General features: G+C 36.1%; 7 protein-coding genes, 1 long non-coding RNA gene and 22 gene segments (V, D, J or C); 24 read left to right on the top strand and 6 right to left on the bottom strand.

Annotated features, from left to right (window-relative positions):
- Positions 1–32,595: 32,595 nt before the first annotated feature.
- On the bottom strand, positions 32,596–39,197 carry LOC113045467 (programmed cell death protein 10). The gene is made up of 8 exons (XM_026205859.1): positions 39,028–39,197; positions 38,039–38,200; positions 37,554–37,607; positions 37,268–37,385; positions 37,014–37,140; positions 36,436–36,514; positions 33,553–33,635; positions 32,596–33,394 (listed from the first exon to the last, which is right to left on the bottom strand). Exons 2-8 carry the CDS (start codon positions 38,126–38,128, stop codon positions 33,313–33,315), a joined length of 633 nt encoding a protein of 210 aa, XP_026061644.1. The 5' UTR covers positions 38,129–38,200; positions 39,028–39,197; the 3' UTR covers positions 32,596–33,312.
- A 613-nt stretch (positions 39,198–39,810) lies between these two features.
- Positions 39,811–48,590, bottom strand: LOC113045464 (Golgi integral membrane protein 4-like). 8 transcript variants are annotated; one of them, XM_026205852.1, is made up of 15 exons: positions 48,069–48,590; positions 46,712–46,786; positions 46,486–46,562; positions 46,323–46,376; positions 46,065–46,215; positions 45,843–45,925; positions 45,446–45,529; positions 43,111–43,272; positions 42,728–42,770; positions 42,437–42,655; positions 42,014–42,084; positions 41,418–41,555; positions 40,536–40,592; positions 40,342–40,431; positions 39,811–40,171 (listed from the first exon to the last, which is right to left on the bottom strand). In XM_026205852.1, the coding sequence occupies exons 1-15, from the start codon at positions 48,253–48,255 to the stop codon at positions 40,082–40,084; spliced, it is 1,581 nt and encodes a 526-aa protein (XP_026061637.1). In that variant the 5' UTR covers positions 48,256–48,590; the 3' UTR covers positions 39,811–40,081. The 8 variants fall into 8 exon arrangements, with proteins under 8 accessions (XP_026061637.1, XP_026061635.1, XP_026061636.1 ...); XM_026205850.1 differs by having other exon boundaries at positions 42,437–42,770; positions 48,069–48,589; XM_026205851.1 differs by having other exon boundaries at positions 42,437–42,770; positions 46,486–46,535; positions 48,069–48,588.
- Positions 48,591–50,322: 1,732 nt separating this feature from the next.
- LOC113045465 (pentraxin-related protein PTX3-like) lies at positions 50,323–54,362 on the bottom strand. Its single transcript, XM_026205858.1, has 3 exons — positions 54,036–54,362; positions 52,559–53,116; positions 50,323–51,835 (listed from the first exon to the last, which is right to left on the bottom strand). The coding sequence occupies exons 1-3, from the start codon at positions 54,208–54,210 to the stop codon at positions 51,219–51,221; spliced, it is 1,350 nt and encodes a 449-aa protein (XP_026061643.1). The 5' UTR covers positions 54,211–54,362; the 3' UTR covers positions 50,323–51,218.
- Positions 54,363–60,580: 6,218 nt separating this feature from the next.
- On the top strand, positions 60,581–65,679 carry LOC113045463 (cyclin-L1-like). Of its 2 annotated transcripts, none has more exons than XM_026205848.1 (11): positions 60,581–60,904; positions 61,177–61,251; positions 61,335–61,444; positions 61,790–61,907; positions 62,014–62,078; positions 63,125–63,224; positions 63,304–63,408; positions 63,507–63,648; positions 63,741–63,840; positions 64,706–64,801; positions 64,918–65,679. In XM_026205848.1, the coding sequence occupies exons 1-11, from the start codon at positions 60,665–60,667 to the stop codon at positions 65,258–65,260; spliced, it is 1,494 nt and encodes a 497-aa protein (XP_026061633.1). In that variant the 5' UTR covers positions 60,581–60,664; the 3' UTR covers positions 65,261–65,679. The 2 variants fall into 2 exon arrangements, with proteins under 2 accessions (XP_026061633.1, XP_026061632.1); XM_026205847.1 differs by having other exon boundaries at positions 64,703–64,801.
- A 789-nt stretch (positions 65,680–66,468) lies between these two features.
- On the bottom strand, positions 66,469–71,358 carry LOC113045462 (kelch-like protein 6). Its single transcript, XM_026205846.1, has 7 exons — positions 71,087–71,358; positions 70,761–70,926; positions 69,367–69,816; positions 68,352–68,589; positions 68,023–68,225; positions 67,203–67,416; positions 66,469–67,102 (listed from the first exon to the last, which is right to left on the bottom strand). Exons 1-7 carry the CDS (start codon positions 71,356–71,358, stop codon positions 66,801–66,803), a joined length of 1,845 nt encoding a protein of 614 aa, XP_026061631.1. The 3' UTR covers positions 66,469–66,800.
- A 544-nt stretch (positions 71,359–71,902) lies between these two features.
- Positions 71,903–88,972, bottom strand: LOC113045459 (serine/threonine-protein kinase PAK 2-like). The gene is made up of 15 exons (XM_026205844.1): positions 88,769–88,972; positions 88,230–88,248; positions 80,539–80,765; positions 78,540–78,643; positions 78,155–78,299; positions 77,947–78,071; positions 77,697–77,829; positions 77,505–77,568; positions 77,323–77,371; positions 76,709–76,821; positions 76,465–76,582; positions 76,285–76,384; positions 76,006–76,202; positions 75,724–75,861; positions 71,903–72,992 (listed from the first exon to the last, which is right to left on the bottom strand). The coding sequence occupies exons 3-15, from the start codon at positions 80,717–80,719 to the stop codon at positions 72,906–72,908; spliced, it is 1,554 nt and encodes a 517-aa protein (XP_026061629.1). The 5' UTR covers positions 80,720–80,765; positions 88,230–88,248; positions 88,769–88,972; the 3' UTR covers positions 71,903–72,905.
- Positions 88,769–91,345, bottom strand: LOC113045460 (inhibitor of growth protein 5-like). Its single transcript, XM_026205845.1, has 8 exons — positions 91,109–91,345; positions 90,854–90,925; positions 90,595–90,761; positions 90,402–90,513; positions 90,192–90,285; positions 89,958–90,093; positions 89,764–89,825; positions 88,769–89,651 (listed from the first exon to the last, which is right to left on the bottom strand). Exons 1-8 carry the CDS (start codon positions 91,143–91,145, stop codon positions 89,612–89,614), a joined length of 720 nt encoding a protein of 239 aa, XP_026061630.1. The 5' UTR covers positions 91,146–91,345; the 3' UTR covers positions 88,769–89,611.
- A 9,531-nt stretch (positions 91,346–100,876) lies between these two features.
- Positions 100,877–101,506, top strand: LOC113046315 (T cell receptor alpha variable 26-2-like). The segment is given in 2 exon segments: positions 100,877–101,044; positions 101,154–101,506. Coding segments are annotated over 2 exon segments (393 nt in total).
- Positions 101,507–102,488: 982 nt separating this feature from the next.
- On the top strand, positions 102,489–102,990 carry LOC113046314 (T cell receptor alpha variable 19-like). The segment is given in 2 exon segments: positions 102,489–102,548; positions 102,641–102,990. Coding segments are annotated over 2 exon segments (399 nt in total).
- A 1,161-nt stretch (positions 102,991–104,151) lies between these two features.
- On the top strand, positions 104,152–104,860 carry LOC113045458 (T cell receptor alpha variable 38-1-like). The segment is given in 2 exon segments: positions 104,152–104,321; positions 104,431–104,860. Coding segments are annotated over 2 exon segments (393 nt in total).
- Positions 104,861–116,506: 11,646 nt separating this feature from the next.
- LOC113045456 (T cell receptor alpha variable 38-1-like) lies at positions 116,507–117,283 on the top strand. The segment is given in 2 exon segments: positions 116,507–116,728; positions 116,840–117,283. Coding segments are annotated over 2 exon segments (393 nt in total).
- Positions 117,284–117,518: 235 nt separating this feature from the next.
- LOC113046313 (T cell receptor alpha variable 8-3-like) lies at positions 117,519–118,391 on the top strand. The segment is given in 4 exon segments: positions 117,519–117,637; positions 117,730–118,071; positions 118,242–118,253; positions 118,339–118,391. Coding segments are annotated over 4 exon segments (456 nt in total).
- A 7,988-nt stretch (positions 118,392–126,379) lies between these two features.
- Positions 126,380–127,233, top strand: LOC113045457 (T cell receptor alpha variable 38-1-like). The segment is given in 2 exon segments: positions 126,380–126,553; positions 126,667–127,233. Coding segments are annotated over 2 exon segments (393 nt in total).
- Positions 127,234–127,327: 94 nt separating this feature from the next.
- On the top strand, positions 127,328–128,091 carry LOC113046312 (T cell receptor alpha variable 18-like). The segment is given in 3 exon segments: positions 127,328–127,463; positions 127,556–127,871; positions 128,076–128,091. Coding segments are annotated over 3 exon segments (381 nt in total).
- A 6,690-nt stretch (positions 128,092–134,781) lies between these two features.
- Positions 134,782–135,484, top strand: LOC113046311 (T cell receptor alpha variable 12-2-like). The segment is given in 2 exon segments: positions 134,782–134,953; positions 135,063–135,484. Coding segments are annotated over 2 exon segments (462 nt in total).
- A 1,845-nt stretch (positions 135,485–137,329) lies between these two features.
- LOC113046310 (T cell receptor alpha variable 12-3-like) lies at positions 137,330–138,078 on the top strand. The segment is given in 2 exon segments: positions 137,330–137,625; positions 137,726–138,078. Coding segments are annotated over 2 exon segments (393 nt in total).
- Positions 138,079–139,102: 1,024 nt separating this feature from the next.
- Positions 139,103–139,828, top strand: LOC113045453 (T cell receptor alpha variable 9-2-like). The segment is given in 2 exon segments: positions 139,103–139,274; positions 139,389–139,828. Coding segments are annotated over 2 exon segments (465 nt in total).
- Positions 139,829–141,369: 1,541 nt separating this feature from the next.
- On the top strand, positions 141,370–142,118 carry LOC113046309 (T cell receptor alpha variable 12-3-like). The segment is given in 2 exon segments: positions 141,370–141,665; positions 141,766–142,118. Coding segments are annotated over 2 exon segments (393 nt in total).
- An 864-nt stretch (positions 142,119–142,982) lies between these two features.
- LOC113046308 (T cell receptor alpha variable 12-2-like) lies at positions 142,983–143,848 on the top strand. The segment is given in 2 exon segments: positions 142,983–143,289; positions 143,427–143,848. Coding segments are annotated over 2 exon segments (462 nt in total).
- A 664-nt stretch (positions 143,849–144,512) lies between these two features.
- Positions 144,513–145,260, top strand: LOC113045455 (T-cell receptor alpha chain V region CTL-F3-like). The segment is given in 2 exon segments: positions 144,513–144,681; positions 144,814–145,260. Coding segments are annotated over 2 exon segments (390 nt in total).
- A 4,818-nt stretch (positions 145,261–150,078) lies between these two features.
- Positions 150,079–150,707, top strand: LOC113046306 (T cell receptor alpha variable 38-1-like). The segment is given in 2 exon segments: positions 150,079–150,244; positions 150,328–150,707. Coding segments are annotated over 2 exon segments (498 nt in total).
- Positions 150,708–155,876: 5,169 nt separating this feature from the next.
- LOC113045454 (T cell receptor alpha variable 26-2-like) lies at positions 155,877–156,463 on the top strand. The segment is given in 2 exon segments: positions 155,877–155,967; positions 156,056–156,463. Coding segments are annotated over 2 exon segments (429 nt in total).
- A 1,997-nt stretch (positions 156,464–158,460) lies between these two features.
- On the top strand, positions 158,461–163,458 carry LOC113046305 (T cell receptor alpha variable 38-1-like). The segment is given in 4 exon segments: positions 158,461–158,617; positions 158,703–159,062; positions 162,740–162,860; positions 163,404–163,458. Coding segments are annotated over 4 exon segments (576 nt in total).
- A 5,885-nt stretch (positions 163,459–169,343) lies between these two features.
- On the top strand, positions 169,344–170,105 carry LOC113046304 (T cell receptor alpha variable 12-3-like). The segment is given in 2 exon segments: positions 169,344–169,467; positions 169,663–170,105. Coding segments are annotated over 2 exon segments (486 nt in total).
- A 470-nt stretch (positions 170,106–170,575) lies between these two features.
- On the top strand, positions 170,576–171,960 carry LOC113046302 (T cell receptor alpha variable 9-1-like). The segment is given in 3 exon segments: positions 170,576–170,715; positions 170,870–171,268; positions 171,926–171,960. Coding segments are annotated over 3 exon segments (474 nt in total).
- A 3,004-nt stretch (positions 171,961–174,964) lies between these two features.
- Positions 174,965–178,605, top strand: LOC113045451 (T cell receptor alpha variable 18-like). The segment is given in 2 exon segments: positions 174,965–175,164; positions 178,241–178,605. Coding segments are annotated over 2 exon segments (354 nt in total).
- Positions 178,606–180,412: 1,807 nt separating this feature from the next.
- Positions 180,413–180,993, top strand: LOC113046301 (T cell receptor alpha variable 38-1-like). The segment is given in 2 exon segments: positions 180,413–180,556; positions 180,641–180,993. Coding segments are annotated over 2 exon segments (393 nt in total).
- Positions 180,994–213,789: 32,796 nt separating this feature from the next.
- On the top strand, positions 213,790–214,503 carry LOC113046300 (T cell receptor alpha variable 12-2-like). The segment is given in 2 exon segments: positions 213,790–213,865; positions 214,061–214,503. Coding segments are annotated over 2 exon segments (486 nt in total).
- A 473-nt stretch (positions 214,504–214,976) lies between these two features.
- Positions 214,977–215,639, top strand: LOC113046299 (T cell receptor alpha variable 12-2-like). The segment is given in 2 exon segments: positions 214,977–215,116; positions 215,272–215,639. Coding segments are annotated over 2 exon segments (408 nt in total).
- Positions 215,640–234,148: 18,509 nt separating this feature from the next.
- LOC113045452 (uncharacterized) lies at positions 234,149–235,325 on the top strand. 3 transcript variants are annotated; one of them, XR_003275988.1, is made up of 5 exons: positions 234,173–234,217; positions 234,368–234,488; positions 234,604–234,668; positions 234,902–234,980; positions 235,123–235,325. It is a non-coding gene; the product is annotated as an uncharacterized LOC113045452 (long non-coding RNA). The 3 variants fall into 3 exon arrangements; XR_003275989.1 differs by lacking the exon at positions 235,123–235,325 and having other exon boundaries at positions 234,149–234,217; positions 234,371–234,488; positions 234,902–235,092; XR_003275987.1 differs by lacking the exon at positions 235,123–235,325 and having other exon boundaries at positions 234,902–235,092.
- Positions 235,326–249,043: the final 13,718 nt, after the last annotated feature.

Genomic DNA, 249,043 nt, shown 5'->3' with positions numbered 1-249,043 from the left:
TCTTTCTTTTAATCCCTAAGGGAAAAATGAATAGGAAAAATGCTTTAGAACCAATACAACTGAAAAAGCGGACTGGCACTGTTGCAGTCTATTAGGAAATACCTGAACACTAGCAGCATAATTGACCAATAAGAATCAACCATTCTAGAACGCTGTGTTATTAAATAATATACAGTACTGCAGTAATGATGGAATTTAATTTCATTATAGAACACTAGTTTCCATATTTAGCTAATTACATGATTCCACCGAGCTAGATAAGACCATAACTAGTGAAATGTACAAGTGCAACCTTTTCTTAATTGTTTTGACAGAATGACAGAAATAGTTTTGCTATCTTAATGTTTGTATAAGCAACCTGAAGCTATGCAATGTTTCTGCATGATAAGATGTAATAACAATAATAATGAGGGTTTCATGTTTTATATTGGATGCAACAATATAATTACAAGGAGAGCATAATTAGAGTCTTTTGCCCCTCCACCTTAAGAATATGAATTTCTTTTTCAGTCGATCTCAAATCAATCAGAATATCTTTGAAGAGACATCCACACATTTTTTTCCTTTTCCTCGATTTTCATTCGTTTAAATGAGAGTTCAGACCCCATATGATAAAAAATAGAAAAGGGGACAGACTGCATTCATTTTGAGAATAGTGATTAATTACAGATGTTACGGAGACAATGAAATATGGATCATGCCGACTGGGACTCCAGCCGGGTTTACTCAGTGTCAGGCTCTTCCAATTTTGATCAGAGGAAAAGAAATTCATTGCTGAGCTATTTGGCACAGGTTTCCGTGATCATTAACATTCTCTTCAAAGCATTGCAGAGAAGCATGCTAACCAGAAAAGAGGGAGAAGGAAAGCTGTGACTTATTGTGACATGCTGTGGTAGATTTATTTAGATATTTTTGTTTTTGCAGCGTGTTGCAACTCATTTGGAGCTTGTGGCTTGTGTAAATGGCACTCCGAAATGAAATCTCTAAACCGAATCCTCGATGAACATTTGCTTCGGTCGACAGATGCACGAGAGAACGAAATGGAAAAGAGAGGATGTGCGAAGGAAAAGGCGAGAGAAGATATACTTTGCATGGCTGAGATAAAGGACAGATCATTAGTCAGGGCTCTTAATATAACTGCAGGAATAGGAGAGCACGGCACTGTCAGTTTTTAGACATTTGGGATCTATTTTCATTTTATGTGTGCTTATCTCACAACTATCTGCCGAGGTTTAACATCTAACATTAAGAAATGTGTGGGCATGTTTATTTTTATATGATGTCTTGAGTTAAGTTGATTTTTTAAAACCCTTTTGTTCTCTTATAACCATGTTTAAAACTCTTAAAAACAATGACTAATATTTGTTTTATGTATATAGAGTCCACCTACATTTTGGAACATTTCCAGAGGAAGCATTATGCAAAAAACTAAAACAATTCATTTTCATGACAAAATGCAAATCGTGATTCGTGAAGACATCAAAACTTTTAACTTGTTTGAGCAATGTATCATTGGCTCTACCTGTTTGGGGCGGGACTACCTGATTTTGGTGATAGAAGTAGAGCATTTAGGAAATCTTTTTGGAAATAATCATTATTGTTGCAGTTCCAGTTGGTTTTGCTAGTGTTGCTGAAATTTCTGCACTGACCACTGTTACACCTTTGTTTTCAGGTTTACTCATGTCATTCATCCAAATGAGTTCAGAAGAGATGTTCAGACAACACAATTTTTGGACATGGGCTTTGTTGCACTTTCTTTCATCTGGTTTTAGTGTAGAAAGACAAACCTACTCTGATATTTTGATCACAGGCAGATGTATACCTATAAGCCATCAGATTCCTCATAAAACAACTCCACAAGTACATTACCATTTTTAAACAAATTATATTTTGATTCAGAAAGAACACAAAAGTGAAAGTAGATTTCTGTTTTAAACAATGCTTTCTATTCATCAAAGAATCCTAAAAAAATATCATGGTTTTACAGTGATAAAAATATGTTTTTACCATTATTATTAATAATAATAATTTTTTATTGAGCAGAGCACCAATTCATCATATTAGAATGATTTCTGAAGGATCATGTAACACTTTAGACTGGAGAGACGGTTGCTGAAAATACAGGTTTTACTGTATGTAAAAAATAAATAAATGCAGCTTTGGTGAGCAGAAGAGTCTTCTTTCAAAAGACCCCAAACTGGCAATTTAATGTTTCAGCCACAGATGGTGATAGAGAGGCCACACTTCCGTATAGTGTATCTTTGAAGGGACAGATCATCCAAAAATAAAAATGTACTCACCTTCATGTTGTTTCAAGCCTCATGTGACCTATTTTCTTTTGCAAAACACAAGAGAAGATATTTAAAAAAAAAAATGTCAGGGTTTTTTCTTCATGCAGTGAAAGTAAATGGGATTCAGTGCTGTTTATTCCCCAGTGTTCTTCAAAAATACCTTTTTGTATTTGACATGAGAGTGAGTAAATCATGACAGAAACATCATTTTGTGAACTATCCTTTGAAAGAAAATAGAAGGTTTTTGTTGTGCCTAATTTCTGATTTCTAATATCTGAAAAAAAAAACAACAAAAAAAAACAAAGGTGCTATTTGTGGGTTGTGTTTCTCAGCCTGCATTAACAGTAGTTTTGATGATGTTTAAAGTCACCATGAATTCAAAATTGATAATTCCTATTTTAACAGAATATTGCAGTCTTTACTATAACTATATTATAGACAACTCTTCTCTGCTGATGTGTGCACTGGCATGAGAGCTGGACAAGAAGATACACAATATAAGAGGCCATCAAATAGCAAACAGCAATCTAATAATCTAATCAGTTCCTATGGACAAAAATCAAGTCCCATAATAATTTTTTTTTTGAGAATATGTTTGACTCTGATATATGTCACAATAGGCAAGAAAAGATAATTGCAACTTCTGTTTCATGACGACTTTAAGACTGATCTTCCTTTTGTAATTGATTATAAAAAATCCAGCCTTGAAATGTCAAGGATTACACAGTCATTTTTAACTGAATTACAGTACTATATTTCATTACATACCATACTGGAATTATGGATTAAAACATCAATTCTCTAAATATCCAGTTTAATGCCAGTGAATCTGCACATGCAGTTGAAATTCAGTGGAGTGAGCTGGAGTGATACACTAACGTAATTTTCTCGAAGCCTTTTGAATGTTGATGGCAGCTTGTTGGTGTCAAGGGGTGAGCCTGCAGACTTCATAATGACAGTGAGAAGATTCACCATCCACTCATTAGTACCATAGTGAAAGGAAATTTTGTACTGAGGCAAAAAAGAAACAAATGTTCACAAGCTTGTCCCATAATGCTCCAATAAAAGCTTAATGATTTCCTCAGTTGTAATGAATGGATATATCTATGCAGGCAGAGTTTAGCGGCTTCCATTATGAGTCTTTTTTTTCATTTCCTTTGAGGAGGGCAGGTTATTGTTCACATCATCACTAGTCTCGATTCCAGAATAGTTAGTTTCAGAGAGCCCAGCGTCTTCAGGGAGTCTTCTTCGCTCTTAGGCTCGCTGCCAATCGTCTCTTAACTCCGACTGCTGGAATAACACCCTCACAGTATCAATTATTCCAGTCTATTTCCCAGTCTGACACTCACCATTATCCTCTCAGATATCATCGCTGTCATTGAAACGGAGCCGAGGCGGAAGCGTTTGTCTACCTGGGAATTTGCGCCTGCTCATCCCTGACGTAGAATGGATGCACAGATGTCACATTTAAACGATGGCTCATCTTTTGCGACCCACATGTTCTATAGCCCATCTTCCGCTATACGTTCCCCCGTCATAATACGGCGGGCTTCCACTTTGTCTAGACTCTTGAAGACGGCGGAGGAGGAGGAGGAGGAGAAGGGTTCAGATGGCCAAATCGATTTCGGTTCAGTAAGGTGCACATATGTCATAACAATGATATTCAAATTCTTTTTGAAGTGCTTCGCTCACAAAGAAAGCTCCTTACCCAGCAAGGGAGAAAAAATGGCCTGTGACTAAGCACAGTCTCTTTGATTTCAGCTTGGAGGATTCTGGCAATCCAGATGAATGAAACGTGACCGTTTCCAACTTGCGTTCAGATCAATTATGAAAGGAACCTTGAAGAGATCAGTCATTTTTTTTGCCGCTAATTTCTCTCTGGTTATGAAACGTACACACCATTAAACGTGTGAGCGGGACTGACCTTGGCTAGCGCACATGAAAGGGAAAATGACAGTGGCAGCTGTATGATATGCAGTGGTGCTGTCTTCTGCAGTCTCTTATTTAGGCCTAGTCCCCGAAGTCATTTGCAAGGATAATTAGAGAGGTACATGAATTGTATCTGCAGCGCTTCTCTCCCCATCCTTAATAAAATATGAAGTTTTTAATGACAGTGTGGTGTTATGCACCATTCATTATTCATCACTTTACGTAACCTTTATGTAAGTCCTAAATTAATCGCAACTTAAATAAGTTTGAAGGACCGAATTTGGAAGGCTTCACGGTAGTTATCGATGGCCCTACGCAAATCCAGTTTGGAGGATGAGGAAACATGAAAGGGAGTCCTGCAAACAAGCACATCGTAGAAGTAAAAATGATGAGATGAATCATTCAGCGGTATTTGTTCATGTGCTGGGTACATAATCTGTTCCATACAGATTAAAAGAGATTATAGTTGTAGTTCAGTTGCGTTTCAAAGCGCCATACCTGGTTAACGGATTTCATGGTTTCGCAGAGACAGAGAGTGTGAATTTGCATTTCCCTGAAAACAACACTGGGAGAGCTTGTTGTTTTAAGGGAATTAACCTTTGATGTTAATGAGGCACGTTTCCAAAGCACATTTCAGCAGCCATATCTGAACTCTCCATTGCACGCTATCGGCTAGCATCAGTTGCTGCAAAGCAAATTGTTCTCTCAGTCCCTCTCTCTCCATGAGGCCACTAGCCAGGTTTTGCATCCCATGAGACCAAGAGGGAAGAGTTCACTGAATTATGGATGTTTTACAGTGCCAGGAATTCTGTCGAAATCTTCTGCAAATAAGCTTTAAATCACTGCGGTGTCATCGCAGATTACCTTGCAACCACTGAAACGCTGAAAACACAGCCCAAAACTCAGCAATCCCAACAAGTACAGCAAAGCAATTTTGCAGACAATGCAGCAGCGGAGGCAGAAAGCAAAGGAGCATGTTCTGACGTGTTTTTATATTATGCTAATGCTAAGGTGTTTGTTTTTGCGGGCACTTAAGGGGGCGTTCACATTGACAGCTATTAAAATGTTGGAGGTCACTGAGTTTTTTGTGGATGTTCTTACTGCTTGCATTCCCATTGGTCATTGTTGTGTCCTGTCACTGCTCATTTGCATAAAGTTGAGCTCTCGAAAACAAATGATGCCTGGTTGTTTTGTCACTGTGAATCACTGTCAGTGTGTGGCTGGTTAGCATGGACCTCTTGACCCTTGCTTGTGGATGTCAAACTTTTTACCTTGACTTCTACTCAAAGACCAAATATGTAACATATAAGTAACAAAATATTTTAAGAAACTGAAGTAGATATTTTAATCGTTCCTGGTTCACTTTAGAAGGTTTTAAGATTAAACTGTTTTTATAAATTATCATTGTAAATCACCAGCCAGGTAACCACTAGTGAGAATAATGGGAATGTTAACATAGCTCTTTCCAGATATTAGAGACCTCCTTAGTTTTCTCCAAATAAACCATTAATAGTATTTATTGATCACAAAGAGAGAGGGAAAAGTAAATGAGGTTTGGTTGAAACTGTGACACACAGTGTCATTGTAAGCTCTAAGCCTGCAACAGCTGTGGTTGTTTGCATCCCTAACCCAACAGCTATACCTCAACCTTAGCTTAGATTTGCTGTCGCCACACACCTCTGTGGCCCAATCTTAGACGGACAGCTACAATATGTTCCTGCCAAAGGACAGTTTTTATTCTCTTATTGGGTTTGGTCTGAGCACTTTGGGTTATACCCTGTATCACTCTTATTCTCTCAACACATGAAGGGTCCAGTCAAATCCTAAGAGATGTTCTGAGGGACATTTTACCTCCCTACTGAATTAGAACACAAGCTAAAAAAAAAAAAGATAATGCATTCAGACTGATATATTTTTAGATTTTTGCCACTAATCATTTAACATTCTTAGATCTTTTCAGCATCATACCTTTCTAAGTAGGGATGTATCAATATTAAAATTATTTCTTGTACTAATAAGCCAATATATATATATATATATATATATATATATATATATATATATATATATATATATATATATATATATATATATATATATATATATATATATATATATATATATATTTCATGTTATGGCTGATATCTGATAAATGGGCAGTATTAAAACTCTATACTCTTTTGTCTAAATAAATGAATAAATTTTTCTTAGATCAAGCCAGGAGTGCATAGAACATTTCTTTAATCATATCGCTGGAATCTGAAATATGACATTAATATGTGCAATAAAGCATTCTGACTTAGAACAACAAAGAAGCCGTCAGAGCAAAATGGAAGATCCTGGTGCTAGAAAAAAATATGAAAATTTCACTGCTGCAATGCAGAGAAAGATCCATCAAGCATGTACTTGATATGTCTGTTTGTTATATTGTTTATGCCTATTTCATCATCATGGCCACCACCACAATGATTGCATCATCTTTTGCACTCAGTGCACTGAAACATCTGAACACCCAGAATCCAGTAGAATTTCCCTTTGGTATTCTGTGCGAGTTTAACTGCAGTCCTTATTTCGGTATTTATATTTTTCGATTTCATTTCAACACTTGGACAGATTAGTGAGAGAGAGAGAGCGTACGTGTGTGAACATCTCCTAGCGTTTGGCTTAATAAATGTAATTCTATTCCAAAGTTTCAGCACAGCCGAGTGTCAGAGAGTATGCTATTACGCATTGTGAAGTTCAGAGAATTCCATGAGTTGCTTCACACAATGGCTTTCGTCTAGATTAATTGAAAATGACTTCGGCTGAGTACAGCCATGGCAGACACAAAGTCTGCACAGTGCTGTAATTATTATCCCTTGATTTGGACCATGCTGTACAATTTACTCTTTCTCCTCTCTTTTTTCTCCTATCCATTATTGTTGTTTGCTAAAGTAGAAATACAATTTCACAGCTCAGAGGCTGGGTCAGGACTGGAATTCTGATTAATAATATTTCACTGAAAATGATTCAGTCCTCTGCATGTCGGTGAAAAATAATTACTCTTCTTAACTGTACAAAATATTGCCGCACGTGACGCAGAATATTAGAAGAAAAACAAAATGCGTGCATGAAGCTAGTATATTAAACCCAAGTTTCGCCCAGCGCCTTGTAATGACCTCTGAAAGGCGTATCAGTGGTGTGCAATTATTGATAATTCAAGAGAAATTCCTGTTGAATTATTCAGACACAGAGTCGAGGCTTTCATTTTACGTCTCAAGCTGTCTGCTTTATGGTCCCTGCTCCCTATTCAGATAATTGAGCCAATCCATTTGGCTTGGTGTGGTGATAAAGTCCTCAGCGCTGTGAGTTCAGTTATGACACTTGAGTTATTAATTACTGCATCTTAAATTTGGTCATTGACCGTAATGCAAGGCAGTTAAATAGCCACCAGAAACCCAGCTTCACATTGTGTCAATTTACATGAAGTTAAAAGACTTTTGTAAATGCATTATCTTTCCAACTTTTGCCCTGTAGCTCATCCCTAGTTATTCTTCCCCTCCGACAATACACTGAGGGAGAATAATCTGATCTTTTACAGAAGCAAGCGCCGTTTATTTATCACATGACCGCTGTTGCTTGGCAACCCAAAGCCTTCAGTTGATCCACCAGCACAAGTCATAAATCCATTATACAGAAAAGCAAAGTAGCCTCCAACAACAGACGTACAACTCATTCTTCTATTTCCTACTGCATACGGGATTGTTCATTTAACATGATATCTATCTATCTATCTGTCTATCTATCTGTCTGTCTGTCTGTCTGTCTGTCTGTCTGTCTATCTATCTATCTATCTATCTATCTATCTATCTATCTATCTATCTATCTATCTATCTATCTATCTATCTATCTATCTATCTATCTATCTATCTATCTATCACTACTGTTGAAAACATTGCATAAATTAAGATCTTTTAATGTTTTCTCTTTTGCTAACCAAAGGTGCAATTAATTGATCAAAAATACACTAAAAACTGTAATACTGAGAAATACATTTGAATGTATTTTAACATTTAATGTATAATCTGGATGAAAAGCTAAATTTTCAGAAAAAAAAAAGCAGAAATATATGTGACCCTGGAACCCAAAACTGGCTGAAAAAAAATCTAAATATTAAGAAAATTGCCTCAAAAGTTCCTTGTCATGCATATTACTAATAAAAAATTAACATTTGATATATTTATGGTAGGAATACAATAATTTTATCCATATGTATTGTTGGCTATTGCTACAAATATACAAATGGCCCAGTGTCACAAATATATTTGATGAAAAAAAGCTGAACATTTGATAATAAATATATTTTCAACATCAATATTCATTCCATTTTCCAAAATGATAAAGCAAAAACCTTTATTAGTGGGTTGTTTTTCAATAAATGTATTGAAAAACTAAAATTACTTGACTCTCCATTCCATTCTGATATGGTGCTGACAAACATTCCCTGTTATTGTCAATGTTCGAAAGGGTTGTATTGCTAAATATCTTTGTAGAAATCATGATCCATTTTCTTCCAGAACTAATCACTATCAAAAACAGATATTAGATAGATAGATAGATAGATAGATAGATAGATAGATAGATAGATAGATAGATAGATAGATAGATAGATAGATAGATAGATAGATAGATAGATAGATAGATAGATAGATAGATAGATAGATAGATAGATAGATAGATAGATAGATAGATAGATAGAATCCTGTCACTGCAGTTCATCTCATCAAATCAACAAAATTAGTTTTCGGTATGGGAACCTGTGAACCTGCAAGCAATCCTGATTGTTCCAATATCAGATAAGAGAGAAACAATAGCTTTCTCTTGATACAATCTCTCAAGTGTCCTCTTGATTTTTTAGATTGCCCCTGTGCTATCTGCTACTGGACTATCTTTAGATCCTGTCACTAACATGGCTGCACTGGCTTGGAAAAAACAAAGGCCATCTAGGTGCTGATCTGTAAAAAAAAAAAAAATCCCCTGAATGTGGGGTGTATATTGCATGTGGCACTTCAACCACAGAGACAGAGAAAGTGAACCGGCTTTTAATGTTTTTAGACTTCCAGCACATTCTCTTTTACTCGGCTGCACACATTCCGAAACACGATCGAATGTGACCTTTTTTTCCTACAAAGAAGTGGGAGTATGTTTTTGAAGAGTTCATCTCAAAGCCTTTGACTTGATTACTCAAGCTGTGTTGTTTGTGCTTGCAGGCATCATAAAAGACAGAGACATACGGAAAATAGCAGTTTGAGAGCTGCTATTCATGTGGCAGAAACACAGGTCAATGACAGCTGAAAAGCCCAGTATTATTGCAGAAAGATAATTAAAAATAATTTGAAACAAATCCATTAAATGAGCAGCCTGTGACACTACTTGTAAAAAAAAAAAAAAAACATATTTATCAAGCCTGAATTTCTAGGAAGGAATCCTTCACAAAATGTGTCTGTAAGCAAACCGAGATACTTCCCAGACGACCTTGGCACAGAGCGAGCAGAGAGCAGACTCATCTTTGTGTGTGGTCACTGGCTGTGAATGTATTTAACGTTGGAGGACCAGAGCGTCAAGTGTGGTGCTTACAGGAAGGTGCGGGAAGCCCTTAACTGTGACCGAGAATCCATAAAGACGCTAATTCGAAATAATGCCTCCTACCTGCATTTCATTTCTTTCTTTTCTCTTCCATAATGGTGTGGTGGGTTGACGTCGTCCCCATGACCGTCTGCCTGCAGTGATTAAAATAATGATCAATCACAGTGCACTGGATGGGCCCTCATCACGCTCACATTCCCACTGGGGCTCGAACACATTGATGAGAGCGGTTGATCCATTCACTAATGATTCAGAGCTGAGTTAGAGTCAAGACTCATTACAATAACAGATGATGTGCTCTTTGATGACATGGAATAGCTCCAAGGAGTAGTTATTGAAGAAGCCCTCACCAAATTGAATGGTGAGAAGCTGTGTTTGTGCAGGAATAATAGTGCAACCTTGAAATGCAAAGAAAACAATGCAACATAAAGCTGTGTGCTTTCCTGACTTCTCCACTTATATTCCATCAAGCGTGCAGCCACGAGTCTGCTATGCCTGCAGCTTCTTATTTGACTGCGGACTAACACGTCTCTCATGTTTTGGCATAGAAAGAATTAAGGAGTTTTGGCCTTTGATTCTGAACAATTTTGATTTCTTAATAGTCCCAACAACATTGATTGATTAAAGAGTAAGAAATGTTTGGAAGGACATATGTGACCCAGGACCACAAAAGCAGTCATAAGTAGTATGGGTTTATTTGTAGCAATAGTGAAAAATACATTGTATGGGTCAAAATGATAGATTTTTCTTTTATGCCAAAAATCATTAGGATATTTAGATCTAAATTTTCTACCGTAAATATATCAAAATGTAATTTTTGATTGGTAACATGCATCACTAAAGACTTCATTTGGACTACTTTAAAGGCATTTTTTTTTTATGCACCCTCAGATTCCAGATTTTCAAATAGTTGCATCTCGGGCAAATATTGTCCTATCCTAACAAACCAAACATAATTGGAATGATTATTTATTCAGATTTTAGATTATATATAAATCTCAGTTTCGAAAAAAAATACCTTATGTCTGGTTTTGTGGTCCAGGGTCACAGTATATAGTTCAAATTAAAAAAATATTTTTACCAAATGCTGAGAACAGTAACATATAAAATAACAAAGAACAAATTATCATATATTTAATATTAACTTATTTTTTTATGAAATACCAGTTATATTTTAGATTTTAGAACACATGATCAAATCTGGGTACAGTGATATTTTAGCATTATGTATTTAACATATTTGGTTTGGGCTTATTTAAAAGATATATTTTTATAAAATTTTAATGTATTTTTATTTCAGTTTTTGTTTTTAGTAATTTTAATAATTTAACACTAACTTGTTTCAGTTAGTTGCCAAAACAACATTTCTAACTTTCATTCATTTAAATTTAGTTTTTCTTTGTTAATATTAATATTTTATTTTATTATAATTTATACATAATCTTTATGTTATGTACAGACAACAATATTACATTTAAATATTAAATATTGTAATAGTTTAAATTTTTTACTTTATATACCAAGGTTTAGAAAGTGAGTTGATTTAGTGTGTTGCATTAATTGAGAAGCTGAACTGAAAAGTGTTTGTGATTAGCTAAAAAGAACCATCATTCATACTCAAATGGGATGCACTAGTTTCACTGCATGTGTTTCATTCACTTATAAGAACCTACTCTGACTTCACTAGCCATGCACTGCTCTATGCTTTTGATTTACTAACAATAATCGGCTCATAAAAAACATTTGCTCAAGAATCAGACTGGTCTAACTGTATGTTCTGAGCTAAGAAGTAATTCACTGAACACTATCAGAACGTCTGCGACATCAAAATTATGATTAAGCATTATTATTATTATTTTTTTTTTAGATGAGACTGTTCTCAGTTCCCAAACATATATGTTTAAAACAAGTGATGTTGTTGGAGAAATAGCCAGTTAATGTTCAAGGCCAACATGTGTGTGGGTAAATCTGGCCAAAGTAGAAAAAACCTGTTAAAAGTTGATAACGCATGCTAATGGTAGGCTGAAAGTAAGCCTCGTTCATGCACTTTCTACATCAGCATTTTCCTTCCCATATTCACTATAACCAGCTCTCGCTTAAGTACTTTTATTTACTCTTTATTTTTTTGCAGGCAAAATGTGCGGAGCTCTAAGCTCCTCATGGCTGCAGCATGTGCAGGACGATAACAAACAAATCTGCCATAAATTCTACAAACCACTTATAAATCACTTTTGAACTGTATGTATTACATAAAACATTTCCCATAAAAACCTAGTATCAGAACATTACATAGATGAGCCCAAAAATGTACAAACCAACCCGCTGCCTCATTACCCTGAAATTCAGCTCAACAAAATCTGTTACAAATATATTTAACTATAGGTTTACAGACAGATATTTTTAGGATGGGATAAAATAAAAGCACTCTTTGCATAGGATACATTATTGTCATCCTGCCAGCTATCTCTTGCTGTATGGGGTAGAGCATTTCTGTGTGTGTATGTACAGCTGTGCAGCTTCTGTTTAGACTCGACTCCAGGGACGTCGCTTGACAGTAATCCTACTCCAACCCTGATCTTTCAAACACACTTACAGCTACAGTGTTTGAAACCAAAACAAAGAAAGGCTTCAAACTCTAAATCGATTGTAACTATAAATAACGCTAACTAGCCATTTGTTAGTGGAAAACATCGCTCACCCATAGCCCATTCAAACATGGGTTCTCATTACCGTTATCCATCATCATTATCATCTTGGTGTTAAGTGCAAAGCCTAACCTAAGCGTTGGCTTAACCTCATGCCCGGCTAACAAAAATATGATCTAAGACCATTTTCCCATTAAGGAAAATTTTATTTCTGAATGTTCTCTAAAGTCCAATTTGTTTTAAAATAATTGTTTTGGTTATGCCAACTTCAAGGGGATATTACATTTTTGAAATCTGCAAACATTACGGTAACATTACTTTTTAATGTTCTCCTTTCAATATTTTAGCGGTAAGATTAAAGGAATAGTTCACCCAAAAATGAAAATTCTGTCATTAATTAATCACCCTCATTTCGTTTCAAACCTGTAAGACCTTGTAAGAAAATAAAATAAAAATAATGACTTTATTCAGCAATTAGACTCTTCCGCGTCACCCTATAGTGCCATTTTGGAGCATATAACATAGGTAAAAAATGTATGAAATGAATGCATGCAGATACGTTGTTTATGTTTAGATCAAAACGTAAATAATGCAAACAACGTATTTGCATATGGTGCTGGTGAAACAGAACAGCATACATTGTTAACATATGTGAAACCCTCCAAAATAGTTCTATAGGGTAACACGGAGGAGACGAATTGTTGAATAAAGTCATTATTATTGTTTTCTTTGCACACGAAAAGAATTCTTGTAGCTTCTTAAAATTAAGGTTGAACCACTGATGTGGATTATTTTAACATTTTCCTTAACAGTTTCTAGAGCTTAATCGTGTAAGGAACCTTGTTGTCTATGGGAGGACCAGAGAGCTCTCAGAATTCATCAAAATATCTTCATTTGTGTTCTGAAGATGAATGAGTTTTAGAACGACATGAGGGTGAGTAATTGATGACAGAATTTTCATTTTTGGATAAACTATCCCTTTAAATAGTAACATTTAAAAACATTCAACTGAAGAGATTCAATAAAAAATGTAATAAATAATTGTGCTAACATTTTATTAAAGACCAGCTAAATTTAAATTAACATTCTATTAGTGTCACTTGAAGAATGTTTGTTTATGACTTTGAGAGAGCTTTGCCAGCCACAGTTCTGAGACATTATATTGCATTGGTTTCAGTTTGATCTATGCATTTATGCCATAAGTAATTCATGGGCATGCCTTAAAATGGAGCAAATAAAACTGGAATAATACTATTTCCCTGCATTTTGCATTGGTACTGATATTCCTTGTCAAAGAAGGATCACTGTATTTAACGCACAATCTTGGTATCCCTTCCTCCAGGGAATGAGAACTAACGGGAAACATTTTTTTTGTGTTCATGGCTAAACTAGAGCATCCTCACTGTAATCTTGCAACTTTCATATTTGTCTCCTCACTGTCTGAGCTTTTGTGCATTTAAAATAATTAAAATACTTTAATTAAGCTCAGCATGCAATAACAGTCTTGGAGTGTTTAATTAGTTTAATAGTTTTGATTCAGCTGTAATACTTCAATGGTGAATTATATGTCCCATTTACCACAAGCTGTAATAGCTCATTTCGCAGAATCATAGCATAACTAATAAATAAAGGTCTTCTTATGTTGTTTTTGAGGATTGTGGCGCGCTCTAAATCCATGCTCCAGACATTAGTGATGCCTATGGGCTTTGAAAAGAAAATTAATTAGATTTTGACAAATAAAGCATCTCCATGCATCCTTTCGAAGATGAAAGCGCTTGATTACCTTGGTTCTTCAAAACGAGTTGAGCCAAATCTAGGACATTATTGTGAATTAATTTGCAGTTGTAGGTAACATCATACAGGTGGTGAAGTAAAAACCACACATAACCTGACTTGAGTTGCGTATTTAATTATGTATAGGCTAATGTAAATGAATATACCATGATTATAATGGAAATTTATCCTTAAAGCTGGTGGACGCTTATTAGGAGATTTACACCATGACTGCAGCTCATAGAAACATGGCTTTTACCATTTTATGACACAATTATATTGTATTACTTTTTGACATCATCATAATGTGGGCTGTGAGTCATCACTGTTAATTAATGCTTGCTTGACAATGGCTGATGTTGTATTGCACCGTGGGACGTCATGAGGTATTAGACAAAGCGTTCTCCAAAATACTTGCTTTTAAATAAGAATTCATTTGAAACTGATCAAACTTTGAGCTCAAAATGAGGTTCTGAGAGAGGGTGAAAAGAGTAAGAGCCGCAGCTCCAGTATTGAGCAAAAGGGCTGTTTTGTATGTACTGACACAGAGCTCATTACAGAAGAAGCAGAAGCCAAATCCTTCAGTGCCCGTAGGCAGGGATTTACCGAGGAGGAGATAAAAGCTGGTTCATGATCGCAATAGAAGAACATGCTTGGTCACTGCACTTAAACACTTCATTGTTTGGCATTCAGTTGAAATAGTGCTTTAATGGAGCTATGTGAATACAATTGTTTCTGTCAAATTACGTCTCTGCTCTCATTATATAAAAAGGTTTTGCTGTTGCTGTGGAGAAAGTACTGTAAAACATGTCTGCTAAGTTGGGAAGCTGTAAGCTGGAATTTTGCATGCGTCGAAAACCACCGTTGTCAACACCTTATGTGTGGTTTGCAGTTGCTTCTAAAATGTGCGTCCTCTAATTGCATGAACACAACTCATTGGCAAGATTCAAGGGTATCAGTGAAGTCTTAAAATAGCTTAAAAATGCATGCATTTTTGTGAGTAGGGAGCTATGCATTCATGTGGGCAAAGTTTTTGTAATATCAAGAAACTGAGTTCATTTTCTACTGTAGGTATACTGACATCGATTCCTACGTGTGTTTGATTTGCTCCCCTTCTCTTTCTTTAATTGTGAAAGGTGTTTGACATTCCCTGAAGTGTCAAGAATATGGCAAGAAATATATCAATGCTAGACTGCGTACATGACAGATATTCTTGTTTGTCTTTGTAATCCCATGAAAGTATAACTACATGGAGGCTGTATTTGTGTAGACTGGTATACATTTTCTTGGTGTCTGATTAACAATATGGTAAAAAAAAGAAAAAAAGAAAAAATGTTGAGAATAGGAGATGAACAACAAATAAGTACATGCATATATCCTCTTAATAGCTTTCTGAGGTTCTGTTGTTTCCCTTATTATGTTTAATATCACGAAGATTAAGTATGCAGACAGTACATTGTACTGCAGAGAGCAGTTATGGAATATGGAGTAGTCCTCATTACGTATCCCTCACCAGTCTAGCATTTAATATTTGTAGAACATTATAAAATGATGGAAATTAAACTGCTCAGATTCATTAACTGTATGTGTTGCAGCAATACGAAAGTAATTAAACCACTGCAGGCATTATGATGCTCCAGTTAAGAAAGAGGCCAAGTTCTTTGAAATTGTTTGTGCTGTAATGAAAAATGGATCAGCTGATTTTTGATAATGTTGTTTTAGATGAACAGAAAGACAAATGCCATAATGTCGTCTTTTTAACCTCTCAGAGATTTACAATGGTCTCGCTGTTTGTTAAATTAGTTTTTTTTTTAAATGCATGATTCTGATCAATCATCGTGTCCTGTAGTCGGATATTTCCCAAGAGATCGTAGAACAATCGGGTTTAGGTAAAAACCTCATTCATTTTCCGCATAGGGAAATAGATTTTTTCAGGATAACATAAAACTTTAAAGACAGACCTGTTGTGAGCTCTGAGATTGTTGATTGATGAATTGTTGAAGACATTTGTTCACATTATTTCAACTAACTAACTAAAAAAGTTTAACAGCGATATTTGATGTTGAAAACTACATTACCCATGATGCTGCACAAAAGTTTAAACAATCATAGAGCTGCAGTGAGAAAATCATATAAAAAGAGCCTTCTCCCTACACTTTCAAAATACTTTGTAAAAAAAATGTCAATACATTGTTTCTATAGATTAACAACTCAAAATAAATAGTTTTATGTTTATCTGTTATTTTTTTTTAACTCAGTTGCCATTTCAGTGCTTCATGGGATTGTAGTTCTTTCCCTCAATATAGCCATTGGTACAAAATCTTGTTCCTTTGTATTTTTTTTCCAATTTTTGCATCAAATCAAACAATTTTATGTTGTTTTTCACCTTTTAACTGGATAGCTTGGTTCAGGGCTTAAAATGGTTTAATGAAGACTTTTTTTTTTTTTTTTGAAATCCCTTTGGGAAATATATAAATGTTTGTAATAATTTCTATGTAAATAAGTACTTTATTTGGTAAGTAGCTATGTTAAGTGAGATAATATCCAGTAAGATCAAATATACAGCTAGAGTTCACCCGTTCCAGGTTGATTTTGCGATAATAACTGATTTGACTGTAAAAATGTCAAAAATGTTCAAAGATATGAGAAAAGAAGCAGCTAGCAGCCACTCTCAGAGAACAGAAAGCCAAAGAACAGACAGAAAGAAAGAAATGAGGACATTAATATGTGCTGTACAATAACAGTGTATCATATTTCCAAGCATTATTGGTTTGTTTATTGAAGATGGTGGAAAAACTCATTTTATGGATAGTAATAAACCTCTCTGTTTATTGAATACACAGATCAATTATAGACTGGGGAATCAAAACTGTAATCATTTTTTTTGTCTCCTGTGAACACAGACCCACAATTGTGCTTCGGCTGATGACAAACAAATGAGCCTCTGTGTAGGAGTTTTTTTCAGAGTCCAGATATAAAGGAACACTATGATAACAAAGGTTGAATTGAATTCTCTTTGTCACTGTCTGTTTGTAAAGAAACACTTTTTTTTTTCATTTTGTGTCACGACTGTTTCATGTTTTTCATCCATCTGTTGCCAAAGAGCTTTGGCATGCAGCTTTCATCTCTACTCTACTTCACTATCATCCGTTTATTCTGACCCCATCGAGGACAAACGCGATTGAACACACCTTTTTCAGAGAAAAATAAACATCCTGTTACAATCAGACTTGGAGAGCAGGCAAATTAAAATTGGATGTGTAACAACGGATGCCTGAAATTGAAATAAACATAAGACTAGTTGGACAGAGTTAATAGCATGATTCATATGTGGCAAGGTCACTGTGTCACTCAAAAAAATTCTGACAGATTCGTCAGCTTCCAAAATCACCTTTGATTAGCTATGATGGCAAATGTGCTCTAAATCATGTAACCCCCCACTGATGCCTTCCCTGTACACTCCGAAGTCAGCTCGTAAACACAGACGACTGGCAGAATTTTAAAATCTGCCGATTTGATTAATATCAAAAAACAATAACCATCAATTACTTTCACAGCGACTTCCTGACAGCTAGTTGCCCATACGCTGCGATATTTGATTTCACATTAACCAACTGCTTACATGAATAGTGGCACATTTCATAGTAGCTGGCAGCTCGCTATCTCTTGGTAAATCTGTTTATCATTAATGTAAATAAGTGGCAATTTTGACATCCTCTGGAGAAAATAGAAACACACTTTGAAGATATTTATGCTCTTTGAACTGGCTTAAATTGTTTAAACATTTGTTCAATAAAATATGTTAATGGCTAGGTGTATGCTGATTTATTTACAGTTACATTTTGTCATTTAGCAGCTGTTTTTATCAAGTGACTTATGAGCGAGTCATGTGTTTATATCTTATTATTATATATTTATTTGTATTTTTTTATTTTAAAGTATATATCTATCTATCTCTATCTATCTATCTATCTATCTATTAAAAAATATGCTATGCTATTTTTTTTCACACAATTGCACAAAACCTATCAAGTTTCTCCATTTTGATTTATTGTTTTTATTGTACATCTATAACAAAGTTGAACACAAGGAATGAAGAAGAGGTATGATTATTGATTGGAGCCACAAGCAGGTTTTAGTTAGACCAGAAAACCCGTCAACACCTGTCATGCGGTACTGGAAGAACAGCAGTGAGAAAGTCAATGAGAAAGAAAAAAGCAAGAGAGAAAAGCGGCAGGAGAAAAGAAAGAGAGAAAGAGTAAGAGAGGGAGGGGAGGATGAGAGACCTTGCGAAAATCGACTCCTCTGTAAATCAATCCTCAGCCAGGTTTCACAACAGTTTGAAATCTTCTATCATCATGATGAAGTATAAAAACACAAAGGAGGAGAAAAAAACAAGACTTTTGTTAAGTTTTACACATCAATATAATGTCAGTGCTTCTCTCCGCATAAAAAAGCTGGCCCACGTTTGTGCAGGAGGTGCATGCAGCCAGAATGACATGGTATTCCTAAAAAAAGGAATAGGAAATTGTCTGCCAGTCAGGGCCTGTTTGTAAAAGATTGCATTGTTATCAGTCCATTGTGAAGCAAAATCACATCACTGGATATCAGTGCTCCTGCTTGTTTACACAGCAGTTCTACAGGCAAGAAGTTCAGTAACTTCAGATGAAAACTTTCATATAAATTGGCCAGTTTGTACAGTTTGCACAAAAAAATGTTCTAAAACAAGCCAAACCATCAGTCTCTGCATGGCCCTAAGCAAAGCAAAGACAGAAATAGAATATACTCCAGCCAAGTGTTCTGAAATTACTCCACTACACATCTTTTGTTCCTCATTTTCTGATTCATACATTCCTACGATAGAGAAAACATACATGCTTTAGTCTGAAACATAAAGGAAACATTCAAGTGGAGTGAAACAAACAGCGAAAAGTCCCAGTTTAAGTTTCATGAACTTTTCTTGTGATTTGTTCAGTCAGAACTGATGAACGAAAAAGTTCTAACATTTCACACCTTGCAACTGATAAAAATGTATGTGCAATAAAAAAGTGTTGTCATTTGTAATTCATGCAGTGTCATCTATGCTATTTTTTGCCCTTGTGAAACATGGGCATCATGAAACACCTTGTGACTTTATATAGTGGAAACACCCAGGGAGTTGAGAATGTCATGCTGATTAAAGTAATCCCAAGGCAACACATCCCAAAGAACATTCATCAGTATTTTTTTTTTGTTATTGAGTTATTAAACATGTTAACACATGATTGAAGATAAATGATGCCATGCTTTGACTTCTCTTATGTTTATTGATATGTTGGTTGTGCCCTCTGTATTCATCTAGATAGAGGGTGAGTGAATTTATTAGCTCATTCAGAGTGACTAATTTGAACAGGTTTTCATTAAAATTCTGTGTGTACACTAGCATTCAGAGTTTGGTGTCAGTAAGTTGTTGTAGTCTCTGTTTTGTTGTTGTAGGGCAGCAATTGTTTGATCAAAAATACAGTAAATATTAAATACAGTAATATTGTGAAATATTAATAACATTCTAAATAATCACTTTTGCTTTAATGTATTATAAAATGTAATTTATTCCTGTGATGGCAAAGCTGAATTTTCAGCAGCCATTACTCTAGTGTCACATGATCTTTCAGAAAGCATTCTAATATGCTGATTTGGTGCTCAAGAAACATTTATTATTAATATATTTTTTTCCAGTATTCTTTTATGGATAGAAAGTAGAAATTATTTAATTTCAAATGAAATCTTGATTAAATAAAATAATATCTTACTGACCCCAAACTTATGTAGTAGTGTATATGTTGTTCTTAAGGCTCTACAGATAAACTGATGGATCTTATAGCATAACATTTATATTGTTGCCAACTCAACCAGTTTACCTCTGTGATCAGTCCAGTCTACCGTGGTGTGATGTTGGATTGGCTGGATCTTCTTTACCTGGACTGTATGTAGAAAAATCTCCAAACAAAACAATGAGAAGTCTTGAAAGTTCACACTTTTGGACAACACTGTGGCTTTCATTTGGAGCTCTGGGAAAAAATTGAATCTATTTTCATGAAGATTACACTCCTAGAGGCTGCAGATGGCTCTCACCGGGTTACATGCTTTTGATAATTGCTACTGCAGAGAGGCCTGAGGTTACAGCAGAGTAACGGAGCATCCCGAATGAGAGCCATCAAAGTGCTTTTCATTAGCCTCCTTCAGTCTCCCTATCAATTAACTCCTTTAAATCACACATTCACAAAGCTACCCGGACGTTCTGCGAATGTGAACTCGGTCGTAGAGCACCCTCATCAAGACAACAACCAGACATCTCACCTTTCCAGAGAGTTATTCTAGCAGGAGTCGCCTTGTATCCTCAACCTTTTACTTAGCGGCGGTTGTCTCTAATAGCCGTGATTATGCATTATTAGTTATGCTGGCGGTTGGATTGACTTTATCAGTTCGAAAGACAGTGAGGTGGGAGTTTTCGAATGAGACCCTGTTTTGTCCCCGCCTGACAATGAGGCTGCAATTACTGATTTGCCATTTCCAGCGAATCCCAGGCCCATTGTTTTAAAGGGTGCCACGGCAATGATTGATGCGGATGTTTTTGTAGCTGTAATAGAAGCCCTGTCACTCACAGTGAAGACGTGAGGGCCGCATTGTATTTTGTGGGCTATCCATCTATCAGATTGTCATATGGTGGCATGCTTTGCACCGATAAGCTAATTGTCTTTTATCAAATAAAAGAAAGCAGAAATTGTCAGATCGATAGGACTATCTTTAAAATGGCCTAATTGCTTAAAAAATGGGAGGAGAAAGTGTGAATGTGGCTATTAGAGATGTTTGCAGGGATAATTCGCTCATTAAATGCAAGCCTTGATCCACAGATGCACTGATACAGTTAGCAGTGAAATCTGTTCTACATGCTACTTTAGTTCTTTAATTCCACATTCACGGCACGCATGATGGAAGAACATCACAGTCTCAGTAGGACTCGAGATGTGAAATGTGGTTCTAGCACAGTAATTTAGTTCTTAGGCTCTGTATGATTACAGCCAACATGCTACTTTTAACAAGGCAAAAATCATATAAACAGTGATTGCCATACTTATACATCTGCACTGGGGTCACTGCCACTGCCATGACTGACATTCATTTTTGCCATTGCATAACCTTTTATTGTTATTTTGTAGAAAAAAATATTTGTCAATATTATTTATACTTGAAAACTTTTGTATAGCAAATTTTGTTGTACAGGTGGAAAATGCGGTGCAACAAAATTATATATATATATATATATATATATATATATATATATATATATATATATATATACACACACACACACACACACATATATATATATATATCTATATATATCTATATATATCTATATATCTATATATATCTATATATATATATATATATATATATATATATATATATATATATATATATACTTTTTTTCTTTTTCTTTTTTTGTATCTTGAAAAATATATTTAAATATTAATAATAATAAGTGTACATCTTTCTTGCATTTCACTTGATGATTAGACCACATGACATTTATCAAAACACATCAAAACATTTCTCGAAAATGGCATAAATTAAAATGGCCATAGCCATTTGGAACACTATTGTTTTTGTTAAGACTATTTTTATTCTTACTTAACTGTTTTTGTTAAGTAAGACTATATAAAATGTATTTTCATTCACTAAAATAAAAGTGCATAGAAATATTAGATGAACTACCAAAACTTAAAAAACTTTGAATTTTTAATTTGGCAACTAACTAAAATAAGTACATTGAAGCTGAATGAATAACTATAACTGTAACTAAAATATACATTTATTTGAATAAAGATAAACAAAAAAATGACAAGAGACATAAAATTACTTACATTTAAACAAAATTTTATTCTGAAAATATGAGGCAATTTAAAATATTAATAATGTAATCTTTTGGTTTGACTAACCTTTTAGTATTTAACATATCAGGTATATTTATCTCTAACCTCATGTTTGTTTTTATCAGAAACCTAAATAAAGTTTATAAAACATCTATTTAATAAGTCATTTAAATGCTATTAAGAATATATCAATATAAATAAATAGAAAACAAATAAGTGTGTGTGTACATGAATACAAAATGGAGATGTTAAGCAAAATGTTCCTTTTTATTATCAAAGTCTTATTTTTCATTGATCTAAAGAATGAACCACTAGCAGAGCAGTGCATTATATACAGATCCCAGTGCCTCTCATCTCTTTCCGACAGACAACATTTGGATAATAATGGATTAATCTGACATAATTATTTCGTCTTAGGCGCAGACCTCCAGTCACGGCTAAGAAGATGCAGCGATGAGCTAATTTACTGTATTGTCAGAGGGCCTATCATGGCTTCTTATTAGGCTGCATAGCAAATCCTAAGCTAAATGATCTGTGTCCGGCCTTCCGAGGGAGAAAACGGCATTCTGCAGCACAAGTTCTGCCAGCACAAATGAGATGCAAGATTTGAAGAGAAATCCTCTTCCCCCATACAGATATGAAAGCAAGGACGTGCACAGAGCCGCCTCCCGATCCAAACATTGACTCATCAGCACACGCCACCTGTGAAAACACCAAGCTGTTTTCACAAGAATAAAGAGATGCACCAACTTGCACGTTTAACTGTTATGCGCCACACTTAATTCCGGCACAGTTGTGTGCGTGTCCTAAATCTACAATTTATCACATAAATGCCAGATAAACCTAATCACTATGCTAACATTTGCAGCTCCAATTGTGCCAAACACAGAAGCGTTAATTAATCTAATGTTCTTGCGGCAGACGCATGCAGTCGCACATGCAGTCACGCTGTGGGAGTGATTTGTAAGGCACCATGTGGGGCTCTAATCTGCGGGTTGCGGTGGGATCTTTACAGCCTGCTCACGGGCCCGAGTGGCAGAAATTAGGCCCAAATTCAATCAGCTGTCCAGGCAGGCCTGGGCTTTTCCTGCAGGCCTCGAAGTGCCTTGGGATGCCAGCTCCATCTGCACTAGGGGTACGGAGAGCTTTGTTTGTGGCGTTGAGGAGTTATGAGTATTGCGGGCCGCCATCTCTACGCACATTAGTGTCAAGGCTAAACTAAATAAGAACTCGGGGTTTGAGTGTTTAGCTGAGGTATAATTTATTTTAGGCAACAACGTGCTGTTTTAAATCACAAGGATGAGATGGTGGACTGCATCTGGAGAAGGGTATTTATCTCAAGGCAATACCAGAACATTAAGTTAAAAAGAAATTACACCCTGAGATTATCTTTCCACAGAAAGCGTTCAGATCTCTGTATTTCTGCCTTATTTGGAACCCGAAGTAAATGCGGAGCCAAAGCCGAAAACAGCTCCTATTTTTCGAGCAAGTTAACTTTCATACAGTCATTGTTGAGGGATTTTTGCAGCGGCATTGAACGCTGAGAGCACTGTATTGCCCGATTGCATCAACTAATCCGCCAACCTATCTGCTGAGGAATATACAGAGCAAGACACTGGAGAACGCATTCGCGTCTGACTCGGTCGTCTGTGAAATTGATAAGCCACAAGAGATCGACCGTTTCTTACGAAGCCACAAACACGCATAAAACATTGTGGAACACAGAAGAGCAGGAAAAGCTAGAGCCATATGCACCGTTCTCAGGTAAATTGTCTGCATATCTCAAATATAATTCATCATCCCCAGCTGCAGTCCTGGCATATTCATTTCTCTCTCTTTCTCTCTCTCTCTCTCTCTCTCTGCACACTCAAGGATTGTGGGCGATGTGATAGGGTGTATAGGTTGTCCCTTGAGGCCAAACTGACATGATTGGAGCTCCCAATAAAACCAGAATGAAAAGTCTTCACAATGGCAGAAACTCTTGGGAGCAAATTCGGCCCTGGAGACCAGAATAATCCCAGGGTTTTTTTCATCAGCAGGTGAGAATCTTGCATACCTTTGCAGCATTCTTGGGTAATAGAATTGATTCTGCAAGAGTGATATGTACGATCTGTGCAAATTAAAAGAAAAAAGGTTAGGGCAACATAAAATAAAAAGCTAATCCACAGCCTGAGTTTATCCTTTGGTGGAAATGGAGTATAGTTAGGTTGTAGGAGCTTTAGCCGCACAATCAGTGCAGGGGTTTGTGATACAGTGCTCCATTGGGACCTAATTTACAGAGAGAGGTGCTCCACAATACTACAGAGCAAAACTCCAACAAACAAACTACTTACCAATTCATTTATTCCGGCACTCATGCACAGGAGACACAACTATTTTCACTTTTACCTTGTGCTTCAGGAGCACCGTTTCAAATGCATATGTGTTTTTTTTTTGTGCAAATCTTTTAAAGAAAGAAGGCCAGCATGCAAATAATTGATTGGGATCTTAGCAACCTTCGTATAGATTTAAGGTTTTGGTTAAGATAACAGTCTATAACTTTAAATATTCATATGAAGCATGCATTGAAGATTTATCTTTAGAGAAATGTACTTTTCAGTGAAGCAGCAGAACAACACTGAGTCACTCTTGCATGTTTTATGTGTCTTGGTTTTCAATAAGGTTGATAGTGAATCATAAAGATGGTCATTTTGTGTTTTAATTGCGTTCCAGAAAACATACAGTGGTGTTGTTACATATTATGTTATTATACCCATTTTGGTTGTACTTTGATTTACAGTACGTGCACTTAACTGAACTTACAGTCTAAGAAAGAAATGGTAATGTAAGGTAGCTACATGAGTTCTAATTACTATAACAAGTCCTTGAATTTCTTAGTATGTGATATGTTCACTTCTGATTTAATGGGCTTGAGCTGACATGGCCCTCTTAAGTGATGATTCATATTTTCCTGCATGATTTGAGAATCTTCCATAGAGCATCTTTATTGCTTCAGTGGAAGCAAGACAAATGTGAAAAAGAGTTGTCACAAATTTACTACACGCTACACACAATGTCACTACATGCTAACCCAACCCTTAAACCTACCCATACCACCAAACCTGTCCCTAACCTTACCCACACAGTAAAAAACGTTGGGTTGTTTTTTTAACCCAACATTTTTTTGTTTGCATATCCCACCTCAATAGCAGTTTTGCAGTCAAGTGTTTTGAATTACAAAATGGACACATTGTAATTATTTTTGATGTAAGTACATCGTAGTTAAGGACACTTAATATAAAATGGTCCCCTAACTCATTTTTACACAGCACTATGTAATAGTTGATTCTAATTGGTCAGTTGTGGTATTCAGTGGTTGGATATTTTCTAATATTCACTGTTGTCCTTGGCAGCTCTGTATATCCGGGTAACTGAAACCAGCACTACTTTCACGTCTATCAAATCACACGGCAGACTTTCTCTTTTTTAATACAAGCACAATTGGCACTATTTTGCACCTCATTTGTAGTTAAAATTACCTTTTCAGTGACTGATTATAGTTAAATGGGGGCAGTACTAATAATAATGTAATATTGTTAATAGTGTTTTTCTTGTTACCAGGCTGATTGTTTTGTATATTGTAATGATTTTTTTCTTAGCTGAAGATTAAAGATAATATATTGGTAAAACTGCTTTTAAAAATATATCATAATTTTAATTATCTTTTTTTTTTGGTTACTATCGCTGTTTACTTTGCAATAATGAATGCAATTTGAAGAATGAAGTCACGTGCTTTGTTTTTGTCACATTAAACAAAGAGTTTCAAAGGTTCTTTTTTTGTTTTAAAACATTCAAAATCCTAAAACTGAGATTTTTAGCCTGACTTTCACGGTGACATGTGTCGAGTCTATAAGAGTGCTTTGTATAGGATCAATCTCTTTTTCTCCCGGATGCTGAATGCAGCATACATTTGACTTCACAGTAAAGCTGTCATTTATAACCACTCTAAGCAAAATAATAGATTTGATGGTTTGGGAATATTATTCAATTTTACAGCCCATCATGGAAGAGGGTTTTTATTTTCCTCACATGACTCCATCTGCCCAATTGCTGTTCCTGGTAATACACAATAAAAAAATATCAAAATCCATTTTTGCAGAACAGGAAGGGCAAGAATTGATCACACTCTTCCATTACAGAAGCAAACAGCGGGCTAGAGGGAGAAGAGGAGAGATGAAAGAACATCAATGCAGAGAAAATGTGCAAAGCCACAGAGAAGCACTGCCCGGCATAATGACTCAGCTACCGCGCAGGGACCAACAACTTTCTAAAGCATCTCAGACATTAGGCAGAGTGACGGGATGCTCCTTGCCCAGTACTCTAACTGTGGGCGCTGCCTGATGCAATTAAAACGAGCCCACAGAGCCCGTGCGCAGACGCAGTGAGGTGCCTCGTACTAGTGAAGGATCACATCAGTGTTGTAAGGCCGACCGGGCCCTAATCTACACTTTTTCAACAGCCGGCACACCATGCATAATTAACACACATTACTAATTCAGACCTAAAGTGGTTCCCATGTAATATACTGCAGTTCACTTTAATTAAACACATGTACTCTCGAACGATCTGCAACCGTGTAATGTGTGTGAATGAATAAAGGAAAGCAGTGGGATTGCAGTCATGTGCAACCACAGACCCATAAACTGAAAACGAGATGGATCATTTCAGGGCATTTTAATAATGTACCCAAAATGTATCTGGACACTTAAAAAATGTATGAATTTCCTAGCACACATAACAAAATTTAAAAGCAGCATTTCCAAACAAATTCTGCTTTTCTCAGAGATAAGTTCACTTTAGTTAGGTACTGTATTTTTGCAATGACTTTCAATTTAACTTACTCGATCTGAATGTGATTTTTTTGTGGATAACATAATAACATATTCCACTAACATCTGCTTTAATAAATACATTTAAAAGGCACAAAAGCGTGTTAATGTTGTTCATCGTTAATTTACTTATCCTCCAGTTGTTCTAAACCTAGAGGAGTTATTTTGTTCTTTGAACATAAAAGAAGATATTTTGAAGAATGTTGGTGACTTCCAAAGTAGATGACAGAATTTTCATATTTGGGTGAACTATTCCTTTAAGTGTCCAAATGTTTTTGGCGCAACTGCCAGATTTTTAATCTGCTTCATTTTAAGAATTCAAATTATTTAAGTTAATCTTGGGATGGTGCATAAACAAGATGTTTTTTAAAGGCAAATCCTTTATCAGCTGGTGTCCATAAAGCATAGGCTGAAACTCTGCAGTGATTTGTAAGCAAGCGTTTGAGATTGCCAGGAGCCAGGCTGAACTTTGCCCTCTCCTGAAACACATTATTAAGATAAACCTTTTAAGGAAAAGTCGGGAGACTGGATTTACTCTATTGTGCTTTAAACACAGTAATGGAAACAACCCCAGTGGGCAAGCCTTTGCTGGAAAGTGTTATCAGACAGCTGACCTACTGAAATATCAGTGTTGTGACCCACACTGCCCCTGCATTAAAAACAGCTGTCTCCTCACAGAGCAAGTCGGCTGAAATGAAAAAACCTCTCTGCTAAATTTGACAAAGGATCCTTAGTGAACTGAAATTGTGATTTCAATGCAAATTCATTCATGTCCTTCTCTCCTTCTTAACTGTTTCTGTTCTGCACAGACTCGTACACGTACACTGAAATTCTGAGGCAACACGTTGTGGGTGTTACGAAGGTGAAGTTCAGAGACAAATTGAGGAGGTGTAAGAAAGGCAACACAGGAAAATGATACATCTGTTCTGTTGCTGCTCAAACATGTACTTTGACACAATTACCTTGTGTGAGTGAATTTTCACCCTTCGGCTTGCGAGAGGTACAACAAGCCAGTGACAGGTGAGAACGGAGATGAGGATTGCCTCCAAAGTGCTTGGAAAAATTGACAAACTGCTAGAGCGATAGCAGCATTTGACACTCCCAAAAAACATAAAAACATCTCAACAGTTTTAAAGTGGTGACCTGTGCTGTTTGTCATACACCAGCAGCATGCATCTTTTAAAAGCTAAATTATTCTTAATTGGTCACATTATGGTAATAAATAGCCACTGTTTAAGAAAATGTAAGAATAGAGACCCTGCTATTAGGGTGCAGTCAGGATACCAAGTCAGTACTATACTGGCATCCAGTGGCTGATATGGGAAGATTGTAGGAATGCCTATAGCGATTCTACTTCTCTGTGGTTATACCAACAAATTACCTTCTTACATATGACCATTTACACACAACTTTATCCATGCATGTGGAATGAAGCATGAATCATCAACTTAGTCAGCATTTTAAATATCAAATCCTTTGCCATCTATGTTAAAGGAATAGTTCACCCACAGTGTTTTTTATAATATACAAATGTAAGTCAAAGGGCCCCAATGTTGTTTTGGACCCCACTGACTTTAGTACTGATAAGAACAAAATGTTTTCTTGTGTGTGTGTGTCCAGTCTGTAACAGTTTTGTAGCAGTAAATGACACTGTTTTGTTTTATGAGAAAACAACCATTTTAGGAGGTGGTGATTTTGTATGAATTTGTAAAATGCGATTTGTACAGAAACATAGGTGCCTAGCACTACTATTAAAAAAGGGTTAGTTCACCAAAAGAAATTTAGTCCTCAATCACTTACCCTTGTATCAAACCCTTATGGGTTTCTTTCTATGCCGAGACCGGAAGATGTTTTTAAAAAACATGGGTAAGCAATTAATGGTAGCCTACCCACCGACTTCCATAGTACAGGGGAAAAAAATACTAATGAAAGTCAATGGCTACCATCATCTGCTTGGCCACCCAAGTTCTTTGAAACATTTGTTTCAGTGGAAGAAAGAAGACTAGGGATTTGGAACAACATGAGGGTGAATGAATGATGATTGATTGATTGTGTGAACTATCTGGCTGAAGATCCACCCTCAACATACTTACGGGTGACATTATGCAAATTCTTATGAATTAGCCACCAATTCGCCTAAAAACGATTATGAATTTACATGAGACAGTTATGTTGACTGACCTTGTGAGCAAAGTAGACGTAAAAGGAGATCCATACATTTCATATAAACATAACTTTTTCCTCAAAACTCATTTTGAGTTTCGAATCGCACAATGACTGAAAAGACGGAGGTCTGTATTAAAATTAAACAACATGCTATTAAATGTATGCTGTGTGCTGAGACAGAAAGCAGGAGACGCACCACTATACTCTGAATGTGCTTACGCTTGTGTATTCAATTACCTCGCCCCAAGTTAATCCATGGTTCAACAACAATTTTAATTTCATGGAAGAGTACACAAATACCTGGGGATTGAAAGATTTCTGCATTTTAATGACCTGGGTTACAGTAGGACACCTGCCGACACTGTCTGCAGACCTTTTTTGTGCAACGGCGCTAGTTCTGAATGCTGAAAATAAACAGACGCTCAGCAATCTATCAATCAAGCGTGTTGCTATGATAACTAATGGTGTGAAAAGGTCCCGCATCTCTGCAGAAGTGCTCTCTCCATCAGTAACACCAGCAGGGATTCTCTGATGGCTCTTTATACATCCTGGTAAGAGAGACGGGAGTATTTCCTCCCAAAATCAAGGTGTGATGGAACAGAGATAACTGACATGAAGTGTGCCTCTAAAATGATTGAAAGCCTCAGTGCTCGCTCACGCTTGTGACTGTACTTTGGATAGGCGCTATAAATGTTCTAATGGAAGAGAAAGTCAGCATGTTTAGCAGAGAAAGGATAACTGTGAAACTTAACTGTGAGTGATAACTTTCCTATTGTGGTGCAGTCAATTCGATTTCAAACTGCTTGAAACAACTATTTCTTCTTGTTGACTTTTCCCTCAGAGTCATGAATGAGCCTGCAAATCTTTGACACAGATGTGTTTGGGAAATGGTGTACTGTACACATTTTCGGCGACTACATTGTTGGGGTCAAAGGATTGAAAGGATGTTTCTGGTTGTTATAATATAATATAATATAATATAATATAATATAATATAATATAATATAATATAATATAATATAATATAATATAATATATGTGTGTGTGTGTGTGTGTGTGTGTTCTCAGTTGCAGCACTGAAAATAAGTGCAGAAAAAAAGTTACCCTCAAAACCAGACAAAACAAAAACATGCAGAGGCTAAAATATTCTTTCAGTTATTAGTTAGTTGTAGTCATTTGCATCTAAGTGGGAAAAAAATTCTCACTACGAAGTAGCCATGACAAAAAACATCAAAGAAAGCCAATTTTAAACAGAAATCTGTGGGACCAATTGACCCCATAACAAAGAGTTCGTCATTTTTCATATTTTAAATTTTTTAGTCTCTGACAAGCTACAGCAGAGTTTTAGTTTTTTTCATGACTCATTAGTGTTTTCAGTAGTGTTTATTTTTTGGCAAATGCATTGCATTGGGGGTTAAACTGATGCCTAATATAAATGGGGCACCCATATTATCAACCCAACAGGAGGTTTAAGCTAGAAAGAAATCGGCATTGACAGTTCTAACTCCTGTTTATGACTGGACAGGATGCTGTCCAAGTGTGTAAACTTGTTCTGATGTTGCAAGAATGCAGACAAAAACAAAGCGGTCCCTAGTAGAGGCTCATTAAACTCAACTCAGACCATTTTAAATGCTAATTCTGCAGCAGCTCATGGACTTTCTGCATTAATGCATTTTTTTGCTAAATCCAAAAGACTGGATTGGAGAGCATTGCATGAATATCAAACATTGTGTATGAATTAAATTGGAAATTTTGACTGGAATGACTTTGAGCATCTGTTTTAAATTTAAAATTCCAAATGCAAAGCCCACTTTGGAAAATGAAATGGAATTTGTACTTCAGAGCCATCAACTCTCCAGGATGTTTTTATTCTGTAACAAGCACTTATTATTATGAGAGCTATTAAAGCCGGCAGTAGAGGAGACCGTGTCAGCAGCATCTGCAATGTCAAAAGTCCCTGCGAAACGTCCAACCAGTGGCCTCTCTCTTCATAAAGAGGCTTTTCAGCAGGTTCTGCCAATGCATAAGGTCAGATTATGCACATAACCACTGTTGATTTATCAGACTTGTGGACAGAGCCCAGCCAAACACCTGAACGAGAAGCAGTGGCCCTCGGTCTCATATCGACAGGTGAAAAAAAAGACTTATGAATACAATCGACTCGCACAGTCATGCCTGCTGACATTTCCAATCAATAGGCCTCTATAATTGATCAATCTGCTGCAGCTGCAAACTTCTAAACTGTTTCAACAAATAGCTTCAGACTAAATAGTTTTCCAAAGACAAATAGACCCCAAAAGGGCATCATTAGATATTAAAGCAGAAGCAGCAACTTGTCTGTGCTGGCCTGGGGCGTTCTATTTAGAGTCAGTAATAAATGGTTTGCTCACCAGTATCATCTGTTGCCTTACCTTGTGCAGTCACTTTTCTCTCAGATATTTTACCACACACAAAGCTGCAGCAGAAGGCCTATGTAGGTTTATATGAGTGCAAGCGCATCATTTACTCACTTTGATCCATACCAGTCATCATATTGATCCAATTCCTCTCTGGAACACAATAGAAAATAATTAAAAAATAAAAAAACAGGATAAAATTTGATCAATTGGGTCTAATGTTTCAGATGACTTTCATTGTATATAGACAGAAACAGTAGATCATTTTTCAGAATTACATTTTTTGTTTGATTTCTGAATTAAGTCATACAGGTTTGGAACAACATGAGGATAATTAAATAAGGAAATAATGACACAACTTAATTTTAGAGAGAAATATCCCTTTAAGACTATACTCTTTTAAACAACTGTTCATTAAAAATTTTTGGACAGAGCATTCAAAATTATAGGGTCTGCATGATTTTATTTTTATATAAATTAATATTTATTTTTACAATGGCAAATAACTGCCAGTTTTGATCAAGTTAAGGACATTTATTATGTTACAAAAATATACACTTAAAAATAAATTATAGGCTTTTAACTTCTGAATAAATTCCATTCTTTTTTCAGGACTCAAAAGAAAACCTGATTTTTTTTTTTTTTTTTATAAATTCACAGTCTATGCACAAATATAAAGCAGCACACCTGTTTTCAACATTAATAAGAATTATATCAGAAGGATCTGGCGACACTTAAGATTCTTAAGTGTCGCCAGATCCTTCTGATATAATTCTTATTAATGTTTAAGATTAGAGTAATGGCTGCTAAAAACAGCTTTGCAAATAACTGGAATAATTAAAAAATTACAAAAAAAAGAAAAAATGAAAACTTCTTAATTGCAATATTTCATATTACCTTTTTGCTGTATTTTGTTTTTATTAAATAAATGCAGCCTTGGTGAGAATAAGAGGCTTCTTAAGAATAAGAAAAATAAATGACAAGCAACACATTTTTGAACAGTAGTGTATTTTTGTACATGACAGCAAATATGCATGTTTTGGTTTTCAGTTTCAAAACTAATAACATTATGAGGTTGGGTGACCCAATTAGACTACTCAGCATCTTTCAGCCTAGGACACCCTCTTCTGCATCTACTCGCAGACCATTAAATATCCACTTAAACGCATAGAAAGTCAAACAGCTCTTCCATTAACTGTGCTTCTTTATGTACATTACAGAGCAGACTTCATAAAAGCTGTGTTTTTAACTTCCTTAGTGTAGCTGTGGGGATATATTAATTGAATAAATTAAAAACCTCCCAAGACTCCCGAGAATATTAAACATTTGGAAACTATTTATTGAACATTTATAACCAAATATCTGTTAAATACATAATTTATTCCTATTCTTGTTCTTTATGTCTCAATGACAAAGAAAGAATACTAATATTTACACTTTGAATATGGAATGTTGCATGACACTTTAAGGCGCAAAGTCTTTTGGCTTTCGTTTGATCGGAACAATAGTAAAAGAAAAAGGTAATGAAGCTGTCAGTAAGGGTAAAAATCATAATTTTTTAGGTAAGAGTAAATGAACGTGTCTTGAACTTGAACAAGTTCCTTTAAATGAGGCAAAGTTGATAAATTATACTTTTAAAATACAAAAATCTTTGTATATTAAACATAACTGGCTCCACACTCCCGCACACGTCACAGCTCCATCTCCTAGGCCACGGTTTTGAACGTCTGTAGTATCAAGTTAGTTTGGTGGATAAGTCTGTTGGCACTGATAAAGACGTTTATTGCCCTGTAGATGGGAAAGAGAAAGTCACTGCTCAGGACATCAACTGGCTGATCATTTTTCACAGAGAAATGTACTTTCATAGAAGATCTGTAAAACAGATGTCTGCTAGAAGCATAAGCACTGCACTTTAAAAAGACATCCGTCACTGTCTGCTTGCTTACTTTCCATCTTTGAAGTATGTTTTCAGTGTATCACTGAAGCTTTTGGAGTACTTCACAAACTCCTTCTTTTGGTGTTCAAGTGCCTGGGAAAAAAAAAGTTAAAATGTTAATATTTGGTTATTAAGGGAAAAAAAAACTGAGCTTAACTAGCAGCATTTGTGACATACTGTTGATTGTGCAAAAAAAGGAGATCAAGGTTAAAGTGAGGCATTTTCTTATGATTAAAAATAAATGTGAAGCTTATTTTATAAAAGCACTTACATTTCAAACAAAAGTTTTAAAACAAAAATGAGTCATTAGTCAAGTCATTTAAAGGTTTTAGCCATTAGGCTGTCGTTGCAGCAAAATTGTAACAAAGTATAATTAGATTAACATTTACACAGAAAAGGTTAGTAAATTATTTTCTTCACATTAAAATCATGTTAACACACATAATGTTTACGACTTGTGGCTCTATTACTACAATGAGTATTCTAACATTTATGAATTGGAAAGATTCCACTGCAAGTGTCTCACTGCAAGCTACATTTTTTTTTTCAAGAAAAGATTTGAAATGTATTTATAAGCACTATCAATAGAGCTTAAAGGAACAGTTCACCCAAATTTTCTGAATATTTACGCACCTTCAGCCCATCCAAGATGTTACTTTTTAAAAACAGATGATAAAGACATCAAAATAATGTTTTCTTTTCTCAGAAATCCATCATCAAGGTGTTTTATTTTTAAACTGTTGAGTTCATAAACCGTAATAATAAACATAAGCTTTTTTTGTTTATCAGCTGTTTGGACTCATTCTGATGGCACCCATTCACTACAGAGGATCCACTGATGAGCAAGTGACGTAATGCTACGTATCATTGAAGAAACAATCTCACCTACATCATGACCTGAGGGTTTACATTCTTTCAAAATTTTCATTTTTGGGTGAATTATTAATCTCAAGGAATAGTTCTAAGTAGAAGTGCTGGTATTTGGTAGTGTGATACACCACAGTAATGAATATGCACAATATTGTTATCGTGGGCACTTCTAAATACCATGAATAATTATATATTACAAATTATTCAGAATTTGGAATGCATTTTAAGAATACTTTCCCATTAACTGGATGACGGAACATGTGCTGAATGAAAGCACATTCACTCTCCGACAGAAGATGGCGCTAAACTGCAGAAAATGCAGACCTTATCCTGGAAACCCCATAAATAAAGCAGCTGCTCTACTTTCTAAAGGCTGGTTCACACGGCAGGATAATTAGGCCGATTTTAGCCCCGATTCCCCCCTTCCGACAATTTTAGGATGCTCCAATTATCGTAAAATAATCTGATCAAATATTCCTGCCGTGTGTGGTGTGTTAAGACTGCTCTCCTCTGCTCAGAAGGACGTCGGCACCGCTCCGATCTCAAATCGGTGATATCCAACATGTTGGATTTATTTGGCCCGATTTCTTCTCGTGTGTGGTGTCCCCCGAGGACAAACCATGACGCAGCCTGTGGACTGTGGCGTGTAGCCAGTCAGAAAGCGAGGTGACGAGGCGGTGAGGACATACCGGGAAACAAAATCAAAACAGCCGGCGGAATGGCGCACCAGAAAGTCCGGTGGACGTCGGAGATGGAGGACCAACTCGTCGACCTGTGGCAACACCGTGAATGTTTGTACAACGTTTCGTGTAAAGAATATCATAACCGATATGACAAGGAGAGGAATTGGGCAGAAATTGCTGCTGCACTTGAAATACCAGGTAAAGTTTATCTACAGCAACGTTACCCATCGCTAGCATGACCATAACATTCATTCATATAAATGTCTCGTGTTTGCATCCTCTTCGTCCACCATGATTGTTTACTCTGAAGTCACGTTTGATCTCGAGGAATTTTGCGAGATTTCCCGTCTGACATGGGAATGCTCGGGAGTCAAATCGGTTTCTTGTGTGATGTGTTGATTTTTCCGTGTGGCTGCACACCACACACTGTAGACCAAAAATGTTAGACCTGTGATTTTTTATCGCCGTGTGTGGGGTCTCTCAGGTTTGGAAAATCGGCCGACAATTTTAAAATCGTCCCGTGTGAACCAGGCCTAAGACGTATTTAAATAGCCATTAAGATTTGTGGATTTGCTGTGTTGTTCATCACATTTTTACATTTTAATCTGGACTACAACATGTCCTAGATATTGTTTGAAAGTGTTTTGATTCTTTATTGTTTATTCACACTTTACTTCTTTAGTTAACATTAGTTAATTCATTAATTAACAAACTGCCAAAGAAAAAATCTTCTAAACATTCATTAATCTTACGTATTACAATATGTAACACGTTGCTGAAATTGAAAGCTGCAACTGTGTCATTTAATAAGCTAACGAACTAAGAGATTTTTTTTAACAAAGATAAATGACTTATGTAGCAAATGTAACTATTTCTCATTGTGAATGTTAATGCATTATCTAAGGTTAACTAAAGAGATCTTATTGTAAAGTGATAACTATTGGACTTCATAGTTCTTTTACACTTTAATCTGTGTAAAACTTTTAACTTTATATATTTTTCTGTATTGCTTTATTGCATAGTTATTTTTGTAATAAGAAAAAAGTTATTAAACCTGTTATACTGTATTATGACCACTTTTTTAAATGAAATTTCAATATCGTGATAATACTGTATACCGTGATAAAAGCATTAGAAATTAATCGCAAAGAAAATCCCTGGACTTCCAAGAATGAAAATTACCCCATGACTTTCTCATCCTCTGCGTGTATGACTTTCTTCTTGCAAACAAATACAATCAGTGTTACATAAAAAAATATGTCCTGGTTCTTCCAAGCATAATACCAGTGAAATGGTTCAAGATTCAAGAAGAAATACTTCAAGAAAGAAGAAATACTTACCCTGCGATTCTGATACTGATATTTCTTAAACACATTGTTGACTGTGTCCAGCAGCTCTTTTATGGCACTGGCGATGTCTCTGTGGAAATCAGTGAGGGGTCAGAAGTGATGAATACGTTTATGAACAGGGAAGCACTGACTCAGCAGTCAGCAGATAGTGGCAAGATAACAGAGGAGAGGCCCATTAAAATGTCTACAAATCTTTCACGTTTGAACATCTCCTGAGGTCTATGTAGCCATGGTATTGTCAGCTATGTGAGATCCCTTAGTCGATTAATTGTTGGCTGATTGCTTGATTAAAACTAAAGCACTAGACTTTAAGCAAGACTATAAGGGGAGAAAACTCTATAGGCTCCAAACGATTTCGACTGCAGTTATTGCGTGATCATTACTCTAGTTTGAAGTAAGTACAACATAAGTATTCATTTAGCAGATGCTTTTATCCTAAGTGACATAAAGTACACTTTTTACTGGGACAATCCCTCTGGAGTGACTGGAGGTTAAGTGCCATACAGATTACCAGGGCAGATCTTTAACCACTATGCCATCAAGGCAAAAACATGGGACAGGATCCTCACTTTATGGTCTGTAGAAATCGCACTCTGTCGTTGATCTCATCTGGGATTTTACTCAAGATATGTTTGAGGCCTCGTGCTTTCTCGTTTAGGTCCTGGAATTCCTGCTCTGGTCTTTCAATCATGTACTCTGTGAAATATGAATCACAAAACATCTTTGGTTCAGATACTACAGAAAGTCATTATTTTATTAACATTTGAGTGTAGGAAAGGTCCAGAATTACAGACTGTACCAGAAGCAAATCATGTTTTTTTACCTTCCACGTCATCTGCAGCCATGCGCAGTAGTGACTCTGTGAAGTTGATCTCCACGCTCTTCTTCTCCAGTATCTTCATGATGATATCCTGAGTGAGGCCTGGGTTCTCCTTCTCTGCCTTGAGAGGGTGGCGTCGATTGAAGAGCATTAAACTCACATCAGTAAACCTTATATTATGTTAAGCATGAAATTAATCGTTTTTTAAAAAATGAAGCGAGATAACATATCAGAAAAAGTAAATTAATTTATTGATGAATGACGAACGGACACTTTCAGGAAGTCTTACTTTGATAAATGCTGCCCGCAACGTCTGTGCTGCTGACAGGTTTATCCTCTCCAACTGTCAGATGAACAAATTCAAAATCAAATATTTCATATTCACATTCTTTATGATGTAATATTAACTGCATTAAGCCACACCACTGCTAAAAATGTTGTGGTCAGTAAAACTTTTTTCATAAATATTTATCAAGTATGCAATTCACTTATCAAAAGTAACAATAAAGATAAGTATAATGTTATAAAAGATTTATATTTTAAAAATAAATGCTATTCTTTTAAACTTTGTATTTAACATGGATAAAAAAAAACACAAATTTATAAGTGTGCAGAGAACAAAGGAAAAAAAATGGTAGATAAATAAATAATTAATTGAATCAAAGATAAAATCCATAATTTGACAGCAAGTTCCATCATACAAATGTAAACATAACATGTTTATATGGTCAATAAACTACATATTCATTTATACTGAATTGTAAATCTCAATACCTCATTGAAGACTGGATACATGACTGCATATAATGTCATAGAGACTATTGAATTTGTCTCAGCTTCATTCTTCATCTCTTCCATTGTCATCCTCAATGGAGGCCCACCTCAGGTAAAAATGGGCAGTTGAGCCACACAGTTCACTCAGTTCTCTCAAGCACACTACAAGGTTTGGAAGGAATACATTAAATTAATGGATATCAAAAATGTATTCTCTCAACTCATAACAATTTATTTCATGACAAATTTTCTACATTAAAAGATTTACATTTCATAATTTAACAGTTTAAATATAAAAAAATGTTACTACTTGGAAGTTTTGAACACACTATTAGTGACAGCTAAGAGAATATGACTTTAAAAAAAATTCAGTAACATTAAATTATTAGTATTTTTACTCTGAGGTGCAATTAAGAAGATACAATTAATTATATAACTCTTACTGCATTTAAATAAATATTCTGATCAAGCCTTTCTCAATGTAACTATTTTAATGAATTATATATACCTTATTTATATATTATGTAAAATATACATATATATTTTACAGGAATGGTTTCCTCAGTCAAACTTGACTGCTAACATGCATGACATAACATCGACGTCATCTGACACAATCTAACGTTGACACCTTGTTTTTGTCACAAATGTAGCCTAGATAGTCCAAGCTAGAAGAACTATGTTTAATTATTTAACCTGCTAACCCGTCCATTACAACAGACTTGAAGCAAATGTTTTTATAGCATCTTTGTCACAATCCCTTCGGCTCCTTTCGGTTCAGCTTAGCTGTGTTTAAACCGCCAAAAGCCAAATAAAACATTACTCATTCTGACATTATTCAAGCTTATTTCTCAAGTGTTTCTTAGAGTTAACAGCCTAGCTAACTCCTTCATAGCCAAAAATGAACAGGCTGGCTATCAAAGTTAGCAGACAGATCTGTTCATTTCGACGTCCATACATTTAATATATCACAATCTTAACAAAAATACCCGCTCTCGTCTTCGCCCGCACGTCCCACAGCTGAAGGGTAAGTAATAAAGATTTCCTTGAAGCTTAGCTAGCAAAATGTAGCTGTGTTGTTTTTTTGTTTTTTATTTTTCAACTTCGGAAGTCGGAAGTTTTCTGCGTGAGCTAGAAAGCTGACGACTTCCGTCTCCTGACCAACCAGACGAGAAGACTGTACCTTATTGAATATAATGTAAATTACTGTAGAAAAAAGTGACCTTTTTATTTGCAAAACAGTAAACATGCAGCGTTTTATTCGCAAAAAATAATAATATTATATGAGTAGTTAAGAAAATAATAATAGTATGAGTAGTTAAGAAAAGACAAAACTATAAGGGGTGAAGATGAAAAAAAAGAACCCACATTAATCATGAATTTAATTAATAAAAAAAAATTAAAAAATAAAAATCCCTGATTTGGTTTAATGTAAATATTTCAAAATATAGTGTAATAATAAAAAGTACATTTTATGACCACATGTTCAAATTATTTAAGGTTCATACTGAGAAGCATAACAATTTAATGTCCAGATGTGCTTTAGGTTTTGAGATGAAATCGACATACCAGACAAAAAGTACAAAAAGGTAAAAAGAAACATTTGAAAATCATTTACAATTGAACTTGTTATCCATTTTACTACATTACTACTTTTAATAAGTGTAATAATAAAAAAATTTTAACCTTAAAAATCTGAAGTACAGAACTGAGGGAATATTAAAAAATGAATAGTATTTGCCTATATGAAATCATTCAACTACTCACTGACATAAGAAATCAAAAGTTTACTTATTTGTATTCAGCAGGGTGCCATTTCATATCCGTAAGATCAAAAAGATACAATGCTTTGATTAAATATGAATGCTAAACAAATCCTTGTACTTGGAAGTACAAGGCTCTTGCATAAGTAGTCACTTAAAAAAAAGAAGAAAAAAAGGGATCACAGTTGTTGCAAGGAGAAACGTGTAAAGCCACTCATCAGAAACTAGAATCAGTCCCCTCCACATCTCAGGCTTTTGATTTCTTTCCCTAAGCTCTTCTTCACCCTCTTTTTATCAGTTTTTCTTGGAAGCTTTCCATCTGATTGGCATCTTTTTCAGCTTCTGGGTTTTCATTCAGTTTACCATGGCCCTGAAACAAAACATTTTTTCATATTTCAAATCTTCTGTGCTCAAAATGCACTTAGCCGGTCTAACATTCTGTGCATTTACATTCTAAAGACACTGCTCTGCATTTTCAGCTGAAGTACAGAGTTATAATTCTTGATTGATAGGAAAGGCCTTCTTAAGCAGTTGGCTGACCTGTGCTCCATTACGCTCACTGTAGGGATCTTCTTCACTCTCTTCCTCTTCTGCTCTCTTCTGTCTGTCATGCACTGAGTCATCAAGAGTCTAATGGATGTTGCAGTGGGGATGATGAGAACAAGTCATTTTTCATGTAGCATTTTGTATCACTTCCTCAGCACACCAGTCCATCAATGCCTGTATTCCCTCACCTCATCCTCATATTGCTCATCCAGCTGGTCCTCTTGCTGCTCGGGATTGCCTGCCACCTATTGATATAGTCAATCAGTAATCTGCTTATCGTTCCATACCAGTGGGTTTAGTTTGTTTGCTGAAACTACTAACAGCAACTTTGTCAACAGGTTTTACATTTATTTATTTACTTTTTTGTCTAAACGAAAAAATAAATCACTAATATATATATATGTACATTATAAAATGGATGTTAATTTAAAGATTTGCTATACATTATAAAATGGATGTTAATTTAAAGATTTGCTTAAGTTATTAAAGTGCTGAAGTGTTTTTTTAGACAAGGCTGCATTTGTTTGATCAAAAATACACTAAAAACTGTGAAACTAATTCTGTGAAATAGTTACAATTGAAAATAACTGCTTTTATTTTAATATATTTTAAAACATTATTTATTCCTATGATGGCAAAGTTAACTTTTCAGCATCATTGCTCGGTGTCACAGTGTCTTCAGTGTTTTTGTTATCAATTTTTTTTTTCTGTAGAAATCATGATATTTTCAGAATTCTTTCGCCAACTGAACATTTAAAACATTAACTGCATTTATTTGAAATATATATATATTTTTTGTGAAAATGTAAAGGGCATTACAATCAGTTTTGATCAGTTTCCTTGCTGAATAAAATTCATCTCTCAAAAAAAAAAAAAAAAAAAAATCATCTGACTGACCCCAGATGTTTGAACAGTAGTGTATGTTCAATATGCAAAATAATGATAAATTAAAGAAAATCCCTTGGCAAAATAAATCAAACTTGTACAAATGTCAGAGGTCAGTATCACTGCAGACTTTATTCCATGAATATTAGAAGAGGAGCTTGTCTGTATCCTTCTTGTTAGCTCACCACAAGCTGCTCATCCTCTTCAGGCCTGATCTTATTCGCATTGCTCTTGTACTCGCTCTCTTCTTCTGCCTCTTCAAATTCATCTTCTTTCTGATTGTTGGCCTCATTCAAAGAGTTCAGGTTTATTTCTCCTATGCCCTGCTCAAAAGAGTCATTTCAAGAGAGAAGAAGTCATTAATAGAAATCTTAAACTTCAAATGATATACTTTCCTGTGATAAAACTTTAAAGAAATTGCAATTTGCACTTCAAAGTCAAATAATTGAGCTTTTCGAGAAATAATACAGAGAAAGCGCAGCCACAGTGTTTACGCCACACTGCCTTGATGTTATTGAATAATTAATTTATGACTCTGCATGCAATTTGTCATTCACTCGCTGTGTAAGTGGTCCGGATCAGTTTTTTCCTCTCTACATGTGACACAGATCTAATTTCTGAACAGCGTAAACAAACATTGATCTTTTCAAATCTGTTTTAGGCCTCTTTCATGTCTGATCATGCAGTTCTTACTGCAAAGAGGAAAATTTGCAAATGCAGATCAAAAAAAGACACTGAGACATTATATATAATAAAACACACACCGCATTATCAGACACACCTTTTCAAGCTTTTGCATCTCCTTTACATCTTCTCGTCCAGCCATAACATGGTGTGCTTGCACAGCATTACCTGTATTTCAACAGAAATGAAAACTAAACTGTAAAAATTATTTTTCAAAGCTGTAAAAAAACACAGATTTTTGTTTTACAAGAAAATACTACTTTAGGTTATCTACTTAGTAATTTTATGTTTCATTTATATGTTACTTACCTTTTTTTTTGTAATTTGTGAAATTTAACGGCAATTTCATGGGTAAAAAAAAATGTTTTTCAGCATAATAACATCAGTGTTTTGATTTAAATGTTGTCAGTTCAAATCTCAGCTTGGTAGCACTTTGCACTTTTGTGCTTGAACCCTTAGCTTCATAAAATACAGCGGAATCAGAAAACTCTATACCTGCCACAAAAATATCCTTCCTTACCAGCAATAACTGGATCCAAAGCCTCAAAGTGTCCTTTGGTTCTGTGAAGTGGCTCTGTCTGTGTCTGTTTCCCGGGGCTTTGGCTTAGCGTGTTGCTAGGGTTAATGCCCAGCTCTTCTGGGTTTGATAAGGAATGTTCCAGCACTGCCTTTTCCCCCTTATCCTCTCCTCCTCTATCCTTTGATGTGCTCCTCTCCTCTTTCTTGCCGTTTCCCTCAGCTAAAATATCAATTTGCCGAGGCTGCTTCATTGCCACTTTGGTTGCATTGTTATTTTCAATTTCCAACACACCTTGAGGGGATAAACCTTTTCCATTTTCCTCATATCCTTCCACCTGTAAAGGAGAAACATCCGTATGACCAAAGTGTGGTGTGGCCTGATGATAAGACACTTGCATTAGCCACAGTCACACATTTACATTATTAGGTTATGTGAGTCATCTCATCCTGGAGTTGACAAACTAGCCCAAATGGCCTTTGAATATATACTTCAACTGCAATAGAAAGTCAGAATAATTTCAAAAAAGGATTAAGACTTAATCCATTTGTGACGCGAGAGTGTGAACAGCATACATTCATGTCTACAGTAGACTAATCCATAGGCTTCTTTATTAATAAAAGCAAAAAGCCAAATAGTAAATAAGTTAACGTTGTAGGTTACATTTCCTTCTGTACCTGAATAGGCTTATTATGCAGCTCCTCATTTAGGTGCTCTACTGTCTTCAGTATATAGCTGCGGGTGCGTTCAGTGGCAAATTTATAGATTTTAGCCTCGCGGCCTGCACTGGATGCTTTATTGCGATTCTCCTTTAAGCGCCTCAGCTCATCCACCTGAAGCTTTATTCAAACATTGAATTAGGATGGAATTAAAATTTCTCAAGTGATACTTTGTATTGCATAGATTGGGTAATGAAAGTCAAATAGATTGAGAGCTGACTCTACGAGAAAAAGATGCAAACTCAGCACAAAGACTGTAGAACATAAATTAAATAAACAGCCAAGGAGAAAATGTACTTAATTTATAATGTTATATATTCTAACCTTCATAAATAATTGTTATAAAACAGATTCCCCAGTTTTATTTGAGAACAATGTTTTATACGGCATGACACTATTATTTCTACAATGCAAGGTGAAAGAGAATAAGTAGTTTACATGTTAGAATGTGTCACAGTGGGACATTAGAATCCGGCAAAAATGCTGACTTTTTTTTTTTTGTATGTCACACTTGAATGATTCAGATCATTAAACCAATTAAAATATTACACAAATATAACCCGAGTTAATACAAAATTCAGTTTTTATAAATAATGATTTAATTTATTAAGGGAAAAAACCTGCCTGGCACTACATGAAAAAGTAAATGCTCCGTAAATCTACAGTAATAACTCGTGCCGCCCTTTGCAGAAACAACTGCAATCAATCATTTGCGTTAACTGCCACTGCGTTTTTCACATCGCTGTGGAGGAATTTTGGCCCACTCTTTGGCCATAGAGTTGTTTCAATTCAGCCACATTGGTAGGGTTTCGAGCATGAAAGGACTGTCATGCCAAAGCATCTAAATCGGATTTAAGTCCGGACTTTCACTTGGCTACTCCAAAACCTTAATTTTATTTTTCTTGAGCCATTCAGAGGTGGACTTGCTGGCGTGTTTGGGATCACTGTCCTGATGCATAAGCCAAGATATTTTGGGGCAGATGTGAGACGAGCCTTTGTGTTCTTTTTGGTCAGCAGTGGCGTTAGCCTTAGAACTCTCCTGTGGATGCTGTCTCTTTCTTACTGTTGATCACCACATTCAACACTGTTACAAGTTTCTCCATTTGTGGATCATGGCTCTGATCTTGGTTCGCTGGTGTCCCAAAGCCTTTTAAATGGCTTTATAACCCTTTCCAGATTGATACATGTCAACTACTTTGTTTCTCATCTGTTCCTAAATTTCTTTAGATTACGGCATGGTGTGTTGCTCTTTAATCATGCTTAATAAATGAAATCATTTAAAAACTGCTTTTTGTATTTACTTAAATTATCTTTGTGAAATAGTAATATTAATTTGATGATCTGACGCATTTAAGTGTGACACATATGCAAAAAAGGGGGGAAAAAATACAGGAATGGGGCAAAAACTTTTACACAGCTCTGTATATCCGGTCAGATATAATGTCAGTATTAAAATGTTAATAGCAGGCAAACATGCATCACTCACACATGGTCAAATGCCAGGGTGACACATCGGTAGTATTTACAGCTTGAGATGGCCTAAGGCAAAGAAAAAGAGCAACCATAATAAGAGACTTAAGACATGCTTAAGATGTACACATCGCTAGGCAGGTGTTTCCAACAAACTTAACTCCATTTCACATCTCTCTGCACATTTAAGCTGTCTTTGTGGGGTGAGATGGCATGAAATGAGATGAGAACATGATTAGTAGGTTAAAAAGTTTAAGGGTCAATAAAAATCTTTGAGAGAAAAAACTAATATAGGTGCATTAGGATGCATTAAACTGATCCAAAGAAAATGAATGTTTCCAAAATTAATAAGTAAATGATTTCTGAAGGATCATGTGACACTGAAGACTGCGGTAATGCTGCTGAAAAACCAGCTTTGGAGTAAATTACATTATGAAATATATTAAAACAGAATAAATTGTAATGATATTTAACAATATTGCTCTTTTTACTGTATTTATCTAACAAATGCAGCCTTTGTGAGCATAAGAGACCTCTTTCAAAACAATCTTACAAACCCCAAACTTTTGAACGGTAGTGTACACCGTCTTTAACAGTTGTTTATCTTGACCACACCGTCACAAACATAAAATTTGTGTTTTCTTAAATTAATAGCAAACACAGTATATTAAATGTTAAGGATTGGGATACCAAGCAATCATTTTTGTTTTATTTTATTTGCCAATTTGTTTTTGTATTTGTTAAAGGTGTTGCGGTGGCAAATGTGATTGACTTCAAGCATGATACACACAAACTTAAAGCAGTGGTCATGACTGTGTGTTACCTCGGCAGCAACAAGTGCATTTTTATGGTCTTGTAATGTGAGTGAGAGATGATCTTTTGAAGCTCGCAGGTTCTTGTGCTGTTCCTGAAATGATGAGGAAGAAATAAACACTCTTAACTGTAATTTCAGTAACGGTTAGAATAGTAAAAGTCCAGGTTTTAGGATTACAAACTGAACAGCAATACAGTAGTCAGCATTAGTTAATCCAAGTTGTCCTAACACAAGAACACATTTTAGTTTTAGGTTTAGTTAAACAACTTTGATGAAAGGTTTTGAGCCACTTCAAATGTTGACTACCATATTCCCTGTCCTTAACTGAACTACTACATGCAAACTCAAACTTCCTTGAAACTCTAATCACACAATGCATCACAGAATCCTTTGTAGTTTCTCTGACCTGCACATCATGTAACTGTGTGTAGATGTCCTGATGAGATTTCCGCAGCTGTCTGTTCTCCTCTTGAAGGTTGTACACATTCTCTACAAGGGGGAAATCTGGTGATGAAAGACTCTAGCAAATGTATGTGGTCAGGTGCATTTTATATGTCTGGAAATGGATTTGGCCTGATCTTTAAATCGGATTACTCTGAACACATAGAAGAGTAGCACACAGATTCACCTTTCAGTCTGGAAATTTCAATCTCCTTCTCCCTCTGCAGATTGTCTATTTCCAACCTGTGCTCATCCAGAACACGTTCATGGTCCTGCCCTTGATTCTGGTGCTTCTCTTGAAGTTCATAATATTGCATCTTCAAGTCTTCATGCTGGGACTGATTTAGTGGTATGCAAACGATATGAGAATTGCTATATTTAACATCATCCACAATTAAAATACTAATAATTTTTTTTTTTTTAAACCTCCATTATTCCATCTCACCTTCAGTATTTGATGCTCTGTATGCAGAGCATTCAGTCGATAGGCTGATTCTTGCTGTTAGGTCAAACAAAACTGTAAGTTATTATGCATCCACAACATCTGACAGTAGCTATACCATGTTTATACATCATTAGTCATCAAAACACCATAAGTTTTAAATTACCTTTTCTTTGTTGAGGGCTTTCTGTGATTCCCGCTTAAACACAAGCAAATCTACGATGTATTGACAATCAATAGAGGCTTTTAAAAACAAACGTGAAGCAGACTGCATTCAGCACAACCTGGATTCATTATCATTCATTATCTCTCGTCATTATCAAATCGCATCCAGATTAAGTGGGCTGTGTATATCAGGAAATCAATTATTGTGCAAATGAACAGGACATTACCCTCTTCAGCCTTCTTATGCTCAAGTCTTTCTTTCTGGAGGGATTTCTCTAGTTTAGAATGATGCTCATATACCACTGAAAAGAGAAAGAAAAAATATTATTGTATAATATTATTTTTTTAGAATGTAAATATATGAAATTATCAGCTTTGTGGAATTACAAAAACATATAAATAGATTTTTTTTAAGTTAAGTTTAAGTTACATATATAAATAAAATAAATATTGATGACATATGGTTGCTTAAATGTAGATACATATATACATGTACACATACATGTTTACTATGGAAAAAAAAAAGTGACATTTAACCCATCCAAAGTGCACTGAACACACACACACACTGTGAACACACCCCCGGAGCAGTGGGCAACCATTTATGCTGCGGCACCCAGGGAGCAGTTGGGGGTTCAATGCCTTGATCAAGGGCACCCAAGTCGTGGTATTACCGGCCCGAGATTCGAACCCACAACCCTATGGTTAGGATTTAAGATCTCAAACCAATAGGCCACGACTCCCCTTAAAACATATACTCTAATTTTCCTTTAATTTTTTAATGATATTATTTTCAGGATGTTTTAGGTGATTTCATCCCCAAATCATTACTGTAATGAAAATCTCATTCTCATTGGAATGACTTAAATTAAAATTTAATTAAATATATTCATATATACATTAATTTATTTTATCATAGTATTTTCCTGTACTGCCTTTAATGAATTAAAGCTAATTATTTTTTAATAAAAAAAAATCTCTTTACTGCAGTACATTAAATGGCTGCATTACAGTAATGAGAATCATTACTGGGGAAAAAAGTAGAAAGAGAATACAATAAACTATACAGTGATTAGAATATAGGAGTAAAATTACCTTAATTGTCCTGAAAATTATTTCACAATGTAAAAAGTCCAGTTGTAAATATTCAAGTTATTTTATGCAAGATATGTTTGTTTGTTTTTAGGACAGAAATGTGATTTGGTTTTATGTTCTTCACTTTGATATAATAAACACAATGATCTGGCACAGAAAGGTGAAAATCCTCAGTGTGGTGTTACCCGATGTTTGTCAAAGGACCCCATTCAAAAGCTTAAAGGGCAGAAAGCATTGCCATCAAGTGAAAACAAATAAGTATTCTCAAGGAATCTTGTTCACAAGAAAATCTTGTTGTTCTGATGCTTGTCAATTATTATGCACCAACTATTAGGCTTGGATAAGAGGAATTAATAAAACAGGCCAAAACATTTTCAAAAGAAATCTCCGTAGGCATGCATCAGATATCTCAAATCAATCAGATAAGCCCCACTCAAACATCTTATACAAAGTGCCTTCGCTGTAGGGTCTTTTTCATTAATTTTCTACCTTGCAGCTGCGCAGAAAGTGACTCTTGATGCTGCTGGTACTTCAAAGCCGTCGCCTCGGTCTTTTTCAGCTCTTTATGCATCTCATATGAGATCATGAAGGCGTACAACGTCCCGCAGACGAAGATGAGAAGCAGGAAAGACTGAAATATTCTTCTCTGTCGTCTCGAACAAATTCCTTTCCCCATACTTTCCTCCTCTTCTTGAGTAGACAGTAAAGACTATATGCCATCCGATTCTTCTTCAGTAACGTAAATGTTTAGGAAAGCCACATGATCCGTCTGTTTATTAGATTTTTTTTCTCCTCGCGATGCTGTCCCTTTAATGGACGCACCAGTTGAGTTCGCCTAGACTTCTCGAGTTAGCCCTAATTACAGGCTACTTATCCCTTACGGAAAAAGTAAGTCCGACTAATGGCTATGAATTGGCTTTTTCAAAACTTTCATACGTGTCATTCACAAAGGACTATCATTATTGTGAGTTGCTGCTAACCAACTCCTCCCTTTTGAGTAGCGTTACAGTGCCACCTAGAGGCCAGCACGTTGACGTACTTCGGTTACTGTACTCAAAAGAGATTAATCTGCATCAGAAATCTATCCACAATATTATATATTCTTATAAAACAGTGTTTTCTCACCTATGGGCACAAATAATTTATTATATGTTTTCTGAAAGGCGTTAGGCTACAACTGCTACCACATAAATTCCCCGACATTCAGGCTATTGTTTTTATTAGCGTTTTATGGTGAAGAAATACTGTGAACTTTTAAACATTGCTGATTTGAAATATAAATGTATATGCTCATTTATAAAGTAAAACTATTGTATTGCTATAACTAATTCATAACAGTTTTTTATGTAGGTACACAACTAAAAAAAACTACAAGATGAAATTACAAACAATAAAAATGTAGTTTTATTCTCATGGCTACTAGAAATAAAAGTACGTGAAATTCAGGAAAGTAAATAGCTATAAACTGACAGAAGGCAGTCTGCTGAGACTAGTTCTTTTCAGTCCTCTGTCTCATGGGCCGACGATAACTATTTGATGTCCTGGAACAAGTGGAATGAAGTAGACTGGGGTCAGGAAGAGAAGCCGGCCCCTGAGAGAAGAGTTCAGGAGCAGAGGAGCTTTAGAAAGCTGATCCGCCATCATGCCAGCTGTGCTGCTAAAAGAACTTTGGGTACCAACTAATGCAAAAATGGTTGAACTTTTCTCTTTGGCAGCAGAGATTCCAGACCTGACAATACTTCTGCTCAGTCTGCTGCTGTTATCTGGGTTGAGAATGTGGACTGGAGTACATGGGTTGATGGCTGGAAGGAGACCATCGAATGTGCTGGAAAGCTGAAGAGCCAGTCAGGTGTGATGTATCCACTGCCTTAGACCTCTTATAAACAATAAGATGAGACGAATGATATACATGCTGTTCACTTCTATAAGCTGGAAAGCAAGCTAAAGGGAAGAAAAAGAATGTGAAGTAGTCATATTGACCCCTTGTTCTTGGGTGAATGGCAGGCAAAGAAGGATCCTAAAGATTTCCTTTGTCACCGTGCAACCTTTGTATTGTATGTATGATTTGTCATACGTCTTTTCAAAGTTTTATCACAACAATTTCAACACTTCTTTCATCAAAATAATCCTGCTGTGACTTAAGCATCTGACCTGTGTTTTGATAGACTTTCTTAAAAATTAAAAATCCAAAGAAATGCTACAAATTCACATATAGTGTAACCTCTTTGTTTTTGAGCTGATGGATTTCCAAATAATTCTGAGCTATATAAATGTAATAACTTGAACAATGTTGTTTTCGATATGCCAAACAAAAAAATATCTAAATTGTCATGTTTCAAAACTATAGCAACATTTTATGATACAATGATTATTGTAATACAGAAATAGCAAGTGATATACATCGATTTGTACAGTCATTGATACTGATGTGTTAGGCTTTGATAATAAATAATAAAGTTAAATATAGCCTATTTTAAGCATGACAGGACAAAGTTAGGTAATTTAACTTGGGAGGGCTATTCTGACTGTATGTCTCACAAACCACTGGAAAATACTTCTCAGTGTAACAATCATTATATGTACACATGTGGGTGACATTTCAGAGTTACTGTCACTATGGTTAAAGCACACGCCTTGTTTGGGTTCATTTTATGTGATTTGTGGTCAGACTGGACCAATAGTCATGAGCAACACCTATACAGCAATACACCAGACAAACATTGTAAATTACCAAAAAACAATATAAGAGGGAAAATCTGTTTTTAATTATTGGTGACCAAGGTAAACAGTAATTTCCAGCATGGTGATGTAAATAAATCCAGGCTTGCCCCACCTTAAGTCATTCAAATAAAAATTTGGAACAACAGAGAAACATTTCTTATATTTGTATAGTCTATGAATTATCCTCACTGAGCCACACCACTAGAATTTATTAAATTTTTACTCATTTAACTAATTTATTTACATGGTAATGCAATTGTACTAAAAGCTAAAATTAAAAACCATTTTAATTAAACCATTTTATTTGTTTTATTGTACAGTGTTTTAAGGTTAAAGAGATAATCATCCAAAAATGAAATTTGTGTCATGTTTTTTTATTTTTATATTGTATTTATTATTAAGGTATTTTTTAGAATGTTTCAGCTGTTTTTCCATTGTGCCCCACTGAGAAATGTATCAAAATATATGTTTGTGTTCCAAATGGGGGAAAATCATTTATGACATAAGGGTGAGTAAATGAGGCAGAAATTTTATTTTTGTGTAGATTATCCCTTTAAAGGAATAGTTCACTCAAAAAGAACAAAAGAATAGTACAGAAGATTTTTAGCTGAAACCATGGTCCTTGGTGAGTCGTAAAATATAGGTCAATTTTTTTTTTACACTTTTTAGAGTAAAAAAAAAAAAACATGGGTTCAACTAAAAATCTTCTTTACTGTTCTACTGATGAAAGACAGTCCCATACATCTTGGATGGCCTGAGGTTGAGTAAATACGACATTTTCTCTTTTGAGAGAACTACTCCTTTTAGCAGTGCTTTCTATTTGGAATGAAGAAGAAGTTAAATACAAAATCTTTGATGATGTACAATGTAATATTACTTTATGTACAAGACTGTATTGCAGTGTATACTGGTGCAGTGTCAGTTGATATACTGAGAGCCACCATGTGGAATGATTTCTGAAACGCCCCATCCAATCACATTCCCACGGCTATCACAGGATCCGTCTTGATTGGCGAACTCTTTAATCCTCCCTGCGTCCAGCACATGGTCCCACATGTTCACCCCTGTCATTTTTCCTGTGAATGCAACTGATGAGTCCAGATCTCTGTAGACACCCGAGCGGCTGCGCTCCTGTCCGAGCAGAATGAACCCATTAATGGGCAAAACGTGCCCTTCTGCTACTCCAGGCACTCTGGCAACATTCTCTCCATTCGCCCACAAAGCGGCCAGCCCCTGCTCTGAGCTCCAAGCTGCACAGAAGTGTCCCCACTGCCCATCTGTTACTACATTGTGAGCTTCCACTAGATGGGTCTCACCGCCTACCGTGAGGAGCACTGAGTGTCTTGCCAAAAGAAGCTGGAGCTCTTGAGGGTTTTTCTTGGTTCCGTAAGAGAAAAGCACTGTTTTATTCAGAGTCTGAGTCACTTTGGCCCACAGACAGATGGTGAATGATTGTACGGACATGGACATGGAGGGTATTACTTCTGCGAAGATGTGTTTGGAGCGCATTGGGAATAATAAAGCCATTTCACAGCCTAAAAACAGAGTGAGCAAGAAATTAAAGATTCATTACTGCATTGAATCATCATGCAAATACTAACAAAGTACAGTGTTTGAAAAGTATTTATTTATCATTTCTCAAGGCCACAGATGTTTTATATTACACTTTGTGTTATAAGTTCAAAGTTTGGAATCGTTGTTTTTTTTTATGTTTTTGAAATAAGTATATTATGCTCACCAAAGCTGCATTCATTTGATAAAAAAATACAGTAAAAATGGTAATATTGAAATAAAATTTTATCACATTTCAATAACTATTGTTAATTTGTTAAAAAACATCTTTTGATTGCAAAGATGAATTTGCAGCAGCCATTATTTCAGATTTCAGTTGTGCTCGGTTATTTAGTAAAGGCCTTTTAAAACATTTTTTCAAGATTCTTTTGATGAATAAAAAAAGTTCTGAAGGACAACATTTATTTGAAATTGAAATCTTTTGTTAGAATATAAATGTCTTTACTGTCACTTTTGGTCTCTTCTTTTTAATAACGTAAAATATATGATATAAATATAAATGTTTTTACTGTCTTTTGTTTAACTATATTCAGCCTGGTTGTGGATAAGATAAATAGACAGTGTTGGTCGGCTCTGTCAGTTCCGAATGCCCTTAAGCAAACTGCCCTTTGCAAATGAATAAAGTGTATTCAATTATTCAAACAAAAACAGTAAAATCATAGTTTGGTTTTCCTTGAAACATCTACCTGAGGGCAGAAACCGATGTGCTGTTGTTCGTTGGAAAAGGGCCAGCTGGGCATGTACCGTTTGGAGATCCGCAACGGTGGCCATAAGCGCTCTCTCCAGCTTTCCGCCATCTGCATTGATTGCTTCTTGTTCCTTTTGATAAGTGGAGAACGACTTCATGGCCACTTGCCCCAGACCTGCTCCCAGCAGTGAGCTGCTCTCCAGTTTGGTGAGACGGGTGGCCTGGTTCCTGCTGAACTGAATGAGCTGCAGCAGCGTCTCGTTGTTTTGGGCTTGATAAGTGTCTGCAGCCTCTCTGAGCTGCTCCATGGCTTGGTTCAGATTGCCGTTCATCTGTTCACTTATACATTTACAGGTGTTTTCTGAGGCCTGGACGCACACTTTGTTGTTGTTAAGCTTATGGAGCTCCTTCCGAATGGAGTCCATCTCCGCCTTAACCATGTCTTCATTCTGATTCAAGAGCATGTCTTGCTTCATTTGAGAGTCCTCCAGCATGACAAAAAGTTTGTCCCAGCGTGAAAGGTCTTGAGGCGGACAGGGAATTTGTGTTGCTCCTGCTGTGAACAAAGAGTATGCTTTTTACTGCTCTGTGCTGGTGCAACATAACCAATTTTTTAAAAGGTAATACCTTCATACATCATATAATAATACGAAACAAAATGTTCTTGTCATGAATAACATTGTGGTTTGTTGTCATTTTTTTTCCCCAGGGCTGCCGCTAAAGGTTTTGTAGTGGCCACAAGGAATACTAACTGCCTCTTTGCTAAATTCTCAGAGACAAGTTCTCTGAAAATGAATAACTTTTGATGCTCATAAGCATCCTCTGGTTAAAATGTTCTAGCTCCAGGCTTGGCTTTGCAGGAAAGTGTCAGTGGAAAGGTATGCAAAAGTCAAATGTCATGAAACCTGTCAACACTTTTGTATTTTTGAAAGCTAAAGGTCATGAATCATGACATTATGCTTTCATAGCACTGTGAATTAAAAATACAGATATTTAAATGTATTTGGGTTGTTGACATTAAATATTTGTCGAAAGTTGCCATATGCTTCTGTAACTACATTTAAAACCTTTAACAGAAATATTTAGCTTTTTTATAATGATGTGTGAGCAACTTTTATGACATTATAATTTGAGAGGTTTTATGGAATATTGTTCTTGAATTTGTCACAACATTTAAATCTTGTGAAAAGCATAAATGTAAAAAATCATTTTATATTAATTTATCACATCTAAAATATCAAATGAAGACAAAAATCTAGTGAAATAATTATAAGCACCTTGTATGTTTCCTTTTATCAATTTTAACCTGAAATTTAACAAAACAATTCAGCTTACCCTTTATTCAGTCATTCTGTTTTAAAATTATTTCTGATGCAGTCATGATTATTTTAAAAAAGTCAGATGAAAAGCAAAATGTCACTACAGCTGCATGTATAAATAAAAATGAAGAGACATCTGGAACTGAAAATACTTACTTTGCAGGCGCTCACCATTGGAGATTTCATTATAGTAGGAATCAGAGTAATCCTCTCCATATTCATAACCAAACACATTCCCACTCAAAAAGCAGGGCAGGCAGAGGGCCAGCAGGGCCCCGGGCGCACACATTCTGATGTTAAGGCTGGTGTGTATGTTAGTCTGCCCCTGCATGTAATCAGATTATTTTGAAGTAAATCAGATGTTCCACAGCCACACAGCCGTTGTCCCTCATGTGTCTGCAAACCCACTGAGCGTACATAAGGCTGAGCAAGCTCTTTTAAAAACAGCCCTCAGAGCAGGGCTGTCACAATGTGAGTAATACTTTGTTGGAGGTGGGCAGCATATGTGATGTACTCAAATGTCACAGCCTCTGCTGCTGGTTGGGCAAGAAACTGTCATGTGGGTGTGGAAAGGAAAAGTAGGAAAGAGGTTGGATCTCCCCAAAGGAGGTCTCAGGTCAAAGTGGAAGCATAAGGAGAGAGATTAGGGCAAAAGTATGTTTGATCTTATGGGAGTAGCTATAATGTCTCCAGAGGGAGCTTTCCTTTGTATGTTGTCCAGGATTTAGCCTATCCATTTATATCTTTCTTATCACTATTCAGCACTTGAATATGGGAGAATCCTCTTTTACATCTGGTTCTTAAAGGGATAGATCAGCCAAAAATGACAGTTTTGCCAGTGATTAGTCACCGTCATGTCATTCCAAACCTTTATGAACACAAAATAGGATATTCTGAAGATTGTCCTCCACGATGAATGTCAGTGGGGTCCACACGTAATCAAAAAACATGAGATATTTTTGCGTTCCACAGAAGAAAGAAAATCATATAGGTTTGGTATGACATGAGGTTGAGTAAAATATGATAGAACGTTTATTTTGGGTCAATCCATTTCATAATCTGAGGTTTCAACTGTCTAAATATTAACAGGTAGTGTAAATATTAACTGTGGGTGCATTGGAGCATCAGTCTCTGATTGAAGTTTAACTCATTCGCCATATTGTATAGAGGGAAAAGAGAACTTGGGAGTTGAGTTACACAACACAATATTGAAATAATTGTGTCAAGGACTGTATTAATAAATTACCAGCAGATCTCAAGATAAACAATGAGAGAATGACTATGTCATGGCTATTTAGACCCCTAGGTCAAACTCTCAACGCCACAAACAAGTTAATAAATACAATACAAAACAATGAAGTAATATCGTCTGGTTTCCAGCTTTCATACTATTGAAGGAAATATTTGTGACCTCACTACATTTTGTAAGAACAGACAGAAAGCCAAAAAGTCCCCCTTCACGCAATATTGTGTCTTGAACACCTGAAATTTATTATTATAATTTTTTTGTCTGAAAGGTCTTTTTCTCAGTCTTTTTCCAGCAGAAATAATTTTGTCCCCATACATCAGACCAGGGCTAATTTCAATTAATGCTCCACCCACTGCTTATGAGCAGAGAGATGTTTTTAGAAGCACAGCCAAAAAATTTATTGAGGTGAGGACAAACGTCTGTTAAATACTCCTTGTCTGAGGCGTGTCTTCATTTTCCAATATACTGGCAGTTATGAGAGGGACAGAAATAGCATTGTTTAAATGCAGACTGATTTAGTGTGTGTCTACTTTTGTGCTGGGCACATGTGTGAGTGTTTAATCAGTATCACCTTTTACAGTCTGTTCTTAGACTGTAAAATAAGCAATGAAAGTACTTTGCTATAGTAATATAGTTTATTTGACACCCAAATGTAAAAATATACTGCTTTTATAAAAATTTTTAATCTTGGAAGTTGTTTGAGATTATATGTATAATTTCTGCAGTTTTGTTATAGTGGCTTTGAACATATCTGTCACGCTTATGTTTTGTTATTTTATTTTTCATTCCTTATGTGTTCTGTGACCCAGTTCAGTGTTCAGTTGTCCCTCGTCTGGTATTATGAATGTTGCCCCATGTGTGTCTCCTGCCTGCTTGCTGATTTACTATGTGTGGATTTATTAAAAGAAAGGTTTATCTTGGACATCCGAACTGTGACAATATGTATGTATGGATGGATGTATGTATGTGTGTGTGTGTGTGTATATATATATATATATATATATATATATATATATATATATATATATATATATATATATATATATATGCACTACTCTCTCTCTCACACATACACACACACATACTGTCATTAGCTGTTGTACTTGGCCCACAATTAGAAAATTAAGTAGCAAATAAAAATGGTACTAAATTATATTTCTGCACTACTTATTCAAATTAAGTAAACTATGCACATATGTGTATGATTTTACTAAATATCTGCTCATTATAATGGCCAGATCTATCTCCATCAAGTCAGTCAGAAAACAGTAAACAACAAAGACAGAAATTCTAAGAAGCAATCATTAATCTGAACAATTATGAAATCTCTCCTCCAGTGATTTATCAATACTGGCAGAGGGTTTCATTCCATTCTTGTTTTTACTATTTGTGGGGAATTTACAGACACGCCGCATACTATGTGTCACATAGAAACAGAAAAATGTGATCACATGTGATTTTGTTCTGCACTTATGGTTCGGCATTCAGTTCAGAAAACCGCACACTCTCAGTCAGAATAAAATTGAGAACATGTGGAGATGGAAATATTTACACTTCTGGGCCTTCTGGGGGGTGAGGTGGGAATTAAACCCAGCGTGAACCAGGCAACAGATCTAGCCTGTTTCTAAAAAATGGGTTTCGGATTGTGAGGTATAGAGGAACTGAACTTTCTGCAGGTGTCCTGTGATGCTGTTTCTTAATAAAGCCATGCAGCTGGTTTGTGGGCCAGCAAGGTCAATAACCGTGCAACAAGGCACCTGTAGTGTATAGGCTACCATATACCAGAGGGGATATAATATATTACAATTGGGAAAAAAACACACACCTTTGCTTCCCTCCTCTGACACACAATCAGGAATGGGAAATGACCTCAGGCCGTCAGGCCAGGTCTTAAAAAGCAGAGAGGTGAGAGGTTGAAAATGTTTCATACAACAGCAGTTTGTATGTTAACCATTGGTTGCCAGGTCTCTGCTCTATGTCACTGCCACATGCTTTGGGAAATAATTAGCATTAAAAGAAAATGTAGCTGACTCTGCTTTCTAAAAGGAATACAGTTAAACTCACTGGTGTACAAGCAGCCATTAGTATTACGGGGTAATGGCAGACGGAGATGTCTAGAAACAAAAAATTTCTCTGGTGAAAGGAACATTCACCATGAAGTCAGTCAAAGAAACATGCTGATTTACGTCACCCATCTGTCCATGCCGAACTTGCTACAGGCGACAACTTTATATTCCCAATCTTTGGGGGCTACTTCAAACCTGCCTTATAAAACACTGTATAGTTCATTTTTAACTGTGCGGTACTGCTGATGATATTTCCTTCCTGTGGACTTAAGGGTTTTAGAGATTAATTTCACTCAGAATGTTTTGTTCATAATGATGGTACCTCCTGGGTCTATGAAGCTCCTGCACTGTGAAATAAAGCACTCGTAGAAAATTGAGCGCACACACAGACATCATTTTTGCTTTTAAACTTCACATTTTCACTCCTTGCAAAGATGCAGTGTGTACTTTTCTGAACCTGTGAGATGAAACATTACAGCTCTGTAACCAGATCCCAGCAGTGCCACATTCAAGGGACCAGCAGAATCTGGAGTACATTATGAATCCCCAGTCACTGACAGAAAGGATGAATAATTACCTGATTAAAATGTCTCAGTGAGTGATTTATGCAAGAAGAAGCTGCAAGATGTTCCTCCTTTGGGACATTTGGTTTATTCAGTGCTACTCAGCTGCCAGTAATACCTTATACGTATGAGAGAATATGACGCTTTGCACTTGCATGACTGACACACAATGTAATTTAAATGGCTGTCCAACTGAGCTAATTTTCAGTTTTTTGAAAGCCACAGCATAGTCACAAACATATTGTGTAACAAACTGAAGTAAAGGGGATGGGGCTTCCTTTTATACAACTGAAAAAGCAGCTTGTGTGCAAGGTGTTATTTGCATGGCTTATTGACATGCTGGCATGCACAGAAACTTCCCTGGAGGAAACCTCATGAGAAAGGCTCCCAACAGTGAAACATTTGAAAATAATGCATATAACTGTGGTGATATAATGCATATAGTAATGCATATGCACAGGAAACAGGCTATATTAAGTAAGTTTCACAGAATATAATGGAACTGCTACAGCAGGATATTTTCTCTACAGTAGGTCTTGTTTACTCTTTCTTTCAGTAACTTGGGATGTGCTTTTCACAAAAACAACCACAGGCCAAGAGGGGGGAATACTGTGAAAATACATGGATTAAAAAAAAAAAGTGTTACTGTTCGCTGGCAGTGACATCAAAATGTTTTTACTTGGACTGAGAAAACAGCATTTGCACAACTTCTCTATAAAAACTAATTCCGTCCCGTAAATTTCTCTTAACTATTTAGTAGTAGATTTATGTAAAGTGCAGTTATAAGAGTTCAAATTGGATTTGGATCTTTTACAAAACATTTGTTTATTGAAATCAGTGGTGTTTTGGGGAAAATCAACTGTGACACTAATGAATGCCTTGTGTTCTTTAATTCTTTTGGACACATCTCATAAGGATATTGGTTGATAAATGAGAGGGGCAAGGGGGTTAATGTAATTAGGTCAAAATAAGTATCAGTGACAGCTGGCATCTCTCCTACTTCTTGCTTGGTGCACAGCAAAGACAGAGGCTATCATTTACCCTCTCAGCAAATGTAGCCAATTAGTATAATCAGTGCTGATGAAGACATTAAAGAGGAAAAGTTCATCACAGTTTTCTGTTCACAAAGAGTAGGCTACCAAATTATCCTGTATCCGTAATCTTAAGTATCAGTATATTTTAAAACAGTATGTTGAATGGGAAATTATTATGTTAAAAAGAAAAGGCAAATAGAAGTATCATACTTTATTGCAGTTTAATTTTTTTTTATTATACAAGTCAATTTTTTTTCCTCCTGGGTATGTAACTAATGGTGTTTTTGATATGAAGAGGGAAGCACAAGATTTCCTCAAGTCAACAACTATCTCTATGTCTTGTTGACCAAGTGTTTAGGCATATCACATCCCCTCTGTAAGCTGTCTCAACAGTTTCAGTAATGAGCCCCTCACCGTGGTGTAGGTCTCAAACATGATGATGTGATTACTTTGGTACTTGGCAACACAGCACATCCCTGCAGGGACCTGGTGCACAGCATGGCATAGCAAGAAATCTGACTTTGTACTTTTTTCTATCTATCTATCTATCTATCTATCTATCTATCTATCTATCTATCTATCCATCCATCCATCCATCCATCCATCCATCCATCCATCCATCCATCCATCCATCCATCCATCCATCCATCCATCCATCCATCCATCCATCCATCATGTTGTTCTACGGTGGCATAAAGTTGTTTTATTCCATTTCTTTTCATTATTACACAAATGTGTGTATACACACATCTATATATATAGTACAGACCAAACGTTTAGACACACCTTCTCATTCAAAGAGTTTTCTTTATTTTCATGACTATGAAAATTGTAGATTCACACTGAAGGCATCAAAACTATGAATTAACACATGTGGAATTATATATGGAATTATATACATAACAAAAAAGTGTGAAACAACTGAAAATATGTCATACTCTAGGTTCTTCAAAGTAGCCACCTTTTGCTTTGATTACTGCTTTGCACACTCTTGGCATTCTCTTGATGAGCTTCAAGAGGTAGTCACCTGAAATGGTCTTCCAACTGTCTTGAAGGAGTTCCCCGAGAGATGCTTAGCACTTGTTGGCCCTTTTGCCTTCTGTCTGCGGTCCAGCTCACCCCTAAACCATCTCGATTGGGTTCAGGTCCGGTGACTGTGGAGGCCAGGTCATCTGGCGCAGCACCCCTTCACTCTCCTTCTTGGTCAAATAGCCCTTGATGCCTTCAGTGTGACGCTACAATTTTCATAGTCATGAAAATAAAGAAAACTCTTTGAATGAGAAGGTGTGTCCAAACTTTTTGTCTGTACTGTATATATACATATATATATAATTCACAGGGGATACAAAGCAATAAGGTTAATACATAACCAGAATACAAAACAATAAATACATAAAGAATAATAAAAATTAATGTAAACAGAAAAAAAACTAATAAATAAAAATCTTAAATTAATTAATCGTAAATAAATTACAATAAAAAATAATTTAAATGAAAAATTGCACAAAATGTAAGCTTAAAAGAATACACAGGGGGCAACCCTTAAATAAAAGTCACTATTTTATTTCCATCAATACAGTAGTTTTAGCAGCTTCGGTAACTTTACATTTGTGAAAATGAAATAGGCCACAGAGAGTTAACAGTTTTACGAACGTATATATTATAATTACAAAATGTACTATCTAAAATTTAAAGAACAGCACGACCCACACGGCGCACTAACACAATATCGCGGTATTCTACGAGAATTCACCCATCCAGCAGAGTCACTGACGTCACGTCCGTTGTTCTATTGCGTCAATCACGAAACGTTGCCATTTCCGCCTGGCGGACGAAAGGTCTACATTTTGTGAAACCGATTTACCAGATCACGATGTCTCTGGGTGTTTTATCTCCTCATATAAACACTCCACCGAACAGCCAAGGCATACTTATCGGCGATAAAGTGTATTCGGAGGTGTTTCTGGCCATCGATAGCTCGTTAGTACCCGAGGAGACGCTCTCCACGACCCCGTCCATGCTGGATGGCCTCGGTCATGAGACTGAGACAGACCTAAGGATCCTGGGCTGCGAGCTCATCCAGGCCGCCGGGATTCTTCTGCGTCTGCCACAGGTTACTATAAATGTGAATGTATATGTGAATTAGTCCGACAGTATGTTAGAATTTAATTTCTAATGATCTTAAGCTAACGTATAAGACACTTCAAACCGGCGGCCTTTTGTCTTCCTTCAGCTGATGTAAGCCGGGCAAATATATTTTGGAATGTTTTTAAAACAGATTATTTGTTGTATACTTTTAACTGTTTAACAACCATGTGCTGTTTTCATGTAAGTCAAGTGACATAAACGTTGTTTTTGATGTTTTCTCTTTGTTCATTTGAATAGGTGGCAATGGCGACCGGACAAGTCCTTTTTCAACGATTCTTTTACTCGAAGTCCTTCATCAAGCACAGCTTTGAGGTAAGTCAGACATACAAAATGGAAAAAGAAAATGATTAAAACACCAGATAATGAAAATAATTGTGGTTGTCACTTTAAATCAGATTGTTGCCATGGCCTGCGTCAACTTGGCCTCAAAGATCGAGGAATCGCCGAGAAGAGTGAGGGATGTGATCAATGTTTTCCATCACTTAAATCAAGGAAAGGGCAAAAAGTAAGTCAATTATGGGTTTTTATTCTTAGTTAAAGGGTTAATCATTTAGCATGAAAACCATGAAATTTAGTAGCTAAATCCCTGTAGAATTCAATAGCCATTAATTACTTGGTGTTTAGCTTACATTTATGTAAGAATTTTTATAATGATGATTTGTTTACTTTAAAACATTTACCAAATTTTTTAAATGGTTTTATTGACTTTTTTTTTTTAAACCTGTATCATCTGTGAAAAGAATTTGAAGTAAATCAGAGAACATAGACCATAGAAATGTAGTTTTTCTAATAATATATCATGTCCAACATATATTTACAAAGGACATTTTTGCTTTTCGTGTTGAACCAGGAGCACCCCTCTTGTCCTTGATCAAAACTACATTAACACCAAGAACCAACTGATCAAAGCGGAGCGCCGTGTCCTCAAGGAACTGGGCTTCTGTGTTCATGTCAAACATCCACACAAGGTAAGTTTTCAATTGCTATCCAGAATATATTTTGCTGCTGTGATCCATTTTTGTGTTTGAAAATCCTGCTAGTGTCCATAATTAATTTTCAGTTTTTAACTTTCAGATTATAGTCATGTACCTACAAGTTCTTGAATGTGAGAAGAATCAGATGCTGGTTCAAACAGCATGGTAAGTTTGTTTATGTTTTTGGATGTCATAAAAATGCCATATAAATTATGACTTGGAATTTCTTCCCCTTATAGAGGAGACATTGCCTCAGGTTTATGGTTGGACTCATGCCGTGTTTCCACTAGTAACATTTGCTGATAAGACCTTGAACTTGTTTGAAAGATCTTGGTACTTATCTACCAAGTACTATGGTACTAAGTATGAACAGGAACTAGTGCAAACACTGCATTAAAAAGCATGAATTGCATTTGTAGCTTGGTATTCCTTAAGGTAAGATAGGTTCACATCATTCTGGCATCACATTTTTTTTTTTTTGGTAATAAAAATGCAGGAGTGTTCTGTACGTCACATGTTTGGTGATTTCATGCACATCATTGAGGTTAAGGCTTTTGGAGAGCTCTGTTTAACTTTGTCCTTTCTCTACTCTTTGATTAAAGGGTAGCCCATGGTGGTAAGTGTCACAGAAAACACCCGAACTCCTCAGGCACAAGACCCAGGAGCCCCTCGCACCTCATTGGCTGGCCTTTTCGAGACTGCCAGCCAATCCAGTGAGAGCTCTCAGCGGAGGTTCTCTGAATGGAAGGCCTTGGTTTTGCTGGGGGGTCCAGGATTTGCTTTTTCTTTTTCTTTTTTTCTCACATTGAGCTTGAGTGCTAGTTCTTAGTTATGCACTTTATGCTCTCTAAATCCAAAATTTTTTTTTTTTTTTAGCAGTGAAAACGGTATGTTCCTTTTTTCATATGAATCATGTTCATGTGAATTTTGTTACAGTAAGTTGTCCCTGATAATCCACCTTGAAGTGATTCTTGCCTCTCCTCACAACTTTTTGATATGGGGTTTGAAAGATTTCGATTTCGCAAAACACATTCACTTTGGTTGTTCTTCAGGTAGTTATGTCATTCAAATTTAAGATTCTAGTATTGCCACCATCTTTGCTACATTTAAAAAGTGAGGGAAAGGACATGAAGTTAAGAGTCTCCAGAAGCCATATGAGGGAGAGCGAGAGCATGGCAGGTGTTGCATAGGTGTTTCTTTATGTGTTTCAGGAATTATATGAATGATGCCCTCAGAACCAATGTATTTGTGCGGTTTGAACCTGAGACCATTGCGTGTGCCTGTATTTACCTCGCTGCTCGAGTACTTCAGGTACATCTTTAGATTTATCTGTGTATCTTTATCGATTTCATTCTTTTTATTTCATTAGGTCTTTTTCTGTTGTCTTCAGATTCCTCTTCCTTCCAAGCCGTACTGGTATCTTGTTTTTGGCGCTTCTAAGGAGGACATCAAAGAAATCTGTATTAGCACGATGAAGCTTTATTCTAGAGAAAAGGTAGAGTTTGTTGATTTGCTTGGGACATTACTTTGACAATCTGTTTCTACTAATTGTTGTTACTTCATGCTGTTGTTAATACTCCATCCATCTCTCAGCCTAACAGAGAACAGCTTGAAAAACAGGTGGAAAAGAGGAAGGTGGCCCTGGAAGAGGCAAGACTAAAAGCCAAAGGACTGAATCCCGGTGGCACGCCAGCTCTTGCTGCCATTGGTGGATTTTCCCCAGCATCAAAACCCTGTACGTTTTTGTTTGTTTGCTTTTACTTACGAAGCAAGCTGTTTGCAAGTACTTGTCAGTTCACAGGCAGCTAAAATGTTTTCCTTTTCCAGCTTCTCCACGAGAAGTGAAGGTGGAAGAAAAATTGGCAAACTCTAAACTAGTGAAGGAGTCTGAGAAGAGGCTGTTGTTTCCAAAAAGCCCCTTAAATGGGTACGTTTTCAAATACAGCGCCTAAACCAGTTATTATTTTTTTGTATTTGTGCTGGGCAATGAGAAAGTCTTAGTGTTTTCAAAAGTACCGACCATGATACAAGGCTGTACTGAAATTGAAAAATGATTTTGAGCGCTGTTGAGCGGATTCTTAAATGCAGCTGATTTATGAGATATAACTGAACAGATATGATTGTGTTTGGCTATGATGATCATGCCTCCACGCTCTTCACCGAGCACTTGCACAGAAGCACACCGGAGCGTTTGAAAGACACAAACGGATCCACTGACAAACGCGGCTTTCATTGTAAAAAAAAAATCACAATTGATACTTTTGACAACACTAGACTATACTAGACTATATATACTGTGTGAAATGTGGGTATACCAAACATTAGATTTGTCTTTTGATAAGAGATGGTGTTATCAGTTATTTTTGCATATTCGCTTTTAAAAAAAATTCTGAAATTATTCCTGTTTCTTTTAACTGTTGTATTAAAGCGGTTTCTGTACTGATGCCAAATTCTATTATTCAAGAGTAATTTTGCATTTTGGGGTAAAAAAAATAAAATGAGGTAAATTTTTACTTTTGAATGCAATGCTATTGCAATGCAATGCGAAGCTTTTTATTGCTAAAATTTTCTGGTAAATTTCAAACAAAAACAACTATATTGTGGAATTAATTTAGCGTTATTTATTATTTTATATGGTCATAATGCACAACATTTTTTATTAGTAGCTAATGGAACAAAAAAAGTAAATCCTTTTTTTCTATTGAACTTTTAGCAACACTGCTGTTTTGTTGTTCTGTACTATACTATATTGATTACTGTTTTTTGCTTGTTTTATCTTTCTTGTATAGCAGCATGAAAAAAGAGGAGAGCAAAGTGTTTCAGAATGGCAAGAAACACAGCCGGTCTCGCTCACGATCTGGCTCGCCATCCCGTTCTCCACACAGACAGTAAGTTTCAACATACTCTTTCACTTCAAGTAATATATTTCATACATGTACACCAGGTTGATGTTTAAAATAGATTAGCTTTTTCTGCTGCTGACATGCTGCTCTCTTATCTGTAGTCAGAGGAGCCACTCGGGAACGTACAGCTCTCAGAGCAGCCACAGTCCATCGCCACGGCCACACAAAGGTCGCAGAGCTTCACCGATCAAGCAGCTCAGGACGGAGCGAGACGGACTAAGTGAGTCTAGTCGGCACAGCAACAAACGGAGGAGATCGCGGAGCCCATCTCACAGCAATTCCCACAAACAAGCCCGTGACCGTGACTATGTGAAACACAAGCACGATCGGGGTCACCACTGGGACCATCGTGATCAAGACCGTGACAGGTCACATGATCACAGACGAAGCAAGCATCAGAGCAGGTCACATTCTGGACACAGCCACAGCAGACACAGAAGATGAGACATGTGGCACTGCTGAATGAAATTGAGGGAACTGCGATGGCATTGGACAAATGGACTTGCTTGCTTCATGCAATGTTTCCTCATTTAACCTTGTTAAGAAGTGGATGTCCTCTTAATGTTTTTGTTCTTGCATCTGATTGGCTCAGATAGTGTTCGGTTAGGCAAGGTAGTGGTGCCTTTTATATATTTGACAATTGTGTTTTATGTTAAACTTGAAAGTGATCGACAGACTGCTATAAATCTGCCTATATCAGGGATCACAGTTGCACAGGAAAGAACAGACAGGACCTGTGTGTGATAAATATTTTCTAAATGCACAGCTGTTTTTGTGGACTGTACAAATAAAGCTTATTTTTATGACAACTTCTTTGTATTCATCTCTCTTGACCAAATAAAAATGAATTATGAGATCCTTTATTTTACTGTATATGGTGTTTATTAAAGGATTAGTTCACCCAAAAATGAAAATTGTCATTACTCATGTCTTACTTGACTAAAATCATAATTTTAGTTAGTTTTTTTTTTTTTCTTTACACAAAAAGTATTCTTGTAGCTTCAGACAATTACGGTAGAACCACTGATGTCTTGCTCTATATAGATTTCATTAAAAAAAAAAAAAATAGTGCTCCGAACACGAACCAAGGTCTTAAGGGTTTGGAACGACGTGAGGCTTAGTAATTAATGACAATTAACATTTTCGGGTGAACATTCCCTTTAAGTTACTTTAAATTAATGAGATAAAACTGCAGAAAACAAAACACTCCTTGGATCTTTTCACAAAGCTGCTGGTGTTTTCAGCTGATAGTAGCTGGTTTTATATCTTGACCACATGAGCAGAATAAATGGTAACTTGGGTTAAGTGAACTAGCATTTATTTATCTAGGAAAATGTTTATGAATGTACTAGTGTTATTCATGTTCGTTCATGACTAACACATTAAAGTCATGATTTAATGGAAGTAGTGATAAGTATATCTTGATAAAACATGATTAAAACCTAAATCTAAGGTGGGAACTTTTAGTTATTGTTCTATTCATAGAATAGAGCTTGCAAGAAAAAGGTGATTGGACAAATCTTGCACATATCAAAAGTATGTCATTTTACCTGAAGACTGAGTTACATTTGTTTGAAATTTACATGGTCAAAAATGACTTTAATAAATTAGAATCATAAATTAATTGTTCACAATAAGCTGTAAACAGTGAATTTTGATTTTGTCCAAAATATTTTATTGTGTTCATGATACTGATTGTGTCAATATTAACAAATTTTATATTATTGTGAAGTGCTACAGAATAAATATTAATGTTGTACGGTAAATGTGTATTATTTCACATTGTCAAATTGAACACATCGGTAACACTTTGGTGCAGTTGTGTATCCAACAGCACAGTTAAATGTAAAAAGAAAGCACTTTCAATATCACAGAGGACACTGTTATAATGCTTAGACTTGATCGAATTGGCCTGAAACAACTCATATATAAAGGAAAAACATGTAGTAAAATAAAATTGCAGTCTCTGAGGCGGCTGAATTTGTCATCCGGTGACTGTTCCAGGATTTATCCTGCGTATATGTGTGTAGGACTTCCTGAGAGTCACACTGCCATGGTGGGATACTCCACGTGGAAGCACACACTCCTCAGTCAACTTGTTTTTCACTGGGTTCCAGCAGAGAACAGTAGCTATCACTTCGTTCTTGTCATCACGACCACCAGTAATGAAGAGCTTGTTATTGCAGGCAGCAATGCCACAGCTGGCCCTCTCACAACCCAGCTGGATTATGAGCGTCCAGGAGTCTTCCAGAGGACTGTAGGAATACAAGGCCTTCATCGCACCACCTTTATTTGAGAGGAAAATACACATTTAATCATCAGAGCAAGGCGGTTATCTGTGGTGAGTGGTTTGTTTCATTTAAGCAAAAAAAAAAATGGCACAAACCAACAACAAAAATGGCGTCCTTAAAGGTCACTGCGTTAGTGCATTTGGCCTCGGTTGGCATCGGGCATTTTAAACTCCATTTGTTTGACAGGGAATCAAAGCACTGCATGTTGTTCGTGGCTAGTTTGCCATTGGGGCCTCCACCTATCACAAAGATGTATTTGTCATAGCTGGCAGCAGAGAAGGAGCTTACGCTCAGCATGAGCGGTGCTGCCTGAAAGGTGGATAAAAATATTAAATTGTGAATTGTAATCAAAATATATAATCAGATTAAATACTGTAAAGGCACAGAAAATTATTAAAGGTGCTGATTTCAACATTTTAATGTGAGAGACAAGTGGAAAATGGGAGGAAATTTTTCAACAGAAATTTCAGCAGCCATTACGCCAGTCTTAACTGAACATGATTTGGTGCTCAATTATTTATAATGGTTCTCATTATTATAAATGTCAAAATCTTTTGTAATATTATAAATGTCACCTTTGACCCATTTAATGCATCTTTGCTGAATAAATGTATTATTTCCTTTTTTATTCTTTTTTTTCTTACCCCAAACTTTTAAATGGTACTGTGTCATAGTTTACAATAAATATTTTCAATACATATTTTCATTATTATACATTTTTCATACCTGTACTTCACAGATGTTTTTAACAAACAAACACTCTTTCAATAAGATATTTGTTAACAGAAAACGAAAAAGGTAATTATATCTCTCTCTCTCATTTTTTATTAATTTTATTTCATTTTATTTTTGACTGTGGGGACTGCAAAGGGCCCAAAGTTTCTATAGCGGATACCAGATATTTACGGGACTCACCTCTGTCCAGCAGTTGTGAAATGGATCGTAGGCTTCAACACTGTTCAATCTTTGGGTTCCATCAAAGCCACCTAAAACATACACTTTTCCTCCAACAACTGCCATCTTGTGTCTCCAGCGGCCTGTGTTGAGATACTCTATCTGGATCCATTTGTTTAGCGATGCATTATACTTCCACACATCATGCAATGTTTCCTTGCCACCTGTTTTAAACATAAAAACACATTTCTTTGATCTTGCACATCAGCGTCCATGCAAATAAACAGAATACATAGTTACTGTCACTTTATCTCTATCTCAGTGTGTCAGTGTGATGTACTGATGCTCACCCGATATGTAGACTTCATTTCTGAAGGTGACACATGCAAACTCCACCCACTTCTTATTTTCATTCTCAGATTCCATGTCGGTGTTGGGCAGTTTTGCCACCTCTAAGCGACTCCTGCGTAGTGGGTCCAGACAGGTCACCTCAGAAACAAACTTCTCATCCTTTGTGCATCCTCCAATGATCATAAACACCTCAGACTGGAACTCCCGCACTCTAGGTTTGGTGCGCTCTGAGATCACCTATAAACCAGTTACACAAAAATGTCTAAATGTCTTTGTTCTGTTGAACACAAAAGAAAACGTCTTAAAGAATGTTGGTAATCAAACAGTTGATGGTAGCCATTGACTTCCACAGTATGAAAAAAAAACAAAAAAACAACAACAACAATTGAAGACAGTGGCTACCGTCAACAGTTTGGTTACCAGAAGGGGCGCTGCACAAGATCCCGGGCCCTATGCATAGGCAGTCCTAATGGGCCCCCCTCCCCTTGAAAATATATATTCCAGACTTTTCAAGGGCCCTCTCTTCCTTTGGGGCCCTGGTAATCAGTACTGGCTTTACCCCCAGTCCAGCGCCCCTGGTTACCAGCATTCAAAGTCAGAATTCATTGTTTACCTTTTGAAATTCAGACCTGCAATAAATGAACTCAAGCTATGTTTGTGAGAAAAGTCGGAATTACTGACTTTTATTATTATTTATTCTGTGCCAGAAATTAGCTCCCATAGTTTAATCACTGAAGGGTTTGTGAATAATATAATTTCCATATAATTTTTTTGCAATGGTCAAAGTTGGAAAGTTCCCTGTATAATTTACAGCATTCCCTTACAGACAGTCTCTTTCAAAAGTAAGCAAAGTGGACGTTATGAATACACTTCCTCCAAATAGAAAGCTTGTCATGTCATTATGACGCATGGTAAAAATTCCTAAGCTTGGATTTCGCTTCCTGTATTTGAATGTCTTGTGACCACTTCAACATGACATCAGGAATTAAGAAAGGTCACCTTTGTAAAACTGACCTCTTTGCCTGAGAGATGATAAACCCGGGCCTCCTGCAGCAGTGGGAACACCTCGGCACACTGGCGGATCAGAGGGTCTCCTTCCACCCTCTCTACAAAGTACCATGGGTCCAATAAGGGCAGCCTCACATGTGTGAGGACACGGGGCAGCTGAGCTAATCTTTCATCCTGTCCGGCCCTCAGCCAACGCATAACCACCTCAAACACCTGCTCCTCTTCTGTTACCCCCAAGTCATCATGCTGGAGCAGACTGACCAACACATCTGCAGGAAGCTCAAGGATCTCATCATGGTCCACCACTTGAGAGAAGTTTTGGATAATATAGGAGTAAACTTGGGCTTTCAAAGTCTCCAGCGAATGAACATCAGCTAGATGTAGGATTCCCACACAGTTTTCCGGGTGAAGGGCTTTTGCTAAGTAACTGGCACAGGCATCCACTATACGCGGAAACTGCAAACATAGATTAGATTTGAGGTCATAACAGAGCATTCAGTTTTTCAGGCTTTGCATTTAGCCATTTAGGGATTAAAAAATAAATAAATGCATACTTTTATGCAACAAAAATGCATTACATTGTTCAAAAGTGACAGTATTAAAATTTTACAGAAATTTACAATCCTAAAAAAAAAGTGTTTATATTAAATGTTTTTGAGTGCCAAATCAGCATATTAAAATAGTTTCTGAAGGAACAAGTGGCATTTGGTTTGCATCACAGGAATAAGTTACAAAGTCACTTTAAATTGTAATAATGTTGTTACAGTATTTTGATCATATATAACAGCATTTGTGAGCACAAAAGACATCCTCTGTCAATAAAGTATCCTACAGACACCAAACTTTAAAAGAGTTGTGTATATATACAGTATATATCTACTGTAAAATTGTTTTAAAATGTGCTATATATGCTTTAATCATGTGAAACAGCCTGATAACATATTTGGCCTTGGCAAAACATGTATTGTTATTATGATTATACTTAAAAGTTTATGATTTGATATATATAAGCTACATGAACTATATTTAGCAAACACGTGACCCCACCCAGCTACAGTACCTTAACCCAGATGTGACTACTACAACTGACTGTTATAAAAAAAAATATCCCCACTGTAAATTATATACACTTTCACTTCCCTGTTATGTTGAGGTGATTTTGATGTTCTTACCTCCAACAAAAATAAACAAACACAGCAAAAATACCACAGATGTACCACTGGGGAAGTGAAAGCTGTCTTGTGTACCTAGCAAAAACATCCTGCTGAAAAATTAAACTATCATACTCGACAGAGACCGCTTTACATAACGGCTATTTCATCATACTAGACGCTCTGCTGGTTAAAAGTCCAAATATTGCCCATAAACGAAAAGTTTGATATAAAGCTGATATTACAAACCTGAAATAGACTGGCTGCCTCAAGCATTCTCTGAACATTGTCCTTGGTTATGATGACTTTGCTGGTGTAAGTGTATTCTAACAGGATTCCCATGGTGTCTGCATCAGTGCCTTTAATATTTACGCTTTCTTCGTGTTTTTCTCTCAAGTCATTACAAAACATTGCTCTGTAAAATATATGAATTTAAAATTATATTAATATTTATATTAACTTAAATGGTATCTAAAATTAAATCACTGCTCTCTTACAATTTTTTTTCCAATAAAAATAAATGTTACATGAAACAAGCAAGCTCTTCTTCAGATGTGAATGTGCTACTGGCTAACCTGAAATAATGACTGGCTGCAGCAAGTACCACTCGATGGCACTGGAAGCTCTGACCCTGTACGTGGAGGCTGACGTCGGTTAAGCTGTCCTCGAGCCGGAGACTGTGTAGTCCATCCTGCAAATAACCAGCAAACACAGAGTCTTCAAACACGACCTGCCCATCTGGTCGGTTCTCTTGCACCGAGCTCTCTAGCATGCTCAGACCGCCTGCTGAAGCTTCACTCTTGGCAGATGGAGGGCACTCAGAGTTATTCTCTAAAGTGTCAGCCATGATCTGGAGACCCAAAAAGTTCCAGATTCCTACTCTGAATCAAGTTCAACACCATGTGATGTCTAGATATTGGCGAAACACTAGAGCCGAAAGCTGAACTGTTCTTTCCCAACACTCAAAACTTCCTGTTTTCAAAGCGGACTACAAAGAGGAAGTGTGAGCGAGGACTCTAAAATTTGGTTTTGCAACTTCTCGAGTCATTTAATTTATTGCTATTCTTCTTTGCTACCTGTAAACTAAAAACTGTATTTTTAGAGGAAATAATTTCACATGCTCAGGCTATTCGTCAGACATCACAGCTTCATCAAAAATAAAGAAGTGTCTTAATTATACCTTCTGATAAAAAATAAATAAAAAAATAGAAAAAGAATGAAGAGACATCCTTTTCAATTATAGAGATTATTAAACACTACAGTCTGACCAAATAGAATTCAGTGATATTAATGTGAATTTCATTTAGATTTCATCAAGTACTGTAGTCAACTATGTCATTTAAGAGTCATAACAGAATGATGCAAGCTCTAGAAATGAAAAAAGGGCAATGTTATTGGTTCAACCATGTTTGCTCCAAGTCTGTTTTAATAATAATTTACAAAGCATATTTTTAAGATGGTTTCATCATTAACAAAAACTTTGTATCTCGAAGGAAACGAGCAGAAAACAGACAAAGTGTATTTACTTATCTGGAATGTCTGAAAATGTTTCTCATTGAATTGTAATGTTTAAAACAAGTTAGATTTAACATGCAAAGAATATACCAAATTATTAATTTCTATGACAACCTTTGGAGATCCATTAAGGTCTGGTTTTCTGTCAGAATGTTAGTTAAAATATAAAATATTGCATACATACACATAAATACAAAACATGTAAAAATGTCCTGATTTCGGTTTTTTTTTTCTTCCCCATTTCGGCATTATAACCAGAATACATAATATACACAACAATTTAATAAACTTAAGGTTTTGCAATAAAAATGTAAAAACAGGAATGGTTCATTTAATTTCATACAGCAAAATTGTTCCATTTTGTTGAGACAGGTGAAGGCAAATAGGTAGTAGGCACAAGTAACAGGTCACTAAGAGAGGATGGGACATTTCAAGTATTATAATACTTCTCTGGAATGTAAAAAAGGGGAGAAAGTTTTTTTGTTAGGCCAGAGTTGAACAATAGTCAAAATACAAGAGAATTTTGACAGAAATGCATGAAATGTTCAGGTACACACTGACCGATGCAATGGTGTCTGAACAGCGTACATTAAACAAATACAATGAGAGACATCAGTAGAAAACAAGAGAGATCTATAGTCAGTGGCTCCTCTGGCTTTGTAGCCTTTTTAAGGCATATTAAAGGAGAGTTTGGTGTGAGGAGGCAAAACATGGTGATTGTGCAAGTTAGTCGCCCAGGTGGAGATGACTAGGGTCCTCAGGGCTGAATAGCAAAGGTCCTTCGCGGGACTAGAAGGAAGACTCTGCTGGAGTTATGGAGGTTCTCACAGGAATCGGTCATGTGAAGGAATTTGGCAACTGGCACATAGTGACAAATGGCTAGCGGTTACTCTTCATTGCCTCCTTGGCAGCAAGTATAAGGGGAGTGAGGCTGGAAAGAGGCTTCGCCAGCTTCAAGAAGGGATGCTGCAAGAGACACAGGTTCATTAGCACATTTTACAGAAAATTACCTAGTCATTAAAACCTCGACAGTCTATTACAGAGGTTCCCAAACCTTTTTGTTCAGCAAAAACCCTTAGATGTAAAATATTTACTTTAAAGGGTTAGTTCATCAAAAAAAAAAATCATAATTATGTAATTAATGACTCACCCTCATGTCGTTCCAAACCTGTGAGACCTCCGTTTATCTTTGGAACACGGTTTAAGATATTTTAGATTTAGTCCGAGAGCTCTCAGTCCCTCCATTGAAGCTGTGTGTACGGTATACTGTCCATGTCCAGAAAGTTAAGAAAAACATCATCAAAGTAGTCCATGTGACATCAGAGGGTCAGTTAGAATTCTTTGAAGCATCGAAAACACATTTTGGTCCAAAAATAGCAAAAACTACGACTTTATTCAGCATTGTCTTCTCTTCCATGTCTGTTGTGAGAGAGTTCAAAACAAAGCAGTTTGTCACATCCGGTTCACGAACTAATCATTCGATTCATTCATTCATGATTAATTTTAAATGGTTCGCGTCTCCAATACGCATTAATCCACAAATGACTTAAGCTGTTAACTTTTTTAATGTGGCTGAAACTCCCTCTGAGTTCAAACAAACCAATATCCCGGAGTAATTCATTTACTCAAACAGTACACTGACTGAACTGCTGTCAAGAGAGAACTGAAGATGAACCCCGAGCCGAGCCAGATAATGACTCATTCACGAGTAAAGAACCATTTCTGTCAGACGTGTCCGATTCGAGAACTGATGAAACTGCGCATGTGTGATTCAGAGTGAAGCAGACTGACACACAGAGCATCTGAACAGAACTGGTTCTTTTGGTGATTGATTCTGAACTGATTCTGTGTTAATGTTATGAGCGCGGTAAACCAAATGCTTGAATCAAGGGCAATCATCACCAATGACACCATTACGTTGAGCGAAAAAGAACCAAAGAAACGTTTTCTTCAACCGGTTTATTGAATCGAACTGTCCTAAAGAACTACTGGTGATCCGAAAACCGATGCAACCGGTTCTTGACTCGTGAACATTTAAAAAAGTTAACAGCTCAAGTCATTCGTGGATTAATGCGTATTGGAGGCGTTTAAAATGATTCAGTTCGATTTGGTGAACTAGTTCAAAAAGATCCGGTTACATAGAATGATTCGTTCGCGAACCGGATATGACAAACTGCTTTGTTTTGAACTCTCTCACAACAGACACAGAAGAGAAGACAATGATGAATAAAGTCGTAGTTTTTGCTATTTTTGGACCAAAATGTATTTTTGATGCTTCAACAAATTCTAACTGACCCTCTGATGTCCATGGACTACTTTGATGATGTTTTTCATACCTTTCTGGACATGGACAGTAGACCGTACACACAGCAGTATAATGGAGGGACTAAAAGCTCTGGGACTAAATCTAAAATATCTTAAACTGTGTTCTGAAGATGAACGGTCTCACGAGTTTGGAACTACATGAGGGTGAGTCAATAATGACATAATTTAGATTTTTGGGGGAACTATCCCTTTAAGTACCTCCAAAAAATGTAAGTTAAAGGGGTCATATGATGCGATTTCAGTTTTTCCTATCTTTTTGGAGTGTTACAAGCTCTTATTACATGAAGAAGATCTGTAAAGGTGCAAAGACTAAAGTCTTTAATCTAAAGAGATATTCTATATAAAAGTTAAGACGCTGCAACTGTCTTTACATTTATTTAGAAAGATGAAGCTCACAATTATGGAAATGGCTATTACATTTCCGACGAGTGCTTGCAGTGTTCGGCCAATCACAATGCACTGGGTCAGTTGGCCTATCAGAGCAGACTGCGCTTGTCAGAAGGAGGGACTTTGAAGAAAACTATGCGTTTGAGAGAGGCGGGGCATAGAGGACCTACAATAAATGTACAGTATTTGAAAAATAATGTGTTTTTTGAACATTAAATCATTTCAACAATCTGTTACTCAAAATACACAAAATGATCTTTACAAAAGCAACATATGACCCCATTAATATTACAAAAAATTAAAAACACATTCATATATTCATGGTTCTCTGGTGATGGTTGATAGTCACAATACTGGCAAATAAACAAAATTCATTTTTCTTTTTAGTGTCTTTTTTAAATGAATGTAAATTATTATTTTAATGAAATATTCATTATTATTCATTTTAACTACAAACATTAAGGCAAAGGTAATTTACCTGTACTTCAAACTTTACTTCAAAGTAAAAAAAACAAATTTAATTAATTAAATTGACAATTTGAAATTTTACACTACAAGCTGCAACTACTAATAAGGGTTGTGTATAAAATTCTTCATTTTTCAAATGTCAAAGCGTCACATATAGAACATTTCAAACCTCAAGATTTTGGCAGAATACTGTTGAAATGCTGTAAACATTTATCCACAAAAATGTTGGAAATTATGTGAATGTAAATAAAGAGAACCTAGTGCCCATTGCAATCCCAAATGCACTCATCTAAATAGGCATTACCATTTTATTTTGATTAATCTTGTAGCCCTATTTATTTATTGTAATTAGAAATTCAATTTTATTAATTATTCCCTTTTCATCCCCTGACAAAGCCATAGCTAATTTCCTCACAAACTGTGAGGAACACAATAACCACAATAATGTTCACACAGAGTTATTAACTGACAAAACTAATTTGTTATTGCATTTTTGGGATTCAGTTTTGCCCCTTACCTGCAAGAGTTCTTTTCCTCCACCTCTCTTCTCCACATCCATCTCGAGGCAGCGGTTTAGGAAGTCTCTAAAAATGGGTGACAGTTTCTCTGGGTTCTGGAGCTCTGGGGTGCCATTAGTAGCGATGAGGTACAGCGCCTGGAGATGAACATTAAGCATTAATGCCATAAATCTTTTCTTTAAAGTTAAACAGATCACTTAAACCACCGTCATTAATTACAAAAAGACTTATCAAATGAATCAGTGACAAAGTAATAAACGTATAAGACAGGAAAGGCTCACCCTCAGAGGATTCTCATTGAGATAAGGAGGTTCGCCCTCTACCATCTCAATGGCCATGATACCCAGGGACCATATGTCCACTTTGGGCCCGTAGGCTTTACGTGTGACCACTTCAGGGGCCATCCAGTAGGGTGTTCCTACCATGGTGCTTCTCTTACTTTGCTCAGGTGTGATTTGAGCACAGAACCCAAAATCAGCTGAAAAGATAAGAGCAAACAATTCATTCAGACTGTTCTGATATAATAAATCCAGAACTTGACAGTGGGATCATGGACTCACTTAGTTTGACAGATCCATCCATCCCTAATAGAACATTGTCACTTTTGATGTCTCGATGAATGACCTGGTTTGCATGCAGGAACTCAAGAGCTTGTAAACACTGTAGAGGAAAGAGTCAATGTGGTGATGGGAAAAACAAACGGCTTTGAGCTCACACCTACTATGCCAGTAATACTGTACCTCTCGGCAGACAGCAGCGATTTGTGCCTCATCCATACATGTTTCTGTAACCACATCAGTCAGAGAGCCTCCAGCAAGATACTCCATTACCACAAAGAGCTCATCTCCTACCAAGAAGCTGCACATACAAAAAAAACCAAGAAAAAAAACAGAATGTAGATGTTACAGTAGATGGCTGAAAATATATTATGAGATACAATGCACAAAATAATCAAGTTTAAATAGTGTTAAGGGATGTAACTACCTGTCTACATAGTTGACGATGTTTGGGTTCTTCAGCTCCTTCATCACCAGGATCTCATTGATGATCAGCTCCTTCTTGGGCTGCTTCTGTAGGTTAATCTGCTTGATAGCTACCTACAGAAACACATAACTGTCAGTTAGCTTAACCTATGACAACTAACTATAAAAGCACAAAATAAAACTCAAACAATTATAGTATGGAAGTCCATTTAATGTCAAGTTAATGTAATATAAAATTTGGGGTCTCTAATATTTTTTAAAGAAGTCTCTTATACTCAGAATTTATTTGATCAAAAATACAGCAAAATAGTAATATCATGAAGTTTTCCTGCAATTTAAAATTCAGTTTTTATACATTTTAAAATGTGTCACATGATTTGCTGATATGGTGTTCAAGAAATATTCATTTTTAAATGTAGAAATGTGAATTAAAAAAAAAAAAAAAAAAAAAAAAAAAAAAAACTATGAATGTCTTTACAATAATTTTTTATTACGTTAACAGTAGTGTGCATCAAGCGATCGTCTTAGACCCATATGTAAATTACATTTTTATTCAAAGACTTTTCTCAGGAAACATGAATTAAAACTAGATTAAGAACTGAATAGAGAAAATACCTCTTGGCCAGTAGCAACGTCAATGGCTGTATACACCGTACCAGAAGCACTGTAAAGAGACAACATTTAATTGAAGCAATCTTAGATTATAGTTAATATAAATTCAGTTTACTGGCTAACTGTTTTTGTGATAAAGACTGACATATTGAAAAAAATAAACAAGAATCATAGAATATATTTACCCTTGTCCAATTTTTTCGTATCTTGTGTATTTTTTCTTGGGGTCTCCAATACTGACGATAGTTCCTGAGATTAGTCACAACAACACAGTTAGGATCTGGTCATACAGAATCACTTTCACATGTTGCAGTGCATATAATAAAAGTATTGCTACAGTGAGCATCTATAATGTTTAGTAACCACCAAAGACTTACTAAGTTTCTCCATAATCTCCTCATCTGTCATCTTGCCCTTGCCCTTCTTCTGTTTATCTGCAGCTTTGCAACCATCTGTGTCTGCAACGGCAGCAGGTGCCGGAATAGGATCGATGACAGAACGAGTGTATACCTATCCAGACAACAAAGACACCAACAATATGGTGTTCACTCAAGAACCAGTATGGAAAAAAAGAATATGTAATATACCTATTTGACATGATAAATATGAAAAGAAATCTTCACTCACAGATATGGTATGCTGTGGACGTGGTGCTACAACAGGGGGCGGGGCTTCATCATCATCATCATCATCATCAGGATCCTTGACTGGTGATTGCTCTGAGCCTTTTTTTGCTGGTGGTGCATCTTTTTCTGAAATCAAGAGGAGGAACATAGACATTAGAGGATGACTTCAACTACAGTTGGAGTTGTGGTATGTATATGTACCCATTTACCTGTAAAACTGAGGTATTTCTGCCTGCTGTTGCCAGTGGAGTCGTAGAATTTGAGCACATCCAGTACAGCCTGAGGGTTTTTCTTCTGCTCAGATTTCGTGATGTTGGAGGTCTGCAGCAGCCGAGCCCACTGCTCTGGCATTCCCTGAGACACAGAAACGGGAATGAAAATAAGAAAGTAAGTTAGGGCCCATCTGATAATTTGATTAATTAAACTTCAGTAAATTAAATCAGTGCACTAAGACAGATGGGAGACAAATGGTCACAGAAATCAATCTAGGCAATTGAATTGGCAATTCTTTCTAGCATCTGATGGATTAGGACAGATCAGGGGCAGCATGGGTAAACTGCACCAGAGGAAAGTAGGAAAGTAGGTCTGACTCACAGTGAACTCCCCCGTGACCGAATCGAAGCCCACGTGTATGGTGTGCTCGAAGTCAGAAGGATTTGAAATCTCTGGACGCTCCTTATCCTTGTCTTTTTTTCTTCCTTCAACAGAAAGAAGGATTGTGGTTACATGCTTCTGGTCACTGGCAAAATGACAGATTCCAGTGGACAATTTTACAACCAATGATCCCAAGTCTGAGATGAGCATCTGTGTCCAAAAATGTGATCAATTACAGCATACTATAGAAGGGTCAGTTAAAGGAATGCGCGGAGTTCAATTCAAGTTGAGCTTTATTGTCACCATTTGTGGTATTTGTAGCAGAAATCTGGGTTATAGTAAGTCATAAACAATGAAAGAACACAGGAAAAGTCAAATGTTGAAAAAACACAATTTAAACTGAACATCAAATCTTATATATTACAGTTTCATTCAAGGTGAAAGAGGAGAAAAAAGCTTTTTTATATTTTTAGTATTTTCCGGACTACAAGTCGCACTTCTTTTCATAGTTTGGCTGGTCCTGCGACTTATAGTCCGGTGTGACTTATCAAAATTAATTTGACATGAACCAAAAGAAATAATGAACCAAGAGAAAACATTACCGTCTACAACCATGAGAGGGCGATCTATGCTGCTCAATGCTTCTGTAGCCTACCCCTGAAAACATTAACTGAAAACAACTGAAAATTGTTAACTGAAATATTAACTTAAAGACAACTGAGAAAGACTGAATGCAAAGAAAATGCCCCCCCAAGAGAAAATCCTATTCTGCAGATTACAAACTGCAGGTAGTAAAATATGCAGCCGAAAACGGTAAGCGAGCAGCAGAAAGAAAGTTTGGCGTGAGTGAGAAACTTGTGAGGGACTGGAGTAAAACAGAGGTTATTCGAGAACGGGTCAATCTTTTGTTCGTTATATGGCTTGTCTTGGTGTTCATCTTCAGTTCTCTCTTCACAGCAGTTCAGTCAGTGTACTGTTTGAGTAAATGAATTACTCCGGGATATTGGTTTGTTTTAACTCAAGAGGGAGTGTCAGTCACATTAAAAAAAAGTTAACAGCTTAAGTAATTTGTGGATTAATGCTTATGCGAACCGTTTAAAACGATTCAGTTTGATTCGGTGAACTGGTTGAAGAAGATCCGGTTACATCGAATGATCCGTTCGCGAAATGGATATCACTACACTTCAGTGTTTTGAAATCTCACAACAGATCGGAAGAGAAGAATGCTTAATAATGTCATAGTTTTTGCTATTTTGGACCAAAATGTGTTTTTGATGATTCAAAAAATTCTAACTGACCCTCTGATGTAACACGGACTACTTTGATGATGTTTTTCTTACCTTTCTGAACATGGACAATATACCGTTCACACAGTTTCAATGGAGAGACTGAGAGAAAAAATATAAAATATCTTAAACTGTGTTCCGAATATGAACGGAGGTCTCACGGATTTGGAACGACATAAGGGGGAAGAAATTAATGACATCATTTTGCTTATTGGGTGAACTAACCCTTTAATGTTTTCAGGGGTAGGCTACAATAGCACTGAGCAGCAGAGAGCTCCCTCTCGCAGCTGTAGACGGTAATGTTTTTTTCTCGGTTCTTGGTTTTAAATAAATGTAACTTATAGTCCAGTGCGACTTATATATGTTTTTTTTTATCCTCGTCAGGGCATATTTTTGCACTGATGCGACTTAGGTGCCACTTATAGTCCGAAAAATATGGTAAAAAAAAATGCACCTAACCACCATACTGCCAATTGCTAATTTCTGAAATGACAGGTTTTTGAAGAGGCAGGGAGAGACACCAATAGCCACGCCCTCGCGCCATCACATGTGACCGGAAAAAAATTATGAAGTGCACGGATAAGTTATTTATAATCAAAACTACAGTATTCCATTAAAAAATAGGACTTGTCAATTTTTATATCATGCCAACTTAAAAGAAAATCCGAATTTCAAATAATGATTTGAATGCACCCTGGGTCCTCTGGTCTTACCTTTCTCTGCTGAGAAGATGGATATGATCTTGTTGCGTGGTTTGTCCCTCTTCTCCTCTGGGACGGAGGGCAGGGGTTTAGAACTGGGGTTTGTTGACATACTGTCCTTGATGCCGAAGTTGCTGCTCATTCTGACTGGTGGGGCAGGGGGTTTGTCCTCCAGCTCTCCGTTGTCAGACATGACAGGGAAACACACTCAGAAGGGTAATAGGGTTTCAGAGATCAACCTGCAGAGGGTGGCAGAGAAACAAACAACATAGCTGATAATGAATTGCTGCACTAAAGCAAATTAAGATACAACAAATGACGAGAATGACAGATAACAGGCCATTTTAAGGCATATCAGATCCACCCCTAGAAGAATGCAAGCAAAATAAACAAGGTTATTCATCCAGTAAAACTTTGTTTTGAAACTACTATAAAAACCATGTAACTATTTCAGTAAAATCTCAGAGGAGCAATTTCAGAATTTTATTGTACAGACCTTTTATGAAATCTTTCCAACATCCACACCAAAAGTCTGTTAAAACGGTGCAAAACTTACTAACCACTTGCTACTGTGCTACAAAACAACCAGTCAACAACTCAGCATAGACAGAGAGACTCTGTCTCATGTTCTGCTAGCTGCCAATTCTTCTTTAAAATACGCCAACAATGTCCTCCCCTGTGCAAAAGCAACTGATACATTTTGGAGTATTCACTGTCTATCTGTAACACAGAGAGCTGTCAGTTAGCTTAGCAATGCAGTCCTCTGAGAGTAACAGTTCTAGAAGGTCATCAACTTAACTGAAAGTGCTGAGGTGTTCAGGCCAGACTGCACAACAGGATGTCTTGCTAAAGATGGCTGTGACGTAGCTTTGCTACCTTTTCTTTCTAGTGGCTATGATAGCATTTTAACCAAAAAAGAACCGAATACGTAACTGATGCACTCTTTATAGGCAGTAACTACAAAAGACCTCTTCTCATGTGAAATATTTCAGGAACTAGACAAATAAAAATACAAGGCACATGGAATTTTTTTTTTTACTTTCAGTTCTGAATGACATATATATGGTATAAATGCATATATTTTTCCTCTCTGTACATTTTTCTTGGATAGGAATATGGACTATGGGATTATATTCTTTGTAACAGGTACATGCAAGAATAATTAGATCTTCAGTGGAGCCACAAAAGGGTTTAGGGAAAATTTGAGAGTATTTTTGTTTGTTGGTTATTGTTATGTATTTTAAGAGCTGTCATATTTTATTGTAAAACTGCAATGGAACAATATTTAGATGAAAATGCTTTACAAGTATATCTGAATGGAACTGCAAATTATTCTCTTAGTAATGGAACCGTTTCAGTAACAAAGATGTGCAGTTTTGTTAAATTTTGTCCAAGACAGTTTTGAAGGGCCAAAAGATTTTTCAATTATGTTTTGAATACACACAGTGCAGATAAGCTACAACAGGTAAACATTTTAACAATGTGTCCACATTTCACCATGGGCAAAAATTATGATAGAATAGCAACAAGTTTAGCTGAGATGCATTGTGAGGTCCTCAACAGCATTTGTTGTTCAATTACCGAAACTTTATTTCAGTTTTGGCTAAAAACTATTTACTGATTGTTAGGTGGAAGCCCATTTATACTGCTTCAAACTTCCATCTAAAAGTTATTTTTCCATTTTTTTTTATTTAATATTGGAATATCAAATCTGGTTAAAAATCAGTGGCATCATGCAGTTGTCTGCATCCTCTCCATCTCCGCCCCTGTCATCAACATGGCCAAATAAGGAAAAATCCTGTCTTACCTTAGTGATGTCAATTTAGCAAATCATGTGCAACTCAACCTCAACGTGACCACATTGTCTTCCTGTTTGACAGCACAGTTCAATTGTGCATTGTATTGAAACAACAAAGATGTGATGCAAAGGAGATGCAAAACTTAATATTTAGCCTAGCTGAATTGCACCTTTCACTACATGAATTAACTTCTATAACAGAGACATAAATCCAGAATTAGTGCACCACAAAAACTTAAAAATGTCCTTAAAAAGACAAGAAAGTCATGTTTTACCTGAGCTTTAACAAAGATATTTCTGAAGAGTTGAGAAACTATCAATAAAAGATTAACTATTGCACAAGTCTTGCATGATCTTAGACTAACTCTTGTGAGCCAGTTCCTGTTTCCATATAGAGAAAAACACATGGGCAGATTAAAGATCAGAGGACTTGCTGCAAGAACATTCTCAGAAGCTAGTCTGGTAAGGAAATAGAAATAAAACTACGATATGTATCACATGCAGTCCAATGAAAAAAAACCTACACAAAACAAAAACACTTGTTTTTGCTTTCGTTAAGTAGTCAAACAGTACAAATTTATACAATTCATTTCTTTTGAAGCAAAATCACTTTAAACAGCTTTTTCCAGCCACCATACCCCCTCACATTAGCTTGTGAAAAGGCACACAGCCAACACTAAAGGAAACAAGGAAAAAGAAAGCAAAAAGATGCCAGAACCACCACTAATGCCACCTCACCCTGAAGAACCCTGATGGAAGATCCAGTGGAGGTCCCTGGCCCAGATCTGCCACACTCCTGGGACATTGAGGGTCTTCGCTATGGTGTGTCCACAGTCTCTTTCTCCCTGTGCTTCCACTGAGGAGAGCTGAGATAAAGGCGTGTTGATGCAGGCATACTTCATTCCACAGCAGGATAAAAAGCTGCAAGTGCAGTCATGCCTTTGTGCTATGCATTGCTATAGTGATGTACCAGCCCTCAGGCTAGAGATAAGGCTTTACAGCGGAGGAGACATTAGACTGGACATACCTTTACACATCATTGACTCTCGCTCTGAGGAACCACCACCGTTACACAATAATCCTACCACTAGGAATGAATCAGGGTTATGGGAGGTGTTTTGAGAGCTTGATAAGAAAGCACTTTCACCCCCACAAATCTATAAGAGAGGATCTGAAAATAAACTATTGTTTAAAGCATGCTTTCATTCAGTATTGAATACCACTACACAGACTACCAGATATCAGATTAAAAATAAAAAATAAAAATCACATTTTTCCTTAAGGAATGTTATTTGGGATCATCAAGTTGTAACTTGCTTGCTCGTAATGACCGTGATTCGGAGAGGTGTGGCTCCCGTCAGCACACAGTGTTTTATAGGCCCAAACACACTTCTGCACGGTCCATTTCATTAATTTTTTCCAATCACAGCCAGTGTTTCACAATGTTCCACTGTTAGTCTAGTGCTATCACGAATCTTACAGCCTCAAGCTACTGTTTGCACAACTATTTCTGTGAAGCCATGGATAACGTGATTTAGGACTCCAAGGAAAACATTTAAGAATTAAATTAGCCAAATTACTTATTTTGTAAATACATTACAGAATAATTTGATAAAGTGTGAGCCTTTTTCAGAAATGACTTGAGATCCTTTTTAAACTGTCCCAAGAATCTTTTTCACTAAGAACTGAATTGTGGTCACAATTTTTTAGCATATTTGTGACCATTTCAATTGTAATTTCTAGAGCCCTGCTGAGGACCACATATTCGTCTGTCAATCAGCCATGGGTCTTATACTTTGCTGGTAATGTTAGGATTTAAAACAGGGTTCCTCAAACCAGGGCCCTGGAGATTTTAGCTCCAGTCCAAACACATATGAGCAAACTAATCAAGGTCTTCAGGATCACTAGAAAATCAAAGGCTGACCAAAAATGGAGTTAAACTCTGCAGGGCAGCAGCCCTCCAAGACCAGGTGTAAGGAACCCTGCTTTAAAAGAAAATAACTATATCGTATGCCTGGGCAATATGGCCAAAAAATGATGATAACATTTTTCAAAGTCAATTTCAAAATTTATCAAAATAAATGTTAAATCTTTATAACCTAATTTTTATATGGTAAAATTTAATTATGACTGTTTGATATTTATTCAAATTAATCGCTTTTCTTCCATAGTAGCATTGACATCAAAAGCCTTCTGACTGTATTGTTACGGAGTGTTTCTCCTGTTTGTCAGTGCTCTTTTATCTGGGTGTAAATTAGAATTAATCAACGAGTCATGTGTTTTTCACTGAATTCAAGTGCTTCACACTGGATCTCACAGCACTGTTTAAAAGAGTTGCCATTTGAACTTTGACCCATGTGGATAAAAGGTCCGTGTTGCGTGGTTCAAATGAGTAGTGCTGTTTCATTATGCTGTTGGTGCATAAACATTATATTGAACATTTATCAAACTTTTATTAGAATTTTATCGAGGAAACTTAGATCATGATAAGTATCGTTATCATTTCATTAGAGCTATAACGATTCACTCAACTAATGATTTGATTCATGATTTTGATTTTACAAAATGAGATTCAAGACAAATTATAAATTAATTGTGTCCTTTTATTATTGCTTGGACAAAATGCTGCACATTTCTTTGTGAAATTATTATACAGATATAACACTATAATAATATACTAATATAGCACTTTTATATTAATGTTCTTTTGTTGGTTTTGATTGCTTTTATTGTTCTCATTTGTAATTTGCTTTGGATTAAAAAAAAGTTATATAAATGTAACAATGTAACACAACTAATCTGAAAATTTAAAACAAGCCCCAAATCAAATAAATAACAAATAAAATAAATCTCTTCATATAAACAAAAATAAGGCTTTGTGCTCTTTCCATTTAAAATTAGTGGCAACCAACCACTGCATTTTAATCATGATCCAAATAAAGATGCTGCATACATGCAACATGAGCAGTTTTTAATCTAAAGTAGATTTGAAGCAAAAACAGAATGTTTTGACTTCAGTTGAAACTATACATAAAAATATCTGCATGAAACAGCAGACGAGCTGAATGAGACGCAGATTCACTCTCAGAAAGGAACGCCATTCAAGAGCGGAAGTAAATGTTCAGATTCTGATTAAATATTAACACAAACCATTTTTTTTTCAACAGATTAACGTGCAAAGATTAATTGTTTACATTACGACTAGCAATGTGCATTAGTAAAGTAAACAAATTAAATTTCATGCAGACTTTAATATGCATTATACAGAGGCAAGATGAAAAGAAAAAATACTATCTAAACTTTTCTAAAAAAAAAAGTAAGTTCCCCTCAGTTTTAGTTTTCTACTAAATCAATCGCGATTTGTTCAGCATCTCAAACGATTTGAATCGTCACATATTTGAATAGATTTTCAACTGGCTAGCAGTTAATCTTTGGATCCCTACGTTTCATCGTATAAAAAATCTTAATGAAATGCTCATGCTTATACAGACCTGAGAGAATATATTCAGTATGCTGACAAAAGTGTTTGCTAAATTAAAATGTGCAAATAAAACGATACACTGTTAAGTGAAGCCTGATCTATGCTTGACAACAACTACTGGCTATTCACTTGCCACTGCAGTGACGAGATTAAAACTCAAGAACATTAGAGCGCTGATAAGGAGGGCCAGTGAATCATGACTAAAATTCTGGTGATTGGCGGAGAGATGAGATATAAGCATCCCACAGACCTGGGGGAGAGAGGGAAAACTGTGGAGTGAGTGAAACTGTGGAGGCAGAGAGCTTAACAGCACTTTTTGTTTTAATTTTGTGTACTGTACAGAGAGAATAAAAAGGGTTTCCTGACTACCTCGTCCTTCATCTTATTTTGAACTGCCAAGTGCATGAATGTATATTAAAGGGGGGGTGAAATGCTCGTTTTCACTCAATATCCTGTTAATCTTGAGTACCTATTGAGTAGTACTGCATCCTTCATAACTCCAAAAAGTCTTTAGTTTTATTATATTCATAAGAGAAAGATAGTCTGTACCGATTTTTCCCGGAAAAACACGAGCGGCTGGAGGCGTGACGTGTGGGCGGAGCTAAAGAATCACGAGCGCCAGTAGGCTTTTGCGTTGAAAGCGTTTGGAAGCTGTGACTTTACCGTGAGGTAAAACAAACCATGGCTAACAGTCAGATTCAGCGTATATTTATGATCCAGAGGCTAAAATTTAACAAGAGCAGCATCAGCAACAACGTCTCTATGTGGTATGTACTGAAACTGTATAGATTTGCTTAGAGGTTTTGGAAAATGACTAAGTTCCACTTTATGTCGTCTTTTTTTACATTTTTTTTTTTTTTTTTTTTAAGGTGTACATGCTGAAAGTGCAGTTTGATGACAACATCGCATGTTGTTTACTTGATGTGATTACGCGCCGATAGCTAAGTTAACAACACAGAGATATTTGAAGCAGTTTCACTCACCGCCTGTGGTTCCAACACACGATCGTGACCCTTTTTCGTTGGGACTGCATTATCCTTAAGAAATAAACGATGTGCAAATCCGTCGTCAAACTGGGCCTTGTTTGTAAAACAAGCCTCTTTGAAATGCAGGGGAACAAACACAAACACTTGCACAACTCCGTTGATGCTCTGTAAAAATAAACTCCATCCACTGGTCCCTTAAAGCTGTTTTTTTTCTTTGGTAATCTGTGCAGGGTTGTCTTGCCCTGGCAACCAAAAACACACTTCTTTTGTGACTTTTCGCGACGCTCTCTTTCGGATCAGTGAATGTGTTTTGTGCTCTCAGTACTCTGCTATACGGGAGCGCGCGCTCTTCCGGCAGATGTGCCCTCATGACCCTTATAAGGAAATTCCGCTCCATCTAACGTCACACAGAGCCATACTCGAAAAAACTTTCCGAAACTTGTGACAAACCGGAAGGAGTATTTTTGGAACAGAAATACTCCTTCAAACGTACAACTTAATTTTTGAAACTTTGTCCATGTTTAGCATGGGAATCCAACTCTTTAACAGTGTAAAAACTCAGTATGCATGAAATAGCATTTCACACCCCCTTTAAGGCTACATGTCCTCTCAGTTTGTGTGAACGAAGAGGGGAAGTGAGATGAAAATGCCAGAGAAAGCTCATGGGAAGCAGGACTCTGGACATTCCCGTCTGCTCCCCTGAGCCTCTTGACACTAGCCACGGCAGGCCTAAACTAACCAGCATGAATCTATTTTTCACGGTTACAGGCTGGTGGGCCAAAAGTAAACATACGGTGCCAGCCCAGTGACTATGCATGCAATGTGGGACCTCCATATTAATGAAAAAAAAACATCATTATACACCAATCAGCATTCAACCAATAGGCATAATACACTGAGTCCCGTGGACTGAATCTTTCAAACATTTTTGGTCTAAAATATTTGAGCTATGTTACTTCTAATAGTGCTGATTACAATCTTCAAGCAACCACTCGAGAGACAGTGAAGAAAAAAAAAAGTTCATCAGCAAAGTGCTCCCACTTCCTATTACACACATCCCCTCCTCTTCTGATTGGTGAACAGATAACAGAAGCATTTCCGGATCCTACCAGCCACAACCTCATAGGTCACACACTTGGACTTAATCTGACCAACTGAACCAAAACAAAGATATTAGAGCACACCTTCTTTTAAAGATGTGTGGTTGTGTAGAGGAACTGTTTACAGGAAGACAGAACAGGGGCTTTTTGTATTTGCAGCTTCTATAAAAGGAAATACTGAGCAAGGCTTCCTGAACTAAGCCTAGCTGTCTACCTCCTTCCATGCTGTTGGAGAAAGAAGGCATGTGCTTGTCCAGCAAAGAAGCAGACAACTATCTAACTGCCAAAAATGCTTGCTTATTGTCAAAGAAATGAAAATGTTGTCATCATTTACTCACCCTCATGACTTCATTTCTTCTGTGGAACACAAAATGAAATGTTAGACAGAATGCTGTGAGAACTATCCAGAGTCAGTCACCATTTATTTACTGTATAATTTATTATTGTTTTCATAAAAAGGTGAGTGGTGACCTAAATTGTGATGTATGCCAAATATATAATTTGTTTTCCAAGAAGAAAAGAAAACAACTGTCACAAGACCTACCAGCAAAAACATGAAAGAAACGTTTTGTTTCTCACAAAAGTACATTTTAACACACACTAATAAAAAACAAACAAATTAAGCGTAATGTAAAAGCTTTTTCTTTGCCTTGGGTTTGTTGAATATTATCTGCTTGAGCTGATTCATTTTCTTATGGAGAAAAAACAACCCAGAAAACAAATCGAAATAGCAAACAATTCTGCATTATCAAAACAAGGCTGTCCAAGTATTTACAATAAAAATAAAAAGCGCAGTAATAAATCAATACACAACCCTTTCTGAACATCAAGAGATCTGCGCCCTGTTGACCGAGAAAATTCTGCATTTTTCACTCACCAGAACTCCTGCAAATCTCTTCAAAGTGTTGCCTCCGTCTTTTTCACTCTCGTACACTGGTTTTGCTGCAAGTGTAATGAGAATATTTCCCTTGCTATTATGACTTGCGACGCCGTGTCGACGTGCTTGTAAGTTTTGTTTAGTTAACTTCTTCTTGGACCCCAGGATCTATCTGATATGGCGGAGGGGAAGCGGAACTGTCGACCCAACCCAGTGTTTGGACACTAAACGTAGGTTTCACTAAACGTAGCTTTTTAGGTTGGACAGTGTTTAATCTAAACTATTATTCAGAAAAAAATTAATTAATAGGATTAAACTGCGCGAAAAACGAAGGGTGATAAGAAGTTTTCTGCAACTGTTTGCAAATGGGATTCCGTCCATGAATGCTGACGGTTCTGTTGCATGACGGGAAATGTAGTCTACATCTGATTGCACTGCACTGAAGTGGAGTACTCTTGAAAAAAAAAAAATACATTTCCCTACACTGACCTGATTCTAACTTTGCCAAGTGAATTCATTCTACGATTCACCGGTATGTCAAAGTAAGTGTTTCAGTCCTATGAGAGCCAGGCGTTTAGATACACATAAATACTTAATTTAGCTATTTAAACGACACATAAAAGTAACAACATAAAAAAAAAAAAAAACTTTATTCTAAGGCAAAATGAAAAGAGATCCAAGCCCTCTGCAGGCACCTACTGGAAAATACATATAATATTATTCCCTATTGTTACATTCATGGTCGTCTAGACATAAAAGGCACATTTACAAAAAGGTAATTGATTTCCACTGAACAGGCTGTAATAACTGGACATTTGATTTGGGATAGACTGTAGAAGAAGACTATTTTTTTCTCATCTCTTGGGTGCATCGTGGGCAGTACCTGTAATTGGAAAACACAATACTTTAGAACTGCAATATTAAGTACATGGAGACGTCAGTCAGTATGTGAAGTGTGTTGATAAGATAAATATTACGTATAGAATTTTGCTCACCATTTTCCCTTTGGTTTGGTTGTTAAGCCAACACAAGCAAAGTGAAACCATTCTATTGGACACTGTTAAAAGAAAATAACCCTTCCTTTTCATTATTTTACATATACACTTTTTTTATTATGAAAATGTTGCTTGTTTCTATTTGACAATTGTATATATATATATATATATTTTATTAAATAACTATTACTCACATCAGAATTGTCACATCCAATCATTTCTCCATATGATACTTGACTACATAAACAATAAGTGGGTTCATTTGGGTCCACTGGCATATCCAGGACATCTGATGGGTGCATGGCAAGCAGAGATTCACTTATATTTGCACTAGTGTTTGAGAGACAAAACACACACACACAACATGAATACAAAAAATAATATACACATGCATCAATCAAATGTGTCCCTTTAATAAAATGTGTTACCCATTTTTCAGCTTTTTCTGCTTGGGTGAGTCTTGATCTGATTCTTTCTTGTCTCTTCCATGGGATGCCCTCTTGTCTTTTATATTCTTATCTTCTGAATAAAACAAATTAGTCTGTTTAGGCTCACCCCAAATTAAGGCAAAAGGGATATGCTGGGCATTCACTGTATTGATACATGAATGAAGATACGCTCTGAACAATAAGACTAACTTCGAGGCTGCTTTTCATCTGAGCTATCCAGACTGCCTGAGTCAAGTTTCTCCTGCAGATCATTCTCAAAGCGTGCAAGATCAGCATCTAATCTCCGAATGTGTTTATCCACCTGGAAATGCAAGGAGACTTGTTTATGCTTGATGCATCACATGGTGCATACAAATATAAAACAGAGGACTCTTCATCTTACCATTTCATATATCTGCATTGCTAGCTGAACTTTGTCATCGCTGTACTCTTTGCATTTGTTGTAGGCATTTTCAATCTTCTTTAAATGCTGGACACGCTCCTCAGATGCCAGATTTCTAACTTTTGCAATATACTCAGAAGCTAGTACACTTATCTCTGCCTTTTTCTCTGTAAACAACATTTAAGAATATAAGTGTTCAGTAGTCATAATTTAAAAAAGTGTAATGGCCTCTGATAGAAAGTGGTCCAAACATTCATACCTTCAGTTCTATTATCTAAATCCTCCATTAATGAGAAGTTTCTTTGCAACTCGCAGGGAAGTCCCTCGATACCTGGAGCGAATGATTAGAAGTTAAAATCGTGCAAACTGTATTTACATGGCAGGAAAATAAACAACATGCATGCACATGCAACAGGAAGTTAATTTTACATACTAAACTCATCTAATTTCATATAACCTGACAGCATTTAAAATGTGGCAACGAGTCTATGAAGAATATCGCTTAAAAACTTACTGTCTAAATAATGTTCTAAGTACATTCCTTTCGCCATTTTGGTTTGTGTTGGCTTTGTACTGCAGTCGTGTGCGATGATTTATTTAGCGCGCGCTGATTTTCCCTTTCTGGAGTCGCTGTGTAGGTTATTCGATATTTATATGAAAATGATCAACTGTACTCACTAAGTAAACACATAAGACTGTCCACATAGTTTATATATCAGTAGTGTAGCATCTTTATCTCTAGTGCATCAAGTCACAACTTGCTCTACATCGCCACCTGCTGCAGTGGAGTTGCAGTCTGCTGCTTTGCTCTCTGTGAAAAACCAAGACAATACAGAGAATGTCGGTTGGTATTAGTATACTGTTTTTAATATGTCGTATACTCGGTCGTAGGTTTCTTAATATTAACTGCAACCTTATGTAGTTTTTGATAATGTTTATACAACGTGATACAGTCTATGATACTGTAAAATGTTCAGAACTTACCACAAGGTGACGGTGTCGTCTTAGGTATTAAAGTGACAGGTTGCGCCCATCGCAATATCATGTGAAATACAACAAATGTCTTGACTTGATAGACTACTGACAGTGGACATGGTGAAACGGCGGTCTAATTTTGTACATACGGAGATTAAACGAGATAGGCGGCCAGAAGTCATCCTCAGCATCGGTGCTCTGAGACCCACTGTGACCAAATTACATTCAGTTCTCCAGCAAAAACACTAGAGATGTCGAGCTGCAACACCATATACGTAAAAAGAGACATGTCACTCCAATATTTGATTTAAAATGGTTAAATTAGAGTTAGGGCTTAAATAAAATCCCATAGGCCTATGGAAATTGGATAGATTATATTTGCAGATCACACATTAAAGTTCATGTTTGAATTTCACAGATATGAAAATAGGCTATTTATCTGATACTTGTACATATATGCAACATTTATTTTAAATTATAGCAAAAGTTTTATATTTTTTTATATTTTATATATGTCACAAATATTTTCCCAAATACACATATATATGACACATATATGCATATAAATGTCATGTTCATGTATAGGTAGGCTATTTCACAGATATGAAAATATATGTCTAATACCTATAGATATATGCAACATTAAAATATAGCAAAAAGCCTGTTTTTATAGGCTATGTAACAAATATTTTCCCAAATACATAAATGCCTATATAATGCATGTTCGTATAGCAGATATGGAAATATATGTCTGATACCTATGCATATATGCAACATTAAAATATAGCAAAAAGCCTGTTTTTATATATGTAACATATATTTTACCAAATATACATATATATTACACACATGGCTATGCCTATGAATGCATGTTTATATATGGGTATTTTACAGATATGAAAATATATGTCTGATTCATGTACATATATGCAACATTTAAAATATTGCAAAAAAGCCATTTTTATATATGTAACAAATATTTTCCCAAATATGACACGTCTATAAAATGCATGTCCATATGGATATTTTGCAGATATAAAAAAATATATCTGATACCGATATGCAAACATATATTTTAAAATATTGTAAAAAAGGCAGTAACTAAATGTGTAAAGACTTTCAAATTGTTAGGCTAAAAAAACAAGACACACACACACAAAAAATCAAAACACTCAAATGTTGTTCAAAAGAATTTAAGAATCATGAAAAAACATGCATCATGGTTTCCATAAATATATCAAGCATATATCAAGTACAATTGTTTTCAATGCTGATAATAACAAAAAATGTTTTTAGAGCATCAAATCACCATATTAGAATAATTTAATGTCACCATGTGACACTGAATACTGTGAGAGACCTATAAATAATAATAATAATACCAACCTCAAACTTTTGAACAGTAGTGTATTTTATGGAATGCCACAGTATGCATTTAGAGCACACAAAATATACAAATGTTTATTACATACAATATAACACACAAAACACAAACACAAGAACATACATTAATGAGTGTAACCTGGTCTTGTTTTTGTTTTCCAGGTATGAATGAAATGGCTCAAAGAGGAGGGACTCTGTGTTCACAGATCTGACATGATGTAATGTGTAGGACAGAGACTGTGGTAGAAACAATTTAACATGACTCTTCTCAGAGTCAACACATACAATGGATCTTCATTAGTTATTCTGTTCTGTGCTTCAGCTGCTGTGTATTTCTTGTGAATGATTGATTTACTTGACTGATTGCATAAATCGTCTCTAAAATGCTGCACATTCCTCTTCTGTTTCAGATGCTGTATTTGGAAATATCATAAGTACAGACACAACATATTTTGGTGCTGATGATGGTCAAAAAGCTATACTGTATTGCAGTTATTCCTCCTCTGGGGGTACATGATCTTTTTTGGCACTGTCAGTATGGAAGATCAAAACCTGAATTTCTTGTAGCCACATACAGTACTGCAAAAAAAAAAAGACTGAGGTATCTGGAGTAGATTCAAAATTTTCTGTTAAAGTAACAACAAAGCAACAAATCCATGTGATTCTGGAGATCTTCTCTGCTGCTGTAACAGACTCTGCTCTGTACTACTGTGCTCTGGTGCCCACAGTGACAGGAAACACATCAACACTGTACAAAAACCTTTCCTTATTTAATCCAGTAAGTACAAACAATAGACAGAGAGTAAAGGATTAAAAGAGAATCAGTAAACTGCAGATGTTAGTAAAAAGTTGAACAATAAGTGCATGAAAAGAACGACATATTTAAAATAAATGTGACATAAAAAAAATCAAATAAAGCATCTTAATATTGTTAATTACTTTAATCCCATATAAAATAGACTATTATTGAAAGTTTTTTTTCCAACTGCTTACACACATTTTCTAAATTTTGCACACACAAAATGCCTCATATCTCTGTGAAAATGAAGCACTGCATTCAAACTATCACAAACACATCTCAAAAGCAAACATTTGTCTTACGTTGTCTTACATAATACGTTTATATTTGTCTTACATCATGTACATTTTTGGATGTACCATATACAAACAGTTGTTCAAAACCTAAAACCATTCTTTCATGAGCTCATATTTACACAACTGTACAAGACTGAATGTAATTTGCAAACAGATGTTGAAAAAAAAAATCACAGTATACATGACAGAAAAACTGAAACCAAACATTTTCTTTTCTTTTTTCTTTTCTTTCTTAGTGGTTGTGAATACATTATTACACAGTACAGAAGAAAACAAATACAACAACCATGTGTCGTTTTGTAGATGTGTATTTACAGGACTATTCTAAAGCCATGATTGGTTGGTGATAAATACAGCAATGAGTGTGAGGCACTGCTGAATAAGTGTGCCATTTTGACTGGTTGTAATTGGAAAAAGGTAAAATAATAATATTATAAGAAATATTCTTTGTCTCTTTTTTCATATATCACACAATTAAACATACTTTTTATGAAGGTTCAGAGCTTTCACTGGTTTCACACTCACAGAGCTCAGGAAGTTCCTGAATGTCTTTAACTGAACATCAGAAAGCATGGTTGATCAGCCAAGACACACGTCACTGAAACTGAAGGAAGGTCAGTAATATATAAAACAGATTCAAAACTATTCATTTTATTTTGGTACTTTTGAACAATCATTTGAAATCTGGTGGGGGGAAAGTGATCAAACACATTTAAATGATATACAATAAATAATACAGCATATGGAAGAAGATGAACAGCAGCTTGAAGTTCAGAGAGGAGGAAGTTCCTGTGTGTGTTTCTGACAGATCTGCAGTGACTTACAGCTCAGAGCACTGAGAGACTCAACAGAGAACTGAACTGATCTGACTGAACATGGACAGATGCTTTATACTGATACTCATTGTGGGAACAGGTGCATTATTCTATAACTACATCATTTTAAATATTTGAGTTCATTTAAAATATTTACTTTTGTAAGAAATACTGTAAAATGGGTCTGCTAAAGCATTTTATAAACATTGCTTTCACAGTTTAAAAATCAGTTTATATGTGCTTATTATTGACAGCTTTGGTGACTGGAGACAGTATTGAACCAGATAAGGGGACAGAAAAAAACTCTAAAGAAGGAGAAACTGTCAAACTGAGCTGTTCATGTAGTACAAGTACCGAGTATGTTTATCTTTACTGGTACAGACAGTATGCTAATGGAGGACCACAGTATTTACTATACAAAAACGCACGGTCAGCGAGTGATGCAGACAGCTCTGATCGTCGGTTTCATTCGACTGCATCTCGCACATCCACTGAACTCAGTATTACTGATGTACGTCTGTCAGATTCAGCTCTCTATTATTGTGCTCTAAGAGTAGCAGCCCAGTGATACAAAACATGAACCATGTCGTACAAAAACCTGAAGCACTTTTCAATTTGAACTTATCTAGTTAACCCACAACCACAACCACAATCTATCCAGCTCTTAATGTAATTAAAAACATGGTAACACCTGCATTGAGGCCTGTCATTAATCTTCAACAAAACATTAAGATATCATGTTCCACATGGCTCCTTTTTTGCACAAATAGTCTTCTATAAAACATTATAATGTGGCATTAATATGGAATTAATATGTGTGGCGAGTGGGGCGGGGCCGAGAGGCGTGGGAACGAGGAGTGAGGCCAGGTGTAGTGATTGGAGATGAGCTACACCTGAGCCCCACCGCTAGTATCGAGTCCCACGTAGGAGATGGAAGGATATAAAACTGGAGTGACGACCGTGAAGGACGAGAGAGGACCAGGCCTGGGACATTATTTTATGTTTGCTTTTTATTTGTGCGCGTCAGTCGCCATGAGGGGCTGACGTGCTGTTTTGTTTATTTTGGATATTAAAATGATTTTGATTGTGCGCCGGTTCCCGCCTCCTTCTTCCCGATGAATATGGAGATTTGTAAATTGTTACAGTGGTGCCGAAACCCGGGAGAAGGAGGGACGCGCTGCTGAAGATCCCTCGCAGCTGTGGTGAATCCGCGGTGCCCTCGAGCAGGCGAGGTATGTGCCGCCAGGGACGCTCGAGGCGGTGGGCTGGAGCGAGTTGCCGGGGACGGGCGAGCTCGCTGCCGACCGCCCACGACAAGGAGGGGCGGCTGCCGTCCGTGAGGGAGCGGAGGAGTCGGCGCCGTTCGCCAGGGGGCCGGAGCCTGCCGCCTCCGTGACGGAATCCGGAGGGGCAGGGAACGGGGGACTCCTGCCGCTGCCCAAAATCGGAGGAGCCGTCGCCGTCCATCGGGTGGCGGAGGAGTGTCGCGCCGTCCGCCGAGGGCCGTCCAGTGCCACCGCCAGGCACCGCGGAGGAGATCACCCAGCTGGTGGAGGGCCGAGCAGCAGTGCGTCTGGGAACCGGATTTTTTATTTTTATTTTTTTCTCTCCCCTCTCTCGTCCTTGTCGCTCCTCCTTCCATCTCCTTTTCTCTCGCCTCGTCTGTCCTACCCCCAGGTTCCTGCAGGTCCCCGTGAGCGGTCTCCCCCGGAGGGAGGGGGGGGGGGGGGTTTGAGTAGAGCGCAGTCTCGAGGGAACCCCCCGGCCTGCGAGGGGCGATGGGGGTATGTGGCGAGTGGGGCGGGCCGAGAGGCGTGGGAACGAGGAGTGAGGCCAGGTGTAGTGATTGGAGATGAGCTACACCTGAGCCCCACCGCTAGTATCGAGTCCCACGTAGGAGATGGAAGGATATAAAACTGGAGTGACGACCGTGAAGGACGAGAGAGGACCAGGCCTGGGACATTATTTTATGTTTGCTTTTTATTTGTGCGCGTCAGTCGCCATGAGGGGCTGACGTGCTGTTTTGTTTATTTTGGATATTAAAATGATTTTGATTGTGCGCCGGTTCCCGCCTCCTTCTTCCCGATGAATATGGAGATTTGTAAATTGTTACAATATGGAAAACAGTACAAATACAGGAAGAAAATTTATTTTGAGTTTATTGGCAGAAAATGTCCAAAGGTAGAAATAAACTATGAGCCAAGTCAGAGGGAGGAGTCAAAGCTCATTAGAGCTAAACAGGCCAGAGCCTGGTCAGTGCACTGTTGGGAGATTTAGCTGTGAACTAGTTTTAGTCCAGCCAGCAGGGGATGCTTATTTCCTGGCTTGAATGGGTGCAAAAGTCCTAATACAATGACGCGGACTTTAGACTGTGAAAAGAAGCATCCTTCATCCTTCAGACGAGGCATTAAATTGGCCTCATGACATTCTGTTTTCATGAATACCCCTCTATTAGAGCAGCTTTATTAAGGCGCAGAGTAAAAATCCAGCTGTTGCATGCAGTAGGCATTAAAGGAATGGAATCCTGCTATTGCGACCTTCATAATATATGTTTTATCTTGAATAATTATTAATCAAAGTTACATTAATGCATGTTAGACAATAATTTGAATATGGCTTTAGTCTGCCTTTTTACTCTCTAAGATGCTGCTGTCATTGTGTATGTTGTATGTGTTAGTTAACCATATTGAGAGACCTATTGCATCTGACCTCTGATAACTTGTCACCAAAATAATCACTAGAAGATATGCTTCGAGTTTTACACTGATGTATGGAGATCTTATAAGTTTATCAATATTTTGACCAACCAGAATCTTGCTGACCTATGCATTGATGCAATTAGCAACCTCAGTAATAGTATTATTAATGGTGTTTCGGACATGTAAGCCAAGCGGCCTGTGAACTCCATCGCGAGTACTAAAGCTGATTTCTGCGGATTAAACTGCAAACTAGCTTTAGTAAATTTTTCTTCAATTAATTGCATCTATGACTCCTCGTCTTCATTCAACACCTGGTCCTTGAGTTTTAACTGTAAATTCCCCTACAGCAGAGTCTGGATCCTCACTAAAGCTAAGCGGGCCAGAGTTTGGTCAGTACACTCAAGGTAGACCCGTTTTGAAAAGCTTCAACTAGTTTAGTCCAGCCAGCAGGGAGTGCTCATTTCCTGGCTTTTTAAGCCGGCCCATGTAAAAATGAGCATTATTCAAATGAGATATTAAACTGGCCTCCTGATGTTTTCTTGTCATTAATTCTCCCGCCTTAATCATGAATTTGAGCTCATTGTTTAAGGTGGTAGCACATGGGAAGTCGTGGCTTAGTGGTTAGAGAGTCTGATTCCTAACTCTAGGGTTGTGGGTTTGAGTCTCGAATGTAAAAAGAAGCAACGGTTACGTATTAAACCGGCCTCTATAAAGAGAAGCGTAGATCAGATGTGGCATTAAACTGGCCTCCTTACATTCTGTTGTCATTAAGCAAACTCAATAGCTCAAGACCCTTACTAAAAAGAAGTTTATTAAAGTGTACTATTAGTATACTTCTTTTAAACTAAAATAGCAAAGTATGCTTTCGATTACTTTTTATGTACTTCTGGGAAATGGGCTTTATGACATTTAAGTATACTTATACTTACAAAAATTCTAAATATATTTGAGCTATACTTCTAGAACCCGTGTTTTCATTATATGGTAGAGGGCACTAGCACACATCATCTGTACAGAATTACCAAAAAAAAAAAAAAACAAGTGAAGAAGAAAAACCAGATACTAACGCACGTATTTAACACTATCATCTGACATGAAACAGCATCAAACCTGTAACATTATGGAATAAAATGTTGACCAATGAAGAGGTAATAATTACAGTCAAGCTTTGAGGTGTTGATCGACTCCATCTACGTTATGGTTATCATTCTGAATCAAATTCTTAGTCTTTTTTCAGATTTTTTTTCAAAATGCTATTTCTTTCTTTCTTTTTTTTATGAAACTTACCCACATTAAAGCGTTTAAAAAAGAATGCATGAAGCTACAATAAAATGTTTTTGTTTACAAGCAGATCCCCTTTTCTTTCTTTGGATGTTTTGTATGTTCAGATATTCATATAACAAAATATATACAAATTCAAACCTAAATAGGGACATAGTTGTATACTTAAAATATGATGTAAAGTTCACTTAAAGAAAACTTATGAGTATATTTGCACTATAAAACTACTAAACTATTAGTTTACTGAGACTATACTTCAATGTGTAAAGTATTTAATTAGTATACCCAAAGGTTCACTTTTAGTATAACTGCAGTACGAACTACAAACATAGAGATAAACTAGTTGTTTACTCAAAGTTTGCTATGTTTTACTTAAAGTATAGGCCTACTTAAAAGTACACTTTTATAAACTAGAAAGTGGGCCAATTTAGTCCCAAGGAGTATTGAAACAGTATTGCAAGTACTAGTACGCTGATATTTGTATACTTTCTACATAAAGTATACTTAAAAATATACTTGAACTTCACTTAAGTATACTTAGTAAAATAAACTTGAAGTATAATACTTTTTGGTAAAGGGTGATCTTGTGCATTACGGTATATACTCTATCACAGTCTAGATCTGGAGTGAGAATAACATCTGGATTTAAATGTTCCTTGATTCTTAAAGCAGGAAAAATGCCACTGAATAAAGCAAACTATTCTTGTTTTCATATGTGTCTGGGGTAAGTACCACTTTTGTGAGTAATTATTTTCAGTACTCTTACAAGTAATTTGAATGCTCATGATATTTCTTCTGATTTGTTCATGATTTGATTGTACAGGAATAGAATCACTGGACTGTTAAGCAGAAAACAAAAGTTTAAACTGCTTATGAAGGTGGAACTGTAATAATCAATTGTACATTTCAAACTTCCTACTATCCGACTCTCTTTTGGTCCCAGCAAAAAGTAAACAGAGTTCCTAAATACATGCTCAACAGAATTGGTGAAGATAAAGAGTTCAAAACAGATTTAATGCACATATCGACACATCTTCAAAATCTGTTCCTCTGATAATCAAGTATCCGCGTGTGTCTGACTGTGCTTCAGTGCTGTGTACTGAGGCCCACAATGACTGAAACACACTCAACACTCAGACAAAAACCTTCATCATTTCATCAGTTCTGACTGTTGTAACTTTTTCTAAATGTAAATGAATGGATTATTATATCTTAACTGGTTGCTCAATCATCCATTCATTTATTGTTGTTTTTTCATAGTTATTTCTCTATTGTTTTCCTCTTTCTGATGTAGAAATGTCTGTAACTTCTGTAACTTTTTAAATGTGGGCAGAATGTCAATATTCCTTAGTGATATTTAATCTCCCACAGAACTGATTGTGTTAGCTTAACTTTCAAAAACTGTTTTCTCTTTATTACTCACACATGGAAATAGATTTTAAATTTCTAAGAAAAATAAGAAATTACCTTGAATTTTATTTAAATGTAAGGCTGTAACGTTTTATTATTATAAGACAACACTATGGGTCAGACATCATATTGGGGTGAAAAAAATGACCTGGTTGGAAAATTAACATTTACAAACAAATGTGTGTGTGTGTGTGTGTGTGTGTGTGTGTTTAAATATGTATCCAAACATTTTTCAGATTCAACAAGCAGTATCCCAACAGAGAACCACAGTATTTATTACTCAGAGGTGCTTGATCACTATAATAAAATCTAAATTATGGAGACAGCAATCATTATTATCATGATTTAATGTAATTGTTTCAAATTATGACACTCTATTGTCAGTCAAGCCCAAAATAACATTCAAAATGTGACTGGAAGAAAAACACTAAATAATTTACCTCATTTAAAACAACAACCCTTTTTGACCAAACATTTCCAGTTAATGATGTTACATTCCCTCAAAAGCATGAACATATTACAATAGTTCCATTCTCTCATTCTCATCTTAAATAAGGATGGCAGATCAAATTTGGTTTATTTGTTCTGTAATCATACAGCTGTAACATTAGGTCATGTGACTGGATCTGATGTCAAATTCATCATAATGTGGCTCAGAGAGGAGGGACTCAGTGTTCATATGATCTCGTATCTGACAGAGACTGAGGTTGAATCGATTCAGCTTGACTCTTCTCAGAGTGAACACATGTACAATGGATCTTCATTCAGTCATTCTGTTCTGTGCCTTAGCTGGTATGTTATCTGGATAATTGTTATTATGTAAATGTAGATTTTTATTGTTAAAAATTATTTATAGGAAAAACATCTCATAAAAATGACCAACATCCCTCTTCTTTTTCAGCTTCTGTCTTTGGGAATGTCATTAAACCAAACAAAACAGATGTTTTTGCTGAGGAAGGTTCAAATGTTACATTATCCTGTAATTTCACTGCATCTGGAGGTTCAGATTATCTCCACTGGTACCGTCAGTACGGAAGATCAAAACCTGAATTTCTTGTACTCATCTACAGCAAAGCAAACAAAGCTGAGGTTTCTAAGATAGATTCGAGATTCTCTGTTAATATTCCAGAAAGTGATCGTGTGGATCTGGAGATCTTCTCTGCTGCTGTATCAGACTCTGCTGTGTACTACTGTGCTCTGCAGCCCACAGTGACAGGAAACACAGGAACACTGTACAAAAACCTGTTACAATGAGGGACAGGAGAAAAATACAGCAAGATATATAGCAAATAAAGGTTAAATTATCTCAAATGATAAACTCTATCTCAAAGTATATACTCTAAGATTAACATGTATTTCCTGCTTGTTCTAAATTCTCATTACATTTTATATAAAAATAGCTAGAAAGAGAAATAGCTATAATAAATAATAAATCTTCAAATTTTCATCAATCAGAAATGAAAATGATAAATGCAAAGACATGAAGAATTTAAGCCATGCCTTTATAAAGCAGGAAGTTCCTGTGTGTGTTTCTGACAGATCTGCAGTGACTTACAGCTCAGAGCACTGAGAGACTCAACAGAGAACTGAACTGATCTGACTGAACATGGACAGATGCTTTATACTGATACTCATTGTGGGAACAGGCACATTATTTATGGAGTGGAAACAAACAAAAGTGTATTTACATGATCTGTACATGATGTGTGTAATAAAATATGTTGTCACCTGTGCCAGTTTGAATCAAGTCTGCTAAAAAAAGCAAACACTTTTTTTTTTAATCTAGTAAAAACAATTTCAGAAGATGGCAATAATCTATAATCTTAAACTATTCAATTCAGATTCTTAGTGTGTGTCGGCAAATTTTGCGCTTGAAAACTGAAAAGAGTAACATTGCCTCCTGTACATAACTATGTTTAAGTCAAGTCAAGTTTACTGCAGGTCTCTGTTCAAATACTGTCTGTACATTGTATGTGACACTGTGGTCTGTGAGGCACAATATTTTGTACTTTTGTTTGCCTCAACATGTAGTAAAATAACAGTAAACTTGGCTCGACTTAAACTTGAGATACCACTTATACAATATCCTTGTAGTTAACCAGAAGAGGGCAGTATGTGCTCAATATTACACTCAACAGCACAGCAGCTTTTATGGATCTTCACAAGCTCCTCCTTGGATCATCATTTAAAAACCAAAAACCAAACTGTCATATTAACAGATTTATTAGTACTTCGACAGACACAGTCATGCCGCACAGATTGAGGAATATATTTCTCTTCACAATATTCATTCTTGGTATGAATTCTCATTTAAGGCATCTGCATATTCATATAAGTTGATTATTTGTTGTATTGTATTGTACATTAAATCTTCTTAAATTTTTACAGAGTGCAGATCAGAGGACACAGTTGATCAGCCAGACAAACATGTGACTGAAGCTGAAGGAAGATCAGTAACATTACAGTGTAAATATAAAACAGATTCAGCACAAGAAGATTTATTCTGGTACATCCAGAGAGCGAATGACTTTCCTAAATACATCCTGAGGAGAAACAGATATGGAGAAGAAGATAATGATGCTCAGTTCCAGAAGAGATTTGACTCTAAAGTGTCATCAAATTCAGTTCCACTGACAATCAAAGATGTGCGTGTGCCTGACTCTGCTGTGTACTTCTGTGCTCTGAGGCCCACAGTGAGAAAACTCAAGTCAAACCACATACAAAAACACATGAGCTGAATCTCAGCCAAGAAATTATTTAACTTGTGCTTCTGTTTAGAATATGAAATGTTGCCTTTGATTTTGAGTACTCATTTTATGCACAACACTCTAATATAAAAAGTGTAATAATATATCAATTAAAGAGACAACATTGAGCCAGATAAAGGAACAGAAAAAAAAACCTGTCAAATTGAGGTGTTTATACTGTACCAGTAATGAATCTGTTGTGCTTTACTGGTACGGACAGAATCCCAACAGAAAACCACAATATTTATTACTCAAAGGTGCCTGATCACAAAGTTCTGATTAACACACCTCAGATCGTCAATTTCAGTCGACTACATCTCGTACATCCACTGAACTCACTATTACTGATCTCCATCTATCAGATTCAGCTCACTATTATTGTGCTCTAAGAGTAGGAGCCCAGTGATACAAAACATGAAACATTTACAAAAACCTGAAGTTCTTTTCACTTTGAAAATATCTAGTGAAAACCAAAATCAAAATCACAATCTCTCCAGCTCTGAGTTTAATAAAATATGTGTTCACACCTGTGTAAGACAGAATTAGGCATTTGTTGTAAGGCACAAATATAAATGAGGATCTTCAGGAAAAAATAATTAACATTTTGTCCAGATGTCATGTATATGACTGCTTATTTAAAATAATAATAAAAAAATTACATTTTGAATATTTTAAAACCATAATAAATCATAATGACAAAGACAATAATAAACTAAAGTGAATAACAATAGTGATTATGCGATCATTATTATATTGATTGCAGAATTTAGTGTAATTGAATTATTTCAATTAAATTTTAAACAGTCTTTTCTTGATTTAAGGCTGTGTGAAGTAGAATTGTCTTCCAAAATGGACAGTTGGATAACATATTATTTATGCTTAACGCTGATAGACAGATAAATTGTAAAAAAAAAAAATTGTACACTTTAGTGAGTAAATCCCAAAATAACATAATGGAGGAAAAACTAACACAAAATATCATAATTTAAAACAAAAACTTTTCAGTTAATGATGATGCACCCCCTCAAATGCAGGTCAATATCATTAAAATAGTCCCATTATTATTAGGTCAAATCCTTAAATAAGGATGGCAGATCAAATTTGGTTTATTTGTTCTGTAATCATAAAGATGTAGCATTAGGTCATGTGACTGGATCTGATGTCAAATTCATCATAATGTGGCTCAGAGAGGAGGGACTCAGTGTTCATATGATCTCGTATCTGACAGAGACTGAGGTTGAATCGATTCAGCTTGACTCTTCTCAGAGTGAACACATGTACAATGGATCTTCATTCAGTCATTCTGTTTTGTGCCTTAGCTGGTATGTTATCTGGATAATTATTATTATATAAATGTAGATTTTTATTGTTAAAAATTATGTATATGAAAAACATCTCATAAAAATGACCAATATCCCTCTACTTTTTCAGCTTCTGTCTTTGGGAATGTCATTAAACCAAACAAAAGAGATGTTTTAGCTGAAGAAGGTTCAAATGTTACATTATCCTGTAATTTCACTGCATCTGTAAATTCAGATTATCTCCACTGGTACCGTCAGTACGGAAGATCAAAACCTGAATTTATTGTACTCACCTACAGCAAAGCAAACAAAGCTGATGTGTCTAAGATAGATTCAAGGTTCTCTGTTAACATTCCAAAAAGTGAACGTGTGGATCTGGAGATCTCCTCTGCTGCTGTATCAGACTCTGCTCTGTACTACTGTGCTCTGGCGCCCACAGTGACAGGAAACACAAGAACACTGTACAAAAACCTGTTACAATGAGAGACAAGAGAGAAACATGATATTAATAATGCAAAAATTATCAAAACATGAAACAAAGATTCTGAATTTAGTCAAAAGGCCAAGGCTTTGCTGGTCCTCTCTCTCTCTTTTTCACAGGGTTGGATCCTACCAAAGTGATCTCCAGATCTGATTGGTGCTAATGAGACCAGTGAGCAGCAATAAAAGGATCTGCTGTGCCTGAGGAAGGGGCTCTGCTCAACTTGTGATTTCCTGTTGTTCCATTGTATATGTGTTGTTCTGTGTTGGCGGTGCTGATGATCTTAGCTTTCCTGTTGATCTGCCTATTGTGTGCAGTGTGGATTTGGGTTTTGAGTTGATAAGGTGTTGCCAATTTCATTTTCCATTTTGTAAAATTTCTAAAGTATCCAATTGCAATTTACCGTAGCTTCTACACTTGGAAGCTGTGGAGAATGAGTGCCATTTTCTTTTGCAAAAATGTTTTCTCCTGTTTTTCATTAGATAGGGAGTTAAGGTAGCATATTGTATTTTTATTAGTTTTTCTTTTTTTAGGGAATTTAGTCTTTTCTGTTAGGAGCTGGCTTGGTGTTTGTTTGTTGTTTTGGCCTTTACTCACCCCTGAAGTTGTGCTTTTAATCTGTGGTTCTGTAAATAAATGTATAAAGGGTCTTTGATTGTTGATTTCAGTTGCATCCTAACCCTAGACAGGGTCGTAACAATACTATACAGTTCTTTAATTGAATAATCTACCATTCAAAAAATTAAAAAAACTTTATTTGCATGAATGTGTATGAGATTGCAGAATTTCAGTTATGCCATACTTGCAGTGAACCAGAAGAGGGCAGTATGTGTTCAATATTTCATTAAACAATACAGCATCTTTTACTGTATATTTCTCCACAAGCTCCTCCTTGGATCGTCATTATAATACCAAATTCAAGACTCACTCCTTCATTATATTTACTGATTTTTCTTCAACATAGACACAGTCATGCCACACATGTTGACGAATATATTTCTCTTCACAATATTAATTATTGGTATGAATTCTCATTTAATACAGCTGTATATTCATATAAGGTGTTTATATGTTGTATTGTATTGTACATTAAATATTCTTAAATCTTTACAGAGTGCAGATCAGAGGACACAGTTGATCAGCCAGACAAACATGTGACTGAAACTGAAGGAAGATCAGTAACATTACAGTGTAAATTTAAAACAGATTCAACACAAGAAGATTTATTCTGGTACATCCAGAGAGCGAATGACTTTCCTAAATACATCCTGAGGAGAAGCAAATATGGAGGAGACAATGGCACTGAGTTTCAGGAGAGATTTCACTCTAAACATTCACCAGATTCAGTTCCGCTGACAATCAAGAACCTACATGTGTCTGACTCTGCTGTGTACTTCTGTGCTCTGAAGACCACAGTGAGAAAACTCAAATCAAACCACATACAAAAACACATAGGCATAAACATGCACAGTATAATTGTCTTTCAAGCATGTGAAAAAACTGGATTATGAAACATGATGTTAACACGTATGTTTTTCATCTGATTTTGTTTTAAAGAATTACCTAATTAGAACACTGATGGAGAGAACAGAAACCTGTTACATTAAGAGACAAGATAGAAACACAGAGATAGAGATTAAGACAGAGAGAAAGAAGCTATAAGTGATTTCCATGTTCATGAGAAATGAGTGGAAACTACAGTGAAAAATGCAAGAACATCAAGAATTTAAGCCATGCCTTTATAAACCAGGAAGTTCCTGTGTGTGTTTCTGACAGATCTGCAGTGACTTACAGCTCAGAGCACTGAGAGACTCAACAGAGAACTGAACTGATCTGACTGAACATGGACAGATGCTTTCTACTTATACTCATTGTGGGAACAGGTATATATACTGAGTAACTGATGAATATGAACTTTTCTATAACATAAAACCCCAAATGCTAAATGATTTAGTTGAATGATTGTTTATTTTTCCACATAAATAAAGGAAATTGTATTTGAAATAATATATATTTTTTATTTTTTTATTATGTTTATTATTATTTTGGTTCTATGTGCTTATTGTTCACAGGATTGGTGGCTGGAGACAGCATTGATCCAGATAAAGGGACAGAAAAAAATTGTAAAGAAACAGAACCTGTCAAGCTGAGCTGCTCATATAGTACAAGTAGTGAATTTGTTTGGCTTTACTGGTACAGACAGTATCCCAACAGAGAACCAATATTCTTATTATACAAAAATGCTCGGTCAGCGAGTGGTGAACGCACATCTGATCAGCGGTTTCAATCGACTACATCACGCACATCCACTGAACTCACTATTAACAGTGTAACTCTGTCAGATTCAGCTCTCTATTACTGTGCTCTTAGAGTAGGAGCCCAGTGATACAAAACATGAGACATGTCGTACAAAAACATAAAGCTCTTTTTACTTTGAACCAGTCTAGTGAAAACCACAATCAAAACCACAATCTATATAGCCTCAAATAACAAAATATGTGGTCACACCTGTGTTAGACAGAATAAGATATTTGTTGCAAGGCATAAAATGTAAATTAGAAACTTAATAAAAGTAGCATTAACATGTCCAGATGTCATGTTCCACATGTAAACCACTTTTATATGGTCATGTAATCTAAGAATTACTTTTTTTGGGGGGTTGGGTTGTTGGTTTTGGTGTATGGGTTTGTTGCACCTCTGCTTGTTGCACCTCTGCTTTTTCTATTTTGCAAGCTGTTTGAGCATTACAGCCAAACTAATTTGCCCATTATAAAGACAAAGCCTTTCAAGGTAAGAAAATATAAAAAAGATTGGCAGATAACTAGGCCAAAGTGGGCGAATATAAAAATCTTTGTCAATTGAAAAATCACTCGTCAGAACAGCACATGAATGAAACGTTTAACCGTAAGGCTTTAAAGAAGATGCAAAAAATATACTTGATTGTTAATAAGTGCAGTGTCCTGTGAGAGAGTAACTCTACCACTGAGTTAACACTGATGCTAACAGATGTCGCGTTGGATAGTAGGCTAGATTGATTCCGCACTGCTAGATCTAGGCAGCAGCTAATATAATGTGAGCTGCACGATACAACGATATTTCTTCAAAAGCAGATCATGGAGACATTTTTATCATTCACGACCAAAAATCTTCATATTGCACATCCCCACCCTCGGCAGAAATCACGGGATGGGGCTAACCGGACCACAAGAGCACTTTAGTGAAACAGTTATGCACTTTAGTGAAACAGCATTCAAGTCTTAGACAGTGTTCTAGGTTATTACATGCAGAGTTTTTAGGTCCTATAATCAACACCTCTGTTTTTTCAGAATTTATCAGTAAGAAATTACTTGTCATCCAGTTTTTTTATATCGACTATGCATTCCATTAGTTTTTCAAATTGGTGTGTTTCACCGTGCCGCGAAGAAATATAAAGCTGAGTATCATCAGCATAACAGTGAAAGCTAACATCATGTTTCCTGATGATATCTCCCAAGGGTAACATGTAAAGCATGAAGAGTAGCTGCCCAAGTACTGAGCCTTGAGGTATTCCATACTGCACTTGTGATCGATATGATACCTCTTCATTCACTGCTACGAATTGATGGCCATCATATAAGTACGATTTAATCCATGCTAATGCACTTCCATAAATGCCAACAAAGTGTTCTAGTCTATGAAAAAAAAAGTTGTGGTCAATAGTGTCGAAAGCAGCACTAAGATCCAATAACACTAATAGAGAAATAGAACCACAATCAGATGATAAGAGCAGATCATTTGTAACTCTAAGGAGAGCAGTTTTAGTACTATGATGCGGTCTTAATCTTTACTGGAAATCCTCACAGATACCATTTTTCCCTAAGAAGGAATATTGTGAGGATACCAACTTTTTCCTAGTATCTTGGACAGAAAAAGGAGATTCGAGATTGGTCTACAATTAACTAGTTCTTTGGGGTCAAGTTGTGGTTTTTTGATGAGAGGCTTAATAACAGCCAGTTTGAAGGTTTTTGGGACATATCCTAATGACAATGAGGAATTAGTAATAGTCAGAAGAAGATCAATGACTTCTGGGAGCACCTCTTTTAGGAGCTCAGATGTAATAGGGTCTAACATAAATGTAGTTGGTTTAGATGATTTAACAAGTTAATCAAATTCTTCCTCTCCTATAGTAGAGAATGAATGGAACTGTTCCTCAGGGGATCTATAGTGCACTTTCAGATGTGATACTTTATCTGATGGCTGAATGGTTACAATTTTATCTCTAATAGTATCGATTTTATAAGTAACGTAGTTCATAAAGTCATTACTGCTGTGGTGTTGGGAAATGTCAACACTTGTTGGTGCTTTATTTTTCGTTAATTTAGCCACTGTATTGAATAAATACCTGGGGCTATGTTTGTTTTCTTCTAAAAGAGAAGAAAAGTAATCAGATAAAGCAGTTTTTAATGCTTTTCTGTAGGATAGGTTACTTTTCCCGCCAAGCAATACAAAATACCTCTAGTCTTGTTTTTCTCCAGCTGCACTCCATTTTCCGGGCTGCTCTCTTTAGGGTGCGAGTGTGCTCATTATACTATGGTGTCAGACTGTTTTTTCTTAACCTTCCTTAAGCGTAAAGGAGCAAAAGAAAGAGTCCATAGTTTCTGTTACATCATCAAGTTGTTCTGAGTTTTTGGATATGCTTAGGAATTCGGATACATCAGGAAGATTACGAAGCAGTCTTTTGCAGAAGTGATGGTTCTACCATACTTGTAACAAGAAGTAGAATTTTAAATTTTGGCTATATGAAGTTTGCACAAAACTAAATGATCTGAGATATCATCACTTGGCTGCATAATTTCAACACAATCAACATCAATTCCATGTGACAGTATCAAATCTAGAGTGTGATTTCGACAATGAGTAGGTCCTGTGACGTGTTGTCTAACCCCAACAGAGTTCAGAATATCTATAAATGCTGACCCCAATGCATCTTTTTCATTATCAACATGGATATTAAAATCACCAACTATTAAAACTTTATCTGCAGCCAGCACTAACTCAGCAAAATGTAAAATCAGCAATCTCTTTAATAAAGTCTGTATGGTGCCCTGGTGACCTGTATACAGTAGCCAGTACAAACATCATAGGGGATTTATCATTAACATTTGTTTCTCTGGATAATGTTATATGAAGCACCATTACTTCAAATGAGTTATACTTGAAGCCTGCCCTCTGAGAAATCATGAAAACAGAATAAATTGTTTATAGCACCTGACATTGTTATAAATTGAAGCAACACCTCCAACTTTGACTTTTGGACGCGGCTCATGTTTCTAACAGTAATCTTCGGGGTGGACTCATTTAAAATAATGTAATCATCAGGTTTTAGCCAGGTTTCTGTCAAACAGAGCACATCTAGATTATTATCAGTGATCATATTATTTACAAAAAGTGCTTTCGGAGAAAGGGATCTGTTATTTAATAAGCCAAGCTTTATCATTTGTTTATCCATATTGCATGTTTTTTATTTGTTGAACTTCAATTAAATTGTTACTCTTAAATTGGTTTGGATGTCTCTATAGTGTGATATCTAGGTGAAAGTGTCTCTATGTGCTAGCAGACGGTCGGTTTAGCCAGTCTGTCTGCTTCCTGACCTGGGCCCCAGTTACTCAAGTATAAACTCTAAGACTATGTGCCATATTTCTAGAGAGAAGAGCGGAGCCACCCCAGGAGGGATGAAGACCATCTCTTTTAAACAGGTCAGGTCTGCCCCAAATGCTTGTCCAATTGTCTATGAAACCGATGTTATACTGAAGGCACCACTTAGACATCCAGCCATTGATTGATGACAATCTGCTATGTATCTCATCACCACGGTAAGCAGGGAGGGGACCAGAGCATATTAAAGTGTCCGACATCGTGCTTGCAAGTTCACACACCTTTTTAATGTTATTTTTAGTGATCTCCAGCTGGCGAAGTCGAACATCATTAGCACTGCCATGAATAACAATCTTACTGTATTTATGTTTAGCATTAGGCAGCACTTTTAAATTTGCCAAGATGTCAGGTGCTCTGGCTCCCCACATAGCAAATGGACTTGGCCAACATGTAGCCTCAAGGTGGCACTGCTGGCCTCCTGTCCGCAATGGCATGTACCCTTTCAGCCAGAGCTGGGCCATGTATGGCAATGACGGCATGGCGGGGATCCAGCAAACAACATGAGGGCCGATTGTTGATGGGAGAAGTGTGTCCCAGATCAGTCTAGTGATATGTGGCCCAAATCAGGCTAAGATCTGGCAGCATATTATGTGACCCATGATAAACAAGATAAATACAATATTACATGATAATGGTTAAATGATCACATACATTTTAATGAAGTGTAGAATTGTTAAAATGTAGTCTTTGTAGTCACGTCAAAACAGAATGAAACATATCATTTAAAAATTAAGCAAATCATTCAAGTGCATTATACTGCACCTTGACGGAGTGGATTGGGATAGTATTTTCAGCGTTTAAAAAATTAAATTATGCCCTTCTCCTCGCCCTACTATTATATTCTGCCCGAGTGGACTGCAACTGCAATGCATCGTCATTTGGACTACTGTGGTACTGCTCCTTGTCACATCTGTAATAAATTATTATGATTAAGTTGCATGTGTTTATCTTTGTTAGATTTCTCTTATGGACTGTATACTTTATACACTCTTTATTTGTTGATTTGTTCTTTATAAAAATAAATAGAAAAACCAATGCAATACGTTTTTTTTTTTTTAAATGATGTGTGGGTTTTAAGCCTGATTTTCTATTCAGTTTAATGTACTTTATTGGCATAGTGTGTGCCTACATTAAAGCATGTCAGAAAATGAATAATTGCGATCATAGTAATATACAAGGTAATAATATGAAATATTAAAATTCCCAGACAGCAATATAGTGTTGGCCCAGATCCGGCCCACATCTGGCCCGCGTGAAATCCAATCGGGCCGGATCTGGGCCGACACTGATTGATGTCTGGGTTGGGTCTGGGCTATATAAGGCTCAGGTGTGGCTCAGATTTGGGGATTCTGGTTGACTTAAGGCTGAGAATTGGCACCAATAATAAAAACCTGTTTTGGCCCAGATCAACTGGCTGAGATTCTGGCCAGTTTTGGCCCATGTGTGGCCTGAGTCTTTAATCCAGTTCTGGGCCACTTCCGGGCCATCATTCTCTGCGGTACTTAGGCCGAAGGAAAAGTCATTGTGTGGTCCGGATCTGGGCCAGAAGAAATTTGCTATGAGGGTCCTGGTAAACATTTGACTATGGTGGCTGGTCTCTCTGGAGCACTTCCATCAGGTTTCTCAGTGGGTGCATCACTGAGTGGGGAGAACCTGTTTAATGTTTTGATCGGAACAGAAGAGCAGTGTTTTGACCCGTGACTATGCCGCTTCACTGTCAACCAGTTGCCCTGCTGCAGGGGCTCTGCTGCCGGAACCGAACAATGTACAAGAAACCCTGAGCTAGACGCATCCAAAGCCGTATCTAGAGCCCTCACATTCTTACTGTCCTCAATTAAAGTTTGAATGTATGTCTCTAATTCTGAAATCTTCTCTGTCAGCCTAACTATTTCCCTGCATTTATCACAAACTGTACATGTGGCAAGAGGTGCAAATAACAATAGCAGGAGAAGCCACTACTCACCGTGTTTGATGAAATATTCTTACCACAGTTGTTTGATGAACTTCTGAAAAACTGGAGAGGAAAGGAGAAAAGAAAACAGTGATAGGTACGAATGAAGACGCTAATGACAAGTTAACAAGTGCTAACGCGATGCATGTGCACTGAACTCACGTATTTAAAATAAAAGTGAATGATCAAATTAATCAGATTAGATTGATCGATAATATCAGAAATATGGTGGGAATTAAGTTATATTTTATCATTTTAAACAACAGAGAGTGATAGTAAGATAAAGATTCTAGATAATGATAATGCAAACTGAAAACAGCATTATAAAATTGTTAATTCCAGTAGATTCATACAAAAGGAAAATAAGGCTTACGTTTCAATCACAATACGCCACAATGCGGCAGTGTTCTCAAACTTTCTTCAGGAACTGGTTTCTTTAACTTTCAAGCTTCTCCTCAGAGTCCAATACTATTGTGAAAGGAAACAGGTCTTATTTATTTTGACTTCATTGCTTGAAACAGATCATGAAGTGGTCCAGGAATATATTTCTATTTGCTCTATTCATTCTTGGTATGTATTTCTACACATTTTAAGCAGTTAGATAACTCATTTGTATTGACTGTTTGTGGATATGGATTTTATGATACGCACCATAATCATTACTACATCCGATAGTCTTAAATCCTTACAGAGTGCAGATCAGAAGACAAAGTTGATCAGACAGAGAAATAAGTGACTGCAGTTGAAGCAAAATCAGTGGCATTAAATTGTACATATACAACAACCTCAACTCAACCATACCTCTTCTCGTACATCCAGAGAGCAAATGACATTCCTATGCATACTGAAGAGAGACAAATAGGTAGGAGCAGATAATGACGCTCAGCTTCAGGAGAGATTTCACTCTAAACTATCCTCAGATTCAGTTCCACTTACAATCCAGGATGTGCGTGTGTCTGACTCTGCTGTGTACTTCTGTGCTCTGAGGCTCAGAATGAAAAAACTCAGGTCAAACCACATATACAAATACAGAGACATAAACATGTATGTGACTGTTTCTTTAAGATAAACATATTTATAGTTTAAAAACTGTGTTAAAATCAAAATGAATCTAGCAGTCAATCATGAACTAATATTGATCATGCAATCATTATTATATTGATTGCATGAGTTAATGTAACTTGATGATTTCAGTATAATTTTGTAATAGTGGTTTTTTTTTTTTTTAAGGCCATGTTTGTAGATGAACTGTCTTCCAACATAAACAAAAGGATAACATAACATAACATTGAAAACGTGACTGCAATGGAAGAAATAGAAAAAAATGCAGGAACATATTACAATAATCATATTCTCACATGGTCATAATCCTAAAAAAGGATGATATTTGGTTAACTAATTAAAATCTAATTTGGTTAATTTATTTATTTACTGGTAACCACTTTTAACGGTAGGTCATGTGACTGGATCTGATGTCAAATTCATCATAATGTGGCTGAGAGAGGAGTGTTCATATGATCTTGTGTCTGACGGAGACTGTGGCTGAACCGGTTCAGCTTGACTCTTCCCAGAGTGAACACATGTACAATGGATCTTTATTCAGTTATTCTATTCACCTCAGCTGGTATGTTATTTGGTTATTATATATATATATATCTTATATATATTTTATTGTTGTTGAAAATGAGTTAGCCTATATTAAAAACATCTCACAAAAATGCAAAACTTCTTTTTCAGCTGCTGTCTTTGGAAATGTCATTAAACCAAACAAAACAGATGTTTTTGCTGAGGAGGGTTCAAGGGTTAAATTATCCTGTAGTTTCACTGCATCCGGAGCTTCAGATTATCTCCACTGGTACCGTCAGTACGGAAGATCAAAACCTGAATTTATTGTACTCATCTACAGCAAAGCAAATGATGTTCAGCGGTCTGATGTAGATCCGAGGTTCTCTGTTAACATTCCAAAAAGCGAACGTGTGGATCTGGAGATCTCCTCTGCTGCTGTATCAGACTCTGCTCTGTATTACTGTGCTCTGAAGCCCACACTGACAGGAAACATATCAGCTCTCTACAAAAACCTGTTACAATAAGAAACAAAAGAGAGGAACACAAAGATAGTGAAATGTAGCCAATATGCAATTGTAATTAATCTAATGCATAAACAATCAAAACATAAAACAAAAATGTGAATGTAATTTTTTTGGGCCGCATAAAAGATGAATTACATCAAGTCCCTATAGTGCCATTATCACTCACTTTAGAATATCCTGTCATTCAGATTTTTTTATTTTAATTGCAAGAAGTAGTACTTGCAGTGAACCAGAAGAGGGCAGTAGTTGTTGAATTTTACATTTGATAATATGGTAGCTTACATTATGTTACATCACATTATAATAGTCATTATTATATTTATTTTGTGATTTAATGAAATGATTTCAATATAATTTAGTTATTTCTTTTCTTTATTCAAGGCTGTGTGAAGTAGAATCGTCTTTCCAGGGGTGGTGGGTCAAGTTGTTCAGCAGTAATTTTTTTTCAGTCCAGAAAAATCACCAGCTCAGTCATAGACCATATTATTACAGGTGCATCTCAAAAATATTTAATATCATAGAAAAGATATTATATTTTACATTCACTGCGCACAAATGATTTTTTTGTTTTGTTTTAATTCTGATGGTTACAACTTAAAGCTTAGGAAAAAACATAAAATGCAATATTAAATTTTTTATGAGTTTGATTAGTTTGATTAATTTTGAGTATAAATACTGAGTACCTCTTAAGCTAGTTTAGTACATGCAACCACAATTATGAGAAAGACTACTGACTTTATAGTTGTCTAAAAGACAATAATCAACAACCTCCACAAGATGGGTAAGCCACAAAAGGTCATTGCTAAAAGGTCTGGCTGTTCTCAGAGTGCTGTATTAAAATATATTCACAGAAAGTTGACTGGAAGGAAAACGTGTGGTAAGAAAAAGGGGCACAAGCAACAGGGATGACCACAGCCTTGGGACGATTGTCTGAAAAAGCCCATTCAAGACCTTGAGAGCTTCACAAGGAGTGGACTGAAGTCAGAGTCATCAGAAGAGGCACAGAATCCATATCAAGTCCAAAGTCAATGTATCCATCTACCAGGAGATTTTGGAGCACTTTATGCTTCCATCTGCTGACAAGCTTTATGGAGATGCTGATTTCATTTTGCAGCAGGCCTTGTTTGCTGACCATGATATTACTGTGCTTGATTGGCCAGCCAACTCGCCTGAACTGAACCTCTCAAAGAATCTATGGGGTATTGTGAAGAGAAAGATAAGTAATATCTGACAAACAATGCAGGGGAGCTGAAGGCCGCTATCAAAGAAACCTCAAATTCAATAACTCTGCCGCAGTGCCACAGGCTGATCGCCTCCATGCCACACTGCATCGAAGTAGTAATTCATACAAAAGGAGCCCCAACTAAGTAATGAGTGTATTATTAAACCAGCTTTGGAGATTTTGAACAGTTTTTTCAATCTTTTTTTTTTTTTTTTGTATTTTATTTTTTTTATTGCTCTTTGAGAAAATATTCTGATTGTCTGAGGTAATGATTTTAAAATTTTCCTAAGCTGTAAGTCATACCCATCAGAATTAATAAAAAAAATAAAAAAAACTCTTAAAATATTTATCTTCTGGGTCTTCTCCTCCGGGTCACAATAGACCGGGAAGAGAAGACAATGCTGAATAAAGTCCTAATTTTTGTTATTTTTGGAACAAAATGAATTTTCGATGCTTCAACAACTCTGTTGTCACATGGACTACTTTGAAGATGTTTTTCTTACCTTTCTGGACATGGACAGTATACCCTTCACACAACTTCAATGGAGGGACAGTAAGCTCTTGGACCAAATCTAAAATAACTTAAATTTTGTTCCAAAGATGAACGGAGGTCTTACAGGTTTGAATCGACGTGAGGGTTATTAATGACATCATTTTCATTTATGGGGGAACTAACCCTTTAAATATTTCTGAGCGAGAATTGTTTCCAAGCTTTTTACAAATAAATCCTACCCATTCAATGTTCTTAAATAAGGATGACAAATCAAATTTGGTTTATTTGTTCTGTAATCATACAGCTGTAACATTAGGTCATGTGACTGGATCTGATGTCAAGTTCATCATAATGTGGCTCAGAGAGGAGGGACTCAGTGTTCATATGATCTCGTATCTGACAGAGACTGCGGTTGAATCGATTCAGCTTGACTCTTCTCAGAGTGAACACATGTACAATGAATCTTCATTCAGCTATTCTGTTCTGTGCCTCAGCAGGTGTGTATTTATTTGGTTAATTATTATTATATATTTTTTTGTTGTTGTTAAAAATAAGTACTATTAAAAAAAAATCTCACAAAAATTACAAATGTGCCTCTTCTTTTTCAGCTGCTGTCTTTGGAAATGTCATTAAACCAAACAAAACAGATGTTTTTGCTGAGGAAGGTTCAAATGTTACATTATCCTGTAATTTCACTGCATCCGGAGCTTCAGATTATCTCCACTGGTACCGTCAGTACGGAAGATCAAAACCTGAATTTCTTGTACTCACCTACAGCAAAGCAAAAGATGCTCGGCAGTCTGATGTAGATTCAAGATTCTCTGTTAATATTCCAAAAAGTGAACGTGTGGATCTGAAGATCTCCTCTGCTGCTGTATCAGACTCTGCTCTGTACTACTGTGCTCTGGCGCCCACAGTGACAGGAAACACAAGAACACTGTACAAAAACCTGTTACAATGAGAGAAAAATGCAAACATGATCAAAACATGACAATAAGATTCTAAAGTTAGTCAAAAGGCCAGGTTTTTTTTTTTTACAGTATAAAAATTGTGTGGCATTATGAAATGTGAATTACAGCAAATCCATATAATACTGTCCTCTAATAGACTGGTCACTTTAGAAAAATTCTACTGTGCAGAAAATAAAATAACTCATTTGCATGAAGGTGTATGAGATTTGCAGTTGCCATACTTGCAGTGAACCAGAAGAGGGCAGTAGATATTGACTATTTAACTTGAGAATACAGCAGTATTTATATTTCTCCACAAGCTCCTCCTTGGATCGTCATTATAATACCAGATTCAAGACTTACTCATTCATTACATTTACAGATTTTTCTTCAACATAGACACAGTCATGCCACACAGGTTGATGAATATATTTCTCTTCACAATATTCATTCTTGGTATGAATTCTCATTTAATAAAGTTGTATATTCATGTAAGTTGATTATATGTTGTATTGCATTGTACATTAAATCTTCTTAAATCTTTACAGAGTGCAGATCAGAGGACACAGTTGATCAGCCAGACAAACATGTGACTGAAGCTGAAGGAAGATCAGTAACATTACAGTGTAAATATAAAACAGATTCAGCACAAGAAGATTTATTCTGGTACATCCAGAGAGCGAATGACTTTCCTAAATACATCCTGAGGAGAAGCAAATATGGAGGAGACAATGGCACTGAGTTCCAGGAGAGATTTCACTCTAAACATTCATCAGATTCAGTTCCGCTGACAATCAAGAACCTACATGTGTCTGACTCTGCTGTGTACTTCTGTGCTCTGAAGCCCACAGTGAGAAAACTCAAGTCAAACCACATACAAAAACACATAGGCATAAACATGCACATGACTGTTTCTTTACAATACACATTTCTGAAATGTAAAGCTATAATAAAATCATAATAGTCAAATGAACTAATCATGAAATCAATATTATCCTTTTAAAATGTATTTATTATTTAAAATTTAACTATTATCCATTATAAAATTTATCCTCTGTAGGGTCACAGCAATGTAACATTACATTGATATTTATTATATTTAATTGCATAAATTCAACTTCATTTTAATTAAACGTGTTATTATTTTTTTATTTAAGGTCTGTGCATAATTGTCTTGCAAAGATGTGAACAACTGGATTATGATACATGATGTAAACAAGTATGTGTTTCATCTGATTTTGTTTTAAAGATTTACCAAATTAGAATTAGAATTTAACAATGATGGAGAGATAAATGTGTTTCACATGATGCTACACTGTTAGGAGATCAGGCCCAAAATGACATTGAAAATGTTTCTGAAATTTAAAACAGTAAACCACTTCCCTCATTACTGTCCAATATCATTTGAACTAAAACAGCTAAAACAGTCATCATTTTTTACAATAATTATAACAATAACTGTTTTCAATCATATTCCTAAATAAAGTTCACATATTAATAATACAGTTGTAACAATTGTTCAGGTGATTAGATCTTTCTTCTCTCCTGCACTTTTCAACTGAGTTATAAATAATATGAGGGAGGAGGGACTCAGTGTTCATATGATCTTGTGTCTGACAGAGACTGTGGATGAATCGATTCAGTCTGACTCTTCTCAGAGTGAACACTTGAACAATGGATCTTCATTCAGTCATTCTGTTCTGTGTCTCAGCTGGTATGTGTATTCATTTGCATGCATTTAATTATATTTCTTTATTGTTAACAAGTTTAATCAAACATTTATCTAAAAAGTAAAAAAAAAAAAAGTTTTTTTTTTCATGTTTAGCGATTGTCCTTGGAAATGTCATCAAACCAGATCAAACACATGTTGTTCATGAGGAGGATTCAAGCGTTACATTATCCTGCAGTTTTACTGCTTCCGGACGTACAGATTATCTCCACTGGTACCGTCAGTATGGAAGCTCAAAACCTGAATTTACTGTACTCACGTATGACACTGTAAAAGATGCTCGGCAGTCTGATCAAAAATATGCCATTACAAAAGAAGAAATACACGATGAAAACAAATTTAAAAGGCACTTCAAATATCGAAATCTGTGGCAATGCATTTAGAATCCATGATTAGTGAAAACAAATCTTTGAAAAACCTTAACAAAGAATGAAGCCTATTTGAATCGTGTTTTTCTTTTCGTGATGGCATATTTTTGAATGTTTCTGAAAATGTTACGTTCAGTTTTATAAAGTTACGTTCATTTTTATTGAACCAAATGTAATTCCATACACATGGAGTTACTGCTGTTTCAAATCCTATAAAGAGAAAACATCGTACTACAACATTAGCTTTTAACATTGTTATACATTTATATTGTGAAAATTATACTGAAAATTTAAACTTAATCATAAAAGAAATAAATGTAACTCTACAAAGAAAAATGACATATTATTCAGATTTTATTACATAATATTTCCATGTTATGAGACTATAGCCTTAAATTAATTAATTTAAATTATAAATACATTAAAATACTTTAATTAGAGGTATGTGCCATCATCACCACTGTAAAGTTTTGTGCACAGAGAGGAAGCTAAACTGCATCAAAATTATTTAAACATCATGCTTCTTGTGCTTTTGAGGCAAAAGCTAGTGCAAATCTTTTTAAATATAACATACTCTTATTGTCTAATATAATAATATAGTTATCTACTTTGACTTTTGGACGCGGCTCATGTTTCTAACAGTAATCTTGGGGGTGGACTCATTTAAAATAATGTAATCATCAGGTTTTAGCCAGGTTTCTGTCAAACAGAGCACATCTAGATTATTATCAGTGAACATATTATTTACAAAAAGTGCTTTCGGAGAAAGGGATCTGATATTTAATAAGCCAAGCTTTATCATTTGTTTATCCGTATTGCATGTTTTTTATTTGTTGAACTTCAATTAAATTGTTACTCTTATATTGGTTTGGATGTCTCTATAGTGTGATATCTAGGTGAAAGTGTCTCTATGTGCTAGCAGATGGTCGGTTTAGCCGGTCTGTCTGCTTCCTGACCTGGGCCCCAGTTACTCAAGTATAAACTCTAAGACTATGTGCCATATTTCTAGAGAGAAGAGCGGAGCCACCCCAGGAAGGATGAAGACCATCTCTTTTAAACAGGTCAGGTCTGCCCCAAATGCTTGTCCAGTTGTCTATGAAACCGATGTTATACTGAAGGCACCACTTAGACATCCAGCCATTGAGTGATGACAATCTGCTATGTATCTCATCACCACGGTAAGCAGGGAGGGGACCAGAGCATATTAAAGTGTCCGACATCGTGCTTGCAAGTTCACACACCTTTTTAATGTTATTTTTAGTGATCTCCAGCTGGCGAAGTCGAACATCATTAGCACTGCCATGAATAACAATCTTACTGTATTTATGTTTAGCATTAGGCAGCACTTTTAAATTTGCCAAGATGTCAGGTGCTCTGGCTCCCCACATAGCAAATGGACTTGGCCAACATGTAGCCTCAAGGTGGCACTGCTGGCCTCCTGTCCGCAATGGCATGTACCCTTTCAGCCAGAGCTGGGCCATGTATGGCAATGACGGCATGGTGGGGATCCGGCAAACAACATGAGGGCCGATTGTTGATGGGAGAAGTGTGTCCCAGATCAGTCCAGTGATATGTGGCCCAAATCAGGCTAAGATCTGGCAGCATATTATGTGACCCATGATAAACAAGATAAATACAATATTACATGATAATGGTTAAATGATCACATACATTTTAATGAAGTGTAGAATTGTTAAAATGTAGTCTTTGTAGTCAAGTCAAAACAGAGTGAAACATATCATTTAAAAATTAAGCAAATCATTCAAGTGCATTATACTGCACCTTGACGGAGTGGATCGGGATAGTATTTTCAGCGTTTAACAAATTAAATTATGCCCTTCTCCTCGCCCTACTATTATATTCTGCCCGAGTGGACTGCAACTGCAATGCATCGTCATTTGGACTACTGTGGTACTGCTCCTTGTCACATCTGTAATAAATTATTATGATTAGGTTACATGTGTTTATCTTTGTTAGATTTCTCTTATGGACTGTATACTTTATACACTCACTCTTTATTCGTTGATTTGTTCTTTATAAAAATAAATAGAAAAACCAATGCAATACGCCTGATTTTCTATTCAGTTTAATGTACTTTATTGGCATAGTTTGTGTCTACATTAAAGCATGTCAGAAAATGAATAATTGCGATCATAGTAATATACAAGGTAATAATATGAAATATTAAAATTCCCAGACAGCAATATAGTGTTGGCCCAGATCCATCCCACATCTGGCCCACGTGAAATCCAATCGGGCCGGATCTGGGCCGACACTGATTGATGTCTCGGTTGGGTCTGGGCTATATAAGGCTCAGGTGTGGCTCAGATTTGGGGATTCTGGTTTACTTAAGGCTAAGAATTGGCACCAATAATAAAAACCTGTTTTGGCCCAGATCAGGGCCAGCTAAGGCTGATTAACTGGCTGAGATTTGGGCCAGTTTTGGCCCATGTGTGGCCTGAGTCTTTAATCCAGTTCTGGGCCACTTCCGGGCCATCATTCTCTGCGGTACTTGGGCCGAAGGAAAAGTCATTGTGTGGCCCGGATCTGGGCCAGAAGAAATTTGCTATGAGGGTCCCGGTAAACATTTGACTATGGTGGCTGGTCTCTCTGGAGCACTTCCATCAGGTTTCTCAGTGGGTGCATCACTGAGTGGGGAGAACCTGTTTAATGTTTTGATCGGAACAGAAGAGCAGTGTTTTGACCTACGACTACGCTGCCTCACTGTCACCCAGTTGCCTTGCTGCAGGGGCTCTGTTGCCGGAACCGAACAATGTACAAGAAACCCTGAGCTAGACGCATCCAAAGCCGTATCTAGAGCCCTCACATTCTTACTGTCCTCAATTAAAGTTTGGATGCGTGTCTCTAATTCTGAAATCTTCCCTGTCAACCTAACTATTTCCCTGCATTTATCACATGTGAATCCCTCATCAGCGCCAGAGATAGATAAACTGTACATGTGGCAAGAGGTGCAAATAACAATAGCAGGAGAAGCCACTACTCACCGTGCTTGATGAAAGATTCTTACCACAGTTGTTTGATGAACTTCTGAAAAACTGGAGAGAGAGAGAGAGTAGCAAGAGAGAGGAAAGGAGAAAAGAAAACAGTGATAGGTACGAATGAAGACGCTAATGACAAGTTAACAAGTGCTAACGCGATGTATGTGCACTGAACTCACAGATTTAAAATAAAAGTGAATGATCAAATTAATCAGATTAGATTGATCGATAATATCAGAAATATGGTGGGAATTAAGTTATATTTTATCATTTTAAACAACAGAGAGTGATAGTAAGATAAAGATTCTAGATAATGATAATGCAAACTGAAAACAGCATTATAAAATTGTTAATTCCAGTAGATTCATACAAAAGTAGAGTATGGCTTATGCAATCACAATACGCCACAAAGCGGCAGTGTTCTCAAACTTTCTTTAGGAACTGGTTTCTTTAACTTTCAAGCTTCTCCTCAGAGTCCAATACTATTGTGAAAGGAAACCGGTCTTATTTATTTTGACTTCATTGCTTGAAACAGATAATGAAGTGGTCCAGGAATATATTTCTATTTGCTCTATTCATTCTTGGTATGTATTTCTACACATTTTAAGCAGTTAGATAACTCATTTGTATTGACTGTTTGTGGATATGGATTTTATGATACGCACCATAATCATTACTACATCCGATAGTCTTAAATCCTTACAGAGTGCAGATCAGAAGACAAAGTTGATCAGACAGAGAAATAAGTGACTGCAGTTGAAGGAAAATCAGTGACATTAAATTGTACATATACAACAACCTCAACTCAACCATACCTCTTCTAGTACATCCAGAGAGCAAATGACATTCCTATGCATTCTGAAGAGAGACAAATAGGTAGGAGCAGATAATGACGCTCAGCTTCAGGAGAGATTTCACTCTAAACTATCATCAGATTCAGTTCCACTTACAATCCAGGATGTGCGTGTGTCTGACTCTGCTGTGTACTTCTGTGCTCTGAGGCTCAGAATGAAAAAACTTAGGTCAAACCACATATACAAATACAGAGACATAAACATGTATGTGACTGTTTCTTTAAGATAAACATATTTATAGTTTAAAAACTGTGTTAAAATCAAAATGAATCTAGCAGTCAATCATGAACTACAATATTGATCATGCAATCATTATTATATTGATTGCATTATTTAATGTAACTTGATTTCAGTATAATTTTGTAATAGTGTTTATTTTGTATTTTTTTAAGGCCATGTTTGTAGTTGAACTGTCTTCCAACATAAACAAAAGGATAACATATTATTTATGCTTAGGCGTCAAATGATGGTACGCTGTTGTGTTTATTTGTGTGCGTCAAGCCCAAAATACCATTCAAGACGTGACTGAAATGGAAGAAATGCAGGAACATATTACAATAATCATATTCTCACAAGGTCATATTCCTAAAAAAGGATGATATTTGGTTAAATAATTAAAATCAAATTTGGTTAATTTATTTATTTACTGGTAACCACTCTTAACAGTAGGTCATGTGACTGGATCTGATGTCAAATTCATCATAATGTGGCTCAGAGAGGAGGGACTCAGTGTTCATATGATCTCGTATCTGACAGAGACTGAGGTTGAATCGATTCAGTCTGACTCTTCCCAGAGTGAACAGTTGTACAATGGATCTTTATTCAGTTATTCTATTCTGTACCTCAGCTGGTATGTTATTTGGTTATTACATTTTTTTTTGTTGTTGTTGTTGAAAATGAGTTATATTAAAAAATCTCACAAAAATACACAACTTTTTCAGCTGCTGTCCTTGGAAATGTCATTAAACCAAACAAAACAGATGTTTTTGCTGAGGAGGGTTCAAGGGTTAAATTATCCTGTAGTTTCACTGCATCCGGAGCTTCAGATTATCTCCACTGGTACCGTCAGTATGGAAGATCAAAACCAGAATTTATTGTACTCATCTACAGCAAAGCAAATGATGTTCAGCGGTCTGATGTAGATCCGAGGTTCTCTGTTAACATTCCAAAAAGTGAACGTGTGGATCTGAAGATCTCCTCTGCTGCTGTATCAGACTCTGCTCTGTACTACTGTGCTCTGAAGCCCACAGTGACAGGAAACACAAGAAGACTGTACAAAAACCTGTTACAATAAGAAATAAAAGAGAGAAACACAAAGATAGTGAAAGATAGCCAATATGCAAATGTAATCAATCTAATGCATAAACAATCAAAACATAAAACAAAAATGTGAATGTAAATTTTTCTGGCAGCATAAAAGATGAATTACATCAAGTCCCTATAGAGCCATTATCAATCACTTTAGAATATCCTGTCAGATTTTTTTTTTATGTGCAATAAGTAGTACTTGCAGTGAACCAGAAGAGGGCAGTAGTTGTTCAATATTACATTTGATAATATAGTAGTATACATTTTGTTATATTACATTATAATAATCATTATTATATTGATTTTGTGATTTAATGTAATGATTTCAATATCATTTAGTTTTTTTTTTTTTTTTTCAAGGCTGTGTGAAGTCTTTCCAGGGATGGGCGGTCAAGCTGTCCAGCAGTCATTTTTTTTTCAGTCCAGAAAATCACCAGCTCAGTAATAGACAATATTATTAAAGGTGCATCTAAAAAAAAAATTAATATAACAGAAAAGGTATTATATTTTACATATACTGCACACAAATGATTTTGTTTTTTGTTTTAATTCTGATGGTTACAACTTACAGCTGAGGAAAATAAAAAAAAATGAAATGAAAAAATTTATATTGCATTTTGAGTTTGATTAGTTTGATTAATTTTGAGTATAAATACTGGGTACCTCTTAAGCTAGTTTAGCACATGCAACCACAATTATGAGAAAGACTACTGACTTTATAGTTGTCTAAAAGACAATAATCAACACCCTCCACAAGGAGAGTAAGCCACAAAAGGTCATTGCTAAAAGGTCTGGCTGTTCTCAGAGTGCTGTATTAAAATATATTCACAGAAAGTTGACTTGAAGGAAAACGTGTGGTAAGAAAAAGGGGCACAAGCAACAGGGATGACCACAGCCTTGGGACGATTGTCTGAAAAAGCCCATTCAAGAACTTGAGAGCTTCACAAGGAGTGGACTGAAGTCAGAGTCAGCATATCAAGAGTCACCACACTCAGACGTCTTCAGGAAAAGGGCTACAACGGTCACACTCCTAGAACCAAGCAACTCCTGAACCAGAAAAAAAATGGCAGAAGCATTTTACCTGGGCTAAAGAGAAAAAGAACTGGACTGTTGCTCAGTGGTCCACACTCCTCTCTTCAGATGAAATCAAATTTAGCATTTCATTTGGAAATCAAGGTCTGAAGTCTGGAGGAAGACTGGAGAGGCACAGAATCCATATCAAGTCCAAAGTCAATGTATCCATCTACCAGGAGATTTTGGAGCACTTTATGCTTCCATCTGCTGACAAGCTTTATGGAGATGCTGATTTCATTTTGCAGCAGGACTTGTTTGCTGACCATGATATTACTGTGCTTGTTTGGCCAGCCAACTCGCCGGAACTGAACCTCTCCGAGAATCTATGGGGTATTGTGAAGAGAAAGATAAATAATATCTTACAAACAATGCAGGGGAGCTGAAGGCCGCTATCAAAGAAACCTTACATTCAATAACTCTGCCGCAGTGCCACAGGCTGATCGCCTCCATGCCACACTGCATCGAAGCAGTAATTCATACAAAAGTATTGAGTGTATTATTAAACCAGCTTTGGAGTTTTTTGTTTTTGTTTAGTTTTGTAAATCTTTATTTATTTATTTTTTATTGATCTTTGAGAAAATATTCTGATTGTCTGAGGTAATGATTTTAAAATTTTCATAAGCTGTAAGTCGTACCCATCAGAATAAAAAAAAAAAAAAAAAAACTCTTAAAATATTTATCTTCTGGGTCTTCTCCTCTGGGTCACAATAGACCAGGAAGAGAAGACAATGCTGAATAAAGTTATTTTTTAAAATAAATTTATTTTTACAAATAAATCCTACTCATTCAATTTTCTTAAATAAGGATAGCAAATCAAATTTGGTTTATTTGTTCTGTAATCATACAGCTGTAACATTAGGTAATGTGACTGGATCTGATGTCAAATTCATCATAATGTGGCTCAGAGAGGAGGGACTCAGTGTTCATATGATCTCGTATCTGACAGAGACTGAGGTTGAATCGATTCAGCTTGACTCTTCTCAGAGTGAACACATGTACAATGAATCTTCATTCAGCTATTCTGTTCTGTGCCTCAGCAGGTGTGTATTTATTTGGTTAATTATTATATATATATATATATATTGTTGTTGTTAAAAATAAGTACTATTAAAAACATCTCACAAAAATGACAAATGTGCCTCTTCTTTTTCAGCTGCTGTCTTTGGGAATGTTATTAAACCAAACAAAACAGATGTTTTTGCTGAGGAAGGTTCAAATGTTACATTATCCTGTAATTTCACTGCATCTGGAGGGAATGATTATCTCCACTGGTACCGTCAGTACGGAAGATCAAAACCTGAATTTATTGTACTCACCTACAGCAATAAAAAAGATGCTCGGCAGTCTGATGTAGATTCAAGATTCTCTGTTAATATTCCAAAAAGTGAACGTGTGGATCTGAAGATCTCCTCTGCTGCTGTATCTGACTCTGCTCTGTACTACTGTGCTCTGGCGCCCACAGTGACAGGAAACACAAGAACACTGCACAAAAACCTGTTACAATGAGAGAAAAATGCAAACATGATCAAAACATGAAAATAAGATTCTAAAGTTAGTCAAAAGGCCAGGTTTTTTTTTTTACAGTATAAAAATTGTGTGGCATTATGAAATGTGAATTACAGCAAATCCATATAATACTGTCCTCTAATAGACTGGTCACTTTAGAAAAATTCTACTGTGCAGAAAATAAAATACCTCATTTGCATGAAGGTGTATGAGATTTGCAGTTGCCATACTTGCAGTGAACCAGAAGAGGGCAGTAGATATTGACTATTTAACTTGAGAATTCAGCAGTATTTATATTTCTCCACAAGCTCCTCCTTGGATCGTCATTATAATACCAGATTCAAGACTTACTCATTCATTACATTTACAGATTTTTCTTCAACATAGACACAGTCATGCCACACAGGTTGAGGAATATATTTCTCTTCACAATATTCATTATTGGTATGAATTCTCATTTAATACAGCTGTATATTCATATAAGGTGTTTATATGTTGTATTGTATTGAACATTAAATATTCTTAAATCTTTACAGAGTGCAGATCAGAGGACACAGTTGATCAGCCAGACAAACATGTGACTGAAGCTGAAGGAAGATCAGTAACATTACAGTGTAAATATAAAACAGATTCAGCACAAGAAGATTTATTCTGGTACATCCAGAGAGCGAATGACTTTCCTAAATACATCCTGAGGAGAAGCAAATATGGAGGAGACAATGGCACTGAGTTTCAGGAGAGATTTCACTCTAAACATTCATCAGATTCAGTTCCACTGACAATCAAGAACCTACATGTGTCTGACTCTGCTGTGTACTACTGTGCTCTGAAGACCACAGTGAGAAAACTCAAGTCAAACCACATACAAAAACACATAGGCATAAACATGCACATGACTGTTTATTTACAATACACATTTCTGAAATGTAAAGCAATAATAAAATCATAATAGTCAAATGAACTATAATAATAATCATGAAATCAATATTATCCTTTTAAAATGTATTTATTATTTAAAATGTAACTATTATCCATTATAAAATGTATCCTCTGTAGGGTCACAGTAATGTAACAGTATATTGATATTTATTATATTTAATTGCATAAATTCAACTTCATTTTAATTAAACGAGAGATAAATGTGTTTCACATGATGCTACACTGTTAGGAGATCAGGCCCAAAATGACATTGAAAATGTTTCTGAAATTTAAAACAGTAAACCACTTCCCTCATTACTGTCCAATATCATTTTAACTAAAACAGCTAAAACAGTCATAATGTTTTACAATAATTATAACAATAACTTTTTTCAATCATATTCCTAAATAAAGTTCACATATTAATAATACAGTTGTAACAATTGTTCAGGTGATTAGATCTTTCTTCTCTCCTGCACTTTTCAACTGAGTTATAAATAATATGAGGGAGGAGGGACTCAGTGTTCATATGATCTTGTGTCTGACAGAGACTGTGGATGAATCGATTCAGTCTGACTCTTCTCAGAGTGAACACTTGAACAATGGATCTTCATTCAGTTATTCTGCTCTGTGTCTCAGCTGGTATGTGTACTCATTTGCATGCATTTAATTATATTTCTTTATTGTTAACAAGTTTAATCAAACATTTATCTAAAAAGTAAAAAAGTTTTTTTTTTTTTTCATGTTTAGCGATTGTCCTTGCCACATGTTGTTCATGAGGAGGATTCAAGCGTTACATTATCCTGCAGTTTTACTGCTTCCGGACGTACAGATTATCTCCACTGGTACCGTCAGTATGGAAGCTCAAAACCTGAATTTATTGTACTCACGTATGACACTGTAAAAGATGCTCGGCAGTCTGATGTAGGTTCTCTGTTAACATTCCAAAAAGTGATCGTGTGGATCTGAAGATCTCCTCTGCTGCTGTATCAGACTCTGCTCTGTACTACTGTGCTCTGCAGCCTACAGTGACAGGAAACACATCAGCTCTCTACAAAAACCTGTTACACGAGACAAGAAAGAAACACAGAGACAGAGATGAATTCAATTTGTGTGCAATGTGAAAAGTATTCGTTACATTAAATTACAGATACATAAAATCTGAAGCTGTTCTTAAATACCTGTAATTCAGAAAACTATTAATCAATAAAACATCTCAAATGATTCTCATGTGCATTAAATAGTGCAGGTTCATGTATGCCACAGGAGAGCAGTGCTCACATACCTTCACATGTATGGAATTACATTTGCTTCAAAAAACTAACTTTTTCAGAAACTATCAAAAATATGCCATTACAAAAGAAGAAATACACGATGAAAACAAATTTAAAAGGCACTTCAAATATCGAAATCTGTGGCAATGGATTTCGAATCCATGATTAGTGAAAACAAATCTTTGAAAAACCTTAACAAAGAATGAAGCCTATTTGAATCGTGTTTTTCTTTTCGTGATGGCATATTTTTGATAGTTTCTGAAAATGTTACGTTCAGTTTTATAAAGTTACGTTCATTTTTATTGAACCAAATGTAATTCCATACACATGGAGTTACTGCCGTTTCAAATCCTATAAAGAGAAAATATCATACTACAACATTAGCATTTAACATTGTTATACATTTATATTGTGAAAATTATACTGAAAATTTAAACTTAATCATAAAAGAAATAATTGTAACTCTACAAAGAAAAATGACATATTATTCAGATTTTATTACATAATATTTCCATGCTTATAATAAAGGGAAAACATATGCATCAAATATTTTAAGAGACTATAGCCTTAAATTAATTAATTTAAATTATAAATACATTAAAATACTTTAATTAAAGGTATTGTGTCATCATCACCACTGTAAAGTTTTGTGCACAGAGAGGAAGCTAAACTGCATCAAAATTATTTAAACATCATGCTTCTTGTGCTTTTGAGGCAAAAGCTAGTGCAAATCTTTTTAAATATAACATACTCTTATTGTCTAATACAATAATATAGTTATCTAACACAGATAAATGACAGTCATCAACAGTAGGAAGTTCAGAGAGGAGGAAGTTCCTGTGTGTGTTTCTGACAGATCTGCAGTGACTTACAGCTCAGAGCACTGAGAGACTCAACAGAGAACTGAACTGATCTGACTGAACATGGACAGATGCTTTATACTGATACTCATTGTGGGAACAGGTACATTATTGATTAATTAGTGAAACTCTGTTAATAAATATTTATGAATGATTTAAAATCTCAAACCACAAAGGCTATTTACATTACTTTAGTAGTTTGTTTTTCTGTAAAACGTGGTTAGAAATGTGTTTGCAGTTCATATGTACTTATTGTTCACAGGATTGGTGGCTGGAGACAGCATTGATCCAGATAAAGGGACAGAAAAATCTTCTAAAGAAAGAGAAATTGTCAAGCTGAGCTGCACATATAGTTCAAGTAGTCAATATGTTCGGCTTTACTGGTACAGACAGTATCCTAACAGAGGACCACAGTATTTATTATACAAATATCCACCAACAGATTATGAAGACACCACTGATGATCGGTTTCATTCAGCTACAACACACACATCCACTGAACTCAGTATTACTGATGTACGTCTGTCAGATTCAGCTCTCTATTATTGTGCTCTAAGAGTAGGAGCCCAGTGATACAAAACATGAAACATGTTGTACAAAAACCTGAAGCTCTTTTCACTTTGAAAATATCTAGTGAAAACCACAATCAAAACCACAATCTATCCAGCTCTTAATGTAATAAAATATGTGGTCACACCTGTGTGAGTCTGAATCAGGTCTGTTAAAAATCCCAAGAGGCATGAAGTGAAATGTATTCAAATAAGTTCTTTGTGGCTCCTTTTATGGCCTATACAAATACATTCTCAAGATAATCTGTGACCCTGGACCACAAATCCAGTCTTAAGTCGCTGGAGTATATTTTTAGCAATAGCCAAAAAAAACAAAACAAACAAACAAAAAAAAAACATTATTTGTATAGGTCAAAATTAACAATCATTAGGATATTAAATAAATATCATGTTCCATGAAGATATTTGGTAAATTTCCTATAAATATATCAAAACGTAATTTTTGATTAGAAATATTGATTAGTAAGAATTCATTTGGACAAATACCAAGGCGATTTTCTAAGTATTTCTATTTTTTTTTTTTTTTTTTTGCACCCTCAGATTTCAGGTTTTCAAATACACTGAACAAAACTACAAACACAACACTTTAGAAAAACACACATTTTAGAGTAACAATTTATTGAGGCCAGCCTAAGACACACCTGTGCAATAATCATACTGTCTAATCAGCATCTTGATATCCCACTGTGAGGTGAATGGATTATCTCAGCAAAGGAGAAGTGCTCACTAACACAGATTTAGACAGATTTGTAAACAATATTTGAGATAAATAGGCCTTTTGTGTACATAGAAAATGTCTTAGATCTTTAACCACAGCTCATGAAAAATGGGGGCAAAAACAAAAGAATTGCATTTATAATTTTGTTCAGTGTTCAGTACTTGCATCTCAGCCAAATATTGTCAGAGCCTCATAAACCATACAGAAAAATTATCTAATTTAAAAAAATTATCTAAGCTAACAGAGTGTGTTAAAAATGTAAAAGATTGGATGACACACAATTTTCTCCAATTAAATTCGGATAAGACAGAGATACTAATTATTGGACCAAAAAACACTACACAGAATCTTGTAGATTACAATCTGCAACTAGACGGATGTACTGTTACTTCCTCTACAGTCAGAAATCTGGGTGTTATATTAGACAGCAATTTGTCTTTTGAAAATCATATTTCCAATTTTCCAAAAACTGCATTCTTCCATCTTAGAAACATTGCCAAGCTACGAAACATGTTATATGTTTCTGATGCAGAAAAGCTAGTTCATGCATTCATGACCTCTAGACTGGACTATTGTAATGCACTTCTAAGTGGTTGTCCTGCTTCGTCAATAAACAAGCTACAGGTAGTCCAAAATGCAGCAGCTAGAGTCCTTACGAGGTCAAGAAAATATGATCATATTACCCCAATTTTACAGGCTCTGCACTGGCTACCTATTAAGTTCCGTATCAGTTACAAATTATCATTACTTACCTATAAGGTCCTAAATGGTTTAGCTCCAGCGTACCTAACTAGCCTTCTACCACGTTACAACCCATGACGCACCCTAAGGTAACAAAACGCTGGACTTTTGGTCGTTCCTAGGACAGCAAAGTCCACTAAAGGAGGTAGAGCTTTCTCACATTTGGCTCCCAAACTCTGGAATAGCCTTCCTGATAATGTTCGGGGTTCAGACACACTCTCTCTGTTTAAATCTAGATTAAAAACACATCTCTTTCGCCAAGCATGCGAATAATGTATCTTTTAAATTGTGAGTGTAGTTGCATTTGATCAAAGGTGCATTTTTATTCATTAGCTTGGGTTAAACTAATTTTACTTTGTTGGATCAGCAGCTATGCTAATGTCTGTATTTTGTTTCTATGTTTTGCCTGGTAACTAGATAATTTATAAATCTCAATTTTGAAAAATGTACACATAAGACTGGTTTTGTGGTCCAGGGTCACATTTCTTAATGCTTGTGATACTTCATTAAAAACAGGGAGATCAGTTAAGTATGATTTGTTGAATGGCGCTGGCATTCTCACTTATTCAATATTATCACTCTTTGTGGTTCTTCAAATGAAGTGTCTTTCAGCATCCAACCTATTTGAAATTATCGCTCAGTCTTCTGGGTTTATTTTTATAGCTTTTGAGTTTCTTTTTACATTTCAAAGGAAGTCCTTAAAAAAGCAAGATACACAGAGAAGAATACTAAGAGAGCAATTATAAACTGTAGTTGTGATTAATATTAATAATAGATTTAATAGGTAAATAATCTGATAAAAAGCTACTGAATCCACAGTCTACATGTGGAAATCAAAATAAGTGAACATTTAAAAACATATGAAATTCAGAAGTGTATTAAGAAAGCCATCGTTATTTACATCAAAAATCCATACAAAAGTTGCCTATAGTTTAATTTCTAAAGCATTATCATGTGTAACACACACAGTGTAGGTATAATGTGCCACAAGATGGCAGAGCTGAACTTATACAGGTATAATGTGGCTCAGAGGGGAGGAACTCAGTGTTCACAGATCTGACATGATCTAATGTGTTTGACAGAAACTGTAGTTAAAAGGATTTCAATCCGAGTCTTCTCAGAGTGAACACAATCAATGGATCTTCATTCAGTTATTCTGTTCTGTGCCTCAACAGGAGTGTATTCATTTGGTTACTTCAGATTTATTTTAAATTTTTTTTTACTGATTTTACTTTTTACTTTGATTTTACTTTAAATCTCTAAAAAGTTTCAAATATACTTTTAAAAATGTTTACTTTTCCAGCTGCTGTCTTTGGAAATGTCATCAAACTGAACAAAACAGATGTTTATGAGGAGGGTTCAAATGTTATATTGTCCTGCAGTCATTCCCCTGCAGCTTCAGATGATATCCACTGGTACCGTCAGTATGAACGATCAAAACCTGAATTCCTTGTACTCACCTTTGGTAGTGCAAAAGACGTCAAGGTGTCTAAAACAGATAAAAGACTCTCTGTTAAAGTTGAGAAAAAGAAGAAAATCCATGTGGATCTGAATATCTCCTCTGCTGCTGTGTCTGACTCTGCTCTGTACTACTGTGCTCTGAGGCCCACAGTGACAGGAAACACATCAGCTCTCTACAAAAACCTGTTACACTGAGAGACAAGAGAAAAAGTACATAAAAGAAATACAAATTAAATGATCTCAAATAATTCTCATGTGTAATACAGTATATAGTACATACTGTACATTCATGTGGAATTCCTGCTTGTTCCAAATTCTTACATTTTATATAAAAATAGCTAGACTATAAACAATAAATATTCTTCAAATTTTCCTCAGTCAAAATGAAAATGATAAATGCAAAGTATTTAAAACATGCTTTTACAAAGCAGGAAGTTTCTGTGTATGTTTTTGACTGATCTGGAAGACTTACAGTTCAGAGCACTGAGAGCCTCAACAGATATTTATTTATTATTATTATTATTATTATTATTATTATTATTATTATTTTTACTATTATTTGTAAAGTGCAGAAATTATCACTAAAGAAAGGGAAATAGTCAAATTGAGCTGCTCATATAGTACAATTATATGGCTTTTCAGGTACAAACAGAATCTGAGAAATATTTACGGTAGTACAAAAAAAGGTGTATTTATTACAAAAATGTGCATGATAATATAGCTATGAACACCCTGCTGATCCATGGTTTCAGTCGACTACATGCACATGCACATGCACATCCACGCTCACTATAAAAAAAGTTATTTACTATTTCAGCATGACAACAACTATGGACGCAAAAAAATAATTCCAAAAAGAATGACAACATTTAAAAAAATATATTTGTTTTCACTTTTGTACAGAAAAAAAAGTTACAAGTCAGATAGGGAGTTCTAAAATTATGTCAGATTTTGACTCTGGGTTGAACACTTTATAATTTAATTAAAACTATGCAATTTCAGAAGTTGGCCACTATGTGGCATAATCTATGATGTTGATGGAAACTACTCATTTAAGTTCCTGTTGTATGTGTGTAATGTCTGCAAATAATTGCTTCTGGACTGGTAAACTTCAGACTAATATTGCCTGCTGCACTATGTTAATCTGTCTGATGAATTTACTTCTAATGGCTACAGTTCTTGGTAAGTAACTTAACTGTTAAGCTCTGAAGCAACATGAGCATGTTTTTAACTAGAATAAACACACTCCAGCAGTGGGTGGAGCTTATAGTTGAGAGTGAGAGGCAGAGTGAAACAGCTACAGTACAGTTATAAAGATTATATTGTTGTCATCACTGTCTCTGTAAAGACATCATGTTTCTTTTCACCTTTCTAATAATCCAGTTTTGCATAGGTAAGAGATATCCATAAATCCATAAATAAAATAAAATCCAATTAGCTTTATACAGTTTATTAATGTGTTTTATTGTTTGATTAATTATGGTTCTTTTCATTTTTTACAGGAAATTCATTTGGTGACACAATACAACCATGGTTTCTAGAAAAACATGATTCTGAGGGTGAAAATGTGACTCTGTCATGTAACTACAGCCTCACTAGCGGCACTAGTGTTACTATCCAGTGGTATCGCCAGTATCCCGGAGCAAAACCCGAGTTTTTACTTTTTGTCACTGAATATTCCAGCAAATCTGAGCCTGAACTACGACTATTTTCAGAAGCTAAAAAAGAAATCAAACGTGTGGATCTGATCATCTCCTATGCTGCTGTATCAGACTCTGCTCTGTATTACTGTGCTCTGGTGCCCACAGTGACAGGAAACACAGTAACAATGTACAAAAACCTTCCCTTTTATCTAGTAAAATTAAAACACAAACACACTCATACAGAGACAAAGACTAAGAGAGAAACTGTAAAGTATTTATAGGTCTGATAAAATAATCTGATTAAAAAAAAATAAAAAAGTACTGAATCCAAATCACCAGGTGCAAAAACTGCAAATAAAAATATTAAATCAACTTTACATTTTCTAATAATACTAATATTCTTAATTTTATCAGTTGTGGGCAGTGGCGGTGGCAGTGTTCTCAAACATCCAATAGAAACTTTGACAGAGACTATGAAACAATTGTGAACAATGTACAATGTATCTTCATTCAGTTATTCTGTTCTGTGTCTCAGCTAGGGATTATTAATTTGGTGAATTATAGATTTTTTTATATATCACAAAAAAATTACAAATGTACTCTTACAAATGTTTTATTTTTCAGCTGGTAATGATCTTTGGAAATGTCATCAAATCAAACTAAACCGATGTTGTTTATGAAGAGGGTTCAAGTGTCAAATGTATTATCTCCACTGGTACCATCAGTATGAAAGATCTAAACCTGAATTTCTTGTTCTATGGTGGTGCAAAAGAATCTCAGTGGTCTGATGTTGATCCAAGGTTCTCTGTTAACATTCCAAAAAGTGAACATGTGGATCTGGAGATCTCCTCTGCTTCTGTATCAGACTCTGCTCTGTTCTACTGTGCTCTGGCGCCCTGTTATTTATATATATAATATTACAGTCTTCACTGTAGCATATAGGCTCCTCCCAGAAGTCAGAAACTGATTTGAATTTATTGCTGTTTTAACAGATGCAGAAAGAGAAGGAGGACATATACATCTCTGTCTATTTTATTGAGTTGGTGATTTCAATTGCATATAATGGCACTGTTGAAAAGTGCCACTGTGATCATAGTTTTATATGTCTGTGGTGAGTAGAACAATTAAGTAATGGTTCTTTTTAAATATATTTAAAATGATTCTTCATTATGTGTGAATGTGCATATTCTTTTTGCAGCCAATGAGAATATTTCTTACTCATAATGTTTTTATTAAATTTCAGGTTTTAATTCTCAAGACAAAGTTGATCAGCATACAAGCATTCAGTTTGCTTTTGAAGGTGACACTGTAACGATCAACTGTACATATCAGACTGCTTATGGAGGCACGACTCTCTTCTGGTACCAGCAGAAAGACAATGGAAATCCCAAGCATATGCCAATGGATTATCATAGCAAAGGAGAAGTGCTCACTAACACAGATTTAGACAGATTTGTAAACAATATTTGAGATAAATAGGCCTTTTGTGTACATAGAAAATGTCTTAGATCTTTAAGCACAGCTCATGAGAAATGGGGGCAAAAACAAAAGAATTGCATTTATAATTTTGTTCAGTGTTCAGTACTTGCATCTCAGCCAAATATTGTCAGATCCTCATAAACCATACGGGAAAAAAATGGAAAGCTTATTTATTCAGCTTTCAGATAATTTATAAATCTCAATTTTGAAAAATGATCACATTAGACTGGTTTTGTGGTCCAGGGTCACATTTCTTAATGCTTGTGATACTTCATTAAAAACAGGGAGATCAGTTAAGTATGATTTGTTGAATGGCGCTGGCCTTCTCACTTATTCAATATTATCACTCTTTGTGGTTCTTCAAATGAAGTGTCTTTCAGCATCCAACCTATTTGAAATTATCGCTCAGTCTTCTGGGTTTATTTCCATGGCTTTTGAGTTTCTTTTTACATTTCAAATCAAGTCCTTAAAAAAGCAAGATACACAGAGAAGAATACTAAGAGAGCAATTATAAACTGTAGTTGTGATTAATATTAATAATAGATTTAATAGGTAAATAATCTGATAAAAAGCTACTGAATCCACAGTCTACATGTGGAAATCAAAATAAGTGAACATTTAAATACATATGAAATTCAGAAGTGTATTAAGAAAGCCATCGTTATTTACATCAAAAATCCATACAAAAGTTGCCTATAGTTTAATTTCTAAAGCATTATCATGTGTAACACACACAGTGTAGGTATAATGTGCCACAAGATGGCAGAGCTGAACTTATACAGGTATAATGTGGCTCAGAGGGGAGGAACTCAGTGTTCACAGATCTGACATGATCTAATGTGTTTGACAGAAACTGTAGTTAAAAGGATTTCAATCCGAGTCTTCTCAGAGTGAACACAATCAATGGATCTTCATTCAGTTATTCTGTTCTGTGCCTCAACAGGTGTGTATTCATTTGGTTACTTCAGATTTATTTTTTTACGATTTTACTTTAAATCTCTAAAAAGTTTCAAATATACTTTTAAAAATGTTTACTTTTCCAGCTGCTGTCTTTGGAAATGTCATCAAACTGAACAAAACAGATGTTTATGAGGAGGGTTCGAATGTTATATTGTCCTGCAGTCATTCCCCTGCAGCTTCAGATGATATCCACTGGTACCGTCAGTATGAACGATCAAAACCTGAATTCCTTGTACTCACCTTTGGTAGTGCAAAAGACGTCAAGGTGTCTAAAACAGATAAAAGACTCTCTGTTAAAGTTGAGAAAAAGAAGAAAATCCATGTGGATCTGAAGATCTCCTCTGCTGCTGTATCAGACTCTGCTCTGTACTACTGTGCTCTGAGGCCCACAGTGACAGGAAACACATCAGCTCTCTACAAAAACCTGTTACACTGAGAGACAAGAGAAAAAGTACATAAAAGAAATACAAATTAAATGATCTCAAATAATTCTCATGTAATACAGTATATAGTACATACTGTACATTCATGTGGAATTCCTGCTTGTTCCAAATTCTTACATTTTAAATAAAAATAGCTAGACTATAAACAATAAATATTCTTCAAATTTTCCTCAGTCAAAATGAAAATGATAAATGCAAAGTATTTAAAACATGCTTTTACAAAGCAGGAAGTTTCTGTGTATGTTTTTGACTGATCTGGAAGACTTACAGTTCAGAGCACTGAGAGCCTCAACAGATATTTATTTATTATTATTATTATTATTATTATTATTATTATTATTATTTTTACTATTATTTGTAAAGTGCAGAAATTATCACTAAAGAAAGGGAAATAGTCAAATTGAGCTGCTCATATAGTACAATTATATGGCTTTTCAGGTACAAACAGAATCTGAGAAATATTTACGGTAGTACAAAAAAAGGTGTATTTATTACAAAAATGTGCATGATAATATAGCTATGAACACCCTGCTGATCCATGGTTTCAGTCGACTACATGCACATGCACATGCACATCCACGCTCACTATAAAAAAAGTTATTTACTATTTCAGCATGACAACAACTATGGACGCAAAAAAATAATTCCAAAAAGAATGACAACATTTAAAAATATATATTTGTTTTCACTTTTGTACAGAAAAAAAAGTTACAAGTCAGATAGGGAGTTCTAAAATTATGTCAGATTTTGACTCTGGGTTGAACACTTTATAATTTAATTAAAACTATGCAATTTCAGAAGTTGGCCACTATGTGGCATAATCTATGATGTTGATGGAAACTACTCATTTAAGTTCCTGTTGTATGTGTGTAATGTCTGCAAATAATTGCTTCTGGACTGGTAAACTTCAGACTAATATTGCCTGCTGCACTATGTTAATCTGTCTGATGAATTTACTTCTAATGGCTGCAGTTCTTGGTAAGTAACTTAACTGTTAAGCTCTGAAGCAACATGAGCATGTTTTTAACTAGAATAAACACACTCCAGCAGTGGGTGGAGCTTATAGTTGAGAGTGAGAGGCAGAGTGAAACAGCTACAGTACAGTTATAAAGATTATATTGTTGTCATCACTGTCTCTGTAAAGACATCATGTTTCTTTTCACCTTTCTAATAATCCAGTTTTGCATAGGTAAGAGATATCCATAAATCCATAAATAAAATAAAATAAAATCCAATTAGCTTTATACAGTTTATTAATGTGTTTTATTGTTTGATTAATTATGGTTCTTTTCATTTTTTACAGGAAATTCATTTGGTGACACAATACAACCATGGTTTCTAGAAAAACATGATTCTGAGGGTGAAAATGTGACTCTGTCATGTAACTACAGTATCACTAGTGGCAGCACTAGTGTTAATATCCACTGGTATCGCCAGTATCCCGGAGCAAAACCTGAGTTTTTACTTCTTGTCACTGAATATTCCAGCAAATCTGAGCCTGAACTACGACTATTTTCAGAAGCTAAAAAAGAAATCAAACGTGTGGATCTGGTGATCTTCTCTGCTGCTGTATCAGACTCTGCTCTGTATTACTGTGCTCTGGTGCCCACAGTGACAGGAAACACAGTAACAATGTACAAAAACCTTCCCTTTTATCTAGTAAAATTAAAACACAAACACACACATACAGAGACAAAGACTAAGAGAGAAACTGTAGAGTATTTATAGGTCTGATAAAATAATCTGATTAAAAAAAATAAACAAATAAAAAAAAAAAAAGTACTGAATCCAAATCACCAGGTGCAAAAACCGAAAATAAAAATATTAAATCAACTTTACATTTTCTATTAATACTAATATTCTTAATTTTATCAGTTTTGGCAGTGGCGGTGGCAGTGTTCTCAAACATCCAATATGTTTGGTGCAAAAGAATCTCAGTGGTCTGATGTTGATCCAAGGTTCTCTGTTAACATTCCAAAAAGTGAACATGTGGATCTGGAGATCTCCTCTGCTTCTGTATCAGACTCTGCTCTGTTCTACTGTGCTCTGGCACCCTGTTATTTATATATATAATATTACAGTCTTCACTGTAGCATATAGGCTCCTCCCAGAAGTCAGAAACTGATTTGAATTTATTGCTGTTTTAACAGATGCAGAAAGAGAAGGAGGACATATACATCTCTGTCTATTGTATTGAGTTGGTGATTTCAATTGCATATAATGGCACTGTGGAAAAGTGCCACTGTGATCATAGTTTTATATGTCTGTGGTGAGTAGAACAATTAAGTAATGGTTCTTTTTAAATATATTTAAAATGATTCTTCATTATGTGTGAATGTGCATATTCTTTTTGCAGCCAATGAGAATATTTCTTACTCATAATGTTTTTATTAAATTTCAGGTTGTAATTCTCAAGACAAAGTTGATCAGCATACAAGCATTCAGTTTGCTTTTGAAGGTGACACTGTAACGATCAACTGTACATATCAGACTGCTTATGGAGGCACGACTCTCTTCTGGTACCAGCAGAAAGACAATGGAAATCCCAAGCATATGCCAATGGATTATCATAGCAAAGGAGAAGTGCTCACTAACACAGATTTAGACAGATTTGTAAACAATATTTGAGATAAATAGGCCTTTTGTGTACATAGAAAATGTCTTAGATCTTTAAGCACAGCTCATGAGAAATGGGGGCAAAAACAAAAGAATTGCATTTATAATTTTGTTCAGTGTTCAGTACTTGCATCTCAGCCAAATATTGTCAGATCCTCATAAACCATACGGGAAAAAAATGGAAAGCTTATTTATTCAGCTTTCAGATAATTTATAAATCTCAATTTTGAAAAATGAACACATTAGACTGGTTTTGTGGTCCAGGGTCACATTTCTTAATGCTTGTGATACTTCATTAAAAACAGGGAGATCAGTTAAGTATGATTTGTTGAATGGCGCTGGCCTTCTCACTTATTCAATATTATCACTCTTTGTGGTTCTTCAAATGAAGTGTCTTTCAGCATCCAACCTATTTGAAATTATCGCTCAGTCTTCTGGGTTTATTTCCATGGCTTTTGAGTTTCTTTTTACATTTCAAATCAAGTCCTTAAAAAAGCAAGATACACAGAGAAAAATACTAAGAAAGCAATTATAAACTGTAGTTGTGATTAATATTAATAATAGATTTAATAGGTAAATAATCTGATAAAAAGCTACTGAATCCACAGTCTACATGTGGAAATCAAAATAAGTGAACATTTAAATACATATGAAATTCAGAAGTGTATTAAGAAAGCCATCGTTATTTACATCAAAAATCCATACAAAAGTTGCCTATAGTTTAATTTCTAAAGCATTATCATGTGTAACACACACAGTGTAGGTATAATGTGCCACAAGATGGCAGAGCTGAACTTATACAGGTATAATGTGGCTCAGAGGGGAGGAACTCAGTGTTCACAGATCTGACATGATCTAATGTGTTTGACAGAAACTGTAGTTAAAAGGATTTCAATCCGAGTCTTCTCAGAGTGAACACAATCAATGGATCTTCATTCAGTTATTCTGTTCTGTGCCTCAACAGGTGTGTATTCATTTGGTTACTTCAGATTTATTTTTTTACGATTTTACTTTAAATCTCTAAAAAGTTTCAAATATACTTTTAAAAATGTTTACTTTTCCAGCTGCTGTCTTTGGAAATGTCATCAAACTGAACAAAACAGATGTTTATGAGGAGGGTTCGAATGTTATATTGTCCTGCAGTCATTCCCCTGCAGCTTCAGATGAGATCCACTGGTACCGTCAGTATGAACGATCAAAACCTGAATTCCTTGTACTCACCTTTGGTAGTGCAAAAGACGTCAAGGTGTCTAAAATAGATAAAAGACTCTCTGTTAAAGTTGAGAAAAAGAAGAAAATCCATGTGGATCTGAATATCTCCTCTGCTGCTGTATCAGACTCTGCTCTGTACTACTGTGCTCTGAGGCCCACAGTGACAGGAAACACATCAGCTCTCTACAAAAACCTGTTACACTGAGAGACAAGAGAAAAAGTACATAAAAGAAATACAAATTAAATGATCTCAAATAATTCTCATGTGTAATACAGTATATAGAACATACTGTACATTCATGTGGAATTCCTGCTTGTTCCAAATTCTTATTACGTTTTATATAAAAATAGCTAGACTATAAACAATAAATATTCTTCACATTTTCATCAGTCAAAAATGAAAACGATAAATGCAAAGTATTTAAAACATGCTTTTACAAAGCAGGAAGTTTCTGTGTATGTTTTTGACTGATCTGGAAGACTTACAGTTCAGAGCACTGAGAGCCTCAACAGATATTTATATATTATTATTATCATTATTTTTACTATTATTTGTAAAGTGCAGAAATTATCACTAAAGAAAGGGAAATAGTCAAATTGAGCTGCTCATATAGTACAATTATATGGCTTTTCAGGTACAAACAGAATATGAGAAATATTTACGGTGGTACAAAAAAAGGTGTATTTATTACAAAAATGTGCATGATCATATAGCTATGAACACCCTGCTGATCCATGGTTTCAGTCGACTACATGCACATCCACATCCACGCTCACTAAAAGTTCTTTACTATTTCAGCATGACAACAACTATGGACGCAAAAAAATAATTCCAAAAAGAATGACAACATTTAAAAAAATATATTTGTTTTCACTCTTGTACAGAAAAAAAAGTTAAAAGTCAGATAGGGAGTTCTAAAATTATGTCAGCTTTTGACTCTGAGTAGAACACTTTATAATTTAATTAAAACTATGCAATTTCAGAAGTTGGCCACTGTGTGGCATAATCTATGATGTTGATGGAAACTACTCATTTAAGTTCCTGTTGTATGTGTGTAATGTCTGCAAATAATTGCGTGCTGGACTGGTAAACTTCAGACTAATATTGCCTGCTGCACTATGTTAATCTGGCTGATGAATTTACTTCTAATGGCTACAGTTCTTGGTAAGTAACTTAACTGTTAAGCACTGAAGCAACATGAGCATGTTTTTAACTAGAATAAACACACTCCAGCAGTGGGTGGAGCTTATAGTTGAGAGTGAGAGGCAGAGTGAAACAGCTACAGTACAGTTATAAAGATTATATTGTTGTCATCACTGTCTCTGTAAAGACATCATGTTTCTTTTCACCTTTCTAATAATCCAGTTTTGCATAGGTAAGAGATATCCATTCTATCAATATGCTTATTATGAAAAAAAAAATCCATAAATAAAATGAAATCCAATTAGCTTTATACAGTTTATTAATGTGTTTTATTGTTTGATTAATTATGGTTCTTTTCATTTTTTACAGGTAATTCCTTTGGTGACACAATACAACCATGGTTTCTAGAAAAACATGATTCTGAGGGTGAAAATGTGACTCTGTCCTGTAACTACAGCCTCACTAGCGGCACTAGTGTTACTATCCAGTGGTATCGCCAGTATCCCGGAGCAAAACCTGAGTTTTTACTTTTTGTCACTGAATATTCTAGCAAATCTGAGCCTGAACTTCGACTATTTTCAGAAGCTAAAAAAGAAATCAAATGTGTGGATCTGATCGTCTCCTCTGCTGCTGTATCAGACTCTGCTCTGTATTACTGTGCTCTGGTGCCCACAGTGACAGGAAACACAGCAACAATGTACAAAAACCTTCCCTTTTATCTAGAAAAATTAAAACACAAACACACACATACAGAGACAAAGACTAAGAGAGAAACTGTAGAGTATTTATAGGTCTGATAAAATAATCTGATAAAAAAAAATAAACAAGTACTGAATCCAAATCACCAGGTGCAAAAACTGCAAATAAAACTATTAAATCAACTTTACATTTTCTAATAATACTAATATTCTTAATTTTATCAGTTGTGGGCAGTGGCGGTGGCAGTGTTCTCAAACATCCAATAGAAACTTTGACAGAGACTATGAAACTATTGTGAAAAATGTACAATGTATCTTCATTCAGTTATTCTGTTCTGTGTCTCAGCTAGGGAGTATTAATTTGGTGAATTATAGATTTTTTATATATCACAAAAAAATTACAAATGTACTCTTACAAATGTTTTGTTTTTCAGTTGGTAATGATCTTTGGAAATGTCATCAAATTAAACAAAACCGATGTTGTTTATGAAGAGGGTTCAAGTGTCAAATGTATTATCTCCACTGGTACCATCAGTATGAAAGATCTAAACCTGAATTTATTGTTCTGACCTATGGTGGTGCAAAAGAATCTCAGTGGTCTGATGTTGATCCAAGATTCTCTGTTAATATTCCAAAAAGTGAACATGTGGATCTGGAGATCTCCTCTGCTGCTGTATCAAACTCTGCTCTGTTCTACTGTGCTCTGGCGCCCTGTTATTTATATATATAATATTACAGTCTTCACTGTAGAATATAGGCTCCTCCCAGAAGTCAGAAAGTGATTTGAATTTATTGCTGCTTTAACAGATGCAGAAAGAGAAGGAGGACATATACATCTCTGTCTATTTTATTGAGTTGGTGATTTCAATTGCATATAATGGCACTGTTGAAAAGTGCCACTGTGATCATAGTTTTATATGTCTGTGGTGAGTAGAACAATTAAGTAATGGTTCTTTTTAAATATATTTAAAATGATTCTTCATTATGTGTGAATGTGCATATTCTTTTTGCAGCCAATGAGAATATTTCTTACTCATAATGTTTTTATTAAATTTCAGGTTGTAATTCTCAAGACAAAGTTGATCAGCATAAAAGGATTCAGTTTGCTTTTGAAGGTGACACTGTAACGATCAACTGTAAATATCAGACTGCTTATACAGCCCCGACTCTCTTCTGGTACCAGCAGAAAGGCAATGGAAATCCCAAGCATATGCTAAATAAAGTCTCTAATTCTGGAAACACTGAGGAAGAATTCAAGGCGAGATTTCATGCGTCTCTCAACAAAACTGCAGTTCCACTCACAATCCAGGATGTGCGTGTGTCTGACTCTGCTGTGTACTACTGTGCTCTGAATCCCACAGTGACTGAAACACACTCAACACTCACACAAAAACTCTGACAATGCAACAGCATACACTACATCATCATGCAATTTAATTTTTTTCGCTTATTCTATGATTTCATTAATTGGACCCTTTTCATCCATAAATTTATTCTATTTTAGTATGTTTCTTTCACTTAAAATGTACATTATTTTTATGATCTAATTTTAAAGTTTACAGTTTAGTTACATTAATCCATTTATGTGAAGATATTTTATTACATTAAAAGGCATGTTTACTTGTACATACACTACAGTCTGTCTATTATGCCCCATTGCTTTTATTCCATCTTGAACTTTTCCCTAAATATCTCTTTTTGCACTGTCCTTCCATGTTATGTTGTGTATTTGTTTAAAGTATATATATAAAGTATATATTTATTTTAATAGTTGAGCTATGTGTAAGTTTATAAATGTTTATAAATCTTGCACCATGGTCCTGTGAGGCACAACATTTTGTTCACGGGGAATTTCAACAACTAGACTTGAATTAAGCATGAAATTCCACTTACAATATACTAGTTAACCAGAAGAGGGCAGTATGTACTCAATACTACATTTGACAGTACAGCAGCTTTTATAGGTCTCCGCAAGCTCCTCCTTGGACAAATCATTATAATACCAAAAGCAAAATTCTTATATTCACTGGTTTTTCTAGACTTCAAAGTGTATTCAGCCAAGATACTCATGCCACACAGGTTGAGGAATATATTTCTCTTCGCACTATTCTTTTTTGGTATGAGGTTTAATTAATACAACTGTATATTAATTTAAGCTGGCTGTTGTAATGTATTGCACATTAAATATTCTTAAGTCTTTATAAAGTGCAGATTAGATGACACAGATGATCATCCAGACAAACATGTGACTGAAGCTGAAGGAAGATCAGTAGTATTAAATATAATAGCGTACTGTCTCAGTCAGGGCCGCTGCTGGCCAAATGGGTGCCCTAAACAGGATTGTATTATTGTGCCCCGCTTCCTCAAATATGATGATGGGGGAAAAAACACCTTCTATAGGGGTGAAAACTTTAATCAAATGAAAAAAAATAAATTAATACATTTTATTATTTACAAATTACAATTGTAGCTCTTGACATTTACTATAACTTAATTATGACTCTAATTTATTTTATAGTCTCAAGCATTCAGAAATCATGCAAAAGGAAATTAAGCAGTTTTACTATGATAAAACCATGGTTTATTTTTGTAAGGGTTGTGATATGCATGTTTTTTTTGTTGAGGAAATTATAAAGGCTGTGTCATCTATAGCAAAAAGGTGGCCAAAAATGAAAGATTAAGTGAATATTTGAATTAAATGTTTGGTCAGTAGCCTAAGCAAGGATTTGATTGTCATGTAAGTGTAACAGCAGCAATTACATGGCATTTGGCTCCCTTTGCAGGCATTTGTATTAACATGTACATAAATTGTTTATTTTGTATTTGCCTACATTATGTATTTTAACAGTGTTATTATTAACCAATCATTATTGCCTCATTGTTTATATATATATATATATATATATATATATATATATATATATATATATATACATACACGTATATATATATAATGCATTTTAAATCATTTTAAAGGCTGTTGATGGCTTAGGTCTGTTTTTATAGCCACAACAGCAACAAATCAAGATTACAGTATATTAATACCTATTTGTAAATTATTATTTGAAGTAACAAAACCATGGTTAATTTGCATTTACCATGGCTACAAGAAAGATGATTTGTGATGTTATTGTTAAAACCATTGGTCATTTTCGTAAGGCAACCTGAAAAATAAATAAATAATAACTTTCACAGGAATGTGCCTGAAAGTGATAAACGGGCCTTGTTTTTATAAATTATAAATGATTTATAATTTATTTTAATATATATTAAAAATGTATAATGTGTGCATTGTAGCTGACACCTAAATGAACACATTACAATTGTTTTATGACTGCAAGTCTTTTTCCTCAAATGCTATTGAGCTTCAAATTTGCATATGAGCATGTGAAAAAGTAAAATAATTTACATATGATTTACAGTTTATTTTAATAAATATCAAACATTCAATTCAATTGTGCATTATAGCTGAGACCTAGATGAACAATTACAGTTGTTTTTACATAAGTCATTTTCCTCAAATGCTACTGACATTCCCAAAATTTGAGACTCTCGAACGTCCAATGTCAAGCCAACTTTAAGCGTGTTTTTTTTCTTTTTACTTTATACCTGTTTTATTTTCTCTGAATGATGATGTCTTTTACCCGGGCATAGATGTCCATCCATCAATTATGAACATTCAGCCACAAACATGAGGTGAGAGTGGTCGCGAACACGGATGGGAGAATGACACAGGTTTTATATATATATATATATATATATATATATATATATATATATATATATATATATATATATATATATATATATATATATATTTATTTATTTTTTTTAGCAACTGGGAAGGTGCCCTTCGCAGACTGCATACTCTGCATATAGGGAGCGGCGGTACTGGTCTCAGTACAAGAAGAACTATTCTGGTACATCTAGAGAGCAAATGAGTTTCTTAAATACTGTACATCCCGAGGAGAAGAAAATATGAAGGAGAAAATTACCCCCAGTTCGAGGAGAGATTTCATTCTAAAGTCTCATCGAATGCAGTTCTACTGACAATCAAGAATCTGTTTGTGTCTGACTCTGCTGTGTACTTCTGTGCTCTGAGGCCCACAGTGAGAAAACTCAAGTCAAACCACATACAAAAACACAAGCTAAATCTTACTCAAAATTGTTTACCTTGTGCTTCTCCTGTTATATGAATATGAATTTGGCTTTTGAATACTTATGTAGGATTGAAACTAATCAAATACTTCTGCTTTCCTGTCCCAAACTTACCTTTAGTAACACAAGGTCCATTTGGAAATTTGGAAGGCACAGAGGTGTTGATAGTAGCCAAGGCCTGTAGGCCAGTATGTGTATACACAAGGGATCTGCTAATTGTCGCATATTTTGCTTGGTGGGGAAAGCTGTATTTTGCTGAATGGTCCGTTTGAATGTCTCAGATTAGATTTTTAGTAAACTCTTTCCACTGGGTGCCCTTTTCTTGGGGCTCTGCTCTTTCACCTTCTATCTCCCCCATCTCTCTTTCTGTCTCTTTCTCAGGTAACATGCTGGGTACATTTAACTGTGTATGTTTTACCATCCTTCATCTATTTGAAAGTGTAATCATAACAAAATACTTTTATTTATCCTATTTTAATTATAAAGTATGTGCTAACTACTTTATATACAATATACAATATAGTAAATATACAATATAGTAAATCAAAAGCAATGTTTCCCACATATTTTCTTATTATAACGTTAATTTTAATCATCTGTGTATTTACACTATCATGCTGATAACATTTTGTTAGTCTTTCGGCAATCCTACAGCCTAAACCACTGTGGAAACCACCCTTACACTTAATTTATACACAAGATTCTATTATAAAAATTTAATTTATATATATAATATGTGTGTTGTGTGTGTGTGTGTATATAGTGTAAGTATAACTTAATGTATAGTGATACAGATGATAAAAGGATAACCAACAGGACAAATGTATGTCATCAGTAAGTCATTGTTTCAACCCCAGAACGGTTTTAGACAAGGATGTCTCCTAAGCAACTGAGGTGTTCTGTTGGATGTAGTAATGAACACAGCAGTCTTCATTTAGAAATTAAATGAAAATAAAAATAAATTCTGAGTCAACATAAATTAAAATGGGAAAAATTACACAAGAAATTGAATAGATAATCACCTAAATGACAGAGTGGTTGTTATTAATGGATAAATGTGATACTGTATGTACAGTAATATAAATATTGTCGATAGTTTTTGTAAAATTCAGTGAAATGAGCCATTGTGCTTATCATAAGGAAGCCAAAAATCATATCTTTGAGGGACATGAAAAAGTCTTGCATGGTAGGAAAAGTCTCAGAATTACGGATCCCCGCACATGACATGCAAGAAAAAGTAAATAAATTGTGCAAACGATTTACTATTTTTTTCCCTCAATGTACTAAAATGTGCAAACGATTACTATTGCATTCCCTAGATTTACTATTGCGTTCGCTCGATTTGCTAAATCCTGCGCACGATTTAGTATGCTATTGTGTGCACGTTTTAGTACATTGAGGGAACGAATTAGTAAATCGTGCACACGATTTAGCCTTATATTTTTTCCTGCATGTCATGTGCAGGACTCCGTACAGAATAACTTTTATGCTCCACAGAAGAAATAATCATACAGGACTGGAATGACATGCATGAAGATAAATAAACGATTGCTAAGTTATTGCATATTGCATCCTGATTTTGGTTAACTATCCATTTAACTAAAATACAAATACATCCCTAGTTAAATAAAATACAACGCTATAAGCATCAAAATACACTAAAGATATTACTTTTTATTACTTATTATATTAATAGATTATAAAATAACATGTTCATCTTCAATTTAGAGCACTAGTCTAACAGCGACATACTTATCAATGGTAACCAAACTGTTGACAGTAACATTTCATAAGTTCTTATGAAAACCAAATCAAAACCTCAATGTGAGAGGATTACTGCAAACGTCTGCGTTACAAAAATATACTACAGGTGTGGAACACTAAATTCATGGTACATTTGCAAAAACAAAAAAAAAACAAAGCTAACCCATATTATATATGAACGTGTTTAATTTGCTTTTTCTGTGACAGACTGTCTGACATTGAAATATGATTAATGTTGTAGCTTGTAACTTGTGTAACAAAATTTACTAAGCACTCACTTAGAATTATTACTATTTAGAATTCATCTGTATCTTAACAATGATGGACAGGAAATTTGTTTCACATAATAGTAGCAATGAGTCAGGCCCTAAGAAAATGTTCATACAAAATAAAGCTTTTTCGTCTTGTCTTGTCTTGAAGTGTCAAAAGAGGAGGGACTTAGATCTGACATGATGTTGTTATGTCTGACAGAGACTGTGGTAGAAAAGATTCATTCTGACTCTTCTCAGACTGAACACTTGTATACAATGGATCTTCACTCAGTCGTTCTGCTGTATGTCTCAGCTGGTATGTTTATTAATTTAGCTCATTATTTAGTTGATTATTAAAAGAAGAAAATGAAAAATACAAATGTACCTCTTCTTTTTCAGTTGCTGTCTTTGGAAATGTCATCAAACCAAACAAAACCAATGTTTTTGCTGAGGAGGGTTCAAGTGTTACATTATCCTGTAGTTTTACTGACTCTAGCACTACAGATTATCTCCACTGGTATCGTCAGTATGGAAGTTCAAAACCTGAATTTATTGTACTCACGTATGACACTGTAAAAGATGCTCGGCAGTCTGATGTAGATTCAAGGTTCTCTGTTAACATTCCAAAAAGTGAACGTGTGGATCTGGAGATCTCCTCTGCTGCTGTATCTGACTCTGCTCTGTATTACTGTGCTCTGCAGCCCACAGTGACAGGAAACACATCAGCTCTCTACAAAAACCTGTTACACCGAGAGACAAGAGAGAAACTGAGATTCTAAACACAGCCACTTTTTATTATAGTATGGTAATTTTTGTGTGGCAGTATCAAAGACACGTTACGTTAAATCACTACAAAACAATCTTTTAGTTCACCAGTTACTTATAAGTAATCCTTCTGAATATTCTTAAGTTTAAGAAAATAATTATCTTGTTAACATTGAGATACTACGGTTTCAGTTTAAGCAATACTTGCAGTTACCCAGAAGAGGGCAGTATTTACTCAACATGACATTAAACAATACAGAAGCTTTTATAGGTCTCAATAAGCTCCTCCTCTGATCATCTTTACAATACCAAAAGCAAATCTCTCATACAGTATTTACTGATTTATCTAGACTTCAACATATATACAGTCATGTTACACAGTCTGAGTAATATATTTCTCTTCGTACTATTTGTTTTTGGTATGAATTCTTAATACAGCTAAAAATTCATGTAAGTTAAATTTGCATTGGAATCTACATTAAATATTCTTAAATCTTTACAAAGTGCAGCTCAGAGGACACAGTCGATCAGCCAGACAAACATGTGATTGAAATTGACGGACAGTCATTAAAATTACAGTGTAAATATAAAACAGATTAAGCACAAGAAAATGTATGGTACATCCAGAGAGCGAATGACTTTCCTAAATACATCCTGAGGAGAAACAGATATGGAGGAGAAGATAATGATGCTCAGTTCCAGAAGAGATCTGACTCTAAAGTGTCATCAAATTCAGTTCCACTGACAATCAAAGATGTGCGTGTGTCTGACTCTGCTGTGTACTTCTGTGCTCTGAGGCCCAGAAAACTCAAACCAGTCAAACCACATACAAAAACACAGGAGCTGAAACTTAGTCAAGACAGTTTAATATGGTCCAATTCAACTTTGTCAATTTTTCTATATGTACATGGATATACAGAGGGCTGAAATTGTATTTCTTTCAAATCTACGGTGTAAGACACCAACATGATTTTAAAATGTTTAAATATATTTACATTGTAGCGCAAACATGATTTTTTCTATGGCATCGCTGTGAAGCACCTTTATTTTTAAGAGTGTGGGGAGGTACAATTCAGTGCATCAGAGAGTTGAGAGAGTTCAATTTCCTAACAACTTGGTGGATGAAGCTGTTCTTCAAATGGCAGAAGCCTAAAGAAGGCATGTGAGGGGAGTGTGGTGTTAGCCACTATGCTGAGAGCTTTCCGCGTTAGTCGGGTATTGTAGGTGTCCAGAAGTCAAGGGAGTGTGACACCAATGATCTCTCCTGCTGCATTTACTATATGTTTCAGGGATTTCTGGTTGTGGATGTACAGTTACCAAACAACAGTGTGATGCAGTGTGGTGCCACAATATAATTAGCACATGATGGGTGCTGGGAATTTAGCTCTCCTCATTTTGTGAAGGAAATAAAGATGCTGTTGTCCTCTGTTATGTATACACTCAGAAATGTGATGCTGCTTTTGGTACTTGGTGTGTGCTCTCCGAAAGTTGACAACGATCTCCTTTGTTTTCTCTATATTTTGAGATATTGTTGTCGCTGCCCCACCTGGCCAGTTGTAACACCTAATTTATTTAGTTTGTCTCATCATTGTTGCTGATGAAACCCACCACAGTTGTGTCATGTGCAACTTTATGAATAGGTTGCTGCTGTACATTGGTGTGTACTGTGTAGTCATGGTTTAGCAGGGTGAAGAGCAGAGGGCTGAAAACACATCCTTGGGGGACCCCTGTATTCAGTGTGATGGTGCTGGATGTGTTGTTGCTGACACAAACTGCCTGTGGTCTTGCAGTGAGAAAGTCCAGCAACCAGTTGCACAGGGAGGTGCAGCAGGTCGAGTTTCTGTATTAACTGCTATGGATGGTGGTATAAATACTGAAGTGAAATGAACAGCATTCACACATAAGAGTCCTTTGTGTCCAAAAGGGAGAAGGCGAGTGGAGAGCAATAGAGACTGCATCATCAATAGACCGGCTGGCCTAATATGCAAACTGGAAGGGGAATGAATGTGAATGTTGCTTTTATTTACTAATTTTATTCACAAAATTATATATATTTAACATGTTAACACGTTATAATAACTTTTAGTTTAATATAAGAATTTTTATAAATCATTAACAAACATTATAATGCTTAACAGATCATTAGTTACGTATTATGCATATATACATAGCTAGAAATAAGAGATAAAGTTCTTGTTAATAGTTACTAATGAACTTACTAAACATTACCTAATGATTAACATATGATTATTTATGGTAAACTGAAATGTTGTCAGTAAACTTTCAATTCGATCTTCATTTGTTGGTCTTTGTTGTGTCAACCTCTAATTACACATCTTTACAAATAATCTATTAATGATGTGTTCATGTTTTTGCAGTAGCAAATCTAAAGTGAAACAACTGTGTTTTGATGCTGTTTACTGTACTCTCTATATAATTTGTCTCTATTTTTACCAAATAAACACTACAGCAGTGACCAGTGGGTGAACCTTATTCAAACTGAAAGTAAGAGAGTAAAAACAGTTATTCAGATACTATTATTGTCATTATAATAGTGTGGGCAACTCTATTAAATATAATATCTCCATCTTTAGACACATTAGGAATAGTTTGACAAGGATCTTTCATGTATTTTAATGCCATGATCTCTCCACACATCACCTACTGTTTGTCCTGTTGGTGTCAGGCCAACGAGACCACACTTAAACCGCTCAGATCGGTTTATAATCAGGAGTTAAAGGTGCTTGACAGAAAAGCCCCTCGCTATCATCACTGCAATATTCTCAGTAAATATAAAATATTAAGTTTTGACTCCCTTATTCGATATTCAAATTTAAAAACCATTTTTAAAATTGTGAATTATATTGCTCCACCATCAATGAAAAAAATCATAAAACTTTATTCCGAACAAACATCCCGGTCCACTGCTCACAGAATTGGCGCTATCCCGAAGAGATCCTCTGCCTTTGCACAGACAACCTTCTCATTTAAAAATATTAAACAATGGAATCAACTCCCAGACAGTCTAAAGTTGTCTGTAGATCTGAATAATTTCTCTCGAATCTTAAAGAAATACATCCTCAATAACCAGCTGTGTCAGCATCAGCACACTTCAAGTTTACAAATGTAACATTGAGGTAAATGTTTTCGACTATGTTGTATATATTTTATGTTGTGATGGTTTTTCGATTAGCTTTTCATTTAAACATCTGATTAGTTTTAAATGGTTATTGTTTAACTAATATTGCATGTATTTGTTAGTGCTACTGACAGTTATTTGTAATGTAATGTTTTAATATTCTGTGCACCTGCCCGGGACTGCAGATGGAAATTAGCATTTGCTAACTCTGGTACAAAACATCTTTTCGTAAGATTAATGTATTTTGTACATTGTCACAAATAAAAACAAATCGACAAATAAACTAGCATTCAATCAATATGTTTATTATAATACCAAAAAATCAGTTGTTATAAAATTATATTATAATTATACATTTTTTTTTAGGCTTTTCATAAATCTGTTATTTTAATGCTTGGTTGCTTTTAATTTATTTAATAGTTAAAGTTTCAGTCTATTATCGTGTGTAAAACAATGTGCAGGTAGAATGTGCCACAAGGTGGCAGTGTTCTCAGACATTTCATAGGACATGCAATAACAGAATTTGAAAAAAATTATGCTAGACTACATTTTTATATCATGTGAAAAGTGACTGAAAGGCAGGCAGATTTTTTGTGTATTTTATTTTATTTTTATCATATTTCATATAAAAATGAAGGTTTCACTGGTGACATAAAAATGAAGGTTTCACTGGTGACACACTCACAGAGTTCAGGAAGTTCCTGAATGTCTTTATAACTGAACAGCAGAAAGCATCAGTAACACACAGTCAGAGCACAGAGAGAAATAACACACAACTGATCTGATCATATTCACTATGAAAAAATACATGCTGCTGCTTTTCATTATGGCATCAGGTGTGTCATTTATGATTACTTTAAATAATTTAGCTGCTATTACCTATTTTATTTATTTTCTTTCAAAACACTTGTAATTTATATCTTTAGTGATATACAGTGTTTAAAATAAAACAAAATGAGCTAATATTGTGCTTAATGTTTGCAGATGTGACGGCTGTGGACAAAATTGAGCCAAATAAAGGGATGAGCTTCATCAAAACAGAAGAAGAGTCTGTAACGCTGAGCTGCTCATATGAGTCAGACAGTGAATATGTACGTCTGTACTGGTACAGACAATATCCTAATGGAGGACCTCAATATTTATTATATGAAGGAGCACGATCAAACAGTTTGAAGGACAGTTCTGATCCTCGATTCCAGTCAAGAAGTTCTCGCATATCGACTGAACTCATCATTAGTAGTGTGACTGTGTCAGATTCAGCTCTCTACTACTGCGCTTTAAGAGTTGCAGCCCAGTGATACAAATCATGAAACAAGTCGTACAAAAACTTCAAGCCATTTTTTCCTTTGAAGTTATTATTATGAAAACCAAATCAATAATAACTGCAAACACCTGAGTGAGGTTGAGAGAAGGAAATGTTTTATAAAAAAAAAAAAAAAAGAATGGGGTAAAAATGCTTAAAAGGGTTTAGGTTTGCAGCTGTGTGTTACAGAAATGCACTACACGTCATTCATGGTACATTTGCAAAAAAACATAGAGCTTGCCCATATTATATAAGAATATCGTCCCCTTGGAATTATAAGGTTCTACTACATTTTTCTTCAAAATTGAGTTATTCCCATATTGTATTCTGTGATACCTTATTTACATTATGTGATAGATTTTTTTTATGTTGTATACATTATGGGATTTTTATTTAAAAATCAATAAGGTTTTTATCTACACAGTCAAATGGAATTGAAACACTTTGAAGCTCAATATCTCAAAACTACTTGGAATGCAGACAGAATGTCATAATTCCAAGGGGACGATATGTGTTTCATGTAGCTATGGTTTTTATTTGACTGTGACAGACTGTCTGACATTAAAATATGACTAATGTTAATTTAAACTTGTGTAACAAAATCTACTAGGCACCCACTCAGCAGTAATGAGTCAGGCCCCAAGAAAAACTATTCCTACAAAATAAAGCTTTTATTTTGTCTTGAAGTGTCAATAGAGGAGGGACTTAGATCTGACATGATGTTGTTATGTCTGACAGAGACTGCGGTAAAAGATTCATTCTGACTCTTCTCAGACTGAACACTTGTATACAATGGATCTTCACTCAGTTATTCTGCTGTGTGTCTCAGCTGGTACAGTATGTTTATTAATTTAGCTCATTATTTAGTTGATTATTAAAAGAAGAAGATGAAAAATACAAATGTACCTCTTCTTTTTCAGCTTCTGTCTTTGGAAATGTCATCAAACCAAACAAAACCAATGTTTTTGCTGAGGAGGGTTCAAGTGTTACATTATCCTGTAGTTTTACTGACTCTAGCTCTACAGAATATCTCCACTGGTATCGTCAGTATGGAAGTTCAAAACCTGAATTTATTGTCCTCACCTATGACTATGCAGAATTGGTTCAGCGCTCTGATGTAGATCCAAGATTTACTGCTAATGTAACAAACAAGGAACGTGTGGATCTGATCATCTCCTCTGCTGCTGTATCAGACTCTGCTCTGTACTACTGTGCTCTGGCGCCCACAGTGACAGGAAACACAAGAACACTGTACAAAAAACCTGTTACAATGAGAGGCGAGAGAGAGAATTTATATAATCTAATGTAAAAAGGATCAAAACATAAAATAAAGCAACATTCTAAAATGAGTCAAATTCTTTTTTTTTATCTGTGAAAAAGCAAAACAGGGAAGCTGTGGTCTAATGGTTAGAAAGTTGGACTTGTAACCGGAAGATTGTGGGTTTGAGTCTTGGTAGTGGCTTGTACATGACTGAGGTGCCCTAATCAAGTACATAACCTTTAATTCCTCCCTGGGTGCAGCAGCAAAGCTCACTATTATTGTGCTCTAAGAGTATCATTCGCCCAGTTATACAAAACATGTAACATGTCACACAAACACCCAAAGCTCTTTTCCGCATTGATTTATTTAAAGTGAAAACCACATAAAAATATATCTATCCATTCCTGTTGAGGCCTGTCATAAAACTTCAAAGACACTTATGTGGTAAGTTTTATACACAGTCTTAAAGCACCTTAAGCATTTGAAATTACATTTTAATTAGTATTATTTATTTTTCCCAGAAAATGGAAAATTCATTTTAATATGAAAAAAAAGAGTTCATGAGAACAATAAAGTACTTGTGCCTTTGTCCACCACAACAAAATTCAAAATAAACTATGATGAAAAATGTGCTGAATATGTTTTGCATGTTTATGCATCGTTTGGTTATTAACCTGGATTTCAGATGTTTTTGAATGTGCCAGAGGGAGGAGTCAAAGAAACCTTCTTAAACAAACTGTGTAGTGCAGATCAAGTGCACTTGCTCACTAGTACATACAGCCACTCTTTCTCAGACTAGATCAGGGGTGAGAATAAGATCTGGATTTATATTAGACTTCATTTTTAAAGCAAGAAAGATGACAGACTGGATAAAACAAACTATCATTGTTTTCATATATGTCTGGGGTAAGTAAAAAAATGTTCTTTTTAATACTCTTTGTAATACTACAAGGTTATTTTGAATGTTTATGAGATTGCTTTGCTGATGTTGTTCATGATTTGATTCTACAGGAACAGAATCACAGGACAGTGTTGAGCAGAAAACAAGAGTTCAGACTGTTTATGAAGGTGGAACTGTAATAATCAACTGTACATATCAAACACAGCTCACCCCGACTCTATTTTGGTACCAGCAAAAAGTAAACAGAGTTCCTAAATACATGCTTCAAAGAGTTGGTAAGACTGGAGATGAAGATAAAGAGTTCAAAGACAGATTTAATGCACATATCGACACATCTTCAAAATCAGCTCCTCTGACAATCCAGAATCTGCGTGTGTCTGACTCTGCTGTGTACTACTGTGCTCTGAGGCCCACAGTGAGAAAACTCAAGTCAAACCACATACAAAAACACACAACTTAAACACAGATGGCATTGTTTATTCACAGTAAACATTTTAGAAATGTCAAAATCTACAATAAAGTTATACTGAAGATAACACAGTCAAAAGAACTATTTAATGTTATTTTGATATTAATTTATCTTGATATTAATTGTATTTGATTGCATAATTTCAACTTTAAATGTGTTTTCTTGATTTTAAGGATGTTCACAGCATAATTGTATTGCTATGAACCATTAGATTATGATGCATGATGGAAACATACAGTAAAAATGTGTTGCATTTTATTAAATAATTATCAAATTAGAATTGATCTGTAATTTAACACTAATGGAGAGATAAATGTTTTTCAGATGATGCTACACTGTTGAGTCTGGCCCAAAATTGCATTCAAAATGTTTCTGACTCTGATGGAGAAAAGTTCTAAAACATTAAACACTAAAACATCTGGTTATTCTGTAATTCTTTGGTGTGGTTTATTTTGCTATTTACTGTAGTTACTTGTCTTTCACTTCAGAATTTTTATGTTATTTTATTTATTTGTATTATTGTACAGCACATTGGTCAATGTTGTTTTAATGGTGCTTTATAAATAAACACCAAACTGAAAACTGTTATTCTTTTAAGGACAATCATATTCCTAAATAAGGATCCATGATTAATTGTGGTTAGTTTGTTTGGTACAGTTGTAAAAATTGATCATGTGATTAGATCTTTCTTGTCTTCTCAGTGTCTGAATTGAGCTATAATATGAGGGAGGAGGGACTCAGTGTTCATATCTGACAGAGACTGTGGATGAATTGATTCAGTCTGACTCTTCTCAGAGTGAACACTTGAACAATGGATCTTCATTCAGTTATTCTGCTCTGTCTCTCAGCTGGTATTTATTTACATAATTATTTATTTAACACCTTTTCTCAAAACTTTTTTTACTAAAATGTAACCAATTAACTTTTCCTTTTCAGCTGCTGTCTTTGGAAATGTCATCAAACCAGAACAGCTAGATGTTTTTGCTGAAGAGGGTTCAAGTGTTACGTTATCCTGTACTTTTTCTGACTCTGGAGTTACAAACTATCTCCACTGGTACCGTCAATATGGAAGATCAAAACCTGAATTTCTTGTATTCACCCACAGCAAAGCAAAAATAGCTGAGGTGTCTAAGATAGATCCGAGATTCTCTGTTAATATTCCAGAAAGTGAACGTGTGGATCTGATCATCTCCTCTGCATCTATATCAGACTCTGCTCTGTACTACTGTGCTCTGGCGCCCACAGTGACAGGAAACACATCAGCTCTCTACAAAAACCTACAAAAAAGTATCTTCTGTTCACCAAGCCAAGTAAAATTTTGAAATATTTTACTAGCCCATGTAGCTGTTTTCTATTTGAATATATTTCAAAATGTAATTTATTGAACATCCTGGATCTGTTTTTTCCCGTTCTTCTTTATTCTTTTTTTTTTAATGTATTATAGAAGTATCAGATCGGGACTCGGTATCGGTAGATACTCAAAATGAAATGACTCGAAGGCAAAAAAAACCTGATCGGAACATTCCTAGTATAAAATATCAAAATATTAATAAAAAATACTTGAGAAGATAATAAAACTGATTGATTGATCCAATAATAACACCATATGTAATTTGGCTTCAGTCAAAAACATCCTTCACTTCAACTGAACACATTATTAAAGATGTGACTCTCACATTCAACCCTTTACTTTTATGCCAACTCTCAAAAAATAAAATAATGATCATAGCTCAATTTTCTACTTTCTGCTGTAATACAGGAGAAAACATTTGTTATCGTAACTGTTCCCCAGGAGTGAAGTGTAAACAGATCTGACAGTAAATTGAGTGCACTGAACAGTGGATATTTTTTTCTTCAGTTTTTCTCTTTTACAGTATGACATGTACTTATGTATTATATGTACTGTGAGAAATTTAAATAACATGCAGACCCTGCTATTATTGGCCATTCAATGGAGCCACACCTTTGAGCATTTTTAAATGCAAATGCATGATTATTGTAGGCTGAGAAGTGTAAGTGTAAAATACTGTGGTAGAAATAACTCATTTACATGCACAAATGTGGTCAATAAACAATAAAGGTAATCATCTTCAGATCATTTACTACAAGAAAGATAAAAATTGGTGCATGATACTCATTGATATATCCAGTAACTAAATATATTTACAACACAGAGATGACTAGCTAGTTTCAATCATGGGTTCTAAAACATTTCCGAATTATGTGAAAAATGGTTTAAAATAAAAGAGTTATAAAGTTTTTTTTAAAAGCAATTTCAAACTTCATCCACAAGGAGTCAGCATCACCATCTCCATGTATGAGTAGATCATGTGACGACACAAACATTTAACCTGTTAACTGTAACCTTTGTTTTAAAAAAAAAGACTTCTTTGTTGCCTTTTTCTCAATCACATTTTATAAATCATCAGAAATTATACTGAAAACTTAAAATCTCAAAATTCATCCTTTAAAACCCATTTTAAAATCACCTCTGGATAATTTAAAAGAAACTGATTCACTGGAATTAAGATTAATAAATGTTTGTTTACTTTGCTAATAATTCATGTTAATGACTTACTTTTTCATATCCACAGGACTGGGTTGAACAGTCTTTAAGAGAAATTATTGAAAGTGAAGGAACTCAAGTTATTTTAATGTGTAATTATACTACTACTTCTACAAATCCGTTCCTCTTTTGGTACAAACAGCAACCAAACAGATCACCGGCATTCATTCTGAATCAATACACCACTGAGCCTGATTTTATCAAGAAATATTCTGCAACACTGAACTCCACACCAAGAACATCTCCCATTATTCAAGCCTTAAGTGTTCCTGAATCCAGCTTTCTGTTAAAATACCCTTCTTTCTTTGTGCTATGTGAGTGTCTCCTGGTTCCCTGTTTATTTCCCCCTTGGTTTATGCAAATAAAGACTATTCTGTATGAAGCTCCATCTCTGCACTCTTCATTCCCTCTTTAGCAGCGACGTAACAGATGACAGGACCTTAAACAGTAAGCAGTGCTCCTTCTTTCCATGTTTTTGTTTCCTTTATTCCAAATTATTTTGTTTACCGTCATGCCCCCCTGAGCTGCCTGCCCTGCATTGGCTTCTTAGTCTCCCTGCTCCTCCATTGTGCCCTAGTCTGCCTGCTCCGCCATAACTCCTTAAGATATTTGCTTCACCATGGCTCCCTGAACTGCCTGATCCGCAATGGTTCCTGGAATGGGTACTGTACCTCCCTGGAGGCCTTCTGTCCCATTTAAGCCTGTACCTAGGGGCTTCCAGAGTGCCAAAACGACCTGAGTCCAGCTTCTTGTTAAATCATCCTTCCTCCTCGTTCCTTCTCAGTAGCAGCAGTGTGACAGCAACCAAGTTTAAATTCATTTCACTAGTCCACAAATTATCCCTTAAATTTATTACAAATATTTTAAAATTTAGCAGATCTGCCTCAGCATAACAATTAAGAGGATAAAATAAAACATACTAGAACTAGATTAGAGAAAGATGTGCAGTGTTATTGCAGATTTAAGAGACAGGTCACTTTTAGAAGGTGTAAGCAGGTCATCAAAAACATTGGATAGACTATAGTCAAAACATCTGATTTGGCCATCCAGACCTGCAGTGTAAATGCGGTCTAAATGAATGTTTTTTTGTTTTAAACTATGTGCAGATGTAAGGGGGATTTGGCATCAAAGAGGAATTTGGCATATTGATCCAAGATGATCTTGTTACATTTGCTATACTGTCACAAAACTCAGTCCTGCTGCCACACACGTACAATAATAGTCATTTAGCATTCTGCCTTGACCTTTAAGTGCATTTGTTATACATATTGTCAAATAATCTTATCTTACGTTTAATTAACTTTTCACTGAAAATATAAACTTAAATGCTGAAAATGTTCCTCTGCTTCTACTAATATTATGGCTTAATATAATTAAGTAGCATTTACTGAATGCTTAATTTCAAATCACTATATATAGGTGAAACCACAGCAGAAAGCACTGAGGAATCTGCTGCAGTGCGTTAAAATGTTACTTTATGCTGCAGTTATTCCTCTGCACAATCACTTCAGTGGCACCCTCAGTTTCCTGGATCAGCTCCTCAATTTCTTGTGCTAATAATGGAGAGTGTGAAAGAGATTAGGACCACTGACATAGATCCCAGATCCCGTTGTGCAGGTGATGTTTCAAAACGTTGAACCTGACAGAGACGTGTAATTTAAGCTAAGGATGTAAGCACACGTACAATGATGACACTCCTATTCTAAGCAAATATTCATGGGTGCATCCAGTGAATAAACAGCCTAATAACATACAGAGGGATAAGTATAGTGGGGATCAAGCATTAAAAAATATATTTATAATTATCTTGATGATAAAGAATTAAGGTTTACAAAATAGTGTCATGTTTAGCAATTTCAAACTTCATCCACAGCTTCATGAGCCTCAAGTCAACACAAGTTCTTCAGTGAGCATTCAACAATCATATTATAATAGGTTATCCAGTGGAAATCTGACCTGAATTAGAAATTCAAAATCTAATTTAAATCCAAAAGTATTTACACTTTGAAACATTCATGTTCACTTTATTGGTTCATTAAGAATTCATGTTTGTATGAATAAATACAAATATACTATAATCCCTTGCAGCAAAAGCTTTCCTCTAACTAACCAGCTGCAGAGCAAAAACATGAGAAGCAGCAGAAAGCAGGAAGTTCCAGTGTGTTTGAGAGTGAAACAGAGACTCACAGTAACACAGATCTACAGCTCAGAGCACAGACAACATTAACACACACCTGATCTGACCTAGTCAACATGGAAAAACACCTGCTGCTGATTTTAATTCTGACTTCAGGTAAAACATTTTCAGTCATTACAATATTCAGACATATTCAAATTAAATACATTTATTCGAATTAAATACATTTGTGTTACTTGATTCAGAAATTATTTTGATAATTTGTTTTAGGTGTGATGACTGCAGACCAGATTGGACCAAATCAAGAAACTAGTTTCATGAAGAAGGAAGATGAGACTGTGACCCTCAGCTGCACATATGATACAAGCAGCAGTTATGCTTATCTGTACTGGTATAGACAGTATCTTAATGGAAAGCTTCAATATTTGTTATTTGAGCCTGCACGATCGGGTAGTGCAAGAGGGAGCCCTGATGATCGTCGCTTTCAGTCGACTACATCACACACATCCACTGAACTCACTATTACTCGTGTAACTCTGTCAGATTCAGCTCTCTATTATTGTGCTCTAAGAGTAGGAGCACAGTGATACAAAGTTTGTGTGAAGCCGTACAAAAACTCTAATTCTTTTTTCCCTTTGATGTCAAGCCATATCAAACCCACAATCTATAATTCACACAATTTAATTTCACATGTGGAAGCACACCTGTGTGCGGTTACTGAAAATGTAATGAATAGGAAACACAATCCTTCCTGAATTACATTTTAGAACTACATCACAACTTTCTAGAAGGAAGTTTTCCCACTGCAAAACAAATTATTCAAATAGTGCAAAATAAAATGTCCAATGAATGTAACTTTATTTCTTATTTATTCTTAGTTAGAGTTACTTAATATCTGTTAATGATTGTTAATTTTATGCCCCATCTTTTCCAGTGTGCTGGGGAGAGCACAGTGTCGATCAACCTTTAAGAGAAAAGACTTCTGCTGAAGGAGATCAAGTGTATGCTCTCATGAATTCTGCAAATGCTTATCTCTAATGTTACGTTGCATGTACAAATAGCTACCAAACAAATCACCAACATTCATTCTGAGTGACTTTCCATTGGTAAGGGAACTACAGAGCCTGAGTTTCTGGAGAGAATTGATGTAAAACTGGACTCCACATTAGGAACAGTTCCTCTGTCAATCCAGAATCTGTGTGTGTCTGACTGTGTACTACTGTGCTCTGAAGTCAAACCACATACAGTACAAAACTTACTGTAACTAACTGTACAGATGTGTTTGTTTCCTTACAGTAAACATTTCTGAAATTCAAATTTTTATTTAATTGCATGATTTCAACTTTCAATTATGTAAATGTGTTTTCTTGGTTTTAAGGATGTTCACAGCATAACTGTATTGCTAACATGAGCCACTGAATTATGATGCACAATTGAAACATAAGTATGTGTTGCATTTGATTAGTGAATTACCAAAAGTAGGATTTATCTGTAATTTAACATTGATGGAGAGATAAATGTGTTTCACATGATAATACATTGCAAAATTATATTAAAAATCTTTCTGACTCTGATGGAGAAAAAAAGTCTAAAACATTAAAACATCTGGTTATTCTGTAATTCTTTGGTGTGGTTTATTTAACCATTTAGTTACTTTTCTTTCACCTCAGAATTTTTATGTTATTAATGTATTTTTATTACAAAGAGTATGCCAGGCGCTCGCTCGCAGCTACATGTACACCTCATGGTTGTTGAATTTGTACGCGCATACTTTTATCATGCCAGCTGAAGGTTTATTTTTGCGCATGTGAAATAACATAATGTGCTCGTGAGTATGTCTTACACGCTCATAACTTTTGACTAAAAAATAATGCCATAGAGAAGGACCCTTTATAGTTGAATGAAAACAATGTCATTTCAGAAGTTGGCCACTGTGTGGCATAATCTATGATGCTGATTTATGAAGTCCCTGCTGTATGAGTATCCTCTGCAGACAGATTTGCACTGTTAGCCTTCAGACTAATATTGCCTGCTGCACATAAACTATATTAATCTGGTGGAGGAATTTACTTTTACTGACATTATTTCTTGGTAAGTAACAATTCAATTAAAATCTAACAGTGCATGATCATTAAACAAGAAAATACAGTATATACAGTGTTTTTTTTTTGACAGAGTGCAATACACAGGTTTCTGTCAATCAGCCAACAAGAGTTCAAACAGCTTCTGAACATGAGATGGATAAACTTCACTGCACTTAACAGTACCAGTGACCAAATACCCTCATCTTTACTGGTACTAACATAAAACCAATGAATTCCCAGTTTACATGCTCCGTAAACTCTCGACTGGATGAAGAAGCAGTGAAAAAGAATTCAAGGAAAGATTTTACGCAGATCTCAACAAATCCTCAAGCTCAGTTTCTCTGTCAATCCAGGATGTGTGTGTTTGACTCTGCTGTTTACTACTGTGCTCTGCACATCTGGACAAGATCTAAGAGCGCTGAAACATATCATTTTAACATGAACATATACTTTTCACTGTAAGCAGTGGGTGGAGTTTATTCACACTGTTGAGAGTGTGAGACAGAGACAGACAGGTGTTCGAATACTATTTTTGCAATCACTGTCTCTCTGAAGACATCATGTTTCTCTTTAACTGGATAATAATTCAACTCTGCATGGGTAAGATATATTATTATAAACAATATGCTTATTATAAAAATAAATCAATTTATTGTTAAAATCCATTTAGTGTTATTTAATGTTTTTTTTTTTTTTCACAGGACATTCTTTTGGTGACACAATACAACCTTTGTTTCAAGAAAAACATGATTCTGAGAGTAAAAATATGACTCTGTCCTGTAACTACAGCCTCACTAGCGGCACTAGTGTTAATATCCAATGTTATCGCCCGTATCCCGGAGCAAAACCTGAGTTTTTACTTTTTGTCACTGAATATTCTAGCAAATCTGAGCTTGAACTACGACTATTTTCAGAAGCTAAAAAAGAAATCAAACGTGTGGATCTGGTGATCTTCTCTGCTGCTGTATCAGACTCTGCTCTGTATTACTGTGCTCTGAGGCCCACAGTGCCAGGAAACACAGCAACAATATACAAAAACCTGATTAGCAACTATTACACAAAATAGCTTTAACAACAAGACCAAACTGTTAAAAAATAATAATTTAATACTGATGTCATTAGTAATACTGAGGTCTTTTTGAAGACCATCGGGATGCAAGTGACGGTTGAGTTTGGAATAAAAGAACATGAGTCAGCATTGTGAGAGAGATGAAAGTAAAGCCAGTGTTAAAACACCAATGATTAGGAAATATTACACTGCCACTGAATGCCCCAACTGACTCATCAAGTGCAGAGATCAGTCAAGACTTTATTCACTGTATGTTTTGGTGAATAAATAATATACAGGTGCATCTAAAAAAATTTTGAATGTTGTGGAAAAGTTGAAAAATGCATGTATGCATAATGTATGTGTATCCTAAGATTACTGATTGTACGTGTAATAATAATTAAGTAATAGTTTAATAAATACACAATACTACAGTCTTCTTCACAGTGGCTCCTCCCAGCAGTCAGATCATGTGATCTGAATTTACAGCTGCTTTAACAGATGCAGAAAGAGGAAAAGGATCACAACATCTCTGAATTTTTTTTGTATATAATGGCACTCTGGAAATGTACTATTGTGATCATAGTTTTATATATCTGGGGTGAGTAGGACTATTAAATAATGATTATTTTCAAATATATTTTTAAATTAAATTTCCTTATTTGTATAATGTGCACATTTTATCATTTTGTTTTAATGCAATTTCAGGTTGTGGTTCTCAATCTCAAGACAAAGTTGATCAGCATAAAAGGATTCAGTTTGCTTTTGAAGGTGACACTGTAACGATCAACTGTACATATCAGACAGCTTTTCCAGGCCCGACTCTCTTCTGGTACCAGCAGAAAGACAACGGAAATCCAAAGCACATGTTAAATAAATTATCTAAATCTGGAAACAGTGAGGAAGAATTCAAAGAGAGATTTCATGCAAATCTCAGCACAACTTCAGTTCCTTTAACAATCAAGAATCTGCGTGTGTCTGACTCTGCTGTGTACTACTGTGCTCTGAGGCCAACAGTGACTGAAACACACTCAACACTCAGACAAAAACTCTGACAATGCAACAACATTATGCTATTCAATTTTATTTATTTTTAAATGTATATGTACTTGATAAGATTTAATTGTTTAGTCTATGAATTTCTTTTTTATGAACTATATATATTTTATTTTAGGTTTATTTCACCTAAAAGTTTACATTTGAGCTACATGATCTAATTTCATATTTAGTTTAAATATGCATTAATTTTCCCTTACTCTTGATTTCAGTTGATTTTATATTACTCATGCCACTAGAATTATAACACCATTACAAAATGTTATCTGTTTTGTGAATGTGCAGTGTGCTGAAAGGTATTAAAGACCAGAAGAGGGCGATAAACACTCAACATTAACATTTAATGAACTGTTCATCTTTCAAGGAGATACAGAGTCAGTGTTACTGACATGTTAATCATTTCTTTTAAGTAAATTAATTGTCTGTTATAACTCTGATTTGAGCTGTAAAATGTGTTGGTGAAGATTTCATGAACCATAAACTTGATAAATAAACCATAAACATGTACTTTAAAACAGCAATAGGCCAACATAAACATCCACCAAAGTGAAAAAAATCATCTTAATGATCAGACAAGCTTTAATTCTTACTTTTTGGTTATTATGGTTTATATTTTTAATGCTGTGTTTTGATCCTCTTATTGTCACAGTCTTCTGTCTTTCTGTCTTTGTCTTTCTGTGAGCACATGGCTTGTGTTGTGTTTATTTGGTGCCATGTGCTCTCTCCTTTCCTTTTCTGACCCCGCCCACCTTGTCACCTCATTACTGTTTAGTTGCTCCACCTGTGTTTCTCCCTTGCTCCCTGACTCATTACCTTATTCACTCTGTACACCTGTTGCATCCACTCACTCTGTACACCTGTGCACATAATCACTCACACAGCTGTTCCCTATTTGTTCACGAGTATATAGTTTCGTCTCACCCACCACTCTGCCTGGCTATATTGTAATGTCTATGTGGATTACCTGTGTTTCTCGTGCTCGTGTTCCGGCTTGTCCCTGTGATTCATTTTGGTTTTGTTTTTGCCGTGTTGGCCTTTTAGTTCTCATTTGTTCTTGTTATAATAAAGTGTCTCTTCCCTGCACTTGGACCCAGATCTTGTTCTTTTACACAGTACCGTTTCTAACGCGCCGTGACAAAATATAGCCAGCAAATATGGGTCCAGCAGGGAGATTCCTCGACATCTGCCAAGGAGAGCGAAGCATCGAGGATTATGCTTGGGAGTTCGTGGGGGCGGCTCGGCTGTCAGCGACAGAGAGGACCTGTCTAATGGTTTTCTTCTGGGGAGGACTAGCCGAGCCCTTCAAGTCCCTTATGCCATTCTGGCACCCCGACGAGATGCTGGAGGATTACATCAACCTGGCTCTGCAGTTGAGCGGCTCAGCTGTTAGGGTGGAGTTAGATGCAGAGCAGGCTCATGGTTCTCCCGAGGCGACAGTCCAGGAGTCAGCAGAGGCCTCGTCGGCTGCACCCAGTGCCTCACACCTGTTCCTGGAGCGTCACGGGTTGATGAGTGCATGCAGGATTCACAGTGGATGTCGGTGTGAGCAGCGTGGTCGGCTCGCAGGACTCACAAGGTGGTGGAGCCTGCTGATGTTCCCTCTGAGGCAGTGGGGCTGACTGCTAGCCTTCACAAAGCCGCAGATTCCACTAAGGATTGCCCCAAGGCGGTGGTGTCCACCCACGATGCCCCCGAGGCGGCGGCGTCCACCCACGATGCCCCCGAGGCGGCGGCATCCACTCGCGATGTCCCCGAGGCGGCGGCATCCACTCACGATGTCCCCGAGGCGGCGGCGTCTGCTCACGATTCCCACAAGGCGGTGGTGACCGCTCCGGACCCTCCAGAGTCGAGTCAGGTTCCAGTGGACTCTGCAGAGTCGTGTCAGGTTCCAGTAAACTCTCCAGAGTCGATTCAGGTTCTTGGTGAACTCCCAGAGTCGATTCAGGTTCTTGGTGAACTCCCAGAGTCGATTCAGGTTCTTGGTGAACTCCCAGAGTCGAGTCAGGTTCTTGGTGACCCCCCAGAGTCGAGTCAGGTCCCAGTGAACTCTCCAGAGTCGAGTCAGGTGTTTGTGGACCCTCCAGAGTCAGGACTAGTCAGCGATTTACCTTCCAGAGTCAGGGCTATTCACCGCTGACCTTCCAGAGTCAGGGCTAGTCACCGATGACCTTCCTGAGCCAGGGCTAGGTACCATGGACTTTCCAGAGACAAGGCTAGTCACTGTTGATCTTCAAGGGCTGAGTCAAGTCACCGGTGATCTTCAAGGACTGAGTCAAGTCACCGGTGATCTTCAAGGACTGAGTCAAGTCACCGGTGATCTTCAAGGACTCAGTCAAGTCACCGGTGATCTTCAAGGACTCAGTCAAGTCACCGGTGATCTTCAAGGACTCAGTCAAGTCACCGGTGATCTTCAAGGACTCAGTCAAGTCACCGGTGATCTTCAAGGACTCAGTCAAGTCACCACTGATCTTCATGTACAAATACAAGTCACCAAGGATCTTCATGTACAAATGCAATTCACCAACAATCTTCATGAGCATTGTCGGGTCAGCACCGATCTTCTGGAGTCCAGTATGTACACCATGGGATTGCCAGATTGTCGTCCGCCCGTTGGTCGGACCACACAATTGTGGTGGTCTTCTGCTCCGCCCTGGGGGGCTTCCGTCCTGACCACACGGACCGTGACACTTATGATGACAGATACAGTGGGTGGAGCCTGTGGAGATCTGAAAAGAGGAACTCAACTTTTGCTTCGTGCACTGCAAACATGCCCATCCTTTGTGTTCTGCTTCTGCTATTGTTGATTAAAAGTAAGAAGTTATTGTTTCTTTACCTTTAATAGTTTGATTGAATGATGTCATAAATCTGGAGTTTTATACAGTGTTTGGATGCTTCATTTCTATTATTTTCTGATGGTGTGCACTGATTTCATTGTAATGCTGTAATATATTACTATGAATCCTTTGGGTAAGTTCATTAAAGAAATGTGATGTAATGTTTTGCAGAGGAGACGTTTGCACAGTCAATCACACCGCGGGAACCCAAGGCACTTAAATCTGAGGGAGAAAAAGTCACTCTGTCCTGTAAATATGATGGAGCTGTTACAAACCTGCACTGGTATCGTCAGTATTCGGGATCCAAACCAGAGTTCCTTGCATATATTTATCAAAATGGAGACACAAGTAAACCTCTTCCTGATCGTATCATACCTAAAGTTGATAAAAACAACAATCTTGTGAGCCTGGAGATCTCTGATGCTGAAGTAACAGATTCTGCGCTGTACTTCTGTGCACTGACGCCCACAATGACAGGAAACTCAACTACACTGTACAAAAACCTCCTGAACAATAAAACTCATAAACTATTTCAATGTTTCAGAAATATCTTTCAGAGAATTGCACAGAGCAGTTCAGAGTTAACCCTAACCCAAACTCAACCCAATGTCTAAACTTAACAACTACAGTACTAATACTTAAGCAGCAAAATTAAGAGTTTATTGAAGGAAAACTCTTGGTTAATAGTGAGTATGAGTTACCACTTCTGATGATCTTAGACAGATAAACCATGCTGCTCATGTGTTAAGTTTGCTGTGTGTTAGTGTTAGAGTTAGGTTGAGCTGGAAAGGTCTGATTATGCACCACATTTCTCCATCATGAACCTTTTCTAACACCGCACTAAGCAGCTCAGCAATGTTAACACACTGGCAAAGGGGTCCACAAACCCACTTTTTTTCTAAAATCACTCATGAGGAATGATCATTAAACTCCATCTGGAATTACTGATTTGAGTTTTTATTTCAAAACCTTGATGTGTATTACTGTGCTCTGAGCGTTTCAAAATCAACAGAAATTGGACGGTAATATATTCTTTTATTTTCACTCCTCAAGATTTTCAAAATGTGAGTTATATTTTTACTAGAGGAGGTGGAGCTCCAAGGACTGACACTCATTGTAATCTTGTTAAAACTGTTCTGTGTCTGTTGCAGAGCTCATTCAAGCTGCATTAGTGAACACAGACAATGGTACCCCAATCTATTATTCTGCTCTTTGTCTTTACATGTAAGTATTGTTTTTCTTGCATTTTATCATAGTATTCTAATCAACCATAATGTGAGGAATTTTAATTAAGGTGATCTTCATACCTTTAAAATATCACTGATCACACTTGATTTATTCTAAATGCACATTTATAAAAGCTGATTTATTTTTGAAGGTACCACATATGGAAATGAAATCAAACCAACCAAACCTGAGGAGTTTTCTGAGGAGGGTTCAAGTGTTAAATTATCCTGCAGTTATTCATCTGCACAGTATTTATTCTGGTACCGTCAGTATCCCGGATCAGCTCCTGAATTCCTTGTAAACCTCTTTTATCAAGCAAAAGATGCTAAGTCTGATGTAGATCCCAGATTCACTGCTAAACCCAACAAAGAAAAGCAAAACCATGTGGATCTGGAGATCTCCTCTGCTAAAGTGACTGACTCTGCTCTGTACTACTGTGCCCTGAGGCCCACAGTGACAGGAAACACAAGAACACTGTACAAAAACCTGACACATCTGAGAAGACAAATCTATTTATATATACAATACTTAAATACCTATGAAGAAGACTGTTTTTTAAGATGTTATTACACATTATTAACTTCAAGTGTTTACCAGAGCACGTGTAACAGTTTGAGATATTTTTCATATAGTTACAAAAACAATATTACATGTATTTTATGAATATGCATTTATTATTAATATTATATATAAAAATATTGATTACATTATATAACCAACATGAATAAACTATAAAATTACTTTGAGATCTTTATTAATGTAGAAATTAATTGTTTTAAACTGATTTAAACAGTTCACTTTAAAAAAAATTGTGCCAATTCTCTAATAATAAAATAATGATCATACATTAGATCAAAAAAAAAAATATATGGTATTAAACATAAAGTTTTTAAAGCAATTTCAAACTTCATCCACAAGGAGTCAGCCTCACCATCTCCATATATGAGTAGATCACGTGACAACAAAAACATTTAAAAAAACACTCTGCAAGATGATCAGTTTTTGAGAGCACAGGTGATTGAATGTTTGTTTATCAACTATGTTTAGATGGGCTTTGATTTCCCTGTGTTTCACAGCACATTATGATGGTAAGCACATCTGTATAATTTAAAATAAACTGATTAACTGGAATTAAGATTAATAAATGTTTGTTTACTTTGCTAAAAATTCATGTTAATAACTTACTTTTTCATATTTATTTTTCCAGTGTCCTCAGCACAGGACAGGGTTGATCAGTCTTAAGAGAAATGACTGAAAGTGAAGGAGCTCAAGTTATTTTAATATGTAATTATACTATTTACTTTTGGTACAAACAGCAACCAAACAGATCACGACATTCATTCTGAATCAATACACCACTGAGCCTGATTTTATCAAGAAATATTCAGCAACACTGAACTCCACACCAAGAACATTTCCATTGATGATCAAGAACCTACACATGTCTGACTCTGCGGAGTACTACAGTGCTCTGAGGCCCACATTAACTGGAACACACTCAACACTCAGACAAACTGAGGAATCACATTACAGAGGACTTACATTACCAGGCTCCTTGAAATATGCACAAAACATAGAGCAACAAAACCGGAATGACAGGCATTCATATGATTATTTTCAGTTCAATTTTGTCCTGTGTTGTCCTGTTTCTGCCCATTTTTCTCCATATCCTAATTTGATTCTTCCCATTCATGTCCCCATTTTAGTTCCATTGGTTTCAGCTTTGTCCTGTTTAATTCCCTGGTTAGTCCCATTATTTAAGCCCTGAGTTTCCCTGAGTCCAGCTTCCTGTCAAAACATCCTTGTGCTGCGTGAGGGAGTGTTTCTGTTTTCTCCTGGTTTATGTAAATCAAGACTATTCTGTATGAAACTCCATCATCTCCGTGCTGCTTGTTCCCTCTCAGTAGCAGCAGTGTTACAGTGACCAAGTTTAAATCCGTTTCACATTCACAATTCATCAAATTATCCCCCAAGTTATTACAAATATTTTAAATGAAGTTTGCAGATTCTGCATCAGCACAATAATAGTTGATAGGGGACAAAATAAAACCTACAACTTGATTAGAGCAAGGTATCAGTGTTGGGGGTAACGAGTTGTAATGCAAAAGTAATGCATTACACTAATAATATTGGTAACTACACTACTTTACTAGACTATAGGAATGCGCTTTCCTCCGTTACAAATGCCGTGTTTGCCTGTGTGTAAAGTTCTGGGCTGGGTTTCCGATAATGATTGATCTTAGCGCTTAAGAGTGCTTTCTACGAGTTATTTTACGATCGTTTGTTATTGTTTGACGTGCGTTTCCCAACACTGCACGGAAAGTAATCGCACAGCTGTGCTTCAAGTGCTACGTACGTGTCGCTCTCCGTTTGTCAAGTGCTGAAATGTCATAGGTTTCAACTGGTGCACGCGCCTGGCCCTAAGTTAACTTCCGGTCTGTGTTGTGTATATCGGTCTGGCTGCGGTGCCTTTTACAAACGCAGTTAAAGTCAATGTGATGAGTAGACTGAAGTTGGGCTCAGGTGGTTGTGATGTGGGATGTGTTTTCCCATACATTTATTTATTTTTGGAGACTCGCCAAGATTTATGATGTATTTTTTTTTTTTTTTTTATAAATTGCTGTGAAAATGTATAAGTGTTATGATTTAAATTAAACACACATGCTTTTTTATTAATATAATTAAATTTAACCATTAAAAAGGAGTTGAGAAAAAAATAAAACAGGAAAAAATGGAATCCAGAAAAATTTAAACAGAAAAACAAAATTTGGAAAAAATTCCCTAAATAAAATTTAAAAAAAATAAAGTAAAGTAGTGAAGTTACTTTTCAAATGCAGTAACTAGTAGAGTAATCTCATTACAATTAACAGGAGTAACTAGTAACTAGTGACTAATTACATTTTTTGAGTAACTACCCCAACACTGCAAGGTGTGCAGTGTTAATGCAGAGATACAGTTCACTTTTAAAAGGTGTAAGCGGGTCGTAAAAATCATCCGAAAGACTACAGTCAAAAAATCTGATTTGGCCATCCAGACCTGCAGTGTACCAATTCAGCCTTAATTAAAATGTTGATTTTTAAACTAAGTGCAGATGTAAAGGTTTTTTTTTTTTTTTTTTTGCATAAGAGGAGTTTGGTATATTGATCCAAGATGACCTTGTTACATTTGCTAGACTGTCACAAAGCTCAGTCCTGCTGCAGTGACACACATGTACAATTATATTTAATCCAGTCATTCCGCTTTCTGCCTTGACATGTAAGTGCATTTGTGTATGTTTTGCATGCATTTACATTTCTAATTTAACAATGTACATGTATATTTTGACAAATAATCATTTTATAAAGCAACCATGTTCAAAGAGGTGATAAGAACATAGTTAAAAGCATTTGCGTTTTGTCAGGTTGTGAAGCAGTTGAGGTTTCAACATGTTGAACCTGACAGAGACGTGTAATTTAAGATAAGAATGTAAGCACACATACAATGATGACACTCCTTTGAGCTATTCTAAACAAATGTTCATGGGTATCTCCAGTGAATAAACAGACTTATAACATACCAACGCTATCTCACAACCAATTTATACGTATTTTACGAGGTGGCTTATTCGTATGAATTCGTACGACCTCACTCGTACAATTTTGTACGATTTGTCTAGACCCCAGTGATGGTTAGGGTAGGTTTAAGGCCGGGGTTGGGTGTAGGTCATTCCTACAAATTCATATGAATTGTGCAATTCGTAAAATACGTATGATGTAGTACAAATCGTATGAATTTGTACAAATAGTCATACAAATTCATAAAAATTATCCACCTCGTAAAATATGTACTGTAAGAATTGCAATGAGATCAGACTGAACATACAGAGGGATAAGTATAGTCGGGATCAAGCATTAAAAAAACTATATATATAACTCCTATATTGGGGATCAAGCATTAAAAAATGATATATATAACTCCTATCTTGATAAAGAATTGTTCAAGGTTAACAAAATAATATCATGTTTAATAATTTCAGACTTCATCCACAGCTTCATGAGAATAAAATCAACACAACAAACAAGCTCTATGAGCATTCAAATATATAATATCTTATGCAGTGGGATTCTGACCTGAATCTGAAATTCTAAATCTAATTTAAATCCAGAAATATTAACACTTTGAAACATTCATGTTTATTTTATTGGTTCATTAAGAATTCATGTTTGTATGAATAAATACAAATATACTATAATTCCTTGCAGCAAAAGCTTTCCTCTAACTAACCAGCTGCAGAGCAAAAACATGAGAAGCAGCAGAAAGCAGGAAGTTCCAGTGTGTTTGAGAGTGAAACAGAGACTCACAGTAACACAGATCTACAGCTCAGAGCACAGACAACATTAACACACACCTGATCTGACCTAGTCAACATGGAGAAACACCTGCTGCTGATTTTAATTCTGATTTCAGGTATGACATTTTCAGTCATTACAGTATTCAGACACATTCAAATTAAATACATTTGTTTTACTTGATTCAGAAATTATTTTGATAATTTGTTTTAGGTGTGATGACTGAAGACCAGATTGGACCAAATCAAGGAACAAGTGTCATAAGTGTCATAAAGGAGACTGTGACCCTCAGCTGCACATATGATACAAAAAGCATTTATGTTTATCTGTACTGGTATAGACAGTATCCTAATGGACAGCTTCACTATTTGTTATTCGAGCCTGCTAAATTTCTATTATTTCTATTATTTCTATTTAAATACCTACATGTTGCATTAAAAATGTAATATAATTATCATTGTTAACATCATTATGCATAACAAAACTGATATTTTATAATAACTGTATTATATAATTTTGTTTTATCTGTAATCTGCACCTTTTTCCATATATAACTGAAAAATTATGAATCATAATTAAAACGAATGCTAAATATTGTACAATGATTCACAAATCCTTTCAGTCAAATAATCTGTATTCGGATACTGAGGCTCCTCCTCCAGGTGTTTGTAAATGTGTTCAACTTTAGCAAGAGAGACTGAAACAACAAGGGGGTTGAAAATCAGTTCTGCTGATGTGTTTATTCAGTTTAGTTTCATTTAACACAGCACATTTATACAATTATGATGACACGCTGGCAAAAATATTTAATGTTGTTCATCTCATATTTTTTGGGTAAGTATAGATTTTCTTGCATTTTAAATTTGGAATGAATGAATGATTGAATTATTCAAATGGTTAATGTTTTTCTAAATTCCAGGATGTAAATCTGAGGATACTGTCCACCAGAATCTGAGAGTTCAAACAGCAGATGAAGGTGCAGCTGTAATAATCAATTGTTCATATACAGCCACTGATCCAAGCCCTACTCTCTTCTGGTATCAGCAACAAGTAAATGGATTCCCAAAATATATGCTGTCCACTTATGGAGCTAATGATGACGATTTTAAGAAGAGATTTAATGCACGTCTCAACACAATAACAAAATCAGCTCCTCTGACAATCCAGGATGTGCGTGTGTCTGACTCTGCTGTGTACTACTGTGCTCTGAGGCCCACAGTGACAGAAACACACTCATCACTCACACAAGAACTATGTGTTGGGCATTCACAAGTTTGGAAATATTACCAAGTTTGGTTTTTAATTTTGTCTTTTCATTGTTACATATTTGGTGTTATTTCTCTAAATATTACTAATGTAATTAAACTTAAAATATCATTTAATTTCTTTCCACAAACCATGAATCTGTAGGATGTATTTTTCATGACATTTCTTATTAAATATTTGTATTACTTGATACATTATTACCACAGGCTAAATATTAATATCATGAAGCTGCAAAACGCACTCCCCTAGAAACACGTTTACAAGACACTACTCTTGTGTTGCAGAAATCTAATAACTTTATGTGTATTGTGTTACTGAGTGTTTTTCACCAATTTGGATAAAAATGTCAGTTAGAATATACATAAATTCACCACAGGGAGGCAGCATCCCTCAAAGTGTCTTCAATGATTCAGGCGCATGTGAGAGCTTGAAGACTTGAAACATCAAGAGAAAAGCAGCACACAGCAAACCAAGAGCTAGAGTAAAGACAGAGAGACATTCATTAGAAGACGTTAAAATATTAATCACTATCTCAGCAATGGGAAAATGGGTGACAATCACACTTTTCTTCATAGCTCATGATTTAGGTAAGAGAGTTTTTAATTTCCACTTTATCATTTGTTCATATGTGAGTTACTTCATATGTAAAATATTAATAGTTAAATCTATTTTCCAGTGTGCTGGGGGCAAGACAGAGTTGAACAGCCTTCAAGAGAATTTACTGCTAATGAAGCAGATGAAGTAACTTTAATGTGTAACTACACTACCACAGCTTCAACTACAAATACTTATCTCTTCTGGTACAAACAACTATCAAACAAATCACCAGCATTCATTCTGAATAAAATTCCTTTTAGTGAAGGAACAACTGAGTCTGATTTTAAGAAGAGATTTTCTGCGACACTGGATACAACATCAAAATCAGTTCCTCTGACGATCCAAGATGTACATGTGTCTGACTCTGCTGTGTACTACTGTGCTCTGAGGCCCACAGTGACTGAAACACACTCAACACTCATACAAAAACATACTAAATAAATTAAAAACTCTAACTTTGTTAGCAAAACACTATAAACAAAGTAGAAACATTATGAAAAGTTATTTTCAGTAATAAACAGGTGTAATGTGTGGCCAACCATCAAGGATCAAATATTTAAAGTTCGAAATGAACCTGGAGTTGTGAAGTTGGCAAAATAAAACAGAGCAGATCTACAGTATTTCCATTGTGTTTAATTATTTTTTTTTCTCTTCGATCTTTTTAGAGTGCAGTTTAATAATCCTGAATTTGTAACCAGACCAAAAGACACCAATCACACGTTTTCTGATTTCTCTTCTCAAGGCTCTTTTTTTTGGTTTTAAAACTGTCATCTCCAACCAATCACCTGCATCTGAAACCATCAAACCAAAAAAAAAAAAAAAAAAGCCTCAAGACACACCTCTTCTGTGAGGACTAAACTAATTAGAATTAAGCACAGAGAACATTAATGCATTCATCCGATCTAATAAATATGGAAAGAATCCTGTTTCTGATTTTAATTCTAGCACAAGGTACAGTATGACTCCCTTTATATTCTAGTCATGTACAGAAGAAAAACTATAAGTGTATGAATTAGTACTGTCAAATGTTATTAGCGTCAAAATAAAAGTTTGTGTGTACTCTTTATATTTATTATGTATCTATCTGCACACATATACATGTAGGTTTTAAAAAAATATATTTGCATGTGTACATTAATATATTTTATGATATATAGACATATGAATATATATATATATATGGATGTGGATGTGTGTGCATTAATATATACATAACAAATACACACAGTAGACCCACATATATTATGTAAACCTTTAATTTGGATGCAATTTTATTTTGTAGCACTAGTAATATTGTGCAACTTGTCCAATTGTCTTATTTTTTGTTTAAGGTGTGATGACTGCAGACCAGATTAGGCCAAATAAAGAAGCTAATGTCATGAAGGAAGGCGAGACTGTGAGCCTCAGCTGTACATATGATACAAGCAGCAGAAATGTTAGACTTTACTGGTACAGACAGTATCCTAATGGAGAACCTAAGTATGTAGTGTGGAAAAATGCTCGGGCATATAGTGATACTGGGACCCCAGCTGAACCTCGCTTTCAGGCGACTACATCAGAAACATCCACTGAACTCATTATTACTCGTGTAACTCTGTCAGATTCAGCTCTCTATTATTGTGCTCTAAGAGTTGGATCACAGTGACACAAAGTCTTTGTGAAGCTGTACAAAAACTCACATTTATTTTTCACTTTGATCTCAAGCCACATCAAAACCACAATCTATTATTCACACAATATAATTATACTTGTGGAAACACCTGTGTGTGGTTCCTGATGAAATGTATAATCAAGTTATAAAGACAAATGAACATGGCATATTCAATATATGCATGACGAGTCCTAATATATCTGAACATTTATCATGAATAACAATAAACATTTAAACAATAAACATTATTTTAAGATTTAAACAACAAATAGATAAACCTGATTTAGATATATATATTTGAAATCTACAATAGACACTTGTTTCAGCCTCTGTTGATAAAGTTATTGTAAGTGTCACATATGCTAAGACCTGCAGGAGGAGTCTGACAGCACAGCATCTGAGCTTGACTGTCCATCTCAGCAAATGTGTTAAGAATAATGTATCCCTCAGATTCTTATATATAGCGAAACCTTAACCATCTAAAACTATAAGAAAACAAATAAGATTTTCTTTCTAAGGACATTCTCCTGTCATCTGGTCTATCCTGCCTTCACATCTTGATTCAGATATGTAAAGATATATTATATATAACATAATTTTACACAATAATGTCATATTATGCATAATCTGTCAAAGGATATTACACTCTGCACTCTTAAAAATAAAGGTGCTTCAGAAGTTTCTTTACAGTGATGCCATAAAATAACTATTTTTAGTTCCATAAAGAACTATTAATCAAAGGTTGTTTTAAGAACCACCTCTTTCTTACCTTATTTTAATATGAAAAACCTTCTTTCACCACAAAAACATTTTGTGAAACAGAAAGATTCTTCAGATGTTAAAGGTTTTTGGTATGAACAGTCTTTCATTTACTCTTAATTAATTTGAGTTACATAATATCTGTGAATGGTTGTTAATTTATGCCCCATCTTTTCCAGTGAGGGACAAGACAGTGTCGATCAGCCTTTAAGAGAAAAGACTTCTGCTGAAAAAAAAAATTGTGTGTATACTCTCTTGAGTTCTGCAAATGCTTATCTCTACTGGTACAAACAGCTACCAAACAAATCACCAACATTCATTCTGAGTGACTTTTCCATTGGTAAGGGAGCTACAGAGCCTGAATTTCAGAAGAGATTTGATGTAAAACTGGACTCCACATTAAGAACATTTCCTCTATCAATCCAGAATCTGTGTGTGTCTGACTCTGCTGTGTACTACTGTGCTCTGAAGTCAAACCACATACAAAAACACACAACTTAATCCAAGACATGTTTGTTTCCTTACAGTAAACATTTCTGACATTTTAAATTTTTACTTAATTGCATGATTTAAAATTTAAATTATGTAAATGTGTTTTCTTGGTTTTAAGGATGTTCACAGCATAACTGTATTGCTAACATGAGCCACTGGATTATGATGCACGATTGAAACATTAGTATGTGTTGCATTTGATTAATGAGTTACCAAAAATAGGATTTATCTGTAATTTAACATTGATGGAGAGATAAATGTGTTTCACATGATAATACATACAAAATGACATTAAAAATGTTTCTGACTCTGATGGAGAAAAAAAGTCTAAAACATTAAAACACCTGGTTATTCTGTAATTCTTTAGTGTGGTTTATTTGGCTATTTAGTTACTTTTCTTTCACTTCAGAATTTTTATGTTATGTTATTTATTTTTATTATTGTACAGCACATTGGTCAATGTTGTTTTAATGGTGCTTTATAAATAAACACCAAACTCTTATAAGGACAATCATATTCCTAAAAAAGGATCCAAGATTAATTGTGGTTAGTTGTAAAAATTGATCATGTGATTAGATCTTTCTTGTCTTCTCAGTGTCTGAATTGAGCTATAATATGAGGGAGGAGGGACTCAGTGTTCATATCTGACAGAGACTGTGGATGAATTGATTCAGTCTGACTCTTCTCAGAGTGAACACTTGAACAATGGATCTTCATTCAGTTATCCTGCTCTGTGTCTCAGCTGGTATTTATTTACATAATTATTTATTTAACAATTTTTCTCAAAAACTTTTCACTAAAAATTTACCAATTAACTTTTCCTTTTCAGCTGCTGTCTTTGGAAATGTCATCAAACCAGAACAGCTAGATGTTTTTGCTGAAGAGGGTTCAAGTGTTACGTTATCCTGTACTTTTTCTGACTCTGGAGTTACAAACTATCTCCACTGGTACCGTCAGTATGGAAGATCAAAACCTGAATTTCTTGTACTCACCAACAACAAAGCAAAAATAGCTGATGTGTCTAAGATAGATTCAAGATTCTCTGTTAATATTCCGCAAAGTGATCGTGTGGATCTGAAGATCTCCTCTGCTGCTGTATCAGACTCTGCTCTGTACTACTGTGCTCTGCAGCCCACAGTGACAGGAAACACATCAGCTCTCTACAAAAACCTGTTACACTGAGAGACGAGAGAGAAACACAGAGACAGAGATGAAGACAGAGTGAAAGAAGCTGTAACTGACAAACCAATGAAAAAAAAAAAAATCCGGTAGTACCAAAATCAAAAGGTACATACAGATCCCTGTAATCTCTATGAAGCTGCTCTTTAACACCTGTAATTCAGGCAACTGTCAAACTATAAAACATTTAATATATTCCATATTTGCAATAAACAATGCAGGTTCATGTATGCCACAGGATGGCAGTGTTCACACACTTTCACATGGAGATATTGCTAGGTTCCTATCCTATAAGACAAATAGCCATACTACAAAATTATGTTAATTTATATTGTATACAAACTATATTGAAAATATACTTATATAACATAAAATATATAAACCAAGATATCCCATATTCTGCATGTTACTTAATAAGTAAAAATAATAAGTAGTTAAAAAATACAAATAAATAAAGGAATAAAATATTTGTACCTTTACACCCCTAATAAACTCAGAAATTGGATGTATATTGGTGTAATGCATACAGTATATTTCACTGGCTTCATCACATAGCATTTATTGGGTTTATTTTTATTTTTTTGAATAATAATTGTCACGGTTTTACGCTGCCTGAAGGAATACGGAGTCGAGGATAAACGGAATAAGGTTTTTAATATATCCAACACAGGGGATATCCAACATGGAGCACAGAGGTAGACACACGTAAGTAGCAAGTGATCACAAGTGAGAAGACCCGACAAAACAGAACTGAAGGGACAAGGCTTATGTACAACAGATAATTGGGGAAACACAGGTGGATGGAATCATTAAATTAACAGGGACATGGAACACATGAGGAAGATAATAGACACCTGGGAACTAATCAAACTAAACACGGAAGACAGAAACTGGGTCACGGGCAAAAACAAGCTAAATGAGTCCAGGTGTGTGACAGTACTCCCCCCTCCCGGTAGGTGCGTCCTCGCACCGTAGAAACAACAGAGGGAGGCATGGGTGGGAACCTGGGAGGAGGTTCCGGTGGAGGACGGACTCCCAGGAGGGGGCCAGCAGACAGGGACCACAGAAGGAGGAGCCAGGGAGGAGACGACGGAGGAAGGAGCCAGGGAGGAGACAGGAGCAGGAGGAGCCAGATGGTCCACCAGAGACCAGCCAGGACGGAGATCCAAGGTGGAGTCGACGGCGGGAGGAGCCATGGTGAAGGAAGGGTCGACGACACCAGGGGGCCGACAGGCGGAGACTGCACCGGTGGGTGAGGAGCCCAAGATGGAGCAGCACAGTCGCAGAGCCAGGGTGACGACGAGGATCCGGAGGGCCTAGGTGGAGCTGAAGGCTCAGGCGACCAAGGTGGAGGCGGGGTCCCGGCAGACCGCTGTGGAGCCGGAGTGACCGAGGATGGAGGTGGAACCGAAGGGAAGGAGGAGCCTGACAGAGCCGGAGGGATGGAGTGACGAGGTGGAACCAGAGGAGAGGAGTCCCGAGGCGGCGGATGGTCGACGACTGACCAAGGTGGAGCCGGAGGGACGAGGGAGCCCGGTGGAGCAGGTGGGATGACAGGCCACGGTGGAGACGAGGGAGCTAAGAGCCAAGGCGGAGCCGCTGGGTCGAAGGACCGAGGAGGAGTCCAGGGCTCGGAGGCTGGAGGCGGAGACAGGGCCTTAACACGCCAAGGCGGAGCTGGAGACTGGCAGTCCAGCGGCGAACCACCGCGCCCCGATGGCGCGGACTGAGGGTGAGCTGCGGGACTGACTGGCACCAGCAGGGATGACGAGGAACTGGCTGGTCTAGGAGGAGGAGAGAGGAGAAGGATGGGGGGAACGACAGGAGGATTCAGGGCTGGGCGGAACCAGCGGAGACACAGAAGATTCAGAGCTGGGCGGAACCAGCGGAGACACAGAAGATTCAGAGCTGGGCGGAACCAGCGGAAACACAGAAGATTCAGAGCTGGGCGGAACCAGCGGAGACACAGAAGATTCAAGGCTGGGCGTAACCAGCGGAGACACAGAAAACTCAGGGCTGGGCGTAACCAGCGGAGAAACAGGAAACTCAGGGCTGGGCGTAACCAGCGGAGAAACAGAAAACTCAGGGCTGGGCGGAACCAGCGGAGAAACAGAAAACTCAGGGCTGGGCGGAACCAGCAGAAATGGAGCAGAGGAAATGACTGGAGGAGGTAGGAGTGGGAGACTGAGAGGGTATACAGGGGAATCAGGGCTGGACGGAACCAGCGGGGAAACAGGAAAATTAGGGATTACCTCCATAGACCAGTCCATCAGATCCAGAGCTTGCTCCATATGACCTTCAGAGACTGTATACAGCTCACCCTCAGTCGCAGAAGTGTGGGCAGGGCTTTCCTCCACGCCCTCGATCTCCACGAGGACTCCCACGATGCACGGTGTTGCCGGCTCACACACCTGGTCAGTCGCGCTCTCGAGTTCCGGCTCCCTGTCAGTGGATGGCTCGGGCTCTGCGGCTGCGGTGGGCTCTGGCTCCGTGCGGCGTGATGGTGGCTGGCTGGTCTCTGGGTCGGGAGTGGGGCTGGCGAGGTCCTCTATGGGGCAGATGGTGAGAGATGAGCCATTTCTCGCCAGAGTCCACTCCACGTATGCGGCGAAATCCTCCCGAGGACCATCTTCGGGCGACAACGCTCTGCACTTGGAGTTCAGGCTGGTGTTGTAGAAGATGCAGAGCGCGTCGTCCGGGTAGCTGGTGGCATTAGCTAATAGGAGAAACCATCTGGTGTGGTCCTCGAGAGAGCGTCCTTCCTGCTTCAGCAGAAGGATGAGGAATTCGGGACGATAGAGGGGATCCATAGAACACTACGAAACAAAAAGACTTTGAAAACACAAACAAAACGGAGGGAAAAAACACGCAGTTTTCTATTTTCTTCTTTAGGTCGGGTCTTCTGTCACGGTTTTACGCTGCCTGAAGGAATACGGAGTCGAGGATAAACGGAATAAGGTTTTTAATATATCCAACACAGGGGATATCCAACATGGAGCACAGAGGTAGACACACGTAAGTAGCAAGTGATCACAAGTGAGAAGACCCGACAAAACAGAACTGAAGGGACAAGGCTTATGTACAACAGATAATTGGGGAAACACAGGTGGATGGAATCATTAAATTAACAGGGACATGGAACACATGAGGAAGATAATAGACACCTGGGAACTAATCAAACTAAACACGGAAGACAGAAACTGGGTCACGGGCAAAAACAAGCTAAATGAGTCCAGGTGTGTGACAATAATAATGTTAATGTTAATGAAGATATAATCCATGTGCTCCATCATCACCATTATCACGTTTTGTGCACAGTGAGGAAGCTGAAGTTCATCAAAAATGGTTTAATTAACATGCTCCTGATATTGTTTTTAGTGTAGGCTAGATCCCCATGTAAAACGTTTTACTGTATATACAATGTTCTCTAAATTACTTATAAAAATAGGGTAGTTATTTAACACAGATAAGTCATATGCAGCAGTAAGATGTTCAGTGAGCAGGAAGTTCCTGTGTGTGTTTCTGACTGATCTGCAGTGACTTACAGCTCAGAGCACTGAGAGACTCAACAGAGAACTGAACTGATCTGAATGAACATGGACAGATGCTTTATACTGATACTCATTGTGGGAACAGGTACATTATTTGCAACTGACAAAAATATTTATGTACATATAAAAATTATGCTCTTTTAAAATCTCAAACCCAAAAGGCTATATTGATATTATTTTGCTAATTTCTATTTTGTAAAACATGCTGTGACGTGTTTCCAATATTATTTTGACAGTTTTGCTTTCACAACTTTACTGTTGACAGGTTTGTTGCTGGAGACAACATTGATCCAGATAAAGGATCAACTCTAAAGAAGGAGAATGGTCAACATATAGCTGCTCATATAGTTCAAGTAGTGACTATGTTGTGCTTTACTGGTACAGACAGTATCCCAACAGAGAACCACAGTATTTATTACTCAAAGGTGCTCGATCACATTCTGATGAAGACACATCTGATGGTTGAATTAATTCGGATACATCACACACATTCACTGAACTCACTTTTACTGATGTATGTCTGTCAGATTCAGCTCTCTATTATTGTGCTCTAAGAGTAGGAGCCCAGTGATACAAAACATGAAACTTGTGGTACAAAAACCTGAAGTTCTTTTCACTTTGAAACTATCTACTACTGAAAACCACAATCAAAACCTTGATCTATCCAGCCCTGAATGTAATAAAATCTGAAGTATCACATGTGTGAGTTTGAATTAGACATAAAATTTAATTCTTTGTGGTTCCTTTTATACACAAACACAAAATATAATTTCTTTATTGCTTGCCATGCAGTAAAACAGGGAGCCAGTCAGCCAGTAGAGGGAAGATTTGTTTAAAGGGTGTTGAGATTGCTGTCTTTTTCAATATTAGGACTCCTTCTACTTCTTCAAATGACTGTGTCTCTCTGTTGCCTCTCAGACAGCATCCAGCCTATACTGATATATGATTGCTCAGTCTGTTGGGATTATTTTCATGGCTTTGGCAGACATCAGAGCTTCTTCTCCAACTGACACACAGACTATTGTCATGCTCAAATCTAGTCCCCAATGAACCAAAGGCATATGCATTATATTATTAATTTAGCAAACGCTTTTACTCAAAGGGTCTTTGTAATTTCTGTAATACAACAACATTTTGTGTGCTTTTTAGTCTTGCTGCAAGAAAGAAATATAGTTATATGTTATTATATTATTATTTTTTTTTATAGAAAAAAAGTCAGAAAGGGAATTATTTGCATTAAAATTATTTCAGCTTTTGTCTTTGAGAAGGACCCTTTATAATTGAAAGAAAACAATGTCATTTCAGAAGTTGGCCACTGTGTGGCATAATCATAATGTATGATGCTGATTTATGAATCCCTGCTATATTATCCTCTGCAGATTTGCACTGCCTTCAGACTAATATTGCCTGCTGCACATGAATTATATTAATCTGGTGGAGGAATTTACTTTTACTGACAGTATTTCTTGGTAAGTAACAATTCAATTAAAATCTAACATATTGCATGATCATTACACAAGAATATACAGTATTTTTTCTTGACAGAGTGCAATAAAATTATCAAAATAATAAATTTGTTGTTAAAATCCATTTAGTGTTACATATGTAGTGTATTAATGTGTTTTTTTTTCCCACAGGAAATTCTTTTGGTGACAATACAACCATGGTTTCTAGAAAAACATGATTCTGAGAGTAAAAATATGATACTGTCCTGTAACTACAGCCTCACTAGCGGCACTAGTGTTAATATCCACTGGTATCGCCAGTATCCCGGAGCAAAACCTGAGTTTTTACTTTTTGTCACTGAATATTCTAGCAAATCTGAGCTTGAACTACGATGCTAAGCTAAAAAAAGAAATCAAACGTGTGGATCTGGTGATCTTCTCTGCTGCTGTATCAGACTCTGCTCTGTATTACTGTGCTCATTGCAGCACGTTTTTTTAAACTAATGCATTTCAACTGGAGGCATCTTTCGTGCATCAGCACAATATTTTCTGATTAATTATTATTATTATTATTTAATTTTTCACAGGACAACAGAAGAAACTCACTGAACTTAACTTACTGTACAAAACTGAGCAACATACTGTATTGCTGGTGACAAAAACACATTAAAACTTTTTTAGCTGTAAAATGCGCAGTGGTTCTTTTTTTACTTTTTCATTGATTTTTATTTTTTTCATAGGCCTAGATTTATTTTTTATTTTTTTTATTACAGAATTCAATATCAAGTCCTTGACACATAACTGTAACACATTTTTACATTAAGAAACAATTTAGTTTAAATAAAAAGAACAAAAAAAATAAAAAAAAATAAATAAGTAAATTATTTATTAGCGATAGGCCTACTGATTTATTAAAATTTTTTATTAAAACCCCTTTGCGTGCAAACATCGCTGACGGCCCCAGTTTATTATTGTTTCACTTTCACAGCACATTAAACATCACTGTCTTACTTCATCTGGACAAACTGTGCATCAATGGAAAGTTTAAAGACTCAAGCTTCGATATTTGACCAATATTTTGATAAAACATTGTTGCAGTGACAGATATTTAGTGATTTATGTCAGGAGTGCAAAATAATAAATCCGTATTATGCCACATTTTGAATAGAAATTCATAACTCACTCATATTCAGTCACGTCAAGAGCGGTTTATTTGTGTTCACATAGACTCACTGAACAGCGTCAATAAGGATTTACAGACCAAAGATGCATATCTGCGGAGATATATGGATATATTTACTGATGTTTACTTCATATTTCTTCAGACAGAATCGTCATTTCTATTCATTTTCCACGGATTTACGCGATCAGATGATAAACAGCCTCTCCCAGCGATCTCTGTGTGCGTGCAGTAAGTCACAGCTCGTGCTGTGTGTGACTCAGACTCTGATTGGGTCTTTCAAACATCAATCTTAGAGTTTCATATCTGGACACCGCCCCATCGTGTCACATGCTTCCTGCACACTTCCTGGTAGTTATCTGGCCAAAACAACACTGAAACACCTCTGTACACACAAAATATCCGAATAATAAACCCGCGATTACGATAGTAAAGCTTGGTATGAGAATTTCTTGAGATCTGGGGCGTTTTTATAAAACAAAATCGAAAATGTACATCGGAAATGCTAACTTGTGCAGCGATGAAAAAGGCTACAAAAAACATATTTTTACAACAGTAAACGACCAAATTCCACCCCTGATCGCTAAAGGAAGTTATTATAAACACTCGATCGGGGTTTAAAGTGAGTTTTGAGTAAAAGTGTACTAATAATTTCATAAATTGTCAGATGTAGCTTAATGCTAACGTTAGCACCAATGCTACTAATAGCAGGTGCTTTTCTTCTTCATAATGCATTTTTGTCTCAATAATTCACATAAGGTCGTAAGAAAATGTTTTGTTGTATTTTTATAGTAAGACTTTTGATAAATAAGGGCTAAATGCAAAGAGAGACTGAAGTGAGATTGCTGCTTTGTGTCTTTGTAAAGCCTGAAAAACCACAATCAAGGCTAATAAAGGTGGAATAAAAACAAAAGAATAATGATAAAAGAATAATGCGGATAATGTGTCATACCTGGCGGAGGTGTGAAAGACTCGTTTGGTGAGAACAATACAATCATGAAACGGGCAGTTTTCACAGCCAAACACACATATAAAACACACATCAGTGTTTACATGTGAGATCTTACAGAGATGACAAGGGCCATAAATCAATCTGATTAGCCTTCTCTAAAAACACACATGACATGGCCTTAGAAAATATTTCATAAAATTCACAGTTTTACAGAATCGATTATGAAATTTTTTATGAAGTCTTGGAAGACTTGTGGCCTTAGCTACACTGTGTTTTCAAACTCATTTCCTACATCAACATTTTTTTAAATACATTTAAAACATATGTTTTTAATATTTTTATTTTTGTTTTTATGTTTGAGCTTATATATCTCTATTATCATAACAGTCTGAGTGATTCTGATTCCTGAACAGTAAACTTTAAAGTGTCAGCTTTGTGAACATATGTTGAATATGTATCTAGTCAGAAAGAATCATGAGCAGAAACCTTTTTATTTTGGGTATGTAATTTCGGTCTCCATGCCAAAAAAGGGGGGTTACTAGTAAGGGCTATTGTAAAGGCTTCTTAAAAATGCTGTCGCTGATGAGCCTCTGATCGCTGTCAGATTCTAATGGGTTTAGAATGAGCCCCGCTCGGCCCGTGTTCTGGCTTACTGTAATATTTCACCTGTAATAAGACCGAAATAATATAATTAGAATAAAGAAATGAATGAATAAATGATAACATCTAAATAAATGTTGATAGATTTAGCGTTATAGTTTTAAAAATATTAATAAACAGCAAATCAACACAGCTTCGAAATAATTACCGAGAAAGACCTAAATAATAATAATACATAATTAATAAACAGCGCCGCCCCTCCCACCACGCGCATCACGCGCTGTGCGTCAACCCCAGAGCGTCAAAAACTTTTTTTTTTTTTTTTTTTTTTTTTTTTTTTTATTAGCAAACAAATGTACATACAAAACAGGTACAGAATAAACAATATTAACAATTCTTCGAGGCAGACATAGTTGCAAATACAATATGTAATAGTGATGTAATACATTAAATGCACAATCACGAATAACAAAAAGGAATAAATAAAAATAAATAAATTACAAAAAAAATAAATAATAATAATTAAATAAAAAACAAAAATAAATAAAATAAAAGAGCAATTATAGATAACTAATTTCTTACAAGGGGTAGCAAGTAGTTATTGAGCACTTAGTTCACTGAAGAAGCTGGCAACTGCAATAGCTTTTTCATTTGAGAGGGCATCAAGAGAAGCAGCAAAAAGTTTGAGTTCATTAGAGAAGTGAGGAAAGGATGGAGGGGTTTTCAGAAATCTGCATTTATGAATGAAATATTTAGCAACATCAAAAAGGTTGTTAATCAAGTAATGTTGTGAGTAATCTTTCTTAAGTACACCAAACTTAATTTGTTTGTATTCAAGGGGATTTATCCATGTAATTACACATGACATTTTACTGCACAATTGAGCCCAAAACAACTTTGAGTAATTACAATCAAAAAAAATATGTTCAGTGGTTTCAATATCACTATCACAGAATTGACAAGAGTTTTCTCCAATATCAAATTTGGATTTGATAAGCTCCTTAGACGGGTATATATCATTTATTATTTTAAAATGAAGCTCTTTCACTTTAGGGAGACTTGGAAAGGTAAGATAATTCATTCTCATCTCCTTCACCTCTTTAGGGTTAAATTCTTTGAAAACATAATATCGTTTTATTCTATTTGGATGAAGTTTATTAATGAAAACATTTCTAATATATTTGTTATTACATTTATGATCTCTAATAAACAATTCACCCAGACAAAGAGATGGGAGAGAGAATGTTACAGAGTAATGTGAAAGAATCCCTTTTACTAATAATACCATGTTTTTGGGTATGGCATTTACAACACTGTAAAACTCTTTAGGATGACATGCAAATCCATGTTTTAAACAGAAATCCTTGTAATTGAGAACATTTCCATAACTGTCTGTCATGTCCAATAGGGAAAGAATATTATATTGAAACCAGTTTTCATAAAATAAAGATTTGTTATGGTGCAAAATAAAACGATTGTTCCAAATACAAGTTTTGTGTGGACTAAAATTGTGAGAAAATGCTAATTTCCAACAAAGGAGAACTTGTTGGTGAAATGCAGACAATTTAAGAGGTAATTTGGATATATTAAAGTCACAACTAATCAAAAACTCCAAGCCACCTACTTTCCCAAATATTGAAGAAGATACGATGAACCATAAGCAGTTTGAATTACAAAGAAATGATCTTAACCACTGAGTTTTCAAAACACTATTCATTATTTCTAAATCAATAACATTTAATCCCCCTTCTTCATAATTGTGAACTAAATCATTTTTGTTGATATAGTGATGCTTATTTTTCCAGATAAAGTTAAACAATGCAATATTACAATCTTTCAGTAAATGGGGCGGGATAGCTAAGGAGGAGGCTGGATAAACGAACCTGGAGAGTAATTCCATTTTAGTCAATAAGACTCTTCCAAATATCGAGATATCTCTTTGTAGCCAGTTATTGAGAATTGCTTTTGCTTTTGAAAGATTTTTAACAAAATTTTCTTGGACACTTTGATTACTATCTCTAGTAATAGTTATCCCCAAATATTTTACACATGTTTTTATGGGTATATCACATAAAGAGTCTAAATCGCTGCCATGAATTGCAAGTAACTCACACTTGTTCAAGTTTAAGTGTAGGCCTGATGCTTTGGAAAATAGATTAACTAGTTGAATGGCTTTATTAATCTGAAATTGGTCCTTTAAAAAGATCGCTGTATCATCCGCTAATTGACTTATACCAATTTGTCTTCCAAATACACTAAGTCGATCAAAGTTGCTATTTTTATCTATCAAGATAGCAAGCATTTCTACTGCCAAGATAAATAGAAAAGGGGAAATGGGACATCCTTGTCTTATTCCTCGCGAAATATTGAATCTCTGGGATGTTCCAAATGAAAGGGATATAGAACTATTGATGTCTTTATATAACATTTTTATGAAAGAAATAAATTTCATGCCAAAACCAAATTTTTCGAGGGAGTTAAATATGAAATTATGTTCGATTGTGTCAAATGCCTTTTTAAAATCTAAAAAGAGAATATAGCCTTCATCTTCAATATATTCACGATAATCTAAAATATCTAAAACCAATCTGATGTTATTATGTATTGACCTACCTTTTATAAAACCAGACTGTGATTCACTAATTATTTGATCTATATTTTTCTTGAGCCTACTGGAAAATATATGCGCTAGAATTTTATAATCACAGTTGAGTAAAGTGATGGGGCGAAGATTATCTATATGTCGTGCATCTTTACCCGGTTAGGGGATAAGAGTAATTAGACCTTGTTTCATGGTTGAAGATAGTGAATTATTTTGGATACATTCGAGAAAGGCTTGAAATAATAGTTCCCTCAAATCTTCCCTAAAAAATTTATAAAATTCGGAAGTAAGGCCATCAGGACCTGGAGATTTTCCTGAAGATAATTTATTTATTGCTTTATCTAATTCCTCTATCTTGATGTCAGCCTCACACAAGTCTTTAAATTCCTGGTCTAACTGCGGTATGCTAGAGTGTATATTATCAAAGAGAATATTACAGTCTGATACAGAAAAGAATGAGCTATATAAAGAACTATAGAATTGAAAAATCTCTGAGGAAATCATTTTAGGGCAGGTACTTACAACACCGTTCACATAAAGAGAATTTATGGCATTTTTTTCCTGTCGCCTTTTTTCAAGTCTGCAAAAATAATTATTACTTTTTTCCCCTTTCTCTATCCATCTTGCCCTAGATCTTACATATGCTCCTTTAGCTTTTTGAGTATATAAATCATCAATTTTGGATTGCAAGGATAAAATTTGTAATTTAGCTTCATTGTCCATTTCACTTTTATTACATAAATTGTTTAATTCTCTTGTTAATTCTAACTCCATTTGTGCTCTGGCCTTACTTAAATTTTTACTAAATTGTATAGAAAATTCCCGAATCTTGTGTTTTAAATATTCCCATTTACTTATGAATGTAATTAGGTCCTTATGCAATGCTATATCATTAATTATGGATTTAATTTGTGAGCAAAAGTTTTGGTGTTTTAATAAATCAGCATTGAATTTCCAATAACCCTTATTATGTGTTTCTCTTTTGCCCGAGTTGAATGATATAGAGATACAACAGTGATCAGTTAGAGGAGCAGCAGATATTGAAATATCTTTGATGAAGTCGGTTAGGTTATTTGAGGTTAACCAATAATCAATTCTCGATTTGGAAGTCCCATTATCTCTGAACCAGGAAAATTGTTTAAGATTTGGATTCACAGCTCTCCAAGCATCCACTACATTATTATTCAAACAAAAATTAAAAAGGGTAACATTAGGATGAGAGGTATTAAATTTGGGCGGAAAACGATCTAACGCTTCATCCATAACCATGTTGAAATCTCCTCCTATAATAATATTATCAGTTGGGTACACAAGTTTCAACTCGAATAGAGAATCAGAAATTTCAGTAAGTAGTTTGTTATTTAGGGGAGCACTGTTGTACCCATACACATTGAATAAAATAAACAAAACGTCATTAATATTTATAACAACTGAAGCCCAATGGCCATTTGAATCGGTCTCTACCTTTATAATTTTGCCTGGCAGGTTGTTGAACAGTATTGCCACTCCTGCAGAATGTGTAGAAGCATGGCTGAAGATGATTTTGTCCCCCCACTGACTCGTCCAGAACTTCACGTCATCAAGGTTGGAATGTGTTTCTTGCAAAAATACACAGTGTGAGTTTTTGCTTTTGCAAAAAAGAAATAAAGCTTTTCTTTTAATAGAGTTACGAAGACCCCTTGCATTTAAAGAAATACAGGAAAAAGCTGATTTCACTGAGAACATTTAACTAACAGGAAACAAAAAAAAAAAAAAATAAATAAAATACGTAAAATAGGATAAACAATCAAATGAAAAATATGTAACCGTGCTCTAATGAACACAAAACAAGATATCTCTCAAACAGAGCACTGTAACAAAATCTCGCTCAACAGCAAGGACATAAAACATCCCACTTACACCTCATGCCAACACTTAAGGTAAACAAATGTGGACGAGGTAGTTGAAATCAACCGTCCTAGACAATCCGGGTGCCCTCTATGTAGCCATAAGGACCTCGGTAGTAGGCTTTCTTCCCTGCAGCTCTAGCCTCACTGATCCTCGGCCAGAGTGCAGCGCGGGCTTCTCGGTCTTCCTTTGACAAATCTTCGGTGAACTTTATTCCCCTTAGTTTGCAGACATCCGAAACTTTGGTGGATCGCCAGAACTCGTCTCTGTGTTTCCGCATGCTGAACTGAATGATCACCTGCCTGGATTTATCCTTCGTTTTGGAGCCAATGCGGTGAACTGAATCCACGATGTCTTCAAGTTTGTGCTGCAGGTGAGGAGCAATTTCAGCTAACAGTGAGACGACTTCTCTTCGGATATCTTCGCCTGCAATTTCTTTCATTCCGATTACTCGAAGATTCCATCGTCTTTTGTAGCGTTCGAGCTCCGACGTGCGGCTTACCAAATCTGCGTGCGAAGTGACAACAGAGGCGAGTTGTTTTTCGAACAAGTTTATTTTAGTTTTACAGTCCTTTATTTCCGCCGCGTTGAATTCCACAGCTTTTGTCAGGTTGACGATCATTAGACTGTTCTCAGTAATCTTATGCTCAATGCTGCTCAGCTTTCCGTCTTGTAGATCGAATCTGGCAACTAAGGTTTCCAGGAGAGCGACGTTGGAAATCTCAGGGATTTCGTCTCCCTTCTGTTTCTTAGCCGGGGCTTTGGTCGGAGTGTTCTGCAAGGAGGAAGATTCTTTGCGTTTCTCATTGCTTTCGACGTGGTCAACTTCCATGACGTATTCGTGCTCGGCGAGAGCAGAAGTTTTTACAGTCATCCCTTTTTGTCCAGGGATGACTATTTTGGGGTGATTGGAAGCTTTTTTTGCTGACATAGTCCAGTACTCGCTAATACGCAAAAATTAGGATGTTTTAAAGTTGAATGTTAACGTAAATCTCAAAAAGTGCTGGAGAGCGGAGAAATGTACATGTGCTTAGCCCGCCATCTTGTTCCCTCATCGAGCGTCAAAAACTGAAACGTGGTCAAGCGCCTCTAGCGTCACTGACATGAGATGTTTATCGCTTTGAAATCACGTTCAAGAAGTCTCATTCAGCACACATCGCGATACTTTACATCAGTTTGCAAGAGCCGCAGGTTGGGTGAGTTATACAGTCTATGGTGAGTAGTAGTAAATATGCTCTTTTAATGCCTGTCATAAAACGTATTCTGTCTTCTTTATTAATCAGATGAGCGCCTTATGTTTACACTCTGTATTACATCGGTCATCTGAGGCTGTCTTTGAGTTTCATTGTGTTTAACTAAATGAACACAGCTGCTAACTGGTTAAACTCTATCGGTCACGTGACGTGACGTGCCACAGACCTGGGATCCGTTTTATATTCATTTCAGGTTCAAAGATGTGAGTTGTATTTGTAGTAAAATCATGTTAACCATGACACCTACAAAAGTAGGTAAAACCCAGTAAACAAGACATTTACCATGTTTTTTTTTTGTTTTTTTGTTTTTTTACCACAGTAACTGTAGTTTTACTGTGGTATAGTAATAGCACATTAATCACCAAATTAACTATAGTTGTACCACTGTAATGGTAGTGTTTTAATGTGCTTTTATATGACTTATTTCACAGTAATCACATTTACTGTACCATGCTTGTAATACCTTTTTAATGTAAAAAAAAAAAAAAAACATTTTTCCCATCTTGCAGTTCAATTCATATTTGTTTATATCTTAAATATTTTGCTCACAGATCACTATTAACATTCTGTATATAATTCAGTTTTATTTTCTTTCCCTTTGTATTATTTTTTTAGCTGAAAAGACGTAAAGTAAGCAGTCACCCCAGTGGTGTTTGTGGAGAGGTATTCCTTCAGAAATGGAGAAGACAGAAAGCTGCAGAGGCAGATTGGTCTGTGATAGTTTGTCCCTTTTATCAAACATTCCTGCTGTTATCATTTGCACAGCATTTTGTTGTTTCTTAAACTGTTGTACGGTCCAAATACCCACACTTGCCATCTTTGCACATTTCCTTTATTTGGCCCAAGTGAGCATGACGATCACAATGTGTGTCGATCTTAACATGAAATTTCGTTTCAACTTTGTATTCTAAAAGAAACTTCTAAATGTCTTTTCAATAGTCCCTAATAATACATTTTAATGCGCTTTTCTAGAACCCAAAGCGCTAAAATTAGCGCCCTATTAACCCTATTAAAGATGACAATTTATTTTGTGGTGCTTCTAATTAAGTGATAAAAAGAAGTTACAAATGATGTACAAAATAAATATACTTTTCTGTGCACCAAGAAAACATGCAACACTTTGTTTTACTACTAAATTAGTCTCAATTTCTAATTATTATAATTAATATTTCACAAACATTGGAAAGTTGCGTGACCACCTGTGAGATCTCTGCAAAAAGTCTCACATTAATTCCAAAACATGATGCATGATGGGATACACTAAGCGTTGTATAGCGCTCCGGAGCAGTATTGGAGAGGTTTAGTGTGTGTTAAGGACACTGTGCTTTGGCATTATTAAGACCGGGGACAGTCTCATAGTCACGTACACACATTCTCAAGTGAATAAGACCTCAAGTGTGGGTATCTGGAAAGGGGAAAAGTCTTTAAAATGATCCCTAAATACAGTCGCACATCAAAGTCTTAATAATTCAGTAATGCTTTCATGGTCTAAAAAATAATGTATGTAAGTAATGTATAAGTTAAAGTATATAGTAATGTATGAGTTGCATGTAATGAAATAATATTTCCTTTCTTTCTGTCTTACAGGATTGTTTGCAGATAATGCTGTTCTTCTTTTTCAGAAGTTTTTGGGGAGCCAACCCTCACAAACCTTCCTAAAAACTAAAAGAGCTATTACTGAGCCTCAGCGACTCTTGCCACGATCAGCTCTTCCCAGGTACATTTGTTTACTCATCAAATGCTCTGGTCTGAATCTTACTTTAAATTAACTTAATTATATGTTTAATGAGCAATATTGCTCATTGCACACAGAGTAAGATTATCATGTTTCACAGAAGAGGAGGAAGACCAAGGAAATGATTTGCTCAGGATGAGAAATGAAGATGGTCATCTTGTGCTCAAGCAAACAGAAGTCCTCTGGTATGTGTGTGTTGAAGCAATGCTGTGTTACAGGACTTTATGATGATCTCTCACAGGACTGGTCATGTCAGCCGTAATTATTCTTTCCAATGTTTTTATATTTATTTTATTTTATTTGATACAGCTATAATAATTATAGCATGTTAGCAAAGTTTGACTGGAACATTTTTAATCTAAAGTTTTTAAAAAAACACTACCTGTTATTCTTAAAAGCATACAAGTGTCATAAAAGTGGTTTAATTGATATAAACACCAATTGACATTATCTCACTGTTTTGTGAATGTTGTGTTCTAAATTATGAATTGATAGTTGATTGGTTTGAGCAAAGCTTTACAATGCACAGACTAAAACACATTTGTGAGAGAAGTCATTATCTCTGGAGAAAGATTCTAGAGGAAGAAAACACATTTACTGCAACAATAGATTCTAGAGTCGAATTCTAGAGTCTCTGAGAACTACACATGCTAATGGAGTCTCATGAGCAAGTCCTTTGCCTCTGTAACTTTTTCTAAATTCTTGCATAATGAAATTGTTTATTGCAGTATTTTAACAATTTTACTTTGTACAGATGATCTCATCAACCAAATGAGGGGTTTTGACCAAGTGATGCTCTTGAAAGGAGTGAAAGAAGAGGATGTGGTAAATTGTCTTCAGAGAAAAAGCTTCTCAAAAGATCTTAAAACAGCTTGAAGAATGGTAAGTGTACAGTACTACAAGGGTCATAGTTACTCACCCTGCTAAAAACACACAGCATAAGATGAGCTCTATGTCCATTAAACAACTTCATCTGGATTGTTTGTTTCACTTTGACCAGGTCTGGGATCTTAGGACTGGGAGATCTCACTGGCACCCACTTAACCTCCATTGAGAACATTTATCAGAAGCGCTGTCTGGGTAGGGCAAGAAACATCATCAAGGATGCCTCTCACCCTAACCATGGACCTTTCACCCTCCTTCCATCCGGCAGGCGTTACAGGAGCCTACGCTCTCGCACTAGTAGACTCAGGAAGAGCTTCTTCCCCGAGGCTGTGACACTCCTGAACACCACACCACCAATCTAACCTGCACCTGCTCTTTTACTGCACTGGTCACAGTACTTTACATACTGTGACATGCGTCCCGAGCGCTCGTCAGCGTCGCCCTGGCAACACACGGGAATCACCGGCACGAGCTCATCACGGGCTGAGCGGCCGCACCTGCAGCTCATCAAGCGGAGCCTTCTTAAGCAGAGGAGGAAGACAGAGTGGTGAGGAATGTCTCCCAACAAGGACGCTAACCCTTTCCTCCTCTGTTACAGAGAGCAGCGTGTGACCGTCAGCCCCACTAAGGAGAGCACAGCACGGGATCCACAACTCAGGACACAGCGAGCACGAGGGACTTGAAGCGCCACAGGAGAGCACCGCCTTCACCAAGAGCACTACTTTACTTAATAAATCCACCCTTCGGGGACTTTCTTTGTCCATCGGTTGTCGTGTAGTTCCTCACCCCGCCACAATACATGTATTGCACTACTCATATTTTGCACAGACTGCACATGGTTAAATCCATTACACTATAAACTGTCTAAAGCTGTTACTGTACAAGCACAGTAAACTATTTCTACAATAAATATAATTGCACTACTATTATTTTGCATATAATAAATTGTTAAACTATACTTTTGCACACTCATTCAACTGTATTTATTACCAACGTTCTCACGTTCCTGCTGTTCATTATGTATATATAATCCTTCTTTGCTCTGTTCATAATATACATACAATCCCTACATTACATTCATATTTATATTCTGTATATACTCTGATCAATATTGTATATAGCAACTCCACTGTACATTCTGTATATCATAAGCTTTACTTACTCTGCACTTTTATGTATATAAAACACTATATTCTTGCACTTCTGGTTAGATGCTAACTGCATTTCATTAGCTCTGTACTTGTACTCTGCATAATGACAATAAAGTTGAATCTAATCTAATCTAATCTTCTGGCTGAGAACAAGCTACACCACATCAGTGCTGGATATCAACCAAAAGCTGTTTCCAGACACGACAGAAGATCACGATGAAACCAGTTTAGATGTGTTGATAAGGAATCATTATTTTCTGAAACAGTATCACATGTCTTATATGTATCACATGATCTGTATCACAGTTGACTGGATGGGACTGTGACTTTTAAGGACATTTCATCACTCATCTGTGTGAACTGATTAATATATGAGGTTAATGTATTTTTGATTATGAATAATTATTTTCCTTTAATCTTATTTGTCTTGATGCTACTTTATCATCTTTATAGTCTATGCTTCAATAAAATGAATATAATGAATATTGTGTTCTGAAGATTCTTGTTAAATACATCATTTTAGGTAGGCTCATATGTGTTTATTTTAGACTTGGAAAAACTACATAATCATTATTGGGATTATTTTTTACTTAAGACATAAAAATATTTGATCAGATTAATGACATCTGGGACATCAGTACACCAGAAAGTTATTATTGTTTATATTTAGTAACAAATGCCAATTGTTTTGTGAAAGAAAGGGAGTTACGAGAGTAATTATTTTGCATTACAAGATGGTGCCATGGGCTTTATAGTTACAAACACTTGAGGGATAACTGAGAATGTAGCAGGAATGATCAATGTTGATTTTGTACTGCATTAAAACCAAGAGCATGCACATTACTGATGTCCAGCACATGAGGAGCAAGAGACAGGGGTGAGAGGACATTTTTATGCTGATTTCTGCTAATTAGTTATTAGTAATATATATATATATATATATATATATATATATATATATATATATATATATATATATATATATATATATATATGAATGAATTTGTCCTTGTGTAATGCATTGTGTATACAATGTGTATACATTGTCCTTGATTACTGCTTAACAGTGGGGAATTGATAATGGCATGTTGTTGCAGGTTCATCCATTATATTTATTGATGTTTACTTCAAAAATCAAATAAATAATCTATTATTTTTATTATCAAAACATTTCTTTATAATTTTTCCATGTTTCATCAGATGGCCTCACAATGTCCTGTCAAAAGGTATAATAGCAATGATGTAAGAATTAGAAAACAGAGGACTGTGAAAACTGGCAGATATAAATGTGACTCAGCTCAGTTTGTTGTCCATGATGAGGAGAATACATATATGTAGGTTTTACTGCCCTTCTACCCCCAGGGGCCCAGTAGCACCCCCCGGAAGAGCCAAAAACTGTACATTTCAAATGGCTGTAAATCAGAGTCCAATTAACATATCAAAGCGAAAATCAGCATGATTACTACTTATGCTATGCTGATAAAATAATGTTGGGCACAGTTTTCAGATATAAATAGCCGCATTTCCACTGTCGGGCCAGTGCGAGCCAGGGCTTAAAGCGGGCCGGGCGGGGCTCATAGCCCCGGGCCAGTAGCACGAGGCCAGAATAGCGCAGGGTTTCCACAGAGGAGCTTGAAGCACTGCTGCACGTCACTAAAACACGCCCTTTACACGCCTCTCAGAACAACGTCATGCAACCTCATTATTTCACCAACAAAGAGAAGTTATCAGAAAACTAAGAAATAAGCCACTGGAACATGCGCGATCACAAAACGAACACGATAAAAGCGGCCGTTTGTTTGCATGCTTTGTTATATATTCAAATTCAAAAGCATCGATGTTTTAACTATAGAATTGATTTATTTTATCAGGACTCAAAATTAATCACACATAAATACACTTATTACTATTTTATTTATTTTTAACGCTTATGAAAATAGCCTGCTTATTCAGTCGAGTCTGTTTCTGTTTATTAGCCACAGTAGCCGTCACATTTAGAATTAATGATAATATCTCTATTTTTATAAAAACTCCCGAACAAAAAACATTATTAGGCTATATTCTTTTATGATAGGCAACGTGAGAAAAACTCTCGAGACGAGGCTTAAGTTACTTAATAAATACACGACTGTGATAGAGAATAAGAAGCTGACGTCTGATTTCTCCAAGCAGTCATATTTAACATCTTTACTGTGTAACGTTAATGTTTAGCGTGCATAGTCTTTTACATCGCTTATAAATATTTCTGCCTTGTTTAGTGATTATAATCCACATCGGATCAAGTTATTTCAAACACTTGCTGCTAACTAAGAGTGAGTTTTGAGCTTAACTTATTTTAAAAGTCTTTAATGCTGCTGTTAAAGCTGTTATCTTTCTGAAATGATCCGCGCTGACGCTCTCCAGACGCTGAGAAACTCCGCCTTTGTTCATAACCCCTCCTCTAGCCCCAGCTGGCCCGCTTTGGCCCAAGGTTTTCGTCGGGCCAAAAAACTTGGCCGTTGGCCCCGAGGAAGCCCCGGCGAGGCACGATCAAGCCCCGGAAGTGACTGTGGAAACGCAACTGGCCCTGGCACGCACTAGCACGCCCGGTCCTAGCTCGATAGTGGAAACAAGGCTAATGGAAAGGTGGCATAAAAGCATTTTACATATTGCATACTCTAAAATACTAAATTTCACCATGCCTCTCAAATATATCATAGTGGTTTACACAGTGAACATATTTATATGTCTAGTTTACCATTCAATATATTATTTATTTCATTTCGTTAATAAAACTTTTTAAACTACATTACCCATAAGCCTCCATCGTTCTATCTATGGAAAGGGAATACTAGGCGCTGTTTTTTGTAGTTCATTGAAGTTATTCTTAGGGTTAGTGTTAGGATCTCGGTAAAAAGGTGATTTTTCTCAACATAGAAACACCCAATGTTGACTTAATATATTTACTAATGTGATAATAGCAGCAAAACATACTTTTGTAACATGATCCGCTGTTTAATATGGGTTAAAAGATAATCCAACCACAGACAGTCCTGCGATGACAAGGGACATTCACAGCCAATGACATCAAAGCTGAGCAGCGTCATCACACTTCCTTAACTATTTATTGTCATTCATGAACGCTGTTTTCCGTTTTTCGGCTAAAGGGATAGATTTGTTAACAATAAATTAAATTTGCCACCTATTAGATAGTGTTTTATTAACGTCTACACCTTCTTCCAACAATAATGCAAATACAGAAATTATTGTTATTCAGCTTGACAACAATTTGGCAATATCGATGTGTACATGTGTGTGTACAACAACACGTGATGTGAACTGCACAGTCACAGTTGTATCTTATCTAACCAATAGATTCATTTCATTCAATTTAAAAGATACATTTTTTCCTGACCAAAGACAAGAGCATTTACTAATAAAAAGTAAAGAGTGAAATTATTAAGTTATTAAATTTGTTTCTGTGATTTGCCTTGCTTTACCAATTAATCTCTAGGAATAAAAACTGAAGTAAAGCATAATTAACATACATAATTTTGTAAGAGTTTTCCAGTATTTATTGATATGTCAAACTCATTTAAAGACAAAGTGTGCATATTACTGCACTGTCACCAAGCTCGTTTTTGAAGAATAAAACTATGAAGAAAAAAAAGGCAGTTATGTTGTAAACGTTAACAATTTTCAGTGTGCAAATTCTTTTATTAAAAAAACAAAACATTATAAATATGGTATATATCTTTCAGAGAACACCGTAAAAATATACATTTTCTTAAAAGATTCTATTGACCAAAAAGTGATACAACACAATGTAAATGTTTCAAACTCACAAAAAAACATCATGAAGACATGCATGTCAAGTGTGCAATATCATCTATAAAACTCAATCAGCAGAGCATCACGTAAACACTGATTGTCCGAACAATGGAAGAAAGATAAAGTGTTCAGGAAAACAAACACCTGCTACATAAAAATGCAGAAATATAACTTTAACAATAACATCATTCACTTCATGACTGGAACTAGGGGATTGTTGTGCATGAATATGTCCTTTACTAAAACTCCTGATGAGAACTGAAGCTTTTTTATGATAAAAGCACCAGAAGTAAAGTTTACTGTATGAAGCTTGACAAAGAGAACACAATGCTTTATCAATATGATAAATGCTATTTTTTAACTATTGTTGTCATCACTGGTTCTGTATACAGTACAGTATATGGGTTGCTGGAAGGTCACAATGTATTCATTATAAGGTTAATTAAAACAAAGTTACATTTTCTGCAGAAATCAAACCACTGCAAAGTCTTGAGTCACTGATCCAGGAACCATTTCTCTGTGTGTGTGTGTGTGGGGGGGAGTTAAAGAGGTGAATCCTTGTGCATGACGGAGAACTACAGTGTTATCTGGAAACAATCCTGTAAGACAGAAAGGATAGAAATATTATGTAATTAAATGCAACATTACTGTGTTTTTTTTTAGACCATGAAAGCATAATCTGCAAAGATGCTGTATAATTAAATGTTAAATGCATCCATTATTAAAAGCAAGTCATTAATAGCAATATCTAGTCATGGAGATCACGTATAGTGGGAACATGAACTGATGGGGCTTATTTGAAGTAATTTAATTAGAAGCCAATGAACAATATAAACTTTCTGACTGTGTGGGGCAACTGATTTTCCAATATTGTGATAGTGTCAGATGAGATTGTCCAGGGGCTTGTACAATATCATACAAGTGTTAAATTGAATTAGTGAATTATTAAGACTTTGATGTGCGACTGTATTTAGGGATCATTTTAAAGACTTTTCCCCTTTCTAGATACCCACACTTGAGGTCTTATTCACTTGAGAGTGTGTGTACGTGACTATGAGACTGTCCCCGGTCTTAATAATGCCAAAGCACAGTGTCCTTAACACACACTAAACCTCTCCAATACTGCTCCGGAGCGCTATACAACGCTTAGTGTATCCCATCATGCATCATGTTTTGGAATTAATGTGAGACTTTTTGCAGAGATCTCACAGGAGGTCACGCAACTTTCCAATGTTTTTGAAATATTAATTATAATAATTAGAAATTGAGACTAATTTAGTAGTAAAACAAAGTGTTGCATGTTTTCTTGGTGCACAGAAAAGTATATTTATTTTGTACATCATTTGTAACTTCTTTTTATCACTTAATTAGAAGCACCACAAAATAAATTGTCATCTTTAATAGGGTTAATAGGGCGCTAATTTTAGCGCTTTGGGTTTTAGAAAAGCGCATTAAAATGTATTATTAGGGACTATTGAAAAGACATTTAGAAGTTTCTTTTAGAATACAAAGTTGAAACGAAATTTCATGTTAAGATCGACACACATTGTGATCGTCATGCTCACTTGGGCCAAATAAAGGAAATGTGCAAAGATGGCAAGTGTGGGTATTTGGACCGTACAACAGTTTAAGAAACAACAAAATGCTGTGCAAATGATAACAGCAGGAATGTTTGATAAAAGGGACAAACTATCACAGACCAATCTGCCTCTGCAGCTTTCTGTCTTCTCCATTTCTGAAGGAATACCGCTCCACAAACACCACTGGGGTGACTGCTTACTTTACGTCTTTTCAGCTAAAAAAATAATACAAGGGGAAAGAAAATAAAACTGAATTATATACAGAATGTTAATAGTGATCTGTGAGCAAAATATTTAAGATATAAACAAATATGAATTGAACTGCAAGATGGGAAAAATGTTTTTTTTTTTTTTTTTTTTTTTTTACATTAAAAAGGTATTACAAGCATGGTACAGTAAATGTGATTACTGTGAAATAAGTCACATAAAAGCACATTAAAACACTACCATTACAGTGGTACAACTATAGTTAATTTGGTGATTAATGTGCTATTACTATACCACAGTAAAACTACAGTTACTGTGGTAAAAAAAAAAAAAAAAAAAAAAAATGGTAAATGTCTGGGTTTTACCTACTTTTGTAGGTGTCATGGTTAACATGATTTTACTACAAATACAACTCACATCTTGAACCTGAAATGAATATAAAACGGATCCCAGGTCTGTGGCACGTCACGTCACGTGACCGATAGAGTTTAACCAGTTAGCAGCTGTGTTCATTTAGTTAAACACAATGAAACTCAAAGACAGCCTCAGATGACCGATGTAATACAGAGTGTAAACATAAGGCGCTCATCTGATTAATAAAGAAGACAGAATACGTTTTATGACAGGCATTAAAAGAGCATATTTACTACTACTCACCATAGACTGTATAACTCACCCAACCTGCGGCTCTTGCAAACTGATGTAAAGTATCGCGATGTGTGCTGAATGAGACTTCTTGAACGTGATTTCAAAGCGATAAACATCTCATGTCAGTGACGCTAGAGGCGCTTGACCACGCTTCAGTTCCCTATCATAGGTCACTTCGATGCTGCGGTGACGTCACCACGTATGGGAACACCTCTGGTGTGACGAATGTCTGAAGCCCTATACCATCCCGCCAATCCTATTGGCCAAATGGCGCATAGCACCACCCTGCGCATGCGCGCGCATGATATACCTGGGTGCAGCGCGCCATTTCGCTCAGATTTCATTCCTTCAGGAATAGCGAATCATCTGTGCCCTATCGTCTCGCGTTCTCCAGCGATCTCTTCGAGCAGTGTTAACTCCTCTTCGCGGACGCGATGAGCTTTCGAAAATGTAAGGAGCCATGTACCAGGTACATCACGGCGGGGGACACTCATGACAGGTGCGTAGTATGTCTTGGTTTACATCACGCACAGGCGGCGCTTAGCGGCCTTTCTTCCTGTCCCCATTGTGATGGCCTGCGGCTCAGAGTACTGCGCTCCAGGGTGGAAGTTTTCTCTAATGTCGCCCTCGAGTCTAACCCCCGTCAGGTCACCTCTGCGACTGCCGAGGCACCGCACGAGGCGAGGGCCTGGGGTGACACGTGCGACATGGATTTTGTGGACAGCGCAGCGCTGGAATATTCTCCACATCGCTCGCTCTCCCCTACCCTGCTGCAGAATAAAACTTATACTGAGCCCGTCGTCTTCTCTAATGAGGATTTACTTCCCACACCGGAGGCATGCACCGCCATCTCCTTCGGTTGTGGACGCTATGACGACGATGTTTTATCCACCGCAGCCTCGGGGTCTGAGGACTTCGCGACCGACACTAGCCCTCTTCCTCCTAGCGGACAGGAGAGGCGTGTTTCCCCCTCCTACAGTGAGCTGTTGGATGTGGTTTCTCGTGCGGTGGGTAAATTGGGGCTAGACTGGGAGGTTGACAAGGCCGAGGCCCAACCTTCTTCCAAGCTGGACGACCGTTTTTTAACCAGTCGGACACCTACACAGCCCCGGAGGCCTTTGCCTTTTTTCCCGGACCTCCACCAGGAGGTTTCGAGGTCCTGGAAACAGCCATTTTCGGCGCGGATTACTAACGCCGCGGCCGCGGATTTCGCCACCGTTTCTGATATGGCGAACCATGGCTATACTATGATGCCCCCGGTGGAAGAGACTCTCGCCGAACACCTTGCGCCTAGTTCGGCCGCGGCTTGGAAGTCTCGCCCCCTTCTTCCTTCGAAGGCGTGTCGAGTCACGTCTAGTTTGGTGGGTAAATCCTACATGGCGGCTGGTCAGGCGGCTGCGTCGCTCCACTCTATGGCGGTCCTTCAGGCCTACCAGGCGGAGTTATTGAAGGAATTGGATGAAGGTGAGGGCATCACACCGGAGGCAGTTAAAGAACTGCGTAGAGCTACGGATTTGGCGCTACGCGCTACCAAACATACCGCTCGTGCAGTGGGCCGTACTATGGCCGGTTTGATTTCGGTTGAGCGCCACCTCTGGCTTAATCTCACCGATATTAAGGAGAAGGATAAATCTTTCCTTATGGATGCCCCTGTCTCCAGGGATGGATTGTTCGGTGAGGCTGTCACGTCAGTAGTGGAGAAGTTCAGGGCAGCGAAACAGCAATCAGCCGCTTTCCGCCAGCTGATTCCCCGCAGACCCAGGGAGGTCGAACGCCGGCAAGCGCCCGCGCGTTCTCGCTCAACCTCCTCTCACCGCCAGCGAGCAGCCTCTCGAGAGGAACCTACACCCATGGCGCCTCCTCGTAAGGACTGGGGCCCTAGGGTTTTTCCTCCGGCGCATCAGCGTCAACGTAAGCGTTTGAACCTGACCTCGACGGCTAAAGCCTCTCGTTCTCGGGTGCCGAATAGCAGCTCCTGATCTTTTTGCTGCTTGCCAGGGACTGTGCCCTCCGCTAGAGAGCGCTGTCGGACCGCTTTCGCGCATCCCACACTCTCATTGCAGTCCCCATGCCCAAACATTGATTGTCTCGCCGCTAACAGCGCCTCGAGCAACATTGGATCGAGCTGTAATGACAGACGCTCCCTCAGACACTCTGCGCAATCCTGCTTTCGGAGTTCGAGGGACGACTCAAGGACCCTACTCAAACGGCCCGTTTATGACGGCTCACACAGCCGCCGCTTTTTCGCTAGCGGCAGAGCCCGATGTTCCATCTGTTGGCCTAATTCCTGCCGTGGACACGTTTCAGGATTATACTCAACGGAACGCAACGACTCCGGCGCATACGCTTCCCCGGTGCACGAACACCACGGGTTTTTCGTGTCCGGTCGTTTTAACGCGTATGACGGCGTTGCTGGGAGCGGAAGCTTTGAAACCGTTAATATTGTTTCGGGCCGCGTGGGAACGCTTGCCCGGCATTCCTCAATGGGTGTTACGCACGGTTTGTCACGGATACACCATTCAGTTTCGGAAAGGCCCGCCTCCTTTCCGCGGAATTCTTCCCACTACGGTGAAGTCTACGGAAATGGCGGTGCTGCGACAAGAAATGTCAGCTCTGCTGAGCAAAGGGGCTATAGAAGAAGTACACCCCTCTCAGATGGAGACAGGTTTTTACAGCCGTTATTTCGTGGTACCGAAAAAAGACGGCGGGTTACGACCCATTCTGGATTTACGCCGTCTGAATCTTGCACTCAGACCGAGCAAATTCAAGATGTTGACGGTGAAAAATATTCTGTCTCAGATCCGACCAAGCGATTGGTTTATTACGATCGATCTGAAGGATGCGTATTTCCATATTCAGATCGTCAAGAGACACAGGAAGTTCCTCAGATTCGCTTTAGAGGGCAAAGCGTATCAGTACCGCGTTCTTCCCTTTGGCTTGGCTTTAGCGCCCCGTACGTTCTCAAAGTGCATGGACGCAGCTCTGGCCCCGTTGCGGCTCCAGGGCGTTCGTGTGTTGAACTATTTGGACGATTGGCTGGTGCTAGCGCAATCGCGGACTCAAGCACACTCTCACCGGGATCTTGTGCTGAATCATTTAAACAGCCTGGGCTTACGAACAAATTTCAAGAAGAGTGTTTTAACTCCCTCTCAACGGATAACTTTTCTTGGAATAGATCTGGACTCTCGCACGATGACAGCGAAGCTTTCTCTCCCGCGCGCTCAGTCGATTGCGTCATGCGTGCGGCACTTCAAAGCGGGTCGCACGGTGACGGTGAGATTGTGCCTCAGGCTCTTGGGTCTAATGGCAGCAGCATCCCCCGTGATTCGTCTGGGATTGCTTCAAATGCGCCCTTTTCAGTGGTGGACGAAAAGGCGGAATATTTCACCCCGTTGTCTCCCGCATCGCACGATTTCGGTGACACGGCGGTGTGTGATGTCGCTGAAAATTTGGATGTCAACCGAATTTCTCCTGTCAGGAGTTCGATTGGGAATTTATGCTTTCCGAGAGACTGTCACGACGGACGCGTCTTTGACTGGTTGGGGAGCTGTGTGTCGAGGGCGACCAGCCCACGGAGTGTGGACAGCGGCTCAGCGCGGCTGGCATATAAACAGACTGGAATTACTGGCAGTTTTTCTGGCTCTCCAGTATTTCGCGGATCTGCTGATCGGCCGTCATGTGCTACTCAGATCAGACAACACAGCGGTTGTGTCTTATCTGAACCATCAAGGAGGATTGCGCTCTCGCCCCCTGTGCAGGCTGGCGAGGCGTGTTCTTCTGTGGTCTCGGGACAAGTTTCTCTCGATCCGGGCCATTCATGTCCCCGGACGATTGAATTTCGGAGCGGATCTGCTATCCAGACAGGCTCTGGAACAGGGAGAATGGCGATTACACCCCCAGGATTACGCCGGGACAGAGTGGAACAGCTGCTGCTGGTGGCTCCGCGATGGCACACGCAGCCGTGGTTTGCGGATCTGATCAGTCTGCTAGCGGGCTCTCCGTGGGAGATTCCCATCAGACAGGATTTATTATCACAAGCACAGGGGCTGATTTGGCACCCGAGGCCAGATCTGTGGAAACTGTGGGCGTGGCCACTGAGCGGAGTGCGTTAGTATGTCCCGGTCTTTCTGCTGAAACTACTGAGACTATATTGAGTTCTAGAGCAGCTTCTACGAGACGCTTATATGCTTTCAAGTGGAGACTGTTTACAGCCTGGTGTGGTAATCATAATGTGGATCCAGTTTACTGCCCAGTGGCTTCAGTGCTGGAGTTCCTCCAGGAGCGTTTCTCGGATGGCGTTACACCAGCCACTTTAAAGGTTTACGTGGCAGCCATTTCAGCTTACCACGAATGCATAGGCGGTGCCTCTGTGGGGCGTCATCCATTAGTTTCTCGTTTCATACAGGGTGCGCGACGGCTGAGGCCTTTCCGCCCTGTGCGAGTTCCTTCATGGGATTTATCCATTGTGTTGTTAGGTTTATCAGGGCATCCGTTTGAGCCCTTGGAGACCGTATCGGATAAAATCCTGACATTGAAGACACTTCTTCTCATGGCTTTATCCTCCCTCAAGAGAGTTGGGGATTTACAGGCTCTTTCTGTTTCACCCTCATGCATGGAATTTGCACCAGGCTCTGTGAAGGTGCTGCTGCGGCCCAGGCCTAACTATGTTCCTAAGGTCGCATCTAACCCTTTTCGCTTTCAGCAAGTGGTTCTGGAAGCTTTTTCACCTGCCGAGGCCGGGTCAGGAGATCTAAGTCTTTGCCCTGTGAGAGCTTTAAAGACTTATGTGGATCGCACAGCTCCTTGGCGTGGTTCTGACCAGCTGTTTGTCTGCTTTGGACATAAAAGTAAGGGCCATGCAGTTACAAAACAGCGCATGTCCCATTGGCTGGTGGAGGCGATTTCTTTGGCCTATGAGGCGCGCGGACTCGCTTCGCCCTTAGGGGTTAAGGCTCATTCCACTCGAGCTGTAGCTTCTTCTCAAGCTTTTCTCAGTGGCTCTTCTATGGATGATATCTGTGCTGCGGCAGGATGGTCCTCACCGAGCACTTTTATCAAATCCTACAGTCTGGATGTGAGGATGGCCCCTGGCTCCCGGGTTCTCTCCGCTTGAGCAGTTGCTTCCTCGGATCTCAGTTATCAGGTACGTCAGGCGTTTTGGTATATCGTTCCCATACGTGGTGACGTCACCGCAGCATCGAAGTGACCTATGATAGGGAACATCTCGGTTACGTATGTAACCTTGGTTCCCTGAATAGGGAACGAGATGCTGCGGTTCTGGCCGTTCCGTACCTTGATAACTCTTCATCTTCAGTCATGAAATCTGAGCGAAATGGCGCGCTGCACCCAGGTATATCATGCGCGCGCATGCGCAGGGTGGTGCTATGCGCCATTTGGCCAATAGGATTGGCGGGATGGTATAGGGCTTCAGACATTCGTCACACCAGAGGTGTTCCCATACGTGGTGACGTCACCGCAGCATCTCGTTCCCTATTCAGGGAACCAAGGTTACATACGTAACCGAGATGTTTTTGACGCTTTGGGGTGGACGCACAGCGCGTGATGCGCGTGGTGGGAGGGGCGGCGCTGTTTATTAATTATGTATTATTATTATTTAGGTCTTTCTCGGTAATTATTTCGAAGCTGTGTTGATTTGCTGTTTATTAATATTTTTAAAACTATAACGCTAAATCTATCAACATTTATTTAGATGTTATCATTTATTCATTCATTTCTTTATTCTAATTATATTATTTCGGTCTTATTACAGGTGAAATATTACAGTAAGCCAGAACACGGGCCGAGCGGGGCTCATTCTAAACCCATTAGAATCTGACAGCGATCAGAGGCTCATCAGCGACAGCATTTTTAAGAAGCCTTTACAATAGCCTTAATAAAAAATTTTAATAAATCGGTAGGCCTATCGCTAATAAATAATTTACTTATTTATTTATTTTTATTTTTTTTATTCTTTTTATTTAAACTAAATTGTTTCTTAATGTAAAAATGTGTTACAGTTATGTGTCAAGGACTTGATATTGAATTCTGTAATAAAAAAAATAAATAAATCTAGGCCTATGAAAAAAATAAAAATCAATGAAAAAGTAAAAAAAGAACCACTGCGCATTTTACAGCTAAAAAAGTTTTAATGTGTTTTTGTCACCAGCAATACAGTATGTTGCTCAGTTTTGTACAGTAAGTTAAGTTCCGATTTTTTTTTTTCAAGTTTCAGTGAGTTTCTTCTGTTGTCCTGTGAAAAATTAAATAATAATAATAATAATTAATCAGAAAATATTGTGCTGATGCACGAAAGATGCCTCCAGTTGAAATGCATTAGTTTAAAAAAACGTGCTGCAATCATGAAAATAAGGAAATAAACGTGTGCCTTGCCACGAATAAATAGATTAAATTACGTGACAAAATCACGAACTGCCGTGAGACTGGGTTTCCGTGTGTGGACCACGGAAGAAGAGTGTCATTGACTTGCGTTAGAGTTATCCGTGATCTCAGCACAGACTCACTCCGTGCTCGTATCACAGATTTTAGTTAGGCTAACAGAATCTGAATCTGTAGAAAGTGAATCTGTATGATGGCAGGACAATGCAATATTTACAATAACAGTCAGGTTGGTCATGGTATTTGGTGTTGAAAAAAATCAATACTTCAAATGTTGCGTTTCCATATGAGATAGCACGTCCATTGAGGTCTGTACTCCATCACTGAAACGATCCGTGTACGGACCACGGAAGATGAGTGCCATTGACTTGCGTTAGAGCACAGACTCACTCCGTGCTCCTATCACAGATTTTAGTTCTGACTATAGCCAAAATGTGTGTAAAACGCCATCAAACTGGATTTTATGATGACAGGACGAGAAAAAATGCCAAGTTAATTACATGCCATTGCAACAGTGTTGACGAAAAGCTTACAAGTTCCTAAACAAGTGAGTGAGGTCAGGTTGTGGAGGTCCGTGCCATCACGGGACTTTTGTAACTGAAACAAACGTAATTTTTATGATGACAGGACAATGCAATAACTACAACAGCTGTCTGATTAATGTCATTATGGCATTTGATATTGGAAAAGAAACAAATACTTCAAATGTTGCGTTTCCAAATGAGAAAGCACGTCCGTTCAGCGAGTTCTGTACTCCGTCATTGAAACGGGTATCCGTGTGTGGCCCACGGGAGGTCAGTGTCATTGACTTGCTTTGGAGAAATATCCGTGGCCGGGTCACGGAATTTGGGGCAATTCCGTGATGGCTTCACGGATTTTGAGTTAAGGGCCCGTTGACATTTCACGGAATTCTGTGAGACCAGGTTGTGTGCTCTGGTGCCCACAGTGACAGAAAACACAGCAACAATGTACAAAAACCTGATTATCACCTATTACACAAAATAGCTTTAACAACAAGACCAAAGCTGTTAAAAAATACTAGTAATTTAAATACTGATGTCATTGGTAATACTGAGGTCTTTTTGAAGACCATCGGGATGCAAGTGACGGTTGAGTTTGGAATAACAGAACATGAGTCAGCACTGTGAGAGAGATGAAAGTAAAGCCAGCGTTAAAACACCAATGATTAGGAAATATTACACTGCCACTGTATGCCCCAACTGACTGATCAAGTGCAGAGATCAGTCAAGACTTTATTCACTGTATGTTTTGGTGAATAAATAATATACAGATGCATCTAAAAAAATTTGAATGTTGTGGAAAAGTTCATTTATTTTAATAATTCACTGTGAGCCAAAATCATCACAATTAAAAAAAAAAAAAAATCAAAGACTTAAAATACTTCAGTTTGCGTGCATTGAATTTATTTAATACATGAGTTTCACAATTTGAGTTGAATTACTGAAATAAATGAACTTTTCCAAGACATAGGCTCATCAAATGCATGTATGCGTATGTATATCCTAAGATTACTGATTGTACATGTAATAATAATTAAGTGATACACTGTAGTTTAATATATACACAATACTACAGTTTTCTACACAGAGGCTCCTCCCAGCAGTCAGATCATCAGCTGCTTTAACAGATGCAGAAAGAGGAAAAGGATCACAACATCTCTGAATATTTTTTGTATATAATGGCACTCTGGAAATGTACTATTGTGATCATAGTTTTATATATCTGGGGTGAGTAATACTATTAAATAATGATTCTTTTCAAATATACTTTTAAATGAATTTTCCTTATGTGTGTAATGTGCATATTTTATCATTTTGTTTTAATTCAATTTTAGGTTGTAGTTCTCAATCTCAAGACAAAGTTGATCAGCATAAAAGGATTCAGTTTGCTTTTGAAGGTGACACTGTAACGATCAACTGTACATATCAGACTGCTTATACAGGCCCGACTCTCTTCTGGTACCAGCAGAAAGACAACGGAAATCCAAAGCACATGTTAAATAAATTATCTAAATCTGGAAACAGTGAGGAAGAATTCAAAGAGAGATTTCATGCAAGTCTCAGCACAACTTCAGTTCCTTTAACAATCAAGAATCTGCGTGTGTCTGACTCTGCTGTGTACTACTGTGCTCTGAGGCCCACAGTGACTGAAACACACTCAACACTCAGACAAAAACTCTGACAACATGCAACAACGTTATGTAATTCAATTTTATTTATTTTTAAATGTAGTTTTACTTGATAAGATTAAATTGTTTAGTCTATGAATTTCATTTTTATGACATATATATACTTTATGTTTTTTTTCACCTAAAAGTTTATATTTGAGTTACATGATCTAATTTAATATTTAGTTACTTTTAAATATGCATTAATTTTCCCTTACCCTTTTGATTTCTGTTGATTTTATATTACTCATCATGCCACAAGAATTATAACATGTTACCTGTTTTGTGAATGTGCAGTGTGCTGAAAGGTATTAAAGATCAGAAGAGGGCGATATACACTCAACATTAACATTTAATGAACTGTTCATCTTTCAAGGAGATACAGAGTCAGTGTTACTGACATGTTAATCATTTCTTTTAAGTAAATTAATTTGCTGTTATAACTCTAATTTGAGCTAGAACTCTAATGTGTTGGTGAAGATTTCATGAACCATAAACTTGATAAATAAACCATAAACATATACTTTAAAACAGCAGTAGGCCAACATAAACATCCACCATAGTGAAAAAGATCATCTTAATGATCAGACAAGCTTTAATTCTTTTTGGTTATTATGGTTTATATTTTTACTTCAGTGTTCATCAATCAAAAGTTTAATTTTAATGCTGTGTTTTGATCCTCTTATGATGACAGATACAGTGGGTGGAGCCTGTGGAGATCTGAAAAAGAGCAACTCAACTTTTGCTTCGTGCACTGCAAACATGCCCATCCTTTGTGTTCTGCTTCTGCTATTGTTGATTAAAAGTAAGAAGTTATTGTTTCTTTACCTTTAATAGTTTGATTGAATGATGTCATAAATCTGGAGTTTTATACAGTGTTTGGATGCTTCATTTCTATTATTTTCTGATGGTGTGCACTGATTTCATTGTAATGCTGTAATATATTAATATGAATCCTTTGGGTAAGTTCATTAAAGAAATGTGATGTAATGTTTTGCAGAGGAGACGCTTGCACAGTCAATCACACCGCGGGAACCCAAGGCACTTAAATCTGAGGGAGAAAAAGTCACTCTGTCCTGTAAATATGATGGAGCTGTTACAAACCTGCACTGGTATCGTCAGTATTCGGGATCCAAACCAGAGTTCCTTGCATATATTTATCAAAATGGAGACACAAGTAAACCTCTTCCTGATCGTATCATACCTAAAGTTGATAAAAACAACAATCTTGTGAGCCTGGAGATCTCTGATGCTGAAGTAACAGATTCTGCGCTGTACTTCTGTGCACTGACGCCCACAATGACAGGAAACTCAACTACACTGTACAAAAACCTCCTGAACAATAAAACTCATAAACTATTTCAATGTTTCAGAAATACCTTTCAGAGAATTGCACAGAGCAGTTCAGAGTTAACCCTAACCCAAACTCAACCCAATGTCTAAACTTAACAACTACAGTACTAATACTTAAGCAGCAAAATAAGAGTTTATTGAAGGAAAACTCTTGGTTAATATTGAATATGAGTATACCACTTCTGACGTCTATCTTAGACAGATAGACCATGCTGCTCATGTGTTAAGTTTGCTGTGTGTTAGTGTTAGAGTTAGGTTAAGCTGGAAAGGTCTGATTATGCACCACATTTCTCCATCATGAACCTTTTCTAACACCGCACTAAGCAGCTCAGCAATGTTAACACATTGGGAAAGGGGTCCACAAACCCACTTTTTTTCTAAAATCACTCATGAGGAATGATTATTAAACTCCATCTGGAATTACTGATTTGAGTTTTTATTTCAAAACCTTGATGTGTATTACTGTGCTCTGAGCATTTCAAAATCAACAGAAATTGGACGGTAATATATACTTTATTGTTTTTTACTCAAGATTTTCAAAATGTGAGTTATATTTTTACTAGAGGAGGTGGAGCTCTAAGGACTGACACTCATTGTAATCTTGTTAAAACAGTTCAGTGTCTGTTGCAGAGCTCATTTAAGCTGCATTAGTGAACACAGACAATGGTACCCCAATCTATTATTCTGCTCTTTGTCTTTACATGTAAGTATTGTTTTTCTTGTATTTTATCAATAGTATTCTAATCAACCATAATGTGAGGAATTTTAATTAAGGTGATCTTCATACCTTTAAAATATCACTGATCACACTCGATTTATTCTAAATACACATTTATAAAAGATGATTTATTTTTGAAGGTACCACATATGGAAATGAAATCAAACCAACCAAACCTGAGGAGTTTGCTGAAGAGGGTTCGAGTGTTACATTATCCTGCAGTTATTCATCTGCACAGTATTTATTCTGGTACCGTCAGTATCCCGGATCAGCTCCTGAATTCCTTGTAAACCTCTTTTATCAAGCAAAAGATGCTAAGTCTGATGTAGATCCCAGATTCACTGCTAAACCCAACAAAGAAAAGCAAAACCATGTGGATCTGGAGATCTCCTCTGCTAAAGTGACTGACTCTGCTCTGTACTACTGTGCCCTGAGGCCCACAGTGACAGGAAACACAAGAACACTGTACAAAAACCTGACACATCTGAGAAGACAAATCTATTTATAAGAGGAGATTCATAAGAAAATACTCAAATACCTATGAAGACTGTTTTTTAAGATGTTACTACACATTAACTTCAAGTGTTTACCAGAGCATGTGTAACAGTTTGAGATTTGTTTTATAGTTACAAAAACAATATTAAATGTATTTTATGAACATATTATTAATGTTATATACAAATAAATAGATAACATTATATAACCAACAAGAATATACTATAAAATTGCTTTGAAATATTTATTTATTATTGTAGAAATTTATTTTAAACCGATTTAAACCGTTTATTGAAAATATATGGACAATATATCCACAAAACTGTAAGGATTGACTGTTATTATTATTTTTTTTTTATGCTATTCACTTTTTAAGATAAAAGAACCATGAGAAATGTGGCCCTTAAATCTGTAAATTACATGGATATCTAGAACTATTTTGGCCATTCAGAGAAGCCACACCTTTGAGCATTTTGATTATTGTAGGTTGAAAAGTGTCAGTGTAAAATACACATACACATGCACAAATGTGGTAAATAAACAACCAAAGTAATCATCTTCAGATCATTTACTTCAAAGAAGCTAAAAACAAATTGGTGCCTGATACAGGTACATGATACCCACTGGTATATTCAGTAAATAAATATATTAAAAACACAGGGATGACTATTTAATTTTAATCATGTCTTCTAAAACATTTTCAGGCTAATTTAAAATTGATGACAAATGGTTTCCAAAATAAAGTTTTTTTTTTAAGCAATTTCAAACTTCATCCACAAGGAGTCAGCCTCACCATCTCAATATATGAGTAGATCACGTGACAACTAAAACATTAAAAAAAAACACTCTGCAAGATGATCAGTTTTTGAGAGCACAGGTGATTGAATGTTTGTTTATATATCAACTATGTTTAGATGGGCTTTGATTTCCCTGTGTTTCACAGCACATTATGATGGTAAGCACATCTGTATAATTTAAAAGAAACTGATTAACTGGAATTAAGATTAATAAATGTTTGTTTACTTTGCTAAAAATTCATGTTAATGACTTACTTTTTCATATTTATTTTTCCAGTGTCCTCAGCACCTGAAAGTAAAGGAGCTCAAGTTATTTTAATGTGTAATTATACTCCTACAAATCTGCACCTCTTTTGGTACAAACAGATACCAAACAGATCAGCAACATTTATTCTGAATCAATAAAACAATGAGCCTCATTTTATAAAGAAATATTCAGCAACATTGGACTCCACATCAAGAACATTTCCACTGATGATCAAGAACCTACATGTGTCTGACTCTGCTGTGTACTACTGTGCTCTGAGGCCCACAGTGACTGAAACACACTCAACACTCAGACAAAAACATACTAAATAAATTAAAAACTATGTTAACAAAACACTACAAAAAAAGTAAAACATTATGAAAAGTTATTTTCAGTAATAAGGTGTAATTTATAGCAAACCATCAAGGATCAAGTATTTAAAGTTGATGAAGATGAACCTGGAGTTGTGAAGTTGGCAAAATAAAACAGAGCAGATGCACTTCTATTGTATTTAATTATTTTTTTCTCTTCAACCTTTTTAACAGAGTGCAGTTTATTGATCCCAAATTTGTAACCAAACCAAAAGACACCAATCACACATTTTCTGATTTCTTTTCTCAAGGCTCTTTTGTTTGGTTTTAAAACTGTCATCTCCAACCAATCACCTGCATCTGAATCCATTAATGATTAACTTTAAATGATCTTTAAATAGATTATCTTTAAATAGAAAACTCTCATTTTAAATTGTAATATTTTACTATATTACTAATATTTTATGCTTTTTTTTTTATTAAATAAATGCAGCCTGGATGAACATGAGAGACTTATTTTAAAAAACATAAAAAATGTATTGATCCCAAACTTCTGAATGGCAGTATATGGCACCATATGGATTTAAGTGAACAGCAGCAGGAAGTTCAGTGAACAGGTAGTTCCTGTGTGTGTTTCTGACAGATCTGCAGTGACTTACAGCTCAGAGCACTGAGAGACTCAACAGAGAACTGAACTGATCTGACTGAACATGGACAGATGCTTTATACTGATACTCATTGTGGGAACAGGTACATTATTTACTTAACAATTGAAAGTATCTATATTCATATTTACATTGTTTTAAAGACTACAACGCTAAATTCTTTAATGGTTTGATTTTACTAGTGGATTTTTCTATTAAAAAATACATAAAAGTAAAGTGTGTTTGCAATATTATTTTCTACCTTGATTTCATAAATCAAAATCATACTGTTGACAGGTTTGGTGGCTGGAGACAACATTGATCCAGATAAAGGGACAGAAAAAACTTCTAAAGAAACAGAAACTGTCAAGCTGAGCTGCTCATATAGTTCAAGTAGTGACTATGTTGTGCTTTACTGGTACAGACAGTATCCCAACAGAGAACCACAATATTTATTACTCAAAGGTGCTCGATCGCGTGCTGATGAACACACCTCTGATGGTCGATTTAATTCAGCTACAACACGCACATCCACTGAACTCACTATTAACAGTGTAACTCTGTCAGATTCAGCTCTCTATTATTGTGCTCTAAGAGTAGGAGCCCAGTGATACAAAACATGAAACTTGTCGTACAAAAACCTGAAGCTCTTCTCACTTTGAAAATATCTAGTGAAAACCACAATCAAAACCACAATCTATCCAGCTCTTAATGTAATAAAATATGTGGTAACACCTGGGTAGGACTGAATTAGACCCGTTATAAAACTTCAAAGAAACATTAAAAGTATGTTCTGGATATTAATTTCCAGCTTCAGTGTATGAATATTAAATTTCAACATTAATAACTACATTTTAATCATTAGAATTATTTTTCCAAGAAAATTCTTAAACACCGAGCTTCTTCACACGTACAAACCTTGCGATGCAGGTTTTTCTCGGGGATGAATCCACGAGACTGGAAGAGTTCCGGAGAACATCCACGCTGTGTATGGATGCACATTAAGAAAGGTGGTCTTCTGGAGTATTTCAACTTGGATTCAGTCATAGTTAAAAATAAAAAATAAAAAACACATTACATGTAGCTTTTTTGCATCTTGTATACATTTGAAAAAAATGGGCCAATTGTGTTATGCCATACTGAGTTGTTGTTGTGCGCCTGGCACTTTAAACTTGGTTAAAAAATAACTTTCCATACTTAGTTTGAAAAAATGCATCGTTATTTACAACTATTTTGATGGCTATTAAATAAATTGTAAAATATATTTTCCTCTCTTGTCTTATTTCAAGATGTATCTTTTTAAATTTACCACAATATAACTTCATTATTAAAACATAAAATACAGCATATTATGGATATTTTATGTATAATATACAGGACATCCCAATTTAAAATGCAAAGTTTTACTGTTGTTTTACCAGTTTAAATTAGTTTATTGTTTGATATTTCCCTCAGGGGCGATTCTAACATTTTGATTTTAGGGGGGCTCAGCCCCCAATAAGGGTATGATTAAAAAATATTATTTTACTATTAGGGTAGGGTTGCATACTACTAACCTTATTGCAATCCACTATTCCATTGTATTCCCCGTACTTCATATATGGGAGTAGGAGTACTGACTGAGCCATATATAACACTGTAAAAAAAAACTAATACAGTTTTTTAGATGTGACCAGTCACTGGAAAATTTTGAATTGGGAATGTAGATTTTTTTTTTTTTTTTTTTTTTACAATAAAGACTTCCTGATTCAGTATTAGGACATTCATGTTTATCCTTTGATGATACCACTGCTTTTTCTTATGAAATGTACGTGGAAATTGGCAGAAAATTAAAACAACATAAGGGTTCAATGACTGCAATGAATCTTGGGAACACAGTGGTATTGTGTGTGTGTGTGTGTGTGAGGCTGTCTGTTCTATTCTCACCTGACTGTTGCTCATTTGCAGACCTACTCCCGCACGACAAAATAAATGTTGTATATCCATCTACAATGAAATATAAATTATTATATTTTATTATTATTATTATTATTAGTAGTAGTAGTAGTAGTAGTAGTATTATTATTAATTTATGATCAACAATACGGTTGGTTATACATCAAGTCAGCCCCTGAACATTTATTTCATTTCAAATCATTTAACTAACCAGCTAATATTCATTAAGAATATAGACAAAACATGTATTAATGTAATTGTCTATTGGCAATATGTTTAATCTGTTCTATATTTATTTATATTTATTAAAAATGACATCATTATCAATTTGCCACTTCTATAAATCAATTACTTAAAAAAAAAAAAAAAAAATCACAGATCCCTTTACTCTTACTCTAATATATGGATCATGATACACTAATGATTAATTATTACTTAATATAAAATTATGTTTAATAATAGAAAACAAAATAACTCCACATGATGTTTCTCTCTCTGTGCCATTTTGTACTTTCAGACAATGATGTGTGTCGTTAATATTTTATTTTGCATGGCTGCATAATGTAATGCCGAAATACACAATAATATGTTTTCAATTTCAAAAAGTAAATTAAAATAAATCATGATCGTTTTCTAAAGTATGTTTTCATGGGTGTTAATCGCTTCATTTTTGTTGGAAGAAAAAACATCTGTCAAACTGTGATAAAGGCTGAAAGTGAAAGCAGCGAAGACGTACTGGTATTGGATGCGAGAACACACACACCACACGCACACACGCACGCACACACACACACGCACACGCACACACACACACACACACACACCTTGTACTCTCTGATGTTCGCTCTGCTCGGCGCCCCTGTGGATTGAAAAACAAGCTGAATCCGTGCAGACTCAGATAAGGGGAGGAGCCGGAACTTGATGCAGCTTGCCACCGTCTCAAATGAGTTTTTAAAGGGGACTGAAGCGATCACTAATTAATTAATCAAATAATTTTTTAGGGGGGCTGGGCATAAGTTTAGGGGGGCTGAAGCCCCCCTAAAAAGGGCCTAGCGACGCCCCTGATTTCCCTTATAATTTGATCATTTATTGATGCACAATAAGCAATTATTACATGTAAAAAATACAGGAAAGTGTCTATTTATATACAACATTATAATGTTAAATAAACAGCCGGATGTCAATTTAACTGAGCAAACTCTTCAATTTAGCATAGTAGTGACATATAGATATCACGGAATCCCAATGTTGAAATCACATGTTTAAAATGTTAAATTAACTCAACAAACTTGTTCACTTCAGTGTAACAATGATGTTAATATTACTGAAATCCAATGTTAAATATACATGTTTAAAATGTAAAATTCGCATGTAACTCCATAAGTATGTTTACGGTTTGATCTCATTTTTACAGTATTGTTCTGGTAACCACAGCTGCCGGTATTTTTCTGTAGAAACAACTGATTTTTTTTTTTTACAGTATATATATATTCGTGTTTTAAAGACCATGAGCATCCCAAGCACTCTGAGAGTAATAATTCACGTAAGAGAACAAATAAATCTTTGTGTATTCTATAGTAAGTTACTGTAAAACCCTTTGAAAAGACTAACAGTGCAGGCTCCTCCCAGCTGTCAGACAAAGTGATCTGAATTTATTGCTGCTTTAACAGAAGCAGAAAGAGGAAGGGGCTCATTACACACATCACACTCTGCACATTTTTTAAGAGCCGGCAATTTCAATTGCATATAATGGCACTGTGGAAAAGTGCCATTGTGATCATAGTTATATATATATGGGGTAAGTAGCAAAATAAATGATTATTTTCTAATATTTTTCATATGACTTTTCCTTATGTGTGTAATGTGCATATTTATTCATATTGTTATAATTCTGTTTCAGGTTGTAAATCTCAAGACAAAGTTGATCAGCATACAAGGATTCAGTTTGCTTCTGAAGGTGACACTGTAACAATCAACTGTACATATCATGCCGCGTTTCCACCGAAATTACCCGGAACATTTTTACCAGGAACTTTTTTTCCCAGGAACTTTTTTCCCCCCAGACCTGTTGCTTTCTGCGTTTCCACCGCGGTGTAAAGTACCGGGTAGATTAGGCAAATGACTGGTGACGTAGGTCTGCGCGCGTTTCTCAATACAAAGTACCTCTGATTAAAAAAAAAACAAAAAGTACGCTGTCGCTGATTTTGGACGTGCATCCTCGGTAGTTAGTTCAGACTTTGTACATTCGACTGGGGAGTGTGATGTCTGCAACTACGCAAGTCCGGTTAATCTATAAACAGCAGCGTAACTATATACTATATATATATATATATATATATATATATATATATATATATATATATATATATATATATATATGATACTTGATAACTTCAGTCAGCTCCTCTTGGCTACTGCAATTTTCCATACTGTATATTTACAATAAAACGAAATATGATATCAAATACCACTGCCTCCTTTCGTTTTCATTTAAGCATAATAACAACTGCAGAAATGTACTTAGGTCAGGGAAATGTGAATATGCAGCCATTACAATGAAAGAAATATTATATAGACTTGCCTTTTTTATTTTCATTTTAACGTATAGATAAATTGAATACAGACCAAAGAAAACCTGTTAGATTTACCCCGCAGCTGAATTATATTTTATGTTTAACCACTAAAGACACATCAGAGCCAGCGGCGCATATCAGAAGGTATATTCCAGGAGAGGCTGCTCTCTGCGGATACATGAGAACTGAGCTCCCGCTGATCGAGTGGAGCTCACCGTCTACGAGATCGGCGAAACACATTTTTAAATAGGCGCTGTCTTTATAAATAAACCATATATTTGAGTTTTAAACAACTACATTCTCGCCTGAAATACTTTTAAAATTACATTTCATGACACAATAACAGTAATATTTGAAAATTATCCGAATAAATGGTGGTTGAACTCAATCAATGCTGCGTGAACTCAGATCGCTTTGGCTACTGCAATTTTCCCCTCAGTTTATTTACAATAAAACGAAATAGGATATAAAATACCACTGCCTCCTTTCATTTTCATTTAAACATAATAACAGCTGCAGAAATGTACTTAGTTCAGGGATAAGTGTAACGTACAGCCATTACAATGAAAGAAATATTATATAGACTTGCCTTTTTATTTTCATTTTTACATATAGATAAATTGAATACAGACCAAAGAAAACCTGTTAGATTTACCCCGCAGCTGAATTATATGTTATGTTTTATCCACTAAAGACACATCAGAGCCAGCGGCGCATATCAGAAGGTCTATCCCAGGAGAGGCTGCTTCTCGGCGGATACATGAGGACTGAGCTCCCGCTGATCGAGTGGAGCTCACTGTCTACGAGATCGGCGAAACACATTTTTAAATAGGCGCTGTCTTTATAAATAAACAACAGATTTGAGTTTCAAACAACTACATTCTCGCCTGAAATACTTTTAAAATTACATTTCATGACACAATAACAGTAATATTTTGAAAATGTAGATCCGAATAAATGGTGGTTGAACTCAACCAATGCTGCGTGAACTCAACCAATCAGCATGTTTAGCGCCAAAGTCCCGCCCCCGAAAGTTCCGGAACTTTAAAAAAGTACCACCTCGCCAGCAGGGACTTTCTGGGGGGCATTTTTTTACCCGGAACTTTTATTTAGTTCCTGGTTCCTGCGGTGGAAACATATGGAAGCATATGGGTAGCATTATTCAATTTGGGATGTAATATGCAAAATGACAATGCAATATGTAAAATGGCAATGCATTTCTGTATTTACATTTGCATTTTCCAATACATCTGTGCAACGTTTGGTGCAAAATGAAAATGAAAATTAAATTACATAATTTTCATTTGCCATTTACTACACCAGTTTTAAAATGTAAAATGAATATGAATTTTAACGCTTTATAAGTTGCAAAATTAAAATGAAAATGTATTACAGAAATGATTAGATATGTCTAACATGTTAAAGCAAAAACTGTGGCAAAATGATCATTAAAATGCTATTTTTCTTAATTGCATTAACACTCACAGTCAAGACACTTACGATTGCATTTTCATTCGGTGTCCCGCAATGAATGTAGCAAAACTCAATGTGCACATTGAAAATGCATTCCGAGCCGATCACGTGTCCCCGCCCTCGCGCCACGTCAATCATTGTGTGAACAAGGCGGGGCTTACAGAAGGTCAGAGACTCAAGTCTCAAGAAGAGGATTCAATCAAGTGAGACAACATGGACAAGACAGTTGGTACGTGTATGTTTTGATCATTTCGGTTTATGGCTTCAATATTTCATTCGGACTTGTGGGCGGAGCTGAAACGCTGCTTTCATCTGATTGGTCGAATCGGATCGGTTTTCCTCTGACAGCCTTCAGCTGAAATGTCTGAAACTACACTCACTGTTAATTAGCATAATATTTGAATCAGATGTAGCTGGGCACATAATTCGTGCTGCTGAGACCTGCAAATTATTTCTAGGTTGTAGTATTGTATGAATATTGTCCCACTGATAAAAAACAGTGCAAATAGTTCTGTCTCTTTGGATAACAGTAAAGTGGAAATAAATATAGTTAAATTTATTAAATAAAATTAAATAGGATTTTTTGGGAAGGTAAGTCTGGCCAGTTATACAAGCAACACGAGTCGGACGAGTCTAAAGATATGAGCTGAATTGGGTGAAACATTAAAGTTCTAGTCTGTGTCAATTACTCTCATTATAAATAATAATAATAATGTTAACTGTATTTTTCGGTATAAGTTGCATCAGTCCAAAAATACGTCATGACGAGGAAAAAAACATATATAAGTCGCACTGGACTATATGTCACATTTATTCAAGACCAAGAGAAAACATTACCGTCTACAGCCGCGAGAGGGCGCTCTGGGGTAGGCTACAGGAGCACTGAGCAGCATGGAGCTAATTTTACTATTTTTATTTAGAAATGTAACTATATTCATTTTTACAATTATTTATTAATGTCACACACACACACACACATACCTAGTGCCTTATGACTTAAAAGATGAGAGTGGTAAATGTAACAGACATGGAACTGTTCAGTCTATTATTGATTTTAATTTCCACTTCACTGTTATCCAAAGGGACAGAACTATTTGCACTGTTTTTATCAGTGGGACAATATTCATACAATACTACAACCTAGAAATAATTTGCAGGTCTCAGCAGCACGAATTTGCCCAGCTACATCTGATTCAAATATTATGCTAATTAACAGTGAGCGTAGTTTCAGACATTTCAGTGCTTCACTCGCACTGACTCTTATTCTGCCTGAAAGAATGACAAGACCGAGCTGAAGGCTGTCAGATGAAAACCGATCCGATTCGACCAATCAGATGAAAGCAGCGTTTCAGCTCCGCCCACAAATCCGAATGAAATATTGAAGCCATAAACCGAAATGATCAAAACATACACGTACCAACTGTCTTGTCCATGTTGTCTCACTTGATTGAATCCTCTTCTTGAGACTTGAGTCTCTGACCTTCTGTAAGCCCCGCCTTGTTCACACAATGATTGACGTGGCGCGAGGGCGGGGACACGTGATCGGCTCGGAATGCATTTTCAATGTGCACATTGAGTTTTGCTACATTCATTGCGGGACACCGAATGAAAATGCAATCGTAAGTGTCTTGACTGTGAGTGTTAATGCAATTAAGAAAAATAGCATTTTAATGATCATTTTGCCACAGTTTTTGCTTTAACATGTTAGACATATCTAATCATTTCTGTAATACATTTTAATTTTAATTTTGCAACTTATAAAGCGTTAAAATTTATATTCATTTTACATTTTAAAACTGGTGTAGTAAATGGCAAATGAAAATTATGTTATTTAATTTTCATTTTCATTTTGCACCAAACGTTGCACAAATGTATTGGAAAACGCAAATGTAAATACAGAAATGCATTGCCATTTTACATATTGCATTGTCATTTTGCATATTACATCCCAAATTGAATAATGCTACCCATATGCTTCCATAGAAACACACCAAGTACCGGACCAAGTCCCTAGTTCCTGGGTAAAGTTCCTGCGGTGGAAACGCGGCTTCAGACTGCTAATACAGCCCAGACTCTCTTCTGGTACCAGCAGAAAGACAACGGAAATCCAAAGCACATGTTAAATAAATTCTCTAAATCTGGAAACAGTGAGGGAGAATTCAAAGAGAGATTTAATGCAAATCTCAGCACGACTTCAGTTCCTTTAACAATCAAGAATCTGCGTGTGTCTGACTCTGCTATGTACTACTGTGCTCTGAATCCCACAGTGACTGAAAAACCTCAACACTCAGACGAAAACTCTGACAATGCAACATCATACATTACATCATTATGTAAGCTATCTATTTTTGAAATTATTTTCTATTAGAATAAATGGTTTACTGATTTCATTCTTAAAACCAATTAATCATTATATTTAGTCTTTCAATTAAAAGTTTACATGATCTAAATTTGAATTAGTTATATTTACATTCATATTTATTTTCCATTAATCTTGGTTTCAGTTGGTTTCATATCGCTCATACCACTAAAATATTCATCACAAATTTGGTTATTGCAATTTCCATTTTTCTGTGAATGTGTAGTATGCATGAGCAGAAAGACATGAAACACCAGAAGAGGGCGACATAAACTCAACATTAACATTTTAATGAGCTGTTAAGGAGTTCAATTATGAGTTATTGAGTAAGTTACAGAATTAATTTGAGTAAGACTGAATCATTTATTTGCCTTTGTAATGATAAGTGAATGTGTAGGTGAAACCCAGGCTACATTAACCAAAAAATAAATAAAAATAAAAATAACACAAAAGGCAAACATAATGAGAAAAATAAGTGTTATGATCATATGAGCTTTATCATGATTTAAAATGCTTTTTTTTGGTTTTGATATATAATCATTTAATACTTTAGTGTACATAAACCAAAAGTTGTATTGCTGTGTTCACATCCTCATAGCACTTCATTAAATGCCTACATTAAATGATTTGTAATAATTACAGCAAATAATTTAATATGCTCATTTTCAGCATATTTTCATATTTTTCTTGTTTACTGTTTTGTTCTACTTTTGTTTAAACTTTAGATATTTCTTTACATGTAAGTATTCAATTTTGTTGAATTATTCATACAGTATTCATACCACTGAATAAATCATGATCACACTTGATTCACTAAAATATCTACATTTGAAAACATTGATTTATTTTTGCAGGTACGGTGTATGGAAATGAAATCAGACCAACTAAAACTGAGGAGTTTGCTGTTGAGGGTTCAAGTGTTATATTATCCTGCAGTTATTCATCTGCGCATTCTTTATTCTGGTACCGTCAGTATCCCGGATCAGCTCCTGAATTCCTTGTAATCATCACATATCGTGCAACAGAAGCTAATAATTCTGATGTAGATCCCAGATTCACTGCTAAACCCAACAAAGAAAAGCAAAACCATGTGGATCTGGAGATCTCCTCTGCTAAAGTGACTGACTCTGTTTTGTACTACTGTACAAAAACCTGAAACATCTGATAAGACAGATCTGTTTAATGGAGGACATTTATAAGAGAACACATAATATTTACATTTATTCATTTAGCAGATAATATCTTTGAAAATGAGTCAATGGGCCCTATCTTGCACCCAGCGCAATTGACTTTGTACACAGACGCATGTGTCATTCCTATTTTGCACCCGCGCAAAGCTCGCTTTTCCCTCCACAGAAGCACGTCGCTAAACTAGTGAATGAACTTGCGCTCCCTGGGCGGTTCAGTGCAAAAAAGGAGGCGTGTTCCGGCGCAAACAATCCCTGGTGCTATTTTGCTGTTCCATTAAACAATTGCGCCACTGACCAGAAAAAAACTAGTCTAAAGTCAGTGGCGCGTTGCGCGTTGTTCATTATGCTATTTTAAGGGCGCATGCTTGACCATAATGTATAGCGTGCACAACGTGCATACACTTTGCTCATGTAATCTACACAGATGCAACAGTTATTTTTGCAAATCATAAACTGTTACACTAAAAAAAAATATTAACACATGAGATGACGGAAATCATTGTGGTGTGCCACGAAGATGTGAAAAAATAGGCATAAATCTAGCTTACAAATTATTCAGGCTAATTGTAGTAATTAAGGATCAGACCTGTTTGCCCAATAGAGCTCGGGCGTAGACGTCATGGAATGGTGCATTGTGGGTAACGGCGGCCATTTTAGAGGTATCGCAAAGCAGGTTTGTAATAAGATAATAGCCAGTCTCCAGAAAAAGTTATAGAACCTGACAAAAAAAGTTGCCTATACCTATACGGACAAACTTAATAATGAAGCCAAACAACGCTACTTAAAAAAAAAGAGGTTGTAGGCGGAATCGATCCCTATGAACACATGAAAGTTTACCAAGCCTCAGTTTCCCTGATAATTTATCCTACCGGGTCTGTGGAGTGAGCGCTTACACCTCCGATCAATTTAAAAATGTCACTTTCACTTTTTAAAAAGTCACTGGAGGCTCACCTGCAGATCATAAATGGATCTGCAAGTTAAACGTGGAGAAAACAATCTTTTTCACTAAGGAAATGTTAACATTAACCAAGCATCAGTGGTGACACACACACACACACTTATCAGATTCTGCGAGCTATGAAGCTTGTCTATGCGGGTTTGTTACACTTCAGGAGTAATTACTCACCTATCATAGCCTACTTGCAAAAATCCACTGTTTTCCTCCGGTAGTTCTGTAATCCGGTATAATATTGACGAACATTCACCTCAGACAAAACCCACCATTCACCAAAACAAGACGCTTAACTTCCTATTTTGAAGTTCGTTCCAGTTTTTTTTTTTTTTAAACAAGTTGTTCAAATTTGTTAAATACAGTCAGCACAAAAATATCAAAAAGAAAATTAAGTTCAGGATTGGGTCAAAAGAAAATGTTTAAACAAAAAATACAGACACTAAACTGACTCCCTTACTGGCCAAAAACTAGAGAAAACGTAATGTGTTTGTGTCTGAGTTTGTGTGTGTGTATGTGAGAGAGAGACCATACACAACATGTCTCACCATAACTATGTATTATAATATTATCGAAGGTGATGGTTTCCCTCCGTACAGTGGCGACCCAAGCCATCTGACGCCTCTTGGTGATTTCAGACACCTTGTGTTTTTTTTCCAAGTAGGAAAATGTTGAAAACTAATATGATTCACGAGGCGTTTGCCCTGTCGATCATGAAACCGATTACAGCAGTTCACAATACAGCAATACTGAACCATTTTCCAAAAAATAATCAAAATTAATGACCAAATGACCAACGTTACCTAATGCCTACTATACAGTACATCTACTTCTGTACCGCGATTCCCACAATGCATTGCGACGTGACGCAACGATCCCGACCTCTATAGTGGCAAGACTTATAGGCTATGTACCTTAACATGGATGTGTAACTATTTAACAAACGTAAACGACAACAATAATTTAGAAAAGTTGAAGAAAAGAGTTACAATGAATAAACGTAAACATCATGTGTAAGTTAAACCTAACTAATAATTATTGTTTGTGACCTTGTGTTTGTAGTCTCCATTTCGTCCCACAAAGTGCATTAGACTCGTAATCATCGCAGCTATTAAATTAATGGTTAAAACAAAAAAAATAAATAAATAAAAAACATACAGTTTAATGTGTCAGTGTAGGAATTAGTATACAAATAATAAACCCGTGTATTTATTTCGGAGCCTTTACTCACCTTGCGCAGCGGTTGTTTCTTTCTTTGAGGAAAGGAGCCGTTACTTCTTTGTATTTGAAATCGCTCTTCCACGCGCACGCGCGCGCACGCGAGCAAACAGCAGGAGCGCGAGGACGCCAAGCCTCATGCATTTTCTTCTTGACAACGATTGAACAGTTATTTCTGAATAATTTTAACTTATTTCACTAGAAAAAAAAATCTAAGTATTACTATTGTACCGATTGTTATAATTAGAGTTTTTTTATTTTATTAAATTAATGCGTTTAGTCATATTTAGTTAAATAATATTTTTAATGTTTGCTTTAAAGTTTCAAGGTAAACTATCCTCCTTCAAATGATTTAACATTAAGCCTATTTCAATAAAACTATTTTTAGTTATTGCAGTATTTAAGTTTAAGTCTGGAGGAAATTAATAAATAATAATAACAAACATGGTGTAGCCACTGGATGCCTGTTTGCTTGTATATATTCCCTATTGCTTAGAAGTGTTTTCAGAAATAATTGTAACATTTTAGTTGGATATTCTGTCTGTTTAGAAGATTTTGTATGTCCTTTTGTTATTTAATTTATTTATGTTTTGACAGAACAAGTGTGAAGATTTGTTCAACCATTTAGGTTTTTTTTTTCACATGCAAGTGCCACAAAACGAATTGTTCCATCACATTCCTAAAAAGTAAATAATAATAAGTCACATTTAATTTTTGTCACTTCTCTGGGTTCTTCCAGATGCTGGCTTTTACAAGTGAGATCTTCCAGGAACCACTTTAATGTTAACAGAGCTTGCAGTAACCCTTTTTTAAAATGTGAGTTCCTCCAGGAACCTCCAGAGCACTTTGAGGTCTCAGTGTAATGAAAGGGTGACTCCAGAACCTCAGAACTGGGAACAAAGTGCTTCAAGGATCCCATGAGTTCCTGCACGAACTGCAAAGACTATAATGGTTCTTCCAGGAACCATATTATGAGAAAAAGAGCTTTGAGGCACTTAAAATACATTTTAAGGTTCCTGGAGTACACCAAAGGATACCCGAGGCACCTTTAGTTTTGAGAAATCACAAATATTTATTTACAGTATTAAGTTGCAAAAACAATATTAAATGTATACAAAATTAAATAATATTATATTCCCTGTAATTGTAAGGATAGCATATAATACTGAGTTACAATAAACAAAACTGTGCTCTTATAAAATATTAAAACATTAATTATCCTCATAATAATAAAAATTACCCCAATAAACATAAATCAATTTTCTGACATATTACTCCCATCCATACTGCATGAAAATCAGGAGAAAACATTAATGATTGTTACAGAATCTTTCTTCTGTTCCCCAGGAGTGAAATGTAAATAGAGAGGAGGGTCTACACAGATCTGACACAATCTAATCAAATCAGACTGGAGTAGAAACAATTCAGTCTTCCAGCACACTGCACTGCACAATGGATGTATTTTCAGTTTTTCTCTTCTATAGTCTGGCATGTATGTATATTAATATACAAATTATAAATGTTTAATGATTAACTTAAATCAAATGTCATTAAAATGTACCTCTTCTTATTTCAGCTGCTGTCTCTGGAAACATCATCACACCAGATGAAACAGAGCTTTCTGCTGAGGAGGGTTCAAATGTTACATTATCCTGTAGTTATTCTTCTGCAGATTATCTATTCTGGTACCGTCAGTACAACGTAGAACATCTCATGCTCATCTTTCATGGTGCAACAAACACCAAAAAGTCTGATGTAGATCCAAGACTCTCAGTTACAGTTTTTTTGGTACATTTCTTGAATCATCCTTGAGATGAATACCTGCAAAAGCCAGTCTTTTGCTCAAAGTCCTTAGTTCATCTCTCAAAAAATAAAGATCTGTGCCAATGAACATGTCAGTGGCATCAGAATGACAAGTCCTTGTGTCATAGTTTATGCATAAGACAGTCAAATTGTTTAGTCATGTTGTCAGTATAACTTGTCAGTTGAAACTGAACCACATCAAAACCACAGTCTGTTATACACAGAAACTAATAAATTATGATGAAACATCTGCATCTGTGTCTAGTGTAAAATATGTAGAAAAAAACATTACATTTAAGCTATTGTATTTATTATATTGTATTTATTGTTATTAATTATGCAATTACAAAAGTGTTCTTTTTTTTTTTTTTTCATACCATCGTAACCATTATGATATATCTCTTAAGAAACCATAATGATACCAAAATACTGTAAATACTATAGGAAATTAGTATTAACTAATGAATAAATATTGCCATTTCTGTCTAGATTCTAAACTATGTCCTATGGTAAGCACGTGATTCAAAACTCCTAATTCTGTGGTAAAATCACAGAAAGGTACAACATCTTTTCAGTGTATTTGTAATGTAATGGAATGAATTACTTCTAAACTTGAATCTGTCGAATGAACCTCAGAGCAAAAGTGAAAGTCATGACATTTGCCAACTATTGTAACCCATACTCAGAATTAGTGCTCTGCATTTAACCCATTCAAGTGCACACTCACAGAGTGAAGAGCCCAGCTCTTCAGTGAACATTGAAAGAATATGTGTTAAGGACCTGATTTAAATCTGGAAAAAATTTACACATTGAAATATTTAAAACAAGAAACTTTATGACACTAAATAAATAAAACCTTTGAGATACAAAATTATTTTTAGGTCACTAATCATTTGTGACATTGATTGTGGTAACTAGCCTATTATCATAATACAACATGTATAATATCACTGTTAATATTATTGGTTAACATTCATGTTTTCTATTTATCTTCAGAATCATCTGCTTAATAAATTATCTATACTTTTCTGCAGTTGCAAAGGCTTTCCTTTAACCAATGGCAGGGCAAAAACAGGAGAAGCAGCAGATGATATCATCACACAGAAAGCAGGAAGTTCCAGTGTGTTTGAGAGTGAACCTGCAGAGACACAGATCTACAGCTCAGAGCACAGACAACATTAACACACACCTGATCTGACCTAGTCAACATGGAAAAACACATGTTTTTCATTTTAATTATGATTTCAGGTATAGTTGACCCTTTACATTTTAATTACAGTGGTATTACTACTGCCTTGTATTTTGCTAAGATATTTCGAGATATTATTATTATTATTATCATTTATGTTTGTTTGTTTATTTTAGGTGCAATGACTGCAGACCAGATTTGGCCAAACAAAGATGCTGTTGTCATAAAAGAAGATGAGAATGTGGCCCTCAGCTGCTCATATGAAACAAGCAGCAGTTATGTTAGACTTTACTGGTACAGACAGTATCCTAATAAAGAGCTTCAATATTTAATATATTCTGGACAATCAAATAGTGGAAGGTTTCGTGTGACTAAATCACAATCATCCACTGAACTCACTATTACTGGTGTAACTCTGTCAGATTCAGCTCTCTATTATTGTGCTCTAAGAGTAGCCCAGTGATACAAAGTCTATGTGAAGCTGTACAAAAACTCAAAATTCATTTTTCACTTTGATGGTAAGTCACATCAAACCCACAATCTATTATTCACCTGTGTGTGGTTACTGAAAGGGTAACGAAAGGGAAACAAAATATAGCAGAATAATTCACTACTTCCTTACATCACAGTATACTGTAAAAACTAAAGGTGCCTCAGGTATCCTTTTGAGTACTCCAGGAACCTTAAAATGTATTTTAAGTGCCTCAAAGCTCTTTTTCTCATAATATGGTTCCTGAAGGAACCATTATAGTCTTTGCAGTTCGTGCAGGAACTCAAGGGATCCTTGAAGCACTTTGTTCCCAGTTCTGAGGTTCTGGAGTCACCCTTTCATTACACTGAGACCTCAAAGTGCTCTGAAGGTTCCTGGAGGAACTCACATTTTAAAAAAGGGTTACTGTAAGCTCTGTTAACATTAAAGTGGTTCCTGGAAGATCTCACTTGTAAAAGCCAGCATCTGGAAGAACCAAGAGATTCATGTGACAAAAATGAAATTTGACTGATTATTATTATTATTATTATTATTACTTTTTAGGAATGTGATGGAACAATGACTTTTGTGGCACTTTCCATGAAAAAAAAAAAAAAAAAAAAAACTAAATGTAAAAATCTTCACACTTGTTCCGTCAAAACATAAATAAATAAAATAAAATAACTTAATAACTTAAAATAGTTTTATTGAAATAGGCTAAATGTTAAATCATTTGAAGGTGGATAGTTTACCTTGAAACTTTAAAGCAAACATTAAAAATATGATTGAACTAAATATGACTCATTACGCATTACTTTAATAAAAAAAATATTCTAATTATAACAATCGGTACAATAGTAATATTTAGAGTTGTTGTTTTTTTTTTTAATTTGCCTAATAAAATAAGTTTAAATTATTCAGAAATAATTGTTCAGCTGTTGTCAATAAGAAAATGCATGAGGTTTGGACGCGTCCTCGCGCTCCTACTGTTTGTTCGCGCGCGTGTCTGGAAGAGCGATTTCAAATACAAAGAAGTAACGGCTCCATCCCTCAAAGAGAGTAAGAAACAACCGCTGCGCAAGGTGAGTAAAGACTCCGAAATAAATACACAGATTTATTATTTGTATACTAATTCCTACACTGACACATTAGACTGTATGTTTTTTTTTTTTTGTATGTTTGTTTTAACCATTAATTTAATAGCCGCGATGCTTGCGAGTCTAATGCACTTTGTGGGACGAAATGGAGACTACAAACACAAGGTCACTCTTTCGTTTACGTTTGTTAAATAGTTACACATCCATGTTAACGTACGTTACATTTGCACATAACGTACTTAAACTGGTTTTGATAATTAACGTTATCTCTCCTCAGAAAATCCAGTAACGTTATGACTTCTCTGAAAGTCTCAAAAGCTTCACAGAGCAGCAATATGTAAGTTAAGTATTTAATTATTTATTTGACATTGAAATAACTGAAATAGTGTTTCAGCTTGACCTAATCCAAAATTATATATGACTATACACTGTTACACTGAACTGAATTAAACAATAAGAAACTACCCATATGTTATTTTTTATTCAGCAGTTAATGAAGAAATGTGGCTCTGTAGTGGACACCTGTGAGGCAGAGGACAGACAGCTGCTGATGTCTGATGCTGACTGACAATAAACAGACCTCTCTGGATGTACCCCATATTTTGCAGGTGTGTAAATAAGTGAACGGTTGCAGACACACACCAGAAACCCTTCTAAAACATTCAATTATTTATAGTTTATTAACAGTTCTTTTTTTTTTTTTTTTTTTTTTTTTTTTTTCAGAGTAATTCTAACATTGCCCTTCCTGTAACATGATGATCCTGCTGTCCTGGACTGTATATGATGAGGTAAGTATGAGTTTGTCCATGTGTGTAGACATATGTAGTGTACACACACACATTATAGACACATTGTGTACTTAATTAGTCTACAACCATTAATCAATGCAATAATATGACATAAATAATTCCTGTGGTGTTCCTCATTTTTAAGATAATAAAAAGATACCTGTGCTAAATGAATAAATGTAAATATTTTATTATTTAATTTTATGTAAATCACTCTTTTTTTCAATGAACAGCCTACACATAATCTCAGAACAGCTGTGGTAATAACAGGAGACCCATTAGATGAGAGCGGCACTGCAGTCTTTCCTGATGGTGAGGAGCTTCTTGCTGATGAACCTGCCTACATGCGTTCACCTTACTATGAGTAACTGTGTTCTATTCAACATTATATAGAAAAGCAATTAAAAGTTCACTAAAGTGCACTATTTTTCTGGTGTATCTGTTGGTCATTCAGGAGGAGATCATGGACAATTTTCACAAGACTGATGATGTGTTTCAGCTATGTTTGTATCGTAAATCCTCACAATGTTTGTATATATATATTTTATTTTTTTAATTATGTGAATTTATAACACTATACTTTGTATTATATCACATTCATATCAAATTACAGAAAAAAATAGTTAATGCTAATGCAAGGGTGTTTCTAATCCAGAGTGTTTGAGAGGAATGCTAAATTTGACATTGTTCTCGTCTGACTGCTGTTATCAGTTTTTTCCTTTGATTGAAAGTTGTGAAAATGCTATTGTAGAGTTTTTCATTTTGCTATTTGAGTAAATGAGAATGCAAAAATATATTTATGATACTCTCCCATTCACTGCTCTCGAAGTTAACCCAACTATAACAACTTACGCTGCTGAGAAACTGGTTTATTAAGCTAAATACATCTATCTTGAGGCTTATCAATTTCTTGAAATGTCCTGTGTGAATTCTCCCAATCAGTCACCACTATTTAGAACAGGAAAGAATATGTTACTATTAATTGCATTGTGCCATTCTTGTCTAATACAGGCTTAGTTGCTCAACTGTCTTAGGTCTTCTTCTTTTTTCTCTCTTCTTTCGCATCTTCCTCTTCATGATGCACCAAATGTGTTATATGGGTGAAAGATCTGGACTGCAGGCTGACCATTTCAATACCCAGATCCTTCTTCTTACACGCACTCATGCAAACCCCGTACCATCAGAGATGCAGGCTTCTGAACTGAACGCTGATAATAACTTGGGTTGTCCTTATCCTCTTTAGACCGGATGACATGGAGTCCTAGTTTTTCAAACAGAACTTCAAGTTTTGATTCGTCTGACCACAGAAAAGTTTTCCACTTTACCACAGTCCATTTTAAATGAGCCTTGGCCCAGAGAAAACTCCTGCGCTTCTGGATCATGTTAGTGGTTTCTTTTTTGGCCTATAGAGTTTAAGTCGGCAAATGCGAATGGCACTGTAGATTGTATTCACCAACAATGTTTTCTGGAAGTATTCCTGAGCCCATGTTGTGATTTCCATTACAGTAGCATTCCTGTATGTTGGGCCCAAAGATCACGGGCATCCAGTATGGTTCTCCAGCCTTGACTCTTACGCACAGACTGTTCCAGATTCTCTGAATCTTGGGATGATATTATGCACTGTAGATGATGATAACTTCAAACTCTTTGCAATTTTTCTCTGAGAAACTCCTTTCTGATATTGCTCCACTATTTTTCGATGCAGCATTGGAGGAATTGGTGATCCTCTGCCCATCTTGACTTCTGAGAGACACTGCCACTCTGAGAGGCTCTTTTTATAGCCAATCATGTTGCCAATTGACCTAATAAGTTGCAAATTGGTCCTCCAGCTTTTCATTATATGTCAGGTTACTTTTCCGTTCTCTTCTTGCTACCTGTCCCAAATTTTTTGGATTGTGTATCTCTCATGAAATCCAAAATGAGCCAATATTTGGCATTGCATTTCAAAATGTCTCAATTTCAACATTTGATATGTTATATATATTCTATTGTGAATAAAATAAAAAAAAGTTTATGAGATGTGTAAATTATTCCTTTCCTCTTTTACTTACAATTTATACAATGTCCCAACTTTTTTGGAATTGGGTTTGTATTTTCCAGTTTGCTGGGGACAAGACAACGTTGAACAAGCTTTAAGACAAGTGGCTGCAAATGAAGCAGCTCAAGTTACTCTGCTGTGCAATTACTCCACCAGTTTTCCTAATGCTTATCTCTTCTGGTACAAACAGCTACCAAACAGAGCACCAACATTAATTCTGAGTGACTTTACAGTTGGTAAAGGAACTACTAAAGATGCATTTAAAGAGAGGTTTTCTGCAACACTGGACTCCAACATCAAAAACAGATCCACTGATGATCAAGAATCTGCGTGTTTCAGACTCTGCTGTGTACTACTGTGCTCTGAAGTCCACTGTGACAGAAACACACTCAACACTCAGACAAAAGCTCAGGGAGACTCATTGCAGAGGATAAGATAACCAGACACACTTCTGTGCACAGATTCCACCGAACCACTGAACTAAAAATAACCAAGATTAATATCACCCAATATCAGTAAAGAAAATATGAATGAATCTGCAATTTTTATTTTATTTTATTACAATAAACGCTATTTATATTTCCCACTGATACTGTACATTACTGATAGTAAGTAGCCTACATAATTCACATAGTAAGTACATAAGTACAGAGATCTTCTCTCTCAAAGAGTTCTCAGGAAGAGGAGGGGTTTAAAGCACTGATATCTGATGTGATCTTGTTAAACTTCTGTTAGAGAGAGCATAAGAAACACACACAATGAATCTCCATTCTGTCATTCTGCTTTCTCTCTTTGCATGTAAGTATTTAGTTTTTTGCATCTAAATTATGTAAAAATTGTATTCCTTTATATTGTATATTGCAAGATTTGATCTCCTCTTGCAGATGCAACATATGGAAATGAAATTAAACCAACCAAAATTTTGGAGTTTGCTGAGGAGGGTTCAAGTGTTACACTATCCTGCAGTTATTCATCTGCATACAATCTTCACTGGTACCGTCAGTATCCTGGATCAGCTCCTCAGTTCATTGTGCTCATCTCAGACAGTGCAAAAGACGATCAGGAGTCTATTGTAGATTCCAGATTCAAGGCTAAAGTCACCAAAGACAAAGAAAACCATGTGGATCTGAAGATCTCCTCTGCTGCTGTATCAGACTCTGCTGTGTACTACTGCGCTCTGAGGCCCACAGTGACAGGAAACACAAGAACACTGTACAAAAACCTAACATAACTAAAACTCTACCTTTTACAAATTAGACTGGAGCACATCACAATATGAGAATGACATTCCCAAAATATTAACTCAGACACGGAGAACAAAAACGGATAAAATTCATTCCAATCTCCATGTTTAAAATAAGTTATAATAACTTTTTAATAGGATACATTAAGAAATAAAATAAAATAAACGAAAAGTAATGAAAAGAAAAGAAAAGAAACCACATGGCAATATGTACCATATATTCATATTATCTCATTTCGGCATCACTAGCTCCTCCTTTCTTTAAATAACAGATCTCTCATTTACATTTTATTTACATGTGTTTCCCTACCTCTTTCATCAATGTACTACTGTACAATGTACTACTACAATGTACAATGTACTACTTTAAAACTAAAAAAGTTTTAAAAATGCTAAATTATTTATATAAAATGGGACAAATAATTACACAGTAATGTAATTCGAATTTAAGCAAATTAATAATAATAATTATATATATATATATATATATATATATATATATATATATATATATATATATATATATATATATAAAACAGCTGACGAAGTTATTTTTTATTTAAAATAACAATATTAATGTGTTCTGTTGCAAGTTTACATAACCTACTTGAGCATGTTTTCTCATGGTTTATTGTCGAGCTATGAGGTCCTCACTGATTATTTGTTTCCTTTTTATTTTTGTTTGTATCTTTTTATTATTTTTTTTTTTAATCATTATTGTTATTATTATCTTTTATGAAACATCATACTATGATTATAAGTGTACCTCTGGAAACACATTGTATGGCCCCTTTAAATTAATGTGACTTTCAAAGTATATTAAGCATGCTAATACTACATAAAATGTCATATAGTTAATGTTTCATGGATTATTATGTGCAACAAATTGTGCTGTTACAATGTACCACAAGATGGCAGTATTCTCAGAGATTCACTAGGAACTGCAGCAGAGATCAACAGAACTGAATTTGTTGAACTGAACTTTGGTTAAATGTAACTCAGAGAGGAGGGACTGTGTTCACAGATCTGACATGATCTAATCGTGTCTCAGAGACTTTCATTCTGACTCTTCTCAGAGTGAACATGTGTACAATGGATCTTCATTCAGTTATTCTGTTTTGTGCCTCAGCAGGTAATTATTTGGTTAATTATTATTTAAAAAAATTTTTGTTTCATTTAAAACATTTCATTAATAAGAAATGTTTTCTTTTTCAGTTGCAGTCTTTGGGAATGTAATTAAACCAAACAACTCCGATGTTGTTTCTGAGGAAGGTTCAAATGTTACATTATTCTGTAGTCATTCCCCTGCAGCTACAGATAATATCCACTGGTACCGTCAGTATGAAAGATTTCTTGTACTCACCTACGGTGGTGCAAAACAACCTGTGGTGTCTAAGATAGATCCAAGATTCTCAGTTAAAGTTGAACAAAGGGAGAAAATCCAAGTGGAACTGGAGATCTCCTCTGCTGCTGTATCAGACTCTGCTCTGTACTACTGTGCTCTGGCGCCCACAGTGACAGGAAACACAAGAAGACTGTACAAAAACCTGTTACACAGCAATGCATCTACGTCACACATATCCTACCTACATATATGAAATAGTTAGCATAATAAGTACTCTTCAAATCAGCAAAAAGTAGTATTACTGTATATACATGGATTGTCATTCACAATATTAAGAGTCATAACAGAAAAGAAGACTAACAAAGATTCACTTAAAAGAAGTTTCACTTAAAAGAAGAGATCAAACTCATAAAACCATAAAAATCTACTTTAGATGCACTTTATTCGTATTAAATTATTACCAAAATAAGTGAATAAATAGCTTTAAACTATATAGAAGAATACCATAAATATAGTGGTGATCAAGAATTTGTGTAAAAACACTATTTTTATCAATCTTACCTTTATAAAGAATAGTTCAGGGCTTGCAGAATAACATCATGTTTAGGAATTTCACACTTCATCCACAAGGGTTAACCCTTTCGAGTCGATTAACGCATATATGCGTTTTGAGTCATTTTCACCTGATAACCCCGAAAAGAACTTAAATTACACTCTCAGTTTTAATCGTACAGATAAGAGCAATACATCAATCGAATCTGTAAAGGGTCTAGTTTTTTTTGGATACAGACATAATAACAAAAAACCTTTGTGCACTTATAAAATAAAGATAACAAACAAGGTGCGCGTCTACATTCTTTGTCTCCGCTGATCGTCATGTACAAACATTTCATTAAAATGAACTGTAACTCCGTGAATACTCAACGAAGAGACATGAGAGAGATATCTATAGAAAGCCTGGAATGTCTACTTTTAAACTAAACAAGTGCTGCCGAAAACAAATATCCTGAGATAAAGTAATCCATATGAAAACAACGCAATGTCTGTTTTTCATATCTCCGCTCATTATATCTAATGTGACCACGCCCCCGCGCTGAACGCGCTATTCAGTGCACTCTCCATTTATGAGGAATGAGTACAATGTAACATGATACAAACATTTAAAGCTGCAGTCAGTGCTCTGAGGCCCACAGTGACAGAAACACAACAACACTGTACACAAACCTGCCACAGATTAAGGTCTACAACCAATTTCTTTCCATAAATCTACTTGTAATATACATAAATTATGTATGTCTATATTTTTATTTAATATTATTTATTCAATGTGGACTCTAGGGTGTAAATCACTTAAAAAGTCAAATTACAGTCACTACATTCAATAAAGAAAACCATGTAGATATAATCATCTCCTCTGCTGCTCTGAAAGCAATAAAGCTAAAATAAAATAAAATAAATTAAATTAAATTAAATTAAATTAAATTAAATTAAATTAAATTTATGCATTTAGCAGACACTTTTATCCAAAGCGACTTACAGTGGATTCATGCTATCAATTTTTTACCTATCATTTGTTCCCAGGGAATCGAACCCCCAACCTTGCGCTTGATAACGCAGTGCTCTACCAACTGAGCTACAGGAACACTAAATAAAATAAAATATGCAAAGAAGGAAAGAAATAGTATTTTTCTTTTTTCCCTACTTTAAAAATTAAACTTCATTGGTGATTCTTTTGGGTAAACATAAGATTACAAAATTCACTATATATTCATATTTTCAAGCCTCAATACAGAATCATTAGCTCCTCATTTTCTATTTAATAATTAACATATCTCTTTTACACATTTGTTGCTCTACTTTTTTAATTGTATATAAAATAAGAACAAAAAATTAGTCTGGTTGAGGTTCTATCAATAGTCACAACTGGTCTTGGCGAGATTATTTGTCACACTTAAATATATAGATTTGTTTGTATATTATATTCTTGTTGTTGTTTTTCCTCCGCTAAACTTCCAAACAAGATCATCAACAGAGAGCAGGAAGTTCCTGAGAGATGTATGACTCAGATCCTGAGAAATAGGAGAAACAATCATCACAACCCACATCACAGGATCAACAGAAATGATCAGACTTTGCAAACATGGACAGTTGGTACTGACTGTGATCATGAATTCAGTTAAAATACTCTTTGATGCCAGTGCTGATGAAAAGAGTAATGTGACTGAATTCAACCGACATTTGTATTAAAATGTACCCAAAATGTTATGTTTATGTTTGCTGGTGTGATGCCTGGAAATCAGATTTGGCCAAGTAAGGGTGCAAATGTCATTAATACAGAAGGAGAGTCCGTGAAATGAGCTGCTTGTATGATACAAGCAATAGCTCTGTTACACTTTACTGGTACAGACAGTATCCTAATACAGAACCTCATAATTTATTATGGAAATTTGCTTGTTCATGAATAATGCTTTGATGCTTGTTTGCTTTCAGTTGACTACATCAGAAACGTCCACTGAACCCACTATTACTGGTGTAACTCTGCGAGATTCAGCTCTCTATTACTGTGCTCTGAGAGTTGGAGCACAGTGATACAAAGTCTATGTGAAGCTGTACAAAAACTCAAATTAATTTTTCACTTTGATGGCAAGTCAAATCAAACCCACAATCTATTACTGACACAATAGAATGCATTGATACAATATTTTTTATTGCTCTCTGGTGTCTACGTAGAAGGTATGTGGTTTAAGTAAGGGCAAAATTCAGCAGAAATGGTTTTACATGTCCATTTACAACCCTAGGATTTTTCCCTAAAATGAAATGGCCTGTTTTTACCTTATTTGGAAACGTCTTGAATAATAATGTTGAGCTCTGTTGTGATTGGCTGTTTCACAGCACGGCTCATTTCAGTGGCTTATACAGCAAACAGATCTCTGTCCAGCGTGAATGGAGAGGGATCCAAACTTACATGTTTGAGCCTGTATCAGATGAAGATACTGATTTCGAGAGATTTGGCAAGAATGTTTGGCATCCTTGGTATGAGCATGATTGCTGCGAGACGCTGGCAGAGTGAATGAGGTTTGAGAGACAGATGTGAGGTAGGGAAGCTTCTGTGTTGCCAGATCCATCTTTTTTTCTGACATTTTAGAAATTTAGCAAAGAAAGATGTTGCAGTTAAGGGTCAACCTATCTTAACTGCAAAAGATTAGAAATAATTTTGATTTTATTTTGATTTATTTCTCATTTTTATTTGTTTTAATAGCAATATCTGGCAACACTGTATCGAGGATTCGTCTATGTGTAGTAACGGCTGGCCTTGTCCTAAAACATCACTGGTATCCATTATGCGAATGTTGGGGGTGTAAACATTAATGATCCTGACTGTAAAGTCACAGTCAGTGATATGTTGGGATTCTCCTATTTTTCAGTGGTCTTTTGAATGCACGATATTTACATAAGGAGGAAACAATGGTGTTTGTGTCATGCATGGTCGGGTGAAGGGATGAGGTAATGACTCAAATGCAGGAAGATAAGGGCATTTATTAATAGTAAAAAATAAACAAAACTACAACAAAACCACCCCAAGGGGGAAGTACAGGCAGGCTGGCCAAGACAAGGCACAGCAAGGCACGACAAGGGGAACATACTGTACACACATCCAATGATACTCTGAGGCATAACACTGAACAACAAACCAGCACAGGACTGCAGACACAAGAAGAATAAATAGGGAACCAAATGAGGAGGCTAATGAGGGAGACAAATGTGGAACAATTAAAATAATAATGACGTAACAAGATGGGCGGGATCAGACAATAGACAGGAGAGAGCACATGCCGCCAAACAAAGACAACGCAAGCCATGTGCTCACAGAAAACACAGTGTCATCTGGTGGCCATCCTGGGCTCACCAGCTGAAGACTGTGACAGTTTGAGGCTCAAGGTATGTCATTTCCATGTACAGAACTCTTATTATTTAACTACGCCAAGGTAAATACAGCTTTCCATTCTATGGCACCTTTAAATCTGGAACAAATTTACACTTTGAAATATTTTAAACAAGAAACTTTATGACACTAAATAAATAAAGCATTCAGGATTTAGAAATATTTTTTCAGGTCACTAATCATATTTGTGACATTGACTGTGGTAACTATTATCATAATACAAAATGTATAATATCACTGTTAATATTTTTGGTTCATTAATCGTTCATGTTTTGTATTTATCTTCAAAATCATCTGCTTCATAAATAATATACCTTTCTGCAGTTGCAAAGACTTTAACCAATGGCGGGGCAAAAACATGAGAAGCAGCAGATGATATCATCACACAGAAAGCAGGAAGTTCCAGTGTGTTTGAGAGTGAACCTGCAGAGACACCGATCTACAGCTCAGAGCACAGACAACATTAACACACACCTGATCTGACCTAGTCAACATGGAGAAACACCTGCTGCTGATTTTAATTATGATTTCAGGTATAGTTGACACTTTTTGTTTTTATTACAGTGGTATTAATTAGATAATTTGAGATTGTATTATTATTTGTATTATTATTATTTATTTATTTTTTTAGGTGTGATGCCTGCAGACCAGATAAAGCCGAACAAAGATGCTGTTGTCATAAAGGAAGATGAAACTGTGACCCTCAGCTGCTCATGTGATACAAGCAGTAGTTATACGTATTGGTACAGACAATATCCTAATAAAGAGCTTCAATATTTAATAGATTCTGGACAATCAAATAGTGGAAGGTTTGGTGTGACTGAATCAGAAACATCCACTGAACTCACTATCACTGGTGTAACTCTGTCAGATTCAGCTCTCTATTATTGTGCTCTAAGAGTAGCAGCCCAGTGATACAAAGTCTATGTGAAGCTGTACAAAAACTCAAATTTATTTTTCACTTTGATGGTAAGTCACATCAAACCAACAATCTATTATTCAGTCAATATTATTAAACTTGTGAAACACCTGTTTCTGGTTAGAAACCCACAATGTATTATTCACACAATTTTATTAAACTTGTAGCAACACCTGTTTATGGTTACTGAAAGGGTAATGAAAAGGAAACAAAATATAGCAGAACAACTCCCTACTTTGTAACAGTACATCACACTTCTTTTTAAGAACGTTTTCCAGTGAGAAGTTAAATTCTTCATATAATGCAAACTAAATGCATCCAGTAAGTCCTGACTCCCAATTTTTATTCTTATGTATTCTGACATCGATCTTATTAGTTACAGTTTGTGAGCTATGTCAGAACATGTTACAACTGAATTTAACTGAAATTATTACACTGCTGCCACCGGTTTCTTGTTGGTCAGGCACAACACTCCAAGGTGTGTAATTCTCCAAAAACAATTTTAGTCATTAGCAATGCTGAATAACACACCGCTCATCTGGGTACTTTCATGTTTTTCATATCAGAAGCTGCACTTTTTGGTATAATTCAAATGCAATTCATCATCTTGTGCCTCAGTTATCGACTGCATTTACTGTAAAATGAAACCAGAGGACTTCAGTAATAATAGCAGCACTAATATTGTTAAAATGTTCCCAGAACAAATGTGACACTAAGATGGATTTTTGCAATTAGAACCAGGTAAGTTTTAATATGAAAAAGAGCTGTGTAATTAGTGCAATAGCTCTGTAAAGCTGTGTAATTAGTATAAATGTACATTATGCCTTAAATGTCTGTCTTATCTGAACTTCATCTAGGCTCAAAGCGGTCTGTAAAAAATAAAAACCTTTTCTTGGCAGAAACTATGCTTTTAAAGAACTAATCAAATATTTCAGCTCAAATTACTATTTCATGGACTTATTTGGCAAGTATCTGTGTAATAAGCCCAACTTTTCACTGGGGTGCTGATGTTGGGGTTTACAATAATCTGTGAAAATAACCACCTGGATGTACATTATACCTTGTTCAGCACAGCAAAATAGTCTAACTCACCACATGGAGACATAATTCCTCAAATCATATATGGCTGAACCTTATGAAGAATCTGACACTACAAAGAAAAACACAAGACTATACAGTAAGAAGAAAACTTTTCTGGAAATTTCCATTAACATATTCTCACAACAATGGCAAAGTGGGTGATTATTAGTTTCCTCTTCACTTTTTATGAATTTGGTAAGAAAATTAATTCATTATTTACACTTTATATTTTTGTGAGATACTCAATGTCAGTTCATAAATAATGTGCAAATCTATTTTCCAGTGTGCTGGGGACAAGACAAAGTTGAACAAGCTTCATAGGACTTTAAATGGAACAGCTTAAGTTTTCCTAAAGCTTATCTCTTCTGGTACAAACAGCTACCAAACTTAATTCTGAGTGAATTTACAGTTGGTAAAGGAACTACTGAGGATGCATTTAAAGACAGATTTTCTGCAACACTGGATTTGACATCAAGAACAGTTCCACTGATGATAGTAAGTAATCCCTTTCAAAAGCATTAATCAATTTGGATTACGCTAAAATTATACTGTAACCAACTGACCACCTGTTTTAACTGTATGTTACATTGGGCCCTATCTTGCACCCAGCGCAATTGACTTTGTACACCGACGCATGTGTCATTCCTATTTTGCACCCGCGCAAAGCGCGCTTTTCCCTCCACAGAAGCACGTCGCTAAACTAGTGAATGAACTTGCGCTCCCTGGGCGGTTCAGCGCAAAAAAGGAGGCGTGTTCCGGCGCAAACAATCCCTGGTGCTATTTTGCTGTTCCATTAAACAATTGCGCCACTGACCAGAAAAAACCTAGTCTAAAGTCAGTGGCGCGTTGCGCGTTGTTCATTATGCTATTTTAAGGGCGCATGCTTGACCATAATGTATAGCGTGCACAACGCGCATACACTTTGCTCATGTAATCTACACAGATGCAACAGTTATTTTTGCAAATCATAAATTGTTACACTAAAAAAATATTAACACATGAGATGACGGAAATCATTGTGGTGTGACACGAAGATGTGAAAAAAATAGGCATAAATCTAGCTTACAAATTATTCAGGCTAATTATTTTCCCATCCCCATACAACACAACTTCTCTGTCTTTCACTGCTCTTACAATAACATCAGTCTCCTCTGCTGTGAACCGCTCCTGGCGTGCGCCTGGTAAATACGCCATAATAATAGCAATCCATAATGGAACTTGCGCACCTGCTTTTAAAGGGAATGTTGGATGACGCTCTGATTGGTTTATTTCACGTTACGCCCAAACCACACCTATGAATAATGAAGCTACTTCAGACCAACCCATTTTAGATTTGCGCCGGGCGCAAGAGCCATTTATCCCGCCGGGAAAATAGCAGCAGCGCCGAGACCCGCCCACAAACTTACTTGAGCTTCGCGCTGACACTTGCGTTTCAGATCGTTAAAATAGGGCCCATTATGTTAATCCTGATACAACCAGTCATAAAGGATGTGTTACAGTAAATATTCATGTCACTTTTAGAGCTGTTGTCAGTTGTACAGCTGTGCCAAATTAATAACTTAGTACCACCAAAAAATTGCATAACTAATGTAAGGGAAACAGGTCAATGTAGCTCAAAGGGAATCATTTAAGATTTTAAAGGGAATCAATGTTTCACGGCCGATCACTGAGATGTCCAGCGTTTCATTGAACGAGCCATTTAACATCAACTCTGCAATGGATATTAATATCCAAACTATAGTGAAAACACTATTAATTAGCACAGTAACAAGAACGGGAGTTTAAGACATTAACTTGTAAGCATGAAACACAAGATACTTCTCTTTTCAATATGAATAAGGCTTTATTAGGTAAATCTAAGACATATAAACTAATATAAAACATAAGCACACGCACTCACACATTCACACAAGTTGCAGGAAGATCGAAAGTTAGGGAGAGATGAGTTTAAGAGAATGAAAATGTGAAATCCCAAGTTTACATCAATACGTGAAATTGCATAGACATGAACAACCATCAATCACTTAATTAACCCTCGCATTGACCTCCTCAATTAGGTTAAAATTATATTAGATACACCAGTACAGATCAGAGTCTGGAGGTAAGTTACTTGCATTGCCCGAGTAAAGAGGGTTCCCTTTGTTGTCATTGAAAAGAGGGTTTCTCGAGGTTGCTGATTGGCTGGAAGTTCAGTAGGTGACATCTTGGAAAGCCTGTGGTTGGGATGTGTCTGAAGATGCAGAGTTGTGGGCTGGTTGAAGTTGAACGGGCAATCGAGCTCAGACTCGGAGGGATGGGTTTACAAAACTTAACTCCGAAAATTAAACTCTCAATGGAAAAGAAAAGAAACTAAAGTAAAAGAACAGAAGTAAAGTTTGATGAGACTAGGTGTTTCTTCTCATCGTAGCTAAGTAGCAGCAGGCGTGGAGGCCGAAGCACGCTAGAACCATATTCAAAGAACACTTACAGTGATGACTAAAAGCATGACTACAAGCAAGAGCTAAAAAGCAAAATTTGATGGTGTCCTGAATATTTAAACTGGCCTTTTCATTAATCATATGTTATCTTATCAAAAACGTGGTCCAAACTTTCCTGCTCTTGCAGGGTATAATTTTGTAAATGATTCCTATAACAAGAATATGATACATTTGACAAATAACTGATGGTCAGAAACGTTTCGAGCAAGCAGGTTCAAACACTTACATACTAGACATGAATATGAATCCTTAAGATATTCAATAGTTATTAAAAAGACATACACAATAAGTGATTAGAAACATTTTAGTCAAATGTGTGTGTTAAATATATGATGGAGTCAAACAATGGACTGATATTCCTTTATAAATCTTTTTTGAGTTCGTTTTGGTGCATCTACATCTGTCAAAGACACTTTTTGTGCCATTCTCTGACATAAAGACAGTCTGTGGAGACCAGAGGTTAAAAAGTCCCTTTAGGAATTTCAATCTGGTTCTTCCAATTCCAATCCACAGATCTTGTGATCATTAGTATCATGGGTTTACATGTGATGGTCAGGCTGTGCATCTCTTTGACCGTTAATCTGGATTACCAAATTTGACAATCTCTTCTCCGAATTGAAATTGTCAATAAATGTTATAATGGTGTTAATGTTGAAAGCTCTTCTTTGAAAGAGTTGCTTGGTTATCTTTCTTCGGACTGTGGTGCCAGGAGTTGATTTACAACATCCTGTTGCCTTTCTCTGGAATTTGTCTCATGTTTCAACCATGCTCCCGATCGAATCTTTCATTTGTCTTGTTCGGGTCTGATAAGCTACACTAAATTCATTTATGCACATCTTAACCAAGAAAATAAATAGAGAACTTTAACAAGTATGAGGAATTATTCCAGATCATAATCAAGCGCAGGGTTAGTTCAGTCAGGCCACGGAGGCAAGGCTGTGAACAGCTGATGTGGTCAGCTGTCAAATCCCTTCAATCACTACCACTCTCCTTTTAGACACGTGTCACCTCTGCTCGGTATGTATGCTTCTACTTGTTTGCTTACATGTTTGCAAGTGAATCACATGCTTCAATAGTGTAGTTGTTGATCATCGCTGTCTTGTTTGAGTAAATAATATAAACTGTATCTGACTGTAGTGTACATGAATATTATGTATTTAATAAATTAACTAGGTAGATATTACTCATCAAACTCTAACTGGCCATGTTAAATTTACACAATTCCTTTGCTAAATTTACCTTACTTAGTTAAGTAAATTTTACTTAATTCAACACTTAAATTTTACGTAAAATTTATGTGTGCAAAAACTTGCAAAATAAAAATTAATAA

Source organism: Carassius auratus, chromosome 27 (assembly GCF_003368295.1).
Source record: "Carassius auratus strain Wakin chromosome 27, ASM336829v1, whole genome shotgun sequence".
Lineage (NCBI taxonomy): Eukaryota > Metazoa > Chordata > Actinopteri > Cypriniformes > Cyprinidae > Carassius > Carassius auratus.
This window is presented reverse-complemented; position numbering and strand designations above follow the sequence as displayed.

Excerpts from the sequence above, each read along its gene's own strand:
- LOC113045467 (XM_026205859.1), bottom strand. The coding sequence starts at position 38,128 with ATGACAATGGAAGAGATGAAGAATGAAGCTGAGACAAATTCAATAGTC. Across the intron at positions 37,608-38,038 it reads TGTATCCAGTCTTCAATGAG|TTGGAGAGGATAAACCTGTC; the intron begins GTATTGAGATTT and ends TTCATCTGACAG. Across the intron at positions 37,141-37,267 it reads GGCTGCAGATGACGTGGAAG|AGTACATGATTGAAAGACCA; the intron begins GTAAAAAAACAT and ends CATATTTCACAG.
- LOC113045464 (XM_026205850.1), bottom strand. The coding sequence starts at position 48,255 with ATGGGGAAAGGAATTTGTTCGAGACGACAGAGAAGAATATTTCAGTCT. Across the intron at positions 46,563-46,711 it reads GCATAAGAAGGCTGAAGAGG|CCTCTATTGATTGTCAATAC; the intron begins GTAATGTCCTGT and ends TGTTTTTAAAAG. Across the intron at positions 46,216-46,322 it reads CAGAGCATCAAATACTGAAG|TCCCAGCATGAAGACTTGAA; the intron begins GTGAGATGGAAT and ends CCACTAAATCAG.
- LOC113045465 (XM_026205858.1), bottom strand. The coding sequence starts at position 54,210 with ATGCAGGGGCAGACTAACATACACACCAGCCTTAACATCAGAATGTGT. Across the intron at positions 53,117-54,035 it reads CAATGGTGAGCGCCTGCAAA|CAGGAGCAACACAAATTCCC; the intron begins GTAAGTATTTTC and ends CTTTGTTCACAG. Across the intron at positions 51,836-52,558 it reads ACATCGGTTTCTGCCCTCAG|GCTGTGAAATGGCTTTATTA; the intron begins GTAGATGTTTCA and ends CTCTGTTTTTAG.
- LOC113045463 (XM_026205847.1), top strand. The coding sequence starts at position 60,665 with ATGTCTCTGGGTGTTTTATCTCCTCATATAAACACTCCACCGAACAGC. Across the intron at positions 62,079-63,124 it reads ATGCTGGTTCAAACAGCATG|GAATTATATGAATGATGCCC; the intron begins GTAAGTTTGTTT and ends TATGTGTTTCAG. Across the intron at positions 63,409-63,506 it reads AGCTTTATTCTAGAGAAAAG|CCTAACAGAGAACAGCTTGA; the intron begins GTAGAGTTTGTT and ends TCCATCTCTCAG.
- LOC113045462 (XM_026205846.1), bottom strand. The coding sequence starts at position 71,358 with ATGGCTGACACTTTAGAGAATAACTCTGAGTGCCCTCCATCTGCCAAG. Across the intron at positions 70,927-71,086 it reads GCAGCCAGTCATTATTTCAG|AGCAATGTTTTGTAATGACT; the intron begins GTTAGCCAGTAG and ends TATATTTTACAG. Across the intron at positions 67,103-67,202 it reads GGACGCCATTTTTGTTGTTG|GTGGTGCGATGAAGGCCTTG; the intron begins GTTTGTGCCATT and ends TCTCAAATAAAG.
- LOC113045459 (XM_026205844.1), bottom strand. The coding sequence starts at position 80,719 with ATGTCTGACAACGGAGAGCTGGAGGACAAACCCCCTGCCCCACCAGTC. Across the intron at positions 77,372-77,504 it reads TACGAAAAAATTGGACAAGG|TGCTTCTGGTACGGTGTATA; the intron begins GTAAATATATTC and ends GTCTCTTTACAG. Across the intron at positions 76,385-76,464 it reads TCGCTGCTGTCTGCCGAGAG|TGTTTACAAGCTCTTGAGTT; the intron begins GTACAGTATTAC and ends TTTCCTCTACAG.
- LOC113045460 (XM_026205845.1), bottom strand. The coding sequence starts at position 91,145 with ATGGCGAAAGGAATGTACTTAGAACATTATTTAGACA. Across the intron at positions 90,762-90,853 it reads TTTAGATAATAGAACTGAAG|AGAAAAAGGCAGAGATAAGT; the intron begins GTATGAATGTTT and ends TGTTGTTTACAG. Across the intron at positions 90,094-90,191 it reads CAGAAAAAGCTGAAAAATGG|TGCAAATATAAGTGAATCTC; the intron begins GTAACACATTTT and ends CTCAAACACTAG.